General features: G+C 27.8%; 16 protein-coding genes and 1 non-coding gene across 29 annotated transcripts in view; 9 read left to right on the top strand and 8 right to left on the bottom strand.

Moving 5' to 3' along the window:
* LOC111677872 (putative uncharacterized protein DDB_G0271606) overlaps positions 1-5,556 on the top strand; it is an 18,807-nt gene extending 13,251 nt beyond the window's left edge. Inside the window, exons 1-4 of one of the 4 annotated variants that reach the window (XM_046946069.1) lie at positions 1,733-1,751; positions 1,831-3,473; positions 3,755-3,971; positions 4,042-5,556. In XM_046946069.1, coding sequence (XP_046802025.1) covers positions 2,200-3,473; positions 3,755-3,971; positions 4,042-4,956 — 2,406 coding nt within the window. In that variant the 5' untranslated portion in view covers positions 1,733-1,751; positions 1,831-2,199 and the 3' untranslated portion in view covers positions 4,957-5,556. Of the gene's footprint in view, positions 1-1,702; positions 3,474-3,754; positions 3,972-4,041 lie in introns of those variants that run through there. The other 3 variants (XM_046946068.1, XM_046946066.1, XM_023439078.2) reach the window with 3 other exon arrangements.
* A 2,700-nt stretch (positions 5,557-8,256) lies between these two features.
* LOC111677865 (serine/threonine-protein kinase Smg1) lies at positions 8,257-32,163 on the top strand. 2 transcript variants are annotated; one of them, XM_023439070.2, is made up of 12 exons: positions 8,257-8,788; positions 8,851-9,271; positions 9,768-12,027; positions 12,094-14,028; positions 14,201-15,826; positions 27,754-28,070; positions 28,151-28,892; positions 29,084-29,635; positions 29,696-30,706; positions 30,826-31,201; positions 31,260-31,645; positions 31,727-32,163. In XM_023439070.2, exons 1-11 carry the CDS (start codon positions 8,419-8,421, stop codon positions 31,460-31,462), a joined length of 9,813 nt encoding a protein of 3,270 aa, XP_023294838.2. In that variant the 5' UTR covers positions 8,257-8,418; the 3' UTR covers positions 31,463-31,645; positions 31,727-32,163. The 2 variants fall into 2 exon arrangements, with proteins under 2 accessions (XP_023294838.2, XP_023294837.2); XM_023439069.2 differs by having other exon boundaries at positions 31,708-32,163.
* On the bottom strand, positions 16,223-21,572 carry LOC111677866 (octopamine receptor beta-3R). Its single transcript, XM_023439071.2, has 3 exons — positions 20,660-21,572; positions 17,020-17,323; positions 16,223-16,954 (listed from the first exon to the last, which is right to left on the bottom strand). Exons 1-3 carry the CDS (start codon positions 21,115-21,117, stop codon positions 16,460-16,462), a joined length of 1,257 nt encoding a protein of 418 aa, XP_023294839.2. The 5' UTR covers positions 21,118-21,572; the 3' UTR covers positions 16,223-16,459.
* A 215-nt stretch (positions 32,164-32,378) lies between the features above and the next one.
* Trnai-uau lies at positions 32,379-32,470 on the bottom strand. Its single transcript is given in 2 exon segments — positions 32,379-32,414; positions 32,433-32,470. It is a non-coding gene; the product is annotated as a tRNA-Ile (tRNA).
* A 371-nt stretch (positions 32,471-32,841) lies between these two features.
* On the top strand, positions 32,842-36,640 carry LOC111677857 (TATA element modulatory factor). The gene is made up of 5 exons (XM_023439059.2): positions 32,842-33,738; positions 33,803-35,468; positions 35,578-35,851; positions 35,914-36,135; positions 36,200-36,640. Exons 1-5 carry the CDS (start codon positions 32,982-32,984, stop codon positions 36,389-36,391), a joined length of 3,111 nt encoding a protein of 1,036 aa, XP_023294827.2. The 5' UTR covers positions 32,842-32,981; the 3' UTR covers positions 36,392-36,640.
* Positions 36,641-36,662: 22 nt separating this feature from the next.
* LOC111677862 (uncharacterized Golgi apparatus membrane protein-like protein CG5021) lies at positions 36,663-38,094 on the bottom strand. Of its 2 annotated transcripts, none has more exons than XM_023439066.2 (4): positions 37,935-38,094; positions 37,605-37,687; positions 37,289-37,523; positions 36,663-37,124 (listed from the first exon to the last, which is right to left on the bottom strand). In XM_023439066.2, exons 1-4 carry the CDS (start codon positions 37,947-37,949, stop codon positions 36,816-36,818), a joined length of 642 nt encoding a protein of 213 aa, XP_023294834.1. In that variant the 5' UTR covers positions 37,950-38,094; the 3' UTR covers positions 36,663-36,815. The 2 variants fall into 2 exon arrangements, with proteins under 2 accessions (XP_023294834.1, XP_023294833.1); XM_023439065.2 differs by having other exon boundaries at positions 37,926-38,085.
* Positions 38,095-38,511: 417 nt separating this feature from the next.
* On the top strand, positions 38,512-39,161 carry LOC111677864 (protein FAM32A). Its single transcript, XM_023439068.2, has 2 exons — positions 38,512-38,775; positions 38,842-39,161. Exons 1-2 carry the CDS (start codon positions 38,554-38,556, stop codon positions 38,962-38,964), a joined length of 345 nt encoding a protein of 114 aa, XP_023294836.1. The 5' UTR covers positions 38,512-38,553; the 3' UTR covers positions 38,965-39,161.
* LOC111677859 (chitinase-3-like protein 1) lies at positions 39,117-41,113 on the bottom strand. The gene is made up of 5 exons (XM_023439060.2): positions 40,902-41,113; positions 40,684-40,820; positions 39,856-40,623; positions 39,649-39,796; positions 39,117-39,590 (listed from the first exon to the last, which is right to left on the bottom strand). Exons 1-5 carry the CDS (start codon positions 40,940-40,942, stop codon positions 39,239-39,241), a joined length of 1,446 nt encoding a protein of 481 aa, XP_023294828.2. The 5' UTR covers positions 40,943-41,113; the 3' UTR covers positions 39,117-39,238.
* A 7,774-nt stretch (positions 41,114-48,887) lies between these two features.
* On the bottom strand, positions 48,888-65,362 carry LOC111677869 (beta-1,4-mannosyltransferase egh). The gene is made up of 3 exons (XM_023439073.2): positions 64,448-65,362; positions 50,978-52,199; positions 48,888-49,986 (listed from the first exon to the last, which is right to left on the bottom strand). Exons 2-3 carry the CDS (start codon positions 51,776-51,778, stop codon positions 49,414-49,416), a joined length of 1,374 nt encoding a protein of 457 aa, XP_023294841.1. The 5' UTR covers positions 51,779-52,199; positions 64,448-65,362; the 3' UTR covers positions 48,888-49,413.
* A 1,295-nt stretch (positions 65,363-66,657) lies between these two features.
* Positions 66,658-68,697, top strand: LOC111677861 (uncharacterized protein CG5902). Its single transcript, XM_023439064.2, has 4 exons — positions 66,658-66,983; positions 67,425-67,917; positions 68,003-68,319; positions 68,393-68,697. The coding sequence occupies exons 2-4, from the start codon at positions 67,658-67,660 to the stop codon at positions 68,575-68,577; spliced, it is 762 nt and encodes a 253-aa protein (XP_023294832.1). The 5' UTR covers positions 66,658-66,983; positions 67,425-67,657; the 3' UTR covers positions 68,578-68,697.
* A 1,583-nt stretch (positions 68,698-70,280) lies between these two features.
* On the top strand, positions 70,281-73,939 carry LOC111677860 (E3 ubiquitin-protein ligase znrf2). 2 transcript variants are annotated; one of them, XM_023439061.2, is made up of 5 exons: positions 70,281-71,565; positions 71,643-71,790; positions 73,451-73,546; positions 73,644-73,749; positions 73,816-73,939. In XM_023439061.2, the coding sequence occupies exons 1-5, from the start codon at positions 71,230-71,232 to the stop codon at positions 73,871-73,873; spliced, it is 744 nt and encodes a 247-aa protein (XP_023294829.2). In that variant the 5' UTR covers positions 70,281-71,229; the 3' UTR covers positions 73,874-73,939. The 2 variants fall into 2 exon arrangements, with proteins under 2 accessions (XP_023294829.2, XP_023294830.2); XM_023439062.2 differs by having other exon boundaries at positions 70,282-71,565; positions 71,655-71,790.
* A 2,324-nt stretch (positions 73,940-76,263) lies between these two features.
* LOC111677870 (2',5'-phosphodiesterase 12) lies at positions 76,264-78,431 on the top strand. Its single transcript, XM_023439074.2, has 4 exons — positions 76,264-76,734; positions 76,798-77,052; positions 77,111-78,068; positions 78,125-78,431. Exons 1-4 carry the CDS (start codon positions 76,351-76,353, stop codon positions 78,391-78,393), a joined length of 1,866 nt encoding a protein of 621 aa, XP_023294842.2. The 5' UTR covers positions 76,264-76,350; the 3' UTR covers positions 78,394-78,431.
* Positions 78,419-79,568, bottom strand: LOC111677871 (NADH-quinone oxidoreductase subunit B 2). 4 transcript variants are annotated; one of them, XM_023439077.2, is made up of 2 exons: positions 79,447-79,568; positions 78,419-79,302 (listed from the first exon to the last, which is right to left on the bottom strand). In XM_023439077.2, exon 2 carries the CDS (start codon positions 79,292-79,294, stop codon positions 78,620-78,622), a length of 675 nt encoding a protein of 224 aa, XP_023294845.1. In that variant the 5' UTR covers positions 79,295-79,302; positions 79,447-79,568; the 3' UTR covers positions 78,419-78,619. The 4 variants fall into 4 exon arrangements, with proteins under 4 accessions (XP_023294845.1, XP_046801518.1, XP_023294844.1 ...); XM_046945562.1 differs by having other exon boundaries at positions 78,419-79,299; positions 79,447-79,549; XM_023439076.2 differs by having other exon boundaries at positions 79,370-79,490.
* An 887-nt stretch (positions 79,569-80,455) lies between these two features.
* Positions 80,456-88,966, bottom strand: LOC111677855 (membrane-associated progesterone receptor component 1). Of its 2 annotated transcripts, XM_023439057.2 has the most exons (4): positions 88,660-88,966; positions 87,920-88,300; positions 81,252-81,404; positions 80,456-81,176 (listed from the first exon to the last, which is right to left on the bottom strand). In XM_023439057.2, exons 2-4 carry the CDS (start codon positions 88,257-88,259, stop codon positions 80,914-80,916), a joined length of 756 nt encoding a protein of 251 aa, XP_023294825.2. In that variant the 5' UTR covers positions 88,260-88,300; positions 88,660-88,966; the 3' UTR covers positions 80,456-80,913. The 2 variants fall into 2 exon arrangements, with proteins under 2 accessions (XP_023294825.2, XP_023294824.2); XM_023439056.2 differs by having other exon boundaries at positions 87,920-88,965.
* A 1,683-nt stretch (positions 88,967-90,649) lies between these two features.
* Positions 90,650-236,481, top strand: LOC111684866. 3 transcript variants are annotated; one of them, XM_023447093.2, is made up of 8 exons: positions 140,186-140,289; positions 160,777-161,268; positions 229,582-229,694; positions 230,548-230,696; positions 230,769-231,232; positions 231,315-231,414; positions 231,503-231,698; positions 233,952-236,481. In XM_023447093.2, the coding sequence occupies exons 2-8, from the start codon at positions 161,202-161,204 to the stop codon at positions 235,365-235,367; spliced, it is 2,505 nt and encodes an 834-aa protein (XP_023302861.2). In that variant the 5' UTR covers positions 140,186-140,289; positions 160,777-161,201; the 3' UTR covers positions 235,368-236,481. The 3 variants fall into 3 exon arrangements, with proteins under 3 accessions (XP_046802546.1, XP_023302861.2, XP_023302853.2); XM_046946590.1 differs by lacking the exons at positions 140,186-140,289; positions 160,777-161,268 and adding an exon at positions 90,650-91,591; XM_023447085.2 differs by lacking the exons at positions 140,186-140,289; positions 160,777-161,268 and adding an exon at positions 177,844-180,124.
* Positions 236,482-247,484: 11,003 nt separating this feature from the next.
* LOC111684855 (kappaPI-actitoxin-Avd3c-like) lies at positions 247,485-247,932 on the top strand. Its single transcript, XM_023447073.2, has 2 exons — positions 247,485-247,640; positions 247,708-247,932. The coding sequence occupies exons 1-2, from the start codon at positions 247,559-247,561 to the stop codon at positions 247,890-247,892; spliced, it is 267 nt and encodes an 88-aa protein (XP_023302841.2). The 5' UTR covers positions 247,485-247,558; the 3' UTR covers positions 247,893-247,932.
* A 993-nt stretch (positions 247,933-248,925) lies between these two features.
* Positions 248,926-249,580, bottom strand: LOC111684887. The gene is made up of 2 exons (XM_023447112.2): positions 249,423-249,580; positions 248,926-249,365 (listed from the first exon to the last, which is right to left on the bottom strand). The coding sequence occupies exons 1-2, from the start codon at positions 249,518-249,520 to the stop codon at positions 249,044-249,046; spliced, it is 420 nt and encodes a 139-aa protein (XP_023302880.2). The 5' UTR covers positions 249,521-249,580; the 3' UTR covers positions 248,926-249,043.
* Between the last annotated feature and the right edge of the window lie 38,778 nt (positions 249,581-288,358).

Below are 288,358 nucleotides of genomic sequence, written 5' to 3'. Positions count from 1 at the left end.
AAAACAAAATCAAGAAAAAAAGAGCAGGTCAGACTTATAAAAAACGTATAATGAAATCTTGCATTTATGTTAATTAGACTGGCCAGTTGTGATTTTCCTCTTTTTTTTTGAATTTTTATACAAACTGATCATTGATTACCTGCGGCGGTTTGATGACGTTTGAAGGTTTGTCATACAAGTTGGTTAAGGTTTTAGTGTTTGAAAATTTTAAATATCAAGGATATAGCCAAATTTATAGTTAATCACATAAGCTCTATAATCGAATATGATCCCAGCTCAGTCTAGGCTAATAGCAGATTCCCTCAGGTGTTAGCCCTAATTTCGCCTTGACTATAAACCCCTATCAGTAATCAAATACCCGAAATTTCCGATAATTTCAGTCTCGAGAGATTACGTCTAATGTTTGTAACAATTTCTAAGTCTCATTTTTTAATAAGATCGGAATAATGTCAAAGAAGTTCCATAAACCTTTTTACTCTTACTTTGCCGAAGAAAAATTAATTAAGATAAAAAAATAAAATTATCAAAGTTTAAGAAATGGCTTATGGCATCATTTGGAAAGTTCTGTATCTTAAATTGGAATTTATATTTTTTAATTAATGTATGAACACCGAAAGTCTGGTCATCCTTAAATTAATAAAATTAAGAAACAAAGAAAAAAGAACAACATTCATAAAGAATTTTTTAGTTATATGATCGTTCGTAGTACGACTATAACTTGAGCATGTTAGGCGGTAAGTGTAGCCGTAGTAGAAAAAATATTTAAGAAAAATACAAACTAGGATGGATGGGTGGATAGATTACTGGTTGGTTGGCTCACTGGCTGACTGACTAGATAGATTCGCTAGATTTTTTGTTTGTTCAATCGCTTGCTTACTATTAGTAATAAAGACGGACAGACTTGTTTGTTGGCTGTTTAGTCGGGTTGGATGGAAAGAATTTATTTTCTTGTTGTTGTTGTTTTTGCATTCTAGTGAAGTGTGTGTAGATTTTAGGTTGCTTAGTGTATGAACACTAGCACGAGTACGACTCACTCAGTGACTGACTAATGTTGTTGTTGCAGTAGTAGTAGAATTTGTTTATTTATTTATTATTTTGTTGTTGTTCTTTTCTTGATGTTTATTCTCGTTTCGTCGGTCTTTTTATCCGTCCGTCCGTCCGTTTGGCCGTCTGTATAGTATGTTGTTGTCTTGGGTTGCGTTCGTTGTTCAGCATTTTTACTGTTGTTGCTGTCTTATGTTCTATGTGTGCGAGCGCGAGTGTGCTCTTACGAGAAGGCCAAACGATTAGTTAGCTGTCTGTTGATACATCGTGTTAGTATGAGTTCAATAATCAGAGTGAGAAGTAGTAGTATTAGTTGTTAAGCGAAAAGATAGAACACAAACCGTAAGACGGTTATGGGAAAAATTCTCAAAGAAAACTAAATACAGATGAAAAGTGATCAAGTCATATAAACAAAACATTTTACTGAACTGAAAATAAAAACATTATTAACAAACGGACCGGCCCGGTGTACTCTGACGTGTGAAAAATACTATATATTCGCTTTTATTTCACTTTTTTCGTGTTGGTCTAAAATAATCAAAAAGAAAAAAAAACATTTTAAAATAATTGATCAGAACTATTTTTGGATTAAACAACAACCACAACAAAACTAATAACAACATCGTGTTATAAAAATAATAAAAAAATATCTAAACAGCCATAATGAATTCACAGCAAAACAAGATTGAATGAACAATTTAATAATAGTACGAAAAAAAGTCTAAAAAATTAAAACAACAAATTCACAATATATAACAATATAAAAATTCTAATGTATTATTACAGAATTATACGTGCGTTATAAACAACAAACTTAAAAGAAAAATAAATACTTTCGGAAAAGTTTTTGTTTTTTTAATTTAACAAAGTGCCAAAATTTAAAAAGTCGATAAAAAACATCTTGTTGCTGCTTTAAATGATCTCCATTGATGAAATTCCCACTCAATCATTGTGTTCCTTTTTGAACTGATGAGTTCAAATAAAAAAATAACGAAAAAACAAAAAATAGTATATAAAAAAAGAAATAAGTGAATTTTATTTATTGATATTGAATCGGCTCGAATTGTATTAAAACGAATTGGCATTTTAATAATGAGTGTAGTAGTAGACATTTATGTGCGTGTGTGAGTTTTAATTGGATATCTTGATTATAGCATGTCAAATGATGAATACAAAACATCTTTGCTGAATTATAATCGCTTTTATTTTGGTCAACCCACAACAAACAACAACATCAACTATTGCAGCAACAATTACACCAATAACAACATATATCAAACAGTATTTCCAGTAAAACAAAGTGATAAAAACTCGATAGCATCAATAATAACTCCCTCATCCCAAAAACCTACACACCAAGCGGATGATGTTAATGACAACAACAACAGTAACACAGATAAACGTGTTATAGGTTCCCAATTTGTGCCTATGAATCTAATAACAAATACGGGTTTGGATTTAAGTCATTCCATAAGAAAACCAACATTTACAACTTATTACAACAACGAATCATTAGCTCATAACAACAGCAACAATTCATATGTCTCATCGCCCTCATCGTCCACCTCAACATCAATAGACGTAGAAAACGACGATAACGACGATTGTGGTGAACGGATTATGTCCCCCGTAAGCATTCCATCCCATCAGCAAAAACCTCTTCTTAACGATACTCGCAATCCCAGCCAAAGTGCCTTTACAAATATGGAATTAACAGCGGGCTCAATACCCTCCGGATTTCCGCTTAACTACCAGCAACTTTATGCCAATAATGCTGCTCTCTATGGAACTCCAGTTATGTTTTCTGGTGCCATACATGCTGCTCATGCTTCTTATATGGCAGGGCTACCTTTACATGCGGCTTTATCGCCGAATGAAACCTATTTGAAAGCCATACAAGCCGCTGCCTGTGGCATATATAGTCCTACAGCTTTAGTGCCACCACCACCTCCTCCCTCTGCCTCATCTGCAACTGCTCTCAATACTTCATTGATTTCCGGTAAACCCTCATCACTGCACAATCCCACAGCTTCTTCAATGATGGCGCTGGCGCCTTCCTCACAACCTATGGGAATTTCCAAATCACCTCAACAACATCATCATCATCAGCAGCAGCAATATTCGCCCAATATTGCAAGTAGTTGCATAGCGGAAGTTGAACAACAGAAAAAGGATTATCATGTACCGCCATTAAATTCACAAACATCGTTGAGATTAAATGCTAGTGGCAGTGGTAGCAGCAATAACAATAACAGTACAGGTACCTACCTAAATGATAAAGTGAATGAACGTTTGACAAGTGTTGATGCCTCAAAAGATTCGCATTTCAAAGTGCCAAATGGCAAAGAAGGATCGCTGAAACATCGTATTTTACGACCACCTAGTAATAGTGAATGTGCGACAGAACCAGCTAAAACTCCTGTCATGAGGTATGTACGAGTAATTAGTTGATATATACATATGTTCCCGCTTTTATTAGGTTCTGTACAATAAGCAGAATAAATTTAAATTCTTTTCAAAACATTTTTTCCTGCCCAATAATTAAGCAACTTTCGAACAAACTTATGGTTCGAAATATATGTAAAATTTCCATTTGAAAATATTTCCTTAGTAAAATCATTACCCAACATATATTGTTTTAGTTATTTTACTTTATATTTTTCATTTAAATATAAAAATTCAATAATAAATATTTTGTGTTTACTTTCAGAACTTATAGCAGCACCACAAACTTCAAGAAAGGAAACTATATTGAATTAGCTAATGGAGCTTTACGCAGGGTTGAAGATATGCGTACCGAAGATTTCATACAATGTGCGGAACGTAGTCCACATCATCAGTTGGCCGAGTCTACTGTAGTTAAAATCAATACTAGTCTGCCCACAACGGCTGTGATAACATTTAGTTATGATAGAAACCGATCAAAGGTAATGATTTACACGATATTTTTTAATTGAAATGATTATACTAAATATTTGTTTACTTTTTATAAAATAGGTTGATATGGAAGTATCTTTGGATCACCCATTCTTTGTGTATGGTCAAGGTTGGGCATCATGCAATCCCGAAATGTCGATGAAAATGTTTGGCCTTAAATGTCAACGTTTACAAGTCGGTGATATTTGTATATCGCTAACAAAGCGAGAACAGCCACGACAATCCACACCACCTGTATCGCATACGACTCAAAATAGTTCATTAACTCAATTAAATGAGGCCTTGAATTATCAAAGAAGACACGCACTGACTGTGTCCAGCCCAAATGCAGCTAATATTAAGTCACCCTCGTTGCCCACCATGAGTGCAACAACAGAAATGCCTTATGCTGCCTCAATGAATGCTCATGCTTTCTCAATATCAGTACCACAGGCAAATCATCATCTGCAACAACAACAACAGCAACATCATCACCATCAAGTACAACAACAGGCTTATGCCGAAATGGCCAAGTTAATGTCTTCCTATGCCTACGCTAAGGGATTGCCACAACTGCCTCACGAACAACTTAAAGAAGTTGTTATGGATGCTGCTTTAATGCAAAATTTATCACCAAAAATGATGTCGGCTTTTTATCAAAATCAAATTTTTCAATTAGCTCAGCAACAACAACAACAACAGCAGCAGCAACAAGAACACTTGAGACAAACAGAACTGAAAAATAATCAACAAAGAGTGGTAGCAAATGCTCATTACAATGTGTCTACTAACCTAAACAGTAGTCATAGTCCCCAACCCACCGATTTGGAGAATAACCTTAGTCAACAACAACAACAGCCACCCCAAACTCAACCTTTGGATGTTACCATGTCTCGCAAAAGACGCTGGTCTGCTCCTGAAAATATGTTCGATGATGATGAGTCAGATACTCAGCCACCTCGCAATGGATCATCGCCTGCCACTGCCAGATCGTAAAATGAAATTGGAGAGATAGAACCGATCTTCGGATGGGAAAAATCTATGAATTAATTGAAGCAAACAAACAAACCAACCAAGCAACCCCATTTATAAAATGATCTCAAATAATTGTAAACAAATGCTATGACAATGGATGGATTATTGTCCAGTACTTTTTTGATCGATTTTTATTTTATAACTATTATTATTATTTTTATTTTTAATTACGAGTTACTTGTTAATAGTGGATGACTGCAAAAGATGTCGCAAAAGATAAGTTTAAAACTTTACTCAGCACAAGACGAAATGAAAGGAGAATTATTAAATATAAATGTATGACTTTGTTAAGGGTTTTTTTTTTCTTTTAAAATCAACCAAATATCGTAACTAAAAACTCTGGGTGAAGAGTCTACTACATACATATAAATTTTGAAAATAATAGAAAAAAGTACTATATGAAACTAGACTGCAAATGTATAGAATATATTACATGTAGAAAAAAAACAACAACAACAACAACAAAACAGCCATATAAACAATAACAATTTTATTCTTAAGCTTAGTTTAAAAATATAACAAAACAAAAACCACAATAAAACTAAATATTATTTTAGTCATTTAAACCAATTGCCAATTCAAAATATTACAAACAATCTTTATAAACAAATAATAAAACAAAAGAAACAAATCTACTCTTAAACTCAAGAAACAATATAATAAATAAATACGAGAATAAATCAAACAAATATTAAAACAGTTAAAAGTCATATATAATTAGATCGATATTTTATATACATATCTATATAAATTACAAACATATTAAAATAAAATACTTATATATCAATTATATACTATATACAATATACTACATACATACATATGTTAACACATACATACATACAATCATACATAAAATCAGGGTTCATACAATAAAAACAAAAACATTTATACAAATAAATCTTTATATGTATACACATTTTGTAAATATGTAAATTTATGTTATTGTATATTTTATTAATTGTTCGTAAATAAATCTTTAGATGTTAAACAATTTTTTATAATGTCAAAAACAAAAAAAAAATAAATAGTTTGTTGTTTTATTTACGTAAAGTTCGAAAAAAACGTTAAATACAGAACACACGAAAAGAGTTAAAGAGACAACCAACCAACCAATCAATAGATTTTAAAATTCAATGAATAATGCATGAATTAAATAAACAAAAACTGGGAGAATAAAATAAATCAGAAATTTGAATAAGATTTAAATAGTTACGATAAGCATTTTCGATTTACTATTTGATATGTAGATATAAAGATGCTAAATAACTTTAAATCAAGAATCAGACTTATAAAGTTGTTACATTTTTTTGAACGTAAACAGCGTGCAGACAGAGTACAAACGTTTAAAGCAGAGGAAAATAGAGATGCCAAGTTCTTACTATATTAGTTCTTAGTTATATTAAATATATTTATATGAGGCTTAATCTCCGATGAGGGCCTTTAAGGCGTCTTAGGTCTTTTATGAACTCTTATGACAAAGGGCCACAATAAAGTGACTCTATTTTTTCCGTCCACCTAATGTCCTCTCCAAGTATGCAGACAACGACTTATTCTCGTGTGTCCGGCTTTGTTACAACGGGATCGGCATAGCGTATGACCTATCTACCTACCTTCTAATGCAAATAAGTATTTCTGTTTATTGAATTACACTAGAGCTGTTCATTCGTGTATAGCAAACCAAAATATAAGCAAAACTCTGCACAAATATTGATTTTATACATAGTCGTATTAGTAACATTGAGTATATAAACTTTCTGGTGTTAAAAGTATGTATTACAACTTCCATGCACATTCTTCGTACAATGTACAATTTCAAATTCAAGATCAGTTCAATTAAATAAAAGATTTTATAAAAATATACAAAAATCAGGGATCTAATGACATTTATTAATTGAATTAGAAAATGTATTTCTTACTTTCACCTCAATTTATATTATATGTATAAAAATAAAAATGTATAATTTTTTTTAATAAATTTAAAATGTACTCACCGTTAACTGCTTGCAATTGAACCATAATTTGATATTAAATACCGCACCAATTAAATACATGTATTTTTTTTAATTTTTTAACACTTTTTAAGCTTTTTTCTATTAAAATTTTGTAAGAAATATTTTTATGAATTTCTATTGACTTTTGTCAACTTCTATTTAAATTTTCATAAAATACTTTTTTTATTTATTATATATTATTTATTTTTTCTATTATGTATTTTATTTTTAATTAAATTACACGAATATAATCGTTTTTATTTATAATTTTCATATGAATTTTACTTTTTATGTATACATTTGCGCACTTTTATATTCATTTCCTTTTTTACTTAAAAATATAAACCATTTCCTTCTTTTACAATCACTTCCGTTTTCTTTAGCATTTTTTATTTCCTATGCTGTCTACTACAATTTTCTAATCTATTACATTTTATAATTCTTTCAATCTTTTAACACTTTCCAACACTTTACGCATTATCCAACACTACAATATTCACAACACTTTATTTTTTTTACGTTTTGCTACACTACTTTTAGTGAGACTTCTGTAACCAACTATTCGTATATTTGCATTTTCTTATTTCCCATTGTGCCATATTTGATTTTTTTGTAAATTTCAACATTAATTAACACCTATTTTAATTATCAGCAGGAATTTTCATTTCCGATCACAATTTGTTTGAGTTACGCACAAAAAAATATTTGAGACAGCCGCCACTTTCTGACTTGATGGCACCGGTATACTTCGTAAATTTTTTATTTAACCACACGAATTTCATTAATTATAAGATATTTTATACACAATTATTATAAATCTTTATAAATTTTTAAGATTTAAACACTATTTTCATTAAAATTTTACTTTTCAAAATCAGGACAACTTTTAGTTGAGTTTACTGTGTCCATTTTGTAATATAACTGTTACCGCTTCTTCTTGTTTACAAGGTTTTTTGAAGTTTCGTTTTTTATGTGTAGTGTTGCCACACTTATTAAAATTATTTTGATGTAAAAGAAATTATTTATGACAAATATTTTATTTATAATTCGATATAAATAAATTGCAACATGTTCAGTTATTATAGTTCAATAAATAAACTTTTGAATGATCTAACAATCAACATTTGGTAAAAAAAACAGTTCAAAGCTCTTTATTTTTAACTTTTGCAACACTATTTGTAACAACACTACGTGGCAACACTATTTTATATTTTAAAATATCTATTACAAACGGTATGGCATCTTTATCACTTAGACAGCTGTCAAAATTTTATCATCAAGTTGCATCGTTATTTTCGTGGAAATTGTGTTTGTTTTATTGTTTGTAGAAATTTTAACAAAAATATTAAAGATTTATATACATTTTAATTGATTTAACAAATCAGTTACATGTTATTTTATTTGGACAAGTATTTTGTAATCCCTAACCATGGATTACAATGATGATTTTAGTCCGCGAAGACTAGAACAGGAAACAACTGCCCTCAAGCAACGCCACCAACATCACAATGATAAAGAAGATGCTGAAAATCATTTGGTGGGAAATTTTCAACATGCTCTTCTCGAGGAGAATGCCAATAATGAATGGCGTCCATTAAATGGTTTACGCCAGCAGGGCATGTACGATTATCAAGAGCAACAAATACACCAACAACAGCAACAAAACGACGGACATATTGCTAATCACACAGACTATCATGACAATCTGTCTTCGTCTGGACATTATGGTAAAACTCAATCCTCAGATCAAGGAGGTCACTTTAATGATATACTTAATAGTAATAGGCAAAATATGGAGGGTAAGTGTTAATAAAAACAAAAGTGAGAGTGATGTATTTGAAAAATTTTCATATTTTGTAAGGTTCCCATATGAAAAAGATCACAGCAGGCAATTCATACGAAAGCAGCAACAAGTATGGCCGCATGCATAATTTACCCATGCTTTCGGAAGACTTGCGCATCTCCAAAATCATACGCCGCCTAATGATTGAGAATAATCGCAAGGCTGCTATTGATCTGTGCAAGAAATTGGAAACTGCTGTACGCAATCAATCAAATGTTAGTTATATCTGTCGTTCATTTGATATTCTATTCGATAATATGCTGACTGTGCTGCGTCAATGTCCTTTAGAGTGTTTGGAGAATGCCAGCTCCATTTTGGGTATTATGGGCTATATAAATCGTTATGATTTTGCCGTTTATAAGGGACACTTGACCAAGGCCTATGGGAACTATAAAAATATACGAAAATACTTGATGATGGCTTTAAAGACTACTTTAAGGTAAGTTTATTATTTATTCAGTTTGAGTTTTAAAGAATTCGTTTTCACACGTGGCAAATACTATTGATGAAATGTATATATTTTAGAAAAAACAAATATAATCATTTTAGGAATGGAATTTTGGAATTATATTTTTTCATGAAATAACTTTAAAAAATAATATTGGGGAAATATTGAGAATTCAGAATTATTTTTTAATAAAAAGTATTAATGAAAATTCGACTTTATCTTGAAATTTTTCGAAAATTAATTTCACATTTTCGCTGAAATGTCGAAATTCAATGAAAAGAACATTTATTTATTTACTTATTTATTTATTTATTTTTAATAAATTAAATTTTCATCAAATAAAAAATGTTTCAACTTAAAGTTAGATTTTTAACAAATCAAGAAATTAACGATAAAAAGTCGAATTTTCGGTGAATTCATATTTTGAATAACAATCGACCTTTTTTCTTTTAATAAAACACTTTTCTCTACCCACTATTTCCAACAGATGTGATGCGGTTAATCTGGATCTAAAAACCTACAGTGAACGACTACTGGGACTACTCAAAGAATATCTCGAAAACGCTGAAGTATCGGAAAATTTCATATCAATAAGTGAAACTATTGCAGAATTTTCTAAAAATTATAAAACATCATTTCAGCGCCATTTTACCGATATAGTAGATATTATTGTGGGATGGCATTTAGAGGTCGAACAGCCAGCAGAACTTAAACGTCACTGCTCCAAAGTGTTACAACAGTTTGCCGAATATTTTCTCAATGAATTGGATTTTACTTTTGGTCTTTTAGGTCAATTTATAGAAGATATAGAGGCTTGTCGCGAAGACATTTTAACAGAAGAAGATAGTACGGCGGTAACAAGACAACAATCCGAAATACGTGTGGGATCATTTATAGGAGCTTTCACTTCAATTGTTAAGGCTTTAGCCTCTAAAGGAGTAAATCTTAATGAGTTTGATACAGCTGCCCATATTTTATCGAACGCTAAAGAAGCTGTTAATAAAGTAGCGAAAATTTGTTTCGATATGATTCCTCTTTTAAGCGAAGAAACCGTAGTTAATTTAAATGAGTTCTATTGCATGATTTTACTCTACGATAGAAGTGTTGAAAATTTAAATGCTTTTGAAACTATCATACAGCTGCAACTGAGACATTTAAGCTCTTTTAATGACAACCAACAGTCCAGTTTTCTTTATATGGTTTTAAATATTGTACGGCAATATCGCACACAGCTACCGCTAAGTTTTATAACTCTACTAATGGGCACCGATAGTCTAGTACTGCAAGATATTAAACTTAGTTGTGGTTTAAAAACTTGTAAATTATTAATGAAAATCTATCATGAAATGTTGATAATAAAAAATGTTCCGCTGCTGCAAGAAGCCTATCGTCATATACTGGTAGATGTTAATAAAACAGTGGCTTCGCTAAATACCGTCGAAGGTACTGCGGATTCTATGATGAGATGTGAAATGTTATTGAACTTCTATTTGGCCGCCTTAACAGCTTTGGCTTGTCAGACTTCTTCCATTATAGGCATGTATGCCTTGAAGCCTTCTATTTTGGAATTGCTTATCAAAAATTGCCAAGCTTCAAATTATGCGCTCTGGAGTAAATATCCCACTTTACATCGAGCCTTATTGGAATTAATCATAGATCATTGTATGAAAAATCACAATTTTCGACAATCTTCACGTTTACTAAAGCAGCATCAAGATTCTCCTTCATCGGAAAATTTTGCCAAGATTTTAAAATTTCTAGGTGATTTACTTAAGTGGCATGTTTCAGAGAAAATATTTAAATGGCTAGAGAATATTTTACAAGAATGCTTGGAAGACTTTGAGGTATTAATAAAAAATAAGGATTTTCTGCATATATGCGAAAATATAACATTGTCAGCTGTTAAGCAACCTCTCATGTGCTCAACTATAATAGAATCTTTGCTGACATATCCACAGATACCAGAACGTATATTGTCCAATATAAGAGATATTGCTCTTTGTATAGTGGAGAGTTCAGATAAAAAACTAGCAGCTGCTTATTGTAAAATTCTGGCACAATTACCTTTGGAAATTTGTTTAACACCCAACTACGATAAACAGTTTTACGGTAAAAATAAGGAGAAACTTTTTACTTTATATCAATGGCACAAATCATCTGCCTGTTTTAATGGTCTTAGACCTAAATATTTTAAAACATTTTTGGAATCTTTGGATCCTAATACTCACATAAATAGTGCTCTCTATCCTTCAATAATTGAAAAGAGTTCGTGTAATTTACAGCGTGAACATTTTGTGGAATATCTAAAGAGTGTGCAGGACAATCAACAATTGCTATCGTATCATTTGCAATATGAGGCGGCCCGTTATTGTGTACAACATAAATTGCGTACGACTTTGGGTAAACCTCAAGAAACTTTCCTAGCCATAGAAGCGGTTATAATGAAATATGCTCGCTTTTTGGCTGAAAAAGAGGGTTTGCCATTGTCTTATAAAAATCTACAAAATGTTATGGAAGTGCAGGAAAATTGTCGCATGTTGTTGGGCTTTTTGGAGTGTCTGGAAAAGCATATTTATAATGCCGCTGAGGGTACAGCCTATGCTATGTTACCAGCTGAAAAACCGGCTAAAACATTCTTTCGCGTTAATGCTTCCACCTGCAGGGAATGGTTTAAACGCATACGGACCGCTGTCAATTTAATTTCAATACATTGCATGGAACCAGAAATGGTGATACGTTATTCAGAGGTGAGTCCATAACCCTAGATTTTAAGCATATCAATAAATTTTAAATGTGTGCTTTTTATATTATAGAATATTTTACAAATTGAGGCCAATCATAGTAACCTGGCTCTACTCGATCGTACCGTTACTTCTTTAGTGTGGGCTCTTTACAATTGTGGGGAATCAGACACGCTTTATGGCATAACAACCTGGTTAAAATCAAAACATGGCAAACGTTTTGAATGGATTCAATACGTAGCCGAACATGCCAGTGGTCACTTAGAAAAGGCTGCCACCGGTTACCTTTATACTCTACATGATGAAAATAACAAATCGATGGACTCTTATATGAAGGAATTTATACAAAAACAATTAACAGAATGTTTTTATCACACAGCCCGTTGGTCAGAGATACCCGCCATAACACAAGAAACCATTTATTCTAAACAACATTTACAAATGATGGAAAATGTCTATCAATCGGTGGGCTATCAACAATATAACTGGAGAAATCAAGAATTAAACACAGCCCTAGTAGAATTAACCGAATGGCCCGAGGAGAAAACTAATTATACTCCCAAATTGGAGACTTACTCTTACTATGAGGTGTTGAGAAAACTACAAGATTCCTGTTTAATAAATGCCAATTCTACAGATCTAAAGCAGGGGGTTTATGAGTCCGTAAGAAACAGTGTACAACAAGGCATACGTGAGGGTTTATTACGTAGTTATGAACCTGGCTTCAATAATAACCAACTAAATGAATTAATAATTCTAAATCATATTACCCATAAGCTACATTTACACCAAGATATTAATATTTCTTCCAAATCAAATTGTTTGGATACAATAATGTCTTCCCTTTTATTAAGCAAATGTTTGTATTGGTCCTTATTACAGGGTCAACAGGAGAGCAAACAACAATATGAACTATTGTTAAATCTATCTTCTAAATCACGTTTAGAAAATAACTTAAATTACTGCCAATCTTTGCTCAGCCAATTCTTTAAATTAAAACATATTAATTTACCTCTTAATGAAATTGCTCAACAATTGAAAATGAATCAATTAAATGTGGACTATAGTGATACAGTGTTAGTACAAGGTATAGAGGAATTGGTAAAATGTTTACAGTCCCAAACCACTTCAATAGCAGATGCCTTAGAATTGGGTTCAGCCTGTTGTTCGGAAGTCATACAACTGCAAAGAAGCCAAGGGAAAGAGGATAATAGTTCCTCTTTCCCTGATTCCATAACAAATCTGCTTTTAACCATGGCGGATTGGTTAACCATACATCGTTTGAATAATACCAACCTAACAAGTGGTCAACAATTTCAAAAATTACAACAACAATTACCCGAAATAGCCTGCTGTGCTCATTCGGACAGCGCAAAAGCAAATGTATTACCTTCCTCGGAATATGCTGTTGGTAAACTTTTAAATGCCAGTATTCTGTGTAAACAGAATTTAGGAGAGGCTTGGTTTTCCTATGGTAATTGGTGCTATCGTTGGGGTAAAAAACTTATGGAAACCAAAAGTACCGAACAATCTTCATCAGTTTCTGTGAATGATCTAAAAGATCTTAAACTTACCAAACGTAATGTGACCTCTATCCAAGATATACTAAAAGATAAATTTGATGCTGATTCCATACAGCAAATTATAGATGTTCTAAATAATCACATTTTAAATGCTATGAATTATGACAATACCGAAGATTTGGATTCGAATACAACAGAGAATACTACTGAAATTTTGGAATCGGAATTGAAAAATGTTTGTTCTCTTAATGTGGAACAATTAAATGGTATTCTCTCGATTTGGCGTCAAGCTCAAAAGGGTGTTTATGGTTTTTACGAAGAAGCAACGAGAGCATATTTCAAATATTTGGCCATAGAAAGTGAGAGTGTAGCCAAAAAGTCGGATGTTGCTAGTTCAGACAATAATGAAGTGGAGGATTGTACTTTCGTCACAACAACTTTGAGACTGCTGCGTTTGATTGTTAAGCATGCTATTGGTCTGCAGGTAAGTCCGAGATAATGTTCTTGAAGAACATAGATTCCTACAACAATAATAGAGTAAACAGAAAGAAAACTAAATATTTTAAAAAAAAAAATTATCAAAAATTCCCTTTTTCATTTTTGAAAATGTTTTTAAAAGCATATTAAATTTCTATTTTCTCTTCATTTTCTACTAGGATGTTCTTGAGGAAGGTTTACGCAACACTCCCCTAAGACCTTGGAAGGTGATTGTACCACAATTATTCAGTAGACTCAATCATCATGAACCCTACGTAAGGCAAAGTCTTGCAGAATTATTATGTCGTTTGGCAGTCAATCAGCCTCAACTCATCATATTCCCAGCAGTAGTAGGTGCTCAACAAGAACTTAAACATCGTAATAATGCTGACACGCAAGTACAGTTAAGCAATTGCTTTGGAACTCTACTCAATTCTTTAGCCGAACAAGCACCCAAAACTGTATTACAAGTACAACTATTAGTAAAAGAACTAAGACGCATCACTCTACTATGGGATGAATATTGGATACACAGCTTGTCTCAACTATATGCAGAATATTCCCCACTCTACAATGCACTTGATGCTGAAGCGAAAAAATCCAATAACTCTGAACTAATGCAAGCTAAATATGAAGTTTTCAGACAACATTTGCTGTCGGACTTTAAACAAATCACTGCTATAACCGAAAAAGAACCAGAAACTAATTATGAACGCAGTTTTCAAGAACGTTTTGGTAGCTATATTGATGCAGTATTAAAGGATCTAGAGAAGAATAAAGAGGACAGCAAACCGTCAGAATATTGGCAGAAAATTAAACAACTTTATAATATATTCCAGCAGAGACCTTTAAGAGGCAATTCCTCCACATTACGTATATCCGAAATTAGTCCTGTTTTAGCCAATATGCATAATACCACTATAGCTATGCCTGGCGTAGATACATATGAACAACCAGCGGTTTATATAAAATCTGTAGATGCAACGGCACTTATATTTATATCCACCAAAACTAAACCTAAAAAACTTTCCTTTTATGGCAGTAATGGTCAACGTTATACGTATCTCTTTAAGGGACAAGAAGATTTACACTTGGATGAACGTATTATGCAATTTTTATCCATATCCAATTCCATGATGGCACGTTCTTATGGCTCGAAAGCAAAAACAGATTGTTTCAAAGCCAATCATTATTCGGTTATACCTTTAGGCTCACGTTCGGGTCTTATAAGATGGGTGGACAATTGCTCACCTCTCTTTGCTATTTACAAGAAATGGCAACAACGTGATGCTTTACTTAAGCAGCAGCAAAAGGAACGTCAATCTTCGGCTAAAGGACAAGAACACATACAACAAAGCCCCGTGACGGCCAATGCTACTAGGCCATCTGAATTGTTTTACAATAAATTAACACCTCTTCTAGCGGAATGCAATCTTAAAGTTACCGATCCTCGTAGACAATGGCCGATTAGTGTTTTGAAACGTGTTCTCAAAGAACTTTCCAATGAAACACCTAAAGACTTATTATCCAAGGAAATTTGGTGTTATTCTGCTAATGCTGTCGAATGGCGTAAATCTGTACGTCGCTATTCTATGTCATTGGCTGTTATGTCTATTATCGGTTATGTCATTGGTTTGGGTGATCGTCATTTGGATAATGTTCTTATTAAATTGGCTACTGGAGAAATTTTACATATCGATTATAGTGTTTGTTTCGAGAAAGGTAAAACTTTGCGTGTTCCAGAGCGTGTACCCTTCCGTATGACTCAAAATCTTAAGGATGCTTTAGGATTGGTGGGAACTGAGGTGAGTACAGTAATTTTATTTTATAAAATTTTAGTTGAATTTCTATTGAAATTTTTCGAATCTTAAATTTTTTGTAAAATTTTAACTAAAATTTCGAATGAATATTTGAATTTGAAGTAAAATTTCAAAATTCTATTAAAATTTCTAGTAAAATTTCGCATTTGACATTGATGCGACTGTAGTTCAGGCTATAGACTAGGCCATACTCCAACTTCTAGACTATAGACTTGATTATAGATTATACTATCGACTAGACTATAGACAGTACAGTAGAATACAGACTATACATTGTACTATAGTAGTTATGGTCCAAACTAAAAACTATATTATAGTACAAATGTACACTAGACCATAGTCTAGACAATTGACAAGACAAGAGTACAGACTATAAACTTGACTAGTATTGACAATGGTTCAGAGTATAAATTACAGACTAACAAGTTTTAACTCCCATAATTAAAATTACAAATCCATCGATTTCTTGACCCATGTGAAAAATTATTTGTTCTTTTCAATACAAAAACAACATTTATTACATTGCTACGTCATTATTAAAAAAACTTTAATTTCTCTTTACTCTCTCATCCACGGCATTCTCACTTTATTTGTATGCATTTTTGTTTTTATTTATATTCAATGCAAAGATAAACAATCCGATGTTGTTGACATCGAAACTGTATAGATTTTAGGTAAACGTTCTGTTTTGATTTGCAACGTACTCGTATTAATCACACACACTTCAACATCAGCACCACTAATCGCACACTCATCCACATTATTATGATTTATAGGTATATCAGCACTTGATATGGAACATCTTTTATTTGCTATTGGCGAATCATTTCTGGAATAACGTTTCTGTGACATCGGCGAGTCTTTACTAAACTCTGGTGATGTCTGATAACAATTAGGAGATTTACAATGCAAGAGACGTAGAAAAGCTTTACGAAAATTTGAATTTTTCCATGCATATATAACAGGATTAAGGGCTGAATTGGTCATGGCTAATGAAAATGTTGCTTTATATAGTAAAGGTGTTATATTGTAGATTTTAAAGATTTGAGAGCAGGCGACTATGAAATAGGGCAGCCAGCAGATTGAAAAACAGCCCATAATAAAAACCACAACCTAGAAAGATAGTATTTAATTCGTCATTTTTTTCTTCAAAAGTGTTTTTATGTAAACATACTAACCTGTACAGATTTCCAATCTGGTTGCAAATAATTTGATGTCCTTTTTCCTCTGGGATTTTTCAATTGTTTAGCTTGTTTTGAGGCTTCTTTCATTATGCGCCAGTACATAAATAACATTAACATCCATATGATTGTAAATCCTGGCGTTATAATACCGGCCATATACCAAGGTGGCAATACCTCATCGAATTCACATTGAAAGGCTGTATTCCAGTTATTCCAAAACATAGGTACTATTGCTACCGTAGCACCTATAGACCAATTGAAGGCTATTATAAATATGGCCACTCGTCGTGTCATATATCTGAAAAGATTTCAAAGATCAAACAATGATTCAATTCGTTGCAAAATTCATAATAATAGTAAATTTTTGTGAAAATTAATAAAAATTTCTTGATTTTAACGAAGGAACCTGCTCCCACGTGTAATATAAACTAACACTCACACACACACACACACTCACATTTTACGCAAACATTTGTTTTCTTACGTAAAAAGTTTTTGACAATTAGCTTCCGTCTCTCCTCAATATTTAATGTACTATGTAATAGTATATCTGAATAATTGATCAAACAAAATAACCAAGCACAATGGGACGCAATTTCCAATTACTAATTAATAAACAATATACCTTTAAGGCCGGGTTTCTTACTCCTCAGTTAAACTAGGCTTAACTTGCTGTTAGATTAAACTCGGAACAAATTTAGGCGGACTTTAACCGATGATTGTGTTTTTCAGTTTTCGATTTAAGCTCAGTTAACTTTGTTAGTAATGCCAAGTTTTCACTCAAAAACATAAACAATGAAAAGCTGTTTTTTGCAAACAATACTTTTGTAAAATGGAAAAATTTTGAAAAATGTTAAATAAACATTTAAAACAATAATAAATAAAACAAAACAAATCAGAAAAATGCAATTTACTTAAAATATTATGTTTTTGTTCTCCCGAAATCATTGTTTTATTGTTTTTGTTAATTGTGTTTTCTCACTTATAACTTGAGTTTAATTGACCAATTATACTCAGTTAAACTGAGATAATGAATAACTTTACTGATAACTGAAAAACACGAAACATATATTAATCCAGGTTTAATCAAAGAATGAAGATTATCTTTATCAGAAAAACTCGCCCTAAGTTGAAATGTATAAAATCGAAAAGATATTTTAAAGTTTGTAAAACTCATTGTAAAGTATAAATTCTAAACATATGGACGTCAGGAATTTGATTTGATGTTTTTTTGTTTTGTTTTTAAATTCTGAGATTCTACATTAAAAAAGTTACAATTCACCCTGTTTTAAAGAGCTCATCTTTATCTAACTATAACTGTAAAATATAACTGTCTTTCTCGCACTTGTGTAATGTTTTACTTCATACAACTGTTCCTGTTATTTGCATTAAAACTCCATTTTTAACTTAAAATAAGGTTACGTTTTATCTTATAGAGACCACAAAATACTTACCCCCTTATTCACAAACAAAATTTTTATTTTATAAACGGTTTTTCTTACTACTCAATTAAACTAGGCTTAATTTGCTGTTAGATTAAACTCGGAACAAATTAAGACGGACTTTAACCGATGATTGCGTTTTTCAGTTATGAATTTAAGTTCAGTTAACTTTGTTAGTATTGCCAATTTTTCACTCAAAAACATAAACAATGAACAGCTGTTTTTTGCAAATAAAACTTTTATAAAAATAAAACTTTTATAAAATGGGAAAATTTTAAATAAACATTAAATATCAGAAAACTGCAGTTTACTTAAAATATTAAGATTTTGTTCTTCCGAAATCATTGTTTTATTGTTTTTGGTTATTGTGTTTTCTCACTTATAACTTAAGTGTAATTAGCCAATAACACTGAGTTAAACTAAGATAATAAGTAACGTTACTGTTTACTAAAAAACACAAAACATATATTAAACTATGTTTAAACAAGGAATATAGATTATCTTTATCTGAAAAACCCGCCCTAAACCCAGGTAAATCTATATCTCTGTGGGTAACATTAAAACTCTTGAACATTTTCCCCAACGGCTCAACACCTATTAGTCCCGAACAGAACGTAACGCTCCTAATATTTACAGAAATAGCCCAATTACTTGACTTAGACCATATACAGAACCCTCGAAATTAATTCGCGGCTTTCTCCGCACCGATTATAATTGAGTTGTTTGAAAATTGATTTGTTTAGAAAATAGTGATTGAGATTTGATGGAAGAGTTTCGATGACTTTAAAATATTGTATCCGAAATTGGATTGCGACAGCGTGTTGGCGAAGTGTAGAGGTCTCTTTGTAGAAACTTAAAAGTCATTGATTGCAATTTATTGATATGGATGAGTTATAAAGGGGCTTTCAACAAGAATTATAAATATACTTGAACAACTTTGGGTGCTTCGCTACCCAATTAAAATACAAACAAAATAGTACCAAAATGTTTCCCATGTATAATATTATTCATTAAGCACTGTGTATGTTTAGTTTCTAGTTTCTATAATCAAAAAGAAATTTCTAAAAAAAGAGAACCTTTTTCCCCCATTTCGTCTAGGAATAAACTAATTAAATTTTAAGTTTACAAAATATTCTGTGTTTAAATCTAAACACCACAGAAATAATTCATATGACTGAAATTTTTTCCGGAAAAATTGTGGTTTCAAAAAGTACCAAACAATTAACCCGATTTGATCCTATAGTTGCCAAAGTACATGAGCATGAGTGAATAAACAAATATTATAAAAAATGGCTCAATAATTTTGAATTAAATAAAATTTCCCGTTTTTCCCTTTTTATACTTTTTTCTCACAGAAATAGCAAATATTTTGTTAAAAAAATATTACAGAGTTAGTCCGTATAAGAAGTATATTTAAAATAACAATCCAAAATATTAACAAACGATTATGTTTATTAGTTAAAATGTTATAAAGACCCTAAAAAGGTGCCAAATCATCTTTGTTACTCATTTTCATTTTTTAAAAGTACGAATTTGGAAAAGGTACCAGGCACCCATCTGCTCTTTTTAATAGTAAAAGTAGGTACATTTAAAATTGTTCTTGTATTGCTTATACTGTGTAAGATAATCAAGAAAATCTGTTTTGCCAGTTATTCCCTTTTTACCCCCCAAAAACACAAATATCCAAAAATACCTCCTTTGTGGATCTACATATTGAAAAAGGCATCTACTGTCAAAATTTCATGGTTCGATGATGAATCATTCAGTCATAGATTAAATCGATTACAAACTTGAACCTAAAAAATCTCGACGAATCGATATACATATGTTGGTCTTGCTAAATATCTGTGCAATATAATTGTTCTATATTTTTAGTTTCGTTTAAAAAATATCTTATATCTTTAAACTTGCAAAATGAAAAATGATTTGTTATTGTTGACTATATGTTAAATACTTGTTTATTAAGGGATGATTTCAATTTTTCTATTCGAATTTTCGAAATTAATTCAAAATCTTATAACAGGATGTTGCTGTGTCGAAAATAACTATCGCTAGAGTTATTATAATGCAATAGTGAATTTCATCACACCTGTTAAAATTCTCCTGCACAATCACACAATATCTTTTACAAATACTTTGTCATTGTTTTTTTTATTTACTTTCATCCCCTTTGAAAGTACAAATAAACTTACCTTCTATAATGTAGTGGATAAACGATTGCAATATAACGATCAATCGATATTGCTATCAGCGTTAGAATAGATACACAACAGGCGAATATAATCAAAAAGAAACGTATAAGACATAATTCATGTACACGGCCCCAATTGGAGCCCAAATAAAAAGCCAAATGATAGGGCAAACTTAAACCGACAATAAAATCCGAAACGGCCAAAGAACAAATAAACATATTCGATATAAGGCAACGTAAACGGCGACAGGAACGTACAGCTATAATTGTTAAAGCATTACCGCCTAAAATGCAAATTAATAGAATAACATTGGTAAAGGCCCATAGAATGGTGCCCCAACATAAATCCGCAACAGCAACGATGGGATCGACATTAATTAAAGTATTATTAATCACTAAAGAATTTGTTGTTGTTGTAATTGATGGTGTAGTAGTTAAATCAATTATGTTTAACTCCATAGCATATTGTTTAAAAATTGATTTAGTAATTTTTTTTATTATATTTTTTTAGTTTGTTTTTAATATTGTTTGTTTAAGTAACACTGTTCATACGACATTTTGTTAAAACAGCAGTTAATACGCTAATGTTTTGAATATAATTTGTTTTATTATTTATTTTGGTTTGTTTTTTAATTAATTTTTTATTTGTTTTTTATTATTATTATTATTTTTTTTTTTTTTGAAGACTAGAGCCGCTTTATTAGAAAAATATCAACTTATTCGTTGTTACACTGATTGAATATTGACTATGTTTTAAACTAAAATATCTAAATGCTGTTATTATTTTTGTGTTTTCTGTATTTTGTGATTTTATGATTATTATTAATAATATTGTGTGTGAACGTATGATAACGTTGTTGTATATTTCTTGTACATACTAACTGTTCATATGTACTATATTTACATTAGTTTATAACTCTTTTTGAGTGTGGGCGAATTTTTCTGTATATTTTTTGAGTTTTTTTATGCTGCTGAAAATATTCCAAATAAAAAACGCACTGACTTTCTTTATGGGTCTTTATCCCTAGTTTAGTTAGATTTTTATTTTTTTGTTTGTTTATTTGTTTTTTCTCCTGCCGGTACTTTGTTCATAGAATACAAAAGTTCAAAACACAAAAACAAATCATATTCATTTTAACACATACTCATTCATACTAATTTTGATATATTGTGAAAAAAATTCAAATACATAACAACAACTACACAATAGAAAATGTAACTTCGTTTGGGATATTTGACCAACTGTGAGTGCTAAAACTGATAACAACAACAACATCAAAACAACAATCTTTTCCCCCAAAAAATAAATATCTAAATTGGTGAAAAAAAGTAACTGCATTTGTTAAAAATACTTGTATGTAAATATCATATCTAACAGCAATACAAACAATATTATTGTAAACAGTAAAACAATAGCAACAATATACATATTTATATTAACACAAAACAGTACCCAAAAACCTTAGAAAACACATGTAGTATTGTACGTTTAGAAAACACTCTTCTACTGTCATGTTATCTGCATGTCATTAATAATTTTTTGTTTTTGTTTAATAATATTTAGAAGTGTATATAATAGGGTGGACCTTGAACAATATGTTTGTTAAAAACATTTTCCAGATTACACCAGACATCTTCAGGATCCAGATTTTCAATTATCTTTTTTGCATTAACATATGTTCAGAAAATTTAAATTTAAAACATAATACATATTAGAAAAATTATTTTGCATTACCCTAATATTAATAGAAACATTTTAACAGTTGTGCTCAGCTAATTAGAAGTATCATTTTCTAGGTTTTCTAGATTTCAAAAAACTACTACAGACGAATTTTGCTTTCGTGATGTCTAGTTTAAATTAAATTTTGTACAATTCAGTTCAATGCAAACCGGTCAAACAATATGAATAAAAAACATATTCTATATTCGGCTGTGCCGAATCTTATATACCTTTCAACAAGGTGTGTTAAAAAAAACTGCCGGTACCAATAAGTCATCACTTAGTTCGTGCTCAACGTGCTTAATTTCATGTTTTTAAATTTAATATTATAGAAAATTCAAAAAAGTACCTTTTGAAAATCGAAAAAGTACCCAAAAGTTCCCTTTTCTAGGTTCTCACCTAATTCAGACTCTACATACTTAATTTCATATTTCTAGGTTCAATATTATAGAAAATTCAAAAAATAACTTTTAAAAAACAAAAAAGTACCGGTTCTTAACTAATTCCGACTTTACATACTTAACTTTATGTTTCTTGGTTCAATATTATAGAAAATGCAAAAAGTAACTTTCGAAAACGTAAAAGTACCAATTGTTTCCTTTTATGGCATCTAACTTAAGCCAGGCTGCACATACTTAATTTCATGTTTCTAGCCAATAACAACATATTAGTGCTGCTCTCGCTCTCCTACTCTTGTTGTGCTGCTGTTTTTATAAACAAGCGTACAATAACAAAATTTACCGTATGATAATGTATTTTGTTTTTCGCAGTTTCTGTCTAAGCATGAATTATAATAACATGATGAACAGACAGATGGACATGACTTAATCGACCCCGCTATCTATAAGAATCCAGAATATATAATTTATAGGGTCGGAAAATTGTATTATAGAAATTACAAACGGAATTACAAATATAATTAATAGAAAATCAGGAAGAAGAGAGTAGAATGAAAGTAAGACAAAAATCTAAAGGACTGATCTTATTATTTAAACCTCGAAATCATTATTATAAGATTTAAGTATCTACAAAATAACCCTCAACCAAAAAGCAGTGTATTCCTCAGATAAAACCTAATGAAATATTTTTTAAGTTTACACTAAAAACTAATTTGTGTGAGTCTTTGCGATCTAGGATTTTGTCACATTATGTGCTCAATCTTTTCTAATTTCTCAACAATTACTCAGACCAGTTCTGTTGCTATCATGATCGCTAGTATTTCGCATGGAAGACACTACATTCGCCACTTTTTTATGTCAATGTCAGCATTATATGTACCCTTGTCAGTATCAATCTTGGATCGGTAAATACAGCTCGAAAAGTTTGTCGGATTCAACTATGAAACACTGTTGTCAATGTTAAAGAACCCGTCATCCTCTATTAGGCTAACAAGTGTTTTTGAAAGATTTGCATCATTATAGAAGGAACTGCTGTATTGCGTTCCTTCGTTTTCTCATGTTGCTTTTCTGCTGACGTTATTTACAACCGTTAGGGTTCTAAAGCCAGCATCTTCAAGCTGTTTACCAAGTGTTTGACCCGCTAGGGGATTTTGGATTTTCATTTTTGCTGAATTCGGCCTAGATCTGATTGCAGAGCAAGTTTGTTTGCTCCGAAATTGATGTTGGATGTTTTCCGTTTACAGCCTTATACCATCTTACTGATCTACCGGCTTGAATTCTAGGTTTACTGACCTAAAGTAGTATTGCTTGCCTGTGAATAGTATTGAAAAATTATCATCATCCAGCAGGTTTGGAACAAGTGATTGTCTGGTAAATTTGGAATTGGTGAACTCTCAGTCTATCCAATAAAACTTTTTTGGTTTAAAGGTTCTAAGATTATAAATAAGTTTGATTTAACAAGAAGAATCCATTGGGTATTTAAAAGATCTCTAACAAATGTCACTGAGGATGAGAATTGACCCCTTAATTGAAAATTAAAAAGTCGAAATATAAACCTAATATGTTTGGGTTATTGCACCTTTCGGACCCCTTAATATCGGTTCAAACGATGTTTTTAACGCAATAATCCTCATATTTCAACAAGAAGTCTGTTCCTTATAGTCTGCATAAGATACCGTGATTGTTTAGAATCGGCATTTCCCGGTTTATACACAAGTGATAAATGTTATTAAGTCTGCATTCAGATATGTCATATCCAATACTGATATTATTGGCATATCATTTCTAATTAGTTGAACAATAGTGTACATTAATTGCTTTTATATAGAAAAATGTTTGTATGTGTATAAATTATATTTGTTGTTTATGATGTTATTGTTTACAAAAGTATCTATTTTGCTGTGGGAAAAAACAGAAGCGTAGCTTGTTTGTCTTTCATAAAACGAGATAAAATAATTTAAAAGTGAGTTTTATGTTGACGCTATAGTTTTTCTAATTATTGATTTAAAATAAACAAACTTTCAATATCCCCCTCAGCAACTGCGTTCATGTTTTCTACAGACCACCCTTTAGGAAATGTCATGGTGTATTATATTAATATTAACAATAATACTCATAAAATATAATATAATAAAATCTATACAATCTATCAGACCCTTATAAGTGTATTATTAAAAAAGTATTTAATAAAAATAATAGACGTTTTCTATACAACAAATTCTTTACACTTCAATTAATATTTAAAATAAAAAAAAACATTAATTTTATTAATTAGTTTTGATAATTATCTAAAATTTAATTACAAATTTTGTAATCATTATAAATTAAATATAAAATATTTGTTAAGATTTTTTTTATTAAACACTGACTAATTCCTAATAAAAATACGCCAAAAACCATAAAACAAGCTAGACATTAAATTGCTAAGTCATTGGTGCTAGTAAAGTTAATTTATTTAAAATGTTTTATTGGATATTATACTTTGAACTTAACGAATAAAAAAATAACATAATTACGTTGAAAAATGCTAGCTTATCAATATATAGATTCTAAAGAATTTGCGTCTGGTGTTTTTTTTATAATTTTATTCATTTATAGTTTGAATATTTGTTTTTTACATTTCTTAAAAATTCCATTATGCTGCCTAATACAAATGCGTTTCCGAATTACTTCTAAACAAACTTAAGAGATGAAGATTATAATAAACAAGTTTTTGATTTATTTTGAATTTTTGATTGATTTTTATTTAGTTAAGAATACATTCAAATCTATGGTAAAAAGACGAAAGTACATAAGTTTTTTTTTTGTACTTTTCAGGAAAACGTTTTAAAGACAGCTTTAAGGGCCAATCTTTAGGTGAAAGATTAGGGATTAAATTAAAATTAATCTTCGAAAGTTGTTTTTGAATACTCAATCAGCTAATTTTGTTTGCTAGTTAAAGCGTCTAATAGAGGTGGTTTAAACTTGAGCGAGAAATGTAAAAGTGTAAAGAGCTGATGCCAAAAAAATTAATACAATTTTTATTAAAATAAATATTAAAATGTTTGATTTATCGATTAGTATAAATTATGTGGACTAAGGGCGAGTTTTTCTGATAAAGATAACCTTCATTCCTTGGTTAAACCTGGTTTAATATATGTTTCGTGTTTTTCAGTTATCAGTAAAGTTACTTATTATCTTAAGTTTAAGTGCAATTGGCCAATTAAACTCAAGTTATAAGTGAGAAAACACAATTAACAAAAACAATAAAACAATGATTTCGGAAGAACAAAAACATAAAATTTTCTGATTTGTTTTGATTCATTTATTATTGTTTTAAATGTTAATTTAACATTTTTCCAAAATTTTAAATTTTACAAAAGTATTGATTGCAAAAAACAGCTTTGTCATTGTTTATGTTTTTGAGTGAAAACTTGGCAATACTAGCAAAGTTAACTGAGCTTAAATCTAAAACTGAAAAACACAATTATCGGTTAAAGTCCGCCTAAATTTGTTCCGAGTTTAATCTAACAGCAAGATAAGCCTAGTTTAACTGATGAGTAAGAAACCCGCCCTTAATAAACTATTTTTTTATTTTAAATTTAAGTTTTCATCAATTTTCATACATACTTTTTTATAAAACATGCATCGTTTTGATAACTAACAGTGATGTTTTCTGTTGTTTTGTATGGCAACACTGCGAAGTTTAATCTTGTACTCAAAAACAGCAAAAGGGATAAACATCAGATTAAATTTATTTTTAAATTAACTAATCTTATTAATTGGCATTTGCTTGACAACTCAAAAATCCGCTAAGTTTAATATCTTTAGCGCGAGTTTTTCTGATTAAGATAATCTACATTCTTTGTTTAAATCTAGTTTAATCTGTGTTTTTCAATAGTCAGTAATCTTAGTTTAACTGACTATTATTGGCCAATAAAATCTAAGTTATAACTGAGAGAACACAATCAACCAAGATAATAAAATAATGAATTCGTAAGAAGAAAATCATAATATTTTAAGTAAATATTGATATTTTATCAATATTTTACAAGAATATTGTTTGTAAAAAACAGCTGTTTATTATTTATGTTTTTATGTTAAACCTAATAAGCTAGATAATATGAAAATCCAAGAACTAGTTTTGGAACGCATGAAATTTTGTGTTGATACCAATTATTTTTCTTCGAAATTTTTAATAACAGTTGTAATTCAGGACTGAGTTGGGGAACAACTCTCGCGTCATCGTTTTTATTTCTTAAGGAAGGTCAGGCTTGTGCTTCTTGCAGGGCTTTCGACAGATTTACTTCTCACCCAGCTCTAATTTAATGGACTACTTCGTATAAATGTTCTAAGTTATGCGTTGTTTTCATTAAACGCGTGCTTTCGTATCACCTCAAAGTTAGGTTATGTTTTTAACTGATGGAGACCATAAAATACTCAAGATATAACCTGGTGGAGACCATTTAAACTCGAATAAATACTGGTGGAGACCATTAAAACCCTAAAACTTATTTTTGGTGGAGACCAAGAATACTTTTGATGAATTTAAATCTGGATGCTCCAACTTCCTATATGAGGGTATATGTCGTTTGGTCTCTGGACAAACGTGTGATAACCTGGCAATATGAGTGCTTAATACACAGCCATTCTAATTAAAACCAAAAATAATTTAATGAAGAGGTTTTGAATTTAGATCCTACTTCAATAGGGTTGGACAGTTGAAAATGTGGTGGGTATCATGTGGACCGTGTTGAAATACTGGTCATATATTGGGGTTGACATGGTTTATGGGGAACCATCCAGATATCAGTTGCGCCAGAGCAACTACTGTTTTCTGTTGCAGGTTCTTCTCTATTTCTGCTATGGGCGACATTTATGTGAATATCAAAACTTTTGATAGTCAGTTAAGTTAACGATAGTCAGGGATGGAATATTATGTATGATGGGGAATTGAAAAAGAAAAAAAATTATATCTTAATATTATTTTAATTTCAGGGTGCTTTTCGTTTGGCCTGTACGCATGTTTTAAAAATACTGCGTAAAGAACGTGAAACACTACTGACCTTATTGGAGGCATTTGTATATGATCCCTTGGTGGATTGGACAATAAGTGATGATGGTACAACCACAGTTTCAAGAAGAACAACGGCGCATAGTGCAGCAAATATTATAGCATCATTGGATGCCAATACAACGGCCCAACATTTAAGTCCTAAGAGTCTGTGCAATAATAAAAAACAGGAAGTGGATCTATCAAGGCAAACTATGGCCTTAAGAATAACGGAAATTAAGCCTACCTGGATGAAATATAAGTAAGTGCTAATGAAAATTAAACATTTTTAAATTTATAATAAAACATTTTAATGTATTTTGTCATTTGCCATTTTTTTAGGAATGACTTCGATGTCCAACTAAATGAATTGGACTTACATCTTCAAAATATTTTAGACCATCGTAAAAATATTTTGCAATTAGAACAGGAACGTGACAACTTTACCAAACAACAAGCAATGGTTAGAGAATTAGAAGCTCTGGGCTCAGCACAAACCAGTCATGCCTTCATCCAACGTTATAATGTCTACAAACATGATCTGGAGAACTATAATAAAATCAAGCTTATGGTACAGAAAACTAGCAATGAACTTGATTTACTGCTCTTAACCTATTTTAATATCATAACAAATCCCGAGGCAATGCATAACATAGAAGTAAATCCTAAAGGAAATGATATAGTAGATCATAATGAAAGTGAATTTGATATTATTAAAGATTTGCTAATCGATAACAATTGGAATAATGTGTATGTGCAGGCAAAGTTTAATAGACATGAAATGGAAAATACCTTTATACAAACTCAACGTTCAGCTTTAGAATGTCGTGATCTATTAACATTTTACAGTCGTGTTATGCAATTTTATCCACGTTCTCAGTTGCAAAATTATCGTTTGATGAAGTACAAGAGAAATTTTGCTAATCTCATGGCAACCGAGGAGAAATCAAATGATGCTGGGTCAGTAGAGTGTAATATAGAACATTGCTGTCAGTATTTCGAGTGCATGAAAATGATATCGATTGATTTGCAAAATAACATAGTGCAGGCGAAACAAATTTTGGATGAACATAAACAGCAACCGGTAAGAAAAAAATTTTGAAAATTTTATAGAAAAATTTGAAAAATCACTTTCAAAAATCGTTAATACATAAGAGACCTCCATAATATGAGTGATTAAATTTCGATTCATTTTATTAAAAATCGATAAAACAGGCTATTAGTTGGCTTCACCTTTTTAACTTCTATTTTCAAAATATTCTATTTCCTTTTCAGATCATTGACAGTTCGCTTGCTTTAAATGCCATCAATGAATTTGTATCACTTAATCCTTCCTACAACAGCCAAATTCTTATAATATGTATGCTGCGTCATATACTGCAAGCATCACAAGTTTTCCATCACCATGAGCAAAGTCTTAAACAAAATCGTGATTACTTTTTGCCAAATAAACAACATAGTTTCCTGCAATTAATCAACACCTTTATCAGCTCAATATATACCACCTACAATAATCCACTGCCCAACAATGAAATCCTACATTTGCTTATAACTTCTCTAGAAGCAATTTGTTTCCTCAGAGAAACTATGGAATCTGTGATTGGTAAACTATTTAGTATGTTCATGATGGATGACAATATAGAACTGCAAGAGGTTTTAAACAATTTTGAGAGTAATATGAATAATGAAGACATGGAAAAACATGCACAATTAAATAACATTTTAAAGAATATTGATGCAGCGGTAGAAAAATTGGAAATTTCACTAAAAATTTTGCAAGATAAAATCTTATACATACAGAAAGTCGCACCTAATGACTTGCTAGAGGTAAGAAACATTTTTATTTACTATCAAGCTATATATTTTATTTTAAAATATTTTCATTAGTTATCAACTTGGAACATCAATATCAGCAACTTTGCACAAAAACTAAGCACTGATTTGAAAATCACTTTAGTGGGAAATCTAAGGCATAGCATTGAGTCATTTAAATCGAACGATATCAATAATATTTATGATATACGTAAAATACGTTATGCCCTTGATGACCTAGTGTTTGCCATACAATCTACACTCTTTGAAGGTTTATTATCATACGCCATTCAAAACATAAATCACAATATAACAAGCACTCTAATACCACTGGAAACAGTTAATGAAATTGATTTATCAAATGCCGATCTATTGTGTGGAAATCTATATGTGGCTTTACAACATGAATCACTAATATTAAGTGATGATTTTGTGGTAATACATCATTCTAAATTGCTGGAAGAATACCAATTGATAACCACCGCTTATTATTGGTTAAATGAATCACACTTGAAGGAGTTGAACGATGTACATGCATTTATTACCAGCAAGCATGAATTTTTAACTAGACTTCATAAAATCTATCAAGTTTTGGTGGTTTGGAAGTCGACAATGTTAAAAATTCAAGCTGATTTGGAATTGCATCGTCACTCTTTTAAAGACTTGATACAATCGTTAACATCTAGTGATGATTTGATTGTGAAACAGCAGCAATTTGATGATGCCATTAACATTATCAATCAGCGTTATCAATTCTTTTTGAATTTGTGCATTAGTTTGTCCGAATATTCTGCTGTACTCTTGCAATTTGAAATGTGTTCAGATGAACAATCATTTGAGAATTTACTAAAGCTATTTGCTGATGTAAGGCAGCAATGGCTGCAAAGTGAATCGTCCATTACCGTAGTGGAACGTAATTTGGTGCAGCTTTTAGATCCGGAGGATAAAATCGATCAATATTGGATAGAAAATGTTTCGGGTTTATTGGATGAAATGATCTATGGTGTTCAAAAGAAAATTAGTGATATGGAGAAGGAAGATCAAACAATGCAAAATATTTTGGTAGCTGATGGTCAACAAATGCAGGTAAGTCATCCAAAGTGGATTTACATATTTCTATATTTTGTGTTCTAATCATTAGATTTTTACTAAAAATATAGCAAAATAAAGATTAATTATATTAATTTTAAATTTCTTTCTTTAAGCCCCTTTTGAATTCCACATTACGACTGGATTTACGCCAACTATTAAAAATGTTAACAAAACTGTGCAAACAAACCAACAAAACTGATAGTGAAGAACTATGCCAAGATCTGAGAGATATACAACAGTCATTAAAACTGCTACATGCAAAACTAAATGAATTACAAACACAATTGTTTTCCAGACTATTCGATTCAACAGCAATACAACAAATGCAAGAAAAAATCAAGGACTTACATGTTTTATGCCATAGAAATAATGAAGATTTAAATAAATTATTAACACGTTTTATGCAAATGGATGCGGAACGTGAACAACAAGGCAGTGCAGAATCACCTATAAAAACAGCATCACAAAATGATCTCGCTAATAAAGAGGGTAATTAAGACAAAATCAATTATAATTAATTGATATAATTTCTATATTTTTCTTATAGTTATCAACAGTCAAGTGGGCGAACAGAAACGTAATGCTTATGCCGTTTCCGTTTGGAAACGTATACGCATGAAATTGGAGGGAAGAGATCCCGATCATAATCGCCGCAGCTCTGTTGCCGAACAGGTGGACTTTGTAATACGCGAAGCTACTAGTGAAGAAAATCTAGCTTCTTTATATGAAGGTTGGACTCCTTGGGTGTAGTTTGTTACGGGCAACAGCTCCCCCCGGCAAGGAGCATGGTTAAGGCTTTTGCAAACAAATTAAATCATATTAAATAGAATTTTAAAACCAAAATGATTCTCAGAACCACAACAACATGCAACATCAAATAAATATTAATCTACAAACAAAAAAGACCGGTTATTAGAACGACAACCATTCTAGGTAAAATAACTGAGGACTAGCGCACCATTTTACATACAAGTTAATTAATTTCTCTCAAAAAGGTTTTGTTTTGCATTGCAGGTTAAATATGTAACATCTAGACAACCGAACCTTTTAGTTGTCACTCAGTCAGTCAGACAGTCAGCCAGTAGTAATTTTTAAAACAAAACTTCGACTCGCTTTGCATTCGTTATGGAAAGAGACGGCGTAGAGAAAGTTATTGATGAAAATGGAATGATGAATAATCAAGTGTTAGCAGGCATGAAAGGCGACGTTGTGATGTTGCTGTGTTTTGGTTGTGGACATAATTTTTGGTGTATGTGTGTGTGGTTGGACAGTGAAGTATGCCTCTTAATTTCTTTTATTAACTACCGAGTGTTTTTCAACAGTTTACTATTTAAAATATATATAGAAAAAGTTATGTAATTTTGTTTTCCCTTTAATAACTCTAAAAAAATATCTAAACAACTTTGCAAAGAATATTGAATATTTTTGGTTAGTTATTTTCTTTTTTATGTTTAACCACCTTTACTGCTTAATTTTAACATTATTTTTTTTTAATTATATTAAAAATAAAACCATTGAGAATATAAATTTGCGTTAATTTATTTGTTGTTTTTGTTTACATATTTTTGGGTGGTTGGTGAGAATTAGTTATTGCAACATTTAAAATATATATTTTTTAAATATATTTTATTTTTAATCAACTTTTGTAAAAATAATTAAAAAAACATGCTCCAGGTGAGGCTCGAACTCACAACCCCGGCATTGCTCACTAGTTACTGATTATAAGTACCGTGCGCTAACCAATTGCGCCACTGGAGCTGTGACAACGTCGTTGACAAATTGCTTATATTAACACATGCTTTCTCTCAATAGTTCTAAGAGATGTTTTTTTCTTTTATACACTGAGAGAAATTAACTATTATTTATTAATCATAAAAGTGTAACCATGTTTAATTTTTTGATAAAATAACTATATACTTTTATAATCACACATAGTAAATCCAACAATAAATTGGTAAGGGTATTTTTTAAACCCATTTTTAATTAATTCATCGAAAAAATTAAGAAATGGAGGGTTGAAAAATTTTACCTTTTTTTTAGCACTATTCATAAAACATTTAAAATAGTAGTATTTTTTCCCTCATACATTTCTTTTTATACAACTGTGTGTCTAAGAACAATGAAAGTCGAAGCAAAATACAAAAAAAAAACAGAAAACAGTAAAAAAATGACGTTGAATACGTAAATAAAGAAATTTTTGCAGTGATTTTTGTTAAAATTTCCAATAAAATTAATTCAAAATAATGTTAAAAAGTGTAGCTATAGAAATATGAGTTGGTTTGATACAAAAAGTTTTGCCAGTTTGGCAAAAACAGCTTTGAAAGAAGCCCAAAAGAAAATCGACAAAGTGCTTGACATACAAGAAGATGAATTGGATGGTAGTATTTCTGCAAGTTTAGTGGGGGAAAATGCTCTAGATGGTAGTATAGCTGGAACCATAACGACGGAAATAACAGGTAATGTAAAAAGATTTCCCGGAGCTGCTAATCGTTCGGAAAGTGCCGATGATGCTAAACCTAGTGATGCGGAAGAAAGCCCTATGCAAGTTTCTGCGTCATCACCGGATTTATCTGCCGAAACATTTCTCAAAGAAATAGAACAAAAGGAAATGATAACTACTCCACCAAAAGTAGGTGAAATTACTAAGGAAATAGAAGCTTTAACAGCCACTGCATCCGGTTTAGAAAAAGCTACAGTAGTACCAGTAGAGTTGCCGGATAAGAGAACTTCGGTGGCCTCCACCTTGGAATCAGTAGATGTCCTATCACCTCCTCAAATATCACCGTGCTCGGATGAAACAACTGATATTTCTGAATCGGTGGAATTAATAACCGCGACCAGTGATATAATGACCTCAGAATCTGAACGTTTATTACCAGCCACAGCTACATCGGATAGTATTGTTATAATAGGTAGATCAAGTGATGCAGGTTTGGAAAATGAAATTAATGTTCTTGAAATGGAAAATACCAACCTAGATGATTCGGGGAATTTCGATACAAAAACTTTGGTGGAAAGTATGGAAGGTAAAATCATATATTTCCTCTTTAAATCAAAGACAAACAATTTCAAATATTACTTTGTTTTCAGACACCACCCAAAGAACTTTTACGGCTATGGACAGCAGTACTGCTAGTAATAAACTCTTGCAATCGATGGAAATGGTGCCATATGAACTTCAAACTATTGACTCTGATTCGACGCAAAGCTTTGAAGATGTACAGCTACATTCGCCTGCAAGTGGGGTTAATGCCACTAACTCTCAGCTTATAAAGAAAATTTCACGTAGTAGTAAAAGTGACACCTCACCGCCTAATTCCAATGACGAAATGGAAACAGCCACTTCATCGGATATTGAAATAATTTCTAACCCTAATGGTGATGCCTCAAGCACGGCTAGCACTACCACACGTACCAGTCCTTTAAAAGATGACAAGAAAGCCGAGAATACAAATATTTCCTTACCACCCTTGGCAGCCAATAATTCATTGCTAATCGGTCGCAAAGGACATTGTCGTGAACCTTCGGAAATATCCATACTTTCGATGGATTCACAATCTGAAGATGAAATAGAGAAACTTTTAAAACGTATTTCAGAATTAAATAGCATAGTGGAGGCAAGAGAATTGCGCCTACTGCAGTCTGAAAGACAAAATGCTGAATTACAAGAACGTAATAATGAACTACAGGCTTTAGTCAACACTAACAATTTGCAATCTTCCGAAGAATATACAAAACGTGTGTCGTCACTTGAAAAGAAATTCCAAAACTGTATACGAGAACGTGATACATTGCGAACGAAAGTAAAAGATTTAGAAGCAAAAATACCTAAAAGTGATTTAAACGACGCCCTAACAGAAAGTCAAAATATGGTCTTGGAACTTAGACAAGAGGGTGAAAAACTGGCCAAGGAAATCCTACAACAATCAAATATTATTAAAAAGCTCAGAGCTAAAGAGAAAACTTCCGACAACCAATTGAAATCCTTTAAAGATCAATTGTCTCTAACACACGAAGAGGTGGAACGTTTGAAAAAGACACTCTCGGCTAAAGAAGAAGTCGAGAGAACACAAATAGAAGCCGTCCATAAAATGACCTCGGAAAATCAAAGATTAAACTCTGATAACTCACAAATGCGCAGTAAACTAGATGACACCCAACAGAAACTGAATACACTACAAAGAAGTTTCGATGCTGTTAAAACCGAACTACAACAGCGTTCCAAACAACATTCCGATCTCTCGCGCACAGCCGAGAATGTACAAGCAGTCGAAAAGGAAAAGGCTCTAGCTAAGGCCGAAAATCAAGAGTTGCAAAAACAATTGCTGGAGTTAAGGGAAAAAATCAAATCAACTGAACAGCAAGCCATGAAAAGGGACCAACAACTGAGGGAGGAAAATCGTCAACTCATGGCTCGCCTTGAAGCAGCTGAATTGCGTGCTGAATCCTCTACACAGGAAATAAGTCAAACTACTATACCGTTAATGCGTCATTTGGAATCGCTACAGCAGACACTTAATCAGCGTACCGCCAATTGGAATAAGGAAGAGAAATTACTTTTAGAGAAGTTAGATGCGGCACAAACTCGCCTCAAATCGTTGGAAACTATTGAAGACTCTACAAATGCTAAGATAGAGTTATTGAAATCGAGATGTCAAGAGTTGGAGGAAAAGCTTTCTCACGCCGTAATGGAGGAGGAGAAGACAAAAATCTCATTACAGTTGGAGTTAAGACAGAAGGAGACAGAGTATAATAGGTAAGATTTCGCTGAAAATCTATTTTTGACTGACAAAATTTCGTATTTTCGCTTAAAAAGCGACCGAAATCAATTTTTAATCCAAAATTATTTTCCATTACTATCACAGACAAATTTCCGAAATAAATCAAGAATTGGAATTAAGTCAAGTGAAAATAAAGACCCTAGAAGATTCTCAACTAGCCTTAAAAGATAAACTGAAAGAAGCCGAAAGAAAAACCATAGCAGCTGAAGAAAATCTACATAGAGAACAATCATCACATTCTTTGACGGAGTTACAGCATTCACCCTCGGAAAATCCACAAAGACCACACTCTCCTGCCGTAAGTGCAGGAGTTAACTCTTTAGAAGATGGTATGGGCGGCAGTATTGATTGGCATCAGGTAAATTTTTATAAATTACGAAAAATAATTTTTTTCTAATTATTATATACCTATATAAATAGGATGATTTAGATTGTATCTCTAATTCTGGCCGACCTGCAGGCATACAAGGTTTTGGGGTACATTATTTATCGCAAAACACCTCAAACTTTGAATATTTACAATCGATGCTGAAACAACGTGATGGTGAAGTGGCACAAACTCAATGGGAGTTATCACGTTTACAGGCCGAACGTAATATGCTGCAGGAAGAGTTATCACAACTTGTTATGGAAATGGAAAATGTGAGATTATTTTGTATACTTTTATTTCATCATTTGTGATAATTGTTATTGTTTCATTACCCAGCTTAAGGAGAAATTACAATCATTGGAATTATTAGAAATCAATTACAATGATCTACAGACACGTTACGATGCCCTCTTACAAATGTATGGCGAAAAGGTTGAACGTTGTGAAGAATTGGAATTAGATTTAAAAGAGTGCAAAGAAGCCTATAAAGTTCAAATACAAGAACTTTTAGGCAAATTAAGAACATGATGCAATTTATTAGTTTTTACGGTCTATCTTCAAATGTGATGATACTTTTCTATTTTTTTCTCTTTTCGTTTTAATGTTTATTTAGAGGGTCTTGTAAAAAAGCTAAAAACTATTTTAAAATATGCAACTATTACTTCCCCATATCCCCCACTTTATTATATTATACATAAATGTATTTGTATTGTTATTATGTTATGTATTTTACTAGTTTAGTTAAATAATAAAACAATTATTGCAAATAAAAATTGAAATTAAAAAAATAAAATTAAAGTTTTAACTTAAAAAATATTTTTATATTTTTTACGATTTTATTATTATTTTTTACTACAAATTATTTTAAAAACATTGAAATAAAACAAAATACTAATTGCGTTTTTTAGAAATAACTTAAAAAAGGAATGCTTAAGTTATCTTAAATTATGATCTATACCACTCCAGTGGGTCGTGCTGTTGTTGGCTGTGCACTCGGCTTCGTCATAATATCCATGGCATTTTTAAATAGTTGTGTTTTTACAAAGTCCGTAGCAGCGGAATTTATATCTTTATTGCCTCCAAAATTACATTTTACATAACCATATAGATTAGCTCCATTTAAAGCTAAGGCAATCATAACTAACAACAACCATCGGAATTTTAAGCCAAATAAAGCTACAATGAAAAATAAACCCCAAAATACTGGACATAATATTAAGCCGAGCCAGAAAATTCGAGCTTCGTGATTATTAACTTTTCCCTGAAAAAGAAAAAATACACATAAGTTAAAAATTCTAGTAGCAGAAATGAATTGATACAAAAAAATCAACATTTCATCTTAAAATCGATTTTTTTGATGAGATGAATTTTAATTTTTGTTGAAGAATAAATATAGGAGGTCCTATTGTCTTCCTTATGCCTTACCTTTTTGGCTTCGTATACCCAATGTGAAACACCTTCATCGTCTACATAATTCCACCAACGTAGACCAACCAATAAACGACCGGTTATATTTTTAACTGTCCAAAAGTCGGCCGATAAAAACAATACAACAAATACAAAACTGGTTATAAACGAATCACTAAACCAGCCGCAAAACATATAAATCAGAATGGCAGCACCCCGGAAGAATAGATGGAAGAAGGTGACATAGGGATGTCTGCAAAAATAGAAAATAAAACAATTACTTATAATATGTACAAATAATAATAATAACCATAACAAATTAACATTTACTTACGTGTATTTCTTAGCAATAGCATTTGGATCTTGCATTTCATCTTCCTCGCCAAAAGGAATTGTATCGTCATCAAGTAGTGGAACCTTAAGACGTGGAGAGTGTATAAAAACAACAACAAAAATATTGTTTACATTAAATACTTCAGATAAGGGTGAGGGGTATTACTATATATTTTTCTATATGAGACACCACAAAATCTTTAAGACAAGACACAGTTTATGATTTATTTTACCCATTTTTTTGTCTGCCACCAAAGCAACAATTTACTTTTACACAACCAAAATACAGAGAGAATAGAAAATTGTATTGAAAATTCCTTACATTTCTTACCGTGGCCGAAGTCATTATTTTTACGTTTTTTTAAAGCTATCTACCCTATTAGAAATATTAATAATGTATATTATTTTATTATTATTAAATTGTATTCTAATAGAATATCAAGAGTCCTGTGTCGACAAATATTAACGGTGGCGGCGGCTAGTATGACATTAGATAAAGTGTTAAAAAATAGTTGTAAAAGATAGTACTCAAAGTGATGACGATAGAGATGCCACTAATAAAAAATATCGATAACAGTAAAAATTACAAACAAAGATTAGCTAAATCGGTTCATCTTACACTTAATTTGCTAAAATTTAATATATAACGTCATTAAGTAAACTTAATTAATAACAATAATTAATATTATTGCTTAAAACATTGCGAATGTTGAAATATCTGGTCACTCTACAGAAAGAAGAATTAATAATCAACTAATGACACAACTAAATAATCTGTCAAAATTAGTTGGTTGTTATTGTTGTTTATTGTATTTTTTACGATATAAACATAAAATAGAATCTGACAATTTAAAACACACAAACAAGTGAAAAACTGAAATTCTTCTTATAAAATAAAATATTTTATTTACACATTTTATTTAAAAACACATATTAGTAAATTTTGAAAAATGTCTGATGAATATGCTTGTGTATCAAAAAGTAAATTAAAACTTAAAAATGATGGTGGCATCAAAAAGAAAAAGAAGAAAAGTAAAGACAAAGATAAGGACAAGGAACGTGAAGCATTACAGCAAACACTGCAGCAACAACAGAGTAGTGGTTCCAAAGCAAAACCAGAGCGCCAGTTAACCAAAGCTGAATTAGCTTTTAAACAACAGCAGGAAAAAATGGTAAGTATTTTTAAAGACCAATAAAAAATGTATTTATCAACAATATTCTCATTATTTACTGTGAAGCGCAACAAACGTATAATGGATAAGGCCTCAACTACACACAAGGAGCGGGTAGAAAAGTTTAATGAACATTTGGATTCTTTAACCGAACACTTTGATATACCCAAAGTGTCCTGGACAAAATAAAAAAAATTTTATTATACTATAATTTCTCTAGAATTTTATTATTTTTCATTTCACCTAAGTTTAATTTTTAAAAATATTCACAAAATTTAAAACAATTATATTTAATTAATGTTTTCAAATAATAAATAACAAAGAAATAAAACAACTTTGCAAACATCTAGATGGTTAAGATAGAAATCGATTTGAAGAAACCTCAATTATTCGGTATATAAAGTTGTTTTTCCAAATGTATTTCTAATGTAACCGCCTTATATATATCTTTGGTATTGCCGTTTTAAACATTTTTCAGGATTTTATAAACGACTTCTATTGAAGGGAATCTTTTTCCCTCTACACAAATTCCTTTGAAATCATCAGTATTCAAAGAAAACATCATTGCTCCTCCCAGACCATGCATTTTTATATACTTAGCCTTACACGCTAAGCTAGTGGCTTGATCGAAGGCAATCCACTCGTTTGCACTACTGGCATAACAGGAACAGGCATCCTTGTCGTACTCCAAAGAACTTAAAATGTTATGCTGTAAAAACCAACATATTTCACCAGATGAAACAAAACCTTGATTTCCGGTATGACCATAACCAGAAGCTGGCGCACCAATGGCAGTATTAAAAGGGTTGATCAAACTGTAGAGGAAAACAAATGTTTTTAATACTTTTTTAGTTTTAAAACAGTAGAACTTACGTAAAAGAATGACCATAAGTTGGCAAACCTACTATTAATTTTCTACGTTCCAAACCATTTTTAAGCCACCAGTTTACCGAATAGTTAATATTTAATGTAGCAAGAATGGAATGTTCATTACTGCGCGCATACAAAGGTGCATTTAAACCTGAAAATAAAGTATTAGATTTGCTAATTTTAAGAGAGATAGTTTCGATTTCAACGTACCCGTAAACGGTGTTCCCTTTGTATAGAAATGATAATCATACGACATTAAATTGACATGATCCGCATATTTATTAATTTCCGCCACATCGTATGCAAATAGAGCAATTCCTTCCGGCGCAGCCACTGCCACAGATAGCAGATAAGCTCGCTTCTCTCTTACATACTCTTGACGTATTTCATAGAGTAATTGACTGAAATGCATACGTTCTCGATTATAAGCACTGGGAAATTCCCAATCCAAATCACAACCGTCTAATTTATAATTTCTTAATACTTCCTTTAATGATTGTATAAATACTTTACGACTTTGATGATTTCTTATCATATCGGAAAAACCATCACTTAATGAGCCACCACCTCCAATGCACAAGAGAAACTTTAAGTGGGGAAATTGCGTTTTCAGTCGTGGCATATCATTCGATAAAGTGTAATTTAAGCTTTGACTAATTACTATAGAGGAATTTTTTATAAATGCCATACCCACATTAATGTGTGTACATAAAGTCCCATTAACTTGAGTTAAATTTAAGTTCTCATACTGCGTATTCTCATTGCTATACGTATAATAGCAAACGACTAGAGTTTCATTGGGCAAGGGGGCAAAAATACTGCTGGCTTCCAATGAGGAATTCTCATCCTGTTCAGAATGTAAATATTTAATACGGAATGTTAAATTTTTAACCAAACGAAAATCGTGGGATTCTTGGGTTTGATTTTGATACGCTAAACTATACACAGTGGCACGATCAATCCATTCTGGTGGTATACCTTGAAAAAAATTGTTATTAACCACAAAGGCACTTTGGTAAACATATATATACTACATACTTTGCTTGAACTGTGGATATCTTAGGATTACCGTATAATATGGTCCATATATATGCTGCCATATCCGATACACCAAGGCCGTGGAGCACATACATAAACTCACCAATAACGCTATACGCCATCCTATATGCTTGTAACTAAACAAATTTTGCATATTTTCTTTTAATTGTACTTTAAAATTTGGTATATATTATACGATTGATGATAATAATTCTTACCGTACTCCATTTGTTTCATCTATTAATTCGTAATTAGCCATTTATCATGTTTTAACTTTGTACTGATAGTAAAATTTTGTTCTTTGTTTATTTTTTATTATTATTTACTGTTTTTAATATGTAATTGTATTTTTAATTGTTTCATTTGTTGTGAACAAATGTAATTATTCCGATGGAGTTGATTCGTCAATGTTATTTCTCATAAATGACAAAAAAACAAATATTGAGAGACTATTGTTGCGAAAGCTGATTAAAAGGAAAATACGATAAAATAAACAAAGGTTTTTTGCTTAAGTTGCCAGATTTTCTACAATAATTACAGGGTTTGAGGGTTGCTGGGATAAGCCTTTATCAAGGTTCACAACCGTTACCGCTAAAATAATCTTTAACTCTATTACTGTTATAGCTAAATATCGTAATAGAAATAAAATAATCTAACATTATCGCCGATTTAAATTTATTTAATTATCGGTAAAATTTTAATTATATTATGTAAATTTATATTTCACTCGGTTAAACAAGATATATACAAAGTTTTTATTGTTGAAAAAGGTTGGCTGTAACTGGACGTTCTTATCTGGGGAAAAAAAATTCCGTTTGATACAGCTATTTCTGCCTTAACAAATTTTGGCCGATTGAAAATCGTGTCGTTCCGGAGCGGAGATTCAATTGTCGTGGTAACGCAAAAAGTTTCTGTTATTTCCCATTATTTTCTTTATCATCTAACATCGTTTACTTTTTAAACCTCACACCGCCATCAAAAAAAAAAAAAAAAATCGGCACACAATTTTCATATAGAATATCTACAAAATTATTATTAATAAAATACGTCCACACATTTTTCTATCTGATGAATAGTGCATTACTTGTGAATGTACAAAATAACATGTATGGAAAACCTTTATTTTTAAAAGTGTACCAACAATTTATTTATTTAATTCATAGCTGTAAAATTTCGATTACGATTAATAATCAATTAAATTATTTTTCAAAAATAATCGTAATGATTATTTAATTTTTTGGTATAAAATTTCTGATTATTAATTGATTACGATTAAAATTAATCTAAAAATAATCAGGATTAATTAATATTAATGAAAATAATCAGAATTAATCAAACAATTAATTTGATTATTTTCAAGGATTAATTTTGATTATTTTTGATTAATTTCAATATATTTGGTACAATTTTCTATCTTTTAACATTACGTGTAATGAAAAACTGTTTTTCAAGTTACTCAGTATTCGATTATATAAAAGTTTTATTGAAAAAAATATATTTTTCAAATTTATTTGGATTGAAAATTTTGATCTCAGTAAAAGATATTAGAAAAAAATTACTGCAATCTTTACGAAATGAGTCTCAAAAATACGTAATTTTTAGCGGATTGCCGGAAAAATAATAAAATTTTTCTTAGAGTTTTTTTTTGGGGGGGAGGAAATTATACTAAATATATGGAAAATAATCAAAATTAATCCTTAAAAATAATCAACTAATTTTTGATTGATTTTGATTTTTTTTTGATTATTTTCATTAATTCCAATTAATCCCTCATTATTTTTAGATTATTTTTTATCGTAATCAACAATTGACGAAAAAAAAAAAATTGAAAAAAATCCTTAATTAATCATTAATTTTACCTATTTAATAAAAATAATCTAATTAATAATGATTACGATTATTAATCATTATTTTACAGCTATGATTTAATTATTCATTTATTTTGTAATATTCAGCCTTCGCGGCCAATCCTGTTTATTTATGGAAACAGTAACTCTTGAGGTTTTCAATAAGATATAAAAAATTGTCGTAAGATGCAAAAGTACAGGAATCTAAACTAAAACAAAATTATGCTGAATTCTTTCAGAGTTTAACATTTAATAATGGATATCGTATGCACATTAGAGGGAAAATTAAAATTTGATTCATTCTATGATAGAAATGGTAATTTAGAAATTTTTTACTGATTCCAGAAGAAAAAGTTATTGGAAAACTATGAAAATCCTAGAATGAACTAAATTTTAATTTTCAATGGTTCCAGCGGTAACTTATTTCGGGGGCCACAGGAAATACCGTTTTAAAACCTAGAAAACAAAAACAATTCCAAATAAAACTTCTTTGTGTCTTCTTTTTATTTATCTTTAAGAAATCTTGTGCTATTCTTTATTTTTTTTTTTTTGAGACATTAATATTATGAACATAAAAAATACATTGAAAATTACAAATTGAAAACTATTATACTGTTATTTTTTTTTTAGAATATATTTGAATATCTCTCGAGATTTAATTGAAAATATTAAATATTTCAATATAATCCATAGATATATTGCATTTTGCCTTTTATTTTATTTTCTATTCTATTCATGTGTTCTGTTTGTTGTTTGTGATGTTTTTGTTGTTATTGTTGTTGTTGTTATATGTAGTACTCCTTATGTTGTTATTAGTTGCAATTAAAGTTTTTTTATTGATCCTTTTGCCATTGAAATAAATTATTCAAAGTGGACAGACAGTTATATATAAGTTATATAATATAATATTCCAACGAAGCTGACCAGCAGCTGCGTTATTGTTTTATTATATTTATATATTTTTTTAAGTTATATTACGATTTTTGTTGTATAATAAAAAGAGATCTACAAATAATAACCTAGTTTTAATTTGTAATTTTGTTTTAGAGCAAAGCAATTTTTTTGTATTTTTTTTTTTAACTTATTAATGATTTTCGATTTATTTTTGCAAAATTTATTGAAAAATTTCTTTTAATACTTTAATTCAGTTTTATATTGTATTTTTTTGTTTGTTTTTAATGATTTAAGTTTTATTGTTGTAATGTTACATGTTGATATTGTTTTGTTTAAGCATTTAATTTTAATCATTATGATTAAATATATTAAGATTACTTTTATTAGTGTTTTTTTTTTGTTTGTTTAAAATTATATTTGGTTTTTATATTCAATTTTCAATATTTTATATGTTTATTTTTCTATAAATTTCAAAAAGTTTTTTTTTCATTTATCTAATATTTTTTTTAATAAAAATTATTGTTTTTTTAATTCATATTTTATTTCTTTTATTCATTTTTTTTTTTTTTTTTTGAGAAATTACATTTCAAATACTGTTTTTTCTTTTAAAATTTATTATTTTATTAAAAAAAATAAAAATAACTTAAATAGTTAAACTTAAAAAAAATATTTTAATGTAATTGTATTTTTGTATGTTTATTTTTAAATTTACAAATTAAAAAAAGAAAAATTTGATTTTGTTTTCATTGTGATTTATTATATTAGTAAATTAAACCAAACTTTTTTAGATTTTAGTTTTTTTTCATTTTTTAATGTTGAATTCAAGAAATGTATAAATTATTTTTTTGTGTTAAATTTTTTAAATATTAAATGACGCTATATAACCGATTGTTTTTTTTTTTATTTTTTATACGTTAATGAAAACTTTAATCAGTTTTTGTGAATTTTTTTTCAACTTAAGCCTAATCGATTAGTTTATGAATTTTATGTTTTGATCTTTTGTTAAGGCTTTTTTCAAAAATCGAACTTAAACAAATTGCAAATATTAGAAAATATTTCATAGTTGTGAAGCTTAATTATAAATTTCAAAACACATTACTTAGTGTGAAAAATGTTCTGTAAATTCTGCTTATTTTAAATCTGATAAAATTCAAAACATAATTTTAATTGTGTGCAGTTTGTATTATAAAAAATAAAGTACGACGATAAAAAATAAAGTAAATTTAAAAATTTGAATTTGGAAAAAAGGTAGAATTAACATTTGGTAGTTAATTTGCAAGACTTTTGCAAGGGTGAATTATTTGATTTCCTTTCAAAAATGTTTTTTCTATGTTTTCCTTGTAGAAATTACATATTTTAATAAATTTTTTAATTTAAATTAAAAAATGTTCCATTCATTATTCTAAATTACTTTATTGTTTGTAAAAATCTTGCAAATTTTGGTATAAAAAGAAAATTTGATTCACAATATCGAAATAACATCTTCTTTCTTATAAATATATTGAAAACAAAAACAAAATATTGAATTTATTTGTTGTTTTTAATATATTTGTTTGTTTTTCGCATTAAGAGAAACCGGCAGTAAAAGAAGTGAAATCGTCTAACTTTTCAATAATTATCGCAACCTCATAAAAGTTTATATTTTTTTGAAAATTATTTTTGTAAAAAAAAATATTAAAAATATTAAAATTAGCAGTCAAAATTTAAAATTCGCATGTTCCAAAATTTTTTTACTTTTTTTAATTATTTCCAAATTAGAGGTAAATTTCTTAAATTTCCATTTAAAAGTTTTAAAATTTTGGAAAATTATTTTAAAATATTCATGATTTTTTTTTTTGTAATATTTTCAATATTGTTTCAAAACTAAGCATTTTGTATTCGTAATTTGATGTTATGTTCGAAAAAACTTTTTGTAATTGTCAAAATATTGTTTTATTTGCAGTTAATTCCCTATTTTCAATTTAAAATTTTGAACTTAAAAAAAAAAGAATTTGAAAATAACTTCAAAATTTTCATGAATATTCAATTTAGCTTTTAAAGTTCAAAAGCTTCCATAACGCACTATAGTTTTATTTGGAATCAATTTTCTATATATTCCTATTTCAAACTTAAAAAAAGAATTTGAAAATAACAAAAAATTCATTGACACATTTTTGAATTTTTAAAGAATTTCGAAATTATGTTCGAATAATTATAAAATCATTAAAATAATATCTAAATCTTGAGGTTTCATAAAAATATAATTTTCTAATTTTTAACAATAAACTATAACTTTCTTATCCAAAAACTATTACTTATTAAGGTAACAATGTTTGCTAAAACCTGGGGTCTTACTCCGTATTACAATTCGAAAGTAAAAGTTTTCGAAACACAATCAACCCTATCGCCAATCATTATTTCACCTGAAATATGTTCCCTTTGCACTTTTTTCGTTCACTAACTTTTTAGTTGTGGACAAAATTCCCCTTTTTTTGAAATTTGTTGATAGAATTTTGTAAACATTGAACAGCTGTTTCATACAAAATCAACTAATGTGAATGAATTGTTTATAACAAGTTCAATATAGCAATTTTTCAAGGGAACAAAATGTTCACTTCTATTGTATTTAACAAACAAATTCGAAATATTTTTGTGTAGTAAACTTTAATATTTGATTTTGCATAAAAATTTTAACTTTTTAAAATATGTTCGAAATTTTTAATTTAGATTTTCGAAAATTGCCTCCTCACTAGAAAATCAATCAATTAAAGATCATTTATAAAACAATTTTAATAGCATACACAAAAACAAATTGTTGCATTTATTTCGAATTACTTTTTTTCCATTATAATCTTGAAATTTTATTTTAATATTTTATAACAGATTTCAAAACTTTGGTATTTTAAAGATATATGATAATAAACTATTATGTATTTACAATTGCAATCGCGGTAAATACTGTCTGACAATTTAAATAAATAAAAAAAAAACAACTATTTTCTCAAATAGGGTATATAAACATTTAAAATCTACTATTTTGAGTGTATCTGTATGTGTATTTTATTTATTGTTATTATTTTCAGTTATTTCATGTCTATCAAAGAATTTAAATTAATTTCTCATATACATTCATTGACCCCCATTAATAAAATGAAAAAAAAGTAAGAAAAAAAAAAAACAACATCACATATCATATCAAGGTATTTAATGTACAAAATGTAAACATTTTTCAATATAATTTATGAAGTATTCAAATGAATTCATATGTGTTTTGTTCTTTCTTTTCTTTGAAATGAAATAGATAAGGCTTTTTGAAGCAAAAAAAAAAGACAATCATTTAGAAAAAATCAAAGGTCAAATGTTTAAGTTTGAATTGTGTAGCAAATTAAAAATACATACATATTGCATATTTGGTTTTTTATTCATAATTTTTACGTTTTTTCTTGTGTAATGTTTGTTTTTAAAAATTATGTAAAATGTTGCTTGCTTTTGCTAATGACTTTTAGCCTGTGAATGTGTTTAATGTTTTGCTATATTCTCATATTTTTTTCTTTCAATAAGTACATAGGTGTAAAAAAAATTAGTTTTAAGTTGGAAAACATGGTTTTCATTATACAATTTTATTTTTTACATATTTTTTTCAATGTTCAAGCACTCTTCTTGATAATATTTAGGCATTTTAATATGTTACTACTTGTTTTTATTAAGAGAAAACTTTGTGTTTGTTTTTAATTTTTAAGAATTGTATATATATTTTTTTCTTTTTGGGTTTTCCAATATTTTATCAGATTTCTTTATAAACAAATTATACATAAAATACATACATGTACTAGTTATTATTTTGATTTTATTATATTGTTTACAGATTTTCTTTTTATTATAATTACAAATTTTTCTTAACAAAAAAAATAAATATTTAGAATTTTCTTTAAAATTATGTGATGAAGAGATAGATGATAATGTGTACAACAAGAAAGAAATTATTAGTCAGAGAAAATTGATTTCGTTGTCAGTTCTTTTTAATTTTATTCCGTTTCAGTTACTGGTTAGTACGTCTAACAGAATTCATTTAAATAGTCTATACTATAGACTAGTTTACAGACTAAACAATAGAATAGTTTATAAACTAGACTATAGACTAGACTATATAATGGGCTAGAGACTATAATCTAGACTAGGCTATATTCTGAAATATAGACTAAAACAGACTAAAATATAGAAAAGACTATAGTTTTAGTTACTGGTTAGTATGTCTAACAGAATTCATTTGAATAGTCTATAATATAGACTAGTTTAGAGACTATACAAAAGAATAGTTTATAAACTAGACTATAGACTAGACTATATAATGGGCTAGAGACTATAATCTAGACTAGGTTATATTCTGAAGTATAGACTAGACTATAGAAAACAGACTAGAATATAGACAAGACTATAGTTTCAGCTAACGTCTAACAGAATTCATTTAAATAGTCTATAATGTAGACTAGTTTAGAGACTAGGCAAAATAATAGTTTATAAACTAGACTATTGACTAGACTACATAAACTCGACTATAGACTAGACTATATTCTAAAGTACAGACTAGACTAAAGACAACAGACTAGAATATAGACAAGACTGTAGACTTGACTATTGACATGACTATAGATAAAACTATAGAATTTACACTTGACTATAGACTAGCCATGTCTATAGGCTATAGACTAGACTTGAATAGACAGACTAGGCTACTTGACTATAGACAACATAGTAGAATATACCCAAGACTATAGGCTTGAATATAGACATGACTATACCCATGATTATAGACTTGACTATATACTTAACTATAGACTCGATTATAGACTTGACCTGACATGTCTATAGGCTAGACTAAAGACTAAGCTATACTCTAAACTGTAACGTTTTAAAATTTTCACGATAAAGCATAGTTTTTTGAACGTATCAAAGAACCGATAAATCAAGACTAAAGTCTCTGAATAAATTGTATATATTTTTAATAAATACTTTAAGTCATTCTCTGGATTAATAAATTTTTTCCTAAGAAAACATTTAAGCGATGAGTAGATAAAAATAATGCTATATGATAATGAACTAAAAAAGAGTGCTATATCTTTTTTTACAAGGTGCTGGTTTTAACAAAAATTAAACCTTATGCCACCAGTATTTAAAATATATATGTATATGTAAATATTAAAAAAAATTCACAAAACAAATTTACATTCAACAAAAAAAAGAATAATAATAAATAATAGTAAATAAATTTAAGTTTTAAATTAAATGGAAAAAAATAATTTTAACTAAAACATATTATATTATACACTAAAAATAGAAATATATTAATATAATCCTTTATTGTATTTTGGACCAGAAGGAAGGTGTAAGAGTTTTTTTTGGTGATTTAAGTGTTTGTGTTCTCATTTTTTCGATTTTAGTTATGTGCGTGAATGTAACATTTAATAAATTGTGTGTGTGTGTGTGTTTGTGTTTTTCTTATTTGGCAAGTGCTATTTATTGATTATTTAAATCTATTTTTGAACAAAAAGCATGAAAAATGTAAGCTTATAAGAAGTTATTGTAACTTTGTAATAATCATTAATTAGCCCAAGCCTAAAAATTATTATTTGTTCAATGAGTTTTTGTTTAAGTTTAATGTGTAAGCAGAAGAAAATCTTCCAAACTGCCACACTTTTTGGTTCATTTTTTAGTTTTTTTTTTTCTAAAAAAAAGAAATTTTTTTATCGTTTTTATAACTTTAGCTTACAAAAAACAAAAAAAAGAAATTTTATATAATGTAAGGGAAAGTAATTTTTGCTTATACAAAAGACAAGCTTTTGTTAATTTGTTACATATAAATCCTATCACAAAAAATAACAATTTTCATTAAAAATAAGGAAAAGCATTTTTAAAATCTATGCTTTTCATTGTGCAACAACATTTTGGCTGTGTTTTTGTTTGCTTCTTGTTTATGTATTGTTTGTTAGCAAGTGTTTATGTTGATTTAAACCTACACAGTTTCCAATGCTCGTACATCTTTTTGCACAACATAGAATTTATGTTTTTTACCCACTAGACCCCATATAACGGCAACATTCTCAATTACCACATTAACGGGTATTGTACAGACGGCACCCAAAACGCAGGCTAAAAATTTCACTAAACCAAAACGGTAAAGTGAAAATGATTTGATGACACCAAACACGTACATGTAGATATTAACAGCCGCTATGAAAGCACACACAAAATCCACAATATTGGGACAGGGTATAGGATACAGTCCAGCAAATACAATATTTGAGGTTGACAGTGGCATGGTTACCCAAGAGTAAACACTGATACCCAGCAATAGTTTGTATTTGAGGGGTATAATTTTCGAGTGTACCACAAGGAGAATGCCCTGAAGCCAACGTTTACGTTGTTGCAAGAAATCCAACAGGGTAAATGGTGATTTTTCATACATTTCACCTTCGATGAAATTGAAAGTGTAGCCCTGGGAAAAAGCACGCATCGCAAAGAAGCAATCTTCGGCCACGGAACCATCAATGCCATTATCGAAAGATACTTGACGTTCAGCACCAACCTGTAAAAAATAAAACACAATAAACAAAAATGGAATTATATTAGCATGTAGTTGTGTACTTATTTGTCTTTGACTCAAAGTTAATATAAAGAAATTATTCTAAATAATTCAAAAGTTTTTAAAGTGAATTTTAATTTACTGTCTAAAGTTTATGAAATGTTTGCAAAATGTCTGATTACAGTTTAGATGTGATAAGATAAATTTTATCTCTATTTAGCATTATTTATCTATAACTAATATATATTTTAGCATTTAATGTGAGTAAAATGAAATGGTTTCTACTATCAATTAGGGAACATAATTTGTGTAGAATATAAATGACCTTTACACCCAAAATTGTTATCTCTGTAACATCTATCTATTTCTCTATTTATCTATTTATCTATTTATCTATTTATCTATTTATCAATCTATCTATCTATCTATCTATCTATCTATCTATCTATCTATCTATGTATATATCTACCTATCTATCTATCTATCTATCTATCTATCTATCTATCTATCTATCTATCTATCAAACTATCTATCTATCTATCTATCTATCTATCTATCTATCTATCTATCTATCTATCTATCTATCTATCTATCAATCAAACTATCTATCTATCTATCTATCTATCTATCTATCTATCTATCTATCTATCTATCTATCTATCTATCTATCTATCTATCTATCTATCTATCTATCTATCTATCTATCTATCTATCTATCTATCTATCTATCTATCTATCTATCTATCTATCTATCTATCTACCTATCTATCTATCTATCTATCTATCTATCTATCTATCTATCTATCTATCTATCTATCTATCTATCTATCTATCTATCTCTCTATCTATGTATCTATTTTTTTATTATGATCTATACTTTGCTCAGATTGACAGACTTGGCTTTGTGCACTCCAAACATCACCACAAATGTACGCATCCAAACACTCGCTTTCTCTGTAAAGTAAAATAAAAAAACGTAAACTTCTAAACTTACCTGAGTTACAACATAACTTCCTTTCCAGCTGAACAAGGGTTTGTGAAACAATTTAAACTGTAAACGTAATTTACCCATATCATCCGATACACGGAAACTGTCGGCCAATGTCGTCAGCCAATTAACTACATTCTCATTGGCATATGTTATTAAACCCTGACCAAATGGATGTTTACCATCTAAGACAAAATTAATAATACCACGTACTGAATTCTCTGTTAGTAAAGTTTCCTCATCTAAATGTACAATCCAATCATTGTCATTTAAGACATTTACATTATCTTCCAGACAATATTGTAAAGCGCGTGATTTAAATAACGCTCCTGTTCGGGTTTTATACTCTTTAGGCACTACAATTTCACGTATACGACGATGATGTGATAAATTCACCGCCTTATCCGTAACAACTTCTATAAGGAAATTCTCCAAACCAGTATCAAGACAAGTATTCATATTTCTCAGTACATTGGTCTTGACCAACTCGGGAAAATCTCCTCGCGTCACAACACGTATGCACATAAACGGCGCTAGCAGGGGACTACCTTTGAGAACAACTTTTTCGGGAAAAGCATTGTAAAAGACTAAACCGCAAAAATTGAATAATACTTGCGGCAGTGTAAGGAACGTTAGGAAACGTAATAGATATAATAGTATGGTAGCTAATTGACCATATGCCGCCCAAGGGTCCAAAACTGTAAAGGAATTTTCATCGATTTTTATGCCACCAGAGAAAATTTCAAATGCTACTATGACCACTAGCAATAGAGTACAATGAAGTAAATGTTTTGTGCTTGAATTCATGACGAAATAAATAATTTAATTTAAAAAGTTATTATTGTTATTTTTACAGTTGCAGCTGTGTTGTGCTCGTTGTTTATTAATCTTGATGATGTTCTCCCGTTTTAGGGAGTATTTCTTAAGTAGATTTAACTTTTACAATGACAGCATTAGACATTTATTCAGGGCAATTTTCTTCGTTTTGTTTTAATGCGTAATTGCTATTCTTAGGTTGTTTTTATTTATTGTTTGTTTAATTAATTGTTTAAATGCAATTATTCACAATTGTTGAGTCAAATTTATAAAAAAAAGCACCTTTATACTTTCTTTTTATTACGACAAACTCTTATTAAGTGTAGCAGCAGCAGAAATTTCTATATTCTATGGCCGTTATAGTTACAATAAGTAATTATAGGAGTATTTTAGAGATCTATTTTGTAATTATCTGTAATGACAAAGAAAGAAATAAAGAAATATAATACAAATATTTTAACAAAAGAATGTATTAGTTTATATGACGTAATAAAGCAATTAAATACAACAATGTCTGATGAACACTTGCTCTTTTTATACCCTTCACCTTCGTGAGAAGGGTATATATAAGTTTGTCATTCCGTTTGTAATTTCTATAATATAATTTTCCGACCCTATAAAGTATACATATGTATATATTCTGGATCCTTATAGATAGCGGAGTCGATTCAGCTACGTCCGTCTGTCTGTCTGTCTGTTGAAATCAGTTTTTAGAGGTCCCCAGATATCGGCGAGATCCGAATCTTCAATAATTCCGTTAGACATGCTTTCGAGAAGATCGCTATATAAAATCAGCAAAATCGGTCTATAAATAATGGAGATATGAGCAAAAATCCTAGACAACCTCTGAAAATTTCATCAAAAAAGCCACATTTTAAATTTAAAATTTTTAAATTTTCTTTCTGCTACAGTTTTTATTTGTTTGTGTGTATGTTATGTGTGACATGTGTGCAGAGATACAAAATAAATAAAAACTGTTCTTTAAAACATACTTGGTGAAGGGTATATAAGATTCGGCACGGCCAAATATAGAAATATTACTTGTTTGTGATTATAATTATTCAACTACATTTGAACTCAACAAAAAAAGTAAGTAAATTAAATAATATGTATATAGTATTAGCAGTAGAGAGACGAGACAATTTTTTGTTTTGCACTTAGTTCTTTTCTCCATGGGACAATTAGATTTGATAAAAAATCTGTTTTAATTGAAACAAAAAAATCTACGATAAGATAATTTAAAAAATCGTATTGTACTATTTTTAAATGACACATACCTACTATGTAAGTACATATGTTTGCTAATTATACCCTACACCACTATAGTGGGGAGGGTATTATACGTTTGTGCTGATGTTTGTAACATACAAAAATATTGGTCCAATACCCACCTTAAAGTATACCGATCGGTTCAGAATCATTTTTTGAGTTGATTAAGACATGTCCGTCCGTCTGTCCGGCTGGCTGGCTGTCCATGTAAACCTTGTGCGCAAGGTACAGGCCGCAATTTTCAAGATAATTTGATGAAATTTGGACCAAGCACGGACGAAGCCTATTGAAAATGGTTGAAATCGGTTCATTATTTCACCTAGCCCCCATACAACCGTACCTCCCGATTTGAACTTTTTATGCCATAATTACGTCAAATATTCTGCTATCTCTTTAAAAATTGGCACAAATGAGTTTTATATAAGTATAAATGACGCTGCAGATTTTTGTAAGGATCGGCCTATATTTGACCCTAGCCCCCATACAAACCCCCCCTTCAAAAAATGACTTAAACGTCTAAAATTGACTTGTAACTATTTAAAAATATCCTTTTCCCAAATTAACCGAGGATCGGTCCATATTTGACCTATATAAAGCCTCATTTAGAAATTTTAGTTTTTTATCAATAAATTGCTTAAATATTTTGGAATTATTGGTAATATTCAACATAAAACTTTCTTTATAAAAAATAAAAATTTTATAAAAAGTAAAAATTTTAAAAATATACTCATGGTGTAGGGTATTATATGGTCGGCCATGCCCGACTATACTTTCCTACTTGTTTTATTGTTTATTTTAGTAATTGCATATAAAATATTATTATCTTTTCATTTTTATGTCGAAGATTTTGTTCTCGTGATTTATAGTGATATAAACTTAAATTTATATTGTTTTACATTTGTTAACAGTGACATTTTTAATTAATTTTCAGAGTGTTATTTACAATAATTGAACTGCCAATTTTGTATAAAATACTTTTAATGATAAGATTTTAAATAAAAGAAAAATGTACAAAAATTACGCAAACTTTAGATTTATCAATAAAGAAATGATTCACAATATTTAATAGAATTGTGAATATTGGAAAGATATTGTTTACAAAATAATAAAATAATAACAAGATGTTTGCATTACAATTTACTAAAGCAATTAATTTATTTATTTCCCAGTAATTTAAGAAAATTCTGAAAATTTTCTCATAAAAAAAGTTACAATGATTTCTTAATAAGTTTATCAAACATATAAAATTTTAACAATTCAAAATTATTACTCCAAAATTACATAATGTAAAGAATTCTTGTCATATTAAAACTAAGTTTCTAAAAATTTTCTAAAATTTTTAAAACTATATTGAAAAATAATTTTAATTTTAAATTATTTTGAAAATAATTTTTAAGTTCGAAATAGGAAAAATATGTATATGAACTTGACTTAAAATAAAATATAAGTATAAATATTTGAAAGTATTGAAAAAAATTTTTAAATGTTTAAAAGTTGCGAATTCAACAATGAAACCTCACGTTTACGGGGTAATTTTAACCTAATTTCGAAATTATTAAAAAAAATTTGGTAAAAAAGTAAGGTACTTTGTTTAGAATTTTTTTGGATGTATAAGGTCCAACATGTTTCCAAAAAAATTTAGCAAAGAAAAAATTTTCGAATTTTGAAACTGCATAATATCAAATTTGTATAAAACAAGGTTTAAGTTTAATGTTTTTACACGATTGTCAGATCTGTCTGTCAGTCTGTCTGTATACTGGCAATACTTTATCTGACAACGTTGCAAGGCAAAACAAAAAAATTTGTTAGACTTAGTTTGAACTTATTCGAGGAACGGTTTCAGAAAGAAATGGCAGCACCAGTTCCAAAATTGTTGTACTTCTATTTGCACTCGTTCTAGAACTAGTTTTTAGAAAAATCTCAAATTTTTCTTAGTATTCATGTAATATTTCTATATAAGCGAGCTTAGGTAACTGATTCAAAGTTCAGAATATTAAAAATTCTAATAAACTAAGGGCGAATTTCTTACTGCTTAGTTAAACTAAGCTTAACTTGCTGTTAAATTAAACTTGCAACAAATTTAGGCGGACTTTAACCGATAATTGTGTTTTTCAGTTTTAGATTTAAGCTCAGTTAACTTTGTTAGTATTGCCAAGTTTTCACTCAAAAACATAAACAATGAACAGCTGTTTTTTGCTAATAATACTTTTGTAAAATGAAAAATTTTAAATAAACATTTAAAATAATAATAAATAAAACAAATCAGAAAATTGCAATTAACTTAAAAAACATAAGTTAATTGCAATTCATTGTTTTATTGTTTTTCTTAATTGTGTTTTCTAACTTATAACCTGAGTTTAATTGGCCAATTACACTCAGTTAAACTAAGATAATAAGTAACTTTACTGATAACTGAAAAACATGAAACATATATTAAACCAGGTTTAACCAAAGAATGAAGATTATCTTTATCAGAAAAAGTCGCCCTAAGATAATAAGTAACGTTGCTGTTTACTGAAAAATACAAAACTTACATTAAACTAGGTTTAAACAAAGAATGTAGATTATCTTTATCTGAAAACCCGCCCTTAAAATAAGATAAATAGTAACGTTATTGATTACTGAAATACAACAAAACATAGATTAAACTAGGCTTTAAAATAGAATGTATCTTTATCTGAAAACCCCGCCCTAAATATTTAATTTCTTTCCTGACATCAGCCAGATCATACGCTTTAATAAATCGAAGTGTTTTGCATAAATCTTGAAATATTTTACTAAATAATCAATAGAAATAAACTGCTGGTATGTGAAAACATTTAACTAATAAGTTAGGGTGCAGTGTTTACTTTATAATTATCATCATTTGAATATTATAGTACTTATATTGTTAATACATAAATGTAAAAAATTAAATTTTCAGAAATATTATTTAAAACCAGTTTAAATCAAAGTTCTTTAAATTTAAAACACGCTTAAAGTATAATGAACTCTAAATAAGGAATTTTTTGGCATTTATCAAATGCGTTTTATTTAAATGACAATATGCGTTGTAGTTATTAGGTTACACAGTGACCCCAAAAAGATACACAACAACATGCAAGTATTTATTATTAGTTTGTTCGACTTATTCTTATTATATTTTGTTCTTAGTGGATAATTCCAAATTCATGTTATATTTTTAATATAAAATAAGTACTTTATTTTATTTGTATTTATGTTAATGCATGTCTGTACCATTTTATTGTTTAATTGTTTAATGAAAAAAAAAGTACTATATCAAGCGTAAATAACCAACTTTATAAAAAACTGACGTTAAACAACGCCCCAAAAATAATACTGCATAATAATTAATTGTTTACATGCATGAAACATTATAGATTATTATTTTTTTTTTTTTTTTTGTTTAATTTTCGGAGAAAGTGACAATTAATAAGATAAAAAAAATATGAAACTTCCAAAGAAGTGCTAAAAATAAGTAGAATTTAGTTAAAATTTTAATGTATTTAACCAGAAAAAACATGATAATGACTTGTACCTTACTTTTCAATGACTACTACATACCGTCTGCATTACTTAGAATGAGTGTAGTAATAACTTACAATTAAAAATATATTATGTAAAAAGATCTTTATGTCTAAATATAACCTATAACAGACGTAGTCTGCGTATCTTTGAAAAAAATTTTTTCTTAGAAACAAAACTACTTACTTAAAACCCTTTTTGTTAGAGGTAAGTACTGAAGTTTAAAGTCATTCAAGTGTTAAAATAATGACTTAAAATGCTTTGTGTAACTCCATTTAGCATTAAATTAGCACTATCTATTACTTTTCAATGTATGTTTTTGTTATTTTTACACACACAGAGAGAGAATTTTCGTTAAAAACCGTTATTAAGCGCACAATAAATTAACTAAACAGTGGTTTTGTGAGTGAGAGTGTAAACTAACGGAATAACTTTTAAACTCTTTATTTGTAAGTACTTATTAAAGTAGTTTTTTTTTGTAAGCGAGCGTGGTAATTACATGCCTCCAAAATCATTACCGTATTAAAATAATAAGTTAAAATTATAACGTGAAAAACGTCTCTCATTACTTTTCAATGTTAGTTTATATGGATCCTTATGTTTTATAGAATATTAAAAAAAAACCTTTTTAAAACTACATTTAACTTTTTTTAATTCTAAAAAAAATTTAAAAAATATTTCAAATTCTGAAATAATTCAGACACATTTTTATTTGAAACAACGTACATATTGGTAGTTTATATACGCGAATTATTTTAAATGCCAGAATATCTACCGCATAAACTATAACAGGTGAATGAGATTGTGGTCCTAAGAAAAAATTTTTAAATAACTAAAACAAGAACAAACATTTTTATTTAAAAATATGTAAACAACAAGTACGTAAACATTTTTATCATTATTATTTAAGTTTATTTTTTACTACACTTATTACGGATTAAATTAATTATTTTATTAAATTATTAAAAAAAAACATTATCCATAAACATTGTGCATATGTTTTCATTTGCAACAGTTATATACATATTTATTATCTTATTTGTTTTAACAAAAAAAATAAATAAAGTAAAGTAAAGTAAAGTAAAGTAAACAAAATTAATAATTAACCACAAAAAAAACTTAAATACATATTAATATCAGTACCAGCAACAAAATAACAATAAAAAAAATATTTTTAAGATAACAAATCACCATCATCATGCCCATTCATACACGGAGCCGTACTACTACGTCATAACAATCAATGTACCGGCATTTTTGTGTGTATTTCAAATATTCCTCACGCCGCCTTCATTTATTATTATGATTATTTGTATATACAAGTTCTTTTGTATGACCACGACTAGAATGTCTACAAGTGAGTAGCTAACCAAATCAGAAAACAGCAACAAAAAATATTTCATTTCTTCAGCGAGAAATTAATAATGATAATGACACTGACACTGACGATAAATACAAATGTATGGGATAGTATACAAATATAATTTTCTTGTACTTTAAATGTATTTAGCAAGATCATTTAAAAATAGAATTATATGTATTTATTTGTTGCAATTTGTAATAAATCTTAGTTGATCATCGTCATATGATTTTTTTTACATTTTCTTGTTAAAAATTTTAAATGAGGTTTATAAAACCATTATTAAAAAAACAAAATTATTCATATTTAAATTGTGTATTAAATTTAATTGATATGAAGGTGTTAAATTTACATTTTAGTTATTTTAATTAACTAAAAATTATATATTGTTAATTAAACAAAATATTGTTTTACTCCCAGCTAAAACAATATTAATCGACTAAAAGTGTATATTAAAAATTATTAAAAAGTTTGAAAAAGAACTGAACTTGAACAGAACAAGAACTGAACTAGAACTGAACTAGAACTGAACTAGAACTGAACAAGAACTGAACTAGAACTGAACTAGAACTGAAACTGAACTAGAACTGAACTAGAACTGAACTAGAACTGAACTAGAACTGAACTAGAACTGAACTAGAACTGAACTAGAACTGAACTAGAACTGAACTAGAACTGAACTAGAACTGAACTAGAACTGAACTAGAACTGAACTAGAACTGAACTAGAACTGAACTAGAACTGAACTAGAACTGAACTAGAACTGAACTAGAAATGAACTAGAACTGAACTAAATAATTTTATAACCTGTACAAATAATTGTAAGTCAGTTTAAAGTTTTTTATTATTGAAAAGTATTCCATTAAACTCAGTGTTACCCAAAAACTTTTTGCACAATTCAATTATATTCATCAATATTTTTATAGTTAATAAAAATATTTTTATTTAATTACTTCTGACAAACCGTTTAATTTATTTTCCCTCATATAATGTTATTAGGAAATAAATAATAAAACTTAATTTGTATTCATCAGGTGGGCACAATCAGTTGCAAATAGAAAGGAACACGTGTTACATTCCAATATAATCTTCAAAATATAAATAAATGTAAACAAAAATAAAAATTGCCTTTTATGTTTTATAATAATTTTCAAAATATTTTGGATCTCATTGGCATATACATTGAATGAACAATTTCTGCACTGAATGAAAATGGTTTTCAGGCCTCAAAGAAAAAAATACTTTTTTTAAAACTATAATTATAAAAATTTCAAACCCTTTATCCAATTATATCTTCATAAATATATTAATTTTATAGACAAACAAAATTTGTAAAAAGTCGAAATACAAAAACCAAAATATATCTTATAATGTTTGAAAAAAAAAACATTGTTTATAAAGTCATCTGATCGACTTTTTGACGTTATAATAAAACGCGAAGACAAAACGAGGTTTTGGATAAAGTATATTCTGCGCTGGGGCTAGAAATTTTGTTGGCCAGTGTTATGTGCGTGCAATAATAATTTCATAAACGTATGTGTGTGAAGATCACAATTAATTTAATAAAAATATTTAAATAGCACAATTTGTTAAAAATAAACTATAAAAAAATTAATTGACCTTTTAATTAGCTTTATAAAAGAGAACAACAAGCAGTAAAATGTATAAAAAAATTTCAGTAGTCCGAGTATAGAAATAAAATCGTTCAAAGTTTAAAATAAATTTAATTATACATTTATAAACTTAGAACTTAACACATACATACATTAACACCAAGTATATTTGTATTACGAATTGCTGTGGTGTATTTTCAAATATAAACTAATTATTCATCATTATTATTTTATTTTATTTTATTTTTTTGCATTTGACTAGCATACACATTAAAGTATTTATATTGAAATTAATTTAAATACAAAATTAATCTATTATAATTTCCGAGAAAATCCCCAACAATTGCACCTTATTGTGTATTTTTTTTTTCACTAAAATAAACTCATACTACAGCTTTATAAATGAATTTTTTTCTCAATATATTTAGTTGTTTATATTTTCAAATGAAAACAATATAGAAATACAGAATAAAAATAAAATAAAAAAGAAATAATTGCCATAAAACAATAGCGCAAATATGTTTTGTTTATTTTAGAAATACACCAATATTTTTAGTTAAATTTTTGTAATACCCACAGAATATTTAAAGAATGTTCTTACGATTGGGAATATAATTTTTTAAATCTGTAAACACATGCCTAAATTTTGTCGTACCACTACTAATATATTTAAGAATTGTTATTTTAATCAACAGGAGTAATAAAAATATAAAATTTAATTAAATAATACAAAAATACTTAAAAAATTAACAAAAAACTTCAAAAAGCAAAATACTTTATTGACCTAAAAAATTAAAAATACGTTGACATCTTATCAAAAATCTCGTAATTTAATATCGCGATTATACTTTTTATGGTAGAAAATAAAATTAAAATTAAAAAATTCCTCAAAAAATACCACAAACAAATTACTAAATTCTGGTAAAAATAATTGTTCATATAAAGTTTTTTCTTAAAATTTATAAAAATTTACAAAGGCAAATTACTTAATTGATTCACTGTATTTTTAAGCACTCCGAGCATTGTGCGCTAAGTACAGGCAGTAATTATATTATGATATAATTTGGATAATATGTATTTTTAGCATAAGAAGGAATACGGTTGCACACCTATACGACCGCATCTTCTGACTTGGATTTTTTTCTTTTTTTAATGGTATTTTTACTATTTCCCGGGGAGTTTGTTCCCTCTCCCATACATAAAGCATGTGTGTTCATAATTGGCCTGTATATTTTTGTGTATTTCATTGATTTAGACTTAAGTAGATTAAGTAAAATTTATCGTAATTTTCTTATTTCAAAAAGTTTTTCTTTGTCATTGATATCAATATATTTATACTAAAGGAAAGCTTATGAACCTGCTGAAATAACTTACAAAAATTAATAATTGGGGTTGTCGTAAAATACTATAATTGTTGGAATTTATATAACAATCTAGTATAGAAATTACAAATTTATATAATTATTTTTATATTACATATAAACAATTTATAGTGGGGGAAATACATTAAGTATGATTGACTAATAATCCAGTAAAGGTATTAGATGAAATCAGAATAATTATTATTTATATTATGTACATACATATATATAACATACATATAATAATATCCTATAAATCTGATTTAAGCTTGAGTTAAAAAAAATTTCAAAGCATTTTTATAACTTAAATTAAATAATTTATTAAAGTTAAAAAAATATTTTTATTATTGTGATTTTTACTTTGAATTTTAAACTACTTGTAATGATTAGAATTAAATCATTGCCTATTCTGCTAAATATACATTCAATACATTTCTATAAAAAAATATACACATATGTATGAATCTCAGTGCCAAATCTAATTAACTTCTAGCTGCTAACAATGACAAAAAAAACTAACTTAATTTATTTTTTTTTTTTAATAACAAATATTTTTGGGCTTAAGCTTTTAAAAACATTCACATTTGCATGTGAACATTATATGTAGTCGTCATCATCATTATCATGTTCATATATATATATATACTAAGCGTATGTGTAAATTTTTTTAGTTATAGTTATTTGTACTGGACATGAATATTATCAGTTTTTATGGGATATATAAGTGTGACTAGCAGCAGTCTATGAGTTTTAATAAGTCAGACCAAATAGTAGACGACGTCGTCATTTGTATGTGCAAAATTAAAGACATTGACATAGAACTTAAATGAATCACAAATAAATGTTGATTATTGTTGGTTTCAACATGTATATAAAAATATAAATGAAAATATATAACGTTCCATCGACACAGTTGTGGAAATGACTGCGCAATATACAATTATGATAAGAATAGAAGGAATAAGAGTTTAATTATTTCTTTTATTTTTTGTACCAAAGGAGAAAAGAGTTTATCTTTTAAGGAGTAGCATAAATGGTTGAAATATGGGAAGATAATGAATAACTTTGTATTTTTTTAAATATATTTAAACACATGAATACTTCTGTATCTATCTATCTATCTATCTATCTATCTATCTATCTATCTATCTATATATCTATTTATCTATCTATCTATCTATCTATCTATCTATCTATCTATCTATCTATCTATCTATCTACCTTCCTACCTATCTATCTATCTATCTATCTATCTATCTATCTATCTATCTATCTATCTATCTATCTATCTATATATCTATCTATCTGTCTGTCTATCTATCTATCTATCTATCTATCTATCTATCTATCTATCTATCTATCTATCTATCTATATATCTATCTATCTATCTATCTATCTATCTATCTATCTATCTATCTATCTATCAATCTACCTATCTATCTATCTATCTATCTATCTATCTATCTATCTATCTATCTATCTATCTATCTATCTATCTATCTATCTATCTATCTATCTATCTATCTATCTATCTATCTATCTATCTATCTATCTATCTATCTATTTATCTAACTATCTATCTGCCTATCTTCCTAATTATAATAGGATTTCTAAATCTTTGAAGATTTTTTCTTTTAATTGATGTTTAATAAAATTGCATTAAGAAATGGTGTAGCTATAAAAATATAAAATATTTGCTTTTAATTCATTAAAAAACTATTCTTTTTATAATTAAAAATAAGTTTGGATGTGCGTGCCAAAAAAAAACAACCAACGAGTGTATAACACGGCATAGTTTCATGCTTTCTTAAGGGCAATTAAAAATTTTTATAAAACATATTTTTTAATATTTAAATAGCCAAAATATATTTAGCTTCATATTAATCGATATTTACTCACATGCACATCGCTCAAGGCAAAACTGTCACAAGTGAAAATATAATGTAATTTTAAATGATATATTATTAACAAAAAAAACTTTAAAATAATTAATTTAAATTACATTCTTTTAATTGAATTATTTGAAAAACTCCCTGCAGAATTTATTTTAATACAATTTTAATTTATTTCTGATTGATACAATTTTGTTTCAAATTGACAAATTAGATCCAATAAGACCTTAATATTATAAAATTGTTTTCTTTAATATATAGAACTTTCCTATTTTAAAATTGAAAAAACAAAATTATGAAATAAAACAGCTTGTTTTTATTGCGACAATGGCATATCTTAAAAAAAAGTTTGTAAGTAAGGGTGTTTCCAAGGGATTTTCCAATAACCAATAAAACCATTTTCGGTAATTTCATTCTAGGTATATTTGTTAATATTCAGCCTGTTATAAAAATGGTATTTTGTTGTCATTCAACTAACAAATGTGAAATACTATTTTTTATATAAAAATAAATTTTATTATCTATGAGTAGTACTATATATTTTTTATTTTGGCCACACAAAAGTTCGATTGATAAGGCTCTAGGTAAACATGTGTGATTTTTACTGCAGTAAACTGACAACCAGAGAACAATAAAACAAAACGGCACATACTAATAAGAGTGGCCTTGTCAAGAGAAACGTTACGGCGGCCGCTCTATGTACTGTTTCAACAATTGGTAATCAATGAGTACAATTTAATAGCTAGCAAGACTATTAACTCTATATGAAAAAAAAACGTTAACTATAAAAAGGCAAACAATTGTTATGTAAACCCCTCTTTAGTCAATACTAAGTGATAAATAACTAAAGTTTGTTAAAATAAAAAGCAAATAATGTTTATGATTTTAACGAAATTTTTAACAAGAAAACCAAAATTAGCGTTTAAAATTTTGGTAGATCTACATACATATGTACTAATATAATAACTATGGTGTTGTCTTGAGCAATAAATAAGTCTAAGAATCTAGTTTAATCTTATCACAATGTTATTTTGGTACTTAAATTACAAAATATTTATACAACATTTTTAGATCTGAAGTGAGTCACATTTTTTTAATCTTCATAAGTATATGTAAATATATGTAGGTATGTATATATAAAATGCAAAGTCCTTATAGAGCAAATATTTTTTTTAGGTTTTTAATTAATGACTCAAATTATATTTTAAAAAATGTATTGCAATTTTAACAAGCTAAATAATTACACTATGTGACAAAATTACAAAAAGTATATACATACAAAGGTACTGCCCATGTGAATATAGTTTGTTGGTCAAGTAGACCAGTTTACAACACCACATTTTGTAATAACACCGAAAATTGCATGTTTTCCCAAAAAACAGAATATGTATATTAAAAGTTCAAATATGACATGGGGATCCACTAAACTAGATCTATGAGAAATTTTAGTCTCATAAAGAGTTATAGGATTTTCCACAATATGACAAATTAATATTCGCTAAAATTCCTTATTTATAATAGTTGTGAGCAATAAAATTAATCAAATAGGTTCTATAAATGAACGTTATACTACATTCTACTTAAAACAAAATGTAAATAAAAAAATTTCTAAAGCAAACATATTTAAAAATAAACTTACCGTTAAAAATATTATACGATTTTAATTTAAATATGATGCACTCAAAACAAAACAGAAAACAGACAGGCAGGCAATGACGGCTGCACTTGTCTTTTTATGTAAACAAACAAGAAAATCTCTCCCTCTCTCTTTTTGTTGTATTTTTTGGGGGTATAATTGATTTATTTTGTGTTTTGTTTGAAGTGTCGTGTTTATAATGAATCGATTATGATGGACGGTCGGGTTGAAGGGTGTGATGCTTGGCGCCTATTAAAAAATAAAGTTACAAAAACAAACAATAATATGTCGTTATGTTTCCTTTTGTATACAATTAAATGTTAGTGCAATATGTGCGTTTTTTGTTTTTCTCTTTTCCTTTTGTTTTAATGCTGCATTGTTGGTAAAGTGTTTGCTATTTTTGTAGTTGTTGTTATTTGACTTTTCAACACTTTTAGTATATGTTTGTATAATATTTGAGCTATTTTTTGTGTTAATTATACAAATTTTGTTAAATGTAAAAAACTGATAAACGTTAACACCCGGCACTGTTCTAATTATTTTATTTTTTTCTTATTATATTCGTTTATAAACACTCGTCGCTTTTAAATAATTTTTCTACACTAAATTTTTGTTGGTTAGATGGTCGGTCACAAGCCTAATCGATCGATTTTTCACTTTTCGCTTCCTACTCACTCACACTTTGTGTATGCAATTTTTTCTTTTTTGCTTTGGCCGGGCTAATGAACTTTTTTGTATTTTATTAATTTAAGCTTTATTCATACAAAAGATTTATTTAATATTATTTTGTTATTATAAATATATACTATAAATTGTATGCGAGCTAATTATATTTTGTTTTTCTTTATTTCTTTTTTAAAATTAAGTTAAACAACGCCACGGCCGAAGCAATCGAGAGCACAAAATCGAATGACAACTGTGAAGGTAATTTAGCTACTTTTTTAGTTTACTTTAGCGTTTTTAAGGAAATGAAGCGGGATAAAATATGCATGAATTCTAGCGATTTATTTGGTATTGTCCTTTTAAATATTATATTAACAGTTTTTGGCTTTGTTAACGATACTTATATAACACAATATACAATAGTCTGTAATAAAAAGGATTTAAATTCATTTATTTTCTGTGCATATAAAATTAACACTAACTTATTACTAAACTATTAGCGGGTTTGAAAAATTGATATTGACATCACAATGTGTAACAAATGTAAAAAGTGAAAAGAAAGTAAACAAAAGAAAATGCAAATATAAAATAATGCTAAAAAGTAATACCAAGTTTTTAATATTTATCATATTACGAAATCGAAAATAATATATACAACATATTTTCTTATTATATATTTAATTTGAATATATTCCGATTGTTCAAGATAATTTAAGTACAATTTGGAAATGAATGATCTGTCACCTACATCTAATTTATTTTTTTCTTTATATCAAAGCGTATTACATTTGATTATATGCCCTTCATTCAAAGTATTTGTCCTCTTCCATTTAAATATGTATAATTTATCAAAATTCCTACAATATATTTCAAGTGTATGTTCGACTTTATTATTGAAAATTTTCAGAATTATTTTGCAAGACTCCATGTCTAAATTTTACGAATATGTATGAATACAGTTGAAAATTATATAAACAAAATATTTAATAGATATGCGGCTTACAAACGATTTTAAGCTGTCGCCAAAAATGTTTATAGTCTGCGCTGTCGTTAACTTTGTTTGCCACAGACCTCTGAGTTCATATTTTAACAGGGTTGGCATAATTGGTAAAATTAAACATTTTGGTACAATTCGATCTTCAAAAGTACAATGGTACACCTAAGGCACATTTTGTACAATTTTAGACAAAATTTCGTTATTGATATAATGTGTACTAAAATTTCAATGTATTTTGTTGTTTTTCTGATTACTTATGACAAATGCTGGAACAGACATAATCATTTAAAAAATGTACTTTTAACACAAAATTCAGTGAACTATCGACTTTGATCAAATTTTTACTAAACTTTTGGAGGGAATATTGTAAAGAATACTGAAAGAAATTATAACCAGACAACAATACCCAAAAAAGTAAGTTTTAGGATTATTTTTGTTTTATATTTATATAAAATAAAATAAAATTTGCAAAAATATAAATTTGGTACAATCGGATTACAAAAAGTACACTTTTAAATGCTATTTTGTACAATTTGAAAATTCAATTTGCCAACTCTGTATTATAACAAAGAAAGAACGGTTGGTGTCGACAAGTGCAGTTAGTTGTGTTTCGTGCAATCCAAATTTCCTTTTAATATTAAAGAAAATCGTCGAATTGGTCCATTAATTTCTAAATTCTAAATCGTATGAGGTGATCCGGATGAGGATGATGCCAATTTCTCAAAAATTTATACGTAAAGATACAGTTAAACAAAGAAAAAAACTGTCCAGCGTTTGACCATTGAAAAAACATCCGAGTGGGGAGCGCAGAGAAAGGTCAAAAGAAACAAAGAAGAGAAAAGATTAAACAGAAGCAGTAGTTAAATAAATTGAATGAAGGTATATATGGGGATAATTTGCTTTAATTATTTTACATATTCGTTTGATGAGGGTCAAGGATTTTGCAAATTGTAAAAAAATGGGTTAACTTTTTTCTTAAATTCTTTGTGTGACTGGCATATATTTTTTCTTTCTTTAGCAATCATTGCTTTTTTCTTTATATGACATTTCGTAAATATCAATAAAACAGTAAGAATAAGAGAAAAAAGACGTCATTAGGAAATTTATACCCAATGACTATTGTGCCAGATTATAAAATTTATATATGTATATGGATTTATCTATATACAGTATTTAATATTTACTTCAGATTAATGATTAATTTATACTTGTCTTATAAATAATAATTCCTTAGAATCTTTTCTGATTACTTTTTAATATTTATATTTTATTATCTAATATTACACTAATTCACATGTATATTTTGTATTCTTATTACAGATAAACCTAATCATTAATTAGATCATCATATACCCACTGCCATTACTTTAATGTACGTTATTAGACTAAATTAATATAAATTAATTTTCACTATCATTAAAAGATTTAAAAGAAATCAATTAAAAAAAACAGAAAACCAAAATATATTCATAATTAAATAAATACAATTTTTAAATCAATATATTTTTGTAAACGTGAAAGAAAAGCGTAGGAAACGTAAATTAAACATCATTATGTCCAACCATTATCATAATCATAATTCCTACAATTCGGTTGGTAACAGTAGTGGGTCCAATCAACTCTATACTAATGGCGATGGTAAACACGATTACAATCACCACCAGGGAGTGGTTAGGTTAACAAATGGTTATGCTATGAAGCCATTGGATAATGTGGCCGTACCCGACATGTGTTTGTTTTGTTTTGAGGTATTAGATTGTGAGCTCAACAATATGGAGGGACCAGGTACTCCACCATTTACTAACGATGCTTAGTAAGTGTTCGTCTCCCACTCTTTTCACTTCTCCTAATGTTTAAACCTAAATGATATTATTCTTTTATTATTGTTCAATTTTCAGCCCTTTATTCGTTACCTGGAAGACGGGACGTGATAAACGTTTACGCGGTTGTATTGGAACATTTAGTGCTATGCATCTTCATTCGGGTTTGCGCGAATATGCCTTAACTAGCGCTTTAAAAGACTCACGTTTTGCTCCCATCTCACGTGATGAACTACCAAAATTGACAGTTTCTGTATCGATTTTGCAAAATTTCGAAGAGGCCAATGGACATTTGGATTGGACATTAGGTGTACATGGCATACGTATTGAATTCATCAATGAAAGAGGTTGTAAAAGGACTGCTACTTATTTGCCGCAAGTAGCTACAGAGCAAGGTATTTAATTTTTTAATAATATTTTGTTAATTTTTAAATGAATAATTAATTTTTCGTTTCTCTATTTCTCCAGGTTGGGATCAGATACAAACAATAGATTCTCTTTTGCGAAAAGGTGGTTATCGTGCTGTCATTACACCAGAGACACGTAAAGCTATTAAATTAACCCGCTACCGTTCTCAGGAAATTCAGATGAACTACAAGGAATACCGTGAAGTTTTAGAACGTCGCGGTCAATACTGCAAAGTGCAATGCTAACAAATAGCGTTTAATCGTTTTAAACAAAAACCGCAAAGAGAAAATAATAAACGCCAAGAGAAAACGTTTCAATTTAGTTTAAATTTTTAACAAATTCTCTTTGCTTTACAAACAATATAATTAAAAAAATATAAAAAAAAACAAAAAAGAAGTACACATCAAAACAATATTATAATAAAATAATAATTAATTTTAGTATGAATCTATATACATACATAAATATATAACAACAATAAATCTATATATATAAAAAAATTATTAAAATATTACAAGAAAATAATAGCTAAACAACAATTGTGTTTTCCAAATTCCAAACAAAACGTAAAAAATAATATGTATTGATTATTTAACTCTTCTTACTATCTACATATACTGCAATGAAGCGAAAAAAACAAGTTAGCAAAAGAATGTTAATAATACTAGATTTCATTTATTTAATTAAACTCTAATTTAAATTTACTCTGTTTTTATTCTTTAGTTTTTCTTGAAAATATATAATCATTCTTCTTTTTATTAAAAACATATTCAATTTCGATGTGTGTGTATTAAAAAATAATATTTAAAGAGAGTGTGTAGTTATATATGAAATATATTTTAAATGGTTCTTATAAAAATTTGGTTTTGATGAAATAAATAAAAAAACAAGTTTGAAATATCTAAAAAAGCGGATTTTATTTATTAATATATAAAAATTTTGTAAGATATTCAGATTTTTTTTGAAAAATTAATTTGTTTAGTAAATTTCTTAGGTTAAAATTATAACTTTTAATGAAAATTTTATTTTAAAAAGCCTTGCTTTGTAAGTTTTTTGATTTGTAAAGGTTAAAATTTTGTAACCGAACTTTCGAACACTTCAGTAGACCGATTTCTAATAATTAAATATTTATAATCTAAATTTTTCATTAATTTTATAAGTTTAGAAACTGTTTTCAAATTTTTAATAACAATTTAGATTTTTTTTGTAGAAAAAATTAGAAAATTTTTACATAAGTTATTTATTTCGATAGTACAGAACAAAGAAATTTAATTGTTCAATTCACAATCAAGTTGTATATTGTATCTACTAAAGTGTAGTAACACTGATTGTGAACAGTTTTTTGTAGCAAGTCATAAGTTTCTGTTCTCAATAAAAAACAATCAAAACAATGTCAAAATTAAAAAAAAAACAAAGAATATTAAACTAATTAAATGAGTAAAATAAACTAATTTTATTTTATTTAAAATTCTATTATTTTCATTATTCCACATTTTAAACTAATAAATAAACAGTTTTTAATAAAATTTAGTTTTGGTAAACAGGTGTTTGTAATTTCTGTGTTACCACTTTATAGTTTTTTATGCCAAAATCGATTGAATTTTTTATTTATATGCTGACATTCGAAAAACATATGAAAAATTGTTGTAAGAGTTGTATAGACCTTTTGCATAGAAAATACCAACAACATTGTTATGACTATTGTAGCAGCTGCTGACATACAACGCTACAACATCGATTGTGAATTGAACAAATGTATCATTAAAATAACAATAATTCTATTTAAATAGCAGTATTGCCAGATTTGATAATTTCAACAACGAACATAAAAAAACGTTACCACTTCTGTTAGTTTATTTCAAACCCTGTCATAAAATTTTGCAAAATATGTCAAAGCAAACGATGAATGTCAGACAACGGCGTAGAGAGAAACAAAAAAATAAAGAACTTAAGTAAGAAGAAAATTTTTTTAAGACGGACATAAAATTGCATAAAAACGTAAAAAAGCAGAACAAAATATAGAAAAATTTTACGGAAAACGAGAAAAAAATTAAAGTGTTTATTTTGCAAATTTAAGAATAATAACGTTAAAATCTAAAGCATGCAAAAGTTTTAAACAGATTATCTTTATTTTATTACATTACATACATGTACACAGACAGCAAAGGAGGAAAAAAATAGAAAAACAAATTCACTCAACATCATCATCATCATTATTATTATAATAAGTCCAATCCAGACAATAACTGCTCAAACGTCGTCTCGAAGAAAAGTCGACGTCCGTGTATTAGCCGCTGTCGTAAAGTGTTATTTTCAGCTTCTATGTAGTATTTTAAACAAAAAAAGGACTTTTCGCTTGAGAAAAGAAAAACGAAAGTTTTGTTTAATTAACTGTGCAAAGAATAAAGAGATAAAAAATATAAATTAATCCTTAGGATCTTTTACAAAACAACGAACAACAAAGAAAGTTAAGAAGCAAGAAAAAGAGAATTACAAAAATAATATCTACCAGGAGAAAAAAAATAGCAGACAACAAACAAACTAACCAACCAATTTATTTACCATCCAAACAAAAAAAAAAAAATAAACATAAAACACAAATGGAGTATGATGATGAATAACTTGAAGAAATTTTGAAATTTTATTTTCATCCTTGTTCTCAAGATTAACAACTACAAATAGTAAATCACATAGTCGTCGTCACACCCACAGCAAATTAATAGACGTAACATTTTACAAATAATATCTAGTAGCTGTCACCTTTGTTAGACAAAGGATCTTTCTTTATTGATTAGTTTAAAAAGACTAAAAGATCCTCCCTCCCTAGTCCTCCTTATCCTACACCTCTCCATCACTACCACCAACACCCACTCCATCACATCAATACCCGACAACGAATGGGCGCAAAGGCGAGTACACCCGCCACCAGCGGTCACCAGAGCCCTCGTTCGCGGACATTTTCGAGCAGCTCAACTGGTGCCGAATTGACTAGTTCATCGGTGGACAGACAACGTGCCCGCAGTTTAAGTTCTGTGCCCGACATGCATGCTCAGGCTACCGGCACATCATCCGGCGATCACAATCAACATACACATGCCAGCAATTCTTCGTCTGCAGCTAATAGTAATAATTATGCCAGTTCATCATCAACAACAACAATGTCGTCACAACAGCAACACCAACAAGGTCACAACAATCACTTGCAGCGTCACACATTGGGAGATAACTTACGTGTAAGTTCTTTGTTATTGCATCTTTATTTTTGTTATTTTATATTCAGAGACAAGTTGAATGTCTTTTTAATGATTAGGATTACTTTCAGGGCGTTTCAATGGCCGGTGCAAGTTTTGTAGAAAGTATAGCATTAGCAGCTCAATCGGCCTCAAATGGTGCAGCTAATAGCATTGGACGGGTGTATACAGCAACATCACTTCCATCACAAATATGGTCGTTTAATGGTGAGTCGTTCTTTTCGTTGTTTGCTGCGTATTTTATTTCGTTTGATATTATTCCTATTGGAATTATAATTAAATACATATTGCCATGTTAATTTGAACAAGTTACAATTAATAACTTATTTACAATAAGATAATTGTATTTATCTTATTGTTATAAGGATTAGTTTAAGTAATTAAATACAGGCTGCTAACCATTTTATCATTTGCAAATGATAGCTTTCTTTTTAAGAGGTTTTAATATTAATATATATATATATATATATATATATATATTATATATATATATAATATATATATATATATATATATATATATATATAATATATATATATATATATATATATATATACATATATATATATATATATATATTATATATATTATATTATATATATATATATATATATATATATATATATATATATATATATATATATATATATATATATATATATATATTTATTTTTTTTTAATTTGAATTTTTAATTCGTTAAAAAAAGCATATTCCAATTGGACTGTTAAGCCTATTGTTAAATATTTTGAAATGTTAAATATTTTTAATTTAAACTAGATTTTAGTTTACATTCGTCCTATTTTGAGTAAAAATCAAACTTTTACTCGAATAAAGAATTTTGAAAAAAATTTAATTGTAGACAACAAATATTTTTATACCCTACACCACTATAGTGGAGAGAGTATTATAAGTTTGTGCTGATGTTTGTAACATACAAAAATATTGGTCCAATACCCACCTTAAAGTATACCGATCAGAATAATTTTTTGAGTCGATTAAGACATGTCCGTCCCTCCGTCCGTCTGTCTGGCTGGCTGTCCAAGTAAACCATGTGCGCAAGGTACAAGATAATTTGATGAAATTTGGACCAAGCATGTTTTTTGGCACAGGGACGAAGCCTATTGCAAATGGTTGAAATCGGTCCATTATTTCACCTAGCCCCCATACAACCGTACCTCCGATTTGAACTTTTTATGCCATAATTACGTCAAATATTCTATTATCTCTCGTAAAAAAACTTAGTTTTATAGAACTTTAAATGACACTACCGATTTTTGTAATGATCGGGCTTCATTTGACCCTATCCCCCATTCAAACTCCCCTTCAGAAAATGACTTAAAGGTCAAAATTCACTTACAAACAATAATAACACTTTTAAATTCTACATAAATAATATTGAAGAAGACTTAACTCCCCCTACCAACATGTTTAAGGATAGGGCCATATCTTGCCCTATTCCCCTTTGAGCCCTCTTAAAAAAATCTCTTTTTTGCCAAAAAAAGTAAAAATATTCCGAAATAAAGTTAAAAAACAAACCAAATTTTTACATAATTCCCATTTTTAACATACATACTGACTGGTGTAGGGTATCATATAGTCGGCTACGCCCGACTATACATTCATACTTGTTTTATTTAAATTTTTAATGAAGAGGCAATTTTTTTTTTTGCAAAATTTTAAACAAAATGAGATTTTTGTATTTTTTTATCCCAAAATATTGCAAAATGAATTTTAATTTTAAACTTTAAAATGTTGATAATATTTTGATTGATATTAACAATTCAACAAACTTTTCTTTTTAAATTATCAAAAATTTTAATATCTTAGTTTTTTTTAATAAAGTTTTTACACCATTTTTTATTTCAGGAATTAAATGTCCTGTATGTAATAAATTTGTTTTACCCGATGATATTGAATGCCATTTGGTTATGTGCCTGACAAAACCTCGACTCTCATATAATGGTAAGTACATTCACACACACACACACATACAAATGTGATATAAAAAGAACTTTGAACTTTGTAACAAATATAAAAAAATATATTTTTTCAATTACAGAGGATGTTTTATCAGATGCCAAGGGAGAATGTGTTATTTGTTTAGAAGATTTAAATCCTGGTGATATTATAGCACGCTTGCCATGTCTTTGTATTTATCATAAATGGTAAGTTTGTTTTTTTTTTAAATAAATTTTTTCTTTTAATAATAACATAACAATTATAACTTAAAGCTGTATTGATCGATGGTTTGAGGTAAATCGCTCATGTCCAGAGCATCCTGGTGACTAGTTAAAACTCAATATGTAATTATTAAATAAACTTTTCTATTTTAGTATAAATAATTCTATATATATACAAACAAACAAATATTCATAAAAAACAAAACAACAACAACAAAAAATAAATACCGTAAAAATTGATAAACGATTAAATTAGTTTTTAGATTTTACAAGATAAACAAGAAAATAAAAAATACAAAATAATTGAAAAAAAAATTAAAAATAAAACACAAAAATTATAAACAATTTAACAACAAACACTTTTTAAGAAATGACTAGAAAAAAATTACAAAATTATATTTAAAATATAAAAATAACAATAATTAAGAGAATCTTACCAAAAATCAATGATAAGTTTTAAATCAATAATTAAAAATATATAAACAATTTTGATTTAATTTAATTAAATTAAAAAAAAACAAAATTACATAAATAGAAATTTAACTTAAAACGGTTTACATATATAAGAATATATTAAATAAAAATACATTTAAAATACAAAAAATAATGTGCTGCAATAGTAATTAAAAAAAAAAGAATTCTTTTTGAAATAACGATAATGATAATATAATGAGGATGGTAATTTTATATAGTTTACATATATTTAAAAATAATAAAAATAATGTTAATGATAAAACAAATTAAAGAAAATTCTACCAAAATTAAGTATATATACATACATACCTACATACTATACATCTCTATATATACATATATATAATATACAACATAAATAATAATAATTTGATTAATTAATATAAACAGATAACTAAACAACCGAAAATATATATTTAACATAAAAATATTAATAATAACGTTTAAAAATACTATTATAATTTGATAGTAATGAAAAAAAGAAAACAAATAATTAAGAGATTAGTTGTTAAAGCATTTTGTACTGTGACATAAAAAATAAGAAAAAAAAAAAAAACAAAACCAACAAACAAAACCTAAAATATGATGTTGTATGTAATCATGTGTATTTATCTGTATCTGTTTTTATTTCCTTAATTGTGATTTTAATTAAATTAAACAAAAAAAAATTAAATTAAAAGCAAAAAAACAAAAAAATCCCAGTGAGTGCATGAATTACCGAAGAAATTGTATAAAAAACAAAACCAACACACACACACAAGCCAACTCATGTTTTCTTTGTTAACAATTTTTATTCTCGATTTATAATGGTTAAGGGAAGAAGAAAAAAAAAAGAAATAAGGAACGAAAGAAGGTGTCATATAATGTATTTGTAATTAGTAAATGTGAAAATCAATTATAACAATTTACAACATTTTAACAGTTGCGTTTCTTGTTCTTTACTCTTTTTGAAAGTTAGTATTGGTTTACAATTAATTGCTTGCTGATTATTAATGGTTTATTTATAACTCTTTCATTTTATACACTCTGTTTTAATAACCGTGTAGTCAATTAATAAGTTTTACTATAATTATAAGATATTGCTGGCTATTTGTGGTGATTATCTGAAAAGTTATTAGTTTTTGTTCTCAATAAATTCTATCTGTATATTTTAAACTTGAGAGACAATTAAATATAATGAGTAAATTAAATTTTTGAAAGTTGGCCACAAATGGTAGAACAATTGTAATTTGGGGCCAAATATTTGCACTCGCTGAAGTCGTAAAATACAGAATTCAGAGAGGTCACTCCGTATTTCGATTCGAAAGCAAAAGTTTTCGAAACACAATGTATTTAACATACAAATTCGAAATGTTTTACATCTGAATCGAGTTGCAAAGTAACCCCCAGATACCGAAATTTATTTTCTCATTAAACAATAGACTATTGTTCAGACTAAATTAACACCAGAGTACACTATATATTGGACCATAGACTGTATTATAGACCAAACTAGGGTTCTATAGTTGAAACGAAAAGTCGAGTTTTTGCATTTTATGAAAAGTCGATTTTTCGACATTTTTCATTTAATTAAAAGTCGATTTTTCGACATTTTTATAAATAGTCGACTTTTCGACTATTTCCGACTTTTGACTTTTTTCGACTTTCCGACTTTTTTCGACTATTTTCGACTTTTTCCGATCAGAGTTAAAAATTTATAAAGTTGCCTGAAGCGTAAATTTATAATGTTGCCATTTAACATTATATTATTATTATTATTTATTAATAAAAAAATTTTATTTATATTTTTTCGATTGTTCGATTATTCGAATGTCGATTTATAGAACCCTAGTCCAAACTGTAGTCTGAACTACAATCAATCTTTACAATCAAAACTTCTGCAAATTGGATCAATTCCAGCTTTTAAGACTCAAATAAATATAACTTTAAAATTTCAAACCCTGAACAAAATTTGTCAAAATGGGAAACCCTAACATCCCCAATTGACGAACAGCTGTCTTTTGTTTACAATTTTGTTTTTGTTGCTGGCAAGTGACTGGAGCAGAAAGAATAGCAAAAAAAAAAAATAATAATAAAAAACAATGTGTTTATGTTGAGACTGTGCCGGGGGTTATGTTGCCACGAACATTTAAACAATTGAATCATATACTTAAAAACCGGATTCAAGAAATCTATAATAGAAACAAAGGCTTTCAACAAAAGCGGCATCTGGCGGCACATGCTCATCGCACCAACTACACGATGGATAAAGTATATTTACGCAATGAACCCGACAGCCAGGAGCTGCATATTAGTTTTCGCTATGCGAATCAGGAATTGAAAATTGATCGTGATTTTAATTTTTGTCGTAAAATTGATGAGAAAATCGAAGCTGCTTTAAATCGAATTAAAGGGAATATTGAAAAGGAATTAAATAAGAAAATGAAAAAGGGCAAAAAGAAATCACCTGCCCAGGAGCCGGAACCTATTAATGAGGCTGTTGCTCCCAATGGTGAGGTAAGTTAATATTTATTGCTACTTTTGTTAACTTTATAAGTAATTAATTGTTGAAATGTTTAGTTAAATATTGAATTTGTTAGATCCAACAATAAATTGGAAGATGTCACCTTTGCTGAAATGCTAAGTGAGAGCATGAAAAATTTACATTTAAAAGTTTTGGATCGTACTTTTGAATTGGTTCTTAATCAGCCCTGGGTGGTGAATTTAGTTTTACCCACTACTATACTGGCCGGATTTACTGTGTATCCCAGCAAATTGGATATAAAATTTGCCGAAAAGAGCTATTGTAAAGGAGAATGGTATAAGGCAAAAATGGTATGAGAGAAATCATAGTTTTTGGTGCTTAAAATAAAACATTTATTTTTATTTACAGCCAGAATCCGGAAATATTCAACTTGCCTCTTGGCAGTATTGTGGTGAAGGTTTATTTTATACTACTTCCAATGAAGATGTTGACCATTATTTAAAACTTATATTAACACCTGGTAATGCTGAGGGCATTTTTGGACCTCCCGTAGAACATATTTGTAAAAACGTGGTACAAGCCGGTCCAGGACCTTGTCCTTTTGAGACTAGACACTGTTTTACAAAAAAACGTCTAACCGGCGACTCTTTGCGTGTGGTTTCCTATAATATCTTAGCAGATCTTTACGCAGATAGTGATTATACAAGAACTCATCTATTTCCATATTGTCCACCGTATGCTCTGAAAATTGACTATCGTAAACAGTTGTTTATTAAAGAAATTCTGGGTTACAATAGTGATATTTTGTGTCTGCAAGAAGTAGATATGAAAATTTTTGACTATGATCTAAGGCCAGTGCTAGAGGATGTTCATCAGGGTTTTAAGGGTATTATAGCTCAAAAGGGTACTTGCGGAGAGGGAGTGGCAACTTTCTATCGAGCAGATAAATTTGAGTTGATAGAATCATTTGCTTTAAATATTGGAGAAAATATAAAGACCTTGGATGTTTTCAATGAATTGTGGGAAAAAATAAAATGTAACGAGAAGCTGGTGGAGCGTATTTGTGATCGATCTACTACTTTGCAGTTAAATTTATTAAAAACATCTAATGATCGTTATATATTGGTGGCCAATACTCATCTCTACTTCCATCCAGATGCGGATCATATACGGCTACTGCAAATTGGTTTTGCCATGTTGTTTGTGGAAGATGTTTATAAAAAAACTCTTGCCAAATATAATCTGAGCAATGAGAAGCAATTGTCCATTATATTCTGTGGAGATTTCAATAGTGTACCCGAGTGTGGCATTTATCGTTTAATGACACAGGGTTATGTGCCTCAAGACTTTATAGATTGGAGCAGTAGTAAGTTTTTTTTAGCTATTATACATTATAATTTTTTAACTAAAAACATTTTTTAGATACGGAAGAAGCTGTTAAAAATGTTAGTTTGAAACAACCATTTTCTATACAATCTGCTTGTGGTACTCCCGAATACACCAATTTTACACATGCTTTTGCTGCATGTTTGGATTATATTTTCTATCAGTCGGATCGTTTTGATGTGGAACAATTTATACCTCTGCCCTCCAATGAGGAGCTAAAGGCTCACATTGCTATACCTTCGGTTGTATTTCCTTCAGATCATGTGGCTTTGGTAGCAGATCTAAAATTTAAAGCAATTAGTTAAATTGTATAAAGAATAAAGTAAATAATTATGGTGCGAAATTCTACTTTTGTATATTTATATTTAAGAGAGGTTTATTTCGTATCGATTTTTCATTTCACAAAAAAGAAAAACAGTTTTATTTTATAAACAAAATTCACAGTTGGTGTGTTTGCCTTCATCTACATTACACTATATATTCATTTTAAACTAGAATTAAATATTCCTTGAACGAGGGCGCGAAGGCTATTTACTTTCTGTACCACATTTGCAAAGTTCTCATGCGCTTGACTTTCTTTTGTAACTGTAGAACACCATACATCAAAGCTTCAGCTGTTGGAGGACAGCCGGGCACATAGATATCTACGGGAATAATACGATCGCAACCGCGCACAACTGAGTAGGAGTAATGATAATAGCCACCACCGTTGGCACAACTGCCCATAGAGATAACCCAACGGGGTTCGGGCATTTGATCGTAAACTTTACGCAAAGCGGGGGCCATCTTGTTGGTCAAGGTACCAGCCACAATAATGACATCAGCTTGACGTGGTGAAGCACGGAAGACGACACCATAACGATCCATATCGTAACGTGGAGCAGCGATGTGCATCATTTCGACGGCACAACAGGCCAAACCAAAAGTCAATGGCCAGATGGAACCTTTGCGACCCCAATTCAACAAATCATCCAAACGAGCCAATGTCCATTCGGCCATGCTAGATTGTTTGGTTCCGAAAGGACTGTAAGGTTTTCTGGTTACTTTTTCATTAGGATTAACCACCGGCATTGTCTGTTGTTCACGACGCACCATTAAGGTGTTGAGGGCTGGTGCAAAAGAACCGGTTGTAAGGCTGGTTGGCATGCCCGTAGCCAACAGCTTAGGGGTTTTGTTTACGAGAGCTGAAGCAGCGGAGCGCAGCATGATTCCTGCTAAAAGTGATGAAAAACACATTTGTTTGTTATTAATTATTTAAAATATGTTAATTGTTCTATTTACTTAGTTTTTAATGATCTAATTATTGGATAAATATACTTTTTTCGGGCAATTTTATAAAAAAAAATCTATTCACAAACCTTTTTATGTAACTTGCTCCAAAAAACAAAAAATTGAACGTCAAATTTTGACAAACATATGTCGCCGTATGCGACATTTTCTAACAGAAATTTGGCAGCACTTATTTCTAATAAGCGTTTGTTATTATTGTGAATGATTAAGATGAATTTTAGCGGTATTTTTAGTTTGTTTTTTCATTGTGTTGAATGTAGTTAAGAAATTTGTAAAAATTTATAAAATTTATTGAAATAACTTAAAAAATGATTTAACAAATTAATATGTAATGTGTTTGTAATAGTGTTAATGTGAAAATAAGTGAGATAAAGAAAAAAGTGTAGAAATGGAATTGGAAAAGGATCATATGTAATTTTGGCTTGGGGTAAGTGTATTGCACTTTGATTTGTTTAACAAACAGGAAGTAATTAACCCTTTTGTCCGGAACAAAGCATCAATTATTTACTTTCCAAACGATCTATCAAGGTCCTGTTCCTTGAAGTATAATTTTCATGTGATAGCCCGAGGTATCGTTCAAGGCTTTCATATTCCAAAACCTGTCTTTCACATGCTCTTCTCAAATACATGAAGTTTCTTCCTAAAATGCAAAGGGAAGATTTCAATTGTTAGATGCTAAAGTTGAAATATTTCCTCCCTTGATATCTCTACCACAATTGGCAGAATTAAATCTTTTACAAGCCTTTAAAAAATTTGATAATCTGAATAAAGACAAAATTTAAGTCAAATTTTTATACCCTACACCACTATAGTGGGGATAGTATTATGCGTTTGTGCTGATGTTTATAACAGTAAAAATATTGGTCCTTTTGGTTCAGAATCACTTTCTGTTCTGTTATGTCAACAAATATGCAAAACTTAGTTTTATAGAACTTTTAATGACAGTACTGGTTTTTGTACTGATCGGGCCTCAGGTGCCCCAGCATTTATAGTTTTTCCTACAGACGTTTCAACTAATTAAATTACCTCTTAACGACAGAATTTTAATGTAAAGATTTATTATGTATGAAACCACAATTTTTAAAAGTTTTCAAAATTTTGTTTTAATAGTTTTTTGTTTTTAGACCAATATAATTAAACTACACAATTGCAATTTGAATTAAACAAATTTTAAATCTAATTAAATACGAAAATGTTGAAAATAAAACAAAAAATAAAGTAACAAAAACCTTTTTTTTAAAATCTAAATTAAATGATTAATATAAAATATGTATATAATTTAAAGTGCAACTGGTATTTAAGGTATACATTTTGTTTGGGAGAGGGTGTTTAAGGGAATTTTTGTTGTTAGATTGTTATGACTGAAAACAAGAAGAAAGAAAGAAAAAAAATCTTAACTAAAAATTAAAGACAACTAGAAATAAGCAGCTTTTACATGTTCCTTCTTCCTTCAGTTTATGTATAAATATATGCATGTTATTTGTATGTTTATAGTTTTCTTTTTTTTGTAAGAATTGAATTTCTTTTTTGGGAACTTATTCAACATTCTTTGTTGTTGATGTAGCCTCTACATCACGTTTTCTAATGCCATCAGCATCGATGCCATGACCAGCTAAAGATGAAGTATTGTCTGTTGTAGTTGTCGAAGTATTACCACCAGTAACATTTGTTGTTTTCGCAGCTGTATTGGTGGGTGTGTCATTAGGTTTTGTATCTTTGTCGGTATCATCCTCTTCATCTTCATAGTTGGTTGGTTGTTCACCTTTGCGCAATAGTTTGCCAACTAAATCATATTTTTCTATAAATGGAAAATATGTAATTAAGTTAGTTAATATTAATATATTATAAATTATTGAATGATAATAACACACACCTTTAATTTGCATTTCCCATTCGCGTACGGAATCAAGTTCCATTGCGCTCAAATCACTTAGATCATCATATTCGTCTTTATCATTGGGTGCTACACTAAATGTGGCCAAATTACGTGAGGCATCACGTCCAGCAAATGAAGCATAAGGTCCACCTTATTGAACAAAATTAAATAGGAAAAAATATATATAATTAATTAATATAAACAATTTTATGAGATACATTTAAGTTACTTGACTATACTCCAGGCTATAGTTTAGTCTATAGTTTTGACTATAATATAGTCTAATCTATAATTTAATTTATAGTCTTGACTATAGTTTAAATTGGCTTGGTTGTAATCATTTCTATATTCGTGACTCAGTCTATATTCCTGACTGCAGTCAGCTCCATTGTTCTGATCATGGTATATTAGTCTAGTACATAGACTAGTCTATATTCTAGTCTGCAGTCTGGTTTAGTCTATAGTCTGGTTTAGTTTAGTTTATATTCTGATCTAGTTTTTAGTTCGTACTAGTTCATAGTCTGGTTATAGTCTTTATTCTAGGCTTAACTTTAGTTTATAGTCTATACAGTAGTATACAGTCTAGTCCATCCTCTATTTTATGGTCTATAGCGTAGTCTAGTCTACAGTCTGGTTATAGTCAAGTCTCTCTTTAGTGTTGTCTAAAGTCTTATATGCAGTGTTGCCAACTTAGTGCTTTTAGCACTATTTGCGGTGCTTTTTGGTGTGCCAAACGCGGAAAATTTTGCTCATGGTGCCTTTTTTCAAAAAGGCACTAAAGTGGTGCTTTCTAATTTTATGACAGTGCATTTAGTGCTTTTTATACCCAACATATATCCAAGATGAGTGGGGTATATTGATTTTGTCACTCCGTTTGTAACACATTGGTCGTATATATTTTGGGTCCTTATTAAATTCTAAGGCGATCTAACCATGTCCCTCCGTCTGTTCATCTGTCCGTCCGTCTGTCTGTTGAAAGCACGATAGGGTTAGAACGTAAAGAGCAAACGAGTTAAATTTTTCCACAAATTTTTATATGCATCAAAATTTCTCTACCAAATGGCATTAATGCTCATTACCGACTTAAAAATATTCGACATAAATATGTTTTATATAAGCCAAAATCTCTAGCAAATTTTACGGCAATCGGTCCATAATTGACCCTACCCCCACATATGGTCACCTTCAAAAATTTATTTTAACGCTCATTACTGACTTAAAAATACGTGTTTAGCGGAGAAATTTGAAATAAACTACTTTTATACAAATGTAATCTTCCTACCGAATTTAATTCGGATTTATCGGTAACGTATCCTACCACCTATTAAGGTCCCCTTAAAAATATGAGTACAGCGATGAAAATTGACAAAAAATAAGTTTTATATAATTTTTTACACAATTGAATCTATCCCTCATATATAAAGCCTCCATGATTACTTCATCGTTGTACTCGCAATAAAAAGATTTTTATTATAATTCTTTATGCCGAATTTTATGACGATTGGTCTATAACTGACCAACAAAACAAAATCTATGCACAAAATGTACAAAAGCAAATATTCTTCAAAAACAAAAAAAAAAAAATATTCAAAATACTTACAAAAAAACTTAAAAATAATATATATAGATTTTGCAAAAAAAATATATTTCATAAGTTTTGTAAAATTTTACAATTTGGGTGTGGGTACATCGGTTGGCCAGTTGGTAGTGTGCCTGTCAGTTTGAATGTTTAATGAAATTTTACTATTTTTAAAATTCTCATCTTATTTATCTAATATTCTTCAAACATTAGTTTTAGTTCTTACGTTACTAAAAATGTAACTCACACCGGTGAAAGACTTTATGATGACGCATATTTTGTTTTGCAGCCCAATGTTCTAAAAAACAAATTTTGGAGTCTTATAGGAAATGAGCGAAATAATGTGCAATTTTTATTAAAATAAACAATATTTGACGTTAGTGCTTTTTTAACCATTTTCAGTTAGAAAATTACGCTTTTTTACCCCTTTTTAATTTTTTTGCGCGCGTTTTGCTTGACCAATGTTGGCAACACTGCTTATATGTAGTCTAATCTATATCTACATATCGTCATATGAAATCCAAAAAGCCCCAAGTTACATTAAACACATTTTTCAGGAGAAGCAAAAAACCTTCTAAAATGATAAATAAACCATAAATGTTCAACATTTTCTCAAGTTAAGCTTAATTTTTATTAAGAAATTAGTATTTGAAGAAAAATTTGCGGATTTTTTACTTACGGGGATATAAAACTTAAGCCCTTGGGAATTAGTTTCTTCTGAAAATCTAAAGGACTTAAGTTACATTAAAAATAGTAAGGTTCAACATTTTTAACTAAACATTTTAACCGAAACTTGAAAGGCATAAGGCTTCATTGTTTTCGTGAAGATTTTCGAAAATAGGAATTTTTCTAAAGCTGTTAAAGTAATCTCTAAATTGCAAGGATTTGCTTAAAGTGTTATTTATGTTTTATTTAATGCCAACTTTTAAAATTCTTTAGAATTTTAAAAGTTGGCATTAAATAATTTAAGGTAATTCTAGAACATAATCTTTTAGAATATCGTTGATTTTAATTGTAAGAGAGTAAAATTTAGCAGAAACTTGTATTTAGATACGGTTCATCATAATCAATCAAAAAGTCGATTTTGACTTTTTCGTAACTTAGAGCCTTTTGGATTTCATATGACGATATAGTTTAGACTAAGTCTAATATAAAGTCTTGTAGTCTATAGTTTAATCTTATAACAGTATAATCTAGCGTTTTAAAATAAATATACAATTTTGCTAATTAGTTGTCCAACACTGTACTATAAAAATGTATAACAAATATATATATTTTTTGTATTCTACTGGAACGATGAAACAATATTTATACAAGACAAATATACGCAGTATTGCAAGATTTTAACAAATGAATTGTAAAATAAAAAATTTCTTAAACATTTATTTTTTTTGATAATCACACAAAACAAAGACTCTTTACTCTTCTATATGTATATTCTCGCCTGCTCATCATAATTCATCTAAAAAAAATTATATTGAATTAATAATAAAAAAATAGCTGATTTATAATAAATATTTCTTCTTAAAAGCATGATTTGACACATTAAGAAATGTTAAATAAAAAAGTATTGTTTATCAAACAAGGTATTATTTTCAGACAAAAGAGGGCACTAAGCGGCAATACAGTTTGTTGATAAGATTTAATTTTCGTTTATTTTAATTTAATAATTTAGATAGACTATTACTTGATTGTTTATTTTGGTTTTTAATCTATTATTATTACATGATAATTTCATTTCAACGTTTAGCAACGCATTGAAAGAATGACTAGTAAAAGGTAGAGAAACAAAAAATATTATTGTATTTGTAGTTTAGTTAATTTAATGATGAGTGCGTCATTAAATCTAAAACACATAGAATAATTTCATCAAGTATATCAGCACATACAAATGCATTGCTAAATTTTTATATATAAATTTATTTGGTTTTGTTTTTAACAGCCATTTATATTCTAATTGAGAAAAAAAGTTGTATATGTACATACATATGTATATTAATGATTAAATAAACAATATGTATAGTATTTAAATTTGAAAAATATATAAACAATTTTAAAATGTGTTTTTAAAAATTATTTGTTTATACTCCGCTAATTTTCAAAAAAAAATTTTTTTTCTTTCAATTTGTAAACATTGCACGTGTCTAAACTTGAGATTGGAAAAAAGGTATTTTTATTTTTGGCTTTAAAAGAAAATAAAAATGACTTCGACAATCATTAAGACATTACACAAAAAAACACCTCATGCGTAACAGCAAAATAATGAAATAAAAAAATAGCATATTTTAATAAATTTACTTTGTATCGGGTGTCAAGGGATAGAAGTGTATGAAAGGGATACATATTGTGGAAAAAAACACAAAACAAGTAGAATAATAAGTTTACTGTAAAGATGTAGTATCTTGCCTTTTGTTTGGCCGTCAGTCATGTCGTCAATAGCTAATGTTTCGTATTTTTTGTGCAAATTCTGTTTAAATTTTAAACAAAAATTTTACGGTCTGATTTTTGAGGTCTCTGTTAAATAAAACAAGACATAAAAATGTGTAAACTTCAAACATAAATGCATAAAATTTCCATTTCATTTTGAAACTTAACTAAATAACATTGATCTGAAAATTTAAAAATAAAGTACAGGAAAGCAATACTTAAAGTACAGGAAAGCAATACTTCATAATATAGCATTTGTATATAGTATTTTTAAATATGTAGAATATTTTGTTGCTATATATTTTATTTAGCTTTGAAAATAGATTATCTAAAATTTTAGATTTATGTATATCAAATAAATTTGAAACATGAGAGATTTCCGGTTTATATATACTTTTCTATAGTCTCTAATATAGGTTTAGTTATTAGTCTATAATCTAATCTATGGTAGGGTTCTATAGTTGAAACGAAAAGTCGACTTTTCGACTATTTGCATTTTATGCAAAGTCGATTTATTCGACTTTTTTCATTTAGTTAAAAGCAGATTTTTAGACTATTCGACTTTTAGTATTTTATAAATAGTCGACTTTTCGACTTTTTCCGACTTTTCGATTTTATCGACTTTTCGACTATTTTCGAGTTCTTTCGAATATTTTTTTTTACTTTTTTCGAGTTTTTTCGACTATTTTATAGTTTTTGACTTTTTTTTCACTTTTTTAAATTTTCGACTATTATTGACTTTTTTCTACTATTTTCGAGTTTTCGACTTTTATTTACAAAGTCGACTTTTCGACTTTTTTCATAGACGATAGTCGAATATCGAATTTTTTGAAACAAAATAGTCGACTTCAACTTTTCGACAAAAAGACGATTGTTCGATTATTCGAATGTCGATATATAGAACCGTAATCTATGCTATATGTTCAATCAATATAGTCTATATTCTAAGCTATAGTATGTTGTTGTTGTAACAGGTTGGCTGTAACTGGATGTTCTTCACTGGGGAAAAAACTTCCGGTTAATACAGCTGTTGCTGAGTTGACAATCTTTGGCCGATTGAGAATCGGATCGTTCCGGAGCGGAGATCCAATTGTCGTGGGAACGTAAGGATAGTCGTATGCAATAAGCTATAGCATAATCTAGCCTAGTGTCTAACCTATTGTTTCGTATTGAATCTAGTCAATAGGGTGTTTAATTTATAGTACTTTGTATATAGTATAGTCTAATCAATAGTCTTATGGTATTAACTAAATCTTGTCTATTAATTTGGTTTGTTTAAATTCATTATCACTTAGAATCGCTTCCTCAGAATTGGAATTTTAATATAAACTTGTAGTGTATTGAACAACTTTGAATCTTTTCTGTACAACCTTAAGTTAAGTGTTCTTAAATTAAATCAATTTAAAAATTTAGAATGATGAAATTTTGACTTTAACTAACAAAAGGTGGAACTATAAGATCAAACTACCTGTTATTTCTACTTTTAATAATCTTGAATTATTTCGTGATATTATTTGAAATATTTTAACAATTTATTCTTAATATTGGTCACTAATATATCTTAACTTTTTTATTATCAAACAAAAGATAATAAATGAACGTTGTTAAAATCTAAAAAAAATCAACAATAATACTGGTAAGGGGGGTCTCTAAGGGTGGTGTTATAAGAAAAAGTAATAGAAAATTTGTTTAACAGATGATTAAATAGGTATAGAAATAAAGATTGTTAAGAAACACGAAGCAACAGGATGTAAGGTTTTTTTCTTTTTTACAATGATGCAACAACTATGATTTCTTATTGTTTTGGCACACCCGTACCCATTTGTTGGCATTTTGTTTTGCATGGTCCAAAAAAGAAAAAAATCGACAATTCGCACGCATACTATGAAATATTAATATTTACTCCTACTTTTTACCACTAATGTAAAAAATTGTAGCAAAAAGATTAAATGACACCATATAGAAAGAAAGATACACCTACATTGAGTTAAATATATACATATAAAGTACATGAAAAGCAAATAAGAAAGAAGAAGTAGGTTTTGGACGACCATATGGCACCCAACACTAGCCTATGTCCTAGTCCCTAATATATAGTTAAGTCTGTAGTCTGTTTAGTTTGTATTACGTATACTAGGTAATAATTTAGAATATAGTCATGTTTGCAGTCTAGTCTATAGTCTTAACAATAATGTTGTCTTCCCAATTGTCAATGGTATTATTTAGTCTATATGTTGTTGTTCTTGTAACAGTTCGACTGCGGCCAATAGTTCTTTCCTGGGGAAAAAACTTTCGGTTGATACAGCCGTCGCTGGGTTGACAATCTTTGGACGAGTATGACTCGGGTCGTTCCGCAGCTAAGATCCAATTGTTGTGGGAACAAGTCTATATGTAGTTTAGCTTTGTTTTAGCTCAAAAGTTTTGATTAAAGTCTTGTCATACTCTGATTTATAGTCGTGTCTATAATGGAAGTGCAATCAATCCTATTCAATGTTACAAACATACTCATATTAACCTCTAAATTATGCCATAGGTGTAGGGTATATAAACAGCTGAACAACAAATTACATATTGTACAAAAATTTTCACTTTTAAAAACTGCAATTAAATATCTAAAACAACAATAACAAATTACTTAAAACACAAACCAACACATTACCTGGTCCATAGAAACGTCTGCCTTTGGTAACATCAAAAACTTTGCCATTAACAGCTACCAGAATTCTACCATCTGGTTGTGTGCCATCGTATTGACGTAATTCGGCTACTGTAAAATCTCTACGCAATTTAGGCAGCTCTGGTTCTTGTGGCTTTTGTGAACCCACACTGGGCACTTCAATTCTATCCTTAATGATTTTATAAACCAAAAATGCAATTATAGCCACCAGGGCGAGATTCATGGGACTGTAGAAAATCTCCTGTATAATGGCCATAAACATGGATGTTGGTGCTGACTCCTCCGCAGAGCCGGCATTTGTGTCCACAGTATCAGCGGTCATGTTTTTTTTGGGTTTTCGCTTTAAAGGTCGGTTAAATAATGCTGAGTATACAAAAAATTAATGTAAAAAATTATTCTTCGGGTTTATTTTTTTAACAATTTTTCTTGTTAAACTTGTACTCTGTACTTTCTCTGTTTTACTTATTCCACAAAAACACCACAGACGACACACATACACATGCAAAGAGCACTTGGTTTTATATTTTTTTCTTTACAGGTAATTCTTCCAAACCTTTTTTTTCGTTTTTAATAGAAAAATACTAAACGAAAACAACAAAAAATGTATAATAAAAAATGCAATTAATTTTTGTGGCCTTTCGAACTTTGATCTTTGTTGTTTTTGTTTTATTAGTTTTTATTTTTGTAGTATTTGTGTTAATATAATTATCTTCCTAATTTACACTTTCTCGCTATCACCTCCTCCTTGTTTCTTGCTGTTTTTTTCTTGTCGGCTTCGTCCGTAGTAAAATTTTCCTAAATTCTTTTACAGTGCCGGTCGTTTAGTATGGCTTTTTACTTTATTTTTTTATTTTAACGCTTTAGATTATTTAATTTTATTTTACAATTTAATTTGCGTTTTTGTAATTTTTTTCACGCGTTTACACGCGCTTATAAAACAAAAGTCGTAGCAAGTTGGAAAAATACAATTTGAAAATGAACAAGTTGATTTTTTCGCTGATGTTGATTTCAATGTGAATGCAATCTTTTTATTTCTTCGAGATGACAGTACGACGATTGTTATTGGTGTTATCAAAATGACATTTATGTTTTTGTTGTATGTGTTGTTACTTTTCTTATTTATTGTATAAAAATTATATAAAATAGTTATTTATATAATATTAATTATTTTTATATTATTACATGTTTTTAATCATTAAAATGTCTTGTTTATTTTTGTTTTTAAATTGATACTTTTAGTTATCGATTGTGTACTTCAACAGTGTTGTTATTTTTATTTAGCTTTAAAACTTGGCACCACCTTTTACTTGTCAGGGTTAGAAAAAAAATGTTTTAGTTGTGATGATTTTTTTTAATAACGTCTTATATTTTTACTGCATTAGGACAATGATTATCTACATTCTTTGTTTAAATATAGCCTCAATTAAAACTTGTGTTTTTAAAAACAATTTTTTTAATTACTTATTATTAATTTTATTAAAGTAGTTAATAACCCATGTTTTTATTAAATTACTATTTGCTGGAACAAAATTTATCACAATTGCAAGTGGAACTTATCATGATTTTAAATTCATGTTCACATTACATTATTGGTTGCTTGATCAAAATTTATCATGATTACAATAGAATTTCATCATGTTGTAAAATTTAGTTTATTTTCAACTATTTTTTTATATTGTCAGTAAAAACATGGAAAAATGTTATCTGATCTTTTGGGCATATCTCGAAGATTTTGATATGTGTATAATTGGATGTATTTGAATTATATAAACAACCTGAGTATCAATATAAAAGTTTAATAAAATCGAAATGTATCTTAAATAAAACGGTCTAAGCTTTCGTTTATTAAAATCGCCCATTTTAAAAAATATAAGAGAAAAATATAAAGTGCGAAATATTGGAAAATCTCTTTTTTAAATGAAAAAATATTAAGGGCCATCATGCTCAAATCATGCTAAATAATGCTCTTATGGGTGAAATATGCAATAACAAATCGATGCCAAAATTCGTAAATAGCTCGGAAACATGTGAATATCTTATTCTTGAGTCCATATAAAACACCATAAAAATATGCATTATACCAACATTTTCCATGATTGTACCGATATGTATTACACATATACAAAATTCTATTAAAATCAAAATTTTATTGTTTTAAATGTGCATGATAAAATTGTTATTTTAAAGCTCTGTAATTTAATGATTATTAAATTTCATAAATTACAACAAAAAGCTGCTCTTTAAAATCTCCCACAAAAAAATACTATTATTATACAAAAAGTTTTGATTGAAATAAAAGCTTTTGTAGAGATTTCCTTTTAAGAAAAATAAAAACTAAACTAAATAATCTCCACGAGATTTGCAAAAGCTACTTGTGTATGACAAGATCAGTAAATAATAAAATTTAGTAGTTTTGACAGTTTTAATTTGTTTAGAAGTTTTCAAAGCTTGCACACACATGAGAAAAAAAAAGAAACTGTCAAAACGTAATATTAAACGTAATTAAAAATACTGAGATCAGGGACAACAAACTGTTTGTTTTTTAAACTCGTATTTTTATTAACGACTATACAAATTATAAACAATTTTTTTAAAGTTAATACTAAATTTTTTTTAATTTGGGAAATGTAGACATTTTAATACGTATTTTATTCTATACGCGGGCGTAAACAAGTGAAAAAGAATAAATAAGAATAATAATAAAAAGAATAAGAAAAACCGTTAGTTTTTTCTAATTAGATCAAGTGTCACATTGAAATTTTATAAATATCATTATTGAGTGAGACCAAAAGAAAAGCACAGTTTTATATTAAATACTTACTTGGTTATGACCCCGGATGATGGATGATAGAAGTAGTGGTTTGCAAGTGCAGCAGATTTAAGAGGAGAAGACGCGATTGTACACGTATGTATGTAAATGCCTTCAATCCCCAATCAATAATTGCTTAATTTACAATTTAAAATTGTCTTGTAAAGCAAATAGTAAATACAATTGCAAATACACTAAAATCTTCTCCTCTTCACTGTCGATCCACCAACCAACAAACACATTGTCAGATTTCACTTGTGCAACAAATTCAGCAAATGACCAGCTGCCAATTGATTTTATGCGAATGTAAATCTTAATGCGAATGACCACCACCAACTAAACGTCATCATCATCATCACCATCACTATTTCGTAAAAATAATAACAAAAATTATTAAAAAAATCAGTTGAGAATTACCAAAAAAAAAGCAACATCATGTACTTTTAAAATTAAAATTTTGCACAATATAAAAAAAAGAAACCAAACGAAAAAAGCAAAAGTGAAATGAAAATCTTACTTATTATTTTACAAATCAAAAAACCATTTTCCTATAATACCAACCAAAAACAACAAATACAATACAAATCGCACTCTCTATTCCTAAAACCAGCAAAAACAACAATAATAAAAACAATTTGAAATCTTCTTGTTTAAAAACAAAAAACATTATCGTGCTGCGTCAGATCAACTGTATGAATTTTGTTGTAATAGTTTGTGGTACTACAAACACCACTATCTATCACTACGATCAACTACAACATCCACCATGGCTTCCTACAATGATCTACAATTTGATTGGAATATTTTATTTCAACAACAAGACTATGATCAATGGTCGAAAACAGGTTAGAATTGTAATTATTAATTATTTTATTATAAAAATATGTAATAAAAAAACTCTTTGTTTCTATGCAAATTTTATTTATTTTAATGTTTTCTAGTTGTTAATTCACAGTTTTTTTGTCATACACCTTTACTATAAGGTTCCATATAATTGTTTTTGTTACACTGTGTGTGACAATAGTAATACTTTAATTTCTATATAATGTTTGTATACATATGATTCTGAAAGACTTTTAAAGTTAACGGAATCCAAACAGTTTTGACTTTCGCAATCTAGAATCCAGAGTATACATTTTTTAAGAATTGAGCAGAATTTATCGATAATATCAATATCGATTTCAGCATATCGAGTATCTAAAATTAAAAACAAAGTTGTTAGCCATATATGACAGACATTATAAGAGTGCGAGATTGAAAATGTATAACATGTGTGGTTGATGGAATAGTCACTGTCAAGTATAGTCAAAGAAACTCTATATTGACCGAATCACACCCGATCTGCATCCTTTAGATAAATTAGTAGGTCATTAAGTCTAGACTCGAATAAGTCATCAAGTGAAATCTAGGTCTCTTAGGCTAGACCAGGGTACACGCTCAGAAGTTTCTTTCCTTTTCCGTTAATGCAACTATAACTATAGTAATTTGATAGTCAAGTCGACATGCATATTGACCGAGCAACCAAAGTCCTTTTATATCTACAAGAAACGTCGATAACTAGGAAAGTTACTCTCTATTCTTTACTCTCTCTCTGGTCCCGAATACAGTTGCACATCTTCGGTGTACAATCCTTCTTAATCTAATATATTGGGACTAAGTCCCCCTTTTATGCCAAACTTCTTACGAAAATTGTAGCAGGCAGGTGTTTGTTTATGTTCAGGACAGGAGTTTGTTTATGGCATTGTCCGATGAGCAAATTAATATTTTGTATATTGATTACCGTAGGGTGCCAATAATTCAGTAGCAGTCATAGAAAATCTTTTACTGTTGTATCTTTTTTCCAGTACAGAATAATTTATGGATAAGTTTATTGACTCAAGTCTATGAGCAAGTCAATTGAAAAATCTCATATAATGAGAAAGTTATAATAAAGAATAACAATATTACTGAATTTTCTAACCATAATATAGAGCACACTTAATTCGGTTTAGATGAATATGACAAGTTAGATTTGTTTAAGTTTTTAATCATTTTATTTACTGTTGTATTTGTTACTTGTTCCATAATATGCCCCTACATACTGTTTGTGCACTGTAGTTTGTTAAAAATTTATTTTAAAGTCAAACCGGAACCAGTTCCAATAAAAGAAAAATCTCATAATTTGGTGTTAGATTAGATGCTTCTCGAAATGCGTATGAACTTTGGCTTAGTGTGTAGTAGTAGTAGTGCAAATATGGACCTATTTCTATGCTGGTATTTTTAAGCTAGTTGTAAGTAATTTTCAGAAAATATGGGTTAAATATTGCCCGATCCTTATAAAATTACGTAGAAATATTTAAAGGTTATTTGCGTTGAATTTTATCACTTCACTAGTTAGTTGGGTAGTTTTAATCAATAATTTAAGAGCGATAAACAAATATTTTCAGAAAGGGACCTTCTATAGGATGTAGGATCAATAATTAGGTTAATGATTTGAAAGGTGATCCAATTTTTAAGATCAGCTCGATTGAATTCTGGTAATTTTGAGATCAAATCTCCGCCGAATAGAAACAAATTTCCTAATAAAAAATTTTATGTCACACATGTTGCCTAGTTAGTTAGTTGGATTGAAAGGAGTATGTATATACATAAAATCCGAAGAAATACACCTACGCCACTATCGGGTCTGTTGTGCGCTTCTCAACCAGTGCCTTAACCAGCTGGGATTCGAACCCACAACCTCCGGTCTACCAGACAAGAACACTAACCTACCAAAGGCAACATGTTGCATAAATCCAGTTTATTTCGCGTCAAAACTAACATGACTTACTCGACACAAAAAGCCGATTAAGGTGAGTGTAGGACGAATATTTTTGTGCTTAAACTTTGTTTTATTGATTAAAATATATTGGACCCCTGTGCCTCATGCAAAATTTGTTGTCTTTACCTTATTTTCGCTGTTATTTAGATTGATTTGGTCATTTCGCTAAATACCGGTTCTAATTGTAAAAACAAACTTGAAATATTTATAAACATTTAAAAGTACATACATAAGTAAATAACAATTTGTTTATAATATATAAAATATACATATGTCTATATGTCTTTATATCTTGTAGGTGATAAATTTATTAAATATTTGTTAAGTTTGTTGCGGTTTAAAAATAATTTTTCATGTTAAAACTTTAGAAGAATTTGTAAACAATTTTACGACATCTCTTGATTAACAATATTCTGTGAGTTTTTATTGTTTTTTTTTTTTTTGCAAAATATTATTTATACAGGTGAATCATTATTCCTGCGATTAATTTGTGGAATTAATTCACAACCAAAGGCAGTCAAACAAACAAACGACCATCCCATCATGACAAACGTTTTGCTTTTTTTTTTTGCCTACAACTTGAATTCACATTAAAAATTGTTTGTCTGTCGGTCTGCCGTCTCACTGTCAGTAGTGATGTCATATTGTGTTTGATTAACAAGCCATCAAATTGTATTCAATACTTATTTTTATTTATTTAAATACTATGTATTTGTGACAAGTGTCAAAAAACCTTTAAAGAAATCTGTATTTTTTAACGTAAATGTTATAGAAATAAATGCAAAAATGTAGATTTTTTATACCCTATAGCACTGTAGCGGTGAGAGTATTATGCGTTTGTGCTGATATATCAGTTTTCACTTATAATATTGTACCCAAACCCACCAATAAGCTTAGAATTAGTTTATGAGTCGATTTAGTTATGTTCATTCGTATGTGTGTCTATGTAAAGCGTATTCTACAGGTCGCAACTTTTAAGACAGTTTAATGAAATTTGACACGTAATCTTATTTTGGTCCAAGGACGAACACTATTGAAAATGGTTGAAATCGGACCTAGCCCCCATACAACCGTATCCCCCAAAAAAGTGCTTTTATGTAAATGTTTTATTATTTTAACAAAAATCTAGAATACTTAGTATACGCCTTGAACATGATTAAATTTTACATATATAAATTTGAAGCAGACGTATATTGCTCTACCAACGTTACCAACAAAAAAGGAATTTCCAGCAAAAAAGGAATTTCCAAAGAAGCAAAAAATAAGTAGAATTTATTCCATGAAAGTACTAGAATTTATTCAATGGAATACCGTATGACAAGCCTGATTTTACCACAGGCTTGTCATAAGATGGAAGTCCTTTTTATTTGATTTCAAATACACTACATCTAAAGTCATTCTCAGGAATTAATTTTTATATACTGTGAAAGTATAAGATGTGTAGTATTATAGAATACAACTAATTTGACTTAAATCATATTAACATAAATAAACTACTCGCATCTCAGCAAAAATTTCAGAACTTGTTTTAAAATCGACTAGTTTTAGCACGAGTGTAAGTAGAACTACTTCAGATTCTTAAACAACAACCTTGGAACCAGTTAGGTCGCCATTACGTCTGGAAACTGTTCCTCCGAACTTTGCTTTGGTTCTAAAGTTCTTCTAAAGAGTTTTCAAGCAACTACTTCTCTGACACAAATTATGACACTAGTTCCGAAACATCTTCTTGTAATCAGTTTAAGAAAATGTCAAAAAATTAAAAATTTTATATTTATTTTCATCGAAATATAAAGGGCATTGATTTGTAAATTTCTGCATATAATTGAATAAGGATTTAAAAAGAAAATTTTGAACAAAAATCATTGGTCTTAATGCCAATGTAGACGGAATAGAGGCTATAATCATTAGAACTAGTTGTGAAACTAATACAATTTTGCTGCGATTTAGTAGTTAACTTAAAAATAAAATTGATTTAATTTAAAAAATGTCAGTACAAACAAGTAAGAAATTATGTTCGGGCGATGCCGACCATATAATACCCTACACCTTTTACAAAAATAAAATGTGATTTAGTTGTCACAATAAGTAGAATTGTACCTTGCCTCAGATATACATACTTAACCCGTTTATTGTTGAATAAAATTGTATATATTTAAGTGAAATTTGACGGGCACTTTTCATAGGAGCTAGGGTCATATAAGGACCTATTGTTACAGAATTTGTGAGGGTCATCAAGCCTAGTATAGAACTTGGTTTTGCAGCTTTTTGTCGAGATATTAATATATTAAACATAATTATGAACTTAAAAGCCATATTCGGTGTGTTCAGTTGTATAGGGGCTAGATGAAATAATGGACAGATGTAACCATTTTCAACAGGCTTCGTCTACGGTACCATAGAAGATAATGTGCCAAATTTCATTGAATTATCTCCAAGAAGACCTGTTCGGGGTTCAGTTGTATGAGGGTAGGTGAAATAAAGGACCGATCTTATTTACCCCTACCCTCTATATACTTTCCTACTTATTATAATCGAGGATTAGCTACAAGAAAATAGCAAAAATAGAGGATTAACAACAATAAAGTTTCACTTGTTACTGCAGTGTATAATATTTTTTCTTAATATTTAACTATTTAATTTATTAAAATAATAAATTATTAAAATAATTAAAATTTTTTAATTATTTTTTTTAATAAGAATTTTAAATCAAATAAGTTTTTTTAAAGTTCTGAAAATATTTTAAGGCTTGTCTCTGCTTAGGTAATTAAATTACTAGTTTTTTTAATAAATCAATATTTGTTATTGAATACACTACCCCCCCAAAAACAATTTTATTGATAGTTTTTTTTTATTATTTAATTATAAACATGTGTGTATGTTTTGTTGTTTATAAATTGTATAAATTTCCAAACATACAAACAATAAAAAAATATGATTTTAAAGACATTGTCAGTCTCGATTGGAATACAAATGTGATAATTATGTTTTATGTTCATTTGCGACGACTTGTCGTGTTTTAAGCCCAAAAGAGAAAAACAAATATCAATTTCAATTGAAAGACACCACGAATACGAATTTTCTTTAAAGTCACTATTAAATTGAAAAAAAAAATAGGAAAAAACAACTTTAACTACAAATAAATAAAAGTAGGGATACGTTACTAGTTACATGAAAAGTAATTATTTTTGAAAGGTATGTTTGTCTTTTTTTTAGTAAAATAATGGGTGGGTTTTCCATTAAAAATGTGTAAAATGTTTTATTTTTCAAATCATACATTTAATATTACGTTTCCTCCTATAAGTTCATGTAATTTTTTTTAATTGCTTGAAAAAAATTTATTATGTATTATTTTTGTAATAAATACTATTTTTTAACACTTTTCTAAATTTATTTTCATAGTTTTGCAATTAATTTTTTGTGCAAGAAAAATAAAAATAATAAAACTCAAAGGAATTACTTTCCAATACAACCTATTCTATAAAATTTAGTAATTGTTAAAGTATTAGTGAATAATTTACATAATTTAAAGTCTGCTTAATAAAATCAAACTAACATCTTATTGTTTCGTATTATTTAAGAATATTTCTTGTATAATACGAAATATTTCTTAATATAATTCTAATATTTTATTTTACAAAATAAGCAATATGTTTTTTCGTTTATATTATGGTTTGATTGAATAAATAAAATCGTACCGACTTTTTATAAAATCCCGGATTTTTTGCAACAGTTTATTCAATTAAGAATGTGGCAATGCTTTACGTGAACACCTGCCTTGATGGCTTTATTTCACGGTGGTCTTTTTCAAACATTGGGTAGATTCGAGACGAACTACCAAGCGTTCCCGAGTGAGTTCAATGAAGAACACCGGCTTTACCGATCCATGTACAAGAACTTTATTATCTTATGTCTTCCCAAGTGATCACATTGCCGTAGTGCATCATCCTCCAATGCACAACCACATTACAACATTCGCACTTTGGTTTGGTAGTCCGAAATATCTATCCAATAAATCAAGATCTCTATGTATGTCACATGGTAATGTTGTAAAAGTCAAACAAATCTAATAATTGCCCCGACAAGTTGAGGTAACGCGCCTCAACTATTAGTCGTGAAGCATGTATCAATATGAATTAGTGTTGATATGGTAATAGCACCGAGAACTTCCCTAAAGAAAAAAGACATACTTAATCAGTACTAGTTGTTCTTTCACATTGCCTGTTGAGATGGCAACAAAACTGGAGAGAGAATTCAGAATGCATTTGGATATATACTCTCCAAGGGAATTTGAGTATTAAACCACAACCAAATGACCAGGAAGGACAAAGTTCTGCGGACAACTAGCAACCGATAGTACCAGATTATCTGGGACTCAAATCAAATCATCATTCCATGGAAAGACCAGCATGTATTTGATCATCAACAATGCCCATAGTCTCGGCATACTAGACGTATTGGTAGCACTTTCATTTCCGGGATATATTTTACAACAAGTCCAATTTTATATGAATAGTGGGTTGTAAACTTTAACTAGTTTCTGCAGGAAAAACTAAAAATTATCCAAGTTCAGCCCAAAAAACCCTCTATTGTAGTTGTGCAGCGTTCGTGTTTGAAGTAGCTATACATCAGCGTCATTTACATAGTTTAAAAGTTGTATACCTACAGTTCCTTCAATTATTGGATGTTATGCCCCGTTTGAAAACGTCAAAATTCCCTTTTTTAAAACTAAAAAGATTTACATATATATCATATATCAAAAATGATATAAATAAGGAATGTAATTGATCTTATTTAAATACTTATTTTTGGTGTGTTCAGTATATATTTTGTAACTGCCCACTGTGCACGTTTTTATCTATAGAGATTAAAACGCAAACTAAATATTATTGCCAAAATGTAAATTTAATCAAAATAAAAAAAGAAACAATTATTTTATTTAAAGAATTTACACACGTTTCATCATGATTTCATGATCAATACAATGAGTAATGGATTTAAAAGACAAAAAATTTAAAATATATAAATACAAATATAAGAAAGTAAATAATTCAGCTGACATTAAATTTATTGTTTTGTCAATATTTACACAGTTAATCGCCGTTTTCTTTTAATATATTACATCAACAAATAATATTAGTAATAACAATTTTAAATTGTTTTTTTGATCGAAACTTTAATAGTAGGACTTTTATGTTTTCACGATCTTTTCGATCCCTTTAAATATTCAAAGAACTTATAATGGACAATTGAAAGAATTTCCAACAATATATGTATATGCATGTGAAAAGAAAAAATCATGCGTAACTATTACCATATTACTATTTCTGTGTAATAAATTTAAGCTTCAAACACAAATATGTATTTTAACTGTTTGTGTTTAACAAATAAATTGTTTTTCTTTTAAACTTCTCTGTCCATCAGAGGCCATTTCACTCAATGCCAAAATTTAGGTCAGTATACAATAAAAAAAAAAACAAAAAAATATTTTGCTTCTAGTTGCACATTTTTCCACCCATTTGGTATTTTATTTTCCAACACATTTTTTCCATGTTATACAAAATTTTTGGATGATACGACTATTGTTAAAGTCTTTACGATAGATTTTATTTTTGATAGTTTTTAATTTAACACATCTAAGTAAAACAACAGATCGACGGACATTTAGATAGACAGTAAGACTTGCAGTCAAATGTACAGAGAACTGATGGTAAGACCATCAGAGAGGTATTTGGAATATTTGTTATATGGGTGTTTACAAATCCATATAGTCAGTCAGTTGGTCATATTTAAACAGCACTCAAATGTTTTTTTGGTTATTTGTTTGTTTTGTCTGTACGAAAATGCGAAAAATTTTTACTCTATGAAAGCACGAATGTACTATAAGTATTTAGGAAAAAAAAAACAAAAACATTAATTATTGCTGATCAGAGTATGAAAAGAATTCTGTCATCATCAACTGATATTGATTTGTTGAAAGACTTAGAATAATCCATATTTCTTCCATTTTGTCCCAAATCTAGTCTATAGTCTAGTCTATAGTCTAGTCTATAGTCTATTCTATAGTCTAGTCTATAGTCTAGTCTATAGTCTATTCTATAGTCTAGTCTATAGTCTAGTCTATAGTCTAGTCTATAGTCTAGTCTATAGTCTAGTCTATAGTCTAGTCTATAGTCTAGTCTATAGTCTAGTCTATAGTCTAGTCTATAGTCTAGTCTATAGTCTAGTCTATATTCTTGTTTATGCTTGATAAACAAACTCATTATTTTCGAACTCTGAAAGTTTATAGTGCTTTTGTTATTATTGTTAAAAACAAAAAGTTTAAAATAAAACACTGTAAAGAAATGCATTTTCATTGCCAATGTAAAATGCTGAATTAACAACATCGAAAAAAGTTTTTAATTTAAAAAAACCTTATTTACAATAATAAAAAACACCATCACATTGCATTGTATTGTAACGTATCAAATCACATCACTACCAACATCGGCATTAATGATAAACATTGCAAGTTGCAACGTTGTTTATGCTTCGTTAGGATTATTATTTTAAACTTCAAACTTGGTAAAGTATTCATTATTGTTATTATTATGAAGATGATGATTATTATGATGACGATGACGATTATTACTTTTCTTATTCCCAGATTGTAACTAAAGAAACGTAAATAAGTTTTACTATTACTATTATTATTATTATTAAATATTTATAACAGTGTTTGCGTGTCAAACATCTTAAAACAATTTAGACTCCTCTTCCCAGTCTTCCAACAAACCGAAACATTCATCTATTCCATCCCATACAATACATACAAATATCATGGTCAATGTATGATTCAGTCTATTTTTGTTTTCTTTCAAATGCACTATAAAATATTTTTTAGTGTGTTTTCTTTCGTATTCTCAACCACAATATGTAGGTCATATTTATGGAACAGTTCTTAAGTTGGTGTAGAAAAATATTTTAGCATTAAGAGTAATCATTAATTTTGATTGGCCGTAGTATTGTATTCATTCTATTTATTTGCGGTACTAATTTTAAAAAATAAACTCGTGCTAGAAGTGCTTGTGTGCATATTGGTGTCAAGTAGATAGATTAACTTACATAACTAAATATTTTGTGGAATAATAACAATATAAATGAACATATTCACTATATATGTACATATGTATGTAAATACGTAACGTATTTTGATGTAGGTTTTAATTTAGTTTAATTTAGTCACTCATATTCCTGCCTAAAAATCGATTTTTAGTACAAAAACTCAAAAAAACTGAAATCGTTAATAATTTCGTAAATAAGCGTTTAATTGAGAAAATAAGCTCAATTTGTGATCACTCATATTTCTGACTAAAAATCGATTTTTAGTGCAAAAACTCAAAGAAACTTAAATCGTTAATAACTTCGTAAATAAGCGTTTAATTGAGAAAATAAGCTCGATTTGTGATCACTCATATTTCTGTCTAAAAATCGATTTTTTAAACAAAAACTTAAATCGTTAATAACTTCGTAAATAAGCGTTTAATTGAGAAAATAAGCTCCATTTGTGATCACTCATATTTCTGACTAAAAATCGATTTTTAGTGAAAAAACTCAAAGAAACTTATATCGTTAATAACTTTGTTAATAAGCGTTTAATTGAGAAAATAAGCTTAATTTGTAATCACTCATATTTCTGAATAAAATCGATTTTTAGTGCAAAAATCGATTTTTTAAACAAAAATTTAAATCGTTAATAACTTCGTAAAGAAGCGTTTAATTTAGAAAATAAGCTCAATTTGTGATCACTCATATTTCTGACCAAAAATCGATTTTTAGTGCAAAAACTCAAAGAAACTTAAATCTAAAATTCGATTTTTTTAACAAAAACTTAAATCGTTAATAACTTCGTAAATAAGCGTTTAATTGAGAAAATAAGCGCGATTTGTGATCACTCATATTTGTGACTAAAAATCGATTTTTAGTGTAAAAACTCAAAGAAACTTAAATCGTTAATAACTTTGTAAATAAGCGTTTAATTGAGAAAATAAGCTCAATTTGTGATCACTCATATTTCTGTCTAAAAATCGATTTTTCAAACAAAAATTTAAATCGTTAATAACTTCGTAAATAAGCGTTTAATTTAGAAAATAAGCTCAATTTGTGATCACTCATATTTCTCACTAAAAATCGATTTTTAGTGCAAAAACTCAAAGAAACTTAAATCGTTAATAACTTTGTAAATAAGCGTTTAATTGAGAAAATAAGCTCAATTTGTGATCACTCATATTTCCGACTAAAAATCGATTTTTAGTGCAAAAACTAAAAAAAAACTAAAATCGTTAATAACTTCGTAAATAAGCGTTTAATTGAGAAAATAAGCTCAATTTGTGATCACTTATATTTCTGACTAAAAATCGATTTTTAGTGCAAAAACTCAAATAAACTTAAATCGTTAATAACTTCGTAAATAAGCTTTTAATTGAGAAAATAAGAAAATAATTTCTGTCTAAAATAAAATAATAAAATAAAACTAGAATCGTTAATAACTTCGTAAATCAGCGTTTAATTGAGAAAATAAGCTTAATTTGTTTGTGATCACTCATATTTCTGACTAAAAATCGATTTTTAGTACAAAAACTCAATAAAACTAAAATCGTTAATAACTTCGTAAATAAGCGTTTAATTGAGAAAATAAGCTCAATTTGTGATCACTCATATTTATGACTAAAAATCGATTTTTAGTGCAAAAACTCAAAGAAACTTAAATCGTTAATAACTTCGTAAATAAGCGTTTAATTGAGAAAATAAGCTCAATTTGTGATCACTCATATTTCCGACTAAAAATCGATTTTTAGTGCAAAAACTAAAAAAAAAAACTAAAGTTATTAATAACTTCGTAAATAAGCGTTTAATTGAGGAAATAAGCTCAATTTGTGATCACTCATATTTCTGACTAAAAATCGATTTTTAGTGCAAAAGCTCAAAAAAAAAAAAAATAAAATCGTTAATAACTTCGTAAATAAGCGTTTAATTAAGAAAATAAGCTCAATTTGTGATCACTCATATTTCTGACTAAAAATCGATTTTTAGTGCAAAAACTCAAAGAAACTTAAATCGTTAATAACTTCGTAAATAAGCGTTTAATTGAGAAAATAAGCTCAATTTGTGATCACTCATATTTCCGACTAAAAATCGATTTTTAGTGCAAAAACTAAAAAAAACTAAAATCGTTAATAACTTCGTAAATAAGCGTTTAATTGAGAAAATAAGCTCAATTTGAGATCACTTATATTTCTGTCTAAAAATCGATTTTTAGTGCAAAAACTCAAAAATACTTAAATCGTTAATAACTTCGTAAATAAGCGTTTAATTGAGAAAATAAGCTCAATTTGTGATCACTCATATTTCTGACTAAAAATCGGTTTTTAGTACAAAAACTCAATAAAACTAAAATCGTTAATAACTTCGTAAATAAGCGTTTAATTGAGAAAATAAGCTCAATTTGTGATCACTCATATTTCTGACTAAAAATCGATTTTTAGTGCAAAAACTCAAAGAAATTTAATCCGTTAACAACTTCGTAAATAAGCGTTTAATTGAGAAAATAAGCTCAATTTGTGATCACTCATATTTCTGACTAAAAATCGATTTTTAGTACAAAAACTCAATAAAACTAAAATCGTTAATAACTTCGCAAATAAATATTTCTGACTAAAAATCGATTTTTAGTGAAAAAACTCAAAAAAACTTAAATCGTTAATAACTTCGCAAATAAATATTTCTGACTAAAAATCGATTTTTAGTACAAAAACTCAATAAAACTAAAATCGTTAATAACTTCGTAAATCAGCGTTTAATTGAGAAAATAAGCTCATATTTCTGACTAAAAATCACTCATATTTCTGACTAAAAATCGATTTTTAGTACAAAAACTCAAAAAAACTAAAATTGTTAATAACTTCGTAAATATGCGTTTAATTGAGAAAATAAGCTCAATTTGTGATCACTCATATTTCTGACTAAAAATCGATTTTTAGTGCAAAAACTCAAAGAAACTTAAATCGTTAATAACTTCGTAAATAAGCGTTTAATTGAGAAAATAAGCTTGATTTGTGATCACTACAAATCGGCTTTTATTACAAAAACTCAAAAAAACTAAAATCGTTAATAACTTCGTAATAACTTAGTAACTTACTTAGTACAAAAACTCAAAGAAAATAAAATCGTTAATAACTTCGTAAATAAGCGTTTAATTGAGAAAATATGCTTGATTTGTGTTCAATCATATAAAATTTTATTTTTAGTACAAAAACTCAAAAAAGCTAACATCGTATAAAACTTCGTAAATTAGTGTCTAGTTGACAAAATAATCTTGATTTGTGATCACTCATATTAATAAAGGTTTTGAGTACAAAAACTCAAAAAAAAACTAAAACCGTTAATAACTTCGTAAATAAGCGTTTAGTTGAGAAAAATAAGCTCGATTTGTGATCACTCATATGTCTGCCTAAAAATCGATTTTAAGTACAAAAAGTCAATTAAACTAAAAGCGTTAATAACTTCGTAAATAAATAAACTAAAAAAACTCGGTCATTACTTTGTAAATGAGCTTGATTTGTGATCACTTACAAAAAATAAGCTTAATTTGGGATTACTCTTATTTATGTTTAAAAATAAATTCTTTAATTCATAAGTCTTTACATTTTTCTCCACTCCAGCATTTGGTCGACATTGCTGTGCTTCTAATGCACTAACTTAAAAATGTGTTCATATAATAAACTAATAATTGCAGTTAGAATTTTTAATTAAGACTTCAGTCATAATTTTTTATTATGGGTTTTAGCTACAGAAGACCTAAATCTGATTTTATGAGCTGTTTTAGTTACTTTTATTATTTTTTCGTTTGCTACTCATATTATTTTAAGTCTCTAGAAGAAGAAATTTCACTTTTACTCTTAAGATGTATGTTGTTGTTGTTGTGTGTGTTTCCTTGTCTGCAAATCTAAAGAAAGAAATTATAGTACTTACCTTTCTCTAAAATATAAATTTAATGTTTATTGTTGTTGCTGTATGTTTTGTAAACAGGTGTCAATGCGATTAAATTGAGTTAATAGTGTTGATCATGATGATGATCAACAGTAATAAAATGATAATGATTATATTTTTTTTAATCTAATACTTAAAATGCAAACATAGAAATGTTAAAATAATGTGCAAAAATCTGTAAATTTTATTTTACTGATAATCACACTTGTAAATATTGTAGTTGTTGTAATTATTTCATTGCTTATAATTGGTTTATACTTATTTTGTTTTTAGCAAGCTAATGATGATTTGCAAAAAAAAAAAACACAATATAAGTTGTCAGTAGTAAAACATTAGGTAAGAGATCCATTAACAATTGTTTGCAAATTTATTATTGTTTTCTTTAAAAAATAATAAAAAAATAGAAAACGAAAATTAAGTGTTAAGAAAAATATTTACAAAAAAAAAACTTTAAAATCTTAATTTACCATCCCAAATGTTTGAATTAACAACCAACAACAGCATCTTTACGCTGATGACTTTATTAACACTAACTTTTAATAGAAGTAAGAAGAAAAAAAATGCGAAAGTTTGCAGAAATATGCATAAAAAATAGAAACATTTCACATTTCAATTAAATAGAGGGTTTTTGTTTTCAATATCGAAAGTGAATGTTTGTTAGATCCCGTATATTTTCTAACTTTCGTCTTGGTTTAAATAGAGAAATTAAATTACAATTTTCGTTTATCTCTAACGTGGGAATATTTTTTTTGGAGATCTTATGGCAAATGAAGACATTTGAGTTTAATTACAAGGGCAAATGCTAATAATTCTGGCTGAAAAGTTTGGTGACTTTCGTTTTGAAAAACTTAGAAGATTTTAAATTTTCAAAGTCCGGAAGTGTGTTTGCCAATACATATAATGTTCTATATTAAATCAATATGTAGATCAACATATCCCAGCAGAAAGGAACTTCCAAAGAAACGAAAAAGATGTAGAATTTACTCCATGGAAGTACTGAAGAAGACTTAAAGAAGTTATCATTTTAACACAGCCTTGTCATAGGAGGGATGTTCTTTTTATTTTGTTCCATAATCATTACATCAGAAGTCATTCTAAGGAAGTAATTTATATCGATATCGTGTCCTTAAGTTTGGTCCAAAATTTCGCCATTGGAATAAAGTCTAGTCCCTTTCAAAAGATCTTAACCTAGTGGTAAAACAAATAGGAAAGTATAGTCGGGCATGGACGACCATATAATACCCTACACCATGAGTATATTTTTAAAATTTTTATAAAGAAACTTTTATGTTGAATATTACCATAATTCCAAAATATTTAATCAATTTATTGATAAAAAAAACTATATTTTCTAAATGAGGCTTTATATAGGTCAAATATGGGCCGATCCTCGGTAAATTTGGGAAAAGGATATATTTTTAAATAACAGTTTTGTTGAGTTTCATTGCGATACAAATGGTTACAAGTCAATTTTAGACGTTTAAGACATTTTTTGAAGGGGTGTTTTTATGGGGTTAGGGTCAAATAAGGGCCGATCCTTACGAAAATCTGCAGTGTCATTTATACTTATATAAAAATTATTTGTGCCAATTTTTAGAGAGATAATAGAATATTTGACGTAATTATGGCATAAAAAGTTCAAATCGGGAGGTACGGTTTTATGGGGGCTAGGTGAAATAATGGACCGATTTCAACCATTTTCAATAGGCTTCGTCCCTGTGCCAAAAAACGTGCTTGTTTCAAGTTTCATTAAATTATCTTGAAAATTGCGGCCTGTACCTTGCGCACAAGGTTTACATGGATCAGCCAGTCGAACAGACGGACTCAAAAAACAAGTAGGAAAGTATAGTCGGGCATGGCCGACCATATGATACCCTACACCATGAGTATATTTTTACAATTTTTACTTTTATAAAATTTTTATTTTTTGTAAAGAAACTTTTATGTTGAATATTACCATAATTCCAAAATATTTAAGCCATTTATTGATAAAAAACTAAATTTTTTAAATGAGGCTTTATGTAGGTCAAATATGGGCCGATCCTCGGTAAATTTGGAAAAAGGATATATTTTTAAGTAGCAGTTAGATTTGTTGAGTTTCATTGCGATACAAATGGTTACAAGTCAATTTTAGACGTTTAAGAGATTTTTTGAAGGGGGGTTTTTATGGGGTTAGGGTCAAATAAGGGCCGATCCTTACGAAAATCTGCAGTGTCATTTATACTTATATAAAAATTATTTGTGCCAATTTTTAGAGAGATAATAGAATATTTGACGTAATTATGGCATAAAAAGTTCAAATCGGGAGGTACGGTTTTATGGGGGCTAGGTGAAATAATGGACCGATTTCAACCATTTTCAATAGGCTTCGTCCCTGTGCCAAAAAACGTGCTTGTTTCAAGTTTCATTAAATTATCTTGAAAATTGCGGCCTGTACCTTGCGCACAAGGTTTACATGGATCAGCCAGCCAGCCGAACAGATGGACGGACGGACTCAAAAAATGATTCTGATTTTTCCCAATTAGTTTCAGAATGTTTTGGGGCATGGAGAATTAAAGGACTACCAAAAACCTTCCTGTAAAATTTATAATAATGTTGTTTATAATAATGTTTCGTTTCCAGTTGATCTAAGCGGATGAATTGGGCGACTGTTGTGATTATCTGTGGTCCGAAGATTCAGCAGCTATTATTTTTGAGTCTAAATTTCTATGCAATTTCGCATTAGTCCAATGAACTGTTTTTTCTTGCTTTCAAAAGAAAAATCTTCAAAGCTTTTAACACATTATAGAGATTTTTCTCTAAAGGTCTGTGAGCGCAACAAGTTTGTATAGTCTCTGGATTTCACGCTGAGAACTTGAAGAAAATGTTTTGTGATTGGCTGCCTTTGATGTTCTGAAAATATTACAATTGCGTTTGTTTAAAACATTTCCTGAATTTGCTAAGAAAAAGTCTGCTCTGAACTCAAACCAGAGATTCCAAAGCTAGTGTCACGTGGTTTTCAAAACCACTTGGATTGTTTATTGATTGTAATTTAAGATCTATTCGTTAATATGTAATATTGAGTTGGTCTGTCGAGAGTCTTGTTGAGTCTGTATAGATTTTGTTGATTGCACCCGAAGTAGAACTCTATCTCTCTCCTTAAATCATTTGTGAACTCAGCAACCTTCTAGTTATGTTGCTTTAAAGTTGTGCTGATTCTGTGGATTAAGTTATGAAACCTCTTTCCAAATTTTGATAACATTTCATAAGAGTTAGGGTTACAATCGATTTCCATTAGGATCTATTGATAATAATCACTATGAAAAATTGCGGATATTGGTATTCGAAAAAAAAACATGTTTAATGTAAAGATATTGGGTGTAATTATTCGCGAACTTTCTACTTAGGGTATCATATAATCAAACATGATCACATATATTCTCTTTAATTTGTTTTTGATTTAAAATTTTTGTTTATCTTATTATTTCATTGCGCTATAAATAAATTTTACCTTTCTAATTAATTGACCTCATAACAAAAAACAACTACTTAAGTATGTATGTCTGTATAACAATTTACATTTCAAGACAAATAGAAGGCCCCGGTGGGATTTTTAAGTTTATGCTACACAAAAGTACAAAAAATAAAAAAAACGTGTAAAACAAATCTCCGGTAATTGTTGTATTAAAATGTGTAAAAACAATGTATTAATTAAAATTATGTCATATTTTACAAGTTGGTTTAGTTATATCAACAAGCGTACACATACATATCCATACATAAATATGAACAGGGTAACGGTGTGCCGGTTTATAAAGTTATTTTATGTCACTAATAATTAACAAAACTGTTGACTGGCAACACACAGGTGATGCTGTTTGTTGCTCGCACTCTATCTACTACCGTTTTTAATGCGAGTCTTTATTTACTTAAGATCAAGTTATTTTAACGAAAATTATATATTATAATAGTATGTTTGATTGTAATGCAAAACACACAATAATAAACTTATTTTAAGCAGCTACTTATTTTTCCATTATAATTCATGTGAGAAAAAAACGTTATAAGAAGTAGAAAAATAAGAAAAACCCCAAAGAGTTGTCGGTTAGAGTCACACTAATATTTATTATTAGTTAATTTGTAGTGTTTGGTGGGGCTTAGATTCCACCATCTCCAATAAGACCGAAAAGAAGTAGATAAATCGAGGTGTTGAACAAGTGTATGAGCGGTTATATGCATGTAGATTTATAGTTAATATTTATGTGGTAACTACTACTTACAGGGTTTACGAAAAGGTGGTGTTAAATATTAGTGTAACCTGCAATGAGACAACTGGATATCTATTTATCTATTTATCTATTTATCTATCTATCTATCTATCTATCTATCTATCTATCTATCTATCTATCTATCTATCTATCTATCTATCTATCTATCTATCTATCTATCTATCTATCTATCTATCTATCTATCTATCTATCTATCTATCTATCTATCTATCTATCTATCTATCTATCTATCTATCTATCTATCTATCTATCTATCTATCTATCTATCTATCTATCTATCTATCTATCTATCTATCTATCTATTAATTGTAAATTTTCGAAAATTAGCTCCTAATAAAAACACCTGTAACCATTTGGCATCACTGGTTCGAGTGCTAATAAAGCTGGGTGAAGATTATAGCGTGTGGCAATTAATTCACACAATATGTTGCAGTTAATCACCCCAAACAAACACTAACAAACGAAAAAAATAATAACCACAATATTGTTATTGTTTTGATTTTTTCTAAACTTTTTTTTCGAAAAATTTCATAACAAACATGCTGGAGACTTGTCAGTTTTAAGTGTTGAATGATGATCTACGGAAGGGAGTGATGAGTACGTTTGCGTGTTTTTTTTTAATGTCTACGCAGTCAAAACATTTAACATGATCAAATATTGTTTTATTTATTTGTTTTCTGCTTATTTTTTTCACTTGTTAAATAATATCTTTGTTTTTGATGGATGATGTGAACAACTGCATTAAGAGAGAGAAAAAAAGTTGCACAATTTTCGCCTTCTTTTCATTATTATTATTATTGTTTTATTTTGGGTGAAAAATAATAATAGAAAGAAATAATAATTCAATTTAATTTAATTTTTTTTGAAACAAGTGAAAAATAAATTACTTTTAATTTAGCTCAATCAGAGTGGTGATACTCTACATTAGGTAGAGTTTAATAATAATATTAAGAGGGTTAATATTAATAAATCTTACCTTGTTAATTATAACTTTTTCTTTCCCACCAAACAATATAAAAAAAATTTCTATAAAGAGAAATTACTTGAAGGTTTATACAGATTTAAAAAAACTAAGAAAATTTATCAATAATTTTTTAAAATTTTTAGAGAAAACTGATCGAAAATTTTATGTTAAGAGATCATAGATCGTTAATTTTTAATAATATATAAACTTTACAGATTATTTAGATAAATAGAGAATTGATCAAAAATTTTCTAAAAAGAGAAAAGTGATCGGTAACTTTATATAATTAAAAAACTTATCGATAATTTTCTACAAAAGGATAACTGATCAATAATTCTTTAAAAAGAGAGAATTGATCGTCTAGAGAATACTGATCGATAATTAATTAATTATAAAAATGATCGTTAATTTTGGTTAAAAGTAAAACTGATCGTTAATGTTAAAGAGGAAACAGATCGGTAATTTTCAAAAAAAAAGAAAATTTCTATAAAATTTTCCAAAAATAGAAAAATTATCGATTATAAAGAAAACCATAAAGCTTTTCATAAAAAATCTCTGTAAAGGGAAAACAAAAATAACATACCTTTTAAATAACTTATACTTCCTTGAGTAGGACTCTACTCTAAGTTAAATTTCAATGACTTTTTGTAACAAATAAAGTGGCATAAAGATTTCGTTGGTATGATTCAATTTGTTGCAACTTTTACTTTTCATTTAAAGCATAAAAAAATTATTGAAAAAAATGAAAATTCATACAAACTTGAAAAAAATATATTGCACTTTATCGAAATAAAGAAATTATTGAACGATTTTATTATTTTTTTCCTATGAAAATCTAAAAGCTCTTTGTTATTATTATATTTTTTTTTGCAAAGTCATAATTTGCATAGATGATCGCTGTTGAACCTTTACAGTATCTACTCCTGCTCAATGGCGGTATTTTTCCATTATATTGTTTATCTTTTTTTTCCGGCTGGACGAGAAACAAGTGTCGCACGTTTTCATGTTATATGGCATCGGGCGTGTTTAGAGTTCAAACATTTGACAGAAGCTATTTTTTAACGAAAAATATTTACCGCAATCTTGGTTGCATTATGCCACAAAAATTAATAGAAAAAAAAGACTTTTGTTCCTTCAGTCATTTACTTTCTCTCTCATTTGTCGCATGCCTGCTTCTTTGTTTTTTTATTTATTTTCTGCTCTGGCCAGTACTATTATATGATCGTTGTTGTTGTTTTGTATATGTTGCTGCTGCTGCACTAGCTTCTTGTTGTCGTTAGTCTTATGGCCTATAGTTTGTGTGGCAATTCCTAGTCAGGTTAAGAAAATAATGTTTTTATTCAAAAAGTTTCAATAAATTCCATTTGATTGAAATTTTTTTGTGGTTATTACCCATTTCACAGTTTGGCCGAATATTGTTGGAAAGATTCGGAAATTAACCGTTATTTTTATTTAAGGAGAAAATTGATCAAATATTTTTTATTAAAGAAAATTTATTTTAGATTTATATTAAGAAAATATCAATTGAATTTATCCTAAATTCCCCCAAAAAAGAAATGTTGACAAAAATTTTCTTTTAAAAGAAAATTGATTCTAAATGTGCTATAAAAAGAAAGAGATGGGAAATAATCCGTAGAGAGGAAACTGATCGTGAATTTACAATTAAGGAATTAATCGTCTCCTGTAATTAGAAATTTGATCACAAAATTGATCGCAAATAAGAAGTTTATCGTAAATTTTCTATAAGGAAAAAATTCAGCGTATATTTACTATAAAATGTTAATTGATCAAAAGTTTTATTAGAGTAAAAATATCCTAAAAAAAGAAAAATTGATCTTAAGTGATATGTTCTGCTAAGTGATATGAGATCGTGAAAATTCTATAAAGAAAGATTTGATGATAGATTTTCCAAAAAGAGATAATTGATCATATATTAACTACAAACATATTGTAAATACTATACAAAAATTTAATTGATCGTGAATTTCAAGTAAAGAAGAAATTGATCGTAACTTTCCTGTAAAAAGAAATATGATCACAAATTTCTGATAAAAAGAAAATTTATTGTAAACTTTTAATGGAAAGAAAATTTTATGTAAATTTTTTATAAGGAGAATATTGAATGTAAATTTACTATAAAATGTTATTTGCTATAAAGAGATCGTAAATAATCTATAAAGAGAAAACAGATCGTGAATTTTCAATAAAGATGAAATTGACCATTTATTTCCTGTAAAGTGAAATTTGATGATAAATTTTAGATAAAAAGAAAATTGATCGTAAATATTTCATATAAAAGGTAAATTTATCGTAAATATTCTATAAAAAGGAAATTGATCGCGGATTTTATATAAAAATTTAAACTGAATTCATTGAATGAAAATTTTGCCATTTATTGCTACAAAGAGAATATTGATCGTGATTTACTTATAAAAGGGAAATATATTGTGAATTTTTTAAAAAAGAAAAATTTTTGTAAATTTGTTATAAACCAAAAAAATCAATAAAGAGAAAATTGATCGTGATTTTGAACAAAATGATCGTAAATTTGCTTTAAAAAGAAAATTAATTGTAAATTTAGTGTGAACAACAATTTGATCTCAAATATTCTGCAAAATTAGATAAAAAGTTTATATAAAAAGTAAACTGATCGTGCATTTCCTATAAAGGGGAAATTGTTAGTAATAAGAAATTGATCGTAAATTTTTTATAATGAGAAAATGTATTTTAAAACTGCTTTAAATAGAAAATTAATTATTACATTCATATAAATATAAATTTGATTACAAATTTTGTATAAAGATCAAACGATCGCAAATTTGGTATAAATTGAATGAATTTTTCATAAATTTTTTATAAAGTAAAAAAAAGTAAATCGTAAAAAGAGAAAATTAATTGTAATTTTGATAAAAAGATTAATTTTTTGGTGAATTTCATATAAAGAGCAAATTGATCTTGAATTTGATTGAAGACAAATTTTCTATGATGAGAAAAATGTATTGTATGTCGTTAAATATAAAATATATGAAAAATTTGTTACAAAGTGAAAATTATTTTAAAATTTTCTATAAACAAAAATAATGAATCACAAGTTTTCTATGAAGAAAAAATTTATCGTAAATTTGTTAGAAAGAGAATATTTATTTTATTATTAATGTAAAGATCAAATTAATCGTAAAATTGCTATAAAAAGAAAATTGATCGTGAATTTGTTATAAAAAGAAACATAATTGCAAATCGATCGTGGATTTTATAAAAATTTTAATTGATCTTAAATTTTCAATTAAAACTAATAATTTTGTTATAAATATAAAATTGATATAAATTTGTTTAAAAAAGGAAATTTTTCTGTTAACAATATATAATGAATAAATATGTTTTCTTTTCTTTTTAGGTAAGTGACAAACAATTCTTTAACATCTAAAGGTATGTAATGCAAAAATTAAAATTTCTGCTCCAATAATTTTTATCGTAAAAAAATAACCGAATTTCCTAAATTGGGTCGGCCTTGATTAAAACAATTTATGTTTGCTTGATTGGTTTTCGCAATGAAATGATGGCAAAATTGTAAATGTGTGCTCAGAAGACGAACATGGTCTGCCTAAAGTTGCCCAAAGGAAGTATTCGATCGTATTGTAATGTTTATGTTTATTGTTGTGTTACATTTTTATTTGTTTTTATTTTTCAAATTTGGGATGATGTTTTTTCTCTTCTTTTTCATCAGTTCATTGTAAATTAGTTTAATTTTGGAGTATGCAACATGCATCTCAACTATTTGTGTCTTATAGGTATAGCCTTATGTTGCAGCAAGGTGTGTTATTTCAATATTTTTTTTCAATTTCAGCTTCGTTAAAATTTGTGGGTTGTTTTTGTTTTTGGATTTTTTTTTATTATTTTATACTAATTTTGTTTATCATCTTTATGGTTTAGAAATATGCGACCAGGGATGGTTATACCAAATACAGACATACATGTGAGTGCAATTTTAGTTTTCTCAGATGCAGTGGTTGGGATGGAAACAATCTTTATTATGGTCACGTTTATGGGTTCATATTTTTTTGTATTTTGTTAAGTTAAGATTTAGTTAGTTTGTTGTTTCAAGTATTCGACATAAAAGTGCATTCGCCTTTGTATTTTTTGTTGTAGTTGTTGCATGCATTTTCGACACAAATTAGTTTAGCACATGCAATGTTTAAACTTAAGAGGGAGCCCAGGGAATACTAAACAACAAAAAAAAAAAACAAATAGACTTGATTAGTTTTTTTAGATTCCTTCACATATTCCGACCACCAAACCTTAAGTAATGCTGCACATGAATGAAATTTTTCTTTTTTTTTTTAACGAATGCCACATTTTTTCTCTTCCTTTTTTGTAGTATTTATCTTTTGTTTTTACTTTGATGTTGTGTGTTACCTTTTATGGTTACAAAAAAAAAAAAAATTTGTTGTTATTAAAGTTATTTAACTAAAATTTAATTAATTTTCTCAGAGTATTTATAGTTTTTAACTTTTTTTCGTGTCTAGATGATAGCTGTAATCGTTAAAATCATCATCATGATTATAATGATCATGCATTGATCATAAATTTTTTTGTAAATTCCTTTTACAAATTGTTTGTAACTTTTTCATTAGGTTTTTTTCTTGTGAGAAGAGGCAGGAAATGTTACTGCCCTCCATTAGCTGAGTTGGTTTATGGGTTTTGTGCTTGTTTTTTTAAGTTTAGTTTAATTTATGTGAATCTATAAAAAGATCACATTATTAATGTTTCTTTTTTTTTAATAAAAATCATTTAGTTAAAAAGGAATGATCAGTGATCATTAAATAAGATCAATGCAGACTTTAGTTTACACTTCAAACAATAGAAAATTGAAAATTGTGAAAAAAATAACAAACTAATTTCGATGTAAAAAATAAACTGATTGCAATTTTTTTTATAAATAGAACATTAATCACAAATTTTATCGCAATGTTTTTTTTAAATAGAAAGTTGAACGTGAATTCTCTTTAAAGAGATAACTGATCTCAAATTTTCTGTAAAGAGAAAACTGATCGTGAGTTTTCTATAAAAAGAATACTAATCAGGAATTTTTAACAAATAAAAGACTGAATGCAATATTTCTATAAACTGAAAATTGATCGCAGTCATTCATTAAGTTAAACGGAATGATCAGTGATCATGGTGGATCTTAGATTACACTGATCGCGAATTTTCTATAAATAGAATATTGATCGATCTTTGTGTAAATAGAAAACTGATCGCATATTTATATAAAGAGAAAACTGATCATGAATTTTATTTGAGTTGCATATTAAACGTAACTTTTTGAAAAAAATAATACAATTTTTTAATTTATATAAAACTTATCACAAAATTTTTGTAAATCATAATTTTTTTAGAAATAAAAAACTGATCGCGAACTTTCTATAAAAATAGAAAATTGATCGTAAATTTGCTATTAATAGAAAATTAGTCAAAAATATATGGAAAGAGAAAACTGATCGCAATTTTCTTATAAATAGAAAATTAATCTAAATTTTAGATAAAAAATTGTGATCAGTTTAATATATAACTGATTACAATTTTTAAAAGTGATCATAAATTTCCATTAATTAAATTATCAATAATTCTATAAATTTATAAAGAATTTGTTCGCAAATTTTCTGCGAAGTTAAAATTTATAAATTGATCTCAATTTTATTACAAATTGAAAATTAATAAGAAATTTTTCCCAAAGAAGTAAATTATCACAAATATTAATTTAAAATAATGTAAACATTTTTTAACGATTTTTTATAAATACGATCGCGAAATTTCTATGAATAGAAAAAAGAAAATCGATCTCAATTTCCCTATAGCAAAATTATCATAAAACACAATTCGATCGCAATTTCTGTAAAGAAAAAACAAAATACGATCGAGAAATTTTTATGAATAGAAAAGAGAAAATCGATCATAATTTTCCTATAGCAAAATGATCATAAAATACAATTTGATCGCAATTTCTGTAAAGAAAGAACCAAATACAAAGTTTTCTATAAATTGAAATTAAATCTCAAATCTCATTTTTTTTATAAAAAAGTAATTTTATTTAAATTTTTGTAAGAGAATTTTTTTTTAATAAAAATTATCACAAATTTTTTGTAAATTGAAAACTGATATCAAATTTTCCGTAAAGTGAAAAGTAATTGTGAATCTAAAATTATTTATAAATTGGAAAAAGTGATCACAAAAACTGAGAACATGATATGATCACTTTTGTGCAGAGAAAATTTACTTTCAATTAAGAAATGATCGATTTTTTTTGCAAATAACGAATTTTTCATAAAGTGAAAATTATATAAATAAGAAATTGATTTAGAATTTTCTAGAATTACATAAGAAACTAATCGCGTTTTTTAAGACAAAATTTAAGAAAAATGCCTAAATTAATGATCTTGAATTTTCCATAAAGTGGAAATTAATTTTGAATCTAAAATTATTTATAAAATGGGAAAGTGATCACAAATTTTATTAAAATTGAGTGGCGATCGCAAATTTTTTAAAGAGAAGAAATTAAGAAATTATCGCAAATTTTCTGTAAAGTGAAAATTATTTATGAAACTGATCTAGAATTTTATATGAAACTGATCGCTTTATTTAAATAAATTTCAATTGTAGTATAAAAAGAAATTTATGAAAAATATTCAGTAAATTAACAATTGATCGTTAATCCTCTATTGATCTATATTAATACCGAAAAACAAAATTTATTTCATTTCATAAATTCTTTCACTTCTTATTAAAATCGCAATAAACCACTAAAATTTTAAACTTTTGAAATGATTAAGTCTCCAAACATAAACACACACGCTTGAAACCAATTTACTCCTATGCGGAAAATTATGTTAAATATTTTCTTGTTTTATTTATTTTTTTCGAAGCCAGGTGAGAATTCCCAACATGAAAATGTTTTTCATTTCTGAATAAAAAAGAATTCATTGCACTCGTCGACCAACCAGTTTTTTGAGCTTTTTTTCTTATAAATTGTTGTTTAATTAATTTATCTGTATGTATTGTATTTTTTTTGTTTGCGGCTAGGTTTTCTTTCATAATGTGTCTGTTGTGGTCTTTAAGAAAAAAAAAACTAAAACAAAATAATCTACTATTTTTAATGACAGCGCTCACATGGAAAAATTATTTCTGGCGCCTTTTGTGGGAACAAAATATTCAGTTGCACACTAAACTCATGTCTCTCTTAACATGCACCCTCACTAACATATCTCAATATATAATCTGGTCCGAGGGAACCTTTAGCTGTTAAAACAAAAAAAAAAAAAAAAAAAAATAAATAATTTGTTTTTCGGCAAACAAACATTTTAATTATTGCTTTTAAGTTACGTTGCTGCTGCTGCTGTTGCAATTAAAACAGATTTGCAAATTTGTTTTTTAACTAAAGTGACAATTTTATTACGTAAATAGAAAGAATCTGGGTCGTGGTATTTTTGGAAAAACAATTTGAAATGTTGTTAATTCTTTAGTTTTAAGTTTTAATCAAAAATAAACAAATATGTTCATTAAAGAATTAACAAAAAAATTAACAGAAAATTGTTTTGTAAATTGCAATTTTTGTTTTTTTTAGTTTTAATTAGATATTAAGTTAATTTTTAGTATGATTTTTAAAAAATTTGGAATATTTAGCTGCAATTGTAAAATAATGTTTAAATTGTTCTACTTTATTTTAAACTAAATGTAGAGTTTAATTGCCTTATTCTTAAAATTTTATCAAAGGTTTGTAAATTAAATTTTCATACAAAATTTGTTCTATTAACCTTTGATAAATGTTTATAAAAAAGGCCATAAAAATATAAAATAGATCTACAAATTTATCATAAATATTTTACACCAAGAAAACTAAAAAAATTGTCTTGTAAATATAAAGCCTTTCATGATCGTCACTTTTTTATAAAGTGAATATTGATCCAAAATTTTCTTAATTAGAAAAATTATGGTAAATTTTATGAAAAATGGCTTAAAATTTCAATTAAAGAGAAAATAAAAGCATTTTTTTATAAATAGATAATTGATCTCTAATTTTCTTTAATATAAAACGATCGCAAATTTTATATCAAATGAAAATTTTTTGCGAATTTGCTATAAATAGAAAACAGATCATAAAATTGACAATAAATTAAAATTTATTAAAAAAATGTCCAGACATATATGGACATTTTTAAATAAAATTTATGAAATATCAACTAATAGAAAACTGATCTTTCTGCAAATAGAAGATTGATCGCGATCGCTTTATAATAAAAGCTAACATTTATAGAATTCTTCTTTCTAAAAATGAAAAGTTTATCACAAATTTTCTCTAAATATAAAACCGATGGTGAATTCTTCATGAATTGAAAATTGATCGCAAAATTGCTAAAAATAAAAAAAGGTCATAAATTTTCGATTAAAGTAAAATTTATTGCAAAAACTGATCGTGACATTTTAACAAATAGAAGACTGATCGCGACATAATAGAGGACTGATCGCCATCAAATTATAGAAAAGTGAAAATTTATAGTAATTTTATTTATATAAATTGAAATATATTTTAATTGAAAACTGATCGTCGATTTTCGATTAATTTAAAACTGATCGCAAAAATTTTATTACTAGAAAATTAATCACGAATTTTCTACAAATAAAAAGTTGATATAAAGCAAAAATTTTAATAAATTTTTGCAATTAGATAATTAATCACGAATTTTCTGTAAATAAAAACTTAACTTAAGTTTTCTTTAAATTGAAAATAGATCCCAATTGTTCTCATTTTTTTTTATATTGAAAATTGATCGTACATTTTCTAAAAATTTAAAATTGATCAAGAATTTCTTTTATAAATCGTTTAAGATTTATTAGATTGAAATTTGATCGTGTTTTGATCGTTTTACAAACTGAGGATTGATCAAGAATTTCTTTTATAAATCGTTTAAGAATTTTCTATAAATAGGAAACTGCGCAAATTCATTAAATTGAAAATTGAATGTGTTTTGATCGTTTTACAAACTGAGGATTGATCGTAACATTTCTATAGTGTAAATATTTATTGTAAATTTTTTGAATTGCAAAACTTGTTGCACATTTTGTATAAAGATAAAATTCATCAGGAAATAATAGAAATCTTAGGTTATATTGTTCTCAAAATATCTTTAAATTAAAAACTGATCGTATATTTTCTAAAAATTTTAAACTTTCAAGAATTCGTTTAAGAATTTTCTATGAATAGGAAATTGATCGTGATTTTTTTTCAAACTGATCGTAAAATTTCTATAATGTTAAAATTTATCGTAATTTTTTTTTGAATTGCAAAACTTGTTGCATATTTTGTATAAAGACGAAATTCATCAGGAAATAATAGAAATCTTAGGTTTAATAGTTCTCAGAATATTTTTAAATTGAAAATTGATCGTGTATTTTTTTATAAATTTAAAACTATCAAGATTTTCTTTTATAAATTGTTTAAGAATCTTCTACGAGCAGAAAACTATAATACTTCATTTGATTGAAAACTGATTGTGAATTTTTTACCAAACTGATCGTAACACTTCTATAATGTAAAAATTTATCGTAAATTTTTTGAATTTGGTCAGGAATTAATAGAAAACGTAAATCTACATTATTCTCAAAATTTCTTTAAATTGAAAAATGATCGTATATTTTTTAAAGATGTAAATATATGAAGAAACTGTTTTATAAATCGTTTAAGAATTTGCTATAAATAGGAAACTGATTGCAAAAATTATATTGATTGAAAATTGATCGTAAATTTTTCTAACAAACTGATCGTAACAATTATATAAAGTAAACATTTATCGTAAATTTTTTTAAATTGGTAAACATTTTGCATAAAGAGAAAATTGATCAGGAATTAATAGAAATCTAAGTTTAATTTCAGACATTCGAAAACGATCGAAACCTCAATATAATTGTAAAATATTTTATAAGAAATATTGACCGTTTTCGAATGAAAGAATTTGCGCTCTAAGCTCAGTTTTTTTTACAAATGATAATTAGAAGAGAATTTTCCTTAAATGGAAAACAGTTCGTAAATTTTCTATAAATTAAAACCTGATCGTGTATTTTCTTTAAACAGAAAACTGTAAACACAAAAATTTCAAAAATTTGAAATCGATTAAAAATTTTCTAAAAATAAGAAACTGTTGGTGGAAAATTTTATGTAAATAAAATTGATGGAGTATTTTTCTTGAAGACGAAATACTTAATTATAATTATTAGATCGCGAAGTAATTCCCGAGTCTAATTTAATAATATAACATTCGAAAGTCTAATTTTATAATAATTGTAACCATTCTGAAAAAAATGTATATAAATTTTTATAAACTTAGGGCTTGTTCCTAACAATATAACAAACGAAAAATGCAGACTAGTACAGATTATTTATGTTTGTTTTCCAACATTCATATAAATTTCATCAAAATCAATTTTTATATTTCCACAAAGTGTAACTATTTCCATGATGATTTTATGATGTATTTTTAATGATAGTTATAAAAACTAAAAAAGAAAAAACTTAACAATATAAAAAAATGCTAAATATGTGCATAACTATTGTTAATTGAGAATATTAATGAATTGTTATGGGAAAAAATAACACTTGTTAACCACAGGATACATTTATGTGTCTATTGCTTCCATGATTATGTGAGATAAATAACGAAAAGGCAAATAATAATGCATACGACAGACAGACTTGGCTAACAATAAATGTTAAATCATGCAGCATGAAAATGTATATTTTTTCCAATTTTTTATTTATTTATTTTTTTAAATACAGAGAGATATTTTGTTGTTACTTGACATAATGTCACATTCACTTAGTAGACATTCAGCAATTTTATCCTAAAAATGTTTGTTATTATTTGTTTATTATGATTTTTTTTATATTTTTTATTTGAGGCAACTATAGGTTAGTTACCACCACCAACTAGCCAACAACTACTTTAGACATTTTTAAAGTTTTTTAATGCAGCGACATGTTAGATAGGCGAACAAAACGTTAGATATTTAATGAAATAGTTAAATATTATTATAAGAGTAAGTGTCTGCATGTCTGTCTGTCTATGTTGCAAAAAATGTGCATAAATCAAATGTAATTATCACCACAAACAATAAGTACGTTTTACATTCATTTGCCTCCTTGTAACTATTCATAGACTGGAACTAAATCCAAATATTTATTTAATACAACTTAAAGTTTTTGTATCCCATACTTATGTTGTTGTTAGTTTTTATGGTTTTGTCTATGAAATGTGAAAAAAATCTTTTAAGTCTTTTGATCTGGTTTATTTATTTATAATTTTATGTTTTTCTTCTCAATTTTAACCAAATATACTTATGAAGTTTATATTTATTTGTTTGCCATTATTATGTGTTAAATTTAAGATTGTATTGTGGTGCTCTGTTGTTTTTCTTTTACTACAATGACACCAACTGTTCAAATACGTTTTTGGACTCATCTAGTATGTACTTCATAATTTTAGAATTGTTTTATTTTAAATATTTATTAATTAATAATGGTGTCTATGTGGTTTAATCACTAGCTTTTATGCTCCAAAATTATAGACCACAAGAACACTTCAAGACGGCAGTGAAAGCTGCCTCTTTCGGCACAAACAAGAAATGGATTCAGGATTTAAATTTGTTGGTTCCTAATTTCGGCAGAAAAATAACATTCTAAAATTGCTGTAATTGATCACCATGGTTCACGGGGGTGTTTCTGTGTTCAGTTCTAGTTCAGTTCTAGCTCAGTTCTAGTTCAGTTCTAGTTCAATTCTAGTTCAGTTCTAGTTCAGTTCTAGTTCAGTTCTAGTTCAGTTCTAGTTCAGTTCTAGTTCAGTTCTAGTTCAGTTCTAGTTCAGTTCTAGTTCAGTTCTAGTTCAGTTCTAGTTCAGTTCTAGTTCAGTTCTAGTTCAGTTCTAGTTCAGTTTTATTTCGGTTCTATTTCTTTTCTAGTAAATTCGGAGTTTTCATTTAAGTACAAAGCAATTTAGCGTTACTTTCTTTCTCCAGGTAGAAAAGATAACCAAAGTTATTTAGTTGCATATCGTAAACTTATCCTTCCTACAAAAATCCTAGTTGGTCTCATTTCCAATCAACAATAGATAATTTAAAAATTTATGGCATGTTGTGGTTGGCTTTGGTTTATTTTTCTGATAACCTGTTGTAAAGGTATTTTTTCCATTTAAGCCAAATGCAACAACAAAAAACAGCTAGAAAAAAGTGGCTTTATTAGACTCCTATAAGCGTTGAAATCATTTCATTTTATAAACATTTTTGGTACGGTTAACTGTTGGTGGTACCAGTGCTGGTGGTGATGGTGGTGGTGGTACCCAAGTGTCTAAGCTAGTCGCGTTCCCACACTTTTCGATTATAACAACACGGCAACAATAACGAGAGATTAGTTTGTTTGTAAAACCTCAAATTGTTGTACGAGTATTCATTCATTCATTCATTTATAAGTTTATTTATTCATGCACTCATTGATTGCAGCAAAAATGCAAAGACTTATTTAATGCATATATGCATGTATTCATGCATGTATTCAATATATGTTTTATGCTTGTTTTTTAAGTTTTTTTCATTAGATTTTATTTATTAAATAAAAATTTCAAATACATTTGCTAGCTAGTGATTATGCTTGACATTTTGCCAATAAATATAAATGTGCAAATAAGTTAAAATTGAACTGGACTGCTGCGCGAAAAAAATGCGAACTGTATTAACGAAAATCCACAAAACAAACCGGTGACCGGTAAATAAGTAAATATTTGTTTTCCCGCAAAACTAAATGTAAATATTTGTGTAATACTTGCTGGACAGTTTGGAATTTTTTCCCAAACAATGTGTATTTTGAAATTCTATAACACCAACCAACTCCAACAAGTGTGCAACATAAACGAGGCATGCGTATATAGTTTTAAAAAGGTCGTTTTTGTTTTTTTTCTTTTTTTAACATAAGACAGACAACAATATTAAAACTATTCATCAGGTCTCTTGTTCAACATGCAGGTGTGATAAGATGGGCGCCAAAATGTTGTTACTGAAAATATAGCGGTTTTTTGCACAAAAGTTTAATTGTATTTAAGTGTTTATTTATGTTTAATATCAACAACTCTAGCTCTTAACACATGGTAGTTTTTCAGTTTCATTTTCTTTAAAACATGACATTTGTTAAAGCGGAATTTTTTTAAAAAATACTTGCTCGTTTTTTTTAGATTTCAGTAGATTAAGGTTTCTCCTGTCTTTTAGGTTGTTTACAAAACAATTTAGTTTTTCGATATTTTTATGTTACCCAGTTGGTATATTTTTGATTTTAATTGAATTTATTAAAGTTTGTGATTAACTATTTTTTTTCTGATGAAATTTATTTATGTTTTTGTTGGAGTGAATAACTTATTATTTTGCCTAATCTTGATAGCTGACAGTGTAACGAGAGATTTATATTTTTTTTCTCTAAACTAGATTAAAGTTAAGAGGATTAAATGTTTAAGAGAAATTATTTTGATATAAACATTGTGTGGGGATTAATGGGATATTTATAGAAAAATATACATAATAAGGTTCGAATATAATTGGTATTTTGGTCTTAATGTCAGTTAGGTTAATTTGAGTAAAGTAAACACATCCGATTTTAAGTTTGAATGTAATAGTTGTATTGTTTTAATCATTGTAATATGGGAAATGGAAATTTGTTCGTTGTACCGCCTGAAATCAGAAAAGTTGTAAGCAGATGTAATTGGTCGGTTCATATCGAATTTTGTAAAATAAAATTTGCATCAAATGCCTACAAAAATTATGTTTCCTAAATTGTAAAATTTGTACCAAGACGCAAGGATCAACGGATCTTGAGAGCCCCAAAAAAATACCAGTATATTGTGGGGAATTTGGAACGAAAGTTCAATTTAAGTTCACGTGCCTATAGTGGTTGAGTTAAATCGTTATAATGATCGAGTAAAATATTAAATATATGGTCAACGCAACAAACTGACCCTGAACTGAACTGACTACGTTGATGTTCAAAACTTAAGCTTCAAATCTTTTCTGAGCTTTTGTGTGAACTTTTCTTGAAAAAGGACAAAACGTATAGATAATTAGATAGATAGATAGATAGATAGATATATATATAGATAGATATATAGATAGATAGATAGATAGATAGATAGATAGATAGATAGATAGATAGATAGATAGATAGATAGATAGATAGATAGATAGATAGATAGATAGATAGATAGATAGATAGATAGATAGATAGATAGATAGATAGATAGATAGATAGATAGATAGATAGATAGATAGATAGATAGATAGATATAGATAGATAGATATAGATAGATAGATAGAGTCAGACTTTGCTGAATATTCTGCAGTGTTTTATTGTGTTTTTATCTGATTATCTGCCAAAGATAACAATTATGGATCGAAATTCAAGTTAAGAAGTTCTTATTTCAAATGAATTTTTTTTAATTTAAACCTAAATTAATTCGAAGATCTTACAAATAAAATTTAGTACTAACTTAATAAACCGATTAATCTTTTGGTTACAAAGTTGTCCCTTTAAATTGAGTGAAATAAACAAATTGTTTCAAATTCATAAACCGATCAAAGTTCTTGTTCCAAAGTTAATACTTTCAGTTTTCATAATTGTACCAACAAAATAATTTGATCTTAGTTACCAAATTTAATCCTTGCTCAAAAAACAGAGTGCTCAAAATAATAATCTAAACAAAGTTTTTAGTGATCGTGTCAAAAAATCCTTTTGCCGTTTCGTAACACTGTAACACCATCATCATCATCATCAACAAAGTTGTACTCTATTTATTCAAGGTTACTAAACATTATCTTGATCTGTTTGTGATTTCAATTGAATAGAAATTAAACATTCAATTGCCGTGTGGCTCTGGCAGTGGCTGCCGCTCTGACTATGACTCTTAAACTTAAACGAAATAAATAAAAACAAAAATAAAAAAAATTAAATCAGTGTTACTTATATACGTACAACGGCAACAAACGGTGGCAGATAGTTGGCAATGTTTTCGTAACTGTTGTTAACTTTAAGGAAAAAAAGCGCAAAAAATAATATTATTACAACAATAACAAGCGAAATAAAACTAAAATAAAATTGTACAAACTTCTTCTTTAGCTTTCTACTAAAAATTTACAATTGTCTTTATAAGATCAATGCCTTGTCTGGACTAAGTAACGTCAAGAAAAAAAATCCAAAAAGAAAAAAACTTTCCATTTCTAAAAAGACAACGACATCGTGGCTTGCAGCTAGTTGAAAAAATACAGAAATCGAAAATGAACTAAACAACAACAACAGCAGAAAAAATCCAATTTATAAAGGCAGGATAAAAAAGCGACAGTCAAAAATCCCAACCTAAACTAGTGGGCAGGCGAGCGAGCGAACAAGTGAGTGAGTGGAACTAAACAAAATATAATAAAAGCACCACTACAACAATCCACAAAAACACTAGCTTACAGCTTTGTACAGCGAAAACGAAAGGAATGTAATCATGGATAGCCGTCGTCTTCATCATCATCATCGTGGTCGTCGTTGTTCGTTTGTTTTATTGTCTTGTTGCGGCATAATAGTCTCAGTATAGCACTGCTCCTACTCATTCATGATGCATGATCACATAGATCATTTGCATGATTTTGGTTTGTGTTCCATTACAGCCTTCTATAACTAATTCAAGACATGGTATTCTTTAGGTTGATGTTATTTGAATTTGATATTCTTGAGAATTGTTTCTTTTATTCGCTATAATAAGACCTCATAAGATCACTTAAGGTCTGATTGATAAATCCCAATTCTGACTCGTTACATCTTTTTAGACTAATCATTCTTTTCTGATAGATTTGAAATCGATCATTCAATATCGATTTGGAAAATCATGCTGTTTTTTTTTAATAGATTTGAATTCGATCTTGAGAGACCAATTTGGAAAATCATGCTGTTTCAACACAATATTTGTCTAGCAATTATTATAGTTTGGCTTATTTTATTTAATCACTTATTCTATTAAAATAAAGAACTCTCTATCGCAAAAAGTGATCATTCATTCTAAATTTGTGATCTCTTCAAAGAGATAATTTTTTTTAATTGGACAAGCACTCAGGGGATAACCCCTACTTTTGCGAAGCATTGTGTTGGAACTAGGAATATAGTTCGTAGGAAGGAGGATAGAGGGTGTAGTGTTTGTGGACATTAGATTAAAATCTTCCTATATCGAAAGTAGCAGGGAATACCTCTGCAGAAAGTTTATTCCACATACGTGCGGCTGAAGATTAAATTTTCCCTGTAGTTGTGCGGTCCACTGGCCAATCTACCTCAAATGGGTGTGTTCTTGAAGAAAGACGTGTGTTACGGGTATTGGGAACAAGTTTCCTAATTTCAAAGGAACACATTCCATTGTAGTATCGATAGAACAGTGAAATACCAGTGAATCAATAGAGTTGGATACTCTATTGTCACCGTTAAGTACCTTCGCCCTCTCTTGTACGCGGTCGAGTAGCTCCAAAATAGACTTCGAAGCTCCGGCCGATAGTAAAGAGATCAGTTGGAGCAAAGTATGTCTTACACCGTTTCAAAAAACCTAGACAAAAAATGTGTTTAGTCCAGCGGATATCGCACTGATTTTTCATGCCCAGAACATCAAGAGTTTCCGATTCCTTAATATTTACACCACTCATATATAAAGATGTAACAACAATATCTGTCAAGCGTTTATGCGTTAAAAAAGCAACATTGAGTCTTGCGGCCGTTAAAATCGACTCTGTTAACACGACCCCATTTAGAGATTTTTTTATTAAACGATACAATCATACTCCATTGCCCCAATCTCTAGAGGGCTTGGCCTATAATTGAATGAATAAGAATGGCAGATACTGCTGTGATAAAGTTGGATGTTTGACATTTATACAGATAAGATATAGGGTTAGGGAAATAATGGAACCTTGTTACGATCATTTCTTTTATGATCGTTTTGAAAAACCAGGCAATTTCAATTCAGTTTTTAACGAAATTGCAGTCAAATCGGGAGGCATATCACGGAAATCAAAACCACAACACTCAGCCTTCCATACAAAGGACATTCTTCTCAAATAACATTATCCAATAAAACTTCCTATCGTTGACACTCACTCACATACGAGCTGAAAGAAAAAATAAATAAAGGAGTTTTCATATTATTAATGCTTTTTGCACTATTAATTAAAATGAAATCAAAAGTCGAAAAAATTGTTTTAAATAAAGTTTTTACTTCTTTCTATATATGTACAAAATGTTATCGTACAAGTATAATGTACAGATTAGTCTCGCTTTATATATGTATATAGAGACATGTGATTTTTTCCATTATTTTTCTTTTAGTCTTAAAAACCCAAAAGGCAATGAAAGTGGTATTGGCAACAATTCATTTTTTCTCCTCTCATACCATTTTTGTAAAATGTCTGTATTTGGTTGGGGGTGTCAGTCACCCATGTCAGTTAATATATAAACGAAAAAAAAAATATTTTTGTTTTGATAAGATGTTGATTTAAGATCAACTAGCATGATTGAATGAATAGCAAACGAACTAAACTGAACTCATGCAAACCATAATAGGTAGAGAAAAATGTTTGTGCGATAAAAAGAAATAATAAAAATTAAAATGATTTTAATTGATGATGCCATTATTGCAGGTGATGGTGTTTAATCTTTCTAACAATGTTGTTTTGACTATTTTCATTTTTCTTTTGGCTTGTTTATTGATGTCTTTATCATTTTCCTGTGTATGATTAAGTTGGTTGTAATCAAGCGATTTTTTACTAAGAAGATGTATTGCTTGTTGTTGTAAAAAAAGAGATTGTTACGTTGTCAGGTTAGGTACAATATAATGTAATCTTCGGATCTAAGTAGCAAAGCTCTTACTTCTTCGAAAATTATCATTGTTGTTACAGTCGCCGTGTTAAACGTGATAGCCATCAGTCTTACATCAGTGTGGTCAACCATTGTTTGGACAAGAGACAAAGTTTCTTAGCGCCTAAGAGATTTGTAAGGAACACTCTGAATAATAGGCAATCAAATGAGTCAACCACCGATACATTTCTCGACCAAAAAAGAAGCAAGCTATGAAGTATAACAGAGAATATCAGAACGTTGCTAATACAACATGGCTCCGATTGTTGAACAATTACGTTCAAGCTCAACTTATTTCCATTCATTTCTCTTAATACTCTTAAGGCGGCAATATCAACCAAAAACTTATACAAAAACATACACTTGGCACCTATTTGCTACTGTTAGTCCCTAAGGTAATCATCTTCGGTCTGTTGTCTTATAGGCACCCCCCGGGGGCATGTTACCTAGGCGAAGACCTCCGCCTTGGTGTTATTGCAATCCCGGGGTATAAAGAGGGCCCAATACCTCCAATCTGACCGGGATTGAAAAATTGGTGTCTCAGTCTACTGCTTGGCTTAGTCCTTGCATAGATTGCCAGAGGTCTGACCAGAGCACCGCATAATCTGGTACTACGGGTGGCCAGTTGCCCGCAGGACTATGTCCTGGCTGGTCAGTTGGTTAAGATTCCTTCGAGATCCACGTAGTGGCTGTTGGTTGAACCCAAATTCGCGGGAAGAGAATAAGTGGCGGTTAAAAGACTGATGCATGATCATAGTCAATATATCGGGATAAGGTTCGGTGCTGTTGCCGAAAATCAACAGATACCCCACAGAGGAGTGACTGTGGGACTAAGCGTTGGAAATGAGTTGGTGTCAATTGTATATGATAAAGAATGAATGTAGAGGTATGCGGGACTCATCCACCCGTATACCTAAATGAATGTGTCGTATGTTTTTCTCTATGAATGTGTCGAATAAATGAGATGTGTGCTGGGTTGAATGATGATGGATGAAAGATATCATATACAAGAGATACCGATTAAGTTTCCTTCCTTGTCCAGATATGTTCAGAGTTTACTCTGTTCATATTCGACTTGCCACAGCGTGTCACTGTGAGTAAGAACGATGTCTACGGCTTATTGATGGATCGTGCTTCGGTCCACCGGTTACGTCTCTAGGTGCTGTTGCCGAATCAACAGAGCCATAGTAGTGTGGTTGTCTTACAACGTGACTACTTTGGCAAGAGATTAGATAGCTCGAGTACTCCAGCAAAGTACTTGCGCATGGTACCGGTCATAGCCAATGTGCAAAAATTGCCACCTGCGTCTTCATTGAAGACAAAGGGGCGATGGTAGACCGTTCTCAAGTCTACCCAGTGGATGAAAAAGACCACCGTGAGATAAGGCCGACACGGCAGGTGCTCACGTTAAAACTATCGACAGTCTGTCTTATAGGCAACATTCTGTTTCCGAAGAAAGACAATGTCTAAAACTCATACACATAATGCTCTCTCGTTCTACCCCAGGTCAAATCATTCCAATGAAATACATTAGATTATAGTCCCTGCAGACAAGATGCATTGGTAGTATCTCTTTTCCACGCATTGCAATAACACCAAGAAGGAAAAGATCATCAAAGTAACACGACCCGGGGGACGGACCATGTACAAATTTTGTTACGTGATTTCCTCTGAGCCAACACCCAATGCATTTTGAACCTCCTCTAAAGAAGGTTACAGATCTATAAGTTCAAGCCGTACCATCTCCATTAAAAGGACTTATACTGAAATATCTCCCCTTTTACCCAACGATCTTACCGTAGGGTTCTATAAATCGACTTTCGAATAATCGAACAATCGACTTTTTGTTGAAAAAAGTCGAAAAGTCGAAGTCGACTATTTTGTTCCAAAAAAGTCGATAACTCGACTATCATCTGTGAAAAAAGTCGAAAAGTCGGCTTTGTTAATAAAAGTCGAAAAGTCTGAAAGTCGATAAGTCAAAAATTTAAAAAAAAGTGGAAAAAAGTCAAAAAGTCGGAAAAAGTCGAAAGAAGTCGAAAGACAAAATGACGAGAAGGAGCGAATCGTTATGCTTTTCTAGCCCCAAATATAATAAATTCTGGTCTGCTGTAAGATAAGTACTCCCCCGGTTTTATTTCTCTATAAATAAAAAGTTACACGCTCTAAGGGAGAGTAGATAAAATATTAAAATCTCCTTTCTAAAGGATTTGAAGTTCTCGAGGTGTGGATTATTAACTCCTACCCTATAAAGGTTTTGAGAAATGAAATTGCCAACGAATTCGAACATAGTTCACAAAAGAGCAATGTGAACACTAAGGAGACGCATAAGCAATGGTTTTATTGCTCGCACAACATCCAAAATTATTTAGGCCGGACATTCTCTGAAAAGAACCTAGATACTCTTGGTCGTTTATACGAATTCATAAGAACTTCTAATTGGTATAACTACTGCGATCAGATCAGCATGTATGTAAGTTGAGCTACCAAAGTTTTTCAGGCGAAGCTTAAAGACTAAGTTACTAATACAAAAATCTTATTTGGACTGTTTTAAACATGTGTTACTAATTAAATTTGTGAGAATTGCAGTTTGGTTCCGTCAATTGATACGCAAGCAGGTTTTTTTTTAATTCTAATCACTAATTTTCTATTTCTATTTAACGCAACACGATATTCCTTTAAAATACAATAACTTTAACATCACCATGAAACTATCTAGATAATTGTAACAGTTAGGTGGTAAATTTTACTTGTTTAGGTGGACATTTCTCTCAGTTTTAATGTTATGTTATTATTGCAATAATTTTCTTTACACAATATACAATATTTGTGTAACTCCATAATTGACTTTTACTTAATTGATCTCGCTCGACAGTAGACAGTGATCTCTCTACAAATAAATCTCTCCCCTTGCTACGTTGGTGGTACTACACTAAATGAATTATTACCATTTATTACATTTAATGTTTTGTAGTTGTTGTTATTGCTTTAGTTGCTTTTAATCAAAATTGTTTATATTGTATAAATGTTTAAGTATGTAGCATGTTGAAGCAGTTTATGCCAAATACATGTTTCTAACTATCATCTCACTAAACCACCTCTCGACTTCCAAATTACAAATGTCAGTAGTTAGTACCATTAGTTGTTATTGCAGCAGTGCGTCTCCGGTGCTTGACGCTGTTGTTGTTTCTGTTTTGAGTAAAAGTGAAGGTAAAGAAGGTATATGCTACTCCAACCTACTACATTGCACTCTACTACACTGAACTCCACTAAACTCTCCAATATTTTTTCACGTTCGTTTTTTAAAACTCTAGCTAAAGCATAAATAATAATTTTCTAAATCGTCTAGTGTCATGGTCTGACTTAACAGTTTAACTCTTTTACATTTTTTGCCAAACAATTTATAAAAATAAATAAAAATTTTTGGAAAAAAAATTTAGTAAAAATATTTATAAAATTAATGTGCCGGCAGCTATTTCTGTTATACGGACAGTGCTTTGGCACTCCAGCAGACATTTACAATCATAAATGGATGGTTATTACATCTGATACGTAATTGAATAAATAATTATTGACATAATAAATATGAATAAATTGTAATTTATTGTAAAGCTTGTTTTATTGTAAACAAAATTTTGCAATAATCATAAACATTATGTTGGTGAAGCGAACACAATTGATAATTTTGAAAACTGTGTTTTTATACTATTTAAGATAAAAAGTTATTAATTCTTAAATTATGTAGAGATATTAATATGAGGAAATATGTATGTATGTATGTATGTATGTATGTATGTATGTATGTATGTATGTATGTATGTATGTATGTATGTATGTATGTATGTATGTATTTATGTATGTATGTATGTATCTATGTATGTATGTATGTATGTATGTATGTATGTATGTATGTATGTATGTATGTATGTATGTATGTATGTATGTATGTATGTATGTATGTATGTATGTATGTATGTATGTATGTATGTATGTATGTATAGTCTATAGTCTAGTCTATAGTGTAGTCTATAGTCTAGTCTATAGTGTAGTCTATAGTCTAGTCTATAGTCTAGTCTATAGTCTAGTCTATAGTGTAGTCTATAGTCTAGTCTATAGTGTAGTCTATAGTCTAGTATAAAGTCTAGTCTATAGTCTAGTCTAAAGTCTAGTCTATAGTCTAGTCTATAGTCTAGTCTAAAGTCTAGTCTATAGTCTAGTCTAAAGTCTAGTCTATAGTCTAGTCTATAGTCTAGTCTATAGTCTAGTCTATAGTCTAGTCTATAGTGTAGTCTATAGTCTAGTCTATAGTGTAGTCTATAGTCTAGTATAAAGTCTAGTCTATAGTCTAGTCTAAAGTCTAGTCTATAGTCTAGTCTATAGTCTAGCCTAAAGTCTAGTCTATAGTCTAGTCTATAGTCTAGTCTATAGTCTAGTCTATAGTCTAGTATATAGTCTAGTCTATAGTCTAGTCTGTAGTCTAGTCTATAGTCTAGTCTATAGTCTAGTCTGTAGTCTAGTCTATAGTCTAGTCTATAGTCTAGTCTATAGTCTAGTCTATAGTCTAGTCTATAGTCTAGTCTATAGTCTAGTCTATAGTCTAGTCTATAGTCTAGTCTATAGTCTAGTCTATAGTCTAGTCTATAGTCTAGTCTATAGTCTAGTCTATAGTCTAGTCTATAGTCTAGTCTATAGTCTAGTCTATAGTCTAGTCTATAGTCTAGTCTATAGTCTAGTCTATAGTCTAGTCTATAGTCTAGTCTATAGTCTAGTCTATAGTCTAGTCTATAGTCTAGTCTATAGTCTAGTCTATAGTCTAGTCTATGGTCTAGTCTATAGTCTAGTCAATAGTCTAGTCTATAGTCTAGTCTAGTCTATAGTCTATAGTCTACAGTCTAGTCTATAGTTTAGTCTATAGTCTAGTCTATAGTCTAGTCTATAGTTTAGTCTATAGTTTAGTCTATAGTCTAGTCTGTAGTCTTGTCTATAGTCTATTATATAGTCTATTCTATAGTATAGTATAGTAATAATAATCAACGTAATTTTAATTATCTCCTTAAATTAGAAAGTATTTTTAACCACAAAAGGCATCTAGTATTTTTAATCACAAAAGTCATCTTTAAAACACCTTAATTATTATGTACACTATCATCTCCATTTTTTAAAAAGCAACATTTCCGATATACTTTTAAGTCTTTATCTATATATATAAAATTCTAACGTTACTGACTGACTGACTGATTGACTGATTCATCATCGCACAGCCTAAACGGTTTTTGGAAATTCGAATGTTTAGGGGGTAAAAAAGGGTAAAAACGGGTAAAATCGGTAACCTCATATCTCCTAAACTAGAAAAGATACAAAAATAGTTTAAAGCTTATCGTCGTTCATTTAAAAAATAAGCGGACAGGTGTCTGGTACTTTTTTCAATTTCGGCCCCTTTAGGGAATAAACGGGTAAAAACTGTATTTTGGTACTTTTTTTGCACCCCATGTATATTTTAAACCAGTGAACATTCAAACAATATTTTTGACTCCTTCATAACTTGACGAAAAAATAAAAATATAAATTTAGTACTTTTTGGTTATTCGGATGTTTAAGGGGTGAAAATTGTACCTATTTTTGGTACTTTTTTCATAAAACATTGATTTTGGTTTATTAACTTATACATATAAATACGTAATAACGGGCTCTCACTACGATGTTGCAACATTTTGGAATAGAATTTTTATTTCGTTAATGAAATTAAGCATGTAGAGCCCGGAGTAAATGAGAATTTATAAAAGGGGACTTTTTGGTACTTTTTCGTTCTTCAAAAAGTACTTTTTGAATTTCCTATAATATTGAACCTAGAAACATGAAATTAAGTATGTAGAGGATGGATTAAGTGAGAACCTATAAAAGGGGACTTTTGGTACTTTTTCGTTCTTCAAAAGGTACTTTTTGGATTTTTGTATAATATTGAACCTAGAAACATGAAATTAAGCATGTAGAGCCCAGAGTAAATGAGAATCTATAAAAGGAGACTTTTTGGTACTGTTTCGTTCTACAAAAGATACTTTTTGAGTTTTCTATAAAATTTAACCTAGAAACATGAAACTAAGCATGTAGAGCCCGGAGTAAATGAGAATCTATAAAAGGGGACTTTTCGTTCATCAAAAGGTACTTTTTGAATTTTTTATAATATTGAACCTAGAAACATGAAATTAAGTATGTAGAGCCTGGATTAAGTGAGAACATATAAAAGGGGACTTTTTGAAACCTTTTCGTTCTTCAAAAGGTACTTTTTGGATTTTTGTATAATATTGAACCTAGAAACGTGAAATTAAGCATGTAGAGCCCGGATTAAATGAGGTCCTATAAAAGGGGACTTTTTGGTACTTTTCCGTTCTTTAAAAGGTACATTTTGAATTTTCTATAATATTCAACCTAGAAACATGAAATTAAGCGTTTAGAGCCTGGATTAAGTGAGAAACTATAAAAGGGCACTTTTTGGTACTTTTTCGGTCTTCAAAAGGTACTTTTTGTGTTTTTTATAATATTGATCCTAGAAACATGAAATTAAGCATGTAGAGCACGTAGAAAATGAGAATCTATAAAGGGGACTTTTTGGTACTTTTTCGTTCTTCAAAAGGTACTTTTTGAATTTTCTATAATATTAAACCTAGAAGCATGAAATTAAGAATGTAGAGCCCGGAGTAAATAAGAAAGGGGACTTTTTGGTATTTTTTCGTTCTTCAAAAGGTACTTTTTGAATTTCCTATAATATTGAACCTAGAAACATGAAATTAAGTATGTAGAGGATGGATTAAGTGAGAACCTATAAAAGGGGACTTTTGGTACTTTTTCGTTCTTCAAAAGGTACTTTTTGGATTTTTGTATAATATTGAACCTAGAAACATGAAATTAAGCATGTAGAGCCCGGAGTAAATGAGAATCTATAAAAGGAGACTTTTTGGTACTGTTTCGTTCTACAAAAGGTACTTTTTATGAGAATCTATAAAAGGGGACTTTTTGGTATTTTTTCGTTCGGGCTCCCACTACGATGTTGCAACATTTTGGAATAGAATTTTTGATTCGTTACCCCGGAGTAAATGAGAATCTATAAAGGGGACTTTTTGGTACTTTTTCGTTCTTCAAAAGGTACTTTTTGAATTTCCTATAATATTAAACCTAGAAGCATGAAATTAAGAATGTATAGCCCGGAGTAAATGAGAATCTATAAAAGGGGACTTTTTGGTATTTTTTCGTTCTTCAAAAGGTACTTTTTGAATTTCCTATAATATTGAACCTAGAAACATGAAATTAAGTATGTAGAGGATGGATTAAGTGAGAACCTATAAAAGGGGACTTTTGGTACTTTTTCGTTCTTCAAAAGGTACTTTTTGGATTTTTGTATAATATTGAACCTAGAAACATGAAATTAAGCATGTAGAGCCCGGAGTTAATTAGAATCTTTAAAAGCAATCAGGGACTTGAGTAAATGAAAATTTAAACTGGAATATTTTCTGGTACTTTTTGAACTTAGGAACATGAAATTAAATAAAATAGGTCCTTTGGTACTTTTTCGTACTTCACTGGTACTGGTACTTTTAGAGCTTTCTAAAATATTGAATATATAAACATAAAATTAAACACGAAAATTGAAAAAGCATACTCTGGTACTTTTTTGTTCTTTTACTAATACTTTTCGAATTTTCTATAATATTGAACCTAAAAACATTAAATTGGAAATGTAGCTTCCTGATTGTATAAAAATCTTTATGCGTTTTTTTTTTTTTGGTTTCTGGTTGAAAATTAAACATGCGTCATCCTGATTTAATGAAAATATATAAAAAGGCACTGTATGGTACTTTTTCGTTATTCAACTGTTTTTTCTAATTTTCTGTAATATTGAGACTAGAATCATAAAATCAAACTTAAAGAGTTCTCTAAAAGGGGAATTTTTGACATTGCAGATATATACATTTACAATAATGATATTTATTTTATTCCATTACGATAAGGGTAGCGAAGCACACTGGGTATAGCTAGTTAATAATAAATCTATACGATTATTAAAATAAATAAAAAACTCTTCATAGTAGAAAGTATTTCAATAACATTTTTCCTAACCAAAAAAGGTGTTGAAGAAAGTAAAATGATGGATAACAATACCAAAAAACAATTCAAATTAGTCTTTGATGACAAGACATTATGGAGAGAAAACTGCAACTTAAATGCACATGTTTTAGTTCCTCCCAAAGAAATAACAACTGACAACGGCTGGATAATTGTCAACGTTCAACAATAAATAATTCCTTTTATTTATTTTTTTTCTGCTGTTGAAACAAAACAAATTTTCTATTTCCAAATTGCGTAATTGCAACTGTTGTTGCTGCCTATATTTGCGGCAACATTTTTAATTTATTTTCTTTTTGTACATAATAGATTTTCTTATTAAATAATCATATTGTCTGTATTTGCAACATGCAGCAGATAAGTTTTACTACACACATGGTTTTATTTACGTATAAGTACCTACTCTAATACGTACAAGATTTGTTGACAGCATCTCAAGCCTTCAAAATATGCTTGAACGAACAGATTGTGCGAGTTGTGGCAACTAAAAATTCCTTGTAAGCAGGGTTTCTTGACAATTTAAAATTGGATAAAGGGAAATGGGAAAGTATAAATATGAATGATATGGTTTTGAAACTGTTTAGTTTTCTAGTTTTCGACAATATTTTGTTGTAAAATTTTGTAAGGATCTACTTGTTCGATCTGTAAACTCTATATATCCATAATATAAGATAATGTGTATCTAAACTTTATTATGTTGCCTTTGCCAAGTTGTTTTTATTATTTTTGTTATTGTACATTGTTGTATTTGTCTTGTGGACACAATAAATCAACATTATGAATCGACTAGTCTAAGCTGGACTAGACACACATACACAAATCACTGGCTCAGTATAAATCATAATTAGAAAACAAAATACTGATTCAATGGAGATACTTACGAGTGTATAATCACATTCAAAAACTACAGGGTGTTACAAAATAGACATAAAATTAATTTTTTTATTAATATGAAGAACCAAATAAAAACTTCGAAAGTGGCTCTGGTCTCATCCTAAGAAAGTTCTTCCTTAAAATATTCGAATCAATTAGACAAATCTCTTTTTATATATTTAAACATCTTTTTTTGGAAAACCTGTGCTTTTTCGACATTACTGCGCAGATGCGAATGCCTACCAATAATGCAATATTTTTCATGTTTAGGAAGCTGTTAACTATATTATGAGCCCGAATATGTTTATAAAAACAAAACACTAAAGAGCCAGACATAAGGTCTCTCTGGCCATACGGTCGGTCGCTTATTGTTGCCAGCCATTATACAGCCTGTAAACTATCTTGGCTCATGTCTACTGTCACAGGTGACGTTATTTTAAATAACAAAAATATTTGTTAGATTTTAAAATACACACTGGAGGTTTTTATGTGTGCTTTCTTAGAAAACTATTACAAAAAAATTTGGCGGAATATTTCTTTCTTTTTTTCATGACATTTAAGATGAGATTTATTTGTTTAAAATTTGTATTAAATAAAAAAGAAAATATGAAATTTGTTAATGACGTTGCATACACATACAACACAGTAGACCAACTTACAGAAAATAGAGCTTCTGTTAACCTGCTAAAATTATACCTTATTATGTTATATATATTACCTATTTTCTCTTAAATATTTCCTAGAGGTAAGGTTTGTTTGATACTAAAAATTTTTTCATAGCTCCCATACAGGTGGTCCCCAGTTTTTTTTTTTTTAACAGTCATAACCGTTTAAAAAATTCAAATATAATCATAAAATTCGATATAAACATCTTTATATTTAGCAAATTTTATGAGGATCGACCCATAAACCACTCCACCCTCCATAAAAGGTCTTCTAGAGAAAATTACTTTCATTGCGAGTGCATCCTTGATATTCTGATCTAATTAGAATTGTTCAGTAATTGACCCTACCCCTTATATAAGATCAACTTCAGAAAATTACGTTTAACATTGCATTGGAAATACGAGTACTCTTCAAAATTTTATGATATCCATAAATCGCTCTAAGAAAATTGTAAAACGAAATTTCTTTGCTAGGATGGGCCTATAATTGAACTTATCCCCCTTCAGAAAAATTGTTTTATTGTTTATATTATGCTTACAAATCCTTCTATAGTAATTAACCGTAATCCAATTTCTAAGCTTTATGAGGATCGGTGTACTATTGATTCTAGCTCCCATATAAGGGTCGCTGAACTGAAATTACGTTTGTGCTTATGACGGACTTCTGTAGAGCGAATTTTTATAGGAATTATAATCTGTCATATAGAGTCTTATTCAAGGAGTGAGTTTAATGCTCGAAAGTAGCTTAAAATATCGACGTGGTCGCAACTAGCATTTTTGATATTCTTGATCACGTTCGAGTCTTTTATGGCTCTTCTAGATGATTGCATATTTAAGCATATCTAAATGCATATGTAAGCTTATTTTCTCATCATAAATAATACTTTTGTTGGGAGAAAATGAAACCCTTTACGTGACACTCCTTAAGGGTTATTATATGAGCCCTTCTTCTAATCAGTTTTGAGTCGAATGAGTCGAATTACTGGTCGTTTTAGAATAATTTTTGAATCATATTTTGGTAATTTTTGAGTCTTTTCTAAGTATCTTTTTATGTCTGTTGCAGATATATATACAAAAAACCGACTGCTCTAAAAATATTAAGGAAATATATCTATTAACAATTATAATTCAAACACCTGGATGATCTATTTATAATAGTTGTACACTTTGCTATTGCTTTGGATAAAAAAAACAAGCATGTTGCATTAGATCAGGGATGTATTTCTATATGAACATATACAAAAACAGCTGTTCCATCTTACTTTGTTATTGTTCTATACCAATCGCATAAACACAAAAACTATAAATTATACGACTATTATACGAATGGAATTTAATTTTTCTTTGCCATTAGACTTTACGGACGTAAAGTGTGATGGTGTGAAGGCCTGATCACACTGATTAATCATTCAACAATCTTTCAAATATCAAAATCTTTTAACCCAATTCTGTTAGGATAATTACATTATACAGGACCTAGATCTTCTTCAGAAATTTACTTCAACACTTTTACCGGCTAAAAATGCTGTGATACCTAAGGAATTCGCTATAAATTAAATTTCAAAGTCTGTTAACCATTAATTTTTTATAATTATACCCTTCACCTTCGTGAGAAGGGTATATATAAGTTTGTCATTCCGTTTGTAATTTCTATAATATAATTTTCCGACCCTATAAAGTATATATATATTTTGGATCCTTATAGATAGCGGAGTCGATTAAGCCTTGTCCGTCTGTCTGTTTTTAGAGGACCCCAGATATCGGCGATCGAGAAGATCGCTATTTAAAATCAGCAAAATCGGTCGGTAAATAACGGAGATATGAGAAAAAATCCGATATAAGCTCTGAAAATTTCATCAAAAAATGTCATATTTTTGTATGCTTTGTTAAAAAAGCAACAACAACACTGTATATTAGAAAAAGATGTACACGTGTGTGTGTAGATGTATTTGGTTTTATTCAGCTGTGTATTTTTTTGTATGTTTGGATGCTGTTGGCGTCATTGCGTTGTTATTTTTGTTTTTCTGTGTTTTTCGTTATGTATGTTTAGATGTCTGTTGGTTTAGATGCCTTGTGTATTTTGTTTTTTATTTCGTTTAGCGTTGTTGTTGTTCTTTTTGTTTAGCTTTTGATGTAATAATAATGTAGTCGGGAAAAAATTTAAAATTTAAAAAAGATGTTTAAAAACACTATTGTGAAGAAACCAAAAAAAAAAAAAAACAATTGGCAACTAGCCACACTATATAGTTGGCAATGCAAAACAAATGTTATTTTGCCAAAATAAACAACACAAAAACTACCCTTAAACAAAAACAACAACACGTACTCTTTTATTTATGTTTTAACATCTCACTCAACTCACAGGACATGCGCTATAAGTTTTTACCCTTCTTTCGAATTGGGGAGGCAGACAAAAGAGGGAGCAAATACTTGTTTTGTTTTTTTTTTTTTTTTTTTGGTTGCAAGCAAGGGTGGCACAAATGTTCTTTTGTATAAAAACATTTAATATAAACAGGTTTTGGTTGCTTAAATGTCTTCTAAATATACAGTGTTCTCCCGTAATAGGACTCTTTAAAAAGAGAGTAAGAAAAAATTAAAAAATAAATGCCAAAGTGGCACGCACCCAAATGTTGCAGTTGTAGTTTGTTCTCGTATTAAAGCAAATTGTCACTTCCTTAAATAAATGGTGTGTGTTTTTTAATAAAATTAAAAAAAAAATATATAATTAAATATAAAAATTGAATCCAAATTATAAAGAGAAAAGAAAAGAAAAATTTTGTGATTTTTAACAATTTATTAACAAATATTATTTTAAAAGTGTATTAAAGAAAAACCTAGAAATGTTTTAGTGTTTGTTGAATATTCTAGCAAATTAAAGAAGTAATTTACATAAAAATTAAAGAAAAATCACAAAATATCCTACAGCATCCTTTGCAAAAAAGAAGGAAGAAAGTGTGCCATGTTAAAAATCAATACTTACAAGGACTTTTTTAACGCAACAAAACTTAACTAATGACTGTTAAGAAACAAAAAATTGTTAATAATACATTTTAAAAATTAATAACAAAACAAGGATTTAATAAAAAACTTAATTTTTTCCTTTAATGTTAAAAGGAAAAAATCTGATTTAAAAAAAAAATTAATTAAAAAAAATTTATAATTATTCTTATTGGAATTTCTTGTATGTGTAATTTTTTTTAAATACTATTTATTGCAATATTTCTGTATTTTGGTCGCCATATTGGGCCACTGCTGTCTACTGTTATTGGGGAGAAAAAACACACCCTTAAGTTAAGTTTGTTATTGTTGTTGCTGTTGTTTGTTTGCTGTGTTCACTCGTCATCATCGGTTTGCCGGTCTATTGCATTTTGAGTCATTGATTTTTATGTTACACACGTTGTTCCCTTTACAAAGTTGTGCATGTATTCAGTGATTTCGTTTTGCAGAAATTAAAGTAAAACTTTTAATTTATGCAATTATCCTGCTATGGGTCATTAAGGCTAATGTAAATTGTTGTAAATGTAGTAAATAAATTGTTGTTTACTAGTAAAATACTTTGTCCGATTATTTTAATAAATATCTAGTTATGTTTTGATTTAGGACTAAGGTCTAAATTTTAGTCTTGTAAATAAATTTATATTTAGAAATACTGAAAAATTACAGGATATTATTTTAAACATGCCAATATTTTTAGTATTGGGTCCACAAATACATCTTCTTTTAACAAGTCAAAATTTAAGTTTCAAATCGATAGCTTTTAGAGAAATGACAAAAGTTTATTTTGCTAGTAATGATCGATAGCTTTACAAATTTTAAAAAAAGCTTTCTGAACTACTAATTATTGACCGGTTACAGAGCGTTAATGCCTGCGGCTACGAAGCCTGTAGTTTAATTAATTCCTAGGAAAGGTTTTACCTAGTATTTTGAATTCATCGGGTTATATAGCTATCTAGAGATTCACCCTTTTGTTGTCTGAGTAGTTGATAAATATATGTTGCAAACTTCCTCCGGGTGAGTCCATCTTACAGATCATAAATATCTTCGATAGATTCATATTCATAACAAAAACAAAACAAAAATACATACAAAAGAATGAGTTAAAAACATCATTATTCACAAAACGTGCCCAAACGATTTGAAAAATTTAACAGATGCTAATGAACGATTGTAGAATTATTTTTGTTGACTTAAAGAATTACAACAACAGATGCTGATTGATTAAATTCATGTGAATATAGTATGTATATTCGTACAAATAATACATAATCTCTATCTCACACCCATTTACAGCACATAACCCAGCAAACATAAACTTTTACCGTTTTACAAAAATATATTTTAACACTTAATGGCAAATATTTTTCTAATGCTTTAACTCTAATCATTGCTAATTGAAAACTTTAAGAATTTTTCTAATATTTTGTTTGCGAAAGCTTTTATTTTATCTTCAATAATCGTAAGAAGTTCGTAATTTAGAAATTTTATTCTAAATTAAAGGTCTAATAATCTTTTTAAAAGAAGAATGATTTTTGAAATGTTATTCTAATTGAGAAAGCTTTTGATATTAATTGATCAAACTTTAGGAAAAAGAACTTTGTTTTAATTCTTCTTAAATTGTTTAAAATGCATCAAGTTTATTCATTGATGACAAAGCTTTTAGTTATTTTGAACAGATCTTCTATTTCTAAATATTCTCAGTTTAAGATCAAAATCATAATTAATTTTGTCCAACATTTAAAATGCGAAAGCTTTTGTTTTGGTATAGCTCTCATTTGAAAGCTTTTTCGTTATTGATCTTAACCGTTCTGTAAAGCTTTTAGTTAAAACTCTTTTCAATTATTTCTAAAACGTAAGTGTAATATAGAAAGCTCTTAAATCGAATTAAAGTTTGTTTTTAACGTTAGTAATATAAACATTTTTAAAGCAAAGCTTTTAGTATAAAAGCTATCAACGTTACTTAAATGTTTGTAGTGATTTGGCATAATTGAAAAAGTTTTTGTTTAAACATGTATGAAATATTAAAAAAGGTCCATATTTGACATCTTAACGTAGAGAAACATTAATTTTTAATGAGATTTTTCCAACGATTTTTTGTAAAAGCTTTTGTTTATAAATCATTCTCATTTAAAAAACGATATTTTAAAAAGTTATTAAAGTTTCGAAAACTGTAATTGAAAATGCTATTGATTTACAATAATTATCAATTAAATAGCATAGATTCCATTTAACGCTTTAATTTTCAAAAAAAGTTCAATGATTTCTCAAACTTTATTGAGATTTAGCTTTTAAAAAGCTTTAACTTACTTTCTAACGTTGGTTATAGAAAAAGCTTTCTATTTCAAATCCTTTAAAATATGAGATCATAACTTTTCTATAAAGCTTTTAAAATTATGAATGTTAACTTAATTTTTTTTACGAAAGCTTTTGTTTGGAAATCGTTTTTAATTTAAGTTTAAAACTTTGATGTTTGCTGGGCAAGCTTCATATAAATGTGTTAAAAAGTTGTTATGAATGGTTGGTCATGCAATCAATTGTTGTTTTTCTTTGTTTTTTTTTGTTTGTTTATAAACAACAACAATAAACGACAGACTATACAAATATTGGGAGAAACATTGACAAATAGAAATGTGTTTATTGTTGCTGTTGGAAAAGCTTTTTATTGAATTTGTATTTATTAGGGGTATTGTAACAATTAACGCTTAAAAGCTGTACGCACTTTAAAATTACACACATTTCGAATTGAAAAATAATTATTACTTGCTCAAGCTACTGTTTGATCTAGTTGAAGTTAGTTTTAGAATGTCGTGTGAGGGTCACCAGGGATGTAAACCACTATAAAATGAAATAAACTCTTTGGTTTAAGTAACTTTCAAACCATGTTAATAGACAAGCTTTAATTACAACGTTCCCGCGACTATAGGATCTTCATTCAGGAACGACTTGAGTCATGATCGGCAAAAGCTAATTTTTTTAACAATGGAGCTCTTACTACAACCAGAAAATCACTAAACGTTTGTGTGTCCGCTTATTAGGCAACTTCTCTTGTGTGTAATATTTTTCATGTAAAAACGAGGGGTACATAGAATATTGTAAGAGGGGCTCTTCATTATTATTTTTTATAAATAAGATGTATGTCATGCATGGATTTCACTGTCAATATATCAATTACATGACAGTAAGCGAGTGATAATTTAAAAAGCAGATATTCTTAAACAAAGAAAATAATTTGTAAATAACATATAAATAAATTCTAACAACAGACTAGACAGACCGGCAGTTACGTCATCATTAAAAAATAAGGGTTTAAAGCAATTATTTATGTTTTGAGCATGCGATTTATATAATGTCCTTTACAAAGACGCAATAACTTGACATTGACAGGGGGAAATGGAAAAATGTTTAAATATGTTTTTCAACATAATTTTTCATGAATCCAAATGAATAAAATATTAAAAAATAGTTTACAAATTAGCTTAGGAATCTCTGCAATAACAACAATTATTTATTTTAATTTTAAGTAAAAATTAAAACAAACACAAATAAAAATTAACAACAATAGTCCAAAACAAAAAAAGCTTATATTACAGTTTTATTTACAACTATTTATGTTCAAATTTAAAACAATACTACAAACTTGCAGTGTTGACCAAACAATGCAACTTTACCACCAAATACGCCTGTTAATGGACGCAATAGTATTCTTTGTTTTTGGTATTCATTTTCCGTTTAGTGCCTGTGATGGTAATTCAATACTTATAGTAAATGGGATGACACTTGGATACTACTCTTCACATTGTGTAAAACTATTTAAGACTTATTTACTTTGCTTTTAAATACTATTTGTATGGATGTTACTTTCTGTGAGTTTCTGCGCGACATCAATGTACATTTTAACGTCATCAACACTACAATAACTGAAAATACCAGAAAATACTGTATAATTTTGTATGTGAAGTAGAAGAAGCTTAGAGTCTTGTCAGAGTTATAGCGGAGAGTAATTGTTGTATGCATGTGCAACTTGTTCGACTGATGTTACGAAAACATTGTTTAAAATACTATATATATTTTTTTGTTTTAATGTTTTTTTTTGTAAATGTTCGACCAGTTTTTAAAAACGTGTACTCTACAGAAAATTTCAGTTTAGTTTAGAACTAATATCGTGGATTTTATATAGAGCCTATTTCTTTGAAAGAGGACGCATTAACAATAGTTATGACTTCACTATTATACTTTATAACCATTGAGGTCTTGATCAAAAGATGACTGTAATATTATGTTTCAATTTTCTTATACAATTTCCAATTTTACAGAAAATTTTTTAAAATCTTTTTTTTGTAGAGAATTTTCTAAAAAAAAATTTTGTTTTTTAAAATATTTTCTAAAATTTATTTTTGAACATATTGATAGAAATTTTCTAATTTTTTAAATTTAAGAAAACTTCTCTTTTTTATGAAATGTTCTCTTTTTTACAAAATTAAAAAAAAATCTTTTTTATAAATTTATAAAAATTTTGAAAAGAAAAAATTTATAGAAAATTTTCATTTCTTATACAAACATTTATCTAAAATTTTAATTATTATTGAAAAAATTCTCAAAAATTCCTATTTTTATAGAAAATTTTGTAAATTTCTCTTTCTGATAGAAATGGGTTCGATTTTTTTTTCATTTTTTATTAAAAATTTCATTTTTATAGAAAACTTTCTAAAAATGTCTCTACTTTTGGAAACATTTTCTAAAATTTATTTTATAGAACATTTTTTGAACATAAATTTTCTAACTTTTATGGAAAATTTTCTCTCTTTTATCAAATGTTCTCTCTTAAATTCATATTTTATATTTTTAAAATTTTTTTTACAAGATTAAAAAAAATATATAGAAAATTTATACTTTTAATTTGCTCTTTTTAGTAAAACTTTTTGTAAAGTTTTCTCTTTGTAAAAAAATACTAAAAAATTAAAATTTTTTTAATTGAAAAATTCACCAAAAATTTCCCTTTTTATAAAAAAATTTCGTTAATTTCTCATTTTGATAGCAAAATTTAGAAATTTTTAAGACAATTTTAAATTTAATTTTTTAATTACATTTTATCGAAAATTTCCTAAATGTTCTCTTTTTATAAATTAAAAAAAACTATATTTAAAAACTTTTACAGAAAATTATTAAAACTTTATTTTTTATTTATAGAAAAACGTTGGGAAAATTTTTCTTCTTCAAAGAAAATTTTGCAAAAATTTCACTTTTAAAAATTTATTGTCTTTTTTCGAATTTTTCAATAATTTTCTTTAATATAAATTTTCAGATTTTTTGAAATTGATAAGAAATTGATAAAAATTTTTTTATAAGAAATAAATGTTTTAAAATATTTTATAGAAAATTACTATTTTAATAAAAAAAAAATATGTTTTAATAGAAAATTTTTCAAAATTCTTTTTTTTGACAATTTTCAAATGTCTGTTTCTTATAGACAATTCGATTTTTAAAATGTTATGATTCTTTTGAAAAATTTTACTTTTGAAAGTGTTGAAACAATTGTAGAACATTTATATAGCTCTTTTAAAATTCTCTTATAGAAAATTTTTGATAATTTCTTTTTTAAGACAATTTTATTTTTTTACAGAAAATAATAATTTTCTTTAGAATCTTCCTTAAAGAAAATGTTGCAAAAATTTCACTTTTAATAATTTATTGTATTTTTTCTAAGTTTTCCAATATATTCTTTAATAGAAATTTTTTATCAGATTTTTTTTAAGTTTCTTTATGAAGTGAATATTTTTGATTAATATTGATAAAAAATTTTTATAAGAATATTTTATAGAAAATTTGTATTATTATAAAATATATTTTTTTTTCTTTTTATAGAAATTTATCAAAATTCTTATAAAGTTTTTATAGAAAATTCGATTCTTATTAAAAATGTTATTATTTTTTTGTAAAAATGTCACTTTTAAAAATGTTGAAACAATTGTAGAACATTTATATATTTCTTTAAAATATAACTTTAAAAATTCTCTTTTTGTAGAAAATTTTTGACAATTTTTTTATTTTTTTTTAGAAATTAAAAAAATATATATTTTTATTGAATATTTTATTATATTGATTTACTTTTTATAGAAAATTTATAAAATTTACAAAATTTATTTCTAGAATTAGATAGAATTTTTTTAATTAAAAGTTTGTGCAGATTATTTCGATAAATGCACTATTTTAAAACATTTAACTGGGAGACTTGTGAATTTATACGAGTAAAACAATTTCTGAACTTTGACCTTTTATAAGTTCCAACGTAAATCGAAAAATAGTATTCACAAGACTAAATAAATCAATTAGAGATGAACATTATCGCTTGACAATGTTAATGATTTAAAGAGTTGTCTGATGGACTTAAAGGATATTAACGAAGGATGTTATTGGTGAAAAAGTTCAAATGACCCCAACATTTAAATGTAGGGTATTGCAAAACATACGAAATGTTTCATGGCAAGCAACTTCTAAAAAGGGTGGTTGGTTTAGTTGGTTGAACACAAAAAAACTGAATGCTCTGTCTCTCTGTTTTTGTTTAACTGAAGCGAACTGAACAAGTTGGTTGACTGGCCGGCCAAATGGATGGATGGCCAAGTGAGCTTTTTTCCATAATAAAATGCATGCGTTTTGTTTGTTTACTTTTTTTGTTGTTGTTTATTGTTAACGTATAAGCTATTGTTGTTGTTATTTTTTGATTAAATATTTTTTATAAACGCTTCGCTCAGTCAGTGAGTAAAATGTTTTAGAGAATCACATGAATGTTTATATACAATTACATACATATTTAAGTACAAAAATAAAAATACATATTTAAACATACATGTGATAACAATTTATAGAGGAGACTAATACAGTTTTTTATTGTTGTTGTCTCCAACACCGTTACCAATAAACAAGTGAGAGTAGTGGTAATAAATCTGAGCTATAAGGGGCTATATGTCAAGGGCCCTTTAAATCGGTGACAAAATCGGGATTGTTTTCCGTTTCAAAGCTATTCAATAGAGCTTTCCTAAAGTCATTTGTGTATAATGGTCGTATATTTTCTACCACTTCTAAAGGGCCCTCTGTAAGGACCTATTTTCACCTCTAGCTTTATGCATATGTTTAAATGTTTGTGTTTGTTTTATTACAAAAACAAAATGAGAGTTTTTTTATAAAAAATATATTGTATTTGTGCAGTGAGGGTTGCTTGTGTAGAGTTCTACAAAACGTGGAGAGTGCTCAGCTTTTTTATTATTTTTTAAATTTCTTAATACTACTAGTAGTTTAATTTTTATTTTAATATCAAGCAGAGGGTTCCAAAGTTCCAACTTTAATAAATGATATTTAGTTTTTTGCTATAAATCGTGCGGTAGTTAGCTCTTAAGTACTTAAATATTAATACAATGTAAAAATATATATTTAAAAAACAATTTACGATAATATGTAAAAAAAATATAAAAAAATGCTTAAAATTGTTAAGTTATTAAATAATATAAAAAAATTGCGAAAAATGAATAATAAAAAAAGTGATGACAAGTATTTAAAATAATTAAGTGTATGTGTGTGTGTTTGACTAGGTGTCTACGACATGAAATATTGGAATCAGCTGTTTATCTATCATACGAATGCAAAATAAATTAGTTATTAATCAAGTGTTACTTTTGGACGAGGGCAGGATGAAAAGTTATTTCAGCAGAAAGAAAGACTCTTTCATGAAAATTTCTACATTAATAAAATTTTTTTGTAAATTTTCTTACAATAAGTGAATTTATATAAAATTTTCTAAAAGCTGAGATTTTTTCATAATTTTCTATAAAAAAACTAAAAATCTTAAAAAAATTTTAAAAGTTATATTATAAATTAAATGAATTTAAATAATGTTTCTATAAAAAGATACACATTTTCTATAAAAAAAGTAGAAAGCTATAAGGAAATCTTCTATAAGAAGAAAAAACTTCGAATCTATTCTATATAAAAATACATTTTCAAACCCGTTCTTTAAGAGATAAATATTCGAAAGTGTTCTATAAGAAAATAAATTGTTTGAAATATTCTATAGAAAATTAAAGTTCTATATAAAGAAAAAAATTTTAAACTATTTTATAATAATAGATTTTTTTAATTATGTTCTATGAAAAAAATTATAGTATATGCTCTAAAAGAATAATTTTTCTAAAATTCAAATATATTCTATAAGAAAGGAAATTTCCAAAACCGTTCTATAAAAGAAAATTTTTTCGAAAGTTTTCTATAAGAAAAAAAATTGTCTAAAGGAAAAAGGAAATTTTTTAAAATTTCTATAGAAAAAAAGTGTTTATGATTATTCTATAAGAAAAAATGGAAAATGTTTTATAAGAAGAAAATTTTTCAAAAATTTTCTATAAGAGAAATTTTCGAAAATTCTCTATAAGAAGAAAAGAGAAATTTCTAAAATATAAATTTTAAAGTATTTTCTATAAAAGATTTTTTTAAAAAAGTTTTAATGAAAAGTAAATATTTTAAAAGTAATAAAACTAAAAATAACTCAAAATATTCTATAAGAAAAAAATTTTCAAAATATTTCTATACGAAGAAAATTTTTAGAAAATTCTTTATATAAAGAAAACATTTCGAGCATTACATGTAACATAAAGCGATACTTTTAAATATTTAAAAAATATTATTTTACAGAATTTCGTTTTAAATTTTCTATATAGAAGTTAATTTTCCAAAAAAAAAAATCTTTAAAAGAAAGCTTTTGAAAAGTTTTTTCGTAGAGAGTTTTTTGTTTAAACATTTTGTAAAACGAGAATTAAAAAAATAAAAAAGGGGATTTTTCCAAAAAATTTTCTATAAAAAGAAAGTTTTTTTTATAAAAAGAGATTTCCTTACACAATATTATTAAAATGTTTTTTTTTTTAATTTTCTAAAAATAGAGATTTTTTTAGAATATTTTAGAAGAAAAGATATAGCGAAAATTTTGTATAAAGATCAAAAGATACTATATTATAAAAAGGGATTTTTTGAGGAAATTTTTTAAAAAAGGGATTTTTGGCGAAAATGTTCTATAAAACGATATTTTTTTTTAAATTTCTATAAAAAGAGAATTTTTCAAAAATTTTATATAAAAAGAGAATTTTTTAACAATTTTCTATAAAACGAAGAAATTTTTTAAAAAATATTCTATAACAGAAGAATTTATAGAGTTTTTATTATGTTGCGTCTCGTACATTTTGAAAGCCTTTTTAAGTTTAGCCTCGTTTTTATTCAAGTGTATAGTTTTTGCAAATATCAAATAACCATAATTATTATATTTCTTTTTTTTTTGCATTTGCCAAAAACAGAAACAAACAAATTTTAATCATAACATCGATTATAAGGTTTATCTTTTCAAGATTATATTCCTGAGATATGATTTATTTATTATAATTTTACGAAATTTTCCATTAACAAAAATATGGAAAAAAATCAAGCAAAAATAATAAACCTACAAAAATTATATTTTGAAACGTGACTTTTAAATAAGAAAACGTGATTGAAATCTTTTATGATTTTTTTTAAATAATTTTTGCTCTGGCCAACTATTAAGCTGATTTTAATTAATAGTTTTATGTTTTTTAATATTTCCAAATTTATAATTTCAATTTGACAACAATTATTACGGTTCAAAGTTACAAAAACAAAGTTTAAATACATTTTATGATTTTTGTCAATTTAGTTATGAATTTTTCTTCTCTGTTTTATTTATTTTTGTTTTTGGTTGTTGTTACAAGATCATTTAGTTTTTTTTTTTTTTTTTAGAAAAAAATCTTAAATAACTTGTTTTTTGATAATAATTTGTTCAACTGGTTTTAGCTACTTATACTCGTGTTTTCGTACAGTGTATAACAGGTAGTTAACTTACACCTTGTAAAGGAAGTTTGAATTTTTTATCGGTTATTATTAACAAGTAACACTTGTGTACCTTATTTGTACTTTAGGAAGTATTATAATTAAATGCTTATTTATAAACTCTTTTAATGAGATAAAGTTCTTTAAATAGATTTGTTAGTGTTGATAGCAAACTTAGGGGAATCGATTTATATTATTTCCATGTCATATTTTCGAAGAGATTTTATAAAAGTGAGTTTTTTTTATCAAAATTTTCTATAATGAATTGAAAAATTTTAACAAAATTTTCTATAAAGAGAGAATTTTAGCAAAACATTTTTTTAAAAGAATATTTATCAAAATTTTATAGAAAACTTTCTATTAAATGAGAATTTTTATCTAAAATGTTCTATAAAGAGATTTTTAAAAAAGATTTTCTATAAAAGAAAAAAAAAATAATTCAAAAATTTTTAATTAAAGGAAATTTTTTTCGAAAATTTTCTATAAAAAGAAGAATTGTAAAATTTTTTATAAAAAGGGGAGTTATGAAAAATATTCTAAAAAAAGATTATTTTTTGAAAGGTTTCTATAAAAATATAATTTTATAGAATATTGTCTATAAATTTTCCATCAAAAGAGAAAATTGTCTATAAAAAGTGAACTTTATGGAAAATTTTCTATAAAAAGAGATTTTTATGAAAAATTTCTTTAAAAGGAAAATTTTATGGCAAATTTCCTTAAAAAAGAAAATTTTCTATTAAAAGAGAATTTTATCGTAAATTTCCTATAGAAGAAAAATGTTATCGAAAATTTACTACAAAAAGAAAGTTCTCATCTAAAATGTTATATCAAAAAGATTTTTATTGAAAGGGATTTTTAGGGAAAATAAGAGGCCTTAAAAAAAAAGAGAATTTTATCGAAGATTTTTTATAAAAAGAAAATTTTATCGAAAATTTTCTGTAAAAAGAGACTTTTATCGAATTTTTTTTTTATTAAAAGAATTTTATCGAAAATGTGCTGTAAAAAGAGAGTTCTATCTATAAATTTCTATAAAATGAGACTTTAATCGAAAATTTTCTATAAAAAGAGAATTTTGTTGAAAATTCTTTATAAAAAGAGAATTTTATCGAAAATTTTGTACAAAAAGGCAAATTTTTTGAAAATATCTATAAAGTAAGAGAATTTTATCGAAAATGTTCTATAAAAGAAAAAAAATTATCGAAAATGTTTTATAAAAGAAGAATTTTATCGAAAATGTTTATACAAAGAGAATTTTATCGAAAATTTTTATAAAAAGAAAAGTCGATCGAAAAAAATTCTCTATAAAAAGAGAATTTTATCGAAAATTTTCTATAAAAGATGAATTTAATCGAAAATGTTCTGTAAAAGAAGAATTTAATCGAAAATGTTCTGTAAAAGAAGAATTTTATCGAAAATGTTATATAAAAAGAGAATTTTATCGAAAATTCTCTATAAAAAGAGAATTTTATCGAAAATGTTCTATAAAAAGAGAGTTTTATCAAAAATGTTCTATAAAAGAAGAATTTTATCAAAAATTTTCTATATAATGAGAATTTTATCGAAAATTTTCTACAAAAAGGCAATTTTTTTGAAAATATCTATGAAGAAAGAGAATTTTATCGAAAATGTTCTATAAAAGAAGAAATTTTATAGAAAATGTTTTATAAAAGAAGAAATTTTTTTAAAAATGTTTTATAAAAGAAGAATTTTATCGAATATGTTCTATATTTGATCGAAAATTCTCTATAAAAAGAGAATTTTATCGAAAATGTTCTATAGAAGAGAAATTTAATCGAAAATGTTCTGTAAAGAAGAATTTTATCGTAAATGTTCTATAAAAAGAGAATTTTATTGAAAATTCTCTGTAAAAAGAGAATTTTATCGAAAATGTTCTATTAAAAGAGAGTTTTATCAAAAATGTTATATAAAAGAAGAATTTTATCAAAAAATTTCTTTAAAATGAAAATTTAATCGAAAATTTTTTATAAAAGGAGAAAAGAGAAAAATGTTTTTTTAAAAGAGTGTTTCATTTAACATTTTATATGGAAGTAGAAATTTTTTAATTTATTTTGTTGAAAGAGAAAATTTAAAAAATCTTCTGTAAAAAATAAAAATTCTTAAAGAGAATTGAAAAATTTTAAAATTTCAATTTAAAATTTAAATTGAAATTATGTTCATGTATTGTAAGACTTTATCTTGGACCTAAGCTATGAGTTTTAATTTTTATAAATTTTAAAGGTGTGAGGGTTCTTTAAAAATTGATGACAAATTTCTTATATTAAATTTTAAAAAATTCCATTATTTAATAAATGTTTAATAAGTTTCTTATCTTTTGTTAAAAATTACTTGAAATTTATTTATTTTCTAGTATGATTATTTATTTACTTTTTAATTATTCAATTAAATGACATATTTATTTGCACTTCTTATTCGTGGTAATTAAAAAATAATAATAAAGTTTGTTTGTTATGAAAATGAATTAAAATTTGTAAAAATAAAAAAATTTAGTATTCACCTAAACTTCTTTAAAATAACTATATTTATTGAGGTATTTCTATGTAATTTATGTCATGCACTTAACATTCATTTTTAATTTAATTATTTATAATATTTATTAACAACTTTTTTGTTACTTTTTCAAGCTGAACTGTAAGTTACTAAAAAAAATCTTTAAATATTGAATCAAAACGACTCTCTGCTTATAAATATTTTATAAGTTTATTTTATTTTCGTTTGCGGTTCTAAATAGGTTTTTTTCGCAGTTTCTTTCTTTATCTGTTATTTGTAAACTGAGTGTGTGTTGTTTTCATCTCTATCTCATTAGCTCTACAATGTGATTCATTCATGCAAAGAAGCTTAAATAAAACTAGATAAATATAAATACGGATTTAAATTTATATATATTTTTTTATCAATTTATCAATAAAAAATTTCTTTAGTGACACGTAAAATTTCAATAATAAAAGCTATAAAAAACAATGCAAATTGATAAAAAGCTGAAGAAGCCGGTTTTTTTTTAACTCGTTTAAGTTTCAATTAAAACATTTAGATTAAATAACGTGAAATCTATCAAATCCGGAAGAATATAGAAAAACCTTAAGAAATATTTTTCTTTGTTACATAATTAATATATGAATGAATGAATGGTGTTAAAAAAGACTTTAAAAGGTTATTCTCAGATTAAATAGAGAAAGAAAATATACACCAAATAAACTAGTAGTAAAATGCGTAAAAATCATAATAATTAAATTACTATTAAAAAATCTTAATTTTGTTGAAAATTTCTTCATAATTATTAAAAACAAAAAAATATTAAAATAAACCCATTATCGTAGATATCGTATAATATTACACAATATCTCATTATAACTTTCATAAGCTAGTGTGAACACATTCCATTCATAAATTGAGGCCTCACAAATTCTATCATTATCATTAATTAACAATGACAATAAAGCTCCAAAAAAAGTTAAATTTTCTATGGTAACATTTCCCCAAAAATAGAAAAAAAAAATGTTTTATTATAAGTTAGTTCCACAGTCATAAAATATGTTAAACTGACTTGACAGACACGACTCCCTTTTCAAAAACAATAGCAACACACAAACAAGAAAGAAAGCCATACAAACCGGCCCAGACCGACTCAACAAACATTATAATCGTACATGTAAAGAATTTCATTGAATAAGTATTTCCAATTTTAAAAATAAATATATATTTTTTTATTTTACTATTTCTTTAACAAGTGTGACTGGCATTTATTGATGTTTTAATGTTGAAAACTAACAAAAAAAGAAGCGTACTTAAAGCCTGACAATTTAACATAAATATTTATAGCAAATAGGTTGAGTCATCCGAAACCTTCTTTTGAACATAAAAAGTTACACATAACACAAGAAGACAATATTCAGTAATCGAAATTTTATCTAATAACAAAAGTAATAAAAATAACACATAAAGTATTAGGTTCTTTATCTATTCTAAAAATTTTTTTAAAATGTTAGAAATGTTTAGGATCATTTAATAATCTCTCAATTTTCTCTCTTTACAAAAATTTGAAAACAAAATCGTTATTATAGAAAAAAATTATAAAAAAAATTGCCAGCAAAACATGGCTATGACTTATACTTACTTACCTACTTACTTACTTTACAATAACAACTATAAAACAAACTACTTTTTATTTGCAGGCGATCATAAAAAGTACTTATTTAACTCCCTATTTGTAAGGGAGTTTGTTAAGCATTAGTGTGAAATGTCATGCCCATGTTAAAATGCTTACTTATAAAGCCTCTATATAAGTAAAATTGAGCACTATAACTCCTTAAGTTTTTAGTGAGATTCTTTTTTTATAATATTTTTTATAAAAAAGGTTTAATTTTTTTAGAATTTAAAAAAAAAATAATAAGGGTTTTCATTTAAACGCTTAAGTTTCCCATTTGTGCAAGTGGGCAAGTTTATTCGACTTGTTTCATGAAATCCCTGTTCAAATTCTGTTCAATTACAATATTTATAAACACTTAAAAACAATGTCAAACAAAATCAAAAAATAATAAATAAATTATTTTAACAAAAAAATTTTCAAAATATGTTTAAAATGTGAATATTCCAGTCCATAAATTCAAAAGTGAACAAGTTTGCGCAAGTTTGCCAGTCTAAATAGTCCCTCATATAAGTGTTGTACAAGTCAATTGCTAGAATGGAAACATGCACAGGTTGCACAGTTTACGAGGGTTTTGAACGTTTAAATGAAAACCCTTAATATTTTTTTAGAAACATTTGCCAATATTTATTCTTTTTATAGGGAATGTTTCAAAATTTATATTTAGAAATGTTTTTCTTTTATAAAAAAATTTAAAAACAGTCTGCAATAACTGCTTAAGATATAGTTTTTCAGCAAAAGTCTAATTATAATTTTTGTATACTTAGAATGTTTCAACATTTGTATTTAGAAATGTTTCTCTTTTTATACAAAATTTATCCAAAAAGTTTCTTATAATCTTAATAAAGAAATTTTTCGAAAATGTTTTGTACAGACACGTTTTGAAATTTTTTAAACAATTGACTTTATAATGCTTTCTTAATATAGAAATTCCCTCTCAATATAGGACATTAAACGATCAGTTTTTTTTATACTAAACTTCAATAACGATTAGTTTTTTTTATAGAAAACTTCAACATCGATCATGTTTTTATAGAAAACTTCAACATCTATAATTTTTCTATAGACGTCTTTATCATCGATTAGTTTTTTTAAAGAAATCTTCAACATCAATAATTTTTCTTTACAAAACTTTAATGGCGATCTGTTTTCTATAAGAAAACTTTTACATTTTCTATGGAAAACTTAAACATCAAACAATTTTCTATAGAAATCTTATCATCAATCGGTTTTCTATAGAAATCTTCAACATAAATCAGTTTTCTATTCAAAACATTATTAAGTATTAGTATTTTATAGAAAACATTGTCGTCGATCAGTTTTCTATAGAAAACTTGATTAGTTTTCTTTGGAGAACCTTATTATCGATTAGTTCTCAGGGGAAAATTTTTTCATCGATGAGTTTTCTATAGATAATTTTATGATCGATCTGTTTTTTATAGAAGATTTTATCATCGATCTCTTTTCAATAGAGAACTTCAATTTCGATCACTTCAACATAAAACAGTTTTCTACAGAAAACTTCAGCAACGATCAGTTTTCTGTAGAAAATTTCAACAGAGATCAGTTTCAAATCAAACATCAAGCCATATTCTATAGAAATCTTATTGTCATTCAGTTTTCTATAGAAATCTTTAACATTGATTTACTTTTTATAGAAGATTCAACAAGTTTTCTATAGTTTTCAGGTTTACCTTTCTATAGAAAATTTTTGAAAATCGTACGATTTTTATAGATGTTTTTGGAAATTTTCTTTGTTTATAGAAAATGTTCGAAAATTTCTCTTTAAAAGGAAAAACTTTCAATTTTTTTTCCTTTTTGTAAAAAATGTTCAAATTTTTCTTGAAAATTCTTTAGTGCTTATAAAAAATAGAATTTTTATAAAGAATCTGTGAGAAATCTTTTTTTATAGAGAATTTTTGAAAAATTTTTAAAAAATGTTTTGTAACAAAAGTACATTATGCCCCTGTCCACGACGAAATGCCTATAATTTCTTGATACAATATGAAAATAAATATTATTCTTATAATTGTAACCATTCATTTATCTTGGAATTTTTTTCTTGTTTTAAAACCTAACTTCGTCTTAAGTAAAATTGTAAATAGTATTGCAGAAAAAAAAATAAACAATCTGTCTTAAGTGAAATAATCACTGAGTATGACTGCGTCTTTTGAAATGTTATCTTATTTTACGAAAAGTTGCCCATCGTGTAAATTATGGAAAATAAGACATAAAAACAAAGAAATCTAAACTGCAATTTACTCTCATATTTCAATGTAGTTACATTTGCAACAATTGGCCCGCCGGCTGGTCGGTCGCCGGTCTTTCACCTATAAGTTTTAAATGAAAATATCTTATGTCACTCAGTCATTCCGAAACGAATTGAAAACAACAGTAATACAAACAACTACAACAAATATATTGCCATTTATGACATTTGAAACTGTCAGCAATTTTTATATATTTTTTTGCAATAACGCGATAAAAAAAATTATGATTTAATATGGGAGTTCGTTTTAAATTTTTTTGCCAATATGGATGGTTGCTTATGCCTTCGATGGAATCATTTGTATACATGTATTGTACTTTTATTTCTTTTTAGAATTAATATTTGTTTAAATTATCAATTATAACTTAATAAGTCAATAAATGAGTAAGAATTATAATTTGCAAAAAATATTCTTCTTTGGTTGTTGTAATGACATTCTTTTAGTTGTTTTTTAAAAAAATCTACAGGTTTTGCAAAAATTAATTTTTTTTTATGCCTGAAAAATGCGTTTTGCATTTTAATATTATTTATTATTTTGAAAGGTTTTAAAGTAATATCAACCAATAATATACATACATACTACTTACCTATTTGTATACATATATGCAAATAAAACTAACAATCAAATAAATAAAAAAATTTACTCAAAAAGCCATCAAATGCATGAAGTCATCAAAGGTTTTTTATTTATAGAAATTTATATATTTGTGTTTAAGCCCCAATTGAATTTTGTTAAAGTTGAGACTTTTTTCTTAACATTTTGCCACTTTTTGGTTTTTGTCATTTGTTGCAAATGTTGTTGATTCTTTATAATTTTTTTTCGTTTGCTTGATTTGTTTTGTTTAAATGTATTTTTAATATTAAGTTCACATTGAGAAGTGATTAAGCAAATATTTATAAAAACATATTTTTTTATCTTCACACATACATAAATTTTTTTGTTATATATTTTCTGAGTTGTGTAGCTTTGTCATTAAGATACCCAGTAGGAAATTTACACAAACTTCTTTTAATAAAGCTTTTTAGTTTATAATTCAGTTTATAAAAAATTCTTTATAGAAACCAACGAAAAATCTTTATTTTTCCCGTTTTATAGACAAATTTTGTAACTTAACTTTTATTTCTTAATGAAAATTTGTGAATTTTTTTTCTTTTCTTTTGACTTTTTTCAAACTTCTTTCTTTACAAACGTGTTTTTTATATAAAGTCGTAATCGATCAGTTTTCTATAGATCATTTTTCTATAAAAACTTTATCATCTATCAGTTTTCTATAAAAAAGATTCCAACAGTTTTCTATAAACAAATCTATAAAAAAAGATTAGTTTTCTAAAAAAACCTTAATAACGATCAGTTTTTCAAAAACTTAATTTTATCAATCAATTTTCTTAAGGAAACTTTATCTCATCGATTAATTTTATATAGAAATTTTTATCTTCGATCTGTTTTTAATGGAAAACTTTAGGTTCGATCAAATTTCATTGATCGATGATAACTTTAACAGATAAAAGTTATCATAGATCATTTTCCTTTGAAAAACATTATTATCAATAAATTTTCTGTAGAAAACTTTATCATCGATCAGTTTGCTATACAACGCTGATCATCGATCAATTTTTTATAAACAACTTTATCATCGATCACTTTTTATAGACCACTTTAGCATCGGTCAGTTTTCTATACAAAACTGTATCATCGATCAATTTTTGATAAATAACTTCATCATCGATATCTTTTTATAGACAACTTTAGCATCCGTCAATTTTCTATACAAAACGATATCATCAGTCAGTTTTCTATGGAACGTTTTATTGTCGATCAGATTTCTATAGAACACTTATCCGGACATACTTATCATTGGTCAGTTTCCTTTAGAAAAAATCATCATCAATCGGCTTTCTTTACAAAACTGTATCAACGATCAGCTTTCTGTAAAAAACTCTATCATCGATCTTAAAAACTATAGAAAACTTTTTTAATGATCTGTTTTCTTTTTAAAGGTCTTTCCATCGATCAGTCCTCTATAAGAAACCTTGTTTTTTAACAAAATATCATCTACTAGTTTTATATATAAATCTTGTCTATGATCACTTTAATATAAAAAATGTTTTCATTGATCTGTTTTCTAAAGGAAACTTTATCTTCTATCAGTTTTATATAGAAATCTTGTTTGATGATCTGTCTTTGTTAATTAACGTTGTTAATAAACATTTTCACCGATCAGTCTTCTATAAGAAATCATATAAACGATCAATTTTTTATATAGAAAATGTCATCGATCATATTATATAGAAATTTTTCATATGATCAGTATGTTCGAAAATTTTATCGTTGATCAGTTTTTCAATAAGAAACTTTATCATCGTTTACTTATTTATTCATAAAAAATATCAACGATCTGTAACCTATTGTTAACTTTATTGTTTATCAGTTTACTATAGAAAACATTATGGATCAGTTTTTGATAGAATACTTTATTATCAATAAAATTTCTCTAGAAAACTTATTATCGATCACTTTTTGCTAGAAGATCATTTATAAGAGATCAGTTTTTGATAGAAATTCTTACCAGATATTAGTATTCTATAGAAAAGTTTATCGTCAATCATTTTTTTTCTACAAAACATTATTGTTGATAACTTTTCCGTAGAAAAGATTTTTCTGTAGAAAAGATTATTGGAGATTAGTTTTCAATAGAAAATTTTACTGTCGATCAGGTCTCTATAAAAATGTTATTATTTATCAGTTTTTATTAGATTTATTGCTGGTCAGTTTTGTAAAGAAGATTGTATCTACGATCAGATTTTTATAGAAAATTATCGATTAAATTTTCTATATTAATCTTTATTATTGATCTTCTGAATAACCTTTTAGATCAGTTTTTTATATAAAACTTTATTATTGAACTGCTTTCTACTCAAAACTTTAACATCGATCAGTTTTAAAGATTTTTTTATTGATATTTTCTTGATTTTTTTTAGAAAAATATCTCTGAATATTAATAAAAACTTTTGTTTATTCTTAAAGTCTACAGGACTTTATATACATTTTAATTTTTAATAATTTTACATTAAGTTCTATGATCATTATGATTTTCAAGATTGAACATTAGTTCCGAAAAAAAACCTTAATCTTCAATTTCCTCTTTGGTTTCTTTTTGTTGTGTTTGAATCTTGAAATATATATTTTTTATTTAGTTTTGCCAATTTATTACTCTAAACGTTTTCAGTTTTGGTTTTTGTGAGCTTTCAAATAAAAAAACAGCAACATAATTTGTTTAACAATGATTTTTGTCATTATTCTTATATTTTTCAAGGTGATTTTCTACAGCAAATTTTTTTTTTAAATTTTTAATAAACACATGGAACACCAAATTAACGTTTTTTTTTTTCAAATGTTAAACTCTTTTAATGATTGACCATAATTGTTTGTTATGTATGTTAGCGATTAAAACAATTTAAATTATTAATAATATAACAATTAAAAAAATAACAATAATTAAACAATAGCAAAAAAATTAATAAACGAAACAATCAATCAAAAAAAAGTGGAAAAAATATGACTTTAATTGAAATGTATATTACTAAGACATTATAACTAAATAATAGTTTTTAAATAAATAATAAATATAATTAAATATTAAAAATATAAACAGTTATTAAAATTAAAAAAAAAAATATTTTACAATAGAAATCAGTGAAATGTTATTTCAAATATTCGGCCAAGTCGAATATTTTTCTGTAATTGACTCTCCATTCAACGTTTAGAAGTAAATATTTTAAAAATCATTTAATACTGATTTAATAGACATTCTAGAGGCGATTGTTTATCTACTAGATTACCTAGAATGTATAAAGTAACTAATTGTGTTTTGAAAGCTAAATAAATCGACTTGTTTTGACGACGATATCTAACATGGCATACTTCCCTTCTTAACTCATGAATGGAGAGTTTATTATAACTAAACAACTTATAGTCAAAAATTTGCAAATTTAAAATTTGAAAATCAAATTACAAATTTCAATTATAAAGTTGTTTCTTAATATGAATGTATATTTCTTTTAGTGAATCTATCCATCAATGAATGAATGACTGTGTAATTACGTGATTATTGCCAAAAGTACATGTGTTGTAAAAAACTGTATTTATTGTGTAGTTTTATTATTTTAACATTGTCTCTTGGTTTACGGCAAACAAATTGAAAGTATTGGCAAAAAGTGTTAATACTAAAGACACGTGTGTTCCACAAACGTCAGCCTTTAAAATAATAATAATAATAAAAAACTTCAATTTAACAGCAAAAAAACAAAGCTCAAATTGTGTTGGCTGCACTTAAAACATACACTAGAGATCTCTACAACTAAACTATTGTAAACAAATATTTAAGCTACAAAAACAATCTTCTTTTTTGTTTCCTCTAAATCACACAAAAAGTAATAAAACAACAACAAAGTGAAAAACATCGATAATAATAAATAATAATTGTAAACATGGAAGTCTTTGCTGAGGAATCACAACAAAAGGGCGAAGAGGATCTTTCCAAATACATGTTGGATGGTAAGTGTTAAATTTAAAAGTACATAAAAGCAAAAAAAAAAAAAAAAAAATACCAAACTACGACCAAGTGCAAGAGTATCAATTGAAAATGCAACTTAACATATGCTCAATGTATATATTAGCAAATACCCTGCAGTTCGGAGGGACTGTCTTTATAAACGATCAGTTTTATAATATAAAACTTTATAATCGATCAGTTGTCTTTAGCAAACAAAACTTTATTGTCGACAATTTTTTTCTAGAAACTTTATTACCTTTTGTAGAAACTTTAGTTTTTTGTAGAAACTTTCCTACCGATCAGTTTTCGCCAGAAAAATTAATCAATCAATCATAAAAAACTTTTTTATTGATTACATTTTTCTAGAAAACTTTATTATAGATCAGAAAACTTTAGAAATGTTACGAAACACTATCATCGATCAGTTTTCTATAGAAAACTGCATTATCGATCAGTTTTCTATAGAAAACTGCATTATCGATCTGTTTTCTATAGAAAACTGTATTATAGATAAACTTTTTATACAAAATGTTCTAATTTCTCTATAAATAACTTTAGATCACATTTCTTTATTTTATCATCGATCCTTTTTTTATAGAAAACATTATCATAGATCAGTTTTCTATAGAAAACTTTACCATCAATTAGTTCTCCATAGAAAACTTTATCATTGATTAGTTTTCTTTATAAAACTTTACCATCGATCAGTTTTCTATATAAAACTTTATAATCGATCAGTTTTCTATATAAAACTTTATAACCGATCAGTTTTCTATAGAAAACTTTACAATCGATCAGTTTTTTCTAGAAAATTTTATCATTGATAAGTTTTCTCTAGGAAACTTAATCATCGATCAGTTTTTCATAAAAGACTTTATCATCGATAAGTTTTCTATAGAAAGCTTTATATATAAAACTTTACCATCGATCCTTTTTTTATAGAAAACTTGATCATTGATCATTTTTCCCCGGAAACTTTATCATCGATCAGTTTTCTATATACAACTTTATCATCGATCCTTTTTTAAAGAACACATTATCATTCAGTTTTCTATATAAAACTTTATCATCGATCAGTTTTCTATAGAAAACTTTATCGTCGATCAGTTTTCTGTAGAAAACTTTATCATCGATCAGTTTTCTGTAGAAAACTTTATCATCGATCAGTTTTTTCTAGAAAATTTTATCATTGATCAGTTTTCTATAAAAAAAACTTTATCATCGATTAGTTTTCTATAGAAAACTTTATCATCGATCAATTTTCTTTCAAACTCTTTATCATCGATAAGTTTTCTATACAAAACTTTATATTTTCTCTAGATTTATTTATAATCTCAATAATACTTTTACTCCTTCAAAAATTGTGAGAAGTATTTATTTATATTTACACTGTACTGCAACAGTGACAAATAAAATAATTCTCATTTTCAACAAGTGTATGATTTTGTTAACATCTTTTTATAAAATTTAAAATATGAATTATTTGTTGTTTCATTAGTAACTTACTCGTAATTATATTGTAATTCTAAACAACAAACATACACATAATTTTATTACCCTTTTTATGTCATTGCACTATGGGACGTGTTCAGGGTTAAAGTTTATGTGCTCTAAGAATGTCAAGTGTTAAGAAAAATTAGTTTTTTTATGTTGTCTTTTACCTTATTTGTGTTAAGGTTTTCTAAGAATTGATTTATTATGAGTTTTTCTTTATTGTTAACCGCTTTGGTTAAATGTTTAAAATTCTTTGAGAGTTTAATTTAAAGAAAATCCTGAGAAACAAAATTATTGGCGGCTCAATGTCTGTAGGTTTTATTAAAAGAGTTTGAGTTTTTATCTGCAGAAGATTTCGGTTATAGTAAATGAGTTTATGTTTGTATCTGATACCTTAGATAATGGTTAAAGTTCCAGAATCGATCCAAAACTTATTATCCATTAGTTTTTTGTGAAAAAAACTTTATCACTGATCATTGTTCTACTGAAATATTGATCTTCAATTAGTTTTATATACAAAACATTATAAAATATCATTTAGCTGATTAATCATAGATCAGTTAGCTATAGAAAGTTTTCTATATATATTTTTTTGTTCGATCAGTTTTCTTTAGAAAACATTATCATAGATTAGTTTTCTAAACTATATTATTGATCGGTTTTCTATAGAGGAGTTTTCTGTAGAAAATTTTTTCAATGATCAGATTACTATAGAAAACTTTAGCAGCGATCAGTTTCCTATAAGAAAACTTATTATCGATCACTTTTCTCTAAAAAACCTTATCATCGATCACTTTTCTATAAAAAACCTAATTATCGATCAGTTTTCTATAGAAAATTTTACCATCGATCAGTTTTGTATCACAGATCAGTTTGTTATTGAAAACTTTATTTTGGCGATCCTTTTTCTCAATAGATCGCTTTTTTAAAGGATCAGTTTTCTATTTGAAATTTTCTTATCTATCTATTTTTTATATAGAAGACTATATAATTGATCAGTTTCCTACAGAAAACCTTATCATTGATCAGTTTCCTCTGAAAGCTTAATCATCGATCAGTTTTTGATAGAAAACTTCAGTTTTCTAGATTAAATTTCTTTAGCAATAGCTTTTCTATAGCAAACCCTATCTTCAGAACCTATTAACAGTTTTCAATAGAAAACTTAATTATCGATCAGTTTGCTCTCGAAAAATTTATGATCGATCAGTATTTATCATCGATCAGTTATTTACTGAAAAGTTTTCTATAATAACCTCTAAGCTAATGTCATCTAAGCATGAAGTCTAAGATGCCATTCTTGAATTCTCCTCCAATCAATTATCAATGTAATCCCATTCATAAAACATTTATACAATACTGTAACCGAATATTTACCAAATATGGCATAAAGTTTTAATTCATTGAATTTACCTCCAATAAGCAGCACCTCCGCAGACAGTAGACAAAAAAAATAAACAACAACAATAAAGAAACAAAATAAATTTTAAACAATTTATAACTATTTTACTACGGTGTAATCGTTTTTGAATAGAAATGAAAAATAAAAAAAGGAAAAAAAAATCAAAGCAAAAAAAATTGTACTTGTATTATTATTATTGTTAAATTGTTACGTTTTTCATGTTTAAATTGTTCGTGTTGTAGTTTAAGACAAACTACAACAATAAAAACACCAACTAACCAAAATATAAACAACAAAAAAATCACAACAATTTAAACGTTTGAACAATTTATATGTGAATATGTTTGTTTGTATCTATAAAATTTTGTATCTTATACAATTAAGTGATGGTGTGTGTGTGTGAGTGTAAAAGTGCAATTGAGATTGTGTTATTGTAGTTATATGAGTGAGATTCCCATGACTTTTGATCTTGACTCTAGTTCGTCGTACGTAGTATTTAGTTGTTGTTGTTGTTGTGTTTTATTCACAATTTACAACTTCAGTAATAATAAGTGTAGAGTATGAAAATCACTCGTAATAGTGTTGACGATGAAGTTGATGATGATGATAATGATCATCATCATCACTATCGTTAGCAATTGCAACATATATATACCAACATATTATTTGACGACGATGATGATGCTGAATGCTGCCAGCCAGCCAGTTGCTGTTACTGTCACTTGTCGTGGAAGTTGAAGGCTGCCATTTAGAGCTTCCTACATACCGCATCACCATTACGATTATTTATGTGATGAATGAAGCTGAAAGTACATAGTTTGTTATAGTAGTTATTGTTTTGTTGGTAGTAGTTGATCATTTAGGGAGCGAATTGTATTTATTCCTTTAAACATTATGCGGCTTATAACTTGCTTCCATCCATCCATTGTTGTTATTTTTCTTTTTTTTATTGTTTAAAAGGAAGAGCTTTAAGTATATAGAAAAATTTTAACAAAAAAACCTTTAATCGCGTGAGTTTATTTGTGGGATCTATAATGATAGATTGTTAATATCAAATAAGGTTTTATTGTTTTCCTTTTTTTTGTTTATTGTTTTGTTATTGTTGTTGCTGTTGTTTTAACTATTTTGGCAAATTATATAATTTTCTAATTTTCCAATAAATGCTTTCAAGTGTGTTTGTGTTGTTTTATTTATTTAGATAAATGTTTCTTTGTTGCTATTATTCCTGTATAAGTTTACAACATTGTTAATGATTTATAAATTGTACTTGGTAATTAGGTAATGATAATTGGCTAAAATAATCGATTATATTAAGGAAATTTATAAAATAATGAAAATCAAATTAAATTAAATATTATCGATGAGATTTATGTTCTTCTTATGAAACTTGATTATCGATCAGTTTTCTATGGAAAACATTATCATCGATCTGTTATATAAAACAGATGTTTTCAATAGAAGACTTAATCATAGGCTAGATTTCATTACAACCCGTTAACATCGATCTTTAGCAAACTTGATCATCGATCTTTAGAAAAATGCACCAACAACCATTAATCTATAGACAAATCATCATCGAGCGACATATTGATCAGTTTTCTCAATAGATTTCTTTATAAAACTATTTTTCTATAGAAAACATTAGTTTTTTTTATCAGTTTTCTACAAGAAACTTTATCGTTGATCTGTTTTCTAAAGAAAACTGGATTGATCAGTTTTTGCTATAGACTTCATCATCAATCAGTTTTCTCTATAAAATTTTATCCATCATGTTTCTAAGAAAAATTTATCATTGGCCGGTTTTCTATACAAAATATTATCACTGATCAGTTTTCTATTCTTTATCATTAATCAGTTTATTCAATAAAACTTTATCTTTAATCAGTTTTATAATGAAAACTTTATTATAATTCAGTTTTTTATAGAAAACGTTATCATCAATGAGTTTTCTTTAGAAAAATTTTCATCGATCAGTTTTTATTAGAAAAATGTATAATCGATAACTTTTCTCTAAAAATTTAAAATCGATTAGTTTTCTGCAGAATTAATCGTCGATAAATTATTTATAGAAAATATTTTATATAGAAAACATTATCATCGAGCTGTTTTCTTTAACGAACTTTTTTATCGATTTCTTTATTATAAACAAACAGTTTTCTATATAAAAATGATCAGTTTACTTCTATCTAACAGTTTTTTTACAAAAAATGTATTTCTCTTAAACTATTCATTTCACCGATCAAATTTAACATCGATCAGTTTTCTTAAGCAAACTTTATAATTGAGCAGTTATCGGTAGAAAACAATCCCATCGATCTGTTATATGAAAATTGTTATTATCTATTGGTTTTCTGTGGAAAACTGGGTCATCGTTCTGATTTCTAAACAAAACTCTATGATCAATTTTATTGAAGTCTTTTTACTCGATCAGTTTTCTATAGAAAACATTTCCTTCGATCTATTATAGAAAACTTAAATAACGATCAGTTTACAATAGAAAACTTTAAAAGCGATCAGTTTTCCTTAGAAAACTTCACTATCGATCGGTTTTTTATTCGAAATTTTATTTTCGTTTAATTTAAAAGAGAATTTTAGGTTACAGTTTTCTTTATAAAATCTTTTATACGATCAGTTTTCAATTAAAAATAAATACAAGTAAAGCAATTATATTTTATTCTCATACATTGTTGCAGTTTATTACAATATTGTAGCATTTTAAGATTTCTTATGCAAAGGTCAGCTATTCAGCATAATTCTTTTTTTGTTAACCATTGTCTGTCTGGTGTAATATAAAAATACACATAAAAAACAATGTGACAACAGAATTTGTTGGCAATAAATTTTAAGCTGTGTTAAAACATTTATTTTATAAACACAACAGAATTTCTTGAATTTAAGCGTTTTTTTAATCTAAAAATTTTAACATATTATATAATATTTCAGATATGTATAATACACCTGAATCTAGACCAAAATTTATTTAATAAAGTTTAACTCTAAGTATTTCATTCAGTTAGACGCCTATCGTTCTAATTCTGTCCAGAAAGGTAATACATATTACAATTTATCTTTTTTTTAAAGATTTTTGTTGTTGGTTTTGTGCTTAAATTGAACAGCACGAAATAAACATTAACTACCAAAATTCTTTGTGGGAATAAGAGGCGTGAGAATAATTGCAATATTTAAAGGCCCACGCATTTAACATAAACACAATATGACATGAGCTCTGTCTACTTCGATTTACACCAAAATGTTTAGACTTTTCTCCCCAAATGGAAATTTTAGGTACAAGACACACAATGTAAAAATTTAATCACGTCAATGACAGACATGACATTGTATGTATTATCAATAGTGTTAAAATAAGGTAGGATTTTTTTTGATTTCTTTTATCTTGTGATTAGTACTGAAAATCCTACGTTGTTGCAAAATATCATAAATTAGATTTTCATTTCAATGAGTTATGTAGGTGGTTAATATATCGATGTCAAATGTTAGTCAACTCTGAACTCTTGATTATGATACATAGAAGGGAAGTAAAATTTGTTAATTGTTGGAGCAATTAAGAGACATTATTTTAAACAATAATTTTTGACACAAGTTATATCTATCAGTTTTCTACAGAAAACTTAATTTGTGATCAGCTTTCATACAGAAATTTATGATCGATTTGTTTTCTATGGAAAACATTCTGATCAATTTGTTTTTTATGGAAATCGATCAGTTTTCTATGTAACACATTATAATATACAGGTGTCTACAGAAAACTTTGACAACGATCAATTTTCTATAGAATACTTTATCATCGAGTTTTATGCAGAAATCTTTGTTATCGATCAGTTTTCTATTGAAAACTTTATCGAAAAGTTTTCTCTAGAGAAATTTATGATCGATCAGTGTTCTATGGAGAAACACAATAATCGATCGTTTTTCTATTGAAAATAGTATGATCAATGAGTTTTCTACAATAACTTTGTCATCGATCAGTTTTCTATAGAGATCTTCACAATCGAGTTTTATATAGAAAACTTTGTTATCGATCAGTTTTCTATTGAAAACATCATCGACCAGTTTTCTCTAGAGAATTTTATGATCGATCAGTGTACTATGAATAATGATCGATTAGTTTTCTATGGAAAAAAAATATTAAGATCAATGAGTTTTCTACAAAAACTTTATCATCGAGCAGTTTTCTGTAGAAAACTTTGTCATCGATCAGTTTCCTATAAAGAAATGTCTCAACGATCAGTGTTATAAATAAAACTTGATCATAGATCAGTTTACTAATGAAAACTTTATCATTGATAAGTTTCCTATTAGAAACTTTATCTTTGTATATCGTTTGGTTTCTCCTTGATCAGTATTCGTACAAGACATCGATTACTTTTTCATCAATCAATGTTGTATTAATCTTAAAAAAACATACAACAAAAAATTTTCCACTGGGAGTGTTGTCAAGTATTAGTTTCAAACACTCAGCTGCTAAAGTAAACGTTTTTCAGTTGGAAAAACATAAATTGACGACATGACTGAATTATAACTAAATTGTTTATAATAAAATGGCAATTTGTTGTTAATGTTTATGTTACAGTCTTATGTTGTCTCATTATTATTGTTGTCGAAGAGTATGTAAGTCGTCTGTCTTTTCATCTATACGTCTGACTGGCGAACTGTTGAATGTTTAACACATTTAACATTGTCTACGTTGGTTGTTTGTCTTTCGTTTTACATTAAAAATGTCACAGGTTCAGATTAAAGCAACTTAAACTGAAAACTAATATTTTTCAAAAAAACCCAAGCAAAAATCATAAAAATTAAAAAAAAATTGATATTGTAATAAATGAAATATGTTTAGAAAAACCAACTTAAACTGGAACTTTTAAACTATAACTTAAGCCCATCTTGTAAAGATAGATTTACTTGACCATGGTGAAAGGTGTTTTTATTGTATTTTCTACAGCTTTTGTTTGTTTTAAGTTCCTTTAACAATTTGTTTGCAAGGAAAAAAAAATAGTAACGTAAAAAACGTATGAAACTAAAGATGAAAAAAATCAATTTACTTTGACCATTCATGATCAACGTCGTTCCTCGTCGTTCCTCGTCGGTCGTTGTCATAGTCTAAAATTTCTTTTTTTTTTCTTTCTTATTATTATTGTTGTGGCATCATGTACTTGTGCATCTTGTGGGCCAAGTGCTTTTTTCTTTTTATATACTTTTTTTTGCTTAACTCTTTAAAAAAATGCTGTCTACGTTTTTATATGTTTAACAATAGCGATCACTTGAAATCATTTAATCTTCTGCACAAAAACTCATGAAAACTGATCTTCGTCATCGCTGTTGTTTTATTTGTTAAATATTCGCATTTTTTTTTTGTTTTTGCTATATTTAAGCTTGGCTGAATTTGTTTAGTTTTACTTAGATTTCATCTCGAGCAGTTTAATATGTTTGCTGTGAGATGCTTTTTGAAAATCAACTCCACTCTAAGAGCAAAGTGCGTTATGTTTACGATCAATTTTTGAAGTCTTCATTTGCAGTAAAATGATCACTTTTTATTGTTGTGCATATTGCAGAAATTTTATATTAATAAAAAGCCAATGAAAGTTTTTTTCTTACTTTGTTGTTGATGATAATATTTTTGTTTGAGTTGGTTGATATTGTCCATTTGGGGGCAAATATTAGTAAATTCTTTAGTAGTGTTTTATTTAAAGAGATTGTTTAAATGTGTAACATACATGGAGTGTTTTATAATATTTTAGTAAATTTTTGATTTTAATTGTCATAAATTTAATTAATCTGAATATTTTTATTCTTTTTTCAGGTAAGTGACCAGTTTTAGGCTAAATTTTTCTGTGATCTAATAGTAAGTAATCTCTCTTAATTTATACTTATAACGATCATGGGTTACTGAAAATTTTTTATGGAAAACTTTAAAATCGATTAAACTATAAAAAATTATAAGTTATCATTAGAAAACTTTATCATCGATCTGTTTTATAGAAAAAAATCTATAATCGATCAGTTTTCCATAAAAATCTGTATCAGCGATCAGTTTTTAAATAAAAATCTTTATTAGCGATAAATTTTATATCGATAAGTTGATATTCAATTGATCAGCATCTGATAAATATTTTAAAATTAAATTATTCTCCAATCATTTTCAGTTTCGAAAACATTATCATTGATCATTGACACGTTTTCTGTATGAAACATAACCAGTGATCAGTTTTCTATAGAAAACTTTACCATCCACCAATTTTTTACAATTTTCTATAGAAGACTTTATCATCGATCAGTTTTCTATAGAACTTTACTTTAGTTTTCCATAGAAAACATTATCAGCGATAAGTTTTTTTTTATAAGAAACTTTATCATCGAACAGTTTTCTATAGAAAAATTTATGGTCGATCAGTTTTTTATAGAAAGCTTAATAATAGATTAGTTTTCTATAGAAAACTTTATCGTCGATCAGTTTTCTATAAAAATCTTTAAAATATATAACTTTATGATCGATCAATTTTTTATAGAAAATTTTATGATCGATCAGTTTTCTATAGAAAACTTTAGACTTTTCTATAGAAAATTTTACCCTCAATCAGTTTTGTACAGAAAACTTTGCCATCGATCTGTTTTCTATAGAAAACTTAACATCGAACAATTTTCTATAGGAAACTTTATCAGCGATAAATTTTTTATAGTAAACTTTATCATCGAATGATTAATCAGTTTTCTATAAAAATCTTTATTGTCGATCAGTATTCTATAGAAAGTCGATCAGTTTTCTATAAAAATCTGTACAATCTATTAGTTTTCCATAGAAAACTTTATGATCGATCAGTTTTCTATAAAAAATTTTATGATCGATCAGTTTTCTATAGAAAATTTTACCCTCAATCAGTTTTCTACAGAAAACTTTATCCTTGATCTGTTTTCTATAGAAAACTTTACAATCGATCAGTTTTCTATAGGAAACTTTATCATCGATCACTTTTCTACGGTAAATTTTATCATCTAACGATGATCTAAAAAAAACTTTACCAACGCTCAGTTTTCTAAACTTTGTCTAAGTTTTTATATAAAATTTTATTTTCGTCCAGTCCACGATGTATTTTTATATATTCAATTAGTTATGTTAACAAAACTTTATGATCTATTAGTTTTCTATAAACTTTATCATCGATCAATAAACTTTAGAAATCTTTATCATCGATCAGTTTTCTACAGTAAACAATATAATCGATCAGTAATCTTTGGGAAACTTTATCATCGATCAGTTTATTATTTTCTATTATTATTGATCAGTTTTCTATTAAAGCATGTATCATTGATCAGTTTACTATGGACTCTTTTATCGTTGATCTTGCGCCTAGACTCAACTGAAACTGTTGAGAATTGTAACATTTTGAACATTTGTTTGCGATAAGTGGTTTTATGCTTCGAAACTTTGGGAAAAGTTAAATGTAAACATTTTATTGCCAAATTTGTTAAAATTTTGTAAGTTTTAAAAATGAAAATTAATTTGGAAATGCAATATTAAAACTAACAAAGCAGAGAAATTAGGAAAAAATAAAAAAATGATTTGTAAACAATTTGCTAAACGTTTTATGAATATTGGTAAACAAATCCACTAACGAGCAGATATGTTTTTCCACAATTCCCGCAATTTACATTTCACCTAATTAAAAATACATAAAATTTTTGGTTAATGACTGATGGTGAAGACTGCCGTATAAATTTGTATTTAAATGTTTTGTTTCCAAAATCTTTGTTTATTTATGATGGTAATAATCAATTTTAAGGTCATTTCTTTTTTTTTACACATTTAGTGGCTTGTTAGACTTTTAAGTTTGTTTTTATTTAATACAAAAAAAATATATATATTACAGATTTTAATTAAACTTCCGGCCATTTAAAAGTAAATTTCTTTATATTTTCCTAAAAAGATTAAATTTATATGCAAATATGTTTTTGTTATTATAAACATACAAGTTATAATTAAAGTTATAACAAGAGGTGGTGGAGGAGGAGGTAGGTTATGTTGCTGGTGTTGAAATATAACAAACATATTTATTCTAGTTGGTCCATTCCACAAGTTAGTAGTTTTGCCCTAAACTGCACATGTAGCTTACAACTGGTTGGTTGTTAATCAGCACTTGTTGAAATTTTTGCCCGTTGATGTCTTTGGAATATGAATTTTTTTAAAAAAAAGTGGTTAGTTGTCAGAGCTTTAGTCGTGTCTTGTAGGGAATTTAATTATTATTATGAAGGTGGATGGCTGGCAGCCAACACTGTGAATGAATGAATTTTAGCATTTTTTTGTATTAAGTTTAAGAGTCTGTATATTATGGCATCAAATGTTAAGATTTGCTGTTTATTTCAGCTATTTCTAAGACTTGGTGTTTTATTTTAGAAAGGTAAATTGTTTTTCTGTCTGTCTGTCTGTCTGTCTGTCTATCGGTCTATTTGTCTAAGAGAACTGTTTGTTGGTAAGGTTGTTGCTGTTAAAATTTCTGTTCAACTGTGAAGGCGTTAAAGTGGTGGTAAATTTCAATCTGGTACGATTACTTGTATAAAAGGTATTAAATTGCGGTAAGTTATAATGCTTTTGTTTCTATTTCTCTCTCACTTTTAGGCTGACTGATTATGAATCCGTATATGTATGTCTGTTTGTATGTCTCAAGTCTTTCTATATAAGTTTTTGTCGGTTTGTCTGTTAATGGATACTATGTTTAGCAGTTTCAAGGTATTCATACCAATAACTTGTTGTTTTGACAGATTTTTAATTTTGAATTTATGCAAATTCGTGCCAAACTTGGAGTTTATTATTTTTGTTTTAGTTTAATAGTTTGCAATCGTTTCATATGGTTTCAGTCTTTTACTAAAGAGTGTTTTTTTTTCTTAAAAAGGAAGGTATCCTAAATGGTAGACAATTTTGTGATGATTTTTTCATATACAAAGTAAACTGTTGTAAAGAGTTTACAGCTTTATAGCAAACTACCATTGACCTTGTAAACATAGCAAGTATAGTAAAATAGTTTTTCCATAGATTAGCAAGACACAATATCATATGATTACAATATCTACTAGGATTGTTTGCTTTGGATTTACATTGTTGTATTTATATGCAAACCTTTTCAGAATAGAAAATAACAATCTCATGAGTTTTGTATTTGCTATGTTTGCAAGGTTTGCTAGATAATTTAGTTCTTTTGGATTTGATGAATCTAGTTACAATACATTTAAGCCCAGCAAATAACAACCTCGTGTATTTTGTTGCTAAATTTATTACACTTGCTACATTTACAAGGATTTAAAGAGATAATACATTTTCATCTTATGATGTTAGACCTGTATATAATTGTTGGAAGAATATCAAATAACACTATCGTAGCTTTTGTTTATCTATTTACTACACTTGCTATGTTTACAAGGTTCGCTAGAATTGTTAGTTTATTTTAGAGAATCTGCTTTTTGGATTGATTTTATTGCAATACTTTTAATAGTGGCAAATAACTATTTCATGTGGTTTTTGCTGTACTTACTACACTTGCTATGTTTACAAGGTTGGTCCGTAAAGTTTGCTTTGACGAATGAATGATTTGTTGGTTTGATCTTATTTTCATAATATGTCTCTTGTGTTTTGTTGCCATTTTTGCAAGAAGGTTTGCTATGTTAGCAATATTCAAACATTTTTTATTTGTCCTGATTATTTGTTTTACCTTTAAAACCCACAAGTTTAATTTGCTGCCACTTAAACAACAATTACATCAATTGGTTTGCTAAACAGTAAATACCGCTTAAATGTATAATAACTATGCATTAGTACCTCTCGCAAGGATACCTTCCTTGTTAAGTTAATTTTCTTAAAAGTTTTGAAAAAATATATGTATTGTTGCTTAATAACTTATTTTTATTATTTCTAGTTTTATTAGCAAAAAAGGGTGTAGAAGGCGTTTTAAAGTCAGTGCTGTGTTATACACTTGTTTAGATTGTACAACAAATTTTTTTCTTCAAACTTTTACTTACTAAAAAAAATTACTTACCAAAAACGCATAAGATTATGTCCATCCATCGCGAGTTTGGCGTTCAAAAAAACTAAAAACTGACATTACTTTCGTTTGACTTATCACGTAATGCAATCATTAAACTCAAGTTTTTGTAAACGTTGTAGTTTCTTCTTAAACATAAAATTATTTATTAGTTTATTCGCAGTAACTGCTGCTGCGCATAAAGCTCATAAATGTTTGTCAAATTTTAAACTTTTTCCTTAGAAAAAGTTTTGCAAAAAAAAAACTATTAATAAAATTTTAACGTTTACTTCGAATGACGTTGATGTTATCAGTATTTATTTATATGATTTATTCCCTATGACCTCATAAATGGATAAAGATTTCATAAGATGTCATAAAGTTAACCCTGTTTTTTGTACGATTTAAACATTTATAGCATATTAAACACCTTTGCTAAATTAAAGAAACAGATGCGGTTGTAAATATAGTGACTAGTTTTTTAAGTTTTGCATTGGATTGCAACTGAAGGAATCTACGGTCTTTCTAGGTTAAAACTAGTTCAGTTCTAGTCCAGTTCTAGTTGAGTTCTAGTTCAGTTCTAGTTCAGTTCTAGTTCAGTTCTAGTTCAGTTCTAGTTCAGTTCTAGTTCAGCTCTAGTTCAGTTCTAGTTCAGTTCTAGTTCAGTTCTAGTTCAGTTCTAGTTCAGTTCTAGTTCAGTTCTAGTTCAGTTCTAGTTCAGTTCTAGTTCAGTTCTAGTTCAGTTCAAGTTCAGTTCTAGTTTTAGTTCAGATCGAGTTTAGTTCTAGTTCAGTTTTAGGCAATTTCTCTCCCTAAATTATGGAGTCGAATCCACGCCTGATTTTGTTGAAGAGGATTGTATTGAAGAATAGAAAAATATTTAACGGATTTATATCCTTACACTAAAATCAAGCTATAACTTTAATTATCTGCAGATTATATCTTAATTACCTCTAGGATCATAAGATCTTTTACATCTATTTTGCTTACTTGGTAAAACCGTTATCTAGCAATCTAGTAATCAACTCTAAGACTTATGAATGAAACCCAACATTTAACATTTTAATTCTGCACAAAATAATTATAGCCTACGTTCGTTCATAACTAAACAGATAAGAAAATCTTACTGCAACCAACTATCTCACAGAATTATAGACAAATAAAACAAAAAAAATCGTGTTTGTTTTAACAAAATTGCAAAAAAAAAATTAAGAAAAAAACCTTTTATTAAACGTATAAATATTTACATTGCCGGTATCTATGAGTACAATTTCAATATACCGTAATATAAACAATCATCTATTCGCTTCTAATATACTAAAGAAAAACACGTAAATATTATATAGTTGTACCTTCTACATATTGCTACCTCATCTTGTGTTACCTCTCCCTAAGTAAATAAAAAAAACTTATTAAAAAAACAATAATAACAATAATAATGATAGCAAACCACTTCACTCTAAACAATAAAAACAACAAAAAAGAATTCCGTATAAACGCAACTATTAAGAAATAAAAACAACTACAAAATATCCACAAATAAAGTGTGAGAAAAATCTCTAAAAGAATAAATTATGCTTTTTATGAATCTACACAAGACTGAGTGCAACAATTCAGCGAGTAAAGAAATGAAGAGTGAGTTTGGAAGGTAAGAGCATAAACAAGCGAACGATCGAATCAACGAATCCAATGAGCCACCCAATAGAAGTAATATACAGGTGTAAAGATACACACAAAACAACATAATGATAACATAGATTTTAACGAGTTTTTTGTTGAATACCTGAGAAAGAGAGGCCTTTGATAGAAGAGAGCCTTAAAATCGGGGGGCTTAAAAAAGTGAGAGAGCATGGGATTAAAGGGGAGTGTTAGTGTAAAAAAATTATAGCAACGATTAAAATGTTGTTCTGCTTTTGTGAGATTCTGTAATAATGAAAGGTTTTGAGTTACAATTAAAGCGATTAAGCGATCGGAATTACATTTAATAAATGACCGGCCTAGACTTTAATGTATTTCTTTAAGAGTCATGACTAAACAAATTCATTTTATAATCTCCAGTTTCTGTGGACGGTAAAGATTATACATATTTATCACAGAAAATTATATCTTCTTTAAAATCCGCCTTAAACTGAATCTCGTTCCCGACAAACAAACTGAATAATTAAATTTCGATTTCACATAATTTGATTTGCGATAATGTTGCCGAACTAATGCATGTAGTCCTCTTGATAATGATTGACCATTTTGCTTTCTTTCGTAGATTGGGTTGCACGACGAATAATCAGTTTGCTCTTAAAGATTCAAACGATTTAATCAGCTTGTTATTCGAACAAATATGAAGGTTTTTCGTTTTGAAGTTTGTCTAAGCGTTTAATTTAATATGGAAACATTTGCGCTCTTTATAATATAATTATCTTTAAAATATAATTGTACGACGGTATAGCGATTTGCGCTCAAATAATGTAGATTTTAAATCTGTAAAAAGAAGCGAATGTGTTACAACGATATAAATATTTGAGCTCAAAGATATGAATATTTGAACAAACAGGTAAATTCTTTCGATGTTGTTTTAACTTGAGACATTACTTCAATGACCCCATAATTAGCCACTTTAAGAAGAGGAAAGTATGCGTACTTACGATCACCGGACTGACAGTCCACAACACTACTAAATAAACTATCAAAGTCACTTATCACCTCTTAATATCAGTTGTATTTGCAACACAATGATTGATCAAAAAACCAATTGTTTGAATCAGTCTCAGGAAGTTTGCATTCAATTAAGAGAGTATGGTCCGATTTAAAAATGTTCTTACTGTAGTTTCATTAAATCGCTCACTCAAAGATCCAGAAGTTTGAATCAAACTTCGAGAGTTTGTGTTGTCGTTATAAGAAAGTAATTTTATTTGTCGCCTATCAAGGTCCTTTGTAAGCTACTTTGTTATTGAGACAGGGAATGACTTTTTAAAAATGTGTATATATTTAACTGGCAACAACTTTGTAAGCCAATTTTGAAGATTGATTGATGGTTGAAGAAAGGTCTTGGAAACACCTTTGAAACAATAAATGGTCAAAATGGCAAAAATAGGGAAGCCATTAAAAGTGTTTCAATCTCTAAATTGCCCCAAATAAATTTGATATCTAAAGGCTTTGGAAACTCGCGTAGAACCAATACAAGCCATTTTATGCTTTATAAATTTGTTGCTGCAACTTTTATAGTTGCCTTAAGGATATACAATTTGAACCGAAATTCTAGTTGAATAACAACTTTGTCGCTTTAACGTTGTAATTGTAATTGTATTATTATAACCTGCAATTTTTATTTTTCTTAAATTTTTATTTGCATTCATACAAAATTTTGTGGAACGTATTGCCACGTTCGGTATCACTTGATTACTTATGTCGTTGAGGAATGTATGAGTGTGTGTACTGAGCGCAATTGTGGTGTACGTAGAGAAAGAAAATGGGCATAATAACCTAATCGAACTCTCGTACTATTACTCGTTGATTAACGTGGCATTCGTTAAAGAAATACACAACTGACGGTTGAATTTGAAAACAAAACAAAAAACGAAAACGAGAAAAAAGTCGAACACGTTGTGTGTGTGGATCTATCTAATCGAGACACACAGTCAGTGAAGTTTTTATACTCTTGGATTCAGTTGTTTTTTGGATGTGTAACTGAACGCTACACAAACGTGTTGATGGTTGTTTCTTGGGGGCTTAAACAGTAGTTTTTCGTTTGCGGTTTCATGTCGTTTTTTTTTTTTTTGTGTAAATGATCTTTTAAGATTTTAGTTTCTAAACTTGGGGATTTCGAAATATTTTAGTTGGGAGTAATAAAAAAAAGAAGGAGAGAAGAAAAAACAAACGCAATGATGCTGCACATACATTAAATGACTTAAACTAAGAAAATAAGAAAGAAATGGCTTGAAATAAGTAGAAAAAAACTAGGAAGAAGTAATAATAATTCTGGTTTTTTGTTAAATGAAATAGAAAAGATACAAAAACGAAGCGAATGAAGTAGCTAAAAGAAGTAAATGTAACTGAAATTTTTGTGTGTTCTGTGCAGTTGGATATAAAGTGTGTGACTCAGCCTGTTATAACAAAAAAAGAAATATGTCTTAAAACATTCCTCAGCGCCTGCGCGACATATGAAAAGAATTTTTTTTGGTGGAAACAAAAAGAACACAGCAATTTAACAGATGACTTGTGAATGTGTAAGAGAGTTTTTTTTTAGAATTTTGTATACAAAAGTGTGGTTCTGGTTTTTGTTATAAATAAGATAATACCAAGTTATAGTGAAAAAGAACAAAATAAAGAAATTCACAAAAAAAAAAGAACAAACATAAATGCTATCGATTCTTGACTTAACGTCTTGTCTATCTATCTCTATTGTAAAAAGCTGCCATCGCCGGTCGTGATTCTGTTGATTTTCAAGGCAAATTCAGTGCATTGACTTTAGTAAGAACAACATTAAAAATTTATTGTACAATTCTGGTTCTTGTTGCCAGCAACTATTGCAGTTGTAACTAGCTGTTGCCTGGCTGTTTGCCTGCTACTTGGCCAGGTTGCAAAGCAACTTGTATTGTAAATTATACAAGATTGCACTACTGCATGGCTGTGGCATGACTGTAGTAGATCTATGAATGCTGCTGTGGTATGCAGGTTCTAGTTATCAAACTATATTTGCGCCTGGAGTAGTGTTATTGGTGTAATTTTCTTAATTACAATAAAAAAAGGAAGAAAAAAAAAAACGGCAAATTTCAAGAAAAATAAAAAAATTACAGACTCTATAATCAGAAGAATAAACTTGTAGGTATTTCAAAACTAAAGCAAAGTTAATGATCTATAAGGAGAAGGTTACCCTGGCTGTACAAGTGAAACATAACAAAAAATTAAATGAAATTTGTAATTTATTAAAAAAAAAACAATTTGTTTAACATTACAACTAATTCTTAACAGAATATTGCATTTAAAGTAAAGCTTAAAAGCTTTTTTAAAAGTTATCGAAAAAAAGTGTCTAATATTAATATTTAATAAAAAATTAAGACAAATTTTAAAAATTTCAACAAGTGCTAAAAAAATTAAGAAATTTAGAAAAAGTACACAAAAGCTTTAATAAAAAAGCTTTGTTTTAAATTCTTTATATAATAAACAAACACAAACCATTTGGGAATTATAAACAAGAAAAGGGCATGTAAATAAATTTACTTTAAAGAAAAATAATTTTCAAAATATTGTAATTAAAAATAAAAACAACAACAATGAGTGATATTAAAATTGGCGAATCCAATAAAAATGCATTAAATGCACAAAACAGTCGAGCAAATACAAAAACAACAAAACCATTTTGTTCGCTGGCATATCTGGCCAAAAGTACAATTGCCATAAATGGCACCAACGACATCAGAACTATAAATGGTCATGGCAGCAGTAGCAACAGCAACAGCAAAAACAACAACAACAGCAACAGCAGCCACACCACTAATTGTCAACCATCAACGCCAAATGTGGCAGCTACAGCGAAAGTGAATGAACGTGGTTCACCATCATTGCCAACAGGTGCCAGTACCACAGTTAATGGTCATCATCACTTGCAAAACGGAAATTATTCCACAACCAACAACACCAAAAACACCTGCCCCGATTACAAACACACCAGCAATGGACGTTCTAGTGTGGCCGATGTTTTTGGCATTATAAACGAAGAAGATATGGAGACCTGTTGTGATCAAGTAGATGGTGAACTGGCGAATGATTTAAGACGTCCTTGGGAACTGGCAAATGGTTCATATGTTAAGCGTGTACCGCCCTCATTAATGACCACAAATGGCCAGCAACACCAACACCTTAATGGTTTGCCCTCACTTTCCAAACTTAATAGTCTAGATTGTTGGGATTATACGATTGAGTTAGAATGTCTGCAAGGGCCACAAGGTATTTTCAATTTAATTTCTTTTAATTTATTCTAAGCACATGCTATGTATAAAAATTTAACCAACAAAAAATTTAAATTATTTAAACTTTCACATTTGTTTGTGTATATTTTAAAGCATATTTTACATTTTTGGCTTTTTTTTTTGTTAAACTTGAGTTTAACAATAAATAATTCTTGTTTAAATTTGTTAGTTTTTTATTTTATTTTCATTTTGGCAATCTTAACTTCCTCTTTAAAGAAAAAATGTGTGTCTTGTCTTGTGTTAATAATTTTTTTCTAAGGTTATTATCGAAAAAACAGTTGAAGGAATAAAAAAACAACGTTAAAGTTGATGAGTAATAATTTAACTAATTATATGGTAAATTTTCAAATTAATTTGTGTTGAGCTTAAAATTAATAATAAAATTAGTTTTTTTACTTTAATGCTTTATAAATTAGCTAAAGATCAACTAGGAGAATGAATTGCAATTTTTGTGGTTTAATTAATTAAAAGTTAATTAATTAAAAAACTGTGTTTGGGGAGGTGATTAAAAATATAGGTTTTTGATAAATATAGCTTTTCTTATGCCTAAAGAATTTAATTAAAAAGTTACCTAAATTTCAATTATTATTTTAATTGTATTTTTCGAAGGATTATGTATTATGCCCATAAATAATATGTAAGATTTTGATCTGAAATATCTTAAAGTGCAAATATGCTAAGTCCCAGTTTCAGTACTTTAGAAGAAATCTTGTAATATTGTATTAAATTGAAGTTTTTTAAACCCTACACCGCTCTAATGGGGAGGGTATTATGTGATTATGCTGATGTTTGTAACACCCAAAAATATTGGTCCTACACCCACCTTAAAGTTTAACATTCGGCTCATAATCACTTTCTCGACTTAGCTATCTCCCTACGTCCGGCTGTGTTTCCATGTAAAGCTTGTGCGCACGCTACTAGATAAGATAATTTGATGAAATTTGGCACATACTTTTATTTTGCCCCGAGGGTAAAAATGGTTGAAATAGGTCCACTATTTCGCCTAGCTTCGCACATGTAGGTAAAAAAATTATATGCTTTATTATTTTAAAAATAATCCACATTTTTAGCATACCGACTGGTGTAGGGTATCATATGGTCGACCATGATCGACTATACTTTCCTATTTGTTTTTATTAAAACAAAAATTAATACATTTTTTACAAGAAATAAGTAAAAATGTGGACTTAGCACATTTTGGCAATCAGACAACTTCTTTTTACATTTTTATATATATTTTTTACAAGATCTTGAAATGTTCAGTTAATTCTCTGGATTTCTAATTAAAAAGAAATAAGCAAAGATGTGGGCTTAGCAAATGGGACTAGATCATGAAATGATTTTTATCGTGTTCAGTTAATTCTCTGGGCTTCTAAAATATTTATCATATTATTTACAATTACAATTTTTACAAATGAAAAGTTTTCCAATTTCTTCTTTTTAAACAAATATTAAAGTAATTTTTTTCAATATTTTCTTTTTATATCGAATACATAATTCCCTCCCCTACTCAAAATTTATGTCTAAATATTCCATTAAACAAAGTGATACCAAATGTGTTATATATCGACGAGATGTTAATGTTTAAGAACAAAGATTTCAACAGATTTTGACGAGCATCTTACAAAAAAAAAAAAGATTAAATTAGTTTTGATTCAAACCCCACAGATTCATATTTCTAAGAGGATACAGTTTTACAATTTGTATTAGGGAACGTACAAACATCCCGCCTTTATAAATATAGAAAATTAAGAAAAAAAGTTATCGTTAGAACTCTAGATGAAGGAAATATTTGTATAAAAATTTTACGTAAAATTTTCTATACAAAGTGAAAAAGTCTTTAGTTTTCTATTAAAAAAAATAATTCTTCTAGCAGAAGCCGCAAATTGGCTAAATAAAGATAATTTTTAAGAATTTTATATAAAATTCTCTAATTAAAGATAGTTTTGTCAAAATTTCTCTATATAAAGTCAATTTTATAAAAATGCTCCATATAAAGAAAGTTTTATCGCAGAATCTTTTGTTAAACGATGTTTTATGTCAAATTTTCTGAATATAATAAATGCTTTCTTTTTAAAGAAAATATTTTTTTAAAATTTTGTATGCAATTATTTTAATTTTATAACTAAAATTAATTTTATTTAAATTCTTCTACTTTAAAGAGTTTCATCTACAATTATCCAAATAAAAGTCATATCTCTCTTTAATTAGAGAATTTTATATTATTTTGTTTACAAAGCGGCTATTGAGCAACGAGCACTCATGTACTCTTTTACACATACGTAAATGATCAAACATTAAAAAAACATATCACTCAGTGAGTGATAAACGAACTTTTGATAAAATTTTCTTTTAGTAAAAAGTTTTCCAAAAAATTCTCTTTATATAAAAAATTTCTAAATAGAATTTTTTTCAATAAAATTTATTGATAAAAAATTGATTAAATCTTCTTTAGTTAGATGTTGTTATAAAAATTTCTCTCAAAGAAAAATTTCGCAAAAAACTCTTATATTTATATTAAAAACTATCTTAAATAGTTAAATTTCTAAAACAATTTCAACCTGTTTAGGAAATAATATATAACATTAAGCTAATAAGCATATTTCATTACTAATTACCTGCATATTAAAAAATATATTAATCGCTTTTGTCCTACTTACCAATCTTGTTTAAAAGTATTAAATTTCTTTTTTCGTTATTTTACAAACATTTACCACCACTCAGATACTAAAAAATTAGCTCACATTTTATTTCTAAGTAAGTTTCCCAGCATGGAATTTTTCTCCTCTTTTAAGGAAACTAAATAAAAGAAAAACTCTCATAGTTAGTAGTTTAAGTCTGCATATGTAAACCACAAAAAGTTGGTGGTAATTTTCTATTTACATAATTAAATTAAATAATTTCTTATATCATTCAAAGAAGAAAACAAAAAAAAAAAAAAAAAAAAAAGACAACTGATAAACAAGTATATAATTGCAAGTTGTCTAGTATTTGTTTTTTTATACCGTTATTTCAATGTAATTTTATATCACGAAAATTCTAAGGTGTCAATCGATGTCTACAGCTAGTAGTATGTAAGTCATAAATTATAGGAAAACTTATTAGAAGAAGGTACATACTTATAAATAGTGTGTAAGAAAAGCAGGACTGCAAAATATACATAAATTCCAAATTAAAAAAAATATATATTGATTAAATTCTCTTAAATCAGAAAAAACAGAATTTTTAGCGAAATTCGTTTTAAACCAGCTACACGCAATGAGCTCTCTTGTACTCTTTCTTTCACTTATACCTATGATTACATATTAAAAACAAAACCAGTTAGAGAGCTAGGTTTTTACTCTTTGCCTTTCGCAGCTTTAAACAGAGAATTATCATTAAATAAAAAGCATTTTCAATTTATATTAATAATTTTAGAAAAATTGCTATATTTTTTCTTCATTTTTAAAATAATTATCTGTAGAACAGCTAAATGCAAGAGAGCAATGAGCTCTCTTTGTACTCTTTCGTTGACATATACGTATTCATACGCATATTTTTAAAAACCAAATAATACCAGTCGGAGAGCTTGCTTTTTACTCTCTGCGTTTAGCTGCTTTAAATAGATTTTTTTTTATAAAATTTCTCTTCATTTAATGAATTTTCGGTTAAATTCTTATTAAAGAGACAATTTTCGTTAAAATCTCTTAAGATATAAAATTTTCATTAAAGTTGTTTTTAAACTTTTTTATATAAATTTGACAAATTTTATAAAAACAATTTTGAAAAACTTTTTTATTAACAAAAGATTTTTAATAAAATCCTATACAACTCTCTTAAAATATTTTATATAGAACAATTGTCTTCAAAACAATAATTTTCGTTCTGTTTTTTATTCAAATTAGTTTTAATCTTTAAGTGGAATTTTTGATTAAAAAATCGATATTTAAAACCAAATTTTTTGAGAATATTTTTTATTAAAATATAATTTTCTATAAATTCTCTATTTATAGTACATTTTAAATCAATTATCTATTTATACTAAATTTTTAATAAAATATTTGTTGAAAAAATTTCAATTTTTATCAAATTTTTAAAAAATTCTCCTTAAGTATAAATCTAAAGAAAATGTTCGATAAATTGTCCATTTATAGATTAAAACTCTCTTTTGAAAATTTTTTAGATAAATTCTCTATTTACAGAAAATTTTCAACAAAATTTCTCTATTGGAATTAATTTTTAATAAATATTCTATTAGAAGAAAATATTTCGATAAATTCGCTTTTAGAAATATCCGATATATTGTCTATTAAAGATATCGATAAATTTTCTATTTGTAATAAAAAAATTATAAAGAAAAGGTTCGATAAATTTGTATTAGTAGATATTTGTCGTTAAGTTCTATATTAAAGTAATATGTTTGATAAAATCTCTATTTATAGTAAATTTTTCAATAAATTTTCTATTTTTAGCAAATTTGTTAAAAAATTCTATATTAATATAAATTTTAAAGAAAATGTTATATTTATATATTTTTTATATTTATATCAAATTTTAAATAGTTCTCTATTTATAATGAATTTTTCATTAATTCTCTACTGAAAAAAAAATTCGAGAAATTCCCTATTTATAGAAAATTTTTTAATAAATTTTCTATTAGTTGAAATTTTTCTATAATTATATATTCATGCTAAATTTTCGATAAATTCTCTATTTATGGTTAATATTCGATGAAATCTATATTTGTAAGAAAATGTCGATAAATTCTCTGTTGAAAAAAATTTCAATAAATTCCCTATTTCGATAATTTCCCGATAAATTTTCTAAGAAATTTTTTTCTCTAATTTTTAATTAAATGATAATTTTTGATAAATTCTTTATTAATAAAATGTGCAATAATTTTCCTATTTGTAGCACATTTTCGATAAATTCTCTATTCTCTATTGGTTGACATTTTTTCTAAGTTCGTAGAACTTAGTAAGTAACTTTTTATGTAACAAACTCTCTGATAAAAAATCTACGTTGAATTTTCTATTCGTTGCAAATTTTCCATTAATTGTCTTTGAGTAGAAATTGTTCGATAAGTTCTATGTTAATAGCATATTTTCGATAAATTCTCTATTTATAGTAAATTTTCTTTAAATTATCTATTTGTAACAAATAATCGATAAAAAAATTGACAAATTCTTAGTTAAATTTTTTTTTTATAAATTTCTAATATTTATTTGTTCGCCATTTTTACAAAATTTTTATAATTGTTTTTATTAACTGAAACATTAATAAACAAATTTCAATAAATTCTACATTTATGAACAAATTTCGATAAATTTTATTTTCATTCTCTAAACGGTAAAATGGTTCCTTTTTATAATGGTGTTAACATCTCTGATTAGTAGTCACTATGCATATATATATAGATATCGAGAGTATAGGTTTACCGCCCCTACACTTAACTACTGCGTATAATGGTTCATTTGCCTTTTGTGGTTTCTTTAACAACAAATATGATACGGCCACAAAACACCTTATATGAGACATCAACACTTAAACGAACCTACCAACTCAGATACATAGTTGTAATAATAACAGATAACTAGACAACAGAATTTTGACCCAGTTAAGGCAAAATTTTTCTACAAATAAACTATTTTCAATTAACAACCCATTTACTAAAACTGAAACTTATTAATAAAACCTGGAACTGTTATCTTTTACACTTATGATTTTTGTAAGTATGTACAAAGAGTAGTGTATAATAGATGTAGGCTGATATATATTTACATTACTGTGTAAGAAAGTGTAATTATTTATTTGTCGATTTTTACACTTTAGCCTTTTTTGTATTTGCAGCTCTTATCGCCTTTCATTTCTTAACACAAAGACAAAAATATATAGTTTTTCTTTCTTTCAACTTAATAGGTCTTTGTTTTGTGATTGTTATTGTTGTTATTTGTTTAAATAAACAAATATATAAATAAATAAACATTAAACAAAATTTTAATTTGTTACTTCAATACTTTATTTTTCATTGGATTAACAAAAAAAAAATCGAAACTAAAAATAGAGAGTGCTGAAAGTTTTAATTGAATTTACACAAAACAATTTAATTGTACGTAGTTATAACTCAAACTTAAACCAGTAATTCCAATGTCGAGTACTTTATGATGACGCGTGTAAAAAAAATAGATTTGTTTTTTATGATTTTATTGTTGTTTTTCTAATCGTTTAATGTAAATAGATTAAAGGCTATTAGAAAAGAAAGTTTAAATGAGATTTCATTAATAAAATAAATAGTAGTACATTTTTATTAGAATTAACTCGCTAAATGGGGATAATAAATTAATTTGTAATTTATAGATAAGAAAGCTAATGATGAAAGAGGAAAAAGAAAACTTATTGATGTTTTTCAATTTAAAGTCAATTTTTGTTAAATCTTTCTCAGTGAATTTTCTATTAATTGTTTAAATTGCAAATTCTCTCTATAGCTGATTGCACGCTGCACGACCATAGTGTTGATGTTTGTAACACCGAAAATCATTGGTCCTACACCTTTAAGTAAACCAATCGGCTTAGAATCTCTTTATAAGTAGATTGGTATACACCGTCTGTCTGTCTTTCTGTTCATCTGTGTGTCCATGTAAACCTTATGCTCACGCTCCATTTCTCATTTTTAAAGATCATTTAATGACATTTGGCACTTAATCTTGTTTTGAAGAATGCTATTGAAAAAGGGTTGAATTAGGGTCATGTTTCCTTGATGAAACTCCTAATCTTAATGTATTGCAATCCCGGGGTAAAGAGGTATTACCAGTACCTCTAGTATGGCGGGACTATAAACTGATGATTTCCTCGGACTTCCCTTGGAATGAATTGACATTGGTGTCGAAACGGAGAACCACATAATCTGGTACGGGTGCCCAGTTGCTCGCAGGACTTGTAATGTCTTGTCAGTTGTTTTCGTGATCCACAGATAAGACAGATAACACACAGTGGAGTGACTGTGGGACTAAGCGCTGGAAATGAGTTGGTGTTAAATGTATATGATGCAGGATAAATGTAGGTCTATAAGGATCTTATCCGCTCGTATACCTAGAATGAGTCTGTGGTATGTTGTTGTCATATGAGTATGTCGAATGAATGAGAAGTGTGCAGGGATGAATGGTGATGTATTTAATGTATTTTATACAAGTGATGCCATTGAATTTACATTCTTCGGCTTATTTAATGGATTCGTATTTCGGTTAAAAAGTTACGTCTCTAGATGCTGTTGCCGACTCAACAGATGCCATCTAACTACTGCGTGGTTGCAAGGAAGTTATGTTTTTGCATCTCGATAGTTAAGAATGGGAGCAGCAATGGTCACAGATTGGAAAGATTAAGTACTTGAGAAAAATTCACGTATACTGGACCAAAAATTCCATATACATACGTAAACCTGAGTTTAAGATACAAAATGAGCTCGTTAGAGAAGCTCGCAAAGTGGATGAAAAATACCACCGTGAACTAAGATCAATAGGCAAATGTTCACGTTAAGCATTTCGACATTCATTCTTTTTTACGGTTTTTGACAAATCTTCCAAAACTCCTTGATTTTTAAGTATTTTTTCAAAATACTTTGGAAGCCAAAACCAGATATAATTACTTACACAAATACATTATCTGAGGAGATCATATAAAACAGCGAAACGCAATGAGCTCTTCAATGAGTTCTCTATCAGTGTATCAGCTAGAGAGTATACAACTAGCTCTTTTACTGCTTCTGTTTAGTTTTTTACAAATATATGTTCATACGTACGTGTAAAAGAAAGAGTACAAGAGAGCTCATTGCGTTTATCTATACTATAGACTACTAGGCGACAGTTTAACAACTAGTTACCAAAAATATCAGGTTCAAAGTCCCTTGAAATGTTAAATCAATAAATATTAAAACAATTCCTACAATTAATTAAATAATTAAAATTTATATTTTTATTATTCAAATATTTTATTGACGCAAGTGGTTTCCTAATAAAAAAAAAATATTACATAAATTTATTTATATTAACTACTTTCAACTTAAAACTCTATATGAATATTAAAACGGATAATGATGATCGTATAAAAATTAACCACTAATTACAAAACAAAGTGGCAATTAGTCAGACATCATATAAAACAACAAAAATCGAACAGAGTTCAAGTGCAAAGTTCACTAATGGATCATTAAGAACAATTTTGTTGTTAAGTGGGGCTTTTTGTGGGTTTTAAAAACAACACCATTTAAAATGAACAGGTTTTTTTTTAATATTTGCATTAATGTATGAATGAATGAGTGTCAGAAATAACAAAAAAAAAATATTAACTCAATGAATGGCACAAACGATAGCTACTAGATAAACAGTTAAACTTATATCGCGGAACAAAAAAGAAAAAAATGGGGATGCTTAAAAATAAAAAAAATATATATAAAGATTGATTACTGATATCAATAAAAACCAACAGAATCTAGAAAAGAAATTATGAATTTGCAAAAAAAAAAATATTAAATAAAATGAGGTTAAAAATAATGATTTATTGCTTTAGTAAAATGAGAACACAATTTGAAAAAAAAAAATAATATTTATTTAAAAATTTCCCATAATTCTAGAAAGTATATATGTTAGTGTTAAAGTTGATGATTTGACATAAAATTAATTAACGTATAACAAATTTTAATATTTTTTACTGTTTTTTTCTAGTAAATTTCAATTTGAACTTGTAGTGCTGATTTTGCAAATTTAGTTTTACTTTGGTTTTGGGCTAAAGCTAAAAAAATTAATTCATGGCCATTTGTTTGAAATGTGAAGTGCATTTTTTCTTACCACCCGCCAGTTAAATAGTTAAAAAATACATACACATTTTGATTATAAAATAATTTTTTTAATAAAAATATACCATAATCAAAAGGCCAATTTGTTGTTATTTTTTGTTGGAAATAACTAATAAAGATTAGATTCATTTGAAAATAAAAATTACTTACGTACAAATCAATCATTATTGTATTGCTATTGATAGTTAAATTACTTGTTTCTACAGTAAAACCTTGTTTAAGATTACTTTAAATAACTTGCTACTTTTATTACAGGATTTTCTTTGTTAATTTAACTTAAAAACTAAATTCATTCCTTTTAGATTAATGTATTTATATTATTTTCACTTTATCTAGGTTTTACTGTTCTTACCATATATAGCTTACTTGTTGTACTTGCTGTGCAATGGTCATTAATTCGTTTTTGATTATTTTCATTTCTTTGAAAAATATTTGTGATCTTGAAGTAAAGATAATAAAAATTTGAATTATTTATAACAACAAAATTTTTTTCTTCTATTATTATGAAACAATTTTATAGCAAAAATAACAACTTCACAAATCGAAAATATTGATTGGTTTGATAGGTTTAAACAGGAAATTATAATCAAGTGTTGGCTTTGCATGTGATGGGGAACTATAACTGCATATTTAATATCCTGCGACCTTAGGGCTAAAGTTTTTATTATTTTAAATGATTGATAGTTTTACTTTCATTAATTTGTTGAGAGAAATTAAAAATTGTTTCTGTTTTAAATTTTATAAAAAATATGGAAAATATTTTTTATTAAACAAAAAGTTGTAATTAACCGTCAACAAATTTATTAAGCATTTATAAATATAAGGAAAAGTCTTTCATAAAATGATTAAATCTAAGCACTATCATAATACAAAACCCTGTGTTTCTTAAAAGAAGTTCGTAAATAATCAAAACGGACCATTAGGTACTTTTACAGACTTCTCCCATCAAAAAGTATTATTTGAGGCATGAAAAAGTACCAAAATGTTCGTTCCTATAGGCGCACATTGTTTTTAGATTTAACATGATTTATTATTCAAAAAGTACCATTTTGAAAAGTACTTTTTGATCTCCTTATATATTCATGTCAATCAGGACCGTGTATGTATAATTTCACGAAAAAGTACCAAAAAGTTGCTTCTTGTAAATTTTCATAATAGCAAATTAAAAAAAAAAGTTTCCTCTTATAGATTCTTATTCAATCAGGACCGTATATGTTTTATTACGTGTGTTTTGGTTTCATATAATAGAAAATTAAAAAAGTACTATTTGCAGAAGAAAAAAGTACCTATTCGTCTCTTCCTCTTGACTTAATCAACTAAATTCTTTGACAATGAGTTTAAAGAAATGAGTTTTTCAATGAGTTTAAAGAAAACTAAATTTTCATTTTGTGGGGTTCAAGCAGAAAGTGGGCCGATATTGTATAGTTTTAATACCAAACAAACCCTACTTATATTTGTGGGAAAATTTCAACCCTCTAGCTCTTTCCATTCGGACTCTATCGTACTATTAGACTGACAGACGGAATGATCAATATTTTAACGTGGAATGACATATTGATTTTGTCAATCTTTTTTGATGGTGGGTATAAAATTTGGAAAAAAAGTACCAAGAAAGTACCAAATTGTTATTTCAAATTTGTTAATAAGTTAATTAGCCTATGTTAACTGATTTAAAAGAAAAACGAAGCACTTCGTTGCAGTTTTACCTGTCTGCTCTCTAGAAACTTGAGTTTAAACCAAAAATTCATTAATTTAGATGCAACAGTTTTGGTTGAGCGATTTGTATCAATTGTTCATTAACACATTTTATATAGATTTACTTACTGTATTTTTTAGAGTAAAACATATCTGTGATAGAGTCTAGAGAAGAATATGAAAGATTCTGGTAGAAAACTAAGGTAAACTTTCAATTAAAGCTTAAAGAAAAAAGCCACCTTCTAAGTCTTTCTTTTCTACTAAATTTACTTTATTAAAAATTAAACATTATTTTTTTAGAAAATAAAGCCACAGGTGAAATTACGAAAACAGCCAAAAAAACAACATTTAAAATCAATAACAACAAAACTCTAAAGACAACATCATTTTTTATGTAAATTTTGTTTTTCATCTTTTGTATGTTTTGTATATTTTCTTGCTAAGTCACTTTTTTTGTTAAGAAGCACAGTGTAACATTTCGTTTAATGGTCATTATCAGTGTGTGAGTGCATAACTTTTTATACAATTGATGTTTTTGCTGTTGTTATTAAAGTGTCGTTAAGTTATTGGTTTTTCATTTAAAACACACGTTTAAACAAAGTGTTTACTTAGATATTCCTGCTACAAAGTATTTACTTATGTTAAAAATTTTTTGTATTAACTTGGCACACAACATAGTGTTGTATAGTCTGTTGTTGTTATTGCTGGTGCTGTTGTCATTCTAAATATTTAGGTTAAAATACCGCTGTGTGCTGTTTCTTTTATGTGAATATATTTGTTGGTTTTTTCTTTAAATTTTATTATTTTTGCTTTGCTTTTTTGGTTTGCAAAATATATTTAAGATTCTTTTGAATTTTGTTGTAAAAAGAAATTGACAGTTATTTGGTTGAGTGTATAAATAAATCAATATTAGTCAAAAGATCGTTATTGTTGGTTTTTTATAGTTTTGAAAACCTATCTAAATGATTGACAATAAGTACTTTTAACAAAGGTTGAAAATTCTTTTAAAGGTGTTAGAATATTAAGTTGTGAATTAAAGCCTTGAAGTTTGGCATGACTATAGCAAATTCATTTATTTAAGAAAGAACCTTGATATCTCCCTTATATAAAGATAGTATGGATGTGAACTGATCAAAAAAAAAAAAAAAAAAAAAAAAAAACAACTTTATATAAGAAGTATTCCCCGATAAAGCTGCAAGCTTTATTATGCCAAATTTGGCTTTTTTGAGTTTTTAGTAACGAAATGTTAATTTTGTAATAATAAAAGATTAACTTAAAACTTTTTAAACAATAGTTTTATTTTTAATCTTTAACACAAGTGTTGATTTTATTTGTTATTTTATAACTTAAAAAAAAACAAGTTGTCAATAACTTTTATAAAATAAACAAAAATGTTTTTTACCACCATATTAATAAAACAGAAGTCTATTGATAATTTTTAATGTTGTTTGAAAAAGATACTCTATTAAAATGTCCAAAGCTTTTTAACAGTAGAAACGGCTTAAATTAGAGAGTACAATGCACAGTGGTATAGAATCAAAACATTTTGATAAAAAATGTAGAATAATATATTTTCGTTTTTTTTTAGATCTCGATGTCGATGTACATTTAGTTTAGTTCTAGTTTAGTTCTAGTTCAGTTTTAGTTCAGTTCTAGTTCAGTTCTAGCTCAGTTCTAGTTCAGTTCTAGTTCAGTTCTAGTTCAGTTCTAGTCCAGTTCTAGTCCAGTTCTAGTTCAGTTCTAGTTAACTTCTAGTTCAGTTCTAGTTCAGTTCTAGTTCAGTTCTAGTTCAGTTCTAGTTCAGTTCTAGTTCAGTTCTAGTTCAGTTCTAGTTCAGTTCTAGTTTAGTTCTAGTTCAGTTCTAGTTCATTTCTTTTTCAGTTCTAGTTCAGTTATAGTTCAGTTCTAGTTCAGTTCTATTTCAGTTCTAGTTGAGTTCTAGTTCAGTTCTAGTTCAGTTCTAGTTCAGTTCTAGTTCAGTTCTAGTTCAGTTCTAGTTCAGTTCTAGTTCAGTTCTAGTTCAGTTCTAGTTCAGTTCTAGTTCAGTTCTAGTTCAGTTATAGTTCAGTTATAGTTCAGTTATAGTTTAGTACAGTTCTGGTTCTAGTTTAGTTATAGTTCAGTTCTAGTTTATATCTTCTTAAAATTTATACATTTTAAAATCATACAACATTTCTACAATTCTTTTTTAATCTGTCTTTTAGATTTTCTCAAAAAGATAAAACTAATTTGATTTTAAGAATGAAAATTTTATATTTTACGATTTTTCATCTTGTGTTAGTATTAAATTGATTCTAGACCGTATCTAACCCATGATTAGTTATCTGATAAAATTTTTCTCATGGTAATGTATTAAAAATTGCGACGGAAATCGATTTTACATGTAAAGTTCAAGGTCGATGCGGGTAATTAGGTTTAAAGCGCGACACTAAACATCACTACCCGAACAATTATAATTATCCAGTTTTTCTTCAACTTCAGCTTCACATGAAACCAAAATATTTGTCAGCTAACAAAATGAATTTGAGCTAAAAAGTATCAAATTTAATCAGTAAATATTAAATTTTAATTAAGCTGCCAATTTTGTAAACAAATTTTGACATTATTGATTGATGTGCTTAATTTGTCGGAAATGAAACTAGTTTTAATAAAATTTTGGCCACAATCAATGATTAGTGGAGATTTATTAAAAACTATTCAAAATTTAATAACAAAAATGTGTAACATAAAAAAACTATATTTTTCTGTTTGTTAATGTACACTATTAATGAATGAATTGCTTGAATGGACTCCACCAAAATTTTTTACAAACCGATTTGCTTAAATAAATAATATTTTATTGTACATTTAAAATATTTATTTAAAATTACGACCTTGAATTCGTTTTGTGTGTTTTTTAATTAAAACCTAAAAACTAAATTTGAAAAAGACGTTAAAAATTTTATTATTTCATGCTCAATATAACATATTTAATAAAATATTTTCATATTTAAACATAAAAATATATGTAATATGTTTAAATAAACAAACAAATAAATGTGTTTGATGTTAAAATTACTAGAAGCTCATCAATGTTGATGTGTGATGTTTACTTGGTTTATCCCCTTAAGCAATTTCGTTTTTATTAAAAAAATATATATATTAGTTGGACTGTTGGTTCATTTCCGAATGTGATTGTTGCAAACAATGATAAATTAATGACTCAATGACCACTGATGAGTCTTGTTATTTTTTGTTTTTCTTACAAAATTTAGAGATTGTTATTAGTTTTATTGTTATGTTGGCTTATCAACTTAATAACAATTTGATCATTATTGTCATCACCATTATCATTGGTTTAATCTGAACTAAAGATCTGTATGCAAGTACATACAGACATACATACATACATATGTAGTTTAACAGTTAATAGCAAAAAAACATTTCCAGTAAAAAATCTATGTGACACTTAGTTTTAATATTATTTTAGCTCAATTTTTATAGTACATATGTGTTTTTTAATTCTAGTTCGGTTCTAATTCAGTTTTAGTTCTAGTTCAGTTCTAGTTCAGTTCTAGTTCAGTTCTAGTTCAGTTCTAGTTCAGTTCTAGTTCAGTTCTAGTTCAGTTCTAGTTCAGTTCTAGTTCAGTTCTAGTTCAGTTCTAGTTCAGTTCTAGTTCAGTTCTAGTTCAGTTCTAGTTCAGTTCTAGTTCAGTTCTAGTTCAGTTCTAGTTCAGTTCTAGTTCAGTTCTAGTTCAGTTCTAGTTCAGTTCTAGTTCTAATTCAGATATATAATTATTGAGTATTTAATAACATTGAGTTGATGCTACATTTGACCCTCACACTGTAACTCGACCAATAAATCGCTTCAATTATAAATTGCGTGTCCTTAACACGCCTGGCTTATTTTTTCTACGAACAAACAATGTTTTTGAAGTTTGTCATAGACTCACACAAACCCTCATATATTTTTTTTCCACTGGTCTAACATGTTAAAATTGAATTTTAAAGCTTCGCTGATTTTTAGTTCAAAATTGTTTGCGTTTAAAAAATGTTTTTGTTTTTTTTTTTGATTTTCCATTTACTTATAATTAAATTGCTTTAAGCTCACGCGTGCCACAGGCTTAAAACATATGTACATATGCTACATTTCCTCTTAAAGCAACAAAATCTTAAATGTATATTCATAATTCAAAAAAACGTAGACGTTTAGTTAAAATAGCTGTAAAACATATACACTATATAAAAAAGCCATATTTGTTGTCTTCTGTACAAAAATTTTCATGTTTTAGTTAAATTTTTAGTTTTTTTTTACAACCGATCGTCATACATATATTTTTCTTTTGGTTTTTTTTTGTATTTCTTATTTTATTCCAAAAAGTTGGCTCTGCTAAGGTCAACGTCCCAACAACTTCTATTAACTTTTCTACATTTTCTCATTAATCTGTAGCACGTTTAAACGTAACGAACAAACCTAAAATGATGTATTTTTGTATCCATGTAGCTATTTGTTGTATGTTTCTTAAACTTACATAATTTTTAAGCTAGATGATAAATGACCAGTGTTTATGCATATATGTTGTTTGTGAATGGTTTTCCTTGTGTTTTTGTTTATTATCTACATTTTCTTAAGAATAGTTTGTGTTTTTTGTTGTAACCTTTTGGAAAACAAATGTTTTGTTGCAAAATTCGTATAAATTAAGATAAAATTTTTAGCAGTTTTGGTTAAAAGTTTTTTGAATTTAAATGGTTTGTTAACTTCTTAAAAATTTCTTTTTTGAAAGGGTCATACTTTATGATCCATACCATAGTGCAGCTTTGAAACCATTTTAAATTTTAGATACTTTTGTAAAAAACTAACTTATAATTCCTTTTGATGCGACCTTTAGTAACTATGTGAAATATTCGGACCTGGCAATACTTACTAGTAACTACTTAAGTAAGAAAGAAAGAAAAAAAAAATAACTTTGAAAAATTATATAGAACTTTTTTGTTCTCTTTGTACAAATATGAAAACAAAAAATATTTAGTTTTTTAATTTGTTTTTAATTTTATTAATTTGTGTTTCTTTTTTCTCTTTTTAGGTAAGTCGCAAATTTGTATCCATTATCAAATCAGGTAACTTCCAAACAAAAATTATACTTATCATATAAGCAGTAAAGTAATGTTGGATCCAAATACTTTTTACTTTTCAAAACTTTCATTACCAAGTAATAGGTTGAAATGCAATTTATGTTATTACTTTAACATGACGATATCAATGGAGGCAAGTACTTGCCGCAATCGCTTACAAGTAATTAAAAAAGTATACATATATATTCTATATTTTATCGTAGAAGCTGACTAATGAATTAGTATGTATTTATATAACAAATTATCATAAGACGTTATTAAAGTAGTTCTATGTAAACGGAATGGTATATATGAGTGATTGGAAAGTATGTTAATGGATAAGTGGTTACAATTGAAAGTCATTATCAAGTTTTTGGTGCGCTATATTAAATCCAAATTTATTACCTTTTTAACCAAAAATAAATAGGTTGATAATGACCTTTTATTACCAAGTAATGTATGAAATAATTATCAAAAACTTTTCGATTGTTTGTTTTGGTTATCAAATTGTTTGGCGAAAGAAACATTCGCAAATTTTTTTAAATTAAAACATATACATTTTTCGTTAATTATATAAAAAGTTTGTATAACTTACTGACATATGTTACGCAATCAAAGTATATAAATTGTTTGCTGGGATATTACACCTAACAGATTTTCGCCTGCTCTTGACCACACTCAAAACTAGCTTGAGGAGAAGCGCAGAACGCTCATTCACATAAGCTAGCAGTCATTAATTTGGTGATAGGGGGTTTAGGTGTCCTGTATTCTCCTGTAGAATCTTCCATATGACTTCGTTACAGTTGCTGTTAAGGCGCTTCAGAAACAGATTTTACCACTTCTTTCTAAGTTGAAGGGCAGCCAAGAGACTTTTCGCTCAATCGAGGGACGACTTCTCGTCCTTTGTCAGTACATTGCTGGGCTTAGCGCCATGGTACTCAACAATACGTTCGGGGGTACGCCGATGTACAAAAGCTTTTTTAGAAGGTGTTTTGTGTGCTCAACAATACGTTCGGGGGCATGCCGATATACAAAAGTCCTTTTAGAAGGTGTTTTGTGTCTTAGAGGGAAAGTTGCTTGTCGTACATTGGAAGAGTCCGACATCAAGTTCGAAGTCTTTTTCAATATAGCAACAAAAGAACTCGACATCGAGGTCAACAATTTCTCTTTAACATAGGGCACTTGGAGGACGACTTTGTCATCTGAATGCAGGGATGAGGCGGTTGTTGAGGTATTCGCCACGACGGACAAAGATTCCTCACCTCTTACAGTTTTCGCCACACCCGAAGGTTTAGTTGGCAGTGCTGGTTTACTAGCAGCCAGTTTGCTTTAGGTTATAGTTTTTGCTTCAGAAGCTTGCGGAGTAGCCAAGCCTGGTGATACCACCAGACTAATCCGGTCACCGGTCGCTGGGATGTTACACCTTAAAGATTTCCAACAAATATATGTTAACATTACTGTTAGCTCTCACAACTTATTAAATTTAAAATCAGCACATTTTAATATAACCAAATGTATTCCCAATCTATTACAAATCTTTTTTATTTATAAATCATAATGCTCCTTAACTTTTTTAAAATAAAAATATTTTATGATAAAAATAAACATTTCCTAAATAATATTAATTTTAAATTGTTTCACATTCAGTCAATAAACCTTTCTTTAAAAAAAAAAAACTCATACAAAATCCCAACAAATATTGCACACAACTATAAAATATTATTTAACTTCCCCTATTTTTTTCTAACAAAACAATAAACTAGATTGAATAAATTTAAATCTAAAAAATATATATACAATAATTTTTTGTTTGTACTAAATATAAACTGTTTGTATTTAATTTATGCAGTTCAATGCTCTACAAAATAGAAAAAAACCAGAAAAAATGTTTATACAAAAAAGTAATAGTGATCTGTTGATTTTGTGGATTTCTTTAAAATCTTAATTTTATGCAGCTTCAAAAACAAAAATAATAATAATAATAAAAATGTCATTTATAAACAAACCGAAAAAGTAAGTTATTATACAATATTTAGTGAAAAACTGAAAAACTTAAATAATAAATATCTGAATGAGTTTATGTGCATAATAATGACAATTTCCTTAGTTGCTGCAATTAATTCTCACCGAAACAATAACGAAATGGAAGTAAGAAAAAAAAATACTATTTATAAAACAAAAATACTTACATAAACAACAAAAATATTCAAGTTTATTTCCCTTTTTGTTTAGTTTCTAAAACTAATAAATTTTTGATTGACTGCAGCATCTTCAGTGAGTTTTTTTTTCTGATTTTATTTTAAACAATGAATGCAACATTGCAACGATCATGTGTCATTCGATGTATGCATCTGAAAACCAAATTGAAAAACAACAACAATAAACATGATTGTATCTTTTGGATGTGGGGAATACTAACTTAGTATGAATGAATGAATAAATGAGCAAATGACATTTTAACATTCATTAGGTTTAGTATTCAAAGAAGAGATAGAGTAGTTTACCAAATAATATATCCATCCAACAGATACATTGTATCTCTGGTATTTAAAAGATTACCCGCCATGAATACTAATCTAAATAGTAAATGAATAACACAGGCTGCATGAGCTGCTGCATCTATTAAATTCAAACTTACATACATATTTATAAGATTTTAACATATTTCATCTTCATTTCCAGATATTGTGTAATTGTTGTATTTTGACAAATTTTTAATTTCACTTAAAATTTCTCTCTTTAGCTTATTTCTTTAGATATGTGACTCAACCGACATGCAACAATAAAAAAATAACATAAACAATTCAAACACATGTCTTCAATTGCAGTGATAAACAAAGATCTTTTCAAGCTGACATCCTCTTCATTTGAGAGTTACTACATGTGTGTGTCGATTTTAATAAGGAAACCAATTTGTTAAATAGTGTTAATTGCTGGAGTAAAAATTAACTGCAATTAAGAAATTATTTACACAACGTTTTTTACTTTTTTTCTCATTTCTACTTTTCCAATAACATTTAATTTTATTGGTTAGATAATGCGTAAAAAGTGAAATGTTCAAGGAAATATAGTAGTTAATAATAAAAAGTGAATAAATTTTTATGATATTTTCAATTAATAATATTATTAAATCGGTTTGCTAGATTGCTGAATGTTTTTGCTGCAGAAAGTTGATTTGTTTTTTTTTTCTCATAATAATCCTGCTTAAAACTGGATTATACGCGAAAATCTTTTAAACTTTAATTATTGCAAAGAATTGTTTTGTATTCTCCTGTAGGATCTTCCAGAAAGCTCTTGTTTTTCCCGTCAATGAGACAGTGCAATCAACAGAATAATTCCTGACAGACCGCCCAATATGGGAAAGAGCAGACGTCTGACAGGCAGCAGGGGAATAGTTTTATTTAAAAATTCGCTTATAAACACTTAAGCCCTCTACCAAAATCTGTAAGGAAAGTACTATATCTGCCCTTGATCCTCTATAATCCCTCTTTATGAAATTAACCTTTTATTTGTTAACAAATTAGAATTAAGGCAATAAGGACCTTATATTGTGTATTATTTAAATAGTTTAAATTGTTTACCTACTCTACTCAATGGTCAATCATGACGGACTGTACATTCTTACTCGTTTTAAATAAATATTTCCTTTAGATTTTTCTTTAAAACAATAATATGCAAATTTTTATTATAAATGGAAATGATCACTACAAACACTAATGTATTACTTGTTAGTTGCAACAATTAATTTTTCAAACAATTTCACAGGCAATTTTTTAAATTTTATTAACAAACATATTTCAAGTATTTAACAGATAGACAAACATGAAAAATTACAATTTTTTGTAATAAAATAATTCACATTTTAGTTTTTATTTTCATATATGATTTATATCAAACGTTGAGATACATGAGAAACATTGTAAAGTTTTCACTTTTACAACAAGTACTTTAATAAGTTACTTTTTTTTTGTTTTTTGTTTTGCATTCATTTATGATCTCTTACATTTACAACATGTGTCAAGGTCCCAGTTGCACTAGTCACTCATTCATTCAAAACAACTCAACATCTTTCATTGTTGAAAGAAACCTTTTTTTCATAAGACTACAATGCAACATTACGTTATGAATGTTGATGCTGGTAAAAGTATTACAAAAAAAAGGAGGAACAAAAAAATAGTATAATACACATTAATATTTATTTCTCTTCTTCATCATTTTCTTTTTGACAAATTATTAAGTTGTTTTTTTTTTGCACAAAAAAACTGTTAATTATCCTGTGTGTCAGTATCAAGACAATGGGAAGATCTTCACTTTTCTTTTGTAACTTTTTTGTTGTTTTTTTTTACTTTTATCAATATTTTCCATTTCAATGAAACGCCTACAGTTTATCAAATCGTTAAAATAGAAAGAAATATACACCTCTCAATTTATTTTATTATGATTGTTTTGTATTTAAAGACAAGTGTAAGTTAAAAATATTAAGACATTAACGAATTTTAAGTACGCTACACAATTTCAAAATGTGATCATTACTTAGCTTTTGAGTTAAATGATCAGTTTAACAAGTATGATACAAGCTGATCTTGAATATATAGCCATTCTCTTTTGTTCTCATTGAGAATAGAATAAGATTCAACTTAAAATTAAACTTCGTTTAATATGACATTGTTTTAAACCATATTTTAAAATCATAAATTAAAAAGGGTATATAAATTGTACCTTAATAAAAACCAAATATTTAACTCGTTTGAATGAAAGAAATTAAATACCAAAAGACTAAAGCTCCATATGAGTGTCTGTCTATAGGTAATTATTAATGTAGTTTTTAAATGAAACTACATACATGTAACAAATGAATTTTTAATTAAATTGTAAATCTTAGTTGTTTATATTTGTAATTTTAATTAAATTTTCAATTGTTTGTTTTCGTAATTGTTTTTTAAATGTACAATAAGCACAGTGGGAACTATGGCATGCAACTTGTTAGAAAAAAATATATTTTTTTTAAATATCTTTCAGCCTGACATCGCAATTTAATAAATTTTCAAATAAATGTTGAATATTTCAAAAGTATCTCTCAGTCTGACATCGCAATTTAGTAAATTTTCGAATAAATGTTGAATTTTCAAAACATTCGAATTAAGAGAGAATTTCTAAAATTTTTCGAAAAAATAGTTTATTTTCAAAAAATATCGACAAAATAAAAACATTTCAAGAATTTTTTTAAAAAATGTAAATTTTTGAAAATATTTGAAAAAATAGTGTATTAAAAAAATTTAACAAATAGTAAATTTTCAAAAATTTAGTAGAGTTTTAAAAAATTTCATTAAAAAGTAAATTCTTGAAAAAAATTTAAAATGCTAGATTTTCGAACAATTTTGAATAAATGATAATATTAAAAAAGTTATTTTTTCACTAAAAATTTTTCATAATTTACTATCAGAGTTGATAGTAAATTATCGCATTTTGTCATCAAAAGTAATTTTCGAAAAGTTTACAGTAAATCCAGGATTTGTATAAAATTACTTTCGAACATTTTTTAAAATACTTAATACTATTGATAATCTCCATTTTAATCTGCTTTTCACTCTGGATTCAACTAACTCAGTTAATATCTCGTCTTAGCATCAAACTCTCTTTATATTTAACTTAGCGACTTGCCAAAATAGTTTGCTCTCACTGGACAACAATCCCAGTCATCTTATAATTCTTTGAAGAGTCGAGTAATCATTTTTGTCGCTCTCTAATCGAAATACGTATTAATAGAATTTTGTTTAGAACTGCAATTTGGAAGATCTTCAACTTATTTGATCATATGTTAGAAAATCGAAATTTGTTTCCACTATATGATTGGAATTCCGATATAGTTTAAAGTTTGGGGTTCGGTGTTGGATATGCTTTTATTGAAAGATCCGGTCTAATCGTTTTGATTTGTAGAGCTTTTTGGTTCTTGAATCCTCAGTTTTGCCTCTCATTGTCTGAATATTTTCGCCACTATTACTCATCTAACCTTCATCGTTTTAGGCCTATCGATTATTGTGATTTTTCTGGCCCTTTCGAATAATTGTTCATCCATTGACCACCATTGAGGTGGTTAAGACATACCTGATCAATTCTGTCCAACTTTTGTATTTATTTCGTTTTCCCTTTTGGATTGCAAAACTTTATGGTTTTTGAATATATGTTATTGAAAGATCCGGTCTAATCGTATGTCAAATGTTAATGATTATTTGATCATTGAATTTCATTGTATTACGTTTCTTTTCAGCCATTGTTAATTTAGTAAATTCTTAATTTTGTGGACTTTCGATCAATGACATATCTTACAGTCGATCCAGTAGATCGTTTCGAATGTTGAGCTTTTCGATCATTTTATTTGCTTTATCTTTCCCTATTACTCAAGTCACGTAGTTTCATGCTGAAGACTTTTTCAAAAACGACATTCAAGCTTTGCATAGCTTCCACTTGTTTTATAATGTTGACGTTTTTTGTTCGTGTGTTAGACGTGGATATATATAAAGCTCCATACATTTTTAATTGGGACCTTATAAAAGTCTGAATATTAAATTATGCAGATATTTTCTATATCGTTTGCTTAGTTAATCAACATTTGGCTGTAGTTCATGCAAAATCGGTTGTTGCAAAAACAACATAACATAAATTCGTTCAAACGATTAGTTTTAATTGAAAATATATAATTTTTATTTCTTAATGTTTTGCGATCGTACCTACAGTGCACCATCGATATAACAAATATTGTGATATTAAGTAACATAGTTTCTTAATATCACAATATTTGTTATATGTATTTTTATAAGAATTTTTTATTGGAAAAATTTAAAAATCAAATAATCTAATGTGGAAAGGAAGTGATACATCGATTAAATTTATTCCAATATTTAATTGAATTTGATTTATTTATTCTCATTAAAGCTAACATTTTTTTGAACTACTTTTCTGTTAATATTTTCAAAATATTGTAGTGCTTTCAAAAGTCTATACGACTTTGAGGTACCCTTAAAATAATATTTTATATCCACTATATATACATATGTACACATTTGATAAAAAATTTTCATTAAATACTGCGGTATAAGTAAATAATAAATATTGCACGCTCAACAAACTGTATGAATTTTATGTCGCTAGATAAACATGTTGCATGCCACTGCTATTACCACAAAAAGAGGCTGAACGAAATGCAACGAAATCAAATAATCTTAACTTTTATATTAGTGGAACATATTTTTTATTTATATTTTTGTTAATAAAACATTAAAACAAACTAACTTGCCACACAAACAAAAAGAGAAGTAACTTAAACACGACACCTAGAAAGTGAAATGAAAAATGTTTAACAGAAAACACCTTAACATAACAACAACAGCAGCGAGAAAACAAGCAACAATAATGAAATTTTCAAAATAAAAACATTTTTAACTTTATCTGTAACATATATGTATGTAGCTAGTTAGTTACAGTGGCTATAATTTTGTTTCTTTTTTTTGAAAATGAAATCTAATACAATTCATATTTATTTTTTCTGTCTTTTTAGTTGAAATAAATTTTCCTGTTTTATTTGTAAATGTCTGTATTTAGTAGCATTTAAGCGGTTTTATTAAATATGATGATGATTATCATTATGATAATTTATTTAAATATGAAAAATATTAGACAAAATCGGTGATAGTTGTGACACCTGAGTAGTAAGGTGTTTATAGTAAAGTTATGATAAATGTTTGTTATGAAAATAAGATATCTGGCACAGCTAAAACTTACATGGTCAAATAATGAGTAAAATATAATAACAACTATTTTCACTGCTCCCACATTGGCTATTTAAGACGTTATTTTATTATTTTCGCTTACAAATAAGTAGTTAAAAAAGTACTTACAAACTAGTTTCCGTAAATGTTTCTTTTCTGTAAATTGTATAAGGTTTTGCAAATGCTTTTGTAAATATCGCTCGTAGACATCATAAAGTTTTCAGCTTTTGTAAAGTTCAAAGACAATCTATCCGTTCTTCTGTATTGTGAAATATTTTAATACGCTCTCTTTAAAGAAAGTAGTTAAATAAGTACTTACAAATAGGAATTATTAAATTTATATTAAATTGATACTATTATGCTTGTTTCTCTTCCAAAAATTTTTATCATAAATATCTTTTGTAGATGTCATCAAGTTTTGAGCCCTTTTTCAATTCTAAGATGATTTGTCTGTCCTTCTGTCTGTTAAAGCCACGAAATTTTTACAAAATATTTTCTAATATTAAAAATTTCAGTTCCCAACAGTTCGGTCGGTCAGTCCCGAACCCGTATTTGACCTACTATTTATAGCTATCGAGTGTCCAGGTGACTAGATATTTTAACATGTGTCCCATATATTAAGTAGAGGCAGCAAAAAGCTTGTTTGGTTTTGAAGTGCACACCCTATTGCTTACAAAGGACACACTAAAGTGACGGCTGTCTTCATCTTCGTTTACAAAGAGTATATCCGTGACGAAAGACGAAATAAAACCAACCAAGTGGTTAGACTTAATGCATCCACTCTTTGTCAAACTCCTGGGTAATATACAAATTCATAATTTCCTAAATTAAACTTTTACAGCAACTTTCAAGAAAACCAAAAAAAAAAACGTTTATAAATATCTAAATGTTTTTTTTGCTAATTTCAAAATTAGAATGCAAATAAACAGTTTTCTCATAGTTTTAAAATTTATAGAATATTAAACCCATAAATAACCTAATTAATTCAGATTCAAATTTGGTATTTTTTAACAACCTGACATTTTGGCACATAAAATTCGTGCTAAAATTATGACAGTTTGTTTTTGTAGTGAATGTTGTACATATATGTTCAAAACATTTGCATTTTATTAGTAAATTTATAAGCTTTAAAAAAATACTTAAAATATTGACAAATCTTAAGCCAAAAATAAAGTAATAAAATGAAACTGCAAAATAGAAAAAAAACAAACAAACAATAAAAAAATACATTTAACTTGACCTAATCTAGGGGTGCGGTCAGATTTCAGTCTAAAATGTTGATAATGATATTAAAAATTTTCTGTTTTGCAAAAAAAAAAAAACAACAATTTCGGCAACAAAAAAATCTAAATGTATGTATAAAATAAAACCTGTCTTAAGCTTAAAACGTAAAAAATAAAATAAATAAATAAATAAATAAATAATTTGCATGTTCAAATTCAACACACAGCATTATTTTTTTTTTAATTTATTTAAATGATGCCCTACTTGAGTAAGGTGAATATTGTTAGTTCATATGTCAAAAGGTGCTACAATTTAGTTAATGCAAGAGTTTTTTAAAAAGTTACGTAAAATGTGTAAGGAGGCTTTATGCACTATGCTTTGATTTAAAAGATACCCAGCAAAAACTTTCAGTACCATGTAAGGAATAAAAATGCTAAAATTTACCAACAGAATAGCATTCTATGTTATTATTTTAGCACGGTGATGTCATTGGAAGCAACTACTTACCACAAAGACTCACAATTAATTAAGACATTATTAGACTACTTCTATGTAACCTAGACCATATGTAGTAGTCATTGAAAAGTATGTGGTTGGATAAGTAATTACAATTTAAAGAGAATACATTTAATTAATTATTTTGAAAGCAATTATATAATCAGCTCTTTTACAATTACGAGTTTTTACATGAAAACAGGATTTATGTAGTTTCATTGTCATAATTAACATTTATTTAGAATTGATATATTTAGAACTGTTATTGGCAAAGAGATCTCTCATGATCCATCACACATCAGGGATGACAAATGGAATATTTAAAATTTACAATATATATGATTCCATATTTATATCAATATAATAAAGCACTTCAAACGGACTTATCCATTAGTCAATATAATAGTCCATTGAGTAGGCAATATACTATTTTATTGACTGATTCGTAAAATAGTCCTTAAACGTCTAGCTAGTTATATATGTATAAAAAAGTTAAAAATCAGTAAGAGAACTTATATTTTACTCTCTGCCGATTTAAGCTTTACAACCATTTAGTCTAATGATTAGACTAGTCTACAGATAGAGTCTATTATCTCCCCCTGATTGTACTTTTAAAGATAGAATTGTACCAAAAAAGTACAATTGTATAAATTTTGCCAAACATGATACAAACAAAACGAGTCGGAGAGCTTATGGGTTAATAAGAGAACTTATTCATGACTGGTATCGACAAAAAGCTATTTCACGAGCCTGTAGGCATATATAATCGCTTACATTTATGAAATATAAACCAAGCAAGTCGGAGTGCTTATTTAACATTGTCTAAGTGAGCTTTTTGCAACTTATTTATAACTGGTATCGTTAGAGAGCACTTTCACGAACCTTCACATAAATTCATAAAATACAAACAAAGCGGGTCAGAGAACTTATTTAGCATTATCGCAGATTGCTTTAGATCTTATTTAGAACTGATATCGGAGGAGAGCTCTCTAATAGAGCAAAAAAGATAGATAAGTCATTTCTCATTCTCTGCTAATAACTCGTTTTATTTTCTTAGAATATTGCAAACTTGTTATTGAAAAAGATTCATATTTAGCTTTAACTAAAAATCCATTATTCATTTCCTCTGCAAAGGGTACTCCCTACTTCGTCTTACTAATTAGTAACAAAAATATTGCAATATAAATTATGCTAAAAATTGGATATGATTACTTTATCATAATCATAATAATCAGCATCATTATAATTCCACTTTCCTGTCTTCAAACATTTGTAATGCATGCGAATATTTAGTTAATAAATATATTTTTTCATTAAATCAAAAGGTACAACGAAAAAAAAATCACAAAAATTATTTAAGTTGAATTTTAAGTGAATCATACATGTCAAATACATATTTGTACAAGGCAAAAGCAACCTTCTTCTCATCATGAGATACCAACAAGTGAGTGAGTGAAATAAGTGAATACTCAAGTGAGTAAGTGATATCATCCAATACTCAAACTACTGCTACATGCAATTACAACTTGATCATGCAAAGGCCCAGAAATTATGTTTTTCATCTTTATCTTGTATGATAGTTTCGTTTTAAAAGGAGAAAAATGTTGTAGTTATGAAGAATTTCACTTTTTTTCGTACGATTTTTTTTTATATTGAGAAGAAGAAAAAGTGTACCAATTAAAATATTTGTTACTTATGAAAAATGATTCTTTTTTTCAAGAAAAGAAACTCAAAGAATTATGATGAATTTGAGTAAATCTGTCTTTTATTTCCAGCTGTGTTGATTATTCATTTTAAAATAAGTATTTTCTTATAAATGGATACAGTATTATTGCCCACGTCTTTATAAAAGGAAGTAATACTTAACCCTTTAATATTTGAAGTATTTTTGGATTGACTTTAAATTATCATTTCTTTTAGTTATACAGTTTAAAGATTTGCTATGTAAAATATGTATATTATTTAGTAGACGACATTGAAGGGACCTAAATACCTGCTTTGAAATATGTATATTAATAAGAATTGTAAGTTATCGGTAGGCCTTCTCAACTTTTCAGAGAAAGTTTTAGGTATAAATTTCAATTCAATGATTCGAATTCAGATTTAAATGTTTAAAGAAAATTAAAATCTTTTATTATTTAATTTTACTTTTTGATTAAACTTTACGTACGTTAAGTGTGATCGTGTAAAGGGCCTTAAAGACCTGGTTCACACTGGGAAACTTTTGTTGAGAAACTTTTGATTTTTTGTGTGAGAGAAAGATATGGTTGATATTTCTTTCTCTTTCTCTCACACACAAATATCCAAATTTCCAAAAAAAGTTTCCTAGTGTAAACCAGGTCTAACTAACTCCAACATTTGCATCCTTAAACATTTTAAGCCCTTTAACGTACTTGCCACAAAACAGATAACAGGTCATTTAAGAAATGATATGATCATTTTCTTAAAAAACACCACCATGTAGCTAGACTTGCAACAAAATAAAGCTTTTTGCAACATTTAGTAAAACAAAAACCTGCATGCATTCATCTCTCGTAAGAATCTTTTTTAGCAGATAAAAAGAAATGATTTTGCGGTTAATTTTATAAATAGTTAACCTAAATTTCTCAATTGAAAACACGTAGCCAAACACGTTAATTTCCAATTTCCCACACAAAATTATAAAATAAAACAAAGAAAAAAAAACAACGCTTAACCAAAGCATAAAACTAACCTTTAAAGACCTCACTTAAAATTAAGCGAAATAAATGAATATATAAATGCAACAACTAAAACAAAAAACTGCAACAACACCCATAAAAGCAAATTAAAATGGACGATGAGGGCTTTTTTATTGTTGCTGTTGTAGTTGTGTTAAACCTAAATTAACGAAAAGAAGAAAAAAACAAAGCATACAAATAAACATTACTATACTTAAAGGCCAATGGCTTAAATTCGAAAAATTACTTAAACTGTCTGTCTGTAGTCTTACAGTTAAAAGAAAACTGCCAAACATGACACGCACTCTTATGTTTTAGTTTTTTTGTTGTTTATTAATGTCAATCGACAAATAAAAAAAAAATAATATAAATACTTGAACAAATGTTAAACAACCCACGTGTTAAAATGCCATAATAGTATTGTTACTTGCATCAAATTGCGGAACACAAAAAAAAAAAAAAAAACAGCAATATCATCTGGATGCTGCAAAGCAAACTAGCACAGCACTGATTAATAATTTTGATACCCTACACTATGTTGTTTGCAATGCTTAGAAATTAGGATTCTGTTGATATGCCAGGAATACTTTGTGAATCTACATAGAGATGTTCTACAAGAAACAATTCTGATTGAAATCGGTCCTTTATTTCACTTAACTCCTATATAGATATTCTTCCGAAACTGGACTTAAGAGCCACAAATAACTGAAATTATAAAAATTCCACAAACATAAATATTTTATATCCAAAAACAACTTTTTGAAATTTTTTTATATCGGTTGACATTAGTACATTGGTTGCCACGTAACTATAATAATAATTTCATACTAGGGTTCTATAAATCGACTTTCGAATAATCGAACAATCGACTTTTTGTCGAAAAAAGTCAAAATGGCGATAACTCGACTAACGTCTGTGAAAAAGGTCGAAAAGTCGACTTTGGAAATACTAGTCGAAAAAGGTCGAAAAAAGTCAAAAAATTCGAAAATAGTCGATAACTCGACTATCGTCTGTGAAAAAGGTCGAAAAGTCGACTTTGGAAATACTAGCCGAAAAAAGTAAAAAAGTAGAAAAAGGTCGAAAAAAGTCGGAAAAAGTAAAAAAAGTCGAAAATAGTCGGAAAAGTCGAAAAATGTCCTAAAAAATCGAAAAAAATCGGAAAAAGACGAAAAGTCAAAAATAATCCAACAGTCGAAAATTGTTGAAAATCGAAAAAGTGGGAAAAAGTAGAAAATCGTCGACAAGTCTAAAATGGTTGAAAAGTCAAAAAAATTGGAAAGTCTAAAAGTCGGAAAATGTCGAAATGTCGACTATTTACAAAATACTAAAAATCGACTTTTAAATAATTGAAAAAAGTCGAAAAATCGACTTTGCATAAAATGCAAAAAGTCGAAAAGTCAACTTTTAACTAAATGTCAAAAAGTCAACTTTTTCTTAAATGCAAAAAGTCGAAAAGTCGAATTTCGTTTCAACTATAGAACCCTATTTCCTACAACAACAAATAATAAATAAAGTTTTAAACTGTTATGTTTTCAGAACATAATTTTTTATATCAAAAAACAACTTTTTGAGATTTTGTTCATATCAGTTCACTTTTGAACATTGGTTCTCATCTAACTTACTTCTGAAAATCAAACTAAGTCGCAATAATCTCTAACAACAACAAATAATATATAAGGTTTTCAGATAAGCGGTTTAGATTTGATACAATATGAATTCCACTTCCGAAAATCGATTATCTTAACATCAGTTTTATAGAAATACGTTTTCTACACCTAGAATTTTTGCTCGCCCTAGATCTCATTTTAGGTTTAGTTTCGGAAATTTTCAATTTTCTATTCAAATTATATTATTTATTTAAAGAACGATCCATAATTGGTCATAGGTCTGATATATAATTTTTTTTAAAATCGATTTCCACTCAAATTATGTATATGATTTTCCATAATTGTTCTTAGCTACCATATAACTTTTTTTCTTAAATTTATTAAAAATCGAATTCTATTTAAATTATATGATTCTCCTAATAAATGGTCCAAAAGGTAAATGGTACACAAAAACTGAAAATAGCAAACAAAAGTTTGCAGCAACAACTATGAACTAAAACTTGCCAACATTTGTAAGAGACACATTTTATATGTTAAGAGTTTTTTTACTTCAAACACTGCGGTGGTACTGACCAATCATTTAAAAAGCCACAAATTTTTCTTTTTTTCATGAGATTTCTAGAGCAAATTTGTTAAAATGGTTAATTTTTATATTTACTCTCTTATTTTCCCCTGAAAACTAAAATAAATGAATTCAATAAGCGCCAGCAGTGTTTGAAAAACTGAACAGCAAACAAAAAAAACTTGATTAAAAACATAAAAATACATATTTTCGTTTGTCGAAGACGTCGAATAAATGACGTTCAGAGACCAGGGCAGCAGTGTTTAACATTCATATCCATACAAAATATTTATGTATTATTTTTGCAATGACGTGAAAAAATGCACAAGGAAAACATGAAGAAAATAACACCACCTGAAAGACCTTATTACTAACATACTTACTTACAATCATTGTTGTTATTTCTAATAATCATTTTGAAAGTGGAGTTTTTATTAGACAAAATGCTGAGAGAAAAAAAAAAAAAAAGAAACAAGAGCTCACAAAATGCACATTAAAAATATTTAGTTATTTTCCAATTTTTTTTAGATTACCACCACGGTTATAGGTTGCAAACAAGGAAGTCACAAAGTTTATATTGGTCTTTGGTTAAACCCAAACACACAAATACTCAAAATATAATCAAAATCTTTAAAAATGTATAAAATAAGTACTTGTTACTTTTTTTAAACATTGTTGCATCGATTTTTTTAAAGTCTGTTAATTTGCTATGAATTTTGTTGTTTTATTAAAGGGTTTCGAGCTATGGGTTACAAATAAAAGTATTATTTTCATTACAAAGTCTCTAGGCGCCTAGTTAAGGAAACTAATACACTAACAACAACGAGAAAAAAATTGACTTTGAAAATTTATGACTTTCCATAAACACATTTTAACAGAGACAATTTTTATTGAAAACTATTATGAAGTTTTTTGTAAAAGCTATATAATTTTAAACATAGTTTTATTTAAATTTTAATAATGAGACGTTATTGGGAGTTAGTTAATGTCAAAAAGTCATAAAAAATAATGTAAAACTGTTTTTAAATTATTATAAAATTTAATTGCTGTTAAGTTTTACTAAATGATGTCAACTTATGTCATTTTATCTGAACAGTAAAACAATTTTGAAATAATCGAATATTTATTGAAATTGTTTCAGTAATTGAAATCGAATTTTAGTTCAAACCGAAAAACATTTAGTTCCGTTCTAGTTCAGTTCTAGTTCAGTTCTAGTTCAGTTCTAGTTCAGTTCTAGTTCAGTTCTAGTTCAGTTCTAGTTCAGTTCTAGTTCAGTTCTAGTTCAGTTCTAGTTCAGTTCTAGTTCAGTTCTAGTTCAGTTCTAGTTCAGTTCTAGTTCAGTTCTAGTTCTGTTCTAGTTCAGTTCTAGTTCAGTTCAAATTTACTCTTTTTTGACTTTACGTTTGATTTTACATGTTAAGTAATTTAAAAAAATATTTCGTAAAATGTACGACATTTTTCGTAAATATGAAACATGGATTATTTTGAGTGTAGCATACCTTAAGGCATTCTTGAAATGTAAGACTTAAATATTAATTTGAAGTATTAATTATTAAGTCTTAAGATTGTCTGAAAAATTCGACTAATTAGAAATTTTTATAATTATTTTTAAATATTTAATAGAACAATTATTAACCTATTTTTTCTCTATTTTCAGGTAAGTTGCATATTGGGAATAGAAATTTATTCAGATAGAAAACCGGAACTGTTTTTAATGAAGGTATACTAAGAGAAAGTTTATAATTTCCAAAAATTTCCTTATTACGATACGATCAAATAAACATGTGAAAGAAGTAAGATCCTTAACTTACACACTTAAAGTAGGTTAGCCAAGACATAATTCAGGGTTGCATGAAAATGTTTCCTCAAAATGAAATTTATGCTGCTATCTAGAAATGATTAATGATTGAAAGTATTTTTTTTTCAAATATTTTCATTGAAAACATTGTGTCTTCCAACTTTCCAATCAAACATTCCAAACACCTCACCCATGTCTTGAAAATTTCCTATTTTCACAGCAAAATTCTTGCTCTATGCAAAAAAGAAATGAAAAAAAAAAACTTTCAATTAATTTTTATTTAAATAATGCCTTTTGTTTGTCGTAACTATAAGTCTACATACTTTTAATAGAAAACTCAACTCAAACTATCTAATCAAACAAGAAAATTAATGTAACCAACTAACAGCAACAAGTTGCATGCGCTTGCAACGGGGGCCCTCATTTACTTTCCAACCTGCTAAAAGAATTTTTTATGTTTTTTTCTAAATTGCAAACATTATTATTGTTATGGCAAGATAATAATGAAGAGGAAAGTTTTTTTTGTATTAACAAAAACTGGCATTGGCAAATAGTTTCTATGAAGCAAGGAAGAAAAAAAAACCGTAGGTGTGTAATGAATTTTAATGGTTAATCTGCCAACTAGAAGAAGATGAGAAAAATAGTTAGATATTTCGTTTCCTTAACACATATCAGCTTTAGCTAAATTTTTTTCTGTAGAAAAATTTTGCCAAAACTTAACATGCGTAGCAAACGAGAAAGTTAACTAACTAACTCCTCGGGCAAGTTGATACAACACATCAACTGCAGTCCAGACATTGATGATCATCAGCAGCACAACCACCAGCAGTGAGTTGCTCTATCTCTTAGGGAAAAACACCTGTGTGTTCAAAACTTTAGCTCTGCTCTGGCCGTTTTTATCATCCCAGCTGTCAAGCTTAGGCAAATTTGGCTAAAACATGTAATATGTTTTGTCAACTGGTTCTCCAACTAAACAACCAACAAACTTGGCTTAAAGCAACAAGAATTTTTACGATTTTTTGTCTGTTTGTTTTTAATAAATAAAAAAAAGATCTTTTTTTTATGCACTAAGTCGGAAGAGAAAGTTAATTAAAATAATTTATTAAATATATTACAAAAAAAGTCTTATTTTCACAAACACAACAAGAAAATAACTTCTTAACATTAATGTTTTTTTTAGGAGTTTTCTTAAATAAATAAAAATCTTAACTTAGAAAATTACACTTTAAACATGTTTAATCACCATATAAACCAAGAAGATTTCTTTTTGGTTTGCTGCTGTTTCAGTCGCTTTTCTTGACTGATCTTATACATGCGTTTAAGGAAATTCTCCACGGTGGGTTCTTCTTTAAGGGTCTTGACTTTGGTTTTACGTTGTATTTTCCTAGTGCCCTTACGTATTTGTCTCATTATACGTCTTATATAACGATTCCAACTTTTCTTGCTAATAAATCTAGGATTATCAATGGCATCACCATTTCTAGAACGTTCAGCGGGTAGAATTTGTAATCTTGTATAGGGTAGTGTATCATGCAATTTATTATCTGTCTCATCTTCTACGGGTGTAAAGGCTATAACATAATAACCATGACTATGAGTTTTCAAAGATTTTCCATTACGTGTTCCATCCGTAGACCTTGGCTCAACATCTGTTTCTGCAGCTAATTTATGAGCTTCACTATCTTCAGTGATTTCATCATCATGGGGAAATGATATGGATTTTATTATTTCGGTAATTTCTTCATCGGTTAAAGCTTCAGCTGCTCTTTTAAGATTTTCATCTTTAAATGATTTACCTTCTCGATTTTGCTGCATATCAGTACTATTAATTTCTGGTACTTTTTCTATAATACCATTAAGATTTTGCAACATTACTTGATCTTCATCGTTTAAAGCTATTTCCATGACTTTTAAAACATTAGGGGTGTCATTAGGTGTAGGCTTAGTAGTTTCGACTATCTTTTCTATATTTTCAGTTTTATTTTCCATCTCGTTAGTCTTAATATCGGGTTCATTTTTATTATTCAATTTTATATCACTTGCTTCTTTAACTTGATCACTTTGAATTATAACAGATTTTTCACTTGTATTTGTTACATCTTCAGTTTGGCCCTCTAAAGCGCCCATAAGGCAAAAAATTACACTAAATATTAAAAATTTCTTTATATACATTTCGTTTTGACTGCGTTGTAAAATTGACTAAACTCCAGCCACAAAATCTCAACCTTTTTATATAGTGTTTAACAAACAAATCCCAGAAAATAAAAAAATAACAAATATTTATTCATAAATTGTTAAGTAATATTTTTTTTTGCCAATTTATTTTTTTTTATAAATAGTTTTTTAAAACCGTGCATAACGCAAAAAAACTATGTTTTTTTGTGTAAAAAAACATCCATCCACTCTTAATTAATACGCTTTAGCTGGGGATGAAAGCTTTTTTCTATGATCATTTCTGTTATATTGTTGTTTAAATAAAGCTTGAGTTTTTTTTGTTAAGTCTTTGACCGATCGACCTACTCAATTGCCAAATGTAACCATAATAAAAATAAATCCCCATGGATTTCACTTTCTATTGCCAAAAAAACAACAAACTTTATGTATTATTCAATTGATTTTTGCCCATGAATCATTTACAACTCACTCATTTCAAGTTGTCTTAACAGGTAGAGATAAAAAAGAGAAATGTCCAGAAAGGGCTTTAACTAAATATTAAACGCTTAATTAATGCAAATTTTATCAACATAATTTTATATATTTTTACCTCAAACCATTTAACCGCATTCACACGCTTTCAAACTAAGTATAAAAGCTTTGTAATAGTAACACCCATAAATAAGCATAAGCTCAATTATTGGAGCAAATTATTTATTTATATTTTTATAAAAATATTTTATAACGTTTTTTTTCAACTTAAAAAATGCGTTTTTTGCTTTAGTTTTTTGTTTAAAAATATTATCTATTGTTTTCTTATTAAATAATTTGTTTTCATAAATTTTTTACGCCAAAAGAAAAAAACAGAGAAAATTATAATTTTTTTTATTTTGTAAATTTTGCCTCTAGCTTGCTGTAATTTATTATATACATACAGATATTTTTTTATAAGATACAACTTTATTATTTGATATTTAACTATATCATATTTGCCAATTACTTTATTTCGAGTGCAAAACGTTCCCAAATATAGTTGGCATTTGATCCTCATAAATATAAATAGGTGCTTTAACAACTTAATAAATATATTTTTTTCTGTTGGCTAATGGGATTAACCTAAATTGCACAGTGGGTTTGAAAGTCTTGTAAATTTTAATAAATATTTAAATTTATAGTATTACAAAACTAATGCCGTTAGTTTAACTTTATAAATAAATTTAAATTCAATCTATTGTTTATTTTTAAACTAGAGCTTGGAGAAGCTTTTTTTGAAATATAAGTTTTTGACTTTTTTAAATTTAGTTTAACTTTGGCTTAAAAAATTAGCATTTTATTATCGAAACATTTGGAAATAACCTTGACTTTTTTGTTTAATATTAGAAAAATGTTTATTACCCATCTGATATATAGGTCATTTCATGTTTTGTTTCATTATATAAACCGAAATACAAATTTTGGTCCTAATTTTGTTTCATAAGTATTTCAAAATAGACACAATTGAAATTCTCTACAAATTAGACTGTAATATTTCCTCCTTATGCGGCTTTACCATCAGGAGGAAAATGCTCTTTGCTGTACAGTTTACTTGATAAATATGTCCTAATAAATGATTCAATTCAATTGTCTTTAAATGATCACACACCACAAATATAATTTCCCTAAATAGGCAATATAACAACAATATAAAGACGGATATTATTTCTGTCTAGAATAAGTCTATATCTTCAAGATCCTAAAATGTACTATCGATCAATTCACCTTTTTTTTGAAATTTGAACTTTTTTGTCGTATTAAAAGTGTTTTGCTGATCTATTGTAAAATTTATTTTCAAATCAGTTTTAACACAAAAACGTTTTCTACTATATAACATGTAATAGCTATAATAAATTTTTGTATATTTTAATATTCTTTTTATAGTTTCCTTAAATTAAACAGCTTTATTTATGATACAAATTTCTTACTTTAGGATCTGTCAACTCAACTCAGTTAAAAACACAATCAATAGATGTAAAATATTAGTGATCATCTTTGGACCACGAAAGAATCAACCAAATAGATTAAGTATGTTGAGTAATGTAATGTCATTCCTGGATATTTGCTCTAGAACGACCCGAGAGATACTCCGTTAAAACATTGTCAATCCAGCGGCCGCTGTACAACCGAAAGTTTTTTTCTCTAGGAATTATCAGTTATAGTCGAACTATTAGAGTAGACTTAACCCTTTGACGAACAAATCTTTTTGGTTAATTCAATTTAATTTTTTGTTTGATTGTCGATATCTATGTCCTCAAAATAGCTAGGAAAATTAAATTGTTCTCCTATACAACTTCTAAATGCTATGTTTCGGTTCTCAAATTAAGTTGTCAAGATCGGTTGATAGATTCGCCCTATATTGTCAACTCAGCTAAAGCTGTATCAACCGAAAGTTTTTTTCTTCAGGAACAACCTTGTTGAGAAGACTCATGTAATTAGTATATAGTTTTCTCTTTCTTTCACTTAAGAAGTTTATCGATCAATGGAATTTATAGCCTGGGGTGCCAAATATAAAATTAGAAAATGTCTTTAATCTTGTCCTGATTTTCGGCTTCTGACTTATTGACTTATGTTAATCATACTGTTTGTTTACAAGATATAAACCTTATTTGTTGTTTGATAATCTGTATTGTAAATCGAGTTAAGGACATTTATAGAAAATCAAAATAGACCGACCATACTATTCTACAGTCAGTCACAGTCGAATTATTGGAACAATAACCATACTGATTAGACTTAAGTAATGCTTAATAAGATAAGGACGTTTCTACGACAAATAGATCTTCGTTAAAGAACTACTTAAGTGATACTCGACCAAAGATTGTCAATACAGCTACAGCTGTATCAACCGAAAGTTTTTTATCCAGGGACGTACTCTTAGCCACAGTCGAACTGTTACAACAACCACCTTGTTGAGAAGACTCAAGTAATGGGTATAACGTTTTATCTTTGTCTTTACTCAAGAAGTTTATTGATTAATAGAATTTATATCCTGGGGCGACATATTTTTAAAAACTATCTAAATCTTGGCTTGATTGAGTATACGTATGTTCGGCTTCTGACTTATTGACTTAGGTTATTTATACTGATTGTATTCCATCGTAAACAAAGAGATTTCAGTTTAATTTTCATTCCAAAAGATTTTGACAACGATCATTTTCTAAATCAAGTACTCGTAATTTTTTGAATAACGATCTTTTTTAAGAAATTTTTAAATTTTAAAGCTATACTTTTGACACCTCTACGGCTTGATTTAAGTAAAGATTATTCAATTTTATAGCTAATACTTTGTATCGTTTATTAATCTCTTATTAATGGAATCATAGCCAAAACAAAACTACAAATCTAATTTGTGTAAAATTTTCTTAAATATTAATTAAAACATAAAACAAACTAAACTTAATATTTAACTCCTCATAAATTACTCAGCTAACTAATTAAACAAACTAGTAGTTAGTTAATTTTAGAATTATGTATGAGTTTATTTTAGCATGCTCAATTATCAAACAAATAAAAAATATCTACTAAAACAAACCAACAAAAAAACTTGTGTAATAATATTTTTTTTCTTTTTTTGCATAAAACTATGTAAATGTCTGTTAAATAAAAAACATAAAAAAACAATTATTACATTCGCATAAAAATCAAATGCAATAAAGAATGAGTGCGTAGGCTGCAGCTAAACAAAACAATATTTGAATTTTAACCGGCATTTTTCTAAATACAATAAAAACTGAAACAAAATATTTATTCAAACAACAATAGTGTGGAGTTAATTTGTTCACCATTTTTACTCATCACTGTAAAAAAAACTGCATTTAAACATTTGTTAACCCATTTTTGTATAGAAACAAGAAATGAGCAAAAATTAAAAAAAAAAAAAAATAATGATCTATTCATAATAGACAGACGGACAGACAAACATACATGTATAACAGATGTGTTTTTATGGTTAAATGAGTTTATTTGGTAGTTGCTTCTAATTGTTATGGAAGTGTGTATATTTTAGTGGTTCTGCCCATTGTAGCACAGCTACTTCTTACTGGTTTCCATCTTAAGTTGGGGCCAACATTTGAAGACTTTTTCCAGCAGCTTTAGATTTATAAAATTGTTAATGCGTGGGTTGTTACTTTATGTAAGTTTTTTTTTCTCAATTTGAATTTTTGTTTGGTTTTCTTAATTGTTTATGTAATAAAAAATTAATAATAGAATAAAACTTACATACCGTTGCCGATTAGACGGGAAAATATGCAAATTGTAATTGCTACTTTGTTGTCTTTAAAGTTGGTTTTTGTTTGTTATGTTTTTATTAACAAACTTTAGTTTTTTTTTTTTGTAAAACAAATTGTCTCATTGTAATAACTGAAATTTTACAAATTATTATTATAATCTCTTGGTAGTTGTAATTTTTGTCGGAAATCTTATTGTTTTCGCAGAGATATGTATATTCCCTTATAAATAATAATTATGATATGTACACTGATCTAACGATCAGTTAATTAGTTTTGAAAACATTAATTAAAATTAATTTATGACGAATAACAAGTATTTGAAAGTAGTACAGTTTGCTTTGCATTTTATATATTACATCAATAGTTGCCAAATTGCTATCGTTTTGAAATTACAATAGGACTTTGAGAAGATCCAAAAAAATGTTATATATTATATATTATATATAGCTTTAGAATTTCCTTCCTTAACTTCTTGAACATCATTAAAAGAAACCTCTTTCATCCCCAAAAGTACAACTTTAGAACTAGAAATATCCCGGGTTACATCTTGGATGTGAATTTTTATTCAAAAGGTTTTGAAAGAAAACTTATTGAAAAAAAAGTCGTCAAATCCGATCTTTATGATATGCTTTAGTATACCAAATCTCATCCAATCAAAGGTAGCATCTGCTGCATTTATACTGAAGGAAATAGTTGATGATTGTAATAGATTCTTTTCGAACCGAACTATACATTTTTAGAGTTCTTAACGGGAACGACCTAATTGATCTGAAGAAAATCTAGATTTTAGTGACCAATATTGGCATTAGAAATTAGGTTGCGATGATCGACGCAATTTTTTACAAGTGGAAATTTGTGAAATTTAAACCATTACAGATCGATGTATGCTGCCGGTTTTGATCCAAAACTTGGATCTTTAAAGTAGAGGGGCTCGGATGTAACAAGATCGATTCAGAGAAATGATCTTGCGAAAGATCAGCTGAATACCACAAGTAGCCCGTTATTATGTTCTGATTGTAGTGAAGTGAGGACTTGGATCTTTAAAGTAGAGGGGCTCGGATATATAAGATCGATTCAGAGAAATGATCTTGCGAAAGATCAGCTAAATACCACAAAAAAACCCGTTACTATGGTCTGATTGTAGTGAAATTAAGAAATTGAGGGGCTATGATACGATAGATTGTAAAACAATAACATCGATCTCTTCAATCAAAATTCACCTAAGAATTGTGCGATCGACTGCAAGTTTGAAGACAATAACATCGAACTGTTTAGTTCGATGTTAGTTTGAAAAACATTAGCTGAATATTATAGAAATCAACTATTTTGATTTGATTGAAGTTTTTGGAAGTTACAATTTAATGAAAATCCAGAAAAGCAAATAAAGTGTTTGCAAGAATTCTTGAAAAAATCGACTTTGACAGTTTTGCTATATATTAAATTTTAGTAGTCGATGCTTTGAGAGAAGCTTAAAAATCTCTTTCAAAATGTAATCAATCTAAAATGCAGAAATGCAGGAACTCGATGATTTGAAAGCGATATATACAATAATACGCAATAACAACAGTACGAAAGCTTTTGAAATAAAAGAACTAAGATTCAAAATATATTTAAACTACTATTTAATAACTCATTGCTTTCGAAAATTATTTATCCAATTCACAATCGATGTCGTATCGTTGTATGTCATAAAAAATTTTCAAATAAAATGTATAATAAAAAATTACGACATACAACATACAATACAACCGTACAACACCGATTGTGAATTGGACAATTGTGTTACTCAAAACGATTTGATAATATCTTCTAAAGTTATATATCTTTACATTCTTCTTGATGATCATTCCAAAAGATACAAACTACACACAACATTATAAAGACATTTTGACATTGAAAAATTTTAAACTCTTTAATGATACATTTCTAAAACATACTTTGGCAAATTATTTGCTAACTTTTTTGTTTTGCCTTTTTTTTGAAATTCTTAAAAGTAACAATATGTTGAGAAGCGGCCGGAGTAAAAGAAGAAAAAAAAAACACCGCCTTGCAATTGTATTACAATTTTTTAAACATTCACGTACTTTTACTCGTGCATTGTTATTTGTGCAACGAACAAACAAATAATCGTGTACATTGTAATTGCCACAGCATGTTGTAATACTACGACTAAAGCAGCGGCAGCAGTAGTTTGCTGTCCATTGTATTGGTATTGCCTTTCAATGATAATGACACTTGTTTTAATGTATTAAACCTTCATTTCGCAAATGTTTGACCGTTCGACCAGATGTCTGGCTAATTTAGATGTATGTTTTTGTTTCGGAACAACAAGACATGTTGTTGTTGTTGTCGTTCAACTAATGTGGATGGTGGCCACGCGTTTATATGTTTTTTTATATACAATGCAAGATTAATTGTACGCCAGTCAATTGAATCAATTGTTTTGTGCTGCCACTAACTGCTCTAGCCTGTAAGTAAAATATTTGTTTAAAATTTGTGCGTAATTGCAAGAAGCCGGAGCAACAAATGCAACATGTTGCGTTGTTTTTTTGGAAGTTGCTTTGCTTTCTTTCCTTTTTTAGCAGTTAAGGCAGATGATGACATTAAAAAGTAAGATTTACATGAATTTGTGTTTATTTTATTATTATTTATGGATGATGCTACAAAAATGTTTGTTAAAAGTTATAAAATATTGCACATTTAAGGCGCGTATGTTAGGAGATTGTGTGTAATTTTTTTCGGGAGTTTTTTTTTTTGTTTTGATCATTACTATTATTTGGTAAGAGATTGCGTTATTTACCAAAATTTGTTTTTTTATTTCAATGTTTTTTTTCCAATTTTTTCTATATGTGAAGAAAGTGAAAGTCCCCAAACGAACTTTTGCAAATTATAAAATAGTAAAAATATGCATGCATCTTTTAGTATGATGATGATGATGGTAGTTTGCGTTTTGTGTGAAAAGTGCTCTGCCTGCCTGTGAAATGGAAATAATTCAAGGAAACGCATAAAAATGATAACACTTTATCTTATGGAAATGAAAGGAAAAGGATTTTTTTTCGTGGCATTAACCATGCAGTAATGTAACATGTTCCAAAACAATACTCCATTATTATTTCATTTTTTTTTTTTTTTTGAGAAGATACAACGAACGCATATTGTCATAAAATATAATTTGAAAGTGTTTTATTGTTTTGGAAAGTCAGGAAATTTACCATGTTTACATAGAAAATATGTATGTGTGTTTTCCATTTAACGCGCCTGGGATGCATATTTTTTGAAATTTCACACATCTAATCATATTTTTTAAAAATTGTATTTTATAAATCTAATGAGGATTTTTTGAGATTTGCAATTTTATTTATATATTTGCCAAATAGATTAACTTCAATTTTAATTGCTAAATTAAGTTAAAAGGTTTGCTGACGATATATCCCAAGATATTCTATCTTTAGGTAGGATTTACTATTAAAATTCAAAGAAAATTTTCTTGCTTCTGTTTAGAACTCAAAATTCAGATATTAGGTAACTGTTAACACTAAAATATGGACTTAAAAACTGTTAACCCCTGTAAAGGAGTATAATTAACTGTATAACTTAACCAATTTCGATTAAAGTCGGATCGACTCGAATATGGTCAAATCTCCTTTATTGTGGTTGAATCCACTAGGCTGCAGTCGACACCACTCAATTCTAGTCAACACTACTCTATTGTTAACTCTGCCAGACTTTTGTCGACACTACTCCATTGTGGTAAAGTCTACTGGAGTGTAGTAAACTCATTTTAATCACCTCTACATGATCGTGGCTAAATTCAATCGACTTAAGTAGAGTCTGCTCGATCATAGTCGATTCTACACGTTTGTGGCTAACTGTAGTATGATGTAGTGAAATGAACATGACCATAGTCGACTCAACTTAAACATAGTCGAGTATTCTCAATTGTACTAAACTTTTAGTCATCTTTATACGATCGTAGTCGACTCTGTTTTGCTGTTAAATCTACTGAACTATTAATCGTCTTTACTTGATTGTAGTCAAGTGTATTTCTGCTCGAATCTGCTCAACCATTAGTCTTTTTTACTCGATTGTATCATCTTCATTCGACTGTCGAATCTTCTACACCGTAGTGGATTCTACTTTGCACCCAACTCTACTGCATTAGACTTTTAAATCGATTGTAGTCGATACGACTCTTTACTTGATTGTAGTAGACTCCATTCGGCTATCGAATGTACTCAATTATTAGTCGGTTTTACACGAACGTAATCGAATGTCTAATCTTCTCTACTGTAGTAGACTTTACTTGACAGTCTATTCTACTCCGCTCTTTACTCCGTTGTAGTTGTAGTCGGCTGTGCTCCGCCATAGTTGACTTTACTCAATTAAAACCAAATCACTTATAGTCGACTCTACTCGACTACAGTCAATTCTACGCAACTTTAAACAAATCTACCCAACTTATTAGGTCAATGTTACTTCAAATTCAAAATTTTAATTTGACAGATGACATTAATTTTCAAATAGCTTTTTGAATATTTCAAAAAATGTTTATCACTTAATTTCAAATAGCAACTTAATTAACTAAATTAACTGCAACTAACCAACTATTAAACATCAAAAATTAACTATAATTTAAATTGAATTAATTATTTAATTAAAAATACATAAATCAGTTAAAATAACAAACATGTAAAATACTTCATTTTTAACATGATGTAATCACAACGAAAATCAAACAGTTTGCAAATTATTAAAAGAAAAATAAAACAACTTTTTAAAAAATTTTGTTTTTACAAATTTCTACTTAAAAACATACATTTGTGTAATTTTATTTGAAAAATGACTTAATGAGCTTATAAAATAAATAAATAGACAGACCAAAGACAGCTTGTAGTTTTCTAAAACAAACAAATAAAATAGAAATTGAAAAATTACAAAAAAAAATAAATAAAATAAACAATTAATTTTTAGTAAAAGATGAAAATGAAAACCAAAACAAAAACATCATGACAACATGATTGACAGTTAATGTGCAAAATTAACAAATAAAAGTTAAATCGAATGACAAGCTGCAGTAGTCATGATGCGTAAAACAATGCAGAGCTGGAAAATATTTTTATTTAGACATTATCATTAAAGAGTTAAATTTATAACAAATTTAAAGAAATCCGGCATTCGGGTATGATTTTAAACATTTTAAATTATTATAAATAAAATGCTAATAAACAAATGTCAACGGCAGTCAAACATTTGTGTACTCATTGAAAAAAACATTTTGATTGCAGCTGCAAAAAAAGAAAATTTTATCACAATTATTTTATTTAGTATTACAAGAAAAATAATTTATTGTTTAATACAAATTAAATATTTTTTTTATAAAAATGCTCTTGAAAATTATGCCATTAAGTTTATTTGTAAATATTGAACATTGCTGTCAGAAAATTGATTTCACATTAAAATATATTTGCAACTACAGTAAAAAACATTCAGCTGTAGTCGACGGCAGTTCAATTTGCTCGACTGTAGTCGTCTTTGCTCTACTGTAGTAGGTTTTACTAGATTACAACAGATTATAATTGATTATAATTGACTCATATCATACTACTTGACTATAATCGACGATAATTAACTGTCGAGTGTAGTGTACTTTGAAAGACTCAACTCGGATGGGTCGACTCAGCTAGACTGTAGTCGATTCTCTAATCGTTTATATCCCGTACTCGACTGTTCGTAGTCTATACTATTCAACTGCAATCAACTTCTGTCGAATGTACTCGTCTAAACATGACTGTGGTCAACTCTACTAGATTCTACCCAACTATAGTCCACTCTACTTGACTAAAGTCGAAACTACCCGTTTGTATTAGGTCTACAGTTGTACAGTTAATTAAGCGTAATCGATTTTAACTGACTATAGTTGACCCTACTCGATTGTAGTTGAGTCTGATCATTTGTATCGACTTTTCTCGATTGTGATCGAATAGTCCATTAATATAGCCTACATTACTAGACTGCAGATGATTAAAGTTGAGTGTAGTTGACTTAACTTTATAGTCGTCGATATTATTCATCTGTTATCAACTTTACACTACTCGAAAGTACTCGACATACCACACATTATTATAGTCGACACTACTAAATTGTACCCAACTATAGACGATTAAAATCTTTCGACTTGTAAGTATATAGTCAATTCTACTCGAGTCTATTCGATTGTTTTCATTTCTGCTCTACTATTATAGATTTTTTTCTCAACTGCAGTTGATTATACTCTACTGTTGCCATCACTTAATAGTATTGTCGACTTTCTTTGAGTGCGGTTGACTTTATTGGTCTATAGTTTAAATTGCTTAAAAATTTTCTGTAGTCGATTTTAGCTGACTGTGTTCGAGTTCACTCGACTATGTTCGATTCTACTAGATTGCAGTCGATTCTATTCGACTTTAGTCGATTCTCTAATCTACTGTAGTACACTTTTCTTAAATGTAGTAGGCTCTATTCAACTGCCATCAACTTTTCTTGACTATACTGGACTCTACTCGAATGTACCTTACTTAATAGTCTAGATTGTAGCCGACTATACCCAATTATAGTCGAATATACTTGACCCAACTCGATTGTACTCTGCTGCTGAATTTACTACATGGAATTACTGAAACAGAGCTGAAGAAGTGATGATTTTAACACTGATCATAGGAGGAATGTTTATTTTATTTTGATTCGAAATTCATTACATCTGAAGTCATTCTCAGGAAGTATTTTGTTCTTTTTTTGGAAGTTATTCGGAAGCGAAAACTAATTTGACTTTAATATCATTAAAATAAATTAATTACATGCATTTATGAATCAATTCCAAAATGAAATGTGTTTTATTCAAAAAATTTCAGTACAAAAAATATACCTTTAATTTTAATCAAAATTGGATTCTTTCCACTTCTTTGGAAGTCAACAAACACCACTTCCACAGAAGGTAAACAAATTCACTTAATGCTACTTTTGAAGTGGTGATAAATGTTATTCTTTTGGGAAGTATGTACTTCGTTTTATTATTGTTGCTGGGTACATAACTGAAGTCGATTTTACTTTAGGGTAATTGACTTTAGTCGACATTACTCGATTGTAGTCGAGTCCAATTTCTTATATTGTGGTCTCAATTGTGGTCGACTCTAAAATACAAGACTCTATACTATTAACTTAATTACAGTCGACTCTACTCGCATGTACTAGACGGTAGTCGACTATTCTCTACTGTGATCGACTCTACTCGTTCATAGTCGACTTTATTATTAATAGTTAATCATATTGGAATTTGTCTACTTTATTATAATTAATCACTTAATACTTTTAAATTTCTTGGTAATAAATATCATGAGAATTCTTTCACGTAGCAAAAAATAAATTTAACAAAATTACAAGAAATTAAATTATAATTTCAAATGTAAGCATTTTTTCTTATAAATGTGAGAAGCAACAAGTAAAAATCAAAAAATGTCATTGAACTTTATACATAATTTAAATTGTTAAAGAAATTCTTTACAAAGTATTTCAAAAACTATAATTTTGAAAGTAAAAATTCTAAATTACAAAATTAAAATTGAATTAAACACGCACAGTTTTTAAAATTTATACATATGTATGTTGCATTGCATGTTTTTACTAAATTTATTAATATTTAAAATTTTTTTAAAATAAACTGTGAGATTTTTTTTAAGAAAATTATACATTGAGTTAGAATAAAATTATACTTAATGCTTAAAGCTCATGTTTACATTTAGATAAATATTTATTTTGAAAACTTGTATCTAGTTATTTGTACTTAATAACTTGTTTAATGTTTACAATGGAAAAATGTTTAAAACAATTAAATATAATTTATTTGCGTAGCAATACTATGACTCTAAAATGCATCATATACATGAAAAAAGAATTAAATTACTTTAATCATTTATTATTACAATAAATTAATATATTAACCTTTGGTTTTGTATTTATATTTTACAAAAAATTTCCAAAATTTTTTAAAGGCGAATTTAAAATAAATTAAAACAACAAAAACTTAGACAGGTTTTAGAGTCGTGTGAAAGAAATATAATCAAAACAATACTCTTTGGCATTAATAATACAGATTTGCAACTTGTGCTGACGATGAGTCAGTTTCATTATAGGAAATTATTTGAAATTTAATTTTATTCCAGTTTGTTGTTTTTTGTTTATATTAATAATTTTTATTGATAATTTTTAAAACTTCATAATGCATTAGAAATGTTAATATTATGCGTTGAATTGCTAACCGGAAGCTTTGAATAGAATTTTTGAAGATTTATTTTCGAATGTAGTACAAGAACTTGTATAAAAGTAGTTGATATTAAAATACTAAATATGATCTTTATGATTTTATAGTTTTAATTATGTCTATAGGTTATTAACCACAATTATACATTTTGTACATATTTTTTCTGATTAATTTAACAACGAAGTGAAAATAAGTTTCTTTAGTTTGATTTGGTACTATTTATTTTATTATTAAATAAATTTTGCAGATGTCACCTTAGACGTCAAGATCCTGAAGTGTAATTCTCTTTAGTGTGGATTCAAACCGTCTTATAGTTGAGTTGTGAACAATTTAGGCGTTGGCGCCATCTACATTTATTTTAAATTTAGGATTAATTTTAATGCAACTCGTAGAGCATTCGTGATCGAATAAAGATATTAATTTAAAATTAATATTTCTTATATACCTTTTCTATAAAAAAATATTTTAAAATCTAGAGAAAATAGGTACATTTGCTGTTTTTTTATATATCGGAAGAAATGCTACTTCTTTTAATCGAATGTCTGAATTTGCATAATTATTTAGAAAATAATGGTCATAATGTTATATCTTGCAGTGTTTTCTAAGTGATTTTATAAAGAAGAATTCAGTCCCATTTTTATGGATTTATAATAAATAATAAAGAAAACCTATTTAACTATTCCATCATTTATAATATGAAGTTTAAAATATGTGATATTATATCGCGTAGACTAAAGCAACATATTGTTAGGCGTGCGTCTTACTTCAAATTCACGGTTAAAGTTGTTATATTGATAACATGTTTGGAGAAGTCAAAACGGTCTCTTTAGTAGATCGTTTATTATAAAATTTGATTCAGTTTGTGTCTGAAACCGATACCAATAACCTAAAAAAAACTTTTTTAATGGACTGCTGCCAAATTATGGCATTCGAAAGCAACTAAAAACTCAATAGAATTTTAAAACAATTTTTTCGACCATTTTTAAGTCCCAAAATTTCCCTGAAAAGCAAATAACTGTCAAGGGTCTGACTTCAAGTTCACAATTTCAATTTCATTTTATCAAGGGGCGTAAGCGCCCATTAAAAAAACTGTCAAAAATTCAAAATTAAAAAAAAACTGGCAACAAATTTCCACCACTAAGTTCTAATAGGCAAAGCGATGTCAGCGATGATAGTCAGTACAATAAGTTAATTAGTGGCACATTTTTTTTTAATTTTCCAAATTCCAAAACCGATTAAGTTTTAAAATGAAAACCTAGAGTTTTGCAATTTGCATTTTAAAGCCTGGAAGTCTTGTGAATATATTCCTGTAAAAATGTATTTGACATTTTATACTTACCAACGTTATTAACAATTTAGTTCAATTTCAAAGGAATTAAAAAAGAACTATAAATATAAATATGATTATTATGTTATATTTGTTCAGTTTGTGTATGATAAAAACCAAGTTGTAAAACCTAAAATTATTTTTTGCACAAAAACAAAAGTTTTAAAGTCAAATTAGAAAGGGCAATGTGGAGTTACTTTGACATCATAATTATTTGATCACATCAACTTTTAGAGTTATTTTTTACTAATATACAAAAAGTACTAACTCAACTTTGGCTTTTGGACAAATGATTCCTTTACTATACTAGATGTTATACAATGTCTGATAAATTTGTAAAATTTGTTCAATTTGAATAAAATGTTTAAGAAAATCGAAAATTTAATTTTATAATTAGATTGGAATGAAGGACGACACCATTGTAGTCATGACATCAACAAAGTTTAAACTTAGTTTGATTTGAATTCCAGTTATGCTTTAAATCTTAATTTATATAGAAAATAATACATACCTCATATTTACGAAAAATACGTACACTGTAAGAAATATAAAAAATATTTTAGTTTACGAAATATTCTTATTTAAATTAACAATTAAAATGAATTTTCGAAATAATTATTTATTTACACAAAAACTGCGAAAAATAAAAAAAAATATTCTCGTACAATACAAACTAATTTTGTTACGGAATGAGAAAAGTGAAAATTAAACAAAGTCTTTTAATATATACTTACGTTAAATTTGAAAAGGGTTTGATTAAATAATGTTTCGTACTATGCACGAAATATTCGTAATTATTACGATCACAAGCGAAAATGTCTTTTGTAGGAAATAGGATTCTAAAATGGATTTCTGAAAGGAATCACGCATTCAATATAAAATGCAAAGACATTATAAAACTTCAATTTGAATAGAAATAAAATGTAAATATTTATGGAAAAAAGATTTGCAAAAAGTTATGAATTTTGTAAAAATAGTGTTAAGAAATAAAATGTAAAATATTCAAAATAGTCTTTTGAAATAGGTACAGTTTTCCAATTAAACTAGGATTTTTAGCTTGTAACAATAATGTCATAAACATTCTTAGAATAACAAGAGTTGGAATACAGCTACCTACTTAATCCTAGAGTTATTTTACAACTATTTTTGCATATGTTAAAAAATCCTTTTCCGCGAATATTTTTGATGATATTAAATCTCATTACCTGATTAAAGGACCGCCAGCTGGCATTAAAATTAAAACTACATACTACCTGTAGGTAGCATTTTCTAGCGCCAGGATATTTAGTATAAAATGTTTAGGACGAGCAACGAAAGGACACAGTCTAGTCTTACGCTTCGTTACGAACGTACTAACTAAACAAATCTAAAACAATTTGACAGTTTAACTGTTTCAAAAAACAATTTGTACAACAAATTTAAAACTTTAATTAATCTGAAAAAACTTTGCTAAAATGGTGAACATTAATGTTAATTTCCAACAACTTGAAAAAGATATTGAAAATTTCTCTTCAGTCGATGAACGTAAGTTTTATTAAAAAAGTTTTTATTATAATTATATTGTTATTATTTTCTTAATAAATGATCATGTACTAATTTTTGTTTTAATTTTTTTTTTGAAATCTTTTTAGATCTTCAATTGGCTGCTGAATTGGGAAAAACTTTACTGGAACGCAACAAAGAATTGGAAACTCTTTTAAAAGAGCACAAACATACTGTTGAGGAACAAGAACAGGAAATTGTGGTAAGTAGTTTAATTGACAAACCTGGTTTTTGCTGTTGATCTTTGATTAGAAATAAGTTTTTTGGCAATTTGTTAGTATTTTACACTACATTGTATGGTGCACAGTTTGCATCATTAACTGACATTTATTTTCTTCGGTTTTATTTAGTTCAGTAAAGCAAAGGCGCCAAGATCAATTAATGAACGTTAGAGTTCAATGCTTTTGTAGATCACTATTACAAAACCTTATAAATACGTAAAAGTATTTAGTTTTTCTTTTTGTGAACAACTTTCCAACATTTGCTATTGTGGTGTTTTGGTTATAGCTGATTGGTTTTTAGAGCAAACCTATGCAGAACACCCAAATTCCATAATCTTAGAAATACGATCTTGTTGCTGCAACATTTTAACACTATTGCTAATCAAGCATAAAATATTTAACCCCTTAAATGTAGAGGCAAAAACAACAACAAATAAATCTTTTTTAAAAAAAGAGAGACAAAAAATGGGTCAATTAAATAGATTTCCTCAAATGAATTTTATTTCTTTATATTATTCTAAATTTATCTATTGGCATTTAATTAGCTTTGACCCCTTCTAAATAAAAGTGTGCATGTATGTATGTATGTATGTATGTATGTATGTATGTATGTATGTATGTATGTATGTATGTATGTATGTATGTATGTATGTATGTATGTATGTATGTATGTATGTATGTATGTATGTATGTATGTATGTATGTATGTATGTATGTAGACAACTGCAATTTCTTATCTCGTGATCAATCATGCATAAACTATTTCAACATTTTACACTAAAACTAATTAATTTCTTTGTTTTCTTTTTTTTTTTGAATTAAATTTTAAAATAGTATTTGAAAAAGCATACTACGGCGTTGCGGGAAGTAAACGATTCTCGTTTAAAGGTCTATGAACAATTGGAAGTCGGTATACAAGATTTGGAGCGTGCCAATCATCGTTTGCTCGTTGAAAATACTGCCGATAAAAAGCATATAAAAACGTGAGTATATATATTTTTTTAATTTCACTCCTAATTTTTTTTAAATAATTTGCTGAATTTTAAATTTTATAGGCTTGGTCACAATATCGAGACTTTGGAGGCACGTTGTGAAGAACTGACTAAACAATTGGAAGAATGTCGCCAATCTTTAACCTTTGAGAGACGCAAAAATGAACGTCTCTTGGCGGAAAAGAATAAGGCGGGCTCTGATGCCAATGGCGTAAAATTGAAACCCACTTTGAATAAAGATAATGCCGAATCACCTTCAGACACCGTACAAACCGGTTATGATGCCAACACTACCGCCCCTGAAAATTGTAGTTTTGCTTTTGCTTCTCCTGCTTCAAGAAATAATGCCAATTCAACGGGTATTAGTGGTGTAGAAGGTGATAGTTCGTTTGATTTGAGTATGGTTTGTGGTCAGGAGGGCAATGATGAAATTATTAAATTGGTTAGTGATTTGGAGACCACCAAAAGAGCATTTATGGCCGAGCAACAGAGATGTGGTGAATTGGAAGAACAATTGGTGGCGATAAGTAAGTATTTTTTAGAATTTTATTATTTTTTTAACATAAAACTTATTAATTGTTTGTATTTATTTTTCTATTTCAAAACTAGTTCAAGAAAATCAATCTTTACAAAGTCGTATTGCTCAAACTAGTGCCACAGAGGAAATGAAATCCATGCATGATGAATTATCTATATTAGATGAAGTCAGGTATGTTTTAAAATATTTTTTTAATAAACTAAAGAAATATAAAAAGAAACTAATTAAATTATTTCTCTCTCACTCTCTTTATTTCCAGACAAGGACAAATGTGTAGTCGTTGTTTGCGCTCTATGGATGATCGCCTCACAGTTAATGATGAACAATCCTCGTTGGCACCCACCGAGGAATGTGAGGAAGATGAAGAGCGTAGTCTGCTAGATTTAGATGGCAATCGTGATGATAATGAAAGTGAACATTCACAGGCTGCCTATCGCAGCAGCATGTCCATTAAGGTGAGAAATTGTTTCTATTTTAAAACACTGCTGTTTGGCTTATTACGAGGCTGACTGATAGTTTACATAAAAATAGCAAGAACAATTTATTTACTTCCAATAATAATGTTTCATTTCCATAACAAACTGCCATTACCAAACTCATTACCAAGCACTCATATTTAGTTCCTAACTTGTTTTACTGTTGGTGTTTTTTTTTCCTTCATAATTTCAATCACTAAAAAGCATTTTCATGGATGATATTTGTAAAAAAATCATATAATTTGGTTGTGTCTAAAACAAAAGCCTACTCCTAAGGTGTTTACTGTTAATGTATTTGTTTAAATGTGTGTTAACGTCTAACATTATTGAATATGTCTTCTAACTGTTGCTGTTAATTTATCCAACACACCGTTTCCGTTTCCACTACTTTAATGTTTCCTTTTTTATCTGCAAATTTACTCAATCTAAAAACAATTCCAAAAACCAAAAAAACACCATGATATTTTTTCTCTACCTTTTTTTTATTTTCTTATTTTTTCTTATATTTATAATTTTATTAGGCTAAAAAACAAGTAACGACTACTACTACTACCACTACCAGTACTACTTGTCCGATTTGTTCAAATATCAACACAAAGTACCTGCATGAACAAATACCCATATCTTTAGATACGGTTTTGTTAGATCTTTGGCAGAAAACCGTTAAACGTTTCAGTCTAATGACATGGGTGGCGAAAATGCTGCAATGGCCGGCCATAGTTATAAGCCGTATGATTAGTTCCATACCAGACGATGAAGATTTTTCATTACTCTTCTGACCTGACACAAAAACTAGAAATTTAAACAAACAAAAAACAAACGAAAGTGTTATTTTTTTTTTTTTTTGAGTGCATTTCAATTTGTTTTTCTTAAATTTAGTTTCTTTTTTTTTGTGTTTTTTTTTTGTTGTACTTACCGAGTTTACTATTTCTCTTATGTTTGTTATTTGTTTAAACATTTGAATTTTAACTTTAATTTTAAAGTTTTAATATTAACATTCCTGGACAAAGAATGCTTTTATACAGGGTCACAAATCTATACGAAAAAAGACATATTTTAAAGACAACGTTTTAAACGTTTTTAATTAATATTTTCTTTTTTGACATTTTAAATGTGCCAAGACTTTTTTTTATAAAAATTAGACTAATTTTATAGTTTTAACAGTGTGTTTGTGTGGATAATTTATTTTATATAGTTTTTAATGAAAAAAAAACAACAAATTATATTATTGATATTGTCTTAGTTAAGTAAGTAAAATCATGGAAAAACATTAAGACAAACTTTCCCTACAGAAATAACTTTTCATACAAAACATTTGAACTTGCCAATTTCATATTTTCTACTCATCTTTCCATTATTTTCATTACTAAACTAAATACATAAGCACTGTCACCCTAACAAAGACTCCAACTAACCATCATAGGCCAAAAAATGGCTTATCTGATATATGGGTATTAAACTAAACTTATCATTCCGTTATTAACTACTCTTAACACAACCCACCGCTCTCTTATAAACTATCTCTTCATTAATGAGCTCTCTCATTTTTTCATATTTTTCTAAATATTATTAATATTATTCATTAATTTCTATTAAATAGAATATTTTAAATCATTTATATCTCACATTCATTCATTATCATACTACTCCACCCTTCCTTAAAAAAACCCTCTTAATACTTCCCTCATATTCCCTTCCCTCGTCTTAATGGTTTTTCTTTGAAAACGTTTTTTTTTTTGTTTGTTAATATTGTTGTATTTAATTTGTTTAACAATATGTTGTTAAAAACATAATAATGAGGGTTTTTTGTGTGATATTTAAGTTTTTTTATAAGTTTAATAAATTTCTTTGAATTTCGAGTGAATGTGAATTTTAATTGTTTGCTGATTGGAAGGCATGTTATTAAAGTTTGTATTTTAATTATAATTTTGTTTTAAATGAATATTTTTATTTTTAAACTCTCTTTTTTAAACATTACTCTCTATCTTTGAAATCGCTCTCTCTCTCTCATTTAAACAATATACTATCTACCAGTATACAAATACTCCACCACCTACAAAAACTCAAAACCAAAGTTACAAAATGAACATTGTTAATTTTTTAATTTTTTAAACTATTTTTACACCTCTCTCATGCCATTTATGCCGCTCTCTCTCTTTATTTGAAAAAAAAAATCGAAAAAAATCTATCCATCTCTAAAATTCAAAAACAAATTATGCCCATAATTTCCAGGTTATGCCACAGCATCCCGATTCTTTGGATTTGAATATACCCGGTAGTCCTAATCCCTATCGTGATTTGGTGGAGAAATATGAAGCCTTATTGGAGGTACAACGCTCATCGATTGCTCGCAAAAATAATCATGTAGTTGCTGCTGGTGGTGGTGGCGGCGGCGGCATGTCTTTGGCCGAAGAATTCCAGTCTTCTGGGGAATTTGCTCAAACTCAAAAACTCATGTTCCAAGCGGCCCACAATGAAAATACCGGCAATTGCAATAATTCCAGCAATGGTGATGCGGCCAGCAGCTGCAATGGCAGCATGAATAATGACACCAATAATTCAAATACCAAAAATGATAAAAATCGTGGTCGTACTCCTACGGAATTCTCGGAAGCGGAAACCTCTTCTTCGGGCTTTTCGGATGAGACCAGCAACAAGGGCACCCAAACTGATGAGAGACCCGGATATTTCCTCTGCTCGATTGGTGATGGCGAAGACTGTAAATTTAGCATTTATGATGATGCCAGTCCCATAGATTCACGCTTCCGCAATCGTCCTGAATACCGCGAACTGTTTAAGGAAATCTTTGCCGTTCTCAAAAAGGCCGCCGAAAACAAAGAAGAAGGCGATAAGCTGCCTCTGTTGGATGATACTCATCCCAATGGTGTAAATGCTCAAAAAGTGCCACCTGTTACTCCTGCCAACGAAGAATTGCCGGTTGATTTCGCCGATGATGCTCAAAGTGTTATCTCCTCGGCCGTGTCGGAACAGTCCTTTGCCATGTCGGAATGCATTACCAAATTAGAACGTAAAACAGCCAAAAAACACATTATTGAAAAGAACCAAGAAAACAAGCCTCCCATGGCGGCCTCCATTGCTCACTTGTCGTCGCCCAGTGGCAAGCAAATCATTGAAAATGGCCGTGTTTTGACTCCTTTGAAACGGGAACCCTTAGACTACTTGGCCGTGGGTGTAGGTATCAAGAAGAAGAATCGTCGCAAGAATCGCAACTTCTCCAGTGATCGTTCAGAGTCTCCCTTGGCTTTACCCACACCACCACGCATTTTTGTGGCCAGTGGCAAGAAACGCAAAGAAGTACGTCCCTATGTAGAATCACCCATGGCTGCCACTCCCGATCAATTTAATACACCCGGATCATCGCGTGGTTCTCGCAGTGGACCTAAATACGAATGGAATGGTAATTCAATGATTATTTATAATCGTTCTGTCAGAGGTCGCAACTCCTCGGGTGAGGTAGATGTAAGCAACATTCCCTATAGGCCCAGTACTGTATCCCAAGATTTGCACAAACTAAAGAAACTTGACTTGTCGTATGCGGAAGTTTTAAGACGTGCCGATGCCTGTAAACAACATCATCATACTCAATACCAACAACAGCAACAAAGACGAAGGAATCATCGTCACTAAATTAAGGAACAAAAAAAAAACAAACAAGAAAATCCCCCAGTGTAATCAACAAAGAACATAAGTAGTCTTCATAAATTTAAGTAGGTGTCTTCGTTTTTACGCCCCCTCAATTAAGTGATGACCCCAACCCCCACCCTGATCACTAAAGATGACCCCACTGTCTCATTTGATTGTTTATAATAATATTAATTAAACTCCCAATATTTGTATAATTTAATATTTAGATGTATACTCCCTCCTCCAGAAAGAAAGAAAAAAAATCAGCCCCAAACCAAGCAACAGAAAATAAGTAGTAATATTAAGAATTATTCATCTGCCATTGAAGCTGAATCTCTCAGTTGTTTCCTTTTTCCTCCTTAACTAAACTTTTATCTCTTTTCTTCTGTTTATGTAATTACTTTAATTTTAAATCAATTTTTTATTTACAATTTTAAATTGTTTTTCATTTAGAAAAAAGCGTAGCTACGTTTAAATTTAGTTTCTTTTCAAACAAAAAAAATATATATTTTTTAAAAAAATGTCCTTTTACTTTGAAAACTTGAACAAACCAACAACATTTAATTTTAAGTGCATAATGTTTAACAGCAACAACTGTAATGCAAAGAGTTTTATTTTTGATAATTGTGGGCTTAGCGCACAATCCGCTTTTAATTTTATTAAAATTTCTTTTAAAAAAAGTTAAATTTTTTAATTATATTTTATTTAAATTTTTTTCCAATAATTTTTATATATCTCTTTTTTTTGTAAATAGTATGAGTTTAAAACCAAATTTCTCTTAAGTCTTAAATCAACGAATTCTGTTTTTTTATATATTGTGTAAATCCCTCTTCATTTTTAATTTAAAAACAAAATTTTAACAAAAACTTTAAACATTAATTTTAAAAGAACAACTAAACACTTATATAGTCGACTTGCAAAATATTTAAATAATAATAAAAAACAAAACAATAAATTTTAATTTAAATTTTTAAATTTTAATCAACTTATTATATTTAAAACTACTACTTTTTTTGGCTGAAACGTATGATAATAGTTAGAGAGTTTTCACAAAATTTTATCTTGTGAAACAGAATTTTTACTTGATTTGAATTAAGATACAATTAAAAATTTAAATGAAAAAAAAATAAAACAACTACAAATACACATAATGAACAGTATCAGTATGTACTCAAAAAAAAATAAAACAAAAAACATTGAATTATTTAAAAAAAAAAAAAAAAAAACCTACAGTATTTTTTTCTTTAAAATTTTCGACGGTAAGTAGTGAAAATAGATATTTAGTTGTCTATTTTATATTTAATGACTTTTTAAAATTACGCTTGAGGTCAAAGTTCAATACTTAAGCTCGACGACACTTCTGTTTACGAATGTCAATTTTCATTCAAATAATTTTTTTAACTTTTCTATTACACTGTGCTAGCTTTTTTCCTTCCAACTTACTGTCATCTTCAATAGTTAATCTTAAATTCTATTATAAATGATTGCAGTATAGCTGAAATGTAACTGAGGTCAAAGTTCAATACTTAAGGTCGACAAAACTTCTCTTTACGCAAGTGAATTTTCAGTTAAATGTGCTATCATCTTCAATATTTAATTATAAATTCTATTGCTGTATGAAATTTTTAGTCGATAGCTCCAAAAATTGCATAAGCTAGAGAATCCTAGTAGCTCAAAGCGCATGATCTTAGAGGCCGATCGACAGTTCTATCGAAATCGGGTTATAGCCAAATTTTGGATTCAATAAATCGACTGGAATATAGAACGTATCGTCACCCTGTTGAAGCCGAATCAATATTATATTATGTCCAATGTTGGTCCTATTTGCTAAATTATAACAATTTTATTTATAAAATGTTCTATGCCATCTAAAAGTTCATTCTTTAAGCCTTTGAAATAACATAAATCTGGAAAACTCAAGGTTAGCTATACTACAAAGGGTTTAGGTTTAGTAAATATTGTTAAATCCACATTTATCTAACGATGTTTCAAATTACTCCAAATCACTATTTGATTCGACTAAACAATGTCTTTCCATTCCTTAACTTTAAAGGATGATATCTCAGTAACTGCAGAAGATTTTTAAACAATTTAAATAAGCTTTAGGTGAAGATAACTCGATCAACAGAGAATATGAATGTCAGAGAGAATGTCAGATGTTAAGACTCTATTTTGATTAATAAAGTTGTGTTGTTGATGTTATAACGTTTCTTAAAGGGCCTTTTTCCAAACTTCAGAATACGATATCTTAAATTCTAGATGTGATGAGGGAATTCTCGGATTCGGATTCAGTGCGGCTCAATCCATTAGTAGACATTTGTCAGTTGATTAGAAATTTGTCAGACTGTGTTATCATTGCGATATCAGACTTCGTTATTAATGATATATGGACCAATAAGGACGCGAGCATATATACATATAAAACTCAAGAGTTCATGAAATCAATGTCAAAAATCAGCCTTATGTGAAATGAAACTAGTTGGGCCAATATTTTACTTATTTGACTATATATTTCCATTAAAGAAATTGCAAATTGCTTTTTCTTAGAATTTAATAAAAAAAATTTATGAATTTTAAAATATTTGTTAGTAAAACTAAATAAAAAGTTTTTTAAATAAAATTATTATACTTATTCCAAAATTAACTTTGTAATAATATGATCTCTTAAATTTAAATTAAACGGTTTTTAGGCTTTTAATATTTTCATCTGGCAATACTGTAGATTAAATATTTTTTTTAAATGGCAGCTCATACAATTTTTACAACAGCTGATAGCATTGCCAATGCAGATATGGTAATAATAGTTTTTGTAGTTATGGCAATAACATCTCCCAGGGGAAGGTATGCTTAAGAGCATTTAATAAATATACGCTTTAATATAAGAAGAATTATTTTTTAAGAATAATAACAAGTATTCTTAAACACAAATTTATTTTATTTTAATTTAATTTTATATTTTGTTTGAAAAATATATATTAATAATTTGAATTAACTAACTTGCTACCTAACTGACCAAACTAAATAAAATTATCTTCTGTAGCGTACCACACTTTACTCGGCATACAGACTTTTTAGTAGAAGTCAGTTTATTTACAAAATAGCTCTTAAATGTAATTTGTGTTAATGTCAATAAATATAGAAGAACATACAAACCACACACAACCCAAACAACCGCATGACACCTACCTATCAGATATATTGTGAGGAGTTGTTGGTGGACTGTTGGAGCAGGTGATATTTTCTTTCAATGGTTGCAATATTGTGGTGTTAAAAGTGTTCATAACATTTGGCTTTGTACTTTGTATAATTTCAGGCAAAACATATGTACATACCCAGCAAAAACTTTCATTACCATGTAGAGGGTAAAATGCTAAAATTTACTTTATTTTAACATGTAGATGTCTTTGGAGGCAAGGATGTTCTTGCCATAAATGCTTACAAGCAATTAGAATAAGAAGTAGTTGTTAATCGTATGAAAAAACATAAACTGCTTCTATAGCTTCACAGGCATTATGATTAATGAATTATAAATCATTTATATAACACATTACTAGTAATAACTCATTAGACTACTTCTGTATAATCCAAATAATATTATAGTGAAATGTATGTTGTTAGGTAAGTAATTACAACTGAATGGCATTACATAGTTATTGTTGGGATATTGGCACTCATTCACATGTGTATAGATATCTGTGTATATATGTATATAAACACCAAAAACTTGCCATCCTTTTGCGTAGATACATATAAAAATTAAACAGCAACGAAAATGCTAATGTATGGTGAGTTAAGAACATGGCAACATAAAATCAGTGTCCATTGAATCTATTCGGTCAGTTGAAACATACTTATAGTAAGTATATTATACTGGTAGATTTTTTTGAAAAACTACAAACATTTAATTTCGAACATAAGCCATAAATGGTGAGCTCTTAAATTAGCCAAATTTGATAATTTTCTTGGATAAGATAAATTTAATTCAAAATTTTATAGTTTTCATGATTAAATAATAAAATAGTTTTTTAAAAAACAAGAAAAGTTATAAATTTTTGTAAATTTTGGAAAAAAAAAAATTAAACAACTTTTTTAGTACCATTCTAATAATAACCATTCATATGAGTATTTTCCAATAAAGACCAGGAATGGTATTAAAACACAAAACCAGAGAAAAGTGTTCATGTATGAGAGTTTGTAAAGAGACATTTACATAGAAAATTAGTTCGTATCTTGTATGGGTATGAACATTTATAGAAAATTAGAAATACTTTTTGATCTCAATTTCTACGCAAGTGGTGGTACGTTATTGTATTAGGGAAGATAGTTTCATAATTTCAGAAATCGAATTTAAAATTTATGCTCGTTTTAGGCATAAATTTGAAAAAAAATTCGGTTTCAGTAGGGTTTTACTCTAAAATGTTAAATTTTAGTATTCAATGTATTAAAGACAAGAACCATCACATATAAAGCGAAAAAATAAATTTTTGTGAACGTTGTGAAATAATAAAAATTTTCAGCTGTTCTAGCCCCAAAATACCAACAAAGCATTAAGTTGAGCTGTATCTTGCCTCAGAGATACTTATGCCATTTATTGTAAAATAAAATTGTGAACATTTAAGTCAAATTTTGAAGGGGCTTTTTATGGGGGCTAAGGTCGAAAGAGGCCCTATAATTATGAAGTTCATGAGGGTCATCAAACCTATTATGGATCTTGGTTTTGCAGCTTTTTGTCTAGATACGAGTATATTAAACATTCGGCAGGTTTAGTTGTATGGGGCTAGGTTAAATAATTAACCAATGTTATTCATTTTAGACTATGTACCAAATTTCATTGAATTATCTTCAAAATTGCGACCTGCAGTTTGATTACAAGGTTTATTTTGACGGACAGACAGACGTACGGGCGGAATATTATTGTGCGTTAAAAACATCAATACAAACTCAATATACCCTCCACATCAAGGTGGTGTATGGGAATTTTTAGGGAATATTGTCCCAGGTCCATTAAAGCAAAGATAGACAAATTTAATACTATTATTTCCTATTTTGTTTAGTTTAGTTTAGTGTTTGCTGTAATCTCAGAAACTATTAGCAGAATATAGCTGACACCCTCAAAATGGAACTGGATCAAATAATTTATCAAAATTTAGATTTTTTTATTATAAGCAATTTGTGGTATTATCACGGGATGTTGAGGACAAGAGTGCCTGGAATTATATAATTAAAACTAAAACCTATAATGAATGCGAAAATCAGTTCAGAACTAAGCTAGGAAAGTTGTCAATATACATTTTAGAACAAGTTTCCCCAGAAATTTAATTTCACATACGGTTTGTTCTCTGTTAAGGGTTCTTGTCTAGGCTAGCATGATCAATTGTTTTTGTGAACTTGTTATTGGACAGCAGTCAAAGAAATTCCTATAACTGTGCCCGCGTTTTAAGTGTCGAAACGACAAAAAAATTCTAAAAACTTAAAATCGTCTTGTTTAAAACTGGCTGAACACACCTAATTCAAATATATTTAGTTTACAAATTACAGAATTTAAAAGCGGAATACTGTTATATTTCAAGATTTTTTTCTCGACTGGAAAAATACAGAACACAGGCTTAGTATACCTTAATATGGATGGACTATATATCGACGTAGGGCATAATCATTTTTAATTTATATTAATAGGATATATACATTTGTACGTATGTATTGAGCGATGGTGTATTATTAATAATTCAGAAATCTATAGATAGGATTAAAATTGGTTTCCATTGTATGCTGAAAGGGGTAAAGAGAAACGATAATGAACATTGATAATCTAGTTTAAAATCTAATAGACATTTCTCATTCCTAATTATTTTCACAATAACTAAGAACTAACTACCTTTACTTTTAAATATAATGATTGCCAACAGTTATAAGTAAAATTTTATTTATTTTGTTAAGTGTACGTAGCAACTTACCTATGTGTGTATATGTATCTATGTATATTTTTAAAATTGTCTGGTATTTTTGTGCCAATGTTATACTAAATCATGTTTTATTGCAGTGATAATGTTTATTAAGTTACTAAAAACATTTGCAATTTTATGCAAATTATTGGCAGAGTTAGTTAATGCAAAAATGAAAAATAAAATTACAAAATATAAAATACTTAAAGTTAAGATATTCTACATATTCATATACTCTGGCATTTTGTTGGTGAACAAATGAACAAATTCATTTAAATTTATTATTTATTTATATTCTTCTATTTACTGCAATTTGTGTAACAACATTCTAAAGAAATTTGTTTGTATGTTTGTTTTCTGATTTAATACCAGTAGATGTTGCATAAAGTTGTACTAGTTGTTGTGTTGCATTTAATTATATTACAATAAATTTAATTTGGAACATAAAATAGTTGCTGTTTTGTTAATTAAGTTCTTTGTAAAATTCCTTAAGGGTTAGAAATTAATTTACGAAACTAAAGTTTTATTCATTTACAGTTTAGATATGAATTTAGTTTGTCATTCATTTATATACATACATACATATCTATATACTTACGTATGTATTTGTTTATGCTACAGCATCTGTATGCATTTGCATTCATATATATAAGTAAGTATCTACTGGTAGTTCTATTGTAATTACATTATACGTTTGTGTGCAGTCAGTCAAAGGTGAGATAAAATTTTCCTTTTTTGCATTTCCGGTTTACCATATATAAGTAATTAAATGTGTGTATAAGCTCAGGAATATCCATTATTTTATATGTTCATATGTTGTAGTATATGTATCTATGTATTTTTGCCTAAGAATGTTATTTGTAAATTACTAAAGATATTGATTGCTTTTAATTCATGTTAATTGGATTTTATAGAACTTCCTACAATAAATTTAATTATAAAACTCGTATTTGGAAGAAAGCTAATATATTCGAGATTTCTTTAAGAAACCAGCATAAGTAATTTAAAAATCCTTTAAAAGATGAAAATAAATAAAACATATATTATGTATACATATATTATTGTATTAATAACACTGTGCAACATAGTGTTTGTAAATATCTTAAAAATAGTTTTAAATTTTTTAAATTTTGATAGTTTTAATGCGAACCTCTTTTTTAGTGAAAAATCAAAGTTTTTTTATGAAAATGTTAAGCCTACAATCTGGACTTTATACCAGTCTATTATGAGAACTATAGGTTGGCCTAGAAAAAATTTGATTTCTTGTGAAAAAATATTTCGTTAAGTTTATGATCTATAGCCTAGATCATAGACGAGAACAAAACACTGATCTATAGTCTGGTATATAATTTAGACTATTAATCAGTATACAAATTGGATTGTAAATCAGTCTATAATCTGAACTTTAAATAAGTCTATAACCAGTACTTTAGGTGAGTCTATATATCTTCAATTATTAGCCTGACTATTGATCTGTCTATAGTATGAAATTGATTAATCAAGGTATGTAGTCTGGAATAATGATTAGATTATATCCATGACCATAGATTAGTTTCAGACGAGATTATAATTAATATTTGATCTGTAGAACGGTATTCAGTCATGACTGTAGATTCTTCTATAAACTGTACTATATTTAGTCTAAAGATTATTCCACAGCAGTAACTTAATATAAATACCTAGTTTTTACTTTATAGTCTAAATCATAGATCAGCCTAAAGTCTGGTCTATATAATTAACTCACATAGAGTCCAGACTATAAACTGATCTTTAGTCGCCACTATAGAAGATTATATAGTCGGTTCTACATATATAATTCTAAAGCCGTAAGTCTACAACTTTGTATCTTGACTATATGCTAGCGAGACTATAGATCATTCTTCAGTTCTATAGTCTGTAATAAGAACTACATATAGTTAACAAATTAGATTATGAATAAGTCTATAATCTTAACTTAAATCAGTTATAGCCTGGATTAAAGACTAGTCTACAGATGTGATTATATATAACGTCTGATCAGTTTGATCCCTAGTTTATGGTCTGGATTTATGATCAGTCTAAGGTCTGGTCTATATGGTCTATATGGACTAACTATAAACTGATCGTTAGTCCAAACTGTAGACAGGCTTAGACTTCGTTAATAATTTTGACTAAAGATAAGTTAATAGCAGTTTTTTGACTGGACTATATATCATTTAATAGTCTAGACAATAGTTTAGACTAGTCTAAAGATTAGAGTATAGTATGGCCTATAGATCAGTTTATAGTATGGACTATTGATCATGTTTATATTCTGCACTATATATATAATAGTGTAATTTCTGGACTATAGATCATTTAATAGTTTGGATTACAGATTGGACTATAAACCGTTCCATAGATCAGTTTGTTGTCTAGACTATATATAAGTTATAGACTGAACTACAGATTAGTCTATATAGTAATATGATCATAAATACTTCGTACAAATAGTTTAAAAAATTTGTGAAAAACGATTAAATTCCTTAACCTTCTTTGTATCTCCCGAACATTATTTTTAATTTTTATTTCCCTTCATCTTTTAAACATTTCAAATATTTTATGCTCTGATTCCATGATTCTAATCAATTCGTCTGTCACAATTGCTATTTATACATGATTTAATATTAAATTGTTTTTAACTGACCATTTTTCTTAAATTATACACATTTATTTTCTTATGGTCCTTGTCTTAGTTTTCTTTCACATTTTTTTCCTCCCACCAAACTTCATTTCATATTCATAAAGTGTTTTGAAAATAAGTAAAGTAGAAGAAAAAAGGCATTAATACTTTTAAAACTGAGATTTTCCAACAAAACAAATTTATGTAAATTAATTCAATGGAATTTTCATAACGAGTAACAGCATCATAAACCCAATACTAGCTCAATACTAACGCAATAATAGCAACAACATGAACATCCTTTTGTACGAGAAGTAGAAGAAAGGTACGAGTGATATTGATGACGAAAGTAGTCAATGAGAATGATTTTGATGTTGAAAATAATGCCAAGTATGGCATTGAGATTATTTACCACAAATTGACCCTAACCGATTTAAAATATGATTTTCATTGCCTTTTTTTGGGTGCGTGTGTTGATTTTCTTTTATTTGCTAAAAACTCTACAAATACTACAAAACTGAATTGATATTGACACAAATAAATATACAAACACAAGTTTATTTGGATTCAATGAAATATATTTGCTAGTGTATGTGGTCATTTGAGTAGAAAGGATACAAAAAGAGAAATATTACTGCACATACATAAATGCGACATCAGTATGATCAGGGACATAAAGTCAATGAATACACAATATTTTTATGACCTTTTAAAGTTCCTAGATAAATAAGAACTAAACATAGCGCGAGTATAAGAAAATTAATCAGCTTTTTACACTACGATAACCCGTTTCTTTAAATGAATTCAATTATTTTCTGTATACTATTGTTTTCGTTTTCTAAAGAAATTTTCAGATTACTTTTCTTTTCTCAATGTGTGTGCTCAGGCGTTTAAATTTGACTTTTAATGGTCAACATAGCTTTAGGTTATAAAATGGTATATATACTTTATACTATTGGTTAATGTTTGAAATAACTTTTTTGGACATTGGAACGTGAAATATTTTTCAATTTAAAAATTATTAAATTTTTAGCTTTCAAGTCAACATTTTCTCGTTAAAAAAAAATCACAAAAAGATAACAAAGTTTTCCCATTTATACAGAAAAAATCACAAAATTTAGTTAAAGTTTTTATAATATTCTGAGGATTATGAGGAAACATTATCATGTCATAATGACCCTTACCGCCATCATCATTACCAACAAGTTTAAATTTTGTTTTTTTCCATAGCTAAAGCGTACTTCCTTTGGAAATTGAAAAAAATATGTATGTATATCGGTTTGTATGTGTTTATCTAAGCAGGATGTAAATATATTTATGTTGGTATGTTTTAAATATTCTACTCTTTTTTCGCAAGTACAATCTAACAATTGTTTACCGAGTGTTGATGTTGATGCTTAAAGATTGTAGTTAAATATTTGTTTTGTTGTCTTTTCTACAAACTCATTAAAGAGGAGGCGTTACGCATTACTCTCCCCCATCCTTGCCATCATACTTGATAACAACCTAAACTCGAACGTACGACACATGTATGTAGTTAATGTAAATTTTCTGCTCTGTTCCTTTAGATTGTTTCCGTATCTCCGTTTTAGAGAACCCCCGTTAATAGAATAAATCTGTAGTGTATGTCTTTTGATTGAAAAATTATAATAATGATGTGGGAAAAATTGTTTATTTTCATCTTGTCAGTCAATCATTAAAGTATTTGTTCTTTAGGAAAGTTAAACAGTTCAATAAAGTGATTTTTTTTTGTACTTTAGAAATAATTTTAAGTTTTATGTATAAAATTTAAATTTTAGGGAAATTTGAGATTGGTTGACGTAATGGCTGTTGTCTTGGATTACAAGGAGATTTATGAAATTAAAAAAGTATATTTTTTGAAATAACTTGGGGAAAGGGAAAGCTGAAGTAGACAGACGGATGGACAGACATCGTTAAATCGAATTAGAAAGTAAGTTTGAGTCCATTGGAACATCTTCGGGTAGGTGTGGTTCCAGTAGTTTTGTTTGTAATTAACAATATATACAAAGCATAACACTTTCCGCACTATAGTAGTGTATAGTGTATAATTATAACGAAAACCATAAGTTTTTAAGCTTTAGCTAAATATATCTCAAAGAAGCAAGAAGACCATATCTTAAAGCTGGCAGTATGGCCATTCAGATGGCATACAACAGTTTCTACATTAAGTTGACTTGACTCTATTATAAAAACAAGTATGAATGTATAGTCGGACATGACCAACCCTACACCAGCCAGTATGTGGATTATTTTTCACAAATGATGTGTAAATAAGAGATTAACAGATTGCTTTTGACTATTTATACAAATTCTTAACGGAAATAGATTTAAAATGGTTTTCTAATTTTAACTTTATCACCTTTCTTTTTAAGATTTATTAAACGCAGACTGAAACCTTACGAATGATACAGTTATCATAATGATAAAATGAAATATCATCAATTAGTTTTATAAAATTTACAACCTTTTTTAAACAATAGTAGTCTACTCCCCTACTAAAAATTCACTTAAATTTAAAATAACTCCTCTTAGTTCATTTTCCCAGAAAATAATGAATTAAAAAAAGGGTTTCAGAAAACTGATTAGCAAAAGTTGTAAATTTAAAAGAAAGGAGTTTAATACACTACCTAAGAAACTGTATATTATTAACACTTTTCCATTTTATCGCTCTGATTGTTTATATTTAGTGCGTTTTTTTCTCTCGCCTCCCGAAATTTTTAAATCACACATACAAAAGTTTTCTTCGTTTGCCACAAGTCTTTGTTTTATTTTGGCACTTTTCTGGGGTTTAAGAACTTTTTCATGTTGGCACTTAATGAAGGGGCGTTATCTATACGCACTGAATCATCAGTGACAATGACAGCTAAAACATTCATTCTTATTATCGAATATTTGGCTTCATTAAGTTTGTTTTAGTTTTCCATTTTGTTCGAAATTCATTCATTCATTTACACATTTTATTTTTGAGGTTCAAATCTAACAAAAGTTAAGTTCTTATAGTTTAGTAAATGTTTGTTTGTCGAATAAAGAGACAAAAAAAAAACAGTTTTATCATAATGATGTGCGGCGCAAAAGGTTCTTCTTGTTGTCATTTTTGTCATCTCGTTATGTGATTATAATCGACGTCTGTAGACGGAGGATGAAAAAAATAAAAACAAAAACTCCCTTAATTTGACGGAATAATCAGGACGACAAAAAAGAATCTTTAACAATATGATATGATTCATAATAGACATACATACTTGTGTATGGCTATTAGATATATCCCAAAAAAGACAATAAATAAATGGTCTTAAATTTTGTCTTAACTGACGTCTTTTCAATATGACTTTTAATCGAAATATTTCTATAAAACTTCAAAATATAACTACGAAAATATTGCGTAGTCACCTAGAACTAAATTTTATATTAAATAAAACACTTGTTCAGATGTTGGCCTTAATTCGACTTAACTAAAATATTGACCTCATTTCAGATTCAGGTGTTTATTGGTATTTAAATTTAAATTTAAAATTCGAAATTTTTCATTTTAAATAAATACAGCACATAAATTGATAAATTACTTAGACAATTATTTACTAATCAACAAAATGAAATTGCTGAATATTTTTACTTTATTGTTAGCGGCTTTAGTATCCTATTCCTCGGCACAAAGATGTATCGCCACTCTACGTAAGTAATATTTTCTAATAATAATTATAACCCATAACATTATTTTCAAATATGTATCTTATTTTAGGGCCTCCTTCCTGCATTGGTCCTCGTAATGTGGGTCGCGGTGGTCGTGGTTGTAACCCTCGTCTCATGTGGTATTACGATGGACGTGCCAGACAATGTCGACAAATGCGTTACTTGGGTTGCGGTGGAAATACCAATCTATGGTGCCAGCGAGCAACCTGTGAACGTAGATGCCGTCGTCGTTAATTTTTAGATTTATTAAATAAATTGTTTGTTTGAAAATGCATACCTAAAAAATATTATTTTTAATTAAATGTTTAGACTCGGACTCATGTTGAACTAAAACTGAACTAGAATAGAACTAGAACTAGAACAGAACTACAACAGAACTACAACAGAACTAGAAAATAACTAGAACAGAACTAGAACAGAACTAGAACAGAGCTAGAACAGAACTAGAACAGCACTAGAACAGAACTAGAACAGAACTAGAACAGAACTAGAACAGAACTAGAACAGAACTAGAACAGAACTAGAACAGAACTAGAACAGAACTAGAACAGAACTAGAACAGAACTAGAACAGAACTAGAACAGAACTAGAACAGAACTAGAACAGAACTAGAACAGAACTAGAACAGAACTAGAACAGAACTAGAACAGAACTAGAACAGAACTAGAATAGAACTAAAACAGAACTGTACAACAATAGAGCCGAGCTAATACACTGAGCGTTTTTTTTAATTGCTCCCTCCTAATGTTTACATTCACATATAAGTAAATGTAAGTTTATACAATCCCTCTAACAAAACAACTTTATTAATAATAATGTTGAGGGCTTTTTTAACTTTTGTTTTAGTTTGAGTTTTGTTGTTGTTAGTTGGGTTATTTAGTTGGCAGTTAGTTGATTCTGTGGTTGTATCCTGTTTATTTTGACTTTCTTGCCGCTTTATGTTTAGTTTATACTTGTAGTTGGTCTCTGGTTGTTAAGTGTTTCTCATTATTGTTACAGATTTGAATTGCAAATTTGTTTGCACATATATTTCCAATTTATGTGGTCATTTTGTTACGGTCGCCTATACCCACGCTCACACACCCTCTCCATTGGGACGACACAACAAGATGTGATATTTATTAGCATATAAAACAAATAAAGGACACTTACAGTTGTAATGATTATGGGGGAGAGTTGTATTAATACAATATTTTATCAGGACTTTAATAAGAGAAAATATGTACACACAAAATAACAGAGGTTAGATAAAATTACTTTTGAATTGTGTAATTTTTCTCGCATTTATTTCACAAAGCATAATTTTTCCAAACTGTTTTTATCAGTTATAAGGCATCATCAAATATTATTGTCTCACTTGAAAATTATCTTGGCCATTTAGGCTTTCACTGCTTTTGAGTTTGTTGCTTTTGCTGTTTTTCATAAATAGTATTGCCTCTTAAATAACTGTCAATATCTTTGGCGTCTGTGCTGGGCACTTTATAATCACCCTCGTCATATGTTAAACGTTCAGTTACCAAATCAACTATTTCATATTGTTTGTTATCGATTTCATTGAAACAATTTTCTAAGAATTTTGAATTTTGCTTGAAATACTGATTAATATTTCGCAACATATCTTCGCTAGCATTTTCGCTTATAGCATGTAATTTTTCACGAGAATTCAAGTAGATTTTATTAAATTCGGTTTCCAAATTTGTGCGGGATCTTGAAAAAGAGAGAAATTTTTGTGAGAGAAGGTATTTTTTACAATTTTTTACTTACAAAAGTTCTATTTCTTCTTGATCCATAGCTATGGGAGATTTATTTTCTTTATATTGATTTGAAGTTTCAAAAGATTGTTTGAAAAATTTTGCTCCCATTTTTGTTATAAATATCTACTAGAATTTAGCTTACAAAAAATTTTTAAATTTGTTTAAAATAAAAAATTCTTTTTAAATATATTATGACAAGAAAAGGGAGGGAAGTTGGTCTTTTTAAGGCTCCTTTTTAAATACATACAGTAGCGAACACAAAAACTGTAACGAGGGGTCATCTTATCTTCGATTTTGTCCTTATCGATCTCTTCGTTTTGCTGTTTCAAAAGTACGATAAGTAAATACAAATTGGTAAAGTTTGTATTATACACCAGCTATGTATATGTTAGTTTTTTGTAGCTTAAACTAGGATTTTTATTCAATAAATTCAAGAAAAATTTGCAAAATATTTCGCCTTTAAATTGGTTGGTCTTACGTAAAAAAAAATGTTTGTATTCCACAAAATACAATTTAAAAATTTAACATTTTTGTATTGTTTTCGTAACATTTGCATATTTATCAAATTTATACAGGAGGATACTACAAATATTTACATAAACACATACAAGTACATGTAACTTGTGTATTTATAAATTTAATAGTTGAATTTGATAGTCGAGAATTTCCCAAAGTACTCATTTATTGAGTCACAGAAAACAAAAGAAACCAATAAAGGCAACAAAAAGGAAGACATACAATAAAACATTTAAACCAATCTGTGATATATGTATATGCATAAACATGTTAAACAACGGGTCTTTGTATCCAACACAGAAACATCTTTTTTAATATCATAATGTAAGAAGGATGAAGGGAGGAGTGTTATCAAATGTTCATATACATAGCAAATTATATAATTTTTGTAGTTAGATGATTTTGTTATGTGAACGCTTGCCAATTTATTATTTATCATTGGAGTATATAAACAGTGTCCATGACTCTAAATGGTAAACAAGGATAAAGGATATTGTGTGAAGTATTGAACAGAAACTGAAAATAACTGAAATGTACAAATTTAAATGATTTTACACATTTAAACAAGATAACATTGTAGTAGAATATATGTATAATTTTAAAATCAGTCACATGTTTCGTAATTGTATAGAGAATTGTTTCTTCTATTATATAGATGAGTTTTAAATATATGTATGTTATACAGGTGTGGGATGTATAGATTATAATTTAAATTTCTATATAATTCTAGATCATAGAAATTAAGAAGTATTAAACTATGCGACAAAAAGTGATACTATTTTTCTGAAAGGCCTCAGCTCTTGCTTTCAATTCAGAACAACTTGATGAAAAAAATAAAAAAAGAAAAACCTATAATAAAACAATACATGCCTTGAATTGTCACAAAAAGTAATTAAAAAAATATGATGTAAATATGTATTTGATAACCTATTCAAATTTCATACATAGCCTTTGAGAACAAATTTAAAAAATTTTGTTTTCAAATGGAAAATTATGGCCTTCTCAAACAAAAAGGCAGTTAGAAATCAAACGTATTTTTCAAATGTATTTCAAATTTAAAAAAGGCTAGAGGTAAGCTTGAAACTAAAAAAATTTTCAAACGTATTTCAAGTATTCTTTATTATTATTTTCATACATATTTCAAACCCTAATTATAATGCTAACTATTGCAAAATTCATATATTTTTTTACATCACCTGAAAATAAAAAAATCATACATTTATTTTAGCATATTTTTCTTTTATATCTCCGATTATTTCTCCTATATTTAACGTTTTTTCGCTCCCTTGCTGTAGAAAAAATGTTCTGTTTTTATTTTTCTAAAATAATTTATTTTTTGAAAGAAACTTTTCTAAGTTCAATTCAAACAAAACTTTGAAAATTTTATAAATATCACACATTATATTTTTTAAACGTTTTTGGAAATTATCATGTTTATTTCAAAGGCTAAACTTTAAAATTTGAAAACAATTTGGAAAATACAGTATTTAGTTAAGAAAATTTTCAAAAATATTCACAGGTTTGAATCGATGTTTATTGGGTATTTTTATTTTCTTTGTTAGAAAAATTTTTAGAATTTTTTTTTTAGGAAAGTTTTGTATTTCTTTATGATTTTTAGATTAAAATCGATGAAATCTGTGCGTAATTGGCGGGATTTTATGTAGAATAGATATTTAACTATGTTTGCTGATGTTTTTTTGTTTATGATATTGTTTTTCAGAATTTCAATTTAAATTTTGTTATTATACAAAATTCGGTATTAAAGGATTACTATCTACTAAATATGGAAACAAATTAGTAGATAAATGACTTTGTTAGCAATGTTTTCATGAATACTGCAGAAAAAAGTAAAAATTAAAAAAAAATCCGTCATGTACAAATTAATAAATTCTGTGAACTTTTAATATTTTGAATGAAAATGATTTGGGGAAAAAAGTCATATTCGATTCATTGAATTTATTACAAAATTCATTCCAGTTATGTATTAATTTTTTCTGTGTAAATATAAAAGGAGTTAATTCAATACTATTACTAGTTTCTATTATTACCCAAAATCCCAAGTCTGAATTTAATATTACTTTTAATTTTATGTTTATTCATGTACTAGTAACGTGCTTGCCTAGCTATGAGATCGAAGAATAACATTTATGTATTCAAATGCATACATTCATTCATATTTTCCCATTATGACTATTAACATTAAAATGTTGCAACTTTTGATACTATAAAATTGTAATTATTATATGGACACTGTTTCATATCTCATACATACATACATACATACATACATACATACATACATACATACATGCTAACATACCATACTTGCAACTGAAATTGTTTCACCTTTTTAATTATTTTACAACGTATAAATGCTTTTGAAACATTCTGCTATAACATGTAATTTATTTTTAACCCTTTAATAATAAATATAATTAAAAATATCTAAAAAACTATATTTTTCCTGTAATTTCAACATCTGCTAAAGGGAATGCATTTAAATTTGGTTATAGTTTTAACTTATTTTTTATACGTTTTTAAAGGGTTAATTACGCATACATTATAGTAATTTAAGTGCGAATACTATTTAACACATGTCAGCTACTGCTACTCATTAGGCTAGTACATATTTCAATGGAACTCTAATTTTTGGGTAATTCATTAGACTTATTGAAGTTAAGTTAATCTAAATTCGGATTACAAATGTATAAAAGGATACCATGCGAAGATTCTCATAAATTTTTAACAACTCTCACTTCTGGTACACAAAAACAAACGAAAGACGAAAAAGTTTCTTTTTTTAAATTTTATATACACAGAAAAAATTAAAACATAATTGGAATGAGTTTTGTAATAAATCAAATGATACGAACATGACTTTTTTCCCAAATCATTTTCATTCAAAATATAAAAAGTTCATAGAATTTATTAATTTGTACATGACGATTTTTTTTTAATTTTTACTTTTTGCTACAATATTCATGAAAAAATTGCTAGCAAAGTCTTTTATCTACTAATCTGTTTCCATATTTAGTATATAGTAATCCTTTATTAGCGAATTTTTGTATATTTAAAAATTTTAAATTGAAATGCTGAAAAACAAAATAACAAGAAAACATTAGCAAACATAGTTATATATCTATTCCTCATAAAATCCCGCCAATTACGCAGATTTCATCGATTTTAATCATAACCATAAAGAAATACAAAATTTCAAACATTTTTTTAACAATATACAATTTAGGAACTTATTCATAAATATTAACATAACATTTATGATCATACTTTTTTCTGTGTATAAAAGGAAATTAACCAAAAATTAGCTTTTTGTAGATTGTTACTGTCTTCCGGTTTTGCCTAAAGTAATGCACTCTTTTTTATGAGCATTGTTTCTTGAAAAGAAGAAATTTATCTTCAAGATCAAAATCGCAATATACTTTAAAAAATTCGATGTTCTTCCTTTCAAATGTTACTCTGAGTTTGGCGTATACTTAATATTTCTAATATCAATAAATGATTAGCACGTATACGTACAGATGTCGTTAATAAAAGCAGTGCATTTAACATGAATAAAAAAAGTTTTTTTTTTTTTTTTTAATTTTATATGTTCTCCGGATGATATACGTCTGAAACTATAAATTTAATGGAGAAAAACTGTTTTGTTAGTTTTTCATTTCGTGATCTTGTGTCCCTTTTAAACGACTTATCTCAAGTTTTATGAAGTACATTTTTCAAAAAATATTTTTAAATACTTCTACTGATCAAACAATGCCAAATTTGATGTAAGCTAACTAAAAGAGTTGTAAATTTTTTTTTATTATTTTTAGTTTATTCTGTCAGGATCAAGAGATGTATAAAAAAATCTTTCAACTTAAAATAATCAAATTTTTAATAGATTTTTAAGGATAAGAATTTTAAAAGACATTTTTGACAAATTTTCATCCTAACACTATAGAATAAAAATAATACAAAATATTTCCCAACACTTCTTGTTGGCTTGACATCAAATTTAACATTGTTTGTTAGTAAAAGTATATTTAAATATTTTTTGAAAAATGTACTTTTTAAAACTTTGAAGTTCTTTTTAAAGGACACGAGATAACAAAATAAAAAACTAAAAAGATTTTTTCCCTTAAATTTATAGCATCAGACGTTTATCATCCCGTTCTTGTTTAACAATTTTTTCTCTTTTTGTCGGTCGGTGTAATGTCTATAATTGTATGGACTTTTGTAAAACGTTTTAAAAGGTAGACAACCAATTTGGTTCTAAGGGCTTGGAATCCTTATTCCATTTAAGCACACCAAATAATAAAATATAATAAAAGTTTGTTCATTGGGGTTCAATAAATAAAAATTCGTCTTTTTAAAAAATTTCTCTCAATAATTTTTTTATGCTAAAATTTAACATTGTAAAGGGAGCCATTTAATAAACATTTATATTATAACATTCATATATATAAACCTATAATTCGATAACAATATAAGGTTCAAATAAAGGTTTTAAAATTTAATAATTTTTATTTCAAAATTTTCAATATGAAAAATCTGTACCTGTCTATTGCATATGTATTTTTGGTACACATATATTTTACCTACATTATTTGTTGCAGACATTATGTTGCCACCTTGCGTTAACTTAAATAACAGTAAAATGTTTCATATGTAAATTGCACTCCTCACACTTTCATAAATATATTCATATTATTATGCAAATATTTGCAATAATTTCATTGCTATACTTGTTTATGCAACAGAAACAGAATACTTTACCCAGTAGGCAATTCGAGAACCTTTAATATTAAAACTAAAGAAAAAAAATATAAATAAATAATTAAACTACCATAAGCATTAATGGCGGTTTTTCTTTGAGTTAAAAAATGAATTGTTGTAAATATATAAACCTGATCAATGTCTGATCAATATATGGGGAGGGGGTTAACCAAATCAATCATAGCTACATAGCTTACTAGGTTACACTTTATCGACAATGTTATTGCCATCCATATTCAGGAGAATTTACGTAAATTTACATTTCTGACAACCTTGTGACAGTGAAAATATTTGAAATATATTTCGTGCGGTATTGAGTAATGTTGTTGCTGTTACAAATGAATTTATATCACAGTTTTTTTTGCACTCTTAACTTTTATTTATTTAAAATTTTCATTTAAAGTTTCTTTATTGTTTTATACGTATGTATGTACTTTTATATGCACACAAATCAAACGAAATGTGAAAAACACTTGGAAATGTATGATTCTGTGTTTGGGTTTCATTTATATTGAAAAGCTATCGACACTTGGAAAAAGTCATGTGTGTTTTTCAGATTGTTTAAATAACGTTATGTGAAAGTTCGTTCGAAAAATAAGTCAAATGCTGTGAATGAAAGTTGATGAGAGATTTTTGAAAGGAATTTTTAAATTCATTTCATTAATTAAAAAATAAATTATGATGTTTAAATAGTGAAATGAAAAATGTTAAAAAATGTTTCTAATTGGTTTCTAAAATTTTAATCCACGTTATGTAAAGGGTTTTTTAAATGAAGGATATTGTGTATGTAAGTAATTTAACTATTTTTTTTATATTTTTTAAAAGTTGGCTCAGTAGGTTTGAATAAATTTAAATTTCCCATTTTCCCTTTTTATACCCTTCACCACGATCTGTGGTTTGTCGTTTGTCGTTCCGTGTGTAACACTAAGAAATATTCATCTAATACCCAACAAAGTATATATATATTTTGGGTCCTTGTGAAATTCTGAGTCGATTTAGCTATATCCACCTGTCTGTCTATGTAAAACACGCTCACGTTAAAACTAAGCCAAGGAATCAGTCAGTCAGTAACGCAACTCTTTTATATATACGAAAAGTACTCACAAATCTGACACACTCTGTATGGAGAGAAAAGACGTGTTTTTGTCACCCCTTTTAAAATTTACCTTGCTTTGTTTTATGATGATTCTCAAAATATTTTAAGTCTGGCCATGACCATTCGAGAAATGGACCAAATTAAAAAAATTTGGAATTATTTGTTTTTTAATTTTTGTTATGTTTTAAGACAAAATATCCAAAAGGGACTTTAAAGCCGCGTCATAAATAACCGTCCGCTCACAATTGTCATATTCCAAAATATTTAAAATTATTATGTTTTTCACTAATAAAAATGAAATGTATGTACAATATTGCAAATTTTGCTCAACGCTAGACATGGCTTCAAAAAACCTTTCAAATGATACCACATATTGTATATTTTGCTTAAGAAATACAGTAAAATTTTAAAAAAATTACTAAAAAAGCGACTTTTTTTGTAAGCGGTCTAGCTCACGAACGGACATCGATAGATTAGAAATATTTTGGGAACTATTATAAAACATAACAAAGATTATTTGAAGCTGGTTAAAATATTAAATTAAATGTGAAAAATTGTGCCTCCCATACGCTATTTTCTTGAAAACTGTCCAGCTCACGAATAGACAACACTTAACGCAAATTATTTTGGTTAGCATTGTATAACATAACAGCGAATATTTTGAAGTGAGTAATTCAAACATCATTTTTTGTGAGTATGTCTAATGTACATATATTTTTAATAATTTTTAGACTTTTTAATTGTATAAGCATTTTTTTTAATAAATTAAAATATAATCATAGAAAAAATCATATTTTATTGATATATGTATACTTTTGTGTGCACAACATCGTTTTATATTTATGGCAAATTGAATCTCGTATATGCAATTTTATTCCAATTCAAATTCAAGTGTTCTCTAAAGGGCATTCTAAATGAAAAAAAAAAAATAAAATGAATTTTGCATAAATTTTCAATGAATTCAATTTCAATTTCTACGTCACTTTATTGCACTAACTTCATTGTACAAAATTTTTTTCTATTAGCCACCATTTTTATTGTAACCTTTATTGCAACTAAAATATGGCAAAAAATAAATAAAAAACCAGAATAAAGTTTTGAAAAAAAAACTACAGAAATGGCATGAATACTTCTCAATTTACATTTCAGCTACAAATCACAATAACGTGTGATATTGAAAAGAAAAAAACTAAAAGAGAAAAAAAAAAAATAAATTGTTGTTATATCGGCAAATGGTTAGTTTGTGATAAAAAAAATCGTTATGCTGCAAGTGATACATAAATAATAGTTGTCGGTCGGTTGCAGTAGTTTTCTAACGATATATTCTATAAATTGCCTTTAATGGTTGGTCAGGGTTATAACATTAACAAAGAAATTGTGATACCATAAAAAAAACGAAAACAATTTAAAAAACTTATCAATAAAATCATCAATATTTTAAATTTGGTTCTAGTATAATAAATATAAAGTAAAAATATTTTTTAAAAAATATCTTTATAAGATTTTGCTTTCTTTTTACTATTATTAACGTAAGCGAACACATAATAATGAAAATAGTTGACTTTATAAGAGATTTTGAAATTACATTTCCATTTTTCTTACACTTTTACCTCGTCTTTTTTATATTTCATATTTTATGTTAATGTTCATTTTTCATTTCGGAAAGGTGCAAACTAAGCAAACTAACTTTGTAATCTGAAAAAAGGTGCATAATCAAATTCACTCAAGTTAAAATAATACGATTTTTTCATCTTTCACTAGTTTATACTTTTATTGTTTGACTATAGTACATCAAAACAGTATGAACATAAAACAACTTAAAGAATTTTTAAATTAGTTTTTTCCTTGTTTATTCTCTAATATGAATGATGAGTTATTATGTATGAGTTCATTTTTTTTGCTTTAGTAACAAATAATAGAACATCTCAGGTAAATTATGGTAAAAAAGGTATACACGAAATTCTTGCTTAATATTTAACCCTTGAAGGACTGTTGTATAAATTTATTTGCAGTATTTTGTTTTAACCAAATCAATCGGCTCATAATAATTTTTCGAGTCGATTAAGCTGTGTCCGTCCGTTCGTCTGTCTGTTTATCTGGCTGTCGGTCTGTTGGCCAGTCTGCATGTCTTTCTGTCTGTGTGTCTATGTAAAACTTGTGCTACAGGTCGCAGTTATCAATATACTTTGAGGAAAGTTTTGCACATACTTTTGGAAATAGTTGAAGTCGGTTCATTAGTTCGCCTAGCCCCAATAAAACCATAACAATACCGATTTTTGCAATAATCGGCTCACATTTGACCATACACAATCACCCTTCGGAAAATGACTTGAAGGTCAAAATTCACTTATAAACTCTAATAACACGATTTAATTCTACATAAATACCTTTCAAGTAGGCGTAAATTCCTCTATCAAAATTTATAAAGATAGGACCATATTAACCCCTACTCCCCTATAAGTCTTTATGAAAATCTCTTCTTTTGTCAACAGTAAGTAAAAATATTCCGGAATTTAGGAAAATATAAATTAAATACATTATTATTTAAAAACTATTCCACAACTTAAATTTTTGCAGTAAATAAAATTTTTAAATCCAATTTTATGTTTTGATAACAATATATTGTTACAGTGAACATAGTATAGTAGTGGAAACCATATTAAACCATCTTATTTCTCTGCTTGAGTATATTTAATAACTCGTTTGAATGAGAAATCCGTTGATTCTAAAATAAAGGTTTAAAAACTTCAACAGATGGGACTTTAAGATGTGAATTTTAGATGAAACAATAAATTTTGTAAATTAAATCAAGAATATGTTCTCAAATATGACTAACAAATAGAGTTTTTTAAAGTTTATAACTAAAATTTTCCTGCAAAAGTTTAGCTATAAAATAGAGTTCAATTACTGTCTTCGTTGAATACCTTTCAAATTGAAAATAATATAATTTTATGGTAGCCAAACACATGATTTAAAAAAAATACAAGTATATTTTAAAGGGATGATCATTTGCAATAAAAAATCTACCATTTTGCTTGAAAGCCATGATTTTTTACTCCAGAATTTTTAAATTTTCATGGGTTAATAGCGTTGTTCATTCTAAAGTAAAATTATTGTTTTATGTACATAAGTTGTTTTCTTTGTAAACTTCACGCATTATTCTTCATTATTGTTATTATTTTGCTTTCTGTAGTTGTGTTTTTCTACTGTTGCTGCTGCATTGTTCTCATTTGCGTAATAACGAGACAGTGTAATGTTAAATTTAAAACATCAATGGTAATAAAAAAAACTAAAAGTAAAATACATGTTTTAAATTTCATATTACACTAAGACAAAGAAGCATGACGACATAATGCACATAAGATGCGTGTACACACACATACATATGAACATTGTACATATGCTCAAAGAAAGTTAGTGAAAATACATGTACTCATTCTACTTCCGGTACATATAATTTGAAAGCACTAAGGCTTAACAAAGTTACTTTCATTTCTTTCTAACAATTTTGTTTCACTTTTCTTTTAGTTATTTTTCTCCTTTTTGTAGTTTCAATTGTTGTTATTATTTTTAGTTCTTACTTTTATTTTTGTTGTTCATCATACGTACCGTACACCATTAATTTTTCACAAAAAAAACTATGTGAACAATTGCAAAAGTTGTAGCAAAAAAATATTAAAACAATAGAAAAAATTCTAAGAACTACAAAAAGTATGACGGCAACAGGAAGTGAACTCTCAACTTATTTAACTAAAATAGCAACAGCAATAACAAATGGTTGTTGAAGAAACAGGTTCGAATAAAATCTTTAAGGAAAAATGAAAGAAAGAAAATTGTTTGTGCCAGTAGAGCAGTGAGTTCATTTTGCTTAAGAAGAAAAACAAATCTTAAAGTTTACGATATCGTATGAATACATATACTGCACTGTTGTGTATCTGTGATTGTGTGCATTTTTATGAAAGTATGTATGTGTGTATGTTCGGTATATGTTTGGTGTATTTAGAAAATTTTCTTTAAAATGAAGAGCAAAATTTTTTGGTAGACATTTATGTGGAGTAGAAAAGTGGGTCACAACATTGATGATGTTTAAATAAAATGAAGCCTGATGGAAACAGCCACTAAACTTTTATTTATGGCAAACTTTTAATACTCACACATTCATTCATATGAACAAATACACACACATGTGTATGTATCTGTGTATAAAACAGCAGTAAACGGAATATTTCTCAAATGATTTTCAACACAATGTTAAACTTTAGCAATATCTGCGAGTGTGTTTTTTTACATATGTATGTATGTGTAAAAGTGTATGTGTTAGTGGTATAGTAATAAAATGTGGTGAACCATAGTTTTACGGCAATTTTGTTGAAGCTTAAAATACAACAAATAGTAGTAACCTAATAGGTAAAGTTCTTTATTTTATGGTCTTGACAACACATATACATTAGGGAGATATACATTGGATTGAAGATTTTAAAATTAACTATTTTAATGCAGATGTTCATTAAAAATTTACTATAGATATTACACCTATAGAAATTTCTTAAGTTTTTTAAACAGTAAATACCACTGTGAGCAATTAATGATTAGTGTCACCCAGTTTTGCAAAAAGTCATGTACATTCTTATGTGCTCTCAAAAGTATGCGGCCTCAGGGTTACTCTTGAAAAACGTGGTAATTTTCTCAGGTCCATATCTTGAAAATCGTTCGGGAATTTTCTTGCTCATTTACATGAACAAGAAAACTTCCATCTTAATTAATTAATTTCAAATTTAAAATTTAACATTTTGAATAATGTACTGGGGGTTACTCCGTATTTCGATTCGAAAGAAAAAGTTTTCGGTACACAATATATTTAACATACAAATTCGAAATTTTGCTTTTATTAACGACACCTGCACGTATACGTGTTAATGATTTAATGATACTACAAATATTAAGTATACGCCTAAATTAGTTAAATAATTTATGTAGATCTTACAGAGTTGGCAGTAAAATGCGCAGAAAATGTTTAATAATACTATCAACTTACAAATTTTGTCTTGCAATATTTTCATTAATGATTTTTTATTCCTTATTACAACAGCTATAACTTTGTCTTAGAAAGTAAATTTAATTTTCGAACGGTTTGCATGATATGAAACTGAGAATATTACAATTGCTTGCAAAAAATTATAACAAAACGTACTACACCAGTTACATCAGCCAGTTGGCAGTTTGCTATCAAGTAAGTCTGAGCAAAATGGGTTCGATTCCCATTAAAGACATTATTCTGTTACACTGCATTACAAATAGAAGACACAGTTGGTATTGTGTTAACAAGTCAGTTTGTTTGTTGATACTGAGGCCGCAAAATTTTGTAAGAATATAAAAATAGTACATGACTTTAGGCAAATCTGGCTGACACGTAGTAGTGCCCCATTAGACCACTTTGTAGTTATCGATTTCCACCAAAGAGAGCTACACTACAAATAAAAGTCAACGGTCTTTACTTACGTAGTGGTGGTCCTGTAAGCCAGTTGGTAGTAAGCTAATTAATTAGTCTAAGCGCTGTGAATTAGGTTCCCAGCAGAGACTGTGTTTTGCTACTCTAAAACGTCCCTCGATAAATTATGTTAGAATACAATTTGTAATTGTATTCTAACATATAAAACAAATAGGATCTAAAAGATTTAATTTAGTTTTAATATCTTAAGTCAAAAAAGTTAACCAAATAATTGACACCCTCCTAATAATCTTAGGTTATTGCATAAAAATACTTCCAATAAAGTGAAACCTTAAAAAATTGGTAAAAGTTTTTTTTGAAAACTTTAATGACAACGCATTACTTTTAGTAAATATTTGGCAATAAGTTGTAATTTTAAATAAAAATTTATTAATTCAATTATAATTTTTCTAATGATAATAAATTTATAACAAATATGTATTAAAAAAATAATAGGAAAAGTTTGAAACTAAATTTTTCCAATTCAAAATTATATCGATCCACTTACCGGTTTATTCACTGTTTTAGATCATAAAATAATAACATAATAAATAATAGGCATGTACAATTCTCTTTTCGTTGTGTATCCTTATTTTTAGCTTAATTTAAGTTCATAAATAACAATGATGACAACAAACAAATCGACGGAAGTACAGACAGACAGTCTTACATAACGGACGTAACAAAATAGAAACAACTATTTAGTGTATGAAGACATAACAATAACTAAGTAATGCATATTAAAATCACAACTTGTAACTAAAAAAGTTTTACGACGCTCAAACACTCTTTTGGTTTTTGGTTTTATTAGCCTTGTTATAGTAGTTGTAATATTCATATAAGAGTGTTTGTGAGTAGTTGTAGAAAAAAATATTAAACCATAAATGCTACACAAATAAATTCATATGCATGTATGTACGTTGTAAATGTTTATATAATAATACACTAACAAATTTTGTTTATACAATACATATATGTACATACTTATATGCATGTATGTGCTATAACATACTTATACGTGTAGAGCTGTATATAGAAATGAAACAAAGTTTTGTTGTTTCTATCAAATATTTGTAATGGAATTATGTGACTGGGTATACTGTGTATACAGACACACATAGTTTTCAATTCTTTCACCACAATTTCCGTTTTTAACCCAACAGGAAACAAGGTCATTTCCTGTTTTCGCATTTGTGTTCTAACCATCAGGTATAAAATTGATTTGTATGTATTTGATGTTTTTTTCAATAATTACTTTTCTCAAAAATTTAAATAAATTGAAAATGTAATGGTTGGTTTTCATTGGATTTGGCATGACGACAAAAAAAAAAAACATTATTTCTAATTTGCTTAAGGTCTGTAAGGTTAAATTGTGCTTGATATAAAGTTAATTAAAAATTGTAACAATTTTATAAATGACATTTTTTTTACATATGTATATAAATTGGGAAGTAGTTAAGGTATATATTATACATTTATATAATATAGGTATTATTTTTAAATATACTTTTTAAATATAAAATTTTTCGAACTAAAAATATACTTTTGTATTTTCCAATAAACCTAAAACCACAAATCGGCCGTGAATACTTAAATCACGCTTCAGTGGAGAATATGTTGAAAACTACATTGTCATATATAAACCTTTTAAATCAGATTAAAAATCAGATTTCCCTTTAAAACCGATTTTTTTTATGAAGACAACCTAAAACGGTTGTATAACAATTAATAAAGATTCAATTAAAAAAAAGTGAAAATCAAAGAAGCTAAAATCAGGGATAATATGTTAAATAACTGTAAATTTAGAAACAAAGGAAAAGCTGCGTTATCCAGAAATAATTAGTGATGACGAAGGTTAACGCGTTTTAAACCCGGACAACACTTGGTATAAGAATCTAAGTGAGATATAACATTTATTTAGAATTTTGCTCTTTAAGTTATCAGATTTTTCTCGAACATTAATTTTTATTATGTTTCTTTTTCATTTTAACGAGTTATGATTAGTATCTAGTTATTTTTGAGAGATTTGAATTTGTAAAACATTTCAAAGTCCCAGCAAAAACTTAACTTTAAAAGTAGGGAATATGACATTGAAGGCATATACTTAAAACGCGCGCTTATTAATGGGGATTAAGGTAAGTAAGCATTTATTAACATTAAGCCTGTTTTGTTTCTGAAAACTACCTAGTTTAAGCAAACAAAAAAAATATTGTTTTTTTCTACTTTAAAGTAAGTAATTATAAAATATATTACTTGTAAGTTATTACAGAGTGGAATGTAATGGTAATTGAAAAGTAAGTTGTAAAGTAAGTAAAAGTCACTACTATGTTTTTGTTGGGATGGTTCAACAACATAAGCTGCTTATATATACAATATATTTCATAGTGCCATAGAAAACAGAATATAAATCCAATAACTCTTGAATTGAACTAACAGTATGCTAAAATTTGACTAATAATACTCTTATAAATTTACTTTCTTGCATACGTGTTTTTAACTATACCACTTTCTTTTAGTTGAAAAAAACTATATGCATACATACATTTTCCGCTACAATAACAGTGAGTGCACTATTTACGATTTTGGAATAGAAAGTATTTGCAAATATACTTCTACCTACTCTCACACCAGAGCATATTTGAAAAACACAAACAAATATTAAAAAAAGAAAGTAAAAAAGAAAAAAAAATTAAATTGAAAAATCTTTCACATACCTTTGTAAGTAAGCTTAACACACACATATAGATACGAATTTTTATCATTCCTTGCGGCATAAAACAAACATACCCGAGGAACAAAACCTGTCTACTGCACACTGAAAACAAACACTGCAAGTATTTGTTGAAAAACAACGAAATATAAAAGAAAAATAAATAAAAAAGAATATTATTTGAATTTCAAAACAGGTTTTCAAAGTGCGTTTTTTGTGTGACACAAATACATGAGAAAGCTTACTTGTTCAGGAGTTAGTTTGTATGTGTATTAAGGTCAACGTAACATCAACTGCTTACGTTTTCTTTTTCAGGATACCCTATAGAAATGCAGACATTAAAAATAACTAAAGGTAATAATAATATTTACCCAATTTTCGAAAACTATTTACATGTAACAGTTTGCTGACATACATATGTATATTACCTCATATATATAATATTTCCAAAATGGTGCATTGACATTGGAAAGGGTTGTTTTTTTGCTGTTTTGTATTAAATAAGAAAAATTTTAAGAGAATTTTTTAACATGAAACAAGCTTGTTTTCTGTATAATTCAATTAAAAAAACGCATCTTTTGAATTAATTTTTATGTGAAAAGGAATTTTAAATTTAAACAAAATAATTAAATATAAGTACAAACGTATATATAAGGGTGATTATTAAATGTAGTGATTTTAATTAAACATTTTTAGATAATATTTTTTTTTTTTTTAATTTGTAAGAACATAATATAATCATTCATTCCTGACTCTAGGGTTAATTTTGATAATAAATAATATTAAATGTTATTGTAACTCTTTAACACATGAATATGTTATGTTAGTTATAATAACATTTAACATTTGCTTATATTTTTGTATTAATGATTGTAAGCAAGAAATATTTGGATCCCTGAGATATCTTGGAACTTCAGAATATCAATTTAAACAAACATACAGGCGGAAAAATATGAGAGAAATATTTTCTTTAAAACAAAAATTATATACAGAATATTTATCACTGCTTTCCACTTGTGTAGGATATATGATATAAATAAAAATTCTCCATGCAAATGGCACCGGTCTAATGTCCATGTACCAGTATAATAGTATAATTTCTTCATCTTGATTTTCGAGTTGTAAATGTGAGCATGTTGGCATGTATCATATAGATAGCTTTAAGGCTTAACTATATAGAAATTTCCCAGTACAAGACATATACATGTACACCAGTATTAAAATGTATGTATATGTGGATATGTTATTATGCATGTGCAATTTTTGAAACAATTTAAGCAATTTTTATTTAACAAACAGCAAATATCCACATTGATCAAAGGATTATTTCAAAAATGTGTTTTACTTATTTCTTATGTTTTATTTCTGTTGCCATGTTTTTTAGTTTTTTTTGTTTGTTACCTTTAAAACATGTCTCTTTTAACTACATACATATATACGTGTACTACAATATACACAGATGTTACATGCATATTGTTTATCAAAAGCTTAAAGCTAAAAAAAACTTGGTCAATTTTATGTACAGTAAGTATGTAAATTTTATATGCAAATTAAAAGATACACACACATGTATGCAGACACACAGATACAATTTTAACCAGCATATATAAAATTAAAAATATATAAAAAACAACGTCGAGAATGAAATGAAACAGTAAACAACAATATCATCTCATTCTATATATTTGTATGTAGATATGCATGTATGTATTTGTGGAATGTATGTAGGTAAGTTAGCACAAATGAAACATGCACTTGTTTGGTCAATAAAAAGTAAATAGGAAAAATAACTGTGGGTTCACAAGTTATATTAAAATAAAGAATAAATTATTTTAAAATTTAATTTACTCTGCTAATTTAATAGACTTTATTACATTCTGCAGTAGGAATTAAAGCAATAACCAACTGGATGTATTAAGTACATAGTAGAATGCTATGATGTACAATTTTTTTACTTTTTAATTCGAAAATACATAATTTGTTTTTTTTTTTTCTTTTTTTTCTAATGTATTTTTATCCCACTGTTTTAATCTGCCTAAAACTGCAAGTTTTTATATAGATATTTTTTAAACATGTATGGATTTTAAAAAGTATTGTAAAAAAAATATTTTTGAAATATTTCTATAAACTAAAATACTTGTGGCATTTATGTATTAACAAAGGTTGTTCAATAAGTTGTGAGAATTGTGTTTTCCAGTTTAAAAATTTCTTATTTGAAATAGGATATTTTGATTTGTATCATATTTAACACTAAGTTATTAGTGCAATTCTAGTTTAGTTTTAGTACAGTTTTAGTTCAGTTCTAATTGAGTTCTAGTTCAGTTCTAGTTCAGTTGTAGTTCAGTTCTAGTTCAGTTGTAGTTCAGTTCTAGTTCAGTTCTAGTTCAGTTCTAGTTCAGTTCTAGTTCAGTTCTAGTTCAGTTCTAGTTCAGTTCTAGTTCAGTTCTAGTTCAGTTCTAGTTCAGTTCTAGTTCAGTTCTAGTTCAGTTCTAGTTCAGTTCTAGTTCAGTTCTAGTTCAGTTCTAGTTCAGTTCTAGTTCAGTTCTAGTTCAGTTCTAGTTCAGTTCTAGTTCAGTTCTAGTTCAGTCCTAGTTAAGTTTAGTTCAAATTGTATTAATTTTTGAGGCTTATATATTTTCTATTAAGCTTTTCTTACAGAAATATATGCGGGTCAAAATTCTTTTATTCTACTGTCTTACTGTCTAGGATCATATTTTAAAAGCCTACGTTATATGTAAATTACTTTTTACAGAAAAAAACGAAGAGATATGCTGTAAGCTTTATAAAAAGGATATAAATGAAAATTTTAATGCATTGTGTGTGAATGTGAGTTTATCTATGTTTGGCCTATTGTTGGTATGGCTTGGTAACCAATTAAGTCCTAACAACACTTTTGTAAAATGTTTCAAATAAAAATTTAAACAATGGCAGCAGCCTGCATCCTTACAGATACACAACTTACTTAAACACATAAATGTAAATGTGTTTATGTGTAAGTATTTATATGTATTTTTCGATAATCATTCTGAAAATGTATGCATGTGTACATAATATTTTCCCATGCCTTTGTTAGAAAAATTTTGAAAATTTATTTTTTTTTGGTGATTTCAATGAATTGTTTAAAAATTAACCAAATTGAAATTGTGTATATAAGTAGATGAACATAGAAAAGACCATCAACACATATTTTCAAATGCATAAATGAAATTTTCAATTCATGCATAAATGTTTAGAATTTTTTCCTAACATTTGATAGCAAATAAATCAAATCATTCTTCTACAATTTAATGTTACCCACAAAGAATAGAAAGACAATTGTATAGTTTACCTGTTACATGATATTCGCATTGTCAAATTTAACCGCTCGCAATTTTTTCCACCCAATTATACTGATGGCATTTTATACATTCATACAATTTCATATATTTATTTTTAATTATTTGAAAAGCATTTTCAGTAATTGCCTTGCTCAATTAGTATTTTATTAAATTGCTGTGAAAATAATGCAACAACCAAACGAGTCAACAATGAAAGTATTAAATATTTGAATTGAGAATGAAGAGCGATGTGGTGTGGGTATAAATATGTTGGTAATATCAATTGTAGGAGAAGAGTTTCGTTGCCATGTATTATGTTGGGGCATGGGTATGGCAACGAGTAGCCAGTGTGGCGGAAATGTGCAAACAAAGTACATCAAATAATTATAACCATTAGTTAAATTGCTAATGTTTTGCTGTGCGGAAATGTAAAAGTTTGTTGACATTTCCTAAACCGAAAATAGCAAATAAATTGTACTTGTAATAGAGAAAACATTTATATATTAACAAATAATTTGCAAATATTTTAAAAATATATAGAAAAATATATATTGAAATATTATATATTTGAAAAGTGTTAACACAAAATAGTCTAGTGTTTGGAACACTATAAGAATGGGTTGTATTCTTCGTGATACCAAAAGCACAAAATGTTATATTTTATAACAAGCTTAGAAAACTTATTGATTACTTTGCCTCAAGTTTGAGTTAGCAGTTTTTGAAAATAGGCTATCGATATGTACTAATTAATAATAAATAAATATGGGTGTATACTTTTATTTTTATTCAAACTGATCAGAGTATTATTTATTTTGGCCATTTATTAGTGAAAATTAAATAAATTTGAAAAACAAAATAAAACTTTAGAAATACTTCATTAAAAATGTGTAAAATATTCTGATGAAAAATTAAATTTTAGCATGAAAGATAGCTTTAAAAAATCCAAAATTAAATAACAAATAACAGGTAAATGTTAAATGAAAAATAAATTTTATAATCTCAAGAAAATAAGGTATAGTTAAATAAAAATTTGCACAAAGCTTCTACTTAGCATAGTTAATGTTTAAAGTCACCAAAAATATCGTGTGAGCAAAGCGATATATTGGGGGTCATAAATCTGTTTTTAAAATACCCCAGATTGCTAATTTTTTCCTAATTTTCGTGGGGTTAATAGGATAGGAGGGGGATCATGTGTCATAGGGGCACATATGCCGATACCAAATAAGTAGAAAATCGAGTAATTAATTTTATTATATATCATTACTTAAAGTGATGACTGAAAGTTTGAAAGATTAGTTTTACCTATGATGTTAGGCAGACGGGATCGCTGAGAAGTAAATAAAAATGGTGTTAAAATATAGTTATATAAATTAAACAATTAATATCTTATTTATTGTACTTGGTTTAAAATACATAAGTTAAGACCCTGCACAAACAGGATAAAAATAATGTGATAATTTGTAAAAAAATATCGTGTACGCTATTAAAGTACAAATCAACAAAATAAGTTTTAATATATATAAATTTTTAAATTTATTTTTCTAATGACAGATCTGCCTCATCATACATGGAGTAAATTTGGTCAGTGCGGAAAAGTTAAAAATATATTTACTTTAAGATTACAGGAATGATTTAAGTGGCTAAAACTAAAGCTTACATGTCTAAGTATATGAATCATAAAAAATTTGATCACGCCTCAAAAACAGTGGCGTACAGTTCCCCTTTTTATCCTACGTATAATACACTTTCTAAGAAAGTTGTGCTTAAAACGAAAAAACGTAATTTGTCATGACAAATTCAATTTTTCGGAATTAAAAATAAAGTTGCATAGGAGATATTCAAGGCAGATTTCATTCTAGCTAATTAATCTCAAACTTATATCTCTCTTACATATTGGTTTGGTAGCATATTGGTTTGGTGGCCGTTGACAGAGCACCAGAGCTAACGTTCATTCTGCAGCTCGTTTTTTACAAGTTCAACTTTATTTTATCTCTAGGTCATACTCTGTGGTCCCATTCATTAATCTTGTTGTATGACATTAAAATATATATTCTACAAGGATAGACAGACGGATGAATATGGTAAGACCGATTTAGAATTTATAAGATTAACCCAAATATAAACACTTTCGTGATATACTTCAACTCTATATTATAGAGTTTCTTTTTTGATGAAAATTTTATTTATACGAAATTAATTTTCCACTTTATTTCAACCATAGATAAACTTTTGCTTAACAAATTATGAAATGTTGCTATTTTTCATGACACCCTAAAATATTTTAAGCTGTACCAACATATAGAGTAGTTCATCAAAAGAACACCCCGTAATAGAAAAAAATAAGAAAAATAAACATAAAGAAAATAAAAGACTAACTAGGCTAAGAAAAGGAAAAAATAATACAATGAATTTAAGATTTATTACACCACAATAGTTAAGGCTACAATGGTTGATAATATTTTGCTAAATTTTTTTATTTTGCTTTGCTCGACAACAATTAAGGGATTTGTCAAAATCACAAAAAGGCTTATGTATGTCTAAAATGGCTACAAATATATATACACATAACACAGCATACAGGAAAATAAAAATCTTCTAGTCGTTGTAGGAAACAACAATTGTAGAATGAACCAAAACATTTAAGATGCTGACAAATAAGTATTTTACGTTAGTTTCATTCGTTAAACTTAAGAAAAAATGGAATAAATATAACAAAATGAAAAATAAACCGAAACAAATTTTATTTTTTTCGACAAAGAATGGAAAAAAGTGAAATATGTGTATGTATTAACATATAAATATATAAGACCTCAATAAAGTAGCATAAGAAATTGTAACTGGTAGTTTGGGAAATTTAAGAAAAACCTGAGTAAAAGTAAGAATAAAACTAAGACGAATTAGAAATACCTTAAGGTGGAAGTATACAACACACGTTGCACGCGGCAATGCGTTATAGTATTGTGTCAAATGAAGTTAAAATAGAGTAGTTTTATTACTATACTCACTATAGTTTGTAAAGCGTCTGCCGCGAAAAGTTCAGCAACTTTTGACGCGTGGCAGCTGATCAGGGTTGTATTTTGTTTTATGTAAAATAAAAATATACTAACATGAAATGAATTTCAGCAATGAGAAAAAAGTGTTAAAAATTTAAACAAAAATTTAAAATATTGGTTTTTTAAACAAACTTATAAAGCGCGAAAAATTTGAAAAGCGTCGCCTCAACGTGTGTTGTGTACTTCCACCTTTACGGAAACAAGCTCTATTATTCGTAAGTATTCGTTCTTTAAGGTGATGATAAATGCACTTATGATTAAAGCAATTAAATTCATAAACAAAGTTATACTTTGTTCATAAATATTTTAGAACTAAACAGACGAAGAAGACAGATCTTTCAGACCAACAACAGTCTATGTCAACCTATTTAATAACTTGAGCAGCTCTCTTTTGTATAACATGTTTCAAATCACTTACTGAGCGTAAATACCTCCATTTCTTACGTTTTCCAAAGTATAGAACATTAAGAAAAAATGTAGAAAAAAATTAAACTTACGCAATTACCATGCTTCGTTAGGTGTCTGAGAAGTAAAAATATTTTTGGTAGTAATTTTTTATTTTTTTATACGTCTGAATCCTGCATCCATGCTCCATACCTCACCTAAATGATTCGTCGATGTTGTAGTTAGGTTGTAAAACGATTTCTCATTTTGGGGTTTGCTTTTGGAAAAAGGTATACGAATGAATGAATAAATGGATGAATGTTGTTTGTATACAATTTATAGCAGACTTTTATAAGTGATGTTAAAATAGAATGGTTGGAAAATATCAAAATCAAATACAAAAGTGGAACAGTAAGAAGCACGAGTAGGTATTTTACTATAGTAATTGCTTTTTTTTTGCTCTGGTTTCCAAGTGAGATTTTAGTTTAAGGTTGATTAAATGCAAAAAGAAAGAAAAAAAAAACATTTTATAAACAAATGAAGAGATTTTTTTCCTAGTTTATTAAATTTTTTCAACATCTTTTCCACTAGATTTTTTTTACTTCTAGTTTCCTTTTCTTCGTCGAGGGGGTTTTCGAAACAGCTAATGGCTGAACTTTGTGTGTTTAAATGTTTTAGCTTTTACTAGTATTTATGTCGAATTGAATTGTTGGCATCAAAGTGTTCAAGTATTTAAGTACGTATGACTGAATTGTTGTTATTTTGATTGAAAAATGTGTGAATGATAAAATTTGCTATTCAGTTTTGTGATTTTATTTGGTTTTGACATTAAATGTGGCTGATGACAGAATGTGAAGTATTTAAAAGAGTTTTAATGTCAAAATTTACAGAGCTTTTTTTAATATGATTAAACAATTGTCATTATCATGAAAAGTATATGTTGGGACGTTTGAAATATGTATATTTAGATTTTTTCCACAAATGATAGGGTTTGTCAGAAAGTAAATTAAAAATTTTATTAAAAAAAATAATTTTGATGTATAAATTTATAGTTTAACACGAAAAATATAACCAAATACGGACAACACTACTTGATAAAAAGTTTTGTCAAACAGAACACAAATTTTAAAAATATCGATTTTTACGTGTTAAGAAAATATTTCAAGTGTTTTTCTAAATAAGACGTATACTTAATATTTGTGATATCAACGAAACATTAACACGTATACGTACAGGTGTTGTTATTAAAAGTACTGCAATTTCACAATATAAAATTGTCCACTTGGTAATATCTATTCAACAGAGAAAAATCTCACATTCAGTTGGTATTCCAATACATCGATAGAATTTGTATTTGTTTCATCTTCTGTGATCCTCAAAGCTTTTCTTGGAATTTGGTAATTGTAATTTGCAACTCATAGAAAAGCCAGTAAAACGACTCGGGCAAAAGCATTAATGACTCTTATTAATACATAAACATTAATTTTATTAGAGTTAGTTTTTTATTTTTGTGATATGCGCCTTAATAAATTTTATAAAGAACCCTTAAAATAGTGCAAACTATTTTGACTTAGTTATGTCAGTTTGACTTTAAAATAAAATTGGTTTAAATTAAAATCTTTAACTTTAAGACTTCTTACTACTTTCACTAACAATTCGTCTGCCCGTGTATGTCTGTCAAACTGCCATGCTTTATGGCTGTAGCAACAACCCAATGCTTGACTCATATTCTAAGAGTCGTAACTAAAGAAAATACTATAGAATTAAATAATATATAAAATACAAAGGCAAACATGTTTTCTTTAACTTTTATATTTCAACGTAATATGTTTTATTTTTCGCTTCCACTTAAAAACTTTTCTACTCCTTCCGTTTTTTTCTTACGTTACGTTCAAAGGAGAAAACAAATGCTATTAAATGTATTAAGATGCTGCACATCAGCTGCTGATGTACTCATACAATAAACCTCAATCTGTCAGGAGAAATGGGTGCTACTAGAAAAAAAATTGTTTTGTGTGTCGGTGGAAGTATGCGAGGATATGTATTTGTGGGTCTGTTGTGCATTTTAGACGTGTATAGCATACGGTAGGGATTATAAAAAAAATAAAAAGGAAATATACAAACAGAGACAGACTGGCTGAAAGACAGACAGTTAAAAACAGTAGTAAGTATACAGCATATGAGTAGAAGTTATTGGAGACATAAAGTCTAAAGATACGATTAATCGGTTAAGAGAGTAGTAGTCATTTGAAAACAATTATATGTTTTTAAATTATTGTTTCAAATATAAATTTATGACTTTACTAGCGTCCCTGGGTGCTTTGCTACCCAATCAAAATACAAATAAAAAAGTGTAATATTTTTTTTAATTTAGCATTGTGTGTGTTTAGTTTCTATAATAATTTTCATTTATACAGGTCCCTTCATGTTAAATTCATATTTCTATGTTCAAAAAGTACCATTTGAAGGACGAAAAAGTATTAAAGATTTCCTTTTTCTAAAATTTAATTTGATAGGAACCGTCAATAAAAAAGGATGTCCTTTTTATTTGTTTCCAAATTCACTACATCTGAAGTCATATCCAAGAAGTAATTTGTATGTTCTTTTTCTTAAGTTATTAGGAAGTAATGTTGTAATATTATATAATTTAATAAATTTGCTCAAATAATATTAACATACATAAATTACATGCGTTATCAATAAATTACACGCGTTGTCAAGTTTATACATACGTACGACAACACTATGCAATGTTGACAACGCAACGAAAATGGGAACAACCGTTGTCTAAGCTCACTAATGACACCGGATTTTGAGTAACGAATTGTTGCAATGTTGACAACGTTGCGCTGTCATTTATTTCCATTTGTACCACCTCCAATTATCGCTTAACAGATAGTTATTCTTTCAGTTAACAGAATTTTTATATGAAAACTGCCAATATAACTTAAAGTTAAAAAATAACTAGATATGGTGAAAATGTGGGTTAATGGTAAAAATAACTTCAGTGTAGACTAAATACCACTTTACTTTGACACTGTGACAATTATACATTATCCGCAATGAACAGTTACACTATTTGTTTGGCAATATATTTGTTGTAAATAAAGCTCTTTAACAACTTGAAACGAATATTCGAAAAATTAAGAACACTAGTTTAAGAAGTACATGTACTCAATAACAACTGAACATTTGCTTGTTTACAGTAAAGTTGTAAATGAGATCATCTCAGCGGTACTTTAAAATGTGGGTGTATTTGACAGGGGAAAAACGGTATTTATATTCATATGCGGATGTTTTCATATTGAGAAAAATAGTTTTTATCATAATAATATCCTGAAAACTTATGTAATGTTAAAAATGATTTTTCTGAATATAGTTCCTCGATTTGTGGTATTCTTAAATTACAGACCTTTAGAAGAAGTTGGATGTCCATATAAACTTTCGGTTACATATAGAATAAAAAGAACTGTTGGGATATTTTTGACAGAACAACTATAACATTCCACTTTTTCTACCATTTTAATAAAGAAATAACATCAACAAGAGTCTTATCTAAATGACACATTGATATATTAGTAGCTCTTTATTTTTCCCATCTACTTATGTGTGAACATAAAATTTATATATAATTTTTGTATAAATCTATTAAATTTTATTTAAAATAAAAAAAGTTACGAGACATAAAGGTAAAACGAAATGGTATTTTAATAGCACAACACTTTATTTTTAAAATAAACTGTTGCATTTCCTCTTTTTATGTAAACGAAAAATTGTTGTAGCAATAAAGTTTTTATTAAACCGCCCAAAAAAGTACAAACTAAAAATAAAACCCAGAAAAACAATGTATGTACGTGTTCTATTGTGTCATGTCATCAAGATCAAAGAAATCATGATGTTGCTATCAAAGAGTCCAGCCACTTAAATGGTTAACAGCAGCCAAAAAAAATAAAAAATAAAATAGAGTACAAACAAACATATAAAGGTTTAAAACAAGGAACTCAAATGACAATCAACCGGTAAAACCCCAGAAAATGCTAACCATAAAAATTGTGATATTATATTCGGCTTAAGTCGACCATACATGCAAACTAATTTTATTTTCTTAATTATTTACATATTTTATCTTCTAAAATTTGGTTACCAAATTTTAATTGTTGCTGAAATTTTTTCAAATAGAAATAAGTTTCCTAAAATATTTTAAATTTACTCTATTTGTTTATATTTTTAACATTGTTTTAAATGTATTGGTGTAGGGTGTAGTCATGAGCAAAATATGCATCTCACGTAGTATAAAAATTTATGGCATGTATTATAAACAAGAAAGCAGAAAAATATTTAATATACTGAAATCATAAAGAAGGGAGCAAAAACCAAAAAAACACCCCTGCATAGATGCACACTTCAATATGTTGAAAACTTTTAGCACAGTGAAGATAATCGAACATTTAAATTGTAAAATACATACAAAGAAATTTTGCTATTTATTGGATTTGTGTTGATGTTTGTAATTGACAATAATATTGGACCTTGATGTCCGTCTGTCCAAGTAAACCTTGTAATCAAACAACAGGTTGAAATTTTAAAGATAAGTAGTTCAATGAAATTTGGTACAAGATATGTATTATACTGTCCCAAGAATGAAACTGATTGAAAAACGCAAAGATCGGTTTATTATTTCTCGTAATGCCTGATAGAGCTTTTGAGGTTATAATAATGTTAAATTATACTTATGCTATAGTTACGGGCCTCTCAAGCCCTAGCCCTCATTAGACAAAGACAATTTCAGAAAATAAGATAAATATCCACTATTTTTGGGATCCGTCCACAATTTCGCCTAGTTCCGATTTTTTTCTACTACAAATTTGAGCTTCTGTTACAACTCATCACCGCGCCATACTGTGGTAAGGCATAAATAGAGTTTTATCTGAACAATCCTAGACAAGGAAGGAAAATTCAATGATGTCACATGTATATGATACCTAATGTCTTTCACCATTCCCTGCAAACTTCTCATCCGTCAAAACACAATCTCTCTGTATAGGTATACGGGCAAATAAATGTCGAGAGTTTTACGTGAGTACCTGCCATGATGCCCAACCTCACGGTGGTCTTTTTCATGAACTGGGTAGACTTGACAACAGTCTACCATCGCCCCTTTATCATTCAATGAAGAACTCAGGTGGCAATTTTTGTACATTGATCGGTCCATATACAAGCACATTGCTGAAGTACTTGAGCTATCTAATCTCTGACCATTGGATGGCCTCTGCTGATTGGACAACAGTACCTAGAGACCTAGAGAGAAGTACGAATCCATCAAATAAGGCGAGGACATTGTTCTTACTCACAGGGACATACTGTGGTAATTCTGATATGAAGAGAGTATACTCTGAACATATCTGGACAAGGAAGGAAAATGCAATGGTATCACTTGTATATGATACCTCTCATCCATCATCATACAACCCAGCACACATCTCATACGACACTTTTATTATAAGTAGACGGGTGGGGTGAGGCCCGTCGTACCTCACATTCATACGGTACCATATACAATTAATATCAACTCATTTCCAATGCTCAGTCCTACAGTCACTCCTCTGTAGGGTATCTGCTGTTTCGGCAACATCTCCAAACTTTCCCCAAATTATTGAATTTACCTTACATCAGTCTTTTAACCGCCACTTACTTCTCCCACGAATTTGGGTTTAACCAGCCAGAACATAGTCCGGGGGGAGGTATACCGGCAGATAAATCCCGATATATAAATATCATCGTACATCAGCCTTTTAACCGCAACTTACTCATCCCGAGAATGTGTGTTTAAACCACAGCCACTACGTGGACACGAAAGAATTCATCCAACTGACCAGTCAAGACAAGTAGTACCAGATTATGTAGTTCTCTGGTTCGATCTCATGTCAAATCATTTCAAGAAAACTAAAATGACATCACAAATTTATAGTGCCGGCATACTAGAGATACACCAATATAAGGGGGGTTTTCAGGGGCAATGCTTTATTATGAACTAAAATGCTCTATTATGACAAATAAATTACATTCAATTATCTTAAATGATGTAGACTACTATATGGCCGGTACCATCCGACTATAGTTTTATACTTGTTTTAATAAACTTTCGATGATTTCTTTTATAGAAAGTTTTCGAGAAATTTACTTTTGTTTTAAACAATTTTCGTTAATTTTTATTTGTATGGAAATTTTTTCTATAATTTTTTTACATGTGTAGATAATTTTAGATAAATTTTATTTTTTTTATAGATTTTTTTTTTTACTTTTTTTATAAACAATTTTAATATTTTTTCCTTTAGAAATTTTTATATTTTTAATCACAATGTTAGATAAATTCTCTTTTTAAAGAAAATTTTTATTTAATATTTTTTATAGAAAAATTTTCAATAAATATGTATTTTACAGAAAATATTCAATAAATTTTCTTTCTATCAAATATATTCAATAATTTTTCTATAAAAAATATTTTTCAATAAATTTAACTTTCAAAAGCAAATTTTTTAAATTCTCTTTAAGGAATAGTTTCGATACATTTCTTTATAGATTTTGTAAAAATTTTCAATAATTTTTCTATTTTAATAAAATAATTTTTATTAGAAGATGTTCTATAAATTTCCATTTTTTATAAAAAATATTTTATAAATTTTCTTTAAAAAAATATTCTATAAATTCTCTTTTAAAAAAAAATTCGAAATTTTTTTTAAAAAATATCATCAATTCCATTTTATCACAAAAATTTGTCACAAATATCCTATTCTTATTTTATTAATAACGTACAATCTTTTTTGAACGTTAAATCACACTTCAAAAACACTGTTACCATATATTGGTTTTCACATTGCAACACTGGCAAAACAAACCAGAATGCAACATAAAAAAATTTATAAAAAAATCACGCAAACCTGTTCATGTGAATCAAACATCACATATTCTACTGCTACGACTGCATAACCACACAACAGCAGCACATAACACACAGATATAGACATAAAAAATATAGATATAAATATATTCGAATAACCGACCATGGCAGCCATACGGGAAACCTCAATGAATAAAATAATGTACTAGAATACCAATACTATTACATACTTAGTATGTATAAAAGTAAGCAGTATCATGTACGAGTATGTCCGTATAACCTTAATATAAACATGTATTGGTGTTATGTAATGTTTTTAAAATGAAGTTATTTTGTTGTTTTTGCTGTTGCTTGCCGTTTTTTTAATACTAACAATTTCAATTAAATGTAAAAGTTTTAGACAAATTTTTTTTGTCTTTCATGAAAACTCTCTATACAAACAGAAAATAGCTAAAAAAAACTATTATTTTACATACATATAATAGAGAGTAGAAGTTTGTATGTATGCAGATAGTTTTTTCTGATTTTACACATGCCAATGCTGAATGAAAACTGAAAGAAACTGAATTGTAATGAAAACAAAACGTGTATAAAAATAGCAGTTTTGTTAAACAAATTTGAAAACTTTGTTTTTAAAATTTTTTCTATAGTGATGGTTTTGTTATTGTTAAAATTTTAAATTAATTGTAAATGAAGTAGAAAATGAAAAAAACTTTTACAACTGTTTAAATTAAATACATACATAAATCTACAATACTATGAACACTTGTAGTTGTTTAGTAAAATAAAAACTTATTTGTAGATAGAAAAATAATAATTTTAAATTAACATATACAAGAAAACACAAAAATACTTGTTTGTACACATAACTAGATGAGAGAGTATTTAATTATTTATATTTGCACACAGATACTTGTGTAGTAAAAAACTACTTTTATAAGTAAGAATTTCAAAAATTTATAATTGTGTGATTGTGTTAAGAATAAACCTTTAGAGATTTTTTGTTAGTATTACTTAGAATGTGTTGAAAATTATTAGAAGTTTGTTACACTTTTGAAATAAAGGAATTTTTGGGAATTTTTTGTAGAAAATTTTAGACAAATTTTAATTTAATTTTAAGGCTCGATATAGGCCAATCGGTAAAGAACTGCCGGACTTAGAGGGACCAAAATTGGATATTTTGGTCTTACATGGTTTTATTGAAATGAGTGAAACTATTCACATAAGCAAAATTTTTCCTCAAAATGTTTAAAAAATTATAAGAAGGAAAATTTTTTTAAGTAACTAAATAACTAATTTTAAATTAAATTTCTTTTTATTAATACTTTTTGATTCCTTTTGCGGGAAATTTTCGATATTTTTTCTTTTTATAATAAGTTTTCGCAAAATTTTATTAGTATAGAATTTTTTTTAACTTTTAACCTTTTCTTATAAAACATTTTCTTTTTAAAGAACATCAATGGGAGGCGTTGGTGTCACACCTACTATTTATGCGCCAAACAATTTACCCCAAATATTTACATGAATGTCAGACTTGTTCATGCACAATTTAGGGATTTCGTCTCTAACAGTTTCTCATATATTCGTTAGTTCGGAAATTTTCCTTATAGTTTACATGAATGCCGAAGTTGTTGTTAATAGATTTTCTATTTAAAAAGAACTTCTCAATAAAGTTTAATATATGTGAAAAATTTTTGATACATTTTTAGAGAATTTTTTCCTTACAAGAAAATTTCGTTAAATTTTATTAAAAAAGAAGACATTTTTTTGAATTGCTATTTTTTAGAATGTCATTCTGAATTATCGTAGTTTTTCTTTAAAATATGTATTTGTTTAACTTTCTGTATGATATTTTTTTTATTTTAATAGCCCTTTGTTTAACCTGACATACTACCAATAAATTCCAGAATGTCCTTTTGTTATTAAATGTTATGGTTTGTTTAAAAATCAAACTTTTTCATAATATATATTCCAATGTAACTAGTAAATGTTGTTAAAGTTGTCATTGTTGTTAGTTTTATTGTACAGCTGCTGTTGTTACATTTTCCACTGTTTTTTTTTTCAATGCCACATAATAAAGTGCCAACGTCAGTTTTAATTAAATTGACTGTAGACAATCGACTTGTTTTATAGGCGATTGAGTGCTACACACACTGTTTTAACTAGCTGGGAATCGAAATAGAACCCAGTTGTTTAAAAAGGCGTAAGTCGATTCCATTTAGAACTGTATTTATTCCAATTGAAAAAAAAAAACTTTAGAGACTAGAATTTCTGTTTTTGCTAAAAGTTACACTTATAAAATGAGGAATTTTTTGATACATTTTTGTATTTTAGGCGATTGAACAATACACACACTACTGCGACTGTTATTACTCGGCTGAGATTCAAGTTTTTAAATCGATTCTTTTGAAAACTGTATTTGTACAAAATGTAAAAATACTTGAGAGACTAGAACTTATAAACTAAAGATAGAGCTAATCATAAGCTTCGAATATCCAAAAGAAAAGTCTTTGTAAACCATTTTGGTCAGCATACCCCTTTGGATGGATTTATGGCAGAGTACAGAGAGTGATATCATAGACCACACCGAACTGCCAGATTTTAAAAAAAACTGTTTTAGTATGTGTTTGTTATTGTAACAGCAACTATTGTTGTAAAGAGAAAATGTTGACATTTAACATTTTATCATTGCCGTAGATATGTATCTGTCATGGTGGTTGGATGAAACTCGTGCTAAAATTTATTTGTGGTTTTCCCTTATTTCCTATGTTTTACAATTTATTCTTCTCCTTTTTCCTGCGTTTGTTTCTAACGCTTGTTTTTACGAGCAACTGTGATCATGTAATTTTACAATTAGATAAAATATAAAATATTGTTTGTGAATAAAACGAGATGAAACTAAATAAATTTTTCATGTAATCTCAGTGGAAATGTTTTGTATTAAAAATATACATTTGTTTTTTTTTTGTTTGTGTTTCTAGTTTGTAATTTATAAATTTCAATTGGATTTTATAGTAAAATGTCATTGATTTTTTTACCACAATTGTTGGGGTTATTTTAATTGAAAATTAATCAAAAATTTAATGGGTAACCAAATAGTATATTTTTCTCTGGGATTTTTATGTAATATGGTTTTATGTCATACAAAAACTGTGGTATAGGGAATTTAATTATATATTAAATTAAAGTACATTTAAGTGTAGGAAATAATCGCTGTTTGCATAAAAATGCCACAAATTGACAGGAAAATATTTAAGGAAATCGTTTAAATTTTTAAATATTTTTTTTAAATATCTGGCAGCCGTCATTTAAATAAAATGAAATGTTGCTGTTAATCGTAATGAAAAAACAAATATGTTAATAAATATTTAAATACTTAAATTAAATTAAAACAAGAAAATGTATACTGGTGTAATACGATAAATTAAGTAATAATTCAATTAAACCATATTACTACAAACACAATACTGTGTTGTGTTGGTTGTGTTTTGTTGATGATATGTGGGTATAAGTGTATAGTATTCTTTAACTATCATAAATCATTGTAATCATTTGTATATTTAACACTTTTTTATAAATCGAACATGAACAACACGCAAGGAAAATATACTGAATCGTTACCAATACCAATTCACATGCTCATCCATATATATTTGTAAAATCCCAGTAGTTTGAAAACGATTCCGTAATTGTTTTTGAGGAATATAATCTATTGCAGAGCAAATGGTCCCTTAGTTATTTAAGCAAAGAGAGGCTTCATCTTTGTTAGACACAATTTTGTTAAAATCTTGAGTATCTGGAAGATGGTATCCCAATCTTGCCGGAATGTGAATACAAGTAGAGGTTTTTGTGTATTTGTATGTAATAATCATGTAAATAAATTATATTTATAATGAAATAAATAAAAGAAAAATAAAAACGAAACGAGAAATAACAAGAGATTTTCATGAAAAATAATTAATGCAACGATTAACCCAATTTGTTTTATTTAACACGTGTGTAAAAACGATAAATTTTATACAAAATATATAAATATTTTTTTTCGCACATATATAATCTTTACACAATGTGGTTGTAGAAGTTAAAAAATATTCAATTTAGCCATGTGTTTTCTTTTTGTCTTTTTAAAAATTAAGTAATTTTGAAATCCTCCCGATATGTCGTATAGACTTTATACCTCCCGACTGATTAGATAAATTGCTGCTGTAGAAATGTTTCAAAATTTGGAAAAAATTTAGTTTTTTAAACCCTGTTTAACTCTAAGGATGGTAGTTCTTAGAGCTGATAAAGCTGAAAATTTGTGTCTTTCCAATATAGTAGCTAACCTTAATGCAAATTTCATTCACTTGATACAGAGATTTTAGAAGGAAGTATTTGTAGTTAAAAGTAGACATTTTTAAGGCCTTAAAAATGAAAATTGTCAAAAAAACTAAATTAAATTATATATAAACAAATGCTAGAAGAGTGCTATATAAACATCTATCTAATGTATTTAAAACTTCATAGAGGCACATGTAAAGGTCCTTGGGCTAATAGTTGAATTTTCGACTTATTGCTATCCGCTTTTGCTGAAGTTAAATACACCTTAAAATATACCAATCAATTGGTATTCATTTTATAAGACGATAAAGATTTGTTCGTCCGTCTCTGCACAAACTATATGATTTTCAAGACAGTTTGATAAAATTTTGCACGTTAAAATGCTAAAATCGGTCAATCCCTGAATAAGGCTTTTAATATGGTTTTGTATAATTCCAAATGATACTTCCTCATTTTAACATAGACCTCATACGAGGTCCCCTTGTAAAAATTACCAAATGGTTAAAAATTTTCTTATAAATAATGGGATCAATTCAACATAAGGAACTTCAATGAAAACATAACTGCCTCTACCGTTTTTTATAAGGATACGCTCATATTTATCATTGTTTTCGTATAATCCCTTTATCAGAAAATCTTATTTTGATTTAAGGAACACAATTACATTAGTAAGATGTTTGGTGCAGTTGTATTACTATGACGAATGAGTGACACTAGTATAAATCATACGCAGTGAGGTTTCAACAATAAAAAGTATAGCTTTTAAAATTATAGCTAATAAATACTTTAACACTGAAATTTGTTATAAATTAATAATAAGGTTTTATAAACATTCTATGGAAAAATAAGGCCCTTGTTAAAAAACTCCTCAAAATTTTTATTCAAACCTCACTAAGGCACAACAAACCACATGGTCAGAATACAAGAGCTAAAGTGTGTTCACATGTGATATTTTGGTAAAATACTTTTTGCATAATAAAAACCTATTTAAAACAAATAAGTATACGCTTTCCGTTTATAAGAATGTATAGCTATCAGTTATATAACTGTGTATGTATATCTGTGTCTATAATAAAGTCATAATCCATGTTGGAATATACAAACGATTATTTTGCATATGAAAATATTTAAGAGAAATAGAGAAAGATTTTTTTTTCATTTTAATAAAATTTTATTTTCAAATTCCTGTTAACCGCAATAATGAATATAATTTAAAAACCACATACATGTACGCATACATATTTACAATTTTAATCCTTTTCTAGTTGTTTTTAAGCTTAACACTTTACACTCTTGTTTTTAAGCTCCTACACATATACTGACACTTCTGACCGCACACTCAGACAAATGCAATAATTGTAAAATGTTATATTCGTATGAAGTGTTGTCTATGTATGTATACGGATTTAAATTGTGCCAAAACTAACACATTTAAATTGTTGGTCATAAAAAGATAAATTATTGTATATACGATCTAAGGTCATAAACCTATATCAACACAACAAATGTGTCATTTGTTGTTTATGGTATATATATTGTATATATTAGGGAGGGATTCGTTGAAATTTTTGCATTTTATCATTGATGTATAACATGGAAGAAACATATTTCTAACAAGAAGCTCACTATGTTCCATAGCAGAGGATTTTGCTCCTAGTATGTCACATCTGGACAATTTCTTTTATTTCTTCCTAAAATATTATAACACAGTCACCCTAATATTCATAGCCATAGTAGTTTTTTACCACACATTACTAGTCATAGTATCTCACTTATCTCCTTCACATGCTAGTATATAAAATACACTCCTTTAATTTTGCTTACCCCTCCATCTTGCATTTAAATCCCTATTGGTCACCGAGTAAGAATGATAGTGGAAAAATGTGTTATAATACATAACGGGGATAAGATGTTATTTTGTGGTCAAGTATACATAAACATTGGTTTCATTTATAACCCAACAGCAGGCCATTGTCGTCATCATCATCATTATGGTCCTCATCATCATCTAACTACTAAGCTGTTTTGTTTTGCTTAGTTTGGTATGAAAATTAAATGAGAAGAAAAATAAAAAAGGATAAACGAACGGTAAAATAAATAAAACTGTTCTATTCAGCACAAAAAGCACTAAAACTGAAAATAGAAATAGAAAAAATGTAAAACCTCTCAACCACAATATGTCAACTTGCAATGATATATGATCTTTATATAAATCATTTAATATATGTATATATGACTTCAGTTGAGTTGAGTAGAGCCGAGTAAACTGTAAATATACTATTTACATACATTCACACAAATAACATCAGCAACATATGTTGACCATAAAAATAAAGCTGGCTAAGAAAACATGTTATGCTTTGCATAAGCATTCCTTAATATGTCTAACTATATTTTCGGGTATATAGTAAGAATCTGTGTTATTTTATTCATTTTAGTCCATTTTGTGGTTGGATTAGATATGTAAATACTTTTGGGGAAATAGTTATCAATTTTAATAATTTATTAATAATATGTATACAAAATAAAGAAGCTTTTACATTGCCAGATAAGTAATTTTGAGGTTTTTGAAAATGATTAATTATGAGTTATTAAATTAAGATTAAAAAAGGGGTTTTTGTGTTCATATTGTGAACCCTAAATTTTATTTTCCTGTGTTTAATCTACATGTCGTATGAGTGTTATTAGTATGAATCATACCCACTGGGGGACCAAGATTTAAAATACTTAAAACCTAAATTAAACAAAATCTAAAAGAAATGTTTTCTTGCTAACAGAAATTATGGAATTTCTAATAAAAAAAAGAATGAAAAATGGATAAAAATGTGAGAAAAATTTATCGTTCGTTTTGTGTAAATCTTACAATACAATTAATTACTTATTTTGTATAAATACATACATTCATACTCTAAATCCATATGGTAAGCCATGTTGTTTAAGCGACATCCGCCCGTTAGCTTGTGTGTCTGAAAGTGTGCTGAACTCAATCTTCTTAAAAACCTTAGATATCTTAGTCTTTATTAAATGTATAAGATATATTATCTTTCAAAAATTTAGCTATTTTATATAAACAAAAAAGCAATTATTAAACCAGTTCTTTTATAGGGAGTGCTTTTTGGGCAAAAGGTTTTAAGGAGGATAGCTAGGCCCATTGGAACTTTATAAAACTTTTTCACTATTTGCACTGCTGAACTGGATTTTAACTTATTTATTGGCCAAAAAAAACTATAATTTGTTTCTGCTTTCAGATGTAATAGTTGTATGTGTCATGCGGTCACGTAACTATCAATGATATGTCTTCCAGCTAATATTGACTACTGCACTCCCAAATCCTTCTTTCACAGAAGTTTTGGTTATTCTAATGCCGAAAATTCTACAATGGAAAAAATAGCTTCCCAAGAATCCTTTTGTTGTGCATGGTTTTCAGCAACGTGTGAGTGTTGGCATTTTCAACATTGAATTTTCAATTAAAATAAGTTTTAGCATAGAACATTTAGCATTATGGTTTACTCACTACAACTTTCAGTCATAAAAAGTGCAGAAAATTTGCAAATTTGTTTTAACAAAACATAAAGTTTATATGTTCTGTTTCCTTATAGATAGCGGAGTCGATTAAGCCATGCCCGTCTGTCTGCCTATTGAAATAAATTTTCTGAAGACCATAGATAACTTCGAGATCCAAATCTTCAATAATTCAATCAGTCATAGAGAACGAGAAGTTTTTTTTTTATTGAAAATCAACAAATAAATGAAATATGAGCAAAAATTTAAGACTACCTTTGAAAATTTCTTCAACATATTATAAATTAAGACAACAACAACGAGATAATATAGTAATATTTGGTTAATAGCTGTATTTTTGAAATATTACTACTTTATCTCGTCTATCTGGGTAATAGCTGTATTACCCAAATATTACCACTTTATCTCGTCGTTGTTGTATTTTTTTATAAGGCGGTAATACAGTGATTTTTTTAGTGGATATGTACAACAGTTATCACCGTACCAAATTGAAATCATGAATGAAAAAAAATGTTGAATGAAATTTGGTAAATGAATGTATTTTTGTATTATTTATATTTCTTCCGAATTTTATCAAATAAGACTCAGAAATAGATACTGAACCGATATTTTTGAACGTTACAATTAGCAGCACAAACTCTCATTACTGTTGTGTTAAAAATGAAATAAAACTATGTAAAATTGTATTTCGTGGAACCAAGTATTTTTTTGGTAAATCGAAATTCGTTGATACTTATTTAAAAAATTCATGTTAGAAATATGCAGAATATATGCAATTTAAAGCAAAATATGCAATTTATCCATTTATAACAAAACAAGCAACAACAAATCGATGTCACTTTGTAGCAAATTCGAAAAAAAAACTAGTTAAAAGTTATTTTGAGTTACTGACTAAAAACATACATTTGCATAGAATTTCTGCCATGATAATTACCTTAGAAAGAGGAAATAGGGAAACAAACCAATACTAATTTTACACTATTAGTAAATATAAATAAAACATAAAAAATACACAAAACTTAAGTCAGTCAACTCGTACATAAAAAGGTCAATAGATTTAGAAATATAAAAGTATGAGTGTGTACAAAAATATTTAAGTATTATAGTCATGTCTAAATAACTTAAACAAATTACGATGAAAATAAAAATTAAAGATTAAAGTGCAATTAACGCACGAACAAACAAAAGAAGCAAAATACAATAATATAATCCCACAACCAACAACTAACATCACATAAAGGCCAAGTTGAGAAATCTTTTAGTTAAAGCTTAAATGACAACAGGCAAATAGAAAATAATTATTAAAGTATGCTTGTATGTGTATATGTGTGTAGAAAAAAGTAGAATATACAATCTACAAACAATATGTACTTTATTAATATTTAATTATATACTTAAAAACTCACACTCTTGAAAACAGGCACAAAATACAAATGTGTTTTACAACTACTACTAGTAACTAGCAACAACTACAATAACTACAAACATAGATACGTATATAAATATAATAGTAAATAAGTTTTATTTTGCTTAGTTACGTGGCAGTTAGCAGTAGAAATAGAACTAAAAAACAATCTTTGAGTCTAAATCTAAAAAAAAATATAAATGTAAAATGCCTGGCACAAACTGTTTAATGTTGACTTCTGTTTATCTTTGTTTTTATGATTTTCTCCATTGTTTTGTATGGGTGTGTGTATGCGTTACCAAGTCTATAATGGTGTCTGTACTTTGTGTGAGTGTATGGCTGTTTGTATGTTTTTTTTTAAATGACTGCTTATTTTTCAAGCCAAGTTTTTTTGTTTTTTTAGTTGGCTTGACTTGACTGCATAATCTTTTAGAAATGTGTTTTTTACACGCTTCACTTTAGTGACCAAGATGGCATTTTAAATTTTTAAAATTGTTTGTTATTCATGTGGAAGTTATAGGTGAAAGTATTTAGCTATTCAAGTTGAATTGTTTTATGAAATATATACGAAAAATTTAACAATTTCATGTTTATCTACTATTTATATATTAGCAACATAAAATTATATTTTTATAGCTAAATGCTCACTTTTAGCTTCTTCAAACAATTCAAAAGGTGTTATTCATTCTTGTTTTAGAAAGAAATTATAATACTTTCCTGTTCCTTTCTTATAAAGTTTCTTAAAAAAGGTTATTTTCTGTTCTCCTAAGACCACCAGTTCTTATTATATAATGTGTAGTCGTATTTTTCTCTACTCCTTTTTAGTTTTTATAATGCAAAAACTTTTATTAGAAATTATGTTGACTTAAAAAAAAAGAAAAAAAAAACTAAATTCTATAACGTCTGGCAAACAAACTCATCAAATGAACAGATTTAAACAAAAGTTTTTATGAAAATTAAATTTAAATTAAAAAGCATATTACATTTAACAAACTGCAACTACTAGAACTTAAAATGAAGATTTCTGCATGTTTGCCATTAGATGATGAACTTTATAATAAAGTGTTTTTCAATTGTTGGCATACATAATTATTTCAATTAACGTTAAAACAAAGACATATTGAAGAAAACATTATACATTAGCTAACATTACAATGATAAAGTATAACCATGTCTTGATTCAAATAAGAAAATAATATTTTTTTCTAACTATGATAATGAAAACTTTTTCAAAAATCGCCTTTCAACTTACTTTGTAGAAGTATTTAGTTTATGGTGTTCTACATGACGTATGATTTATAATGAAAAAACGTATACGCCACCCAGGGCTTGATCTTTATTTATTGAAGCATACTTACAAAATATATAATTTTCCTTCTAAATTTAGAATCCAAATTAGAAATCCAAATCTCGAATTCATTATCATACATGTTTTTGAAAATTTCGTCACTTAATTGACCAATAATT

The sequence above is a fragment of the Lucilia cuprina genome, chromosome 3, assembly GCF_022045245.1.
Source record: "Lucilia cuprina isolate Lc7/37 chromosome 3, ASM2204524v1, whole genome shotgun sequence".
Taxonomy (NCBI): Eukaryota; Metazoa; Arthropoda; class Insecta; order Diptera; family Calliphoridae; genus Lucilia; species Lucilia cuprina.
Note: the sequence above shows the minus strand (reverse complement) of the source record. Positions and strands in the feature narration are given on the sequence as shown.

What these genes read in the sequence shown, in the direction of transcription:
- LOC111677865 (XM_023439070.2), top strand. Translation starts at nt 8,419, where the DNA reads ATGGATTACAATGATGATTTTAGTCCGCGAAGACTAGAACAGGAAACA. An exon ending in TGGTGATACGTTATTCAGAG is followed by an intron (nt 12,028 to 12,093) that starts GTGAGTCCATAA and finishes TTTATATTATAG; the next exon opens with AATATTTTACAAATTGAGGC. An exon ending in TAGGATTGGTGGGAACTGAG is followed by an intron (nt 15,827 to 27,753) that starts GTGAGTACAGTA and finishes TTTTAATTTCAG; the next exon opens with GGTGCTTTTCGTTTGGCCTG.
- LOC111677862 (XM_023439065.2), bottom strand. Translation starts at nt 37,949, where the DNA reads ATGACTTCGGCCACGGTAAGAAAT. An exon ending in CTTCGGCCACGGTAAGAAAT is followed by an intron (nt 37,688 to 37,925) that starts GTAAGGAATTTT and finishes CCACGTCTTAAG; the next exon opens with GTTCCACTACTTGATGACGA. An exon ending in GCTATTGCTAAGAAATACAC is followed by an intron (nt 37,524 to 37,604) that starts GTAAGTAAATGT and finishes CTATTTTTGCAG; the next exon opens with ACATCCCTATGTCACCTTCT.
- LOC111677869 (XM_023439073.2), bottom strand. Translation starts at nt 51,778, where the DNA reads ATGAATTCAAGCACAAAACATTTACTTCATTGTACTCTATTGCTAGTG. An exon ending in GAAGTTATGTTGTAACTCAG is followed by an intron (nt 49,987 to 50,977) that starts GTAAGTTTAGAA and finishes TATTTTTTACAG; the next exon opens with GTTGGTGCTGAACGTCAAGT.
- LOC111684855 (XM_023447073.2), top strand. Translation starts at nt 247,559, where the DNA reads ATGAAATTGCTGAATATTTTTACTTTATTGTTAGCGGCTTTAGTATCC. An exon ending in AAGATGTATCGCCACTCTAC is followed by an intron (nt 247,641 to 247,707) that starts GTAAGTAATATT and finishes ATCTTATTTTAG; the next exon opens with GGCCTCCTTCCTGCATTGGT.
- LOC111677859 (XM_023439060.2), bottom strand. Translation starts at nt 40,942, where the DNA reads ATGGCTAATTACGAATTAATAGATGAAACAAATGGAGTACG. An exon ending in ATATCCACAGTTCAAGCAAA is followed by an intron (nt 40,624 to 40,683) that starts GTATGTAGTATA and finishes ATTTTTTTCAAG; the next exon opens with GTATACCACCAGAATGGATT. An exon ending in AAAGGGAACACCGTTTACGG is followed by an intron (nt 39,797 to 39,855) that starts GTACGTTGAAAT and finishes CTTTATTTTCAG; the next exon opens with GTTTAAATGCACCTTTGTAT.
- LOC111684866 (XM_023447085.2), top strand. Translation starts at nt 179,452, where the DNA reads ATGAGTGATATTAAAATTGGCGAATCCAATAAAAATGCATTAAATGCA. An exon ending in AACAAGAACAGGAAATTGTG is followed by an intron (nt 229,695 to 230,547) that starts GTAAGTAGTTTA and finishes ATTTTAAAATAG; the next exon opens with TATTTGAAAAAGCATACTAC. An exon ending in TCTATATTAGATGAAGTCAG is followed by an intron (nt 231,415 to 231,502) that starts GTATGTTTTAAA and finishes CTTTATTTCCAG; the next exon opens with ACAAGGACAAATGTGTAGTC.
- LOC111677861 (XM_023439064.2), top strand. Translation starts at nt 67,658, where the DNA reads ATGTCCAACCATTATCATAATCATAATTCCTACAATTCGGTTGGTAAC. An exon ending in CCATTTACTAACGATGCTTA is followed by an intron (nt 67,918 to 68,002) that starts GTAAGTGTTCGT and finishes TTCAATTTTCAG; the next exon opens with CCCTTTATTCGTTACCTGGA. An exon ending in GCAAGTAGCTACAGAGCAAG is followed by an intron (nt 68,320 to 68,392) that starts GTATTTAATTTT and finishes CTATTTCTCCAG; the next exon opens with GTTGGGATCAGATACAAACA.
- LOC111677871 (XM_023439077.2), bottom strand. Translation starts at nt 79,294, where the DNA reads ATGCTGCGCTCCGCTGCTTCAGCTCTCGTAAACAAAACCCCTAAGCTG.
- LOC111677870 (XM_023439074.2), top strand. Translation starts at nt 76,351, where the DNA reads ATGTTGCCACGAACATTTAAACAATTGAATCATATACTTAAAAACCGG. An exon ending in AATGGTATAAGGCAAAAATG is followed by an intron (nt 77,053 to 77,110) that starts GTATGAGAGAAA and finishes TTTTATTTACAG; the next exon opens with CCAGAATCCGGAAATATTCA. An exon ending in CTTTATAGATTGGAGCAGTA is followed by an intron (nt 78,069 to 78,124) that starts GTAAGTTTTTTT and finishes AACATTTTTTAG; the next exon opens with ATACGGAAGAAGCTGTTAAA.
- LOC111677857 (XM_023439059.2), top strand. Translation starts at nt 32,982, where the DNA reads ATGAGTTGGTTTGATACAAAAAGTTTTGCCAGTTTGGCAAAAACAGCT. An exon ending in TTTGGTGGAAAGTATGGAAG is followed by an intron (nt 33,739 to 33,802) that starts GTAAAATCATAT and finishes CTTTGTTTTCAG; the next exon opens with ACACCACCCAAAGAACTTTT. An exon ending in AAGGAGACAGAGTATAATAG is followed by an intron (nt 35,469 to 35,577) that starts GTAAGATTTCGC and finishes TTACTATCACAG; the next exon opens with ACAAATTTCCGAAATAAATC.
- LOC111677864 (XM_023439068.2), top strand. Translation starts at nt 38,554, where the DNA reads ATGTCTGATGAATATGCTTGTGTATCAAAAAGTAAATTAAAACTTAAA. An exon ending in AACAACAGCAGGAAAAAATG is followed by an intron (nt 38,776 to 38,841) that starts GTAAGTATTTTT and finishes TTTACTGTGAAG; the next exon opens with CGCAACAAACGTATAATGGA.
- LOC111684887 (XM_023447112.2), bottom strand. Translation starts at nt 249,520, where the DNA reads ATGGGAGCAAAATTTTTCAAACAATCTTTTGAAACTTCAAATCAATAT. An exon ending in CAAGAAGAAATAGAACTTTT is followed by an intron (nt 249,366 to 249,422) that starts GTAAGTAAAAAA and finishes CTCTTTTTCAAG; the next exon opens with ATCCCGCACAAATTTGGAAA.
- LOC111677866 (XM_023439071.2), bottom strand. Translation starts at nt 21,117, where the DNA reads ATGGAGTTAAACATAATTGATTTAACTACTACACCATCAATTACAACA. An exon ending in TATCCACTACATTATAGAAG is followed by an intron (nt 17,324 to 20,659) that starts GTAAGTTTATTT and finishes AAATCTTTTCAG; the next exon opens with ATATATGACACGACGAGTGG. An exon ending in CAGATTGGAAATCTGTACAG is followed by an intron (nt 16,955 to 17,019) that starts GTTAGTATGTTT and finishes CTATCTTTCTAG; the next exon opens with GTTGTGGTTTTTATTATGGG.
- LOC111677855 (XM_023439057.2), bottom strand. Translation starts at nt 88,259, where the DNA reads ATGACCGCTGATACTGTGGACACAAATGCCGGCTCTGCGGAGGAGTCA. An exon ending in CAGACGTTTCTATGGACCAG is followed by an intron (nt 81,405 to 87,919) that starts GTAATGTGTTGG and finishes TTGTTCAATAAG; the next exon opens with GTGGACCTTATGCTTCATTT. An exon ending in ATGGGAAATGCAAATTAAAG is followed by an intron (nt 81,177 to 81,251) that starts GTGTGTGTTATT and finishes TTCCATTTATAG; the next exon opens with AAAAATATGATTTAGTTGGC.
- LOC111677860 (XM_023439061.2), top strand. Translation starts at nt 71,230, where the DNA reads ATGGGCGCAAAGGCGAGTACACCCGCCACCAGCGGTCACCAGAGCCCT. An exon ending in ACCTCGACTCTCATATAATG is followed by an intron (nt 73,547 to 73,643) that starts GTAAGTACATTC and finishes TTTCAATTACAG; the next exon opens with AGGATGTTTTATCAGATGCC. An exon ending in CTTTGTATTTATCATAAATG is followed by an intron (nt 73,750 to 73,815) that starts GTAAGTTTGTTT and finishes TATAACTTAAAG; the next exon opens with CTGTATTGATCGATGGTTTG.